Source organism: Rhinolophus sinicus, chromosome 9 (genome assembly GCF_057876585.1).
Source record: "Rhinolophus sinicus isolate RSI-liver-muscle chromosome 9, RSI-T2T, whole genome shotgun sequence".
In the NCBI taxonomy this organism is placed as follows: domain Eukaryota; kingdom Metazoa; phylum Chordata; class Mammalia; order Chiroptera; family Rhinolophidae; genus Rhinolophus; species Rhinolophus sinicus.
Genome location: NC_142509.1, coordinates 28,728,197 through 29,016,554, shown reverse-complemented (window position 1 = coordinate 29,016,554; position 288,358 = coordinate 28,728,197). Strand labels below are relative to the sequence as shown.

Genomic DNA, 288,358 nt, shown 5'->3' with positions numbered 1-288,358 from the left:
AGAATCCCTTGAGAAAAGACAACTGCCCCTTTTAGTGGAAAATACTTTAATTATCTGTTTGTAATTATTATAGCTATTAATTTATTGGAGCTATTAATACACTGGGCACTTAACTCCCCTGTATTCAGGAGTGATATTTAAAATGTTTAACAGATGATAAATTAACCAATAAATATATTTGCCTCACTTCTCATTCTATTAACAATTAGTTGCATGAACAGCAACTCTGTCATTCATTCATTCACGTACTCATTCATTTATTCTTTCTTTCAGCATGTTGTTCAGATCCCACTGGATATCAGAAAGAACATTGTTCGATCCTAGGCTCTCAAACACATGCCCGGAGAAGCCATGCTGGTCTGTGTTTCTAGAGCCTCGATGCTTTTAGAAGAAACCAGGAATCTGACTTTTCACATAAAACCTTCTCATTTTCATGTTGGAAACAAAGGTAAAACTTAAAAAACAAAAAAGGTCATTGCATACAGCAAGCCAAAAATCGATGGGGGCTGCCATGTTAGTCCGTTTGGGCTGCTGTAGCAAGCATACCACAGACTGTGCGGCTTACACAACAACATTTGTTTCTCACTGTTCTGGAAGCTGGGAAGTCCAGGATCAGTGAGCCGGCAGATCTGGAGTGTGCGGAGAGCCCACTTCTTGGTTCATAGATTTTTGGCTTGCTGTGTCCTCACCTGACAGAACGGGGAGGCTCTTTGGGGAATCATCCCATTCGTGAGGGATGATTCACTCACAACCCACTCACCTCCCCAAAGACTCCACCTCCTGATAGCATCACCTTGGGGGTTTAGGATTTCAACATAGTAATTTTAGGGGGACTCAAATATTCATTCCATAACAGCTGCCATTCCTGATTGAGAAGTTATTTCCTAAAATGGGAAGGGAATACGAGGAACTTATATTTACTATGCAGCAACGTTGCTCTGAAAATTGTACTACATGTTCTGTGGGGCTTCCTCGTGAATAGTCACTGCACAAATATCTCTATTATCTCGTCTAATCTTTTCAACAACCTCATGGGACTAGTATTCTAATCTCTGTTGAGGAAGATTGCCAAATTAAGTCTGCAGGGACCCACTATGAACCATAAGGAAGCTTAATATTCTAACAGAATTGGAAGTGAACTAAGAAGAGGAGAAGGCTTTTGAATTAGAGACCTGATTTTATAAGACCCACCAGGTGGTCTTAGAAAAAGCATCGAATAGCCAGATGTTTGTCTAAAAACTGTCCTGTTGTTGATTGAGTGTCTTCACTAATTACTTTAAATGTGACTGCTCTTTCTTGGAACTGTCTTGCTTAGAGAGTTTTAACATGCTGGTATAGGAACCTGGCTCCCCTGTTATGTAAAATGCATGTAACTCATAAAGTGATTCACTATTAATTAATTCATGTCTGTGGTATTTGAATTCAACCAAGCAACACCATGATTCCTCTAATTTCTGATCTCTCGGTGCTCCTGAGACAGTTCAGTTCTTTTACTGGATTGTCTGTAGGAGTTGCATCTCGGAAAAGACAATCAGAAAACACTTCCTTTTACCCCAGTTTTCTGTCAGTTTTGCCTGAAGGGAGCCTCCTATAACCCAGGAGTCTTAAGAATCTCCTGTACCTGTGAGGATTTCAGTAGATGAACTCCAAGGTCCCTGAGTACCTCTGAGTGAGGTCGTGGGCCTTCAAACCAAACCCATGGAGATGTTGTCTGTTCTAAGATGTGAACCCCACGGACGATTAGATAAAAGGAATTAATGGTCAGAGTCACTGGAAGGCCAGAAGCAGGACAGCCCTGTTCCTTAGCGGAGTGGATCTTAAATGCTGGTGCGCAGTAAGCCACCAGATTGCCTGTTCGAACACAGACTCTTGACCCTGTTCCTCCATCCTGATACCTCAGGAGAATCTATTATGGCAAAAGGCTAAGCTGTTGTATCAAGAGGTCCAATAATAACGTAGCTTAGAGGACAAAAAAGGTATTTCTCCCATAACATTAAAATCCAAGGCGAGTGTTCCTTATGTGTGGATATTTTGTTTCATGAGATGTGGCAGATTAAGGATGGCCACACATTTTTTTGACATTCCTCTCACTGAGAAATGAGCTTGATGTCCCCTCCTCTAGAGTCTGGGCCGGCTCTGTGGCCACTTTGAACCACAGAATGTTGGGCCCAGGCCTTAAGGCTTCCATGTGTTTTTCTCTTGGAACACTCACTCGTGGAACTCAGCTCCCATGCTATGTGGAAGCCTAAAGCCTGTGGAGAGGAACTAAGGTTCCTGGCTGTCTCTACCAACTAAACTCTCAGCCAAGGGTTAGAACTGACTCACCAACCATGGGCAAGAATCATTATGGAGCCTTCCTTCCCACATGGGGGAAACCATCCCCTCAGTGCCTGCCCGAGTTGTAGATTCACCCCCAAACAATGACTGTTGTTTAAAGTGACTGAGATGTGGGGTGGTTTGTTGTGCAGCTATTGCTAACCAGACCACACAGGCACTCAGAGACTCAGGTTTCTTCCATAAGAGCCTCCCCGACCTTCTATAAACGTGTCATCTTCTGCTCAGTCAAAGCTGAATTCCTACCATGCTCAGGTTCCAGTCAATGGGAGAGGACGGAGAAGGTGCATCCATTTCTTATCCACGTTGGCTTGGAGCTGGCACCCATCACTGCTGCTCACATTCCTTTGGTGAGAACTTGTCACATGGCCACATCTAATTGAAAAAAGAACAGGGAAATACAGTCTGTAGCTATGTAGCCATATCCTTAGCCACTAAGAAGAAAGGGGAGAATGGAGTCCATTGGAAGTCTACCAATCTGGACTGGGGCACAGAGATCTGCTTTTCTGCAAGCCCTCCAGCTGATTTTGATGTAGGTGGTCCAAGGATAGCATTGAAGAGTATGAGTTTTGAACTCAGTGAGAGCTGAGTTTAAAACTAAATTCTACCATTTACTATCTGGGTGACGCCTCTGAGTTTCAGTTTCCTTCTGTATATAAAAATGCATGAAAAGTGTTAGCACAGAACTTGGTGCATAGAAAGATCTAAAAAGTTGGGTGGAAGGAAGGAAGGTTTTTATCGTTAAGTGAATCAAGTGTTCCATTCTATCTTTTAAAACATCAATACACTCAGTTATTATACTTAAAATATCCCTTTTTACCCTCACATCAACCCTAGTCTTAGTCCCATTTTACAGACAAGGAAACTGAGACCCAGAAAAGTAAGCAGACCAAAAACAGTTAAATGTTGGTGTCAAAATTTGAGCCAAGATTTATTTCTGATGATGTTTGATTACAAATGCTATATTAAAAAAAAAAAAAAAACAAGTAAAGAGGCACCGTTGATGGTTTAGGGGCAAGGAAGTGACATGTCAGAACTCTGTTGTGGCAAGATAAATTCAAAAGTGTCGCTATGAGATCTGTGGCAACTGGAGGCAGGGGAACCAGTTTAAGAATGAGGTGAGGAGTTTCTGAATGAGACTAAATGAAGTGGAGGCTAAGTACATTCCTGCCTCATTCTCTGCAGCTACTTATCTCCAAGGAGGCAATCCCAGATATAATAATTCCATTCTTCACTTGAGCATGCCTCTGCAAAACCGACTAGCCCACTCTCCCCCTCATTTGGGTTTGGCTTCCAATGTTTGTGTATGGCTTTGGATTTAGACCCTGATAGGTGTTTTCTGTGTGTCTCAGTTTCCCCATTTGAACGATGGGAATTACAATGCCAGCTGTAGCTATTTCGTAGAGATTCTGTGAGGAAATATATGGGAATATATTTTGAAAAGATGAAGTCATCAACTTGGTGTTAAGATTTATTGTAAATTGAGCAAAACAAGACAGCAGAAAGCACTCATTTAAACTTCAATTTCATGATTGATTCTTTGTGTCTTAATTTTATAAATTAAAATTTTCAGATATTAAAGGGTGAAGTAGTGGAGAGAGATTGTAAGATAGATTTTCTTGTGTTGTGGTTTCCATGGTGACCAAATTTCGGGCATCAACCACTGGCTGAAGTACAGGTAAATAAGAAAATGATCGCAAAGTGCTTTGCACAGTGCCTAGCACATAGTAAACAATCACTATATATGGCATCAGAGTCACTGCCTACACCTAGATGCTTTCCATGAAGAGCATCATGGGAAATTCCCTTCTGTGGGATGCTTCAGCCTGAACACTCTGAGATTTTAAAAAGTTCTAAGGCAGTGAGACTTTAAGGGATGGGACTTAGATAATGAGTTTGATTTGTGGGATCCCCTTATTCTGAACCAACTGCACAATGGGACTTTACCCATCCCAGTTCCTTTGTGCCCTGTTTAAGACAGCGTAAGAATATCAAGCTCAGAATATTCTCCTGTTTTCTTTTAGATGCTTTATCATTTTTTTCCTTCCACATTTAGATCCACAATCCACCTGGAATTGATTTTTATGTATAGTATGCGGTAGAGATCAGGATTCAGATTTTTCCATATGAATGGCCAATTGACCTAGCACCATTTATTGAAAAAGTCACTGTTTCTCCATCGCTCTCCAGTGGCACCTTTGTCATAAATCAAGTGTCTGAATGTGTGGATTTTTTTTTTCTGAGGGCTTTGTGCTGTTCTATTGGTCTATTTATCTTTCTTGTATCAAAGCATGCTCCATTAATTATTCTGGCTTTATAATAACTCCTGTTATCCAGTAGTGTAATTTATCTGACTTTGTTCTTTTTTTTGTGATAATCTTGGCTCTTTGATTTCCCACACATATTTTATAATTACCTTGTAAATTTCCACCAAAACAAGAAACTTGCTGGGATTTCGAGTGCGATTACAGTCTCTAGATCAATTTGAGAAGAAGTGACATCTTTACAATATGGGTTTATTTTTTTTCTCACAACAACCTTGTGAGTAGGTTCTGTTGCCATCCCCATTGATAGTTGGGGCACAAGAATGTGAACGAATCCAGTGACCGACCCAGGAAGAGAGGTGGCATGGTGTGCCCCATCTAGACCTATAGCTTTGACATGGTTTAGAATTACTGGCTCATGGTCATAATACAAAGCAGAGTGACTGTGGTCAGTTTTATTGTATTGCTTTTAAATTCCCTAGTAACCATGCACTCTCTTCCTCTTGGCACCAGGAGTAGACCACTTCCACTGCCCTTGGTAAGCCTATGATCTCCTCCTGCCAATCTTATTCCCCTATGCAGAACTTCAATTTGGAGATGAGCAATGTTGGTAAACAGACACTGGTGGAATCCATCTTTGAGTAAGCATGGGGGCAGACACGCCCATCTTTTTAGGGGCAGCAGTGGCAGGGGCAGGGGGCAGGGGAGGGGCATGGTGTTTCAAGCCCTGAGTCAAAACGTTACCTGGGGTGTCCATACATCGTCTTTGCTGAAGCGATTACTTTGGGCTTCATTCCTGGCGATCTAATCCCCAATTATGATTCTTTGACCCTCATTAGCGAGACCAGAAACTTTTGGCTAGCATTACAATTTTTTTTCCTGTTAAACTTGGTCGGAGTGCTTTGATTATGTAATTAAGGATCCCGATGGGTAGTGTCATTGCCAGTAGGATCGTTAGTCATGCCTCCTCTGCCCCACTTACACACTGCCATCTTTCTGTACCGCGTGCTAACCCAGATTTCCAGAATACCAACTCTTGCTCAGCCCACACCCGCCAGACACCTGCTTGTCGAGGGCCAATGATTAGACAAATACCAATTAGGACTTATATTGTCAAGCGGAAGGGTAAAATGAGTGGTGTCTCTGTTTGCAGCAACCCCACATTAGGAATGACTCCACGTGTTCAGGAGCCCTCCAACTCCCCTCTATTTGGCACGAGGTAAAGGATACCATGTGGAAGGAGCCAGCATGCTGCTGGCTAAAGGACCCATAAATCATGCTGTGGCCGTGGGGGAGCAGCTAGGCTTTCCCTGGAAAGGCTTTCTTGTCCAAGGTACCATTGGTAACGCAGTGATTTGCAATCATAATAAAAATAAAAGTAATAGGAAAACCACATAGAGGCAATTCCACTGCCTACCGGATTTTTAATTTTCTCGAGGACGCCAGAGGCAGTCTTGGGCCCATTCCGTCTCAGTGAGGCCCATTACGAAAGGCTTGCAAAGTCCAAACTGCGTTTCCAGCCATTAATTAGCCCGACTTGTAAATAGGCCCATAAGATTAAGTTGGGTATGCTCTCCGGTCCCTAGAATGGGGTTGTAGTGTGCAAAGCATCAGATATCACTGCTTCAGTCATCAGTCTCCTGTCCTTCTCTCTCAGCTCAGTTCTAATCAGATGTTGCCTTTTTGGGGGTGTGGAGAGGGAGGGTACTGCACAACCAAGCACCGAATGAGAGTGGCTCTGAACCTCCCTGTCAGGCTGTGGGCCACAACCACAGGGGCGGATGGTATCTCACTCGTTTCCATAGCCACACTAGCTTGTGGGTGTATCGGCCAGCATTCTTGGTGGCAAAAGACAGAAACCTAACTCTGGCTTTCTTCAACTAGAAGAGACTATATTAGGAGGATATGGGGGTGCAGGGAATGAATAATGGCCCGGAGGACCAGGTTTGCAAAGGAATAAGCATCAGGCATTGCAGTGAATACCCAGCAGCAGAAACATCCTGTTTCACAACTTCACCGTCTCTGCATGCTTCAGTCATTAGCTCAGGGTTCCAAGGCCCCGACAAAAGCATGTGACGAGAGGGACCCGAGTCATTCTCTTTCTCCTTCATGGCTCCCACAGTCGCTAGGGGCACTCATCCAGAACCACTCTCAATGGGAGAGCTCCCCAAATGGAAATCAGCATGCCAGCAGGAAGGGGAGTTGTGGACTGGATATCCCCCAGTGCCAAATGTCTCTCTCTCTGGTCTAATGTGGGCCATAAATGTTACATGTTGAACTGAGTTTGCTACCTTCTAAGTGAGGTGTCTCCCCAAGAAGGAAGAAATGAGAAAATGTGATTTTTTTTTTCCCTTCTGCGTATGGACCAGAGACAGCTTACGATGTGCCCAAAACTATGGTAAACATTGCCCATACATGATCCTCGCAACCCTTGAGGTAGGAACTGTGACTATCCCCATTTCACAGATGAGCAAAATGCGGTTCACAAAGGTGAAGTCTCTTACCCAAAGACACACAGGGGGAGCACAGATTCAAACCTGGATCCATCAGACTCCAAGTCCATGCTTGTAACCATTCCATGTACTTCCTCTTCTGGCTTCTGCTTTGGGGCAGAGCACATGGTAAAAGACAAAAGGGCCCTCAGTACCACAGACTTGATTGCGGCCTGACGGAATAAAGGAACATATCTAAACATAATATATAATAACGTGCTATCGAAAGTGAATGATGAGGCTGGGGAACAGAAAGAGGAGTGAGTGACAGGCAGGTGGGGACCAAGTCCTCTACTGTTCAGGTACGGGAGGCAATGGGCCATGGGGCGCTGTGGCACTTGAGCCTTTGGTGGCAGGTACGTATGGTATGTATCATTTTGCAACTCTCTTTTTTCCTATTCAAAGGGCAAAAATCGGTTTTCCGAATTCCTTGGGAAGCAGTGTGACTCTTGGAGCCAGGTGGCGCGAGTTTCAATGGCCCTTATACTTGTGTGATCCTGGGTAGGTTACTTAATGTCTCAGTGCCTCCATTGCTCTCTGAGCTTAGTAACGAGAGAAACCCGCCTCCAGGGCTGTCATGATTATGGTATAGTCCCTTTTGCTGCTGCAGAATATTCCACAGCGTCACTACTCCCCTGTAGACGGATTAGATCATTTTCCAACTTTTGACGGTTACAGGCAAACTCGGTTCTGAAAGTCGTTGCGCACCCCTCCCTGTGGGCATCCCATCTATCTGCATTTTTCCCTAGGACAGATGCCAGGAAGAGAAATGTCAGTATCCTGGGGCACGGGCACTTTTCAGTTCTACTAGTAAGCACTGCCAACCTGCCCTGCCAAAGGTACGGAACCAAGTGCATCCGTCGTTAGAGTGGGATGGTCTAGTTTGTACCTGGTGGAATCTGCCTTTGAGGAGAAACCCAGCCTCCCTCTTGCTCATTAAGCCGTGTCTATTTTGGGAGCTCAGCTGACATCTCTGGCTGCGCCCCTCTCCACGGTTCCAGCTTCGTGTCCTCCAGCAGTTCCTTGCTATTGTTTTTCCTTCCTGACTCTTATTTAAGGCGGCCAAGCGCCTTTGGAATCCTGGGTAATCGCGGCAAACAGTGCGCAGATTGGAATGTGGACTCGGGGATGCTGAATGGAGCTTTTGTAAGGCGTCTTTGGCGTGATTTCAGCCTGAAATGGAGCACTTTGCACTCAGCCTAAATTGCTTCAATCACACCTGGCGTGCTGGGTGTGCGCTGCAGACAGGCTTTCTATTTTTCAGGAAGCGTTCGGCTGCTTTCGGTGGCTTTGGAAACAGGACACCAGCTCACCGGGGGAGAAGGGATTTAAAGTCGAGCACCGGCCTTCCAATAGCGCTTTCCTTTCCAGAGGGAGTAATTCCTCAAGGTAGAGAAAAGGGAAATGTAGTCACTTAGGGCCATAAACTGACCATCATAAAATTCCCTTTATTTTTTTTAAATTTATTTTTAGAAGTGTATTTGCCAAACAGAGGTTGAAAGAGGATCTAAACATCCAAATAAACACCTTCGCAGCTCCTTGGAAAAGATGCATTTAACGTTACCTTATATTTTCCCATTTCTTCTAAAAGTTTGCCCCTCACCCCTAGTTAAGGTGGCTGCATTTGGTCAGCTATCTCCTGGGGTACCTATTTCGCTCTATTTGCTTTCTCTGCCCAGAAAACAAGAAAGGTTTTGAAATAAATGTCTGCAATGATGTCTTGCATTCAGACGCTAATGAGATGGTGAGGCAGAGTATTAGGCACTCAATGTTTACATTCAAATGGAAATATATCATCGATTTTTCAAATAGGGCCTCCTATTCACTTTTTAAATACACTTATGGGACTAAAGCAAAATGGGGGAAAAAAAAAATCACCACCTTTAAGTAATATTGGCTGAGGCAGCAACTTCCGGTGAGCTACAGCCCAAACTACATATAGGGATAATTGTTTCCACGAATGCACGAGTACACCAATGAGTCTTCGTTGTAATAAAAAAAAAGTGCATTTTTTTTCTTCGTTGGGCATAGGGTTATTTTAGGCACTTTTTCTAATGCTGGTGATTGCTTAGTAAAATGACACTTCTTCAGGGGACAAGTGAAAACGTTGATCTTTCGAAATGAATAAAGGCGAGGTTCTATTAGTGTATTTCATTTGACCATTGCTAGATGGTTTGAGATGTGGATGAACCGTGAGGGTTCGGGAATCTCAGAGATGTGGATTGGAATCCAAGCTCAGCCATTTACCAGCTGGGCAGCTGAGGGTCTCTTTGAGTCTCTTCATCTACATCTGAAAAATGAAACAAAACAAAACAAAACAAAATGCTGAAAGAAGGGCTGCGTTATCAGAAAATGGAAGAAAACCCACTTTAGGTAATAATTCAAAATATTTTTCTATTATGGGGGTAACACGCTATGAATAATAATATTGACTCACCTTTATCGAGGGTTTATTGTGTGCCAGGCACTGAAGAGCTTTATTTGTAATAACTATGTAATTCTAAGAACTTTATTAGGTAGGTATTAGTAAGTAGGTACTAATATTATGCTGGCTTTAAGGATATTGGTTAATTTATTCAACAAATGTTTATTAAATGAGTTTGCATTCCTCAGTAAAGTAGGATTAGTTGGTTTGTGCATTGACATATTTATTGAGTATCTACTATGTACTAAGCAGTGTGCTAAATCCTGGAGCTGTGTTGGTAAGTAAAATGAGCCCCCATCCTTGCTGTCATGGAAATTAGAGTTTGGATGGGAAGGCAGATCATAATCAAATAATGTCAAAAAATGGGTGACTTGTTACAAAGTGAACAAAGTGATAAGTACGGGAACTTATTTCTGTGAGAGCATCTGACAAAGAAATCTGCTCTAGACCTGCGCTGAGATCTAACGGAGGTGCTAGAATCAAGTGACGACGAGGGCATGGGCGTGGGTGTGTCCCAGGCAGAGGGAGCAGCCCTTGCAAAGGCCTGTCGTGGGAGGAGCCCCACTATAGTGAGTGAGCCCCACTCCCCTTCCCTTACCCATTTTGATCTCTGTCTCTCTGGTCCTGGACCGTGATAAGGATCAGGACATATTCCCAGCAGTGGGCCACGTTTTTCATTAAGTGGGTCACTGTGCTTTGTGGGGATGAGGAAAGGTACGCTACAGCAGCTGGGGTTATGACCATAACACTCACTTTTGTTAGAAAACTTGGCTCTAGGAGCCTTGCCAAAATTTCCATGCATCCCTAGACGCGATGAGACAAGACCCAAGTCAAAGTGAAGAGAAGTAACCACTCGGGATAAAGCCTAAAGAATCAATATGGCGGCCCAATTGGCCACTAGCCACATGGAAAGCCTTGAGGGGAATTGTTGTCGCAAACCTTGTGGAATGGTTACGTGACATAATACAGGAATGATGGAGACAGGATCACGGAACTGTGTGACACATGTCCTGGGATCTTATACCGTATCCGACTTGAGCTGGCGCATCTCAAAATTGAAATTCCTCTCATGGGGTGGTGAGTGTGTGTGCACATGCTAATGACTGAAAGTCTGCCAAGTATTTTAACACTTCTGAAACAAAATGGAATACAATTGCGAGATTTTGTAATTGTGATTGTTATTGATACTCTGCTTCTCAGCATAGAATATTCTTGTTAAAAGGCCCTGTGTTCTGCCAAGACCAGAACATGAGTTGGGGTATTGCCAGCCACAAGGTCCTTGCTCCTCTATGTGTGAGTACGTGTGTGTGCACGCGTGTGCACACACGTGCACTTGTGGGCATACATAAGGGTAAACACAAGGCATAGAAACAAGGAAGAATTTATCTGATTTGTAAAAGATCTCAGAAATCGCCACTGGAGCCTGCTTAATTGAGAAGTCTCCTTTCATTGAGGAATAACCATGAAATTGTTTTATTTTTCCCATTAACTGCTAGGAGGATAATCTCTGTTCCACTTCCCCACCCATGTCTTACTTTCCTGCTACCTGTTAAGCCAGTTAGGTCCCATAACTTTCCATCTCCTTGAGTTATGAAAACAGCCTAGTCGCCAGGCCATTTTTCAACTCCAATCTCATATTTTATTCTGATTTCCCCTTTTGCTTCCCAGCATTGGCTGGACTTAGGAGATGGATCTGGTCTGTCTCTCCACACTTTTCTGCTCTTTTTTCTTTTCCCGTCTGTATTGAGGTGGGAAGGAGGAAGAGGATATTTCTTTTTAATAGATTTTATTTTTTAGAGTAGTTGTGGGTGCATAGAAAAATTGAGCACAAGTCCAAAGAGATCCCATATACTTCCTGTCCCCCCCCATGCACAAGCCTCCCCCACTATCAACACCCCCACAAAAGTGGGACATTTGTTACAATCAGTAGATCCACATGGACACCATTGTCACCCAACGTTCATAGTTTCCATTCAGATCACTCTTGGTGGTGTCCGTTTTATGGGTTTGGACAAATGTATAACGACATGTACCCACCATTACAGTGTCATATGGAAGAATTTCCCTGCCCTAAAAATCCTCTGTGCTCTGTCTATTCATCCCTTCCTCCTCCCTAATTCCTGGTCATCACTGATAATTTTACTGTCTCCATAGTTTTGCCTTTTCCAGCATGTCATATAGTTGGAATAATACACTATTTGGTCTTTACAAATTGGCTTCTTTCACTTGGGAAGGTTCCTCCATGTCTTTTCATAGCTTGATAGCTCCTTTCTTTTTAGCACCGAATAATAGTCCATTTTCTGGCTGCCCCACAGTTTATTCATCCATCACCTGCTGAAGGACATCTCGGGGGCCTCCAGGTTTTGGCAATTAAGAACAAAGCTGCTATGGACCTCTATGTGCAGGTTTCTACGTGGACAGAGTGTTCGGCTCCTTTGGGTAACTACCAAGGAGCGTGATTGCTGGGTCCTATGGTAAGAGTACGTTTCATTTTGTAAGGAGCTGCCAAACTGTCTTCCAAAGTAAAGTGAACTTTGCATCCCCACCAGCAGCGATTGCGAGTTCCTGTTGCTCCATGTCCTCTCCAGGGTGAGGTGTTTTCAGTGTTTTGGGTGTTTGCCCTTCTAAGAGATGTGTAAAGGTAGCTCATTGTTGGCACATTTTTATTTGACATGTCCTTGTGAGCTGGCTGTCCTCTGTTCATTCTAACTGCTGTACCCATGTGGGAGCGTCTCCACGCTGGGGGTGGGGGTTGGGGGCTGTCCTCTCCCTACTGATCATTTCCGCTGGTCTGGCTCACAGTCCATGGACTCCATGCAGGTAGATGGAGAGCCCCCAGACCCTTCTGGCGTGGATTCCATCTTTACATAGTGCTTTTGCTTTTGTTCCTCCTGGGCCTCAAGAGCTTCATAATCCCGATTTATACTTATGCTAATTTCTTGGCTGAGGATTTCTGTATCCCACAGGGGGTACAGAAATCAAATCCCACACCATGGTAGCTGTGTGCTTGCGATTCCCATTTCCAACCGGAGAAATCCCACCCCCACGCCCCATAGTAGATGCTTCACCTTGTATCCCTTTGGTCTGCCTGAGTTTGTCTTCATCTGCAGACATTTCTGAGGGTGCCGTTGACAGCTTTTCACCCCAAATACTTTCTTTTCTGCCTGAGAACTTGTCTGCCTAAGCTTTGGTATAACCTGGAAGCACAAGAGAAGTTAACCCCTCAGAACAACCCTTAACCATTGGAGTTGATGGATAAATGTCCCATCTGTCATCTTCCACGGGGTGATTCTGTGGTGTGTTATAAACAGTCTCCCCAGCAGGAGCCTCAGTTTCCCTGGCAGTAACTTGTATTTTGCAAACTTTACTGGCTTTATTCCTTTTTTCACTCACTTCTCCGACTGCCTCTATGCTTTCTGAGATAATCTCCTCAATACACAACCTGATCCCAAATCCCTGTTTCAGGATCTGCTTCGGAGGGACTCAGTCTGAGCCAACCAAGAGCTCAGGCAGAGGGCGCACTCATTTGCGGCTTTCCGGGGCTGCTGGGAAAGTTTTCCATTGTCTCTGAGAGGCCTGACTTTCTGCAGGGGTCTCACATCCAGCTCCCCTCCTTGCAGAGGCCCAGGGCCATGTCTCCTGTTGTCCTAGGGACATTAGAATGCCAGCCCTCAGCCCCTCGGGCTGTGTTCTGTGTGACACCCTCCGGGTTGCCCTGCCTTCACCCAGAGCTTCCTCCCATAGTGTTTAGTTCTCTTTTCACTTCTGCCCCCTTGGATGGTCTGTTACGTATTTTTGAGTCTGGCTTTGTATTAATTTTTGTTTCTCATAACACGTGTGTGACATGGGGTTGTCCACATCAGGCAATGCTGGAAGTCTCAGTCTTTCCATCAACAGTACGGAGGGACACTTCTACTCACAGGGGTCACAGCAGTGGAAAAGCGGCCGTCTCTGCCCTCCTAGTACGTACATTCCAGCGGAGGGAGACCGATGACAAATGGGTCAATATGGAATATGCATACAGATCAGGCGACGATACGTGTTATGGAGAAAAAGAAAACAGTCAGGGAAGATGGAGGAGTAGGAGGGGATGGGGGTTGCCAGTTTACATAGGGTGGCCGGGGAAGTCCTCACTCATAAAGTGAGATTTGAGCAGAGACCAGGAAGAAAAGGGAGAAGGAACGAGGTGGCTCCCTGGAGGAAGAACATTCCAGGCAGAGGGAATAGTAGGTACAAAGATTGTAAGGCCGGAATATGCTTGGCATGTTCCAAGGTCAGCAGGGAGACTGGGGTGGCTGGACGGAAGGAGGGATGGGAGCAGGGAGGAGAAGAAGACAGAAGGTAGCTGGGGTCAGACCCTGTCAGGATGTGTAGGCCGTGGCAAGGGCTTTGGGTTGTACTGTGAGTGGGATGGGGTGCTGTGAGCAGAGAAGTGACATCACCGGACTTCTGCCTTAAGAGGAGTCCTATGGCTGCTGTGTTAGAAATAGAACATAGGGAAGCGAGGGTGGATGGGGAGGGGGCGTCAGTTGGGAGCTCATTGCAATTACCTGGTTGAGGGGCGCTGGTGGCTTGGATCAGGGTCGCAGGACCGAGTGTTGGGTAGTGGCCAGAATCTAGAAATATTTTGAAAGGTAAATTGCTGATGGAGAAAATGTGGGATATGATGAAAAGAGAGGAGTGAAAGGTGACTCCCAGGTTTTTTGTCTGCACCATTAAGTGATGGACTTGCCATTTGCTGAGATGAGAAAAGCGGTGGGAGGAACGGTTTGGGAGGGGGGCTCGGGACTTCAGTATCTGACGTGTTAAGGCTGACGTGTTCACAGGCATCCAAATGAAGACGTCACGGAAGCAATTGATCGTGGGATGGTGGGGCTCAGAGAAGAGGCCATGTAACTCACAGACTAGTGAGGGACACTGGTAAAGAGATGGCAAATTGTTCCAAAGGAACGTGTCGCTGCAACCCTGGAGTGAGTGCCGTGGGCTAGGGAAGCACAAGGAAGGGACACAGACTATGGTGTTGGGAAAGGCTATTGGAGGAAGTAAGTGACCTTTAGGCTGTGACCTGAAGATCAAGCGGGATAAGCCAAGTGAAAATCGAGGGAGAACACATTTTAGGCAAAGGGAACAGCCTACGCAAAGGCCCTGAGGGAAAGGATAGCGTGTTGCCATTTGGAACTAAATGTAGGTCAGTCTCAGTCAAAGAAGACAGGGGTGGGGGAAGAGCAGAGAAAGAAGCACGCAGTGGCCGGGAGGCCATGTTGGGGAGTCTGGACTGTTCCATGAAGACACAGGGTATCGCTGAAAATTTTTAAGCAGTGGTGGGGTCAGATTTAACAGATGCTGCTCCTCTAAAGAGACCTCCCCCCAGGGGCATTTTGAGCCAAGTCCTTGAGCTCGTCTGCCTCGGTCCACCCCATTAGCCCCACTCCGACTCCCGTCAGGCCTGTCACATCTAAGTAGGTCGGGCCAAGCAGAGAAGTCCCCAGGGACTTTGTCTTATACTGGCCAGGCCCAGAGTCAGGGGGAGTAATTTGCGTGGACAGGCTGGCTTCTTGCATGAACTGGCTGCTCTAAGGGGAAAGGTAGCCTGGGGTGCTCCCTAGGGCAACCTAAATGGAGTGTGTTGTCCATGAATTTTCTCAAAAAGCCTCAGGCTTTGGCAGGTGAGATTGCTGAAATCTGAGGTTCCAGTTTGGTGCTGATGACGGTGATTTTTACCCTGGACAGCTCTTTCTCTCTAAGTCACCAGATCATGCTAAATACTGTGGCATGTGGGCATTTAAAATGCTTGCGTATGTCATTTTTTAGAAAGATCCTTAGACAATTTCTCTGTGGGTTCTGGAAGTAGGATAAATCTGGATATGGCAGATTGAGCACAATTGACTGAACCTCTGAAGACCCGAGTTCTTGTACTTGATCTGTCATTGACTGTGTGACTTGGGCATGTCAATTGTCATATCTCAGTTTCTTCACCTTTAACGGGTTAAATGTGACAACTTAGGTGAAATGTACAACTTCCTCGAAGAATACAACATACCAAAAATTAACAGAAGAAGAAATAGAAAATCTAAATAGCCTTGTATCTATTTAAGAAATTGGATTCACAATGTGAAACTTCTCCTTGCCTTCCCTTCCCTACAACTACAGGTCCATTTTTATCAAATGTCATTTAAGGATCAAAGGATGCCAAGATTACACAAACCCTTTCAGAAAATAAAGAAGAAAATTGTTTCCAACCTGTGTCATCAGGCCAGCATAACTTACATAAGAAAAATCCATTGAGGACATTATAAAAAAAAGAAAAAAACAGACCAGTATCTTTCATTAACATAGACACAAAATTCCTTCACAAAATATTATCAAATATTATTCAGCAGTACATAAAAAAGAGGATTTGAGTTCAGAACCATGGCCACGTTGCTTTCCACTCTCCCACATCAAACCCTTCCTTGACAGACATCATTAATCGATCGCTCAGATTTTTTCAGCTAAATCATTCTCAGCTTAGCTCTCCAGGAAGCCACTACCGATCAATGAAAGTAGGCATGTGAGAAGAAATCTATTAGACATCATTGAACTAAGTGGATTCTACCAATATAAGGCTGATATGCTATGATTCTATTATCCTATTAAAATTTTGAGGTCATCTTATTGGCAAGCATTTCCTTCATTCAGTGTGGGATGATTTACTCCAGATAAGACATGGAAGAGCAAGGGTCAGTTGTTTTGAGCAATTCACATGAAGGAAGACATAAAATATGAGATGCCTGTAAAGACCATAACTTTGTTTGTTCGCATGTCCTGCTGTATCACCCACCCCCATGCATGGTAGTGGTACACAATAACATCCAAGACTCTTGAATGAATGAATTTTGAAGGAAGCAGATAAGTAGTTCTATCTTCCTAGAATTGTTATGGTTACTGTCATCGAGTCAAGGATAACCAATCACAAATGATGAGATCCAAAACTGTTAGTTGAATGAATGAATGAATGAATGAATGAATGAATGAATTCTGAGGGAAGCAGACAAGTAGTTCTAGCTGTGTAGAGTTCTTATAGTTACTGCTGTGTTCAAGGATGACAAGCAAATGATGGGGCCTGGGATTGGGGCCCAAGCCAAAGGCCGCAGTGTAAGGGTTGAACATCTATATTCTGATGATTCTTAAACTCATAACTTCAGTCTTGTCTCACCTCTGAGTTGCAGACACATCTGTCCAGCTTCCTTCTTGATATTTCCACCTGACTGTTTCAAAGATGTCTGCAGCTCACATTCTTCGATAGACTGTATTCCTGCTCCCCTACCCAAAGCAGTGTTTCCCGTTAGTGAACCCCACAACCACCCATCCAGTCATACAGGCCAGAAATTTGGAAGGCAGTCTGAATACCTCTCCCTTCTTCACATCCCACATCCTAATTAGCTCTCAAATACATCCGCTTTTCTCCGCCTTCCCCCACTGCCATTCTGGTCTTTGCTCCCACCTTCTCTCACTGGGAAGACTAATGGCTGGTGGGTCTCCCTACATCAGCTCTATCTCTTTCTATGCTCTTCTCCACATTGCATCCTGAGTAATCAGTTCAAAATGCAAAGTAGATAATTCACTCCCTGCTTAAAACCTGTTGGTGGCTTTTCAAGCAAACTCTGAACTGGTCAACAAAGCTCTGGATGACCTGGTCTCTGCTGTCCTCTAAAGCTGCATCTACACCACTCACCCCTTACTTTCTACGTGTCCATCCAACTGGCTTTTAGTTCCTCTAACACAACATGCTTTTCCCCACTGCTCAGCCTACAACTCTCTCCCCTCCCCCCTTTATTTAGTTAACTCCTACACAAGAATTCAGAATTTTTGTCACTTCCTTGGGAAAGACGTCCCTAACCTTCCATCTCCACTCCAACAGGTTGTTATAGACGCTCAGAAAATCGGTTTCATTCTGTCATTTCTCTTAGTTTGTAATGAAACACACATTAATGTGATTATTTGATGTGTGTCTATCTCTCCAAGTAGATTATAAACTCTATTTGAACAAGGATTGTATTTATATTTGCTTCTACTTTTTCCCCAGCACCTAGCATGATGCATGGTACTCAATCAATAAATTCAATAAATCTCTGATGAGGGATGAATGAATGAGTGAATGAATGAATGAGTGAATGAATGAATGAGTGAATGAATGAATGAGTAGAGAGCCCAGTTGCCTCTTGTAGTGGATTAGGGTTTCTCAATCTCAGCACTATTGACATTTGCGGTGGGATAATTCTTTGTCGGGGAGGATTTTCCTGTGTGTTGTAGGATGTTTATCAGCATCCCTGGCCTCTACCCACTAGATGTCAGTAGCATCTCCCCTGCTGTGACAGCCAAAAATGCCTCCAGAGGTTGCCAAATGTTCCCGGGGGGACAAAATTGAGAACTACTTTGGTAAATTGTAGTAAGTATTCAAAATATTTGCTTGACATTTGGGGCTATCTAATTCTTTGTTGTCTGTGCATTGTGGCACGTTTAGCAGCATCTCTGGCCTCTCCCCACTGGATGCTACAGTCCTTCTCTAGTTAATAGACCCATCCCTACAAAGCCCCTTTCTGTGTCCTTCCCTGTGGGATGAGTTCACTTCCAGTCTTACTGAGGTCCCACTTGGTCATGTGACTTGCTTTGGCCAATGGAATTTCAACAGCTGTGAATGTCATGCCTGAGCAGAACCTTTCAAAGCCAACGGTGATTCCACTTGCGATTTTCCTCCTGACTCATGACTGAGAGTGGGGCTGCCTTTCCTTTGGTTCTGGAATAAAGAAGACATAGGGCAGAGCTAAAACCAATTTCAGATGACAGGTACTTCAGCAACAAATGAATGTCTGTTGTTGTAAGCCGCTGGTATTTTGGAGTTGTCTGTGACCACAGCATAATTTAGTGAAAGCTTACTGTTAAACTCTAAAGTGGTGGGCCAACCAGGACTCACTATCGGATGGTAATGGATCCCGTTGCATTCTCTGTTTTAGGACATGTGAGTGGTAGGTGAACAAAGGAAAGAAAGACCACTCAGCTTCAGACTTCTGAGGTATTTATTCAGGTTCTTCATGAGGCTTCAAGAGTTTTGGACCCAGCATTATTGATGAAATAATTTAATCTTCTTCCACACGTCTATATATATCCTTTCAATAATCTCTGTTACCAAATCTGATCCTGCCCCTTTTTTTTTATTCAACCTGAAAGAGCATGCTAAAGCAAGAATGTAAGCTCTCTATGAGCAGGAACAAATCTGTTTTATTCACTGAGATATCACCGGCATCGCGTACTGTTGCCTGGAATAGGTACTCATCCAATGTTTGTTGAGTGATTGAACGGCAAGTAGAGGTCACCAAATACTCCATGTGCTCTCCTACATTTCCCAGACTTCCCTCCTTGAGGTTGGGCTATGGCCAATGACCTATGAGCACAAGCAACACATGTTACATCTGGTCTGTGAAAGTTAAGGATGGGGGTGGGTTCTCCATTCTCTATCTCTCCCATATGTGGGGCAGGAGGCAAAGAACCCTGAGATGGCAGAGCTGCAGATGCAAGCGTCTTGGATCCTTGCTGTACCATTGCAGGGGAACTGTCAAGGACAGCTCATGACCCATATCCAGATTCTCATGAGTGAGAAATAAACTTTGTTGTCCTAATTCACTGGTTCTTAACTGGGGATTATTTTGTCCCCCTGGGTACAATGGGCAATGTCTGGAGACTTTTTTTTTTTCATGACTAGGGAGGTGCAACCTCCCTACCCCTCCCTAGTGGGTAGAGGTCAGAGATGTTGCTAAACATCCTACAATGCACAGGATAACAAAGAATCATCCCACCCAAATATTAATAGTGCCGAGGTGGAGAAACGCATTTTTAAGACACCCAAATCTCAGGATTTATTGTTACTGCAGCACAGCAGGTCCTTTCCTCATTAATATAACGAATGATTGACATATACTACACGTCTTCCTTCTTTAACTAACAGGATCTCTGTATTTTCCTCAGAGCTAGAGCCTTCGAGTGCTCAATAAAGGAATTATAAACAAATTGAATAAACTAACTCCATGAGGAGCCAGCACATTTTCTATGTAGAAACAGACAAGTGGAGGGAACTGCAAAATCCAAATGTAGAGAGTTAGTGCTTTATAATTATTAAGAGGAGAGGTGGTCATGGTATGGTTGACCAAACCTGACTGTCTGCCTGTTTGTATAAATAAAGTTTTATTGGAACACAGCCACACACGTTTATTTATGTATCTCCTATAGCTGTTTTTGCACTACAAAGACAGACCTGAGTGGTTGTGACAGAGACTGTATGACCTGCAAAGCCTAAACTATTTAATGTATGGCCCTTTATAGAAAACATTTCCCGACTCCTGTTAAGAGCATGCATTTGAGTCCCAGCTCCAACACTTACTAGCTGGGTGACCTTGAGAATGTCATATCACCTCTCAGAGCTTTCGTTTTCTCATCAACCAAATGAAGAGAGTGGCAGGCCCTGCCTCATATGGTTGTTGAAGGATTTAATGAGCTCAAATACTTTGTACCTTGCCTGGCACATAGAATATGCTTAATAAATGATAGCTATTATTATTAAGTTAGTACTATAAACAATGAATAATAATAATAAAACAAAACCTCCTTTTTGTGCCTTGGACATAAGTAGATGCTTCCCTGCGGACTGGCAGTAAGTTTTCTTCCTTCGTTCACAGACGCTGTGGCAGCCCATACGGAACTGTGTTTATCTTGAAAGCACCTGGCAGAGGCGCCATGGAAGGGTCTGAGCTGGTGGAAAGACCCCATTTCTCAAACCCAGCTTTCTACATGGAATTATTCAAAGGGAAACCTTATCAAGCAGCCTTCCAGCTTGGTATCATCCATCTTCTAAAGGTAATTCAATAGCTTTTGGTAGCTGATGATTTATGGAACCAGTGGCCGCAGGGAGGTTGCTCTTTGTATTACAGCTTGTTTTTTATCAATGACCAGCAACCCACTGGCTGGAGCCAGAAGCAACAGGCTCTTTGTTTAATCCTGTTAACCCAGGCCATGGCTGCAGCCAGCTCCAGGCCAGCAGAGGGCCGCCGGCCACTGGGCAGATGAAGGACTTGGATCACTCTTGAGTTGAGAGCTCCTGTTGTTCAAGTAGGACCACTACGTCTGAACAGTAGTGGAGGCCTGTCTCCTGTACAAAGCTGCTTTAAGCCTCCAAACCTCATTTGATCAATGCTCCAGTCCTGGGAGGGAGAGAATTGTCCTTGCTTTACAAATGAGCCGCTGAAGCTGGGAGGTGGTTACTCATCTCGTGCCTGGATTAAGAATGCCACTGGCAAGTGCTGCCAGCTTAGCAGGATGCATATGTTCCTTGTGAGGAAGTCTAGGGTGTCGGCTGTCTCTGAGGTACTGGGCTTGGCTCTTGTCTCATTGCCACCTTCTCATGCCAGGACAATCTTCATGAGGGTAGGGTCTTACCCTCTCCTTCTTAATTTCATTCATTGTGCCAGGCCTGGCATGTAGTAGGTACTTAATAAAGAATGAATGAATGTTTGTCTGGGCCTTTGCATATGTTTCCTCTTCCTGAAAGACCCTTCCCGTCCTCTTTGCCTAGTTAACTCCCGCCTGTCCTTAAGGTCACAGCTTCAGATGTCATCTTGTGTCAGTCGGTGTCTAATCAGGAAAATAGAAATCTTATCGGTTAATTTAACTGAGAAAATTTAATAAGGAGCCGGTTAAACACTTATTGGAATATGGAAAAGGTAAAAAGGGAACACTGAGGTCACAGAGGATTAGTTATCCATTGTCGTGTAACAAATTGCCCCACCGCTTAGCAGCTTAAAACAAGCGTTCATTATCTCATATTTTCCATGGGTCAGGAACCTGGGCATGGCTTAGCGGGATCTTCTGCTTCCAGATCTCTCACAAGGCAACAATTCAGGTGGCAGCTGGGGTTGGGGTCTCATCTGAAGGCTCAGCCAAGGAAGGATCTGCTTCCAAACTCACTCAAGTGGTTGTTGGCAGGACTCAGTTCCTCGTGGGCTGTTGGACTGAAGCTCTCAGTTTATCACGGGCTGTTGGCTGGAGGCTCCCCTCAGTTTCTTGCCATATGGGCCTCTCAGAGGGCAGCTCCCAGATAGCAGCTGATTCATCAGAGTGAGCAAGCAAGATAGAACACCCAGGACAGAGGCCACAGTCTTACCATTTAATCTCTGAAGTGGCATCCCGTCACCACCGCTGTTTCCTAGCAGAAGTGAGTCAGTAAGTCTGTCTTGTACTCCAGGGGAGGGGATCACACAAGGGCATGAATAGCATGGGCCACATCCAAGGCTGCCCCTCACAGGCAGAAGGAAGCTGATACTTACAGGGCTGAGGGACAAAGGGAAGAGGCGGAGGCTTTAGAATCTAGATGTTTGGGCCTTGGGGCTGAGAATGCCTCTGATGGGGTGGCCCTGGGCAGCAGAGACTGGTAACTCTGATGGGACACAGTGAGGCTGTTCCTGGGAGTGTGAGAAAACAACACGCGTTTGTGGGACCATCTGGTACTGCCCGGGGTTGGGGGGAACCGGTGACACTGACAGGAACAGGATACGGACTGGAAGGAGAAGTCCCTTCTGCCCCTGGAATGGGTTGAATTGTTTCCCTCCCCCACACCCCAAAACTTCATACGGTGAAGCACTAGCTACCTGTACCTCAGCATGTGACCTGAGTTGGAAATAGGGTCATTAACAATGTAACTAGTTAAGATGAGGTCATACTGGAGAAGGGCGGGCCCCTGATCTAATACGGCTGGTGTTATAAAAAGGGGGAGATCAGACGCGGATACAGACATAGAGTCCCTGAGAACATGAAGCCGAAATCAGAGTGATGCTTCTATAAGCCAAGGAACACCAAAGATGGCAGCAAACCAGCAGAAGCTGGGGGAGAGGCCTGGACCAGCTTCTCTCTGGCAGCCCTCAGAGGGATCCAACCCCAATGACACCTTGATCTCAGACTTCTGGCCTCCCAAACTGGGAGAGAATAGTTTTATGTTGCTTCAGCCCCCCAGTTTGTGGTACCTTGTCATAGCAGGACTTGGAAACAAATGCAGCCTTCTGCTGCTCACAGTCTCCTCTAGCACCGTCTGTCTTACGGACCCTACCGGGCTGCGTCGGGCAAAGCAGACGTGTAGTTGCCGCCCAGTGTCACCACGCAGGTGGAAGGGCAGGTGTGAAGCTAGGCGATGAGGCGACCAGCACATACCTGTTCAGGGAAGGCTTTAGGGCCCCCACCACACAGGCCCTGCCTGGTCACCTGCCTCCTGGCTGTCCCCAGTCCTCTGTGCTACCTTCTAGCATAGCACTTTCCACCCTCTCGTAGTAACTGGTGATTTGTCTGTATTTACCCCTAGATTGGGAACTTCACGAGGGCAGGTGCTCTGTGCTATTTCCTCGCTGGCATCATCTGTATCAACACAGGCAACTATGCCCAGCATCCCATGTCACCCTCGTGATAACCCCTCAGGGAAGATGATCTTTATCCCCATTTGCTTATGAGAAAACTAGAAATCAAAGGGCTGAAACAGCAGAACCAGGCTTGGGCTTTCTACCTTCCAACACTTCCCTTCCCACCCCCTCCATTTTTAGAGCCACATAATACTAAAGATTTACAATATGCCAGGAACTGGGTTAAAAGTTATCTGCATATATTTCTCTATGTCCATATTTACATTAGGTGCATTATCATCGACTCCTCATTTATAGAGCAAGCATGGCTGATGGAGAGCTAGAAACCAACTTAATATTTCAGTTACACCCAAATCCACTGTGCAGCCAGACCGCTGAAAACCAACCAGTGTCCCTCCACCAAGCACGGATTAATACATTGTTGATACATCTAATGACTTGCTTAATTGATGGCTTCTGCCATGATTAGGGGACAGTTTTGTTTTGGGGGGGGGAGTTATGATTATCAGACCCACGTCAATTAGCCTTGGAAACAAGAATGTAAATACAAAATGCTGTTTGTTTCGTTGCCCAGCAAAATAAGCACCTCTACTTGTAGCCAAAGCTTTAAGAATTCATTCGGCAAATATTTGAGCATGTGTCACATGTTTGGCACTGTTCTTATAGCTGTGGAGGATACAAAAGTATGAAACACATTTCCTCTCCCCAGGGAACTTACAATGTAGTTAAGGAAAGGAGATACTGGACACATGAAATGTTAATTAACAAAACGAGGCCATCTAGGGTAAATAGCCAATTAATGGAATGGACAATCGGAAAATGGTGCTTGTGGGAACTCAGAGGAGGGGCTGATAATGATAACAGTAATGTAGAAATTCGCCAGCATTTTATTGAGCATTTACTGCAGTCCAGGCACAGTGCTAAGTGTTTGTATGCGTTAGCATTTTACAGATGAAGCAATTGAGGCTTAGTTGAATGACTTGTACAAGGTCACAGAGCCAGGAAATGACGGAGTGAGAATTTGATCCTGGGTTATCTCACACAGGAATGAGCTCTTAATTACCTGTCATTCTATATTCTGAGAGTGGATTATACTCTGAACTTTCACAGAAAGCAGTGAGTGTGTTGGGGGGCTAGGGAAGTTCATGTAAATCTTATAGTTGATGACGTGTAAACTGGGTTTTGAAGCATGAATAAGAGTTCAATAGTTGAAGAAAGAGAGAAGACATTCCAGGCAGAAGGAACAGCCTGTGCAAATAAGGTTTGTTCCTTATTTTTTTCCCCTCTGTCCCTCGCTGTGCCCACCACACCCCCTTTTCTTAGCAATGGCCAGTAGAAGCCATCCTTACTCTCTTACCTCACTTCCCTCCAGAAAGGGTTTCGAGTATCAGGATATTCACCGTTTGACTCTGCTCACGCTGAGGCTTGATGCTTTGAGGGAGAGAAGCCTCTGCGATTCGACAGCAGACACAGATCTCGTCAATTATTTTGAGCACTTGGAAGACGAGGTGGGACATCCTGTCTTTTCAATACATGTACCTATTAAAAACGTTAGGAACACGTTGTTGACTGAGCAATCCTTGGGAGGACTAAAGTGCTTATTGCCAATTTAAAAAAGGCATTCGGAGAGAAAACTAAAACAGATGGAAATAAATTGAATTTGCTGCCTTACGAGACCTTGAGCAGTGAAACCCATGTAATTGACCACCGGTCTTCAGAGGGAGGTGGGTGTGAGAAGGTGGTAGGAGAGGGAAGGGGCGCTCAGAGGTACATTTACAACGGAGGAAAAGATCATTTTGCTCCATGAGGAGTGCAGGAGCCCCCCGGAAGATCTGGTTCCTTCTGAGAGGCCAGAGGAAACCCTGTTAGGGGTGCCACACATGCCAACCTCTCAGTGCTTCAGTTGCCGCACCAGTTAAGTGGGGGTAATGGCACCAAACCTTTGAGCTCATAGACGATGACGCCCTTCCAAGTTGTCTGGACTGTAGGGGGAGCTCTCCAACGTCAGTCATTATTAACAATAGTATTACATTCGAGAATGAAACGCCAAGTTGCTAGGGTAGGTTGTCTAGATGCAATGCGAGACTGCATGTGATGGATTGAGCGTGGAGGCAAGAAAGGGCAGGAGAAGATGCTAAACGAGGCTGTGATGGTCTGAGGTGGGGGGACTAGCTACCGTCTGACCCCAGAGGGAGCCCTGGAATATGGACAGTGCTGCAGAGTTGATGCTACCTGAGGGGAGGCGGCGAGTCTTTTTAGACCCCAGGTCAGCTGGTCATGGGTTAGAGGATGCCTTGGGGAGAGGGGGTGCCCGAGCTGGGCTTTCTGGGGCAGGTGGCTCCTCTTTGAGAGCGGTTCTCTCCTAGGGCAGATGTGAGCCTGGCAGCAAATACTCCCGGCGTCCGGGTGATGGATGCATTGGGCGAGTAGAGGGCATCGGGGTTGGGTGTACCAACGGGCTCCATTTCACCTGTCAGGGTGAAGGATGAGGAACGGAAACTGAACAAAGTGAGCGTGTCGAGCCTGCTTTTATGTAGCGTGAGGATGAACTTCTTGACACAAAGACGCAAGGAAGACCCCCCCACCCCGCCCAACCCTGATGTAACCCAGGATATTTCCAGCAGATTCCTCTTAGAGATCTTGACAGCTTCCAAAATCCCAGTTTCCCACCAGAGCCTATCTATGCTGCAAAGACAGGACACTGGTTGTTCTCATCTGTGAGTCTCGCGATTCAACTGCGGAGATGATGCCTTCGAGGCAGAAATCATGTCTTATCTTCCTTCGTATCCCCCATGGTACCAAGTGTAGTGCCTGGTATACAAGCGATACTCAGAAAGTGTGGTTGATTGACTCCCCTGGGCATTCTTGGGGATCCCAAGCTGCTGACCTTTTGGGTGATTCGAGAAAGTGCCAGACTTCTTGCTCGTAAGGGCGTTTAAGATACCCCCACCCTCTTGATCTGGCCTCCAGGATCATTTCTAGTGACCCTCTCACCCACATTCACAAGCCTCACGCTCTTGTTCAGTGGTTTCCTACCTTTTGTTTTTCATTTTCTCACACAGTGGTTACAATCATCTATCCAGTTGTCTGGGCTAAACTCCTAGGAGTAATTGTTTATTCTTCTCTCTAGCTGACCCCTGCTCATCAAATCCAACCGCAAGTCTGGTTGGTGATACTTTCAGAATCTGCCCCAATCTGGCTCCTTTTCGTCCTTTGCTTTGCTATCACCCCCTTCCAAGTCTCCTCCCCCTCCCTCACCCGTTACTGCTTCTGCCTCACACGTCTCTCTGCTCTGACTCTTGCTTACCACAGCGAGTTGTGTCTAGCACAGTGCCTGGCACACATGGGCTCTCAATAAATCCTTGTTGAATGAACGGGTAGGGATTGTCATGAGGTTTTCTTTTTGACATTAAAAAAAAAAAATTCATGGATTTCCAAAATAACAGTCGATATTTTAGTGCTCTGTGCTTGAGAAACGCTTTGTTGTCCATTTCATCTATGAATTCGGTAATGCTTTTGAATAAATAGATCTACAGACAGTTGTAAAGTAATTGTCTTTGGGATGAGGCATTGGCAAATGGTATGAAAATTGGTAGATACCTTGCAGTACCTCTACAGCCCTCTAGGAGGCGGTGGCGCACGGATCGGAATCCACTACTCTGGTTCAACCAGGTCTTTGCTTTTTCTACAGTTATGACTCATTCTGAGATTCTCTTCCCACCCGTGGACCTTTGTTCTGGCTGTGTCCTCTACTTGGAATGCCCTTTTGAATTTACCGCAAACTCTAGGTACACAAAGCCCATCCATCTTTAAAGTCTCAGCCCAAATGTCAACTCTTTGAAGCCTTTCTTCATTTCACCCAAGTGAGAAGACATCTCGCCCGCCTTGCTGAGCTCCCATACAGTTTTAACTGCACTGCCTTTATTTATAGCTGTGGGTGCCTGATTTAGAGATTTCATGAACCAATAACATTTAAAAATGCCGGGGGGGGGGGGTCTGACATAGATTTGGTTACTTTTGACTTTGCCAAAAAGACCTTGAAAGGAACAAGTTTTGTTTTTCTTTCAGTTTCAGGTGTAGGATACACTGTAATAGACGTTTACACCCCTCACAAAGGAAACAAACAAGTTTTATCAACAAGAAACTTATTTAAACACAAAAAGAAAAAAAGGGAAGAGCATTGTTTCAAAATTAGGAACCATTTTAGCAATGAAATAAATTTAGTTCTATAAAAAATTCATACAGGAATGGTTGTCGTTTTTCTCTTGTTTCTGAGTCTGGTAAAGAATTCATCACAGGTAAGCTCTGATCTAGAGAGGGGTATTTAGAAACGTTGTCTTCTAATTCTTGTGTCCCTGTTTCATCACCACGCCTCGCCCTCGCTGCTCACAGACGGGAAATGTTTCTAATTTAGCGCCAGCTCCCTGATAAAGCTTAAGCTGATCTTAGGCTATTTGAATGCACATCACAAAGGATATGGACCCGTCTCTTTCTCTGGGGTTTGGGTTCCTGATCATTTGGTCTCTGTACCACTGATGGTTAAAGAAAGCCCTTGCTGTAGAATTACCCTTTTCTGAAAGGCAAGGGGCCTCTTGGACTTTTGCCTACTAATTCAGCAGTGAAGGTGTCCATTTAGCCTTCCAGGAGGACATTGTCCATCCAATGTAGGGAGAAGAGGCTGTGAAGTTCTTGATTTGCAATATCAGAGTAGGTGCTCAGTTACTACTTGACACATCTCTGCGGATCTTGAGCTGTGTGACGTTGACTCTTGGTTTGGCCTTCTCTACTGAACATGAGTCCTGCCAGTCTTGGCTTTAGAGTCCCAAGTACAGGTGTTCTTTGAAACAACGGCAAGACATAAATGGAGACCAAAAGGGGTGAGATTCTGGGTTCCTTCTAGTCACAGCACAGAGGGAGGCCTTGTGGTTCTCTCTGTGCTGCTTTTGATCACTGCTCTTTTCAGAGCCCTTGGGAGAACTGGGACAAAGACGGGCAGCATCTTCCCAGGTCAAGGCCATGACCACAGACACCCCAGGAATTTCGGGGACAGAGCTGTCTCAAGGAGGCTGAATGCCTAGTACCCAGACTCTCTGTCTATGGAATAATGGATTCTCATTTGCTCATCTGCTGTGTAAATCACCAACGATGGGGAGTTAATCATGCATAGGAAATGAATCCTTTCTCTGAGTTAATGAGCACAGAGCTCAGAGCAGCATCTGTTTACTCCCTCTACTTTCAAATCTCTGGCAGTTGTGAACAATTAATTGTACCCAATAATCTCTCTTTGTTGTCAGGCATTTGGGGGAAAATTCCACTTCTCCCCAAATACACACATGCCACTGAGTAGTGAGAAAATATGCCTCTACTCAGCCTCTTTGTCCACTTAAAAATGATGTTCTAAGAATCAAAGTATATATATATGAGTTTGGGGGGGGAAGGAAAGGGAAAGGAAAGGAATGGAAGGGAAGGGAAGAAGAGAGAATCAGGAAGAAAGATTAAGATTAATTTTGGCTTCTGTTTTTATGAGCGCTGCATGATATACGAGTATCAGGCAGTGTACCAAATACTTCACTTGCAGCATCTTGTTTCCTCCTCATCATGCAATCACAGGCAGAGGTATCATTATGTTCTAGTGAAGAACACTGAGGTTCAGAGACGTTAGTCACTGGCCACGCTACCCACCTAGGAAGTGACTGGGGGTGGGGGGGATTGGAGCTCGGGCTGTTGTGCGTCTAAGGCCCAAGCCTTCGCTGTTCTACTACACCTTCCCTTTCCTGTCAGGGGGAAACCTTACTCACCTTCAAGTCCCTGTTCTAAGGCCCATGCTCTGATCGCTTTTGGACAACCCCCAGGCAGAGGCCCTGAGGCTGTGCTGCTTTGCAGCGATGCGTGAGTCACTTCACTTCTCTGACCTTCCATTTCTTCATCTCTCAACTGGGTCAACTGGGAATAATTACAGTGCCTTCACATATGTTTTTATGAGGATTCAATGAGATGGTATATATATATATATATATATATATATATATATATATATATATATATATATATATATAGAGAGAGAGAGAGAGAGAGAGAGAGAGAGAGAGAGAGAGCACAGAACCCTCCATCAGCCGTATTCTTATTACTCCTTATGGAACACTCACCACGTGCCAGGCTCTTTGCTAACCATAGTATATACAGTATGCATCACTAAGTCTCAAACCATCCCAGGAAGTAGATATTAACTAATCAATAATCAATCCATCGTTTAGCAAATATTTACTGAGCATCTACTATGTGCAGGCATGGTTTTGGTGCTAGGGCTGGAGTCTAGTTGGGAAGACAGATAACAAGTAATACTTGTGTAATTAAGTGATGATAAGAGTTATGGAGGAATGTGCATCGTGCTATAAGAGCACGTAGTCGGGGAGGAGGGACCCAGCCTATTTTTAGAGAGGGGGGTCTCCAAGATGTTATTTTTTTGAGAAAGTGACATTTCAGATGAGCCCAGAAGTTAGACTAGAAGAAAGTCAAGGGAAAAGATGAAGGGAGAACATTCTGACCATAGAATGCAGTCATTGGATTCTTGTTGAACCAGCTCTTTCATATTTTAATCCAAAGGCGTGATCAAATGTGGGCTACTTTCAGATCTGTGGCAGACTGTTGGAGCTGAGGGAAGGGGGGCAGTTTGAAGCAGGGGTATGTCCTATTCAGATTGCCCAGACTATTTCCATGCAAATGACTAATGGTGTCCTCTGTTGATTTTATTCAGTGAATGTTCTACTCTCACCAGACCTTGGAAAGTCAAAGCTGGAAGGAAACTTTGAGGTCATCTGGGGCTCAGAAATTGAAAAAAGATTGCACTTGGGGTGGCAGCTGTTGTTGACTGGTAGTGTCTGCTTACAGTTCTCTCTTGGGAAGAGAGCCGATTCGTGGCACATAGTGGTAAGATTGATTAGTGATGTCTGTTTCAGGCACGGCATTGGAGATTTATGGCAGGTACTTGAATAGAGATCCAAGAAGCTATACACAGTTGGCATCAGAACTCCTCTTAGAGAGAAAACTGTCTTTGTCTTAGAATGTATTTTTATAAGCTGTTTTCGGTGTTGAAGATGGAGCCCAAAGAACATAAACTATAAGACAGAACAAAATTGTTCTGCTTAATCAGTAGGAATTCAAGGCTGTGGATGAAGCAGGAGAGAGGAGGGGAAAGGAGCTTGTAAGAGAGGAGAGGCTGAGCCATGTGGTGGGCAGCTAAACCTCAAAGAGAAGAAAAGATAACGTGGAAACTTCCTGAAGCTAGAGCGGCCAAAGATTTCCAATCAGGACCCCTCATTTCCTAGTTTGCTTCATTGCCGTCTACAATTTGTTGACCCAAACTGACAACAAAAGTCAGTTTCACACAGTGACACTTGGTGTTGGTGGCAATTGGAAAAGCGAGGGAATGGGTCATTGTCTAGTATGAGATGCTATAATGCGGGGAAAAGAGAGAACACGTGGGATGCTACACCAATGATCCATAAACTGAACCAACTCAGCAAAATAAAGAACCGGAGATGGAGAAATACACACACGGCCCCCCACTCCGAACATTCCTGGACCAATCTGGAAGGAAGCTGGGTCTGTCACTGCATATGGAATAAGGGTGTGGCTGATTTTTTTTTAATTTCAAAGAATGGGGTAGTATCAATTGGTACCTGTGAGATACATACCTGTCTGTTTCCCTGTCCTAGCCTGTCTTCCTAATTTTACAGATGGGGAAACTGAGGCCCCGGTAGCGGGACAGAACCTAATGGAGGTCTCAGTCATTGGCTGCCAAATGAGCCTTCGCCTCCGAGGCTGTGGTAGGAGACATCAGGCCAGAGTAATGAGCCAGCGCCCTGTGTCTGCTCATCCTCGGTCTGCAGCACCAGCGTGATGTGGGCAAAATATCCTAGACTCTCAGACGCACTTTTATTTTTAAAGAGAAAGTTATCAGAACTTAAATGAAAGCTGTGTAGTCTTATGCATGTGTGTGTTGGGGTGTTTGGGCAGGTTATGGGGTGTCGTTGGCAATCTGGATCTGACCTGGAAAGAAAGGATGGTGATTTCAGGTGGTTCCGTCTCCTGCTTTTAACTCCTACTGCATCTGTCCTCCCTGGAGGGGTCATTTCAGGAGAATGCCCTGAAACTTAGGTCTTACCATGGGGGAGTCACTTAGGTAATGGTAATTTAGAGGAGCCAAAGGGCTGCCTACTGAGAAATTAGTTTCTCTCTGTGTCTCCCTGCGGTGCCTGACATTTCCACCAAAGTCACCCCTTTGGGATGAAAGATGGATATGCAAACATCTTTGCTAAAAAGGGAGCAAGCTCTGTGCTACTCCCCAATGCCCTAGAAAGGATTCATGAGCAATAATCCCTCCAAATGTACTACTGTGTGCTTTGTAGACATTGTCATTTGAGCCTCATCACACTTCCATATCTGGAACGACAGACGATGCCCCCATTTTTCAGAAGAATTAAGTAAGTCCTGACAGATTGTGACTTGGCTGAAGCAACTAAGGAGCAGAGGTGAGAATCCAGCTCTCAGCATAATGACTCTCAGAGTCTTAGATGATTAGTTGTTTTACCTCCAAACAGGAGTACATTAAAAAAAAATTAATTAGATTTTGATTGTACAAGTGATAAATTAGAAGAATTTTAAAATGGAGAAAACCCAAAGAGGAAACTAAATTTTAGCCATAATCCTACAAAAGGCTATCTCACTCTCAGTCTTCTTTTCCATAAGCATTATGGCTTTTTCACAAAAACAGAATAAGAATATGTAGAATTCTGTGACGTGGCTATATCATTATTTAATAAGCTCTATGGTAGCAAGCATTTATTGAGCTTATTTGTTGAAAAAGCGACATGCCAAAATGATAAACTATATGATCAGGGTTAAAGCATGATTCTTATAATCCAGATTAACAGACTGCCAACAAGGTAGGGGCAGACAGGTCACCCATTTGTTCATAAACTAGATTGAATAGTTACTGCGTTCCAGGCACTGACCATGGTATGAGGGGTACAGCTGACAGCAGCATAGAAAAGGTCTCAGGAAGCTCATATATTGTTGGGTGGAGACAGATAATAAACTAATACATGAATGAGTAGATAGATGTGTGTGTATAAATATAATTAGATGGTGAAGGTGGTCTGAAGGACAACAAAGCCAGGTCAACAGAAAGAGTAGGAGTGATGAGACATTATTTTAAATACCCTCTTTGGAGGTGACCCTGGAGCAGAGACCTGGAGTAGGAAGTGAGCCATATGAATATCTGAATGAACGATGGACCAAACGGCAAGTTCAAGGCAGGGAGGTGGAAAGGCGTTGGGGTCAGGAACACTCAAGAGCACGGTGAGCAGCGAGAGTGTCAGTAAATGTGGTTGACGAGGTAGCTGGGCCCACACTGTGTATGCCCTTGAAAGCCACAGTGGGGTTTCTGGATGGTGGATGGGGACCTTTGGGAGGGTCTTCGGCAGATGAGCGAGGCGAGCTGATGTATATTTTCAAAGACTCACTTTGGCCTCCGTGTGGAAACTGAATATGGTGAGGGGCAAGAAAAAGAGCCAGAAGACCATCTGGGAGGGTGTTGTAATAATACAGGAGAGAAGTGGCTTGGACCTTGGTTAAGAGCTGAAGGGCTGTAAAAAGGGGCCGGATTTGAGATATATTGTGAAGGTCAAGCTCTCAGGACTTGCTGAGAATTGTCTCTGGGGATGAGAGAGGGAGGTGAGCAAGGATGAGTGAGCAACTTGGCAAATGGCGGTGCCACAGCTGAAGGGGGAGGGCTATGGGAAGAGAGTGGATGAGAGACGTTTGGTTTTAGATATACATTTAAGGTCCCTACTAGAGTCCCAAGTGGAGATCGTAACTGTGCAGTAGGATATACAAGCCTGGAGATCAGGGGATGAGTTGGGACAGGAGATAGAAATGTCAGAATCATCAGTGCATGGATGCCCTTGAAAGCCATGAGACTGGAAAGGAAACTTACACTCTGGTGGTGGCTGGATGGGTCTTGATGGGAAAGCAGTCCCAGCTTTACCTCTAGAGAAAAGTGGAGGTCGGGAGCATAGAGCCTTCAAAGGAAGGTTCTAAGATCCCACAGAACAAGACAGAGAGGAAGGCAGGAAATTGAGACAAAAAGGAGGCCAGGTGAGGGTGGAGAGTGGGAGAAGAGAGATAGGACAATTATGTTCAATTGGGTAAAATGAGCCCAGAGGGGCCTGTTCTCTGCAAATAGGCCACAGCTGAAGGTTAATGCCTCAGACCTAGGGAGCTAGTTACACAGACACAGGTTGTCATAGATGCCAACCGGTGCTTCCACACCTTGTGGCACAAGCAGGCTCCCCTCCCCCTCCCCAGTCCCTGCCTATTAGTTGGTAAGGGTTTCAGTGCACCCTATAAATATAGACATCTCATCTTGCATTGCTTGCTAACTAAGATAGTACCCCTTATTTTATATCTGTGACATTAAAAAAAAATGCTTCTGAGGATTTGATGCAAGTTTGTGGGTAAACGCCAAGCTCTAGAAAAACCCAGCTTGATTTCTCACTCCCTTCTCTTCCCTTCCCTACCCTTCTTCCCTCCCTCCCTCCTTTCTTCCTTCTTCCCTGCACCCATGCATGCACCTATCCATGCACCATCCATTTCTCAATTCATTTAGCGAGTCAATAACTCTCATTAAGCCCTTGCTTTTTGGGCTACGTGTCAAGGACATGAAGAAAATAAGAAGCAATGACTCTTTAAAGGAAGTGGGAAGCGCAAGAATTGCTCTGATCTGCTCTAGACAGACAGTGACAGCTTAATCTGTAATTCCCCAAAACGAGTCAAACCACGGACTAGCTGCATTATAATTGCTTGAGGACCTATTAAAAATACATGTTCCTGAACCCACCTCAGAATCCCAATCTTCCAGGGAGTACGTTTTGCAAAGGTCCCCAATTGACTCAGATACACAGTCAGGTTTGAGAATACAGCTGAATGAGGTTCCAATGGGCTTAAGTCATGTCTGTTGCAATTGCATCACGCTATACTCTTATCTCTTTTCCCACTCATGGGAATTCCAATTCTCCCGTTAGCCAAGCACAACTCTAACCCTCACCCCACTACTAGTATGTAGGAACCTCATTACTTAGGTACCAGAAGTAACCCATGGTTCAATTCGAGCTAATACTACACTGCTTGTAGTGTTTGTTTTTATTTTCTATCTTGATGACACTTGTGTGATTTCTACACACTATCAGACAACTAGTAAATCCATTAATTAATTAACTTTTTTGGCCAGTTTTGTTACATGTCTGACAGAGCCTCCACTTCCATGCTCAGATGCTAAGTTCAGTCTAAGATAGCCCCTCCTCCCTGCTGGTTAGAATATTCCCAGCCCCGTTTCCCGCTCTCGGACAGAGTACAGTCAGGAATTCAAACACACGCTAGTGTCCTTCTGCTTTGTACAGGAGTAACTGAAAGTCTACTGCCTTTATATGCTGAGAGTAACATGAATTATCTTGTTCTTTCTTGACATATTCTCCTAGCAACTCACTCCTGAAAAACAAAAACAATCCACCTTTCACCTCAATTATTGGACTTCTAGCTTCTTGAGGTCAGTCACTGTGTTTCCTGTTTCTCAACTCTTATGCTCATTAGAACTTAGCACACATTCACTGATGCTTCAAGAAACAAAACTGTACATGGTTTTAACATCAGGAATAATAATAATAATAATAATGAAGTATGTTGCTATTATAATCATACTTCATAGCATTTTTCTAGCGCTTTGAAGTTTACTGACGCATTCCTTCACTATTTGATGTCACTCTAACATGTCACTTTTGGCAAGTGACTGATAATTAGAATCACCTTGGTTGTACTTCAACCATACACCTTCCTAGGACCCACTCCAGACCAGTTCAAAGATTGGAATAGGAAAGTCTGTTGTTTAGCACTCTCCCAGGGGAGTTTCTGCTTATGGAGGCAGGGGAACCACGAGCGTGGTGGCTGTGTGTGTGGGCTTGGAAGTCAGCCTGACCCGGGAAGGAACCCTGGCTGCTGTGGGACCACACGCACATCACTGCAGATCTCCAGGCCCTAGAGTTGCTCCATCTGTAAAATGGGGCTGAGGAGACCAATACCAGGAAGATTACATGAGAGCGCACGGGTATGATAGGTGATCAGTAAGCAGACGCTGTGGCAGTGATTTATTTTCCCTTGTGGCACCATAAAATAGTAGCGAAGGCCATATATTGGGGCTCAAGCCCTGTCATTTGTACTTATAACCCGAGTTGCCGCTGAGTGTCAGTTACCTCATCTGCAAAATGGCAATGATGGAGACATCTATCTCACAGGACTCTTTTGAGGATTAAACGAACTAGTTATAAAATGTGGGACATTAGAACAAGACCTGGCACCACAGCAAGTTTTACATCCACTTTTGTAGCGGAGGATACACATAGCTGCTAAGAGGGGAAATGAGACTTCAAACCCTGTCTTCTCAGCCGAAACTCTGGGCTCTTCCCACTCTACTAACTCTTCATGCCAACTTTCCTCAGACTGTAAAACCAGGTCAGTGAAGGCTCAGTTCTGTTTTTTGCCTCGAAGGAGAAAAGGATCAAGTCTTCGTCCCCCACATCCCATTGCCAGCTCTCCTTCCCTCCTGCAGCCCTTCCTTCTTCTCTCTTCCCAGAGCCGGGCCCCCTCCCCACTTTTCAGGAATGTCAGCTTTTGGGTCCGCCACTCAGAGGGTGCCCAGTCCTAGAACAGAGTGATTTGGGATTCCCGACTCGTCCCTTCCTAGCTGCTGGAATCTGGGCAGACACCGGAACAGACTTATCTAATTAGTGGCCTCGCCTCCCCTGGGGCTCGGGGCTACTGATGCATGGCTGCCACATTTCCCAGGCTGAGACAAGAGGCCTCATCTTGACCAGCAGTGGAGGCTTCCCCACAAACGCCTGAGAGAAAAGGGGTTTTCCAACTTCTGGAGCAGGGAGTCGGAAGCTGGGCAATGGAGACTCAGAACCAGAGCTTACATGGATGGGGCTGCTGAGGACATTATCTCCCCGCTCTGAGCCTCAGTGTGCTGACCTATAAAATGGACTCATAACTGGAGCTACCTCCCCGGCTCGTCGGGATTCTGTGCATAGAGTGATGATCTCAGGATCACCTGACCTCTACCTCACTCCTCACTCCCGCTTTTTCTCCCCTCTCCAAAACTCTTCAATGATTTAGTTAGAGAGGGAAACTATAGCAGTAATTAAGAGCATACACACTGAAGTGACCAGCTTAGGGATTGATCCTGGCCCTGCCTTTTTCTGCTCTGCTACCTCGAGCAAACCACTCCCCAGGCCCAGTTTCCTCATCTGTAAATTGGAGGTGATCATTCTGACCTGCCTTATATGGGTGCTGGGATGCTAAAGTGGGGTCAAGTAGGTTGGCACATAGTACGTGCTCAGTCAATCTCCAATATCAGGAACGTGAAGTGAGCATGAGAATGGATTCCCAGTCCCATCCCAACATTCCTTTTTTTCATATGGATGATAAACAGTTTTCTCTCGCTGGATCCTCCTGACCTAAGTACTTGGACAGCTTCAGGATTCAGCTCTTGGGGACCCTCCTCTGCAAAGCTTTCCCTGAGACTTATCCCCCTCATGCTTTTTCTTCAGCCTACTGGGATTCCTCCATCCATAGTTCTTTGCACTTGGCATTGTCTGAGTCCGCTGCTCTCCTGGACTTAGATTCCCTGGGGCAGGGCTCCTGTGTTAGTATTTGTGTTCAGCACCTCGGATAGCAGCTCGTACCTCTTTGGACGTTTGTTTTTGTTGAAAGAATGAAGACAACTAACGACCTGAAAGCATTTTTTGACCCTGATCAACAGTAAGAAATGCATTTTACACTGCGACCTGGTCATGGGTGTGTGTGTGCACACACAGTGGGAAACAAATGTTCCTATTTGTTTGACGTTCTCTTCATATTTCATGACATAAATGCACTCTGGTGATTTTTCTTCTCATCTCGCCTTTCTCTTCTCTCCTCACCTATTTAATTTTTAAAATTTTGTCTGCGATCTCTGAAATTCATTCCAGAACGAGTTGCCCTGGGTTGAGAAGCAGCCTCTTGTCGTGCTAAGATCGTTGTGGACCACGGGAACAGTTGAATATGGGTTTGGACTCTAAGTCCACCTCTTACTGGTTATATGCCCTGGGGACATCACCTTAGCTCTCTCAGCCTCAATGTCTTCATCTGTAAAGTGGAGCCAATACTTTACTTACTTCTTAGGTTTCTTGTGAGGTTTTAATGAGTCAATATCAGTAAAGGGTTGAGCACAGGGCCTGACATCTAGTCAATACTTGGCAAACGGTGGCCATTATCACAACCACTCTTGGAATCCTTGTATGACTGTACCCTTTTCCCTCCCAACCTTCCCAGTTCTCCTTCTTCTCTTGCTCTTTTTCCTTAGTCTTACTTACTTCTCTCCAAGGCCTACCTCACTGACGGTCATCTCTCCACACTCTGAAGCGTAAAAATGAACCATGAGTTCACGTTGTTGTAGGCTGCCTCCAAAGCATGCCAGGGAGGTGATTTGATGAAAGACAGCAGAAGTCCCATCATTTTGACACAAGTGGTGAAGGAAATACCCAGGGGAATAGAATCTGACATCTCTGTGATTCCTCCTGATGCTGGTGGGAATTATTCAAAGGTCTTAATTGCTACACCCAATCGAATCGCTTCTCCAGCAACTTGATAGAGCCCAAGAACTTCCCTTCCACACCCTCTGCCCCCAGCCATGTCAGCGCACAGGACCCGAGACAACATGAAGGGGAGAGTGGACACGAATACATACAAGGTCGGACAATGAAGGTCGTGACCTTGCTGCAACGATGTTGCTAACCTTTTTTTACATCAGAGGGATTACTTATTATGAATTTGTACCAACTGGACAAACAGGTAACCAAGTTTACTATCTGGAAGTGCTGAAAAGGCTGCGTGAAAAAGTTAGACGACCTGAACTTTTCGCCAACAATTCATGGCTCTCGCATCACGACAATGCACCAGCTCACACGGCACTGTCTGTGAGGGAGTTTTTAGCCAGTAAACAAATCACTGTATTGGAACACCCTCCCTACTCACCTGATCTGGCCCCCAATGACTTCTTTCTTTATCTGAAGATAAAGGAAATATGAAAAGGAAGACATTTTGATGACATTCAGGACATCAAGGGTAATACGACGACAGCTCTGATGGCCATTCCAGAAAAAGAATCCCAGAATTGCTTTGAAAGGTAGACTAGGCACTGGCATCAGTGCATAGCTTCCCAAGGGGAGTACTAGGAAGGTGACCATAGTGATATTCAGCAGTGAGGTATGTAGCACCACTTTTTCTAGGATGAGTTTGCGAAGTTAATTGTCAGACCTCAGTTACCTGTCTAAGGACCACAGATACTTAGCCATCCCCCTTAAGCCCACAATTGTTGTCAGAGAACAGGTCACCGAACTAAGTTAGCATCACTGCAATTCTGCCCCGCTATACTACCCCCTGGGCCTGGAGATTACCTCACTCACAAACCAGTGCTTCTGGAATGAGCAGAGCGAGGCAAAATGGTTCCGCCTCCCTCGTGGAGCATGGACCTGCACCATCACGGTATTCATGTAGTACCTCTTAGCATGGGGCCTGAGTCTGGAGGACCTGGTTCTAACACAGACTTTGCCACCAACCAGCTGTGTGACCTTGGCCAATTAGCTTCATGTCTCTCTTCCTTTATTTCCTCATTGGTAGAATGGGAACATTCATGCTATTTAAAAATACTCCCCATTTTGTCATGAAATAATGTCAGTTAAGCATCTGACACTTTTAAGTCCTAAATAAATGTCATGACCATCATCCTCATTGTTGCTACTGCTGTTGTTTTAATTAGTGATAATCACACACGAACACATTAGCTTCTGAATGAGGAGCAGAGTATCTCTAACGTGAAGAGTCCTTGAGATACCACGTCCTCTTGACAAGAGGGAACCCAGCCATTCCTCTGGAGTGGCGGTCTCGGGGCCTTGTAGCAGAAAGCTCTAGATGCAGTGACATGTCCTTGAACTTTGGCCTCCTAGGAAGAAGGAAGCAGTTCTTTCATTCTGAGTACCAGGGGGTTTCTAACTCCTACTGAATTGGGCTGGAATAGAAATAATGGCTCAGAGAAGAAACACATACCCTCATTTCCACTATGGCTTCAAACTTTTCTCTCATCCCCCAAATTGGACCAATATCATTGCTATCTGGCCCCCTTCCCTTGCACTATGAGATTAAGGCCAGATGACAACTTATTTTACCCCAATGTCAAGGGCAGGGCTCAGTTAGCTCTTAGCTTCATATATCATGACTGAATCTGTGACCCCCCTGCTGCTCTGGCATTTGCTTTCTCTCCTTCACCATTGCCCCAAACTCAGCCACATTTTTATTTAACGAATTAGCTTAAAGAGCAGAACTTTAGCAAGCTCCCTCTCTCTCTGTGTGTGTGTGTGTGTCTCTCTCTGTCTCTGTGTGTGTGTGTGTGTGTGTGTCTCTCTCTCTCCCTTAATTTCAGCAAATTTAGAAATGGGGTGGCCCTGTTATCTACAAAGGCAATCCTGTCTAAGTAGAGCCATTTAGCATTTACATCTTCTGATGATCTAAGACAAAAAATTTTATTTTTTGCTTCTTTCATTTAATGTTATATTTGAAAGATTCATACACGTTGTTGCGTGTGTTACTAGTCTGTTCATTTTGATTTCTGTGTAATTCATTGTATAAACACACACACTGCATTTATCTATCCTGCTGTTGATGGGCAGTGTCATAATTTCTTTACACGTTACGGTTGTTGGTGCCATTTTCTATTATAGATAATGATACATGAATGTCTTTACAGACACCCATAACAATCTGCCCAGCACACATTCCTAGAAGTAGAATTTTTGAATCAAATACTATGGCCATATTTTAAGCTTCCTCCAGAATTGTCCTAATTTGCACTTTCACCAGCAAAGTACATTCCTATCTGTGTCCTCACACTCTTGCCAATGCTAGCTTATTTGCATTTGTTTTAATCGTGCCAATTTGACAGGAGAAAAGATATTCTCTCCAGATTGTAGGAATTTCCATTTCTTTGAGTATAGCAAGGCTGGGCATCGCCCCTCCTTTATGTTAATTGGCTATTTGTGTTTATTCTTTTATGGATTGCTATGTGAATATATATATATACACACAGATAGATAGATAGATAGATAGATAGATAGATAGATAGATAGATAGATCCTTTTGCCATTAAAAAGTTGTGGATTTTAATAACAGTTCACACTAGGGCTCAGCTCTGGTGAAGTGTCAATTAGACACATTTCAAGTTGAAACATTTGGGAAATACAGGGTAAATGGGAGAGGGAGGGGACTTCTTAGTGACTCATAGGTTTCAAGTGGATGTGCCAAGCAGAGGGTAATTTGGAAGTGCATTGTTAAGAAACCAAAGAGGACAGTTGTGCATTCAGCCCCATGCTGGGGGGAAAACAATGCTTCCCAGACCAGAAGTCATTTGAGAACTCGGGATCCTACTCTAATTGAATCTGCCTCCCATTTCCTTTGTGCCCAAAGAGTCTCTCTGATTATGAATGCCTGGGCTTCAGGAGCCAGATGGGGGATGTGGCAAAGGAGAGAATATGTGTCGCTTGGCTTGATGCTTAGGATTTGAATGAGCAGCGTCCTAAACTGAATGATACGTCTTCATTTTGTTGCCCCCGTCCTCGTCCTTTCTTCAGCGAACATTTCTTGAGATCCTACTATGTGCCAGGTAGTGTACTGGGTGTTAGAGGTCTTCTATCACCCTCACCCTGCTGTGTTGCCTATCTCAGCAATCGGCAACTTTATCTTCCCAGTTCAAGGGAAGAAGCTGGGGTTACCGTGACTGCTTTTTCTGCCATATGTTGCAGCCTATCCATCAGCGAATTCTTTCAGCTCTTCCTTTAAAATATATCCAGAATCTGTAAAATACCCCAAATTTCCATCAACAAGTAAATGGATGAACAAACAGTGGTACCTCCATACGATGGAATACTACCCCAGCATAAAATGCAGTGAACCATCGGGGCACGCCACAGCATGAGTGAATCTTAAAATAATTATGCCAAGTGAAAGAAGCCAGATATAAAAGAGGACTGTATGATGCCGTTTATGAAAAATTCCAGGGGCTTCATATAGTGACAGAAAGCACATCAGTGGTCGCCTGGGGATGGGAGAGGCAGGGAGGGATTATTAAGGGGCACAGAGAGACCTTTTGGGGGGTTGGTGGGTTCATTACCTTGGTTGCAGTGATGGTTTCAGGAGTGCATACCTGTATCAAAGCTGATCAAGTTGTATTTTCAAGTTTATTTGCAGTTTGCTGAATGCCAGTTCTACCTTAATAAAGCTATTAAAAAACATACCCAAAATCTGACCACTTCTCACTATCTCTGCTGCTACCACTTCATCCAAACCACCACCGTCTCTCAGCTGATTAACTGAAATCGCCCCATGACATACTCTTCTGGCACCTGCCTTTGCTTCCTCACACTCTTCTTAACACAGAATCTGGAGTGATGCTTTCAATAGGAAAATGAGGTTATTTCACTCCTCTATTCAAAACCATACAATGGCTTCTCATGTCTTTCCATCACACCGAGAGCACTTATCACTGTCTGCCGTTCTGTGTACTTGCCGAGTTTATTGCTTCTCCTCCCACCACGGTGACATAAGTCCCATGAGAGCAGGTCCACTTTTCTTCACTGCTATATCCCAATGTCTACAGCAGTATTGCATCACATAGATTAATAGATATTTGTTGAATGAAACAATGAATATGGTATAGACTCTAAGAGTTTCCAGACTACTGAGGGAGACATATGTAAATACAGACAAACCATAGGGCAATAAATTCTATGATAAAGAGACTCCCCATGGAGGCACTTAAACCATTTTGGGGGGGAAGTCAAGGATGGCTTCCTGGAAGAAGTGGCATCTAACCTGAGACCTGAAAATACATAGGATGCCATGGGGAAGAAGACACCATTCCTGCCTTCATAGAATTCTATTGTATGAGCAAATATATAGGTATATATCATGCCATGTGATAAGTGCTTTATTGGGGTAAGCATGGGGTCTGAAGAGCAGAGAGGTGGGGAGCTAACACAGCCAAGAGGAGAGTCTGGCAACACTGCAAAGTTTCTTATAGCGAAGCTCTTCCTGGTTGGGATGTATCCATATCCTTTCACACCGTCTCCAGAAACCCGCATTTGGGAGACTGTTGCCTGGATATAGACTATGGCCGAAGGAACCAATGAATTGACTCAAGATTTGGGAGCTAACCAGTCATCGTTGTTCCGTCTCACACTCGCTTCCTTTTTATGTAAATTCTACTGCACCAGTTTCCATCTAGTCCAGTCATTCTCCACCTTCGCTGTGCATCAGAATTGCTAGGAAGCTTTTTAAAAAAGACGATTGGGTCCCCCCCAAACTGATTAAATCTAAATCTCTGGGGGAGGAGCTAAACATGGGTATTTAAGAAAACACAAAACAGAAAAACTCACTGTGTAACTAGAGAACGGCAGATGTGATTCAAGGATCAGGGAGATTTGTCTCACTTGGAGTTCAGTCGTTCATTTATTCCTTCATTCATTCCCAGCTCAGAGCCTCTGCACTTTCTTTTCCCTTTGCCTGGAATGTTCTTCCCTTGTGTTTTTGTTTTTTTTTTGTTTGTTTGTTTTTGTTTTGGCACATCGACTTGCTTCTCATTTTATAAGTCTCAGGGCAAATGTAACTTCTTCAGAAAGCCTCTCTCTGATCCTCTCCACTCTCCATCTAAAATAATTTTCATCCACTCCATCCACCTAGCTGTTATCTCTCTTTCACCTCACCTGGTTTATTTCCTTCATAGCACTTATCATGCCTCGAAATTATCTTATTTCCTGCTGTATCCTTAAAGAAAGGAACTGTTTCAGTAAAGAATGAAAAGGTCTGACATACAGAAAGCACAGTGCCCTGCACGTGGTAATGATTAGGAAATTGTTGCAATTACGGTGTTTCCCCCAAAATAAGACCTAACCGAAAAATAAACCCTAGCATGATTTTTCAGGATGACATCCTCTGAACATAAGCCCTCATGCATCTTTTGGACCAAAATTTAATATAAGACCCAGTCTTATTTTTGCAAAAACACGGTATAATGAGTGGATTAATGAATTATTTGGAGGTAATATACAAGGCCTAGATGAAAAGGATTCTCTCTGGCAGCATAGGAAATGTGAGAGACTGTTTTTTATGAATCACTTTGATGCCAAGCTCCCTGAAGGTAGGGGTTGTGTCTTGTTCCATCATTGTACATCCAGAGCTTAATAGTGCCTGACTGTGCTAAGATGCTCTGATTTAGAGACTCTTTGGTTGCAAGTAGCAGAATCCCACTCAAACTAACATAATCAGAAAACGGAATTTATTGGAAGGACAGACGGGTGTCAGAGAATTCAAGGAAGGGAAGGAGGTTGGGCTAGCAAGGAGCTCGAAGCAAAATATGGAAAATGACCAGGAACCCAGCAGTTTTACTCTGTGTCTTTCTAAGGCTGCATGGTGTCTCTTCCCTTCTCTTAGCAAACTGATTTTCTCTGCTCCATGAGCAGATGGATGAACCCAGCCCAAGGCTTATGATGCTTTCCACTTCAAACATCACACAGAGATTGAATGACATCTTCATTCTGAATTCCCAGGGAAGCGAAAATTTGATTGGCTTTAACTCCTGTCAGGCATTCACACCTGGCCTAATCAACTGGAGCCAGGAGTGGGAGAATGCTATCATGTGGTCTGCTGCTCTCGAGTTTGGGAGTATCTCTTTGCAATATGGAGGTCTTAGCTTAGAGTCTCCCCTGCAAGCAGAGCTTGAGAGGATGGCTTGCATGCAGGTAGTTTGATTGGGAAGAGATCTGAAGGAACAGCAGAGGGGGGGCTTGGAAGAGTGAAATAGGGAAGGAAGGAAAGCCAGTCCAAAGGTGTATTATTAAGCAGATGTGGGCAATAGAGGCTCATACTCCACGGAGGTCCTCTGAGCACTGTGTAGAATGTACCTCAGAAACGCCCTGCTGAGAATGAGCGAAGGAAGAATTTATCCATCAGCTCTTGGCCTCCACTGATCAAAGGATTGCCTCAGGGGTGTCACCTCCACCTCATTTCCAGTGGCGTACATACACCAGCATGGCTCTTAGATCAAACCGTAGAGCAGAAACAAGAGGTACATGGAGCAGCTAAAGCAAGGTGTATACCTGTGAGCAGGTGAGCTGCTGCAGCAATGGCTGGAGCATAGAAAGGCAGACCAGGAATATGTGAGATGGAGCAAACAAATGGCCCAGCACAGAGGGATAACGGGCAAGAACAGAGTGAAAGGGTGGGCGGGATTCATTCATATCTCTGCTATCTGCTCAGTGAACGTCTTCCAATTGCATAAAGCGATGAGAAATGACGGAAAGCTTCTTGGAGGAAGCAAGAGTTGAAGGCCTCCTTCAGTGTCTGAAGGCTGAGTCCAGAGGCGAGCGGATAATGACCGTGTGGCCTCAAGTTTTCTTCTCCTGAGGACGACCAATTTCACTGACAAGCCTGTGATGTCCTAAGGAAGGCAGAGGATGTTTCCCCCATTTGGGGACGAAGAGCAGAGCTGGGGGTGCTGGCACCTTAGTATCGATGCTGTGTCAGCATCAGGTCAAGTTTCGGCTTTCTGTCAGCTTTACGCCCCTGCAGGTTACATGGCTACAGTTAGACTCCAAGCACATGTGAAGTACCAACTGCCCCTCCGTTTTCGTACTCTCTCCTCGGTGTATAATTCAGCACAGCGACTACAGAGGTTGTTAAAACCGAAAGCAGTTTCTAATTTTGTTTCATTATGAGTATGAATGCAACCCTCAGGACCCATCCCTCCAGCCTTAACTAAATGTAGTCTTTGAAGCTAGGAAGCGATGAGATAAAGCTCTGAATGGAGACTCCAGTTGGCAGAGGCCTGGGCTGACTCAGCCCCGAGAAACCCGCAATCAAGAAATCAATAGAGCTTTTTCAGAGTTGCCATTATCCAACAAGGGGGAAAATTTCAAAAATAAATTGTGGCGTGGCATAAAATCAGATTAAGTAGATAATGGGTTTGCTGACTTCAGGCCATGTTGGGGACGGCACCCGGAAGGAGAGAATTAGTGACTGAATAAGCTAAGTTCTCTCCCTGCTTGTGCTATGTAAGGGTTCACTCTCTGAACAAGAGAAGACAAAGGTGAGAAAACAAAGCTCCGTTTCTGTTTGAACTTCACCCCAAAGTCGACCCAGCCTGCAGTCTAGGGTCAGCTCACCATTGTTTGTGGTGGTCTTGCCAAGGGTCACGTGTTCTCATCAGTCTGCACCAGGCTGTGTGACATTGCGCCCGTTATTTCACCTGTCTGTGAGCCTCTGTGTCCTTATCTTGAATTGGGCTGCCTGTTGACTGAGGCTGGAGGAGAGTTACTCACCAGGGAATTGGTTATGATGTTAGAACGGGAGAGAATGGATGCTGGGCTGGAACAAGCCACAAGCGGGCACCAGTTACAAATCCGGCTGTCATTCTGTCTTGACTCCGGCATTTCTAGAACCCTCAAACATGTGCCCACTGAGGTCCTCTGTGGTTAAAGTTAATGCACGTACTCCCAGAGCCAGGTGGCCTGATGGAGTCCGGAGAACAAGTGCAGGAAGAATGGAGCTTCCCCTCAGGGAGTACTCACCTGCTTCTCTGCTCCCCTGGGCTCTGCTCCCTACCTGGTTTCAGAGCCAGTTGCTTCTCTCTACCCGTCTTAGGCAACCTCTCTGGGCTTCCTCTCTTGCCTGCTTCTCCTGCCATTCCTCCCAGACCCACCTGACTGTCCCCTCTTAATCCTGGTCCCTCCTTTCTGGTTAAGTCAGTGTTGTTTACAATGATACTCTAATTGTTGCCCAAGATATGGCTACCCCCAAAATCAACATGGATGCTTCATGTTGGCTGGGAGTCTATTCTAAGATATGCTCCCTCCTAGCACCAGCTGCAGGTCTTCTGAGTGGGTGTGGTTGATTTTTGTGGAGGCAGCTGTAGGGAGCACCAGGCACATCATAAGCCATGTGAATGGAGCGCTCTGGAATTGTGCAGTGCACAACTCCGCTGACGGGATGAAGCAGCTCTGCCTTCCGCAGCTGAGAAGGAGGAAGATGCTTTTCACAATGTTTGCAAGTCACTGCAAGACGTTTGCAAGTACAGTTGGTCCTGAGGCCCAGTCTTGCTCACTTATGATGTTCTGTGATGCAAGATTCCTTCACCTACTGTGGTGGCTTTGGAAAGTGTCAACTCGGCCAGGCTGAACTACATTTCCCAGAATCTCCTCCCTAGTGTGTCTCCAGAGCCACAGGCAATATTTCTGTGAGGGATGTGACAGGCAGGAGTGAAGCAGCAGCCGTTTTGTTTTTCATCCTGTGGGTCAGGTAAGGCACTTTTGTAGCTCGCACATGTTGTCTGGGGTTCACCTCATAGGTAGGGGGACAGCTTCCCATGGATCCCCCTTCAGGCTCCTAGGCCAGGTGTGTGTTTGGTCCCATGATGAAGGCTACAAGCTTCTCTTTAAGGGCACCCACATCATCAAGGTCAGAGGCAGTAAGAGCCGACATGGGTTCCAGTCTTGTGTCCTTGTGGGTTCTAGTTTGTGCTCACGGATTCCAGCTTGCCCTTCTCTCCGCCACTTCCCATCTATCTGCCCTCCGGGACTGCCCTGCAGATTTCAAATTCTAGCCTCAGATGCAAAGAAAACAGCCGCCTTCCGGAGACTGTTGAATCAATCACAATTGAGTAAGTTCACGTGCCTGGGACACATTCTTTAATATATATATACTCTTCTTTGATTGCTTGCTTCTTTGACTGGATGCTGACTGATTCACCTACCGTGCGAGTTATAGTCCTAAAAGATGCATTCCTCCAAAGGACAACCTTTATGTATATACTAGGGGGCAGGTAGTTCATCTAGGAGCTGATCCCAATAAAGGAGCAGGGAGACTGAAATCAGGAAACAATGAAAAATCAATGAAGAATTCATTATTTACAGGCTGCTTCTATGGGCAGTGGGGCTCCCCTCCGCTAAGGCATCTGGGAAATGTGCAGACTGCCTCCCAGAAGTCTCTGTTGGAAGCATGGGAGGCAGGAAAGCTGAGGTCTGGTTCCCTCGCCCCTCTGAGGGTTGCCCTGAGGCTGTGAACTGCCCCACACTGTCAGGATTCCCCTGCCGGAGGCTGAGTGGGCTTTTGAGCTTTAGGAGAACCATTCGGGCAGAGAAGCAGAGAGGTTCTGGGTTCTGGGCAGGCTCTTGAACTTGAATGGTGTTGGTGTGCCCTGGCTGCTGGGGTCCCAAACAGGGGTGAGCAGGAGGGCTGTTGCTTGGGTGTCAGAAGCATCCACTGTCCCTGGCAAAGCTGTTGTTTGCAAGAGCAAATCTCATAGATGGTACTGGGTCAGGACAAAATGATTCAAATGGCATTAAAGGTATGTTTGAAAGCCAGAATAAATAAAAGTTCCAGAGTTTTCTCGTGTTAAAGCTCTGTACACACACACACACACACACACACACACACACACACACACACTCACTTTTCCCTGCTCTCTACCACCTCTTTACTTCCTAAAGTACTTTCTTGCATTGTTCAGAAAAAACATTTTCTGCAGCCCTGTGCTCTGCTCAGGTGGATGTTTTTGAAGCTTTTCAGGTAGTCCTTACAGGCAACTCAAATGAGGGCTATGAAAGAGCCCATCCATGGGTCTTTTAAAACGAAAACAACCCTTCACGTTTAAATAAAAATAAAACACTGGTATACACACGTGAAAACGTGGTAGCTCAGCATCTTGGGCGCAAGTGCATGACTAGCAAAGGGTTATTGATGATCGATTCACAGGCAGGGGTCAGAGGTCAGATAGGTTCGGGCCATGCCTGGTAATTAATGTCTGCGTTTGGTTGTCATCGGGTCAACTGCCATTTCTCATGCCCATTTTCCCACCCGGTGGCCTTTGCATTTTCTTTTCTACTCCAGGATCAGTGACAAATCAAATAATCTGTCCTCATCTCAGTTTGGGACTCTGCTGCGTGTCTGTGTCAGGATTGTGCTACCTGAGAGGCAAGACAGCATTCCCAGTGGGAAAGTCCCCGAGAGGGACAACTTCTTAGACACACAGAGTTTCCATTTTCCAAATGGATACTGACTCAGATATCCAAATGGGTTTCACTGGGTATCACTTGATACCCAGAACCTTCCTCCTAGATGAGAACATCAGTGGTCCTCTCCATGTAACAGGTGAGAACCCTGAGGCCCTGAGAGAAGAGATGAATTCCCCAAATCCCAACAAAGCGTTTGTGGCCTGACACCTAGTCGGCCCTCAATAATCAGTTGGTTATATTGATTAGCTATCATGGTTAAGAGCACAGGCTTTGGAGTCAGCCTGGGGTTATGCCCCTGACTCTACTTATCACTAATTAAGTGCTATTGGGTGGATGACTTAACCTCTCTGAGCCTCAGTGTTCCCAACTGTTAAGTGGGAATAATAACAGCCCTTGTGTAGGTTGTCGAGAGGAGTTAATAAGACCAGGAGCTGTGGAGAATGTTTGACAGATCGTAGAAGTAACATGATGTTGATGTTGGTGATGGTGACGATGATGGTGATGATGATGGTGATGATGATGATGGTGATGGTGATGGTGATGGTGATGATGATGGTGACGATGATGATGATGGTGATAATGGTGATGATGATGGTGACGATGATGGTGACGATGGTGGTGATGATGGTGGTGATGATGATGATGGTAATGATGAGGATGATGATGGTGACGATGATAGTGATGGTGACGATGATGATGATGATGATGATGGTGATGGTGATGGTGATGGTGATGGTGATGGTGATGGTGATGATGATGGTGATGATGATGGTGATAGTGATGGTGATAATGATGACGATGATGATGATGATGGTGATAGTGATGGTGATAATGATGACGATGATGGAGAATTAGCCTGGGGCCTTAGGTCATTCTGCAGTGACCTGACCTCTGAGAGTCTGGCAACCTTCCCACCCACTGGCAAGTAGACAGGAGCAGAGGTCTCCCAATGCTGTTTTCCTGGCTCGCTGATGATTGTTTCGTATACAAGCCAGTGTTTATTGATTCACCATTGATCTTTGCATGGGGCCAGGGAAATTCTTGGGCCATGGAGACAAAGGCAGCATTTTCCAGCCCACGGGGTCCCAGGGGGGTGTCAGGGAGCATCACCTGCTGGCTTGAATGACTGGCCTCTGCCCTGCTTGGGACAACTTCTTAATCAGAGCCAGCTGCCCCCGATGGCCCCTCCCTCAGGTGCCCCTTTATTGCTTCCACCAACCCCTCCCCTGCTGGCTCCGTCTGACCTTTAATAAGCGCTGCTTTTGTGCAGAGCCGCTGATGACTTATTGTCGAGTAAGCAGCTCCCCAGGGCAAGCTGCCACCCCAGCCCCTGGCCTCACCGCAGCTTGTAAGGGAAAATTACATTTTGATCCACATTTCCCATTTCCGTTCTCTGTCACCTAGCTGTGGAGACAAAAGGAAGGAAAGAATGTTTTCTTGTCCCCACTCTTTCTATTGTCTCCTCCTGGATTATGCCTACATGTTGTTTTCTCTCCTTCCTTCCCTCTTTCTCAATTCTGTCCTGTTGGTCAGTTGGGGGTGATGAAATAGCCTGGCAGGACTTTCTTACCTAGGTCATTAAAGCCCCAGAGGTGAGGGCAAGACACCACCTGAAAATCAGCAGATGGGCTTCAAAAAGAATAAACAAGCCAGCCTTCCTCAGGTCGTGTGTGACTTCTCCAAACGAGATAAGACTCTCCCGTCGGGTTGTTCTTACCACATCTTGTACCTCTTCTTGCCCACCCCTTTTTAAAGGAGATAATAGTCACAGAGCAAAAAATCCACCCTTTTAACCATTTAAAAGTGTACAATCCAGTGGGTTTTAGTACCCTCACAATGTTGTGCAACCATCACCACTATCTAATTCCAGAATATTCTCATCACCCCACAAGGAAACTCTGTACCCATTAAGCAGTCACTCCCCATATCCCCTGGCAACCATTAATCTACTCTCTTTCTGTATGGAGTTGCCTATGCTGGACACGTCATGTGAATGAAATCATGCAATATGTAGCCTTTTGTGACTGGCTTCTTTCGCTTCGCGTGGTATTTTCAAGAGTGATCCATGTCATAGCATGTATCGCACTGCAGTCTTTCCCATGGCTGAATAAGATTCCATTGTATAGAAATACCGCATTCATTCATTGATGGACACTTGGGTTGTTTCCACTTTTTGGCTGTTAATCAATAATGCTGCGATGGACATTTGTGTAAAAACTTTTGTTCTCTTAACTAGGGATGGAATTACTGGGTCATCTGGTAGTTCTGTGTTTAACTTTTTGAGGAACAAACTGTTTTCCATGATGACGGTACCATTTTACATTTTCAGCAGCAATGTGCAAGGGTTCCAATGATTCCACGTCCTCGCCAACACTTGATCATTTTCATTTTTAAATATTATAGCCATCCTAGTAGATGTGGAGTGGTATCTCTTCTGGTTTTGATCTGCATTTCCTTAACGACTAAAGATGCTGAGCAGCTTTTCATGTGCTTATTGACATTTTGTATGCCTTCTTTGGAGAAATGTCTATTCAGTTCCTATGTTTACTTACAAAAAAATTTTTTCCCCTCCACTGGTGTCGTTGAGCTGTAAGAGTTCTTTATATATTTAGATACTAGACCCTTATCAGATATGTAATTTGCAAATATTTTGTACCATTCTTTTCACTTTCTTGATAGTGAACTTTAATGTACAAAATTTTTAATTTTGATGAAGTCCTATTTGTCTACTTTTTCTTGTATTACTTGTGTTTTAGTTTTCACATTTAAGAAACTTTTGCCTAATGCAAGGTCATGAAGAATTATACCTACGGTATCTTCTAAGAGTTTTATAATTTAACTCTTACCTTTTAGGTCTTTGATCCATTTTGCGTTAATTTTTGTATGTGTTAGGTAGGGTTCCAACTTTATTCTTTTGCTTGTGGCTATCCAGTTGTTCCAGCACCAGTTGTTGAAAAGACTATTCTTTCCCTCCATTGAATGGTCTTAGGACCTTGTAAAAAATCAGTTGACCATAGACACATGGATTTATTTCTGGACTTTCAATGTTTTTCCATTGATCTATATGTCTAGCTTGTGCCAGTACCCAGTTTTTTTGATTACTTACTGTAACTTTGTAATAGGTTGGTGCAAATGTAATTGCGGTTTCAAAGGTTAAAAGTAATTTGCAAAAACCCCAATTACTTTTGCGCCAACCTAATAGTGAGTTTTGAAATCAGGAAGTGAGAGTCCTCCAACCTCATTCCTCTTTTTCAAGATTGTTTTTCCTAGTTCCAGAGCCCCCTGTTGGGCTTGTAGAGACTGTGGGATCTGCATTGGGGTCTAATGCCTCCTCCTACCCATCGAGATTCCCCCCTTTCCCTTTCCCCTGTGTAACTCCTCGGTAACCCTTTTGCATTCCTAACTCTGTTCTGGTGTCTGATTCCTGTGGAACCCAACTTGCAGACACTCCCCGTGTCTGGCACATTGGTTGGCACATCTGGTTGGAGTTCTAGAAACATTTCCAAACAGAGAGAAGGAGGCCGTCCTTGGCGGGGAGCTTTGGGTACACAAGAAGACTCCAATCCTGTTGTTCCCATCACGCTATACATTTTCATTACTGATTCACATAGTATGGTGGCCATAGGACAGACAGACCTCCAGGAGGCATCACCCTTTAAAGAAGATTTGGTCAAAGAAAGCCTGTTGATAGTGGGGTGAGACAGGATGGTTAGAGGACCTGGAATTGTGTCCTATGAGGAACGAGAATGTATGTGACTTTGGGAGAATAGAACTCCTCAGTGTGGACCAGCACGGCCAGAGCAGAGTGTGAGAATCGGGGCAGTAATAGGAAATGAGGTCTGAGACTTGACTCCAAATGTCTGGAAGGTAAAGGTTTTCTTCTGTGCTGCTCTGTAAGGGAAAACTTGAATGCCAGCTCCTTTTAGCTTTAAGACCTGGAGGCAGGTCTTAGCTTAAATGTCACTTCTTCCAGTTTGCCTCCTCGGAACCTCCTCCCCTCCACTTCCAAGACTGGATTAGGTCATCTACACCCTGTCACACTCTGCACGTCTCCTTTGAAGGCTTTTGTGAGGGCAAGTCATGGTCCGATTCATCTCCTGGTGTTTTCTCAGCACCAAGAACAGCTCCACACTCCCAGGAGGTGCCTAGGTATCTTCAATGGATGAAAGAAGAAAAAAATGAGCCAGTAGGTAGAAGTTAAAAATGGAACTGATGTGAATTCCGTTACAACACTATATAATATCGATCCATACCCAACAGGGAAATGGGCGGCTTCACGGTGCTGTACATGGTGTACAGACTCGAATCCCAGCCTTTTGCCTTCAGGTCCCATGAATTTCCATGACACCAAAGCTTCCTTGAACATGTGATCTCAACCATCCCACATTCCTTTTGCTTCCCTCTGGATCTTCTACGAAGGGGGATTTCAGTTGTTCTCTGAAGGGGAATATGGTGGAATAGAATTGTTTTCCCATCTGCTCTGAAAACAAATACAAGTCAGAATATTTAGGAGCTACCCAGAAGAATACATTTTTGGTCCTCTCAAGGGCTCATGTATTTATTTCCTTAATAACATTTACCATTTATTGGGCACTTACTAAGCATGAGACACTGTATTATAAACGTGACTTATCATTTGCAAATTCTCAAAACAGCTCTGCTAGGTGGGAATTGTTATTTCTCCAATACGAAAAATCCCTGGTTTTCCCGAACTGCCTTGGCCTTCAGAGCCCATGTCCACCTTCTAAGGAAGCCCCTGTGGACATAGAACCAGCTCAGGGGAGGCATTCTACTGTAGTATCAGCACACTGACCCCAGGCTACGGAGCCGAGTGTCTTCTCACCCCGTTCCTTGTGCCTCAGATGATTCTGATAAATCGCCCGAGAAACCAGACATGACATTTATGTTTGACTTAGTCCCACAGCCATGTAACATCCGGAAAGCTCCAACAAGCAAAGGTATGGCTCTAACTTTATTATGGGGTTTTTGTTTTTACAGTTTTGAATACAGGGGAGTGACATTCGGAAGACTCTCCTAAATCATTGGACAGAGATTCAATTATGTTGACAGTCATTTTTGTTAACTGTCCTTTGAAGCATGCCAATTTTCAGAGAAGTGGTTACCCGAGTATGCTTTTTTAAAAAAGTCTCTCCCTAATCAAGCAAGCTTTAGTTCCCTGAAAATTTCAATGGTGGGAAAATTCCAGCCTTGCAGCCTAGGATCTTCTCTGAGAAATTGGGCTATGCTGTGTAAGGTCACAAGTGAAAGTGTAAGAGTCCTGATCGATTTTCTTTTACATAAAATAAAGCAAAGGTGGCATCTAAAATGAGGGAACTGTCAGAGACAGGTCATGCATATTAAATTATTGATGATGGGTCATGAATAAGTAATCTTCATGCATCATCCTTGCTGCCCCAGAAAACGTATGCACCTACCTTTGCACACTTACAGGCAATTGGTCAGAGTGGGGGGCATGAGAGCTGTTCATAAGGAAATCCAGTCCCAGGGTCAAGGTACATACATTGAAGTCACAGGTGCTTTAGTCAGGTTGCCTTTGATCGGAGCCAACAGAAACCCCTCCAAGCTAGCTCAAGTGCAGTTGTGGCTTTGCTGAAAGATGCAAGAAGTTCTCATGGGAATCCAGAGAAAGCAGAACAGTGCGCCTCAGGAAGGGCAGGGAAAATACCTGGAACTAACAGGAAGATGGTTGCAAAGAGACTCTTCCAACTGCTTGCTGTGTGTCCTTGGGTGAGTTACTTCACTTCTTTGTGTCTCACCAGGGGAGATGGTACTGCATGTACTTCTGTGTCAAGTATTCAATGGGTTAATGACTGTGCCATGCTTAGCACATACGATCTGATCAATAAATGCTAGCTGTTATTATTATTATCGTTATATTTTTCCTACGTTACTTTTGTGCAACTGTTCCTTCTTCCTTTAGCTTCCTCACTGCCTCCACCTTCACAGTGGTCCCCGAGTCAACATGACCTTCTAAATTCTAGTGCCTGTAACCCCCTAGAAACTCTCCTCTCCTTCTCTTAGTTGAAGTTGTTAAGAGGGAGAATCTGATTGACTCATCCCACCCAAATCACAGGCTCCTGCCAGCCCAGGGCTGGGATCCTTTCAGGTCAGAGACTCTCCCTGCTCCTCGTGTCAGGGGACAGGGCCCCTCAGCAGAGCCGTGGGTCGGGACTCTCCCACTAGGGCGCAGAGGTGAGCAGCAGACATCTGGCACTTGTCTAGAAGCTCAGGTGAGATCACCTCTGGCTGGAAAGTCAGGGAAAGTCTGCAGTGGGCTTGTGGACAAGATTACATGTGGGCAGCAGTTACCAGTGTGAACTTGATGTGGTACTTAGGGATAAACCAGCCTGGGGGCTGCAACTTACTTAGGAATGGAACAGAAAAGAACTGTGTATGTATGTGTGTGTGTCTGTGTATGTGTATGCATGTGTAGAGAGAATTTGATGAATCTAGGTGAAGGATATATAGGTGATTAGGAAACGGTTCTTTTAAATTTACTGCGGGTTTGAAATTTTTCAAAATTGAAAAGAGAAAAATCATAGCTAAGATGTTTACCAAATAAACATTTTCATAATAAATGCAAATAAATATATACGTATACAAAATGCGTAGTGAGCAAACCAGCTCAGGACTCAGCAAGTCCCAGATTTCCTTACCTACTCTGCGAGTCATTTTTTTTTTCTCTGAGCCTCTGTTTCAACATCTGTGAAATAGGCTCATACGACTGCCTCCTCTTGAGATGGTTCATTCATTGATAGATATGCCAAGCAGTGCAGATAGTCAGTGGGTAGGCACTGGGGCAGCTGTGCCGGTTATGGGCAGCCAGCACCCCCTCTCACTGGTTGGATTGTCCCCGATGTTAAAAATGTTCCAATATGGTCCTCAAAACCTGACAGACAGTGGGAGCCAAACTCATGCACACTGCTTTTAGTACCGTCATCATTCTCATGATTATCTTAACATCTCTCCTGAGCCCCACTGACCTCTCCACCCTCGAGACATGTAAAGAATGAGACTTCTGGAATAACTGCTAGATTGGGGTTAGGGGCAGGTGACTACAGCACTGGTGTTTTAGGCACTGGGGGACAATGCTGTCCCAGTGTGAGGTAGATGAAGAGATTTGAGTAGCATTTCAGGCTGGGGCACAGTGTACTACTCCCCTGACCCAGAAGAGATTAGCTCTGCTTGCAAACTAAACGCTGGTACAGGGGAGAGGGAAGGAGGCCCTCGGATACAGCTGCAGGATGGACGCGGAGTCTTGGGCCTTCATCCCTGGGCTAGAAGGAGGAGGTGTTGGGAGTGGAGGGAGAGAGACACATTCTTGAGTGGCCCCCCAGGCATATGGGGCTGATTCGGGAGGGTATTTAAAAGTGCTGGTGCTGTTGGAATCTCATGCTTTTAATCTTTCTGTTGTTGCGTCAGCATCGTTTGAAATAAGCTTGATAAATGTTTGTTTAAACCATAAATAGATGGATAGATGGACATATATAGGGGTGGATGGATTCAATAGATGCATAGAAGTACGAAGTGTGAAAGAATTAGAAAATCATTGAGAAAATGAACAGCTAAATGGCAGAATATTTGTTTCTGCCCCCCGCCCCCGCTTTTCTGAGATATAATCGATGTATAACACTGTACATTTAAGGTGTACAATATGACGACCTGATACAACCATTTTGCCACAATAAGGTTGGTTAATACAGCCTTCACCTCGCATAATTACCACCTTCTGGTGGCTGGGGTGGTAGTGAGAACATTTAAGACCAGTCTCTTAGCAACTTCCAGTATATAACACACTGTTGTTAACTATTGTACACGTTACTGTACATCATGCTGGCATTAGGTTCCCTAGAACTTATCAGTGGACGTTTATGCCATCGACCAACATCTCCCCATTTTCCCTGCCCCCCAGCTCTTGGCAGCCACCAATCTACTCTCTGTTTCTGAGTTCGGCTGGTTTAGATTCCACATTTAAGGGAGGTCACACAGTATTTGTCCTTCTCTGACTTCTGTCACCGAGCACAATGCCTTCCATGTTCCATGTGGTTACAAATGGCAGGATTTTCTTGTTTTTGTGGCTGAATAATATTCCACTGTGGATATATGCTACATTTTCTTTATCCATTCATCCATCGACAGACACTTAGGTTGTTTCCATCTCCTGGCTATTGTAAATAATGCTGTTATGAACATGGGGTGCAGAAATCTCATCGAGATCGTGATTTCACTTACTTTAGATGTTCACCCACAAGTGGAATTGCTGGGTCATAGGTAGTTCTATTTTTAATTTTTCGAGAAACCTCCATACTGTTTTCCATAGTGGCGGCACCAATTTACATTCCCACCAACAGTGTACAAAGGTTCTCTTTTCTCTACATCCTCGCCAGCCCTCATTATCTCTTGTCTTTTTGATAATAGCCATTGTAACAGATGTGAGGTGATACTTCATTGCAGTTTTAATTTGCATTTCCCTGATGATTAGTGATGTTGAGAACCTCTTCATGTACTTGTTGGCCATTTGTATGTCTTTTCTGGAAAAATGTCTATTCAGGTCCTCTGCCCATTTTTTAAATTGGTTTATTGGGGTGTTTATTGGGTTTTTTTTTGTTTTTGTTTTTGCAATTGAGTTGTGTGAGTTCCTTATATACTTTGGATATTAACTCTTTCTCAGATACATGGTTTGCATTTTCTCCCATTCTGTAGGTTGCCTTTACATTTTGTTGATTGTTGCTTTTGCTGTATAGAAGCATTTTCTTTTGATGTAGTCCCACTTATTGATGTTTGCTGTTGTTGCTATGCTTTTGGTGTCAAACCCAAAACATATCCTTGCCAAGACCAATTTCAAAAAGCTCTTTCCCTAGGTTTTCTCCAAGGAGTTTTATTATTCCAATTCCATTACATTTAAGTACTTAGTTCATTTAGAGTTAATTTGCGAGAGTGGTGTTAGATAGACGTCCAATTTCATTAATTTGCATGTGAATATCCACTTTCTCCAGCACCATTTATTGGAGAGACTCTCCTTTACTCATTGAGAAGTCTTCGTTCCTTTGTCACATATCAATTGGCTGTGTTTGTGTGGGGTTTTTTCTGTCCCATTGGTCTACATGTCTGTTTGTATGTGGTCACTGTACTGTTTTGATTACTATAGCTTTGCTATTAGCGTTTGAAATCAGGAAGCGTGAAGTGTTGTTCTTTCTCAAGACTGCTTTGACTATTTGGGGTCTTCTGTGGTTCCATATGAATCTTAGGATTGTTTTTCCTATTTCTGTGAAAAAATGCCATTGGAATTTTGATAGGAATTGCATTGAATCTATGGATGGCTTTGGGCAGTATAGGCATTTTAACAATACTCACTGTGTAGATGAATATTTGAATCAGTAAGTGCCTGAAACAATTAATTAGGGGAATGATTTAATGAATTAATTGATGACTAACAAGAAACAACAGTGAAATTTGTTGGGGGAAGCATTGATTAATAACATTAATAAGTTCCAGGTGTACAATTCTGTAAGACATCATCTGTATATTGCATTGAGTGCTCACCGCCCAGGGTCTCGTCTCCTTCCATCACCATATGTTTGACCCATTTTACTCTCTTCATCCTCCCCCTGCCCCCCTCCCCTCTGGTAACTGCCGTACCATTGTCTGTGTCTATGAGTTTGTTTGAGAAACAACTTTTTTTAAAGGATTCCGAAGTACCAGGCACTCTGCTGAGCAATTTACATACATTTAATCCTTATTTAATTCTTACAATAACCCTATAAAGGAGACACCATGGTCATCCCCATTTTATAGTTGAGAAATTGGGGCATACCGCAGTCAAATAACTCACCCGCGATCACACCGCCAGGAAATGACGTAGCGAGCATCCTAGTGAATACTGTAATCTCTACCTCAACCACTATGGTATATACCATGAAACTGAAATGTGTAGACTTCTTTTACTCTATAGACAGAGGTTGTCCCAGCACCTCAAGCCAGCTTAGAGATTTATTCATTCATTCTAAAGCTATAGAACAATGACCATCTACTATGTTGCAGGCACGGTTCTAGGCAGCAGGGATACATTAAGGAAAAAGCCATCACGGCTCCAACATACATAGCTTATGCTTTTGTAGGGAACCACCAGCAATAAATAAATGTGTGTATATTTCCCTACTGAAGCAAATGTTATGAAGAAAAAACACATAAGGGGTTATAGAGTGATGGAGTGGTGGTGGTGCAAGAGGGAGCTGTTTTAGAAAGGGTATCCAGGGAAGACCTTCCGGAGGAGGTACAGAGAACTGCATCATGAACAATGCATTGTGCAAAGAGCTATTTCAGGCAGAAGGAACATCACATGCAAAGGTCCTGAGGCAGGAATGGGTGTTGAAAGTTGGAAGACTAGCAAGGAGGCCAGCATGGTCAGACTGATGTGAACGAAGGGGACAGTGAGAGGAGATGCAGTCAGAGAGGGAAACAGGTGCCAGATCTTTATCCTGGAAGCCATCCATTCGTCTTGGGCTCTCTTTTCTCCTGGGGACTCTGGGCATGGCGACTCATCCCAAAGCCCCACCCAACAGAAAAGAAAATTGACAACAATGTATATATCCAACAGTAGGGGATTGGCTAAGCAAATCCATTTACTGTAACACTTTGGGCCATCAAAAATAATGCTGGGGAGAAGTAATTGCTGATGTTATACCAATAATAATGGTAGTTACTCAAACATCTATTATGCAACAGGCTTGGTGTTAATAACGTACATATTTTACTTCCTTTAATCTTCTCAGCACAGGGAGCTCAATTCCACTTTTGTCCCCAGTTTATAGATGAGGAAATTAAGGCTTAAGCCTGTTGCCAAGAGAACTAAATAGTATATGGTTCGGCAAGAGTAAAATGCAGGTCTGTCTGATTACAAAGTCCGTTAATGGATGCCATCTGCCTCCCATTGGAATAGAATTGTGTTGCATTGCTAAGTGAGGAAGGGTGGCGGTTAAATAATAAGTGCAGCCTCCAGCCCATCTTTTTCAGTACCAAAAGGGCATGCAGCTAGAGATTCAAAGTTGTTATCTCTGGGTGGTTAATTATGGGAGATCTTTGTGTGTGTTTATGATTTTTGTAATTAGAGTTAAACAAAAGTAATAAACATTCTCCGTGTGTTTTTCTCCCCTACTCAGCCCTTCTCTCTTCCTTTCCTGCGGTCTCCGTACTGGCTCTGGGGTTCTCTATGAATGTAAAGCTAGCATGGCCTCTTCCCCTCGGCCTCCCGGCTTTGCAATTTCAGCACAATTCTCTCCATTGCTTCAGTTGCTAGCATTCTAGATGCTGAGTTAGTTGCAAATTTTTCACCTCCAAAAGCAAAAAGGTTGTTTCTTAGCTAGTGGCTGACACAGTCCATTTGCAAAAGATCTGGGTCTCCAACATTTTTGCCATGTAGGGTGTGCACTCGGTAATGGCCTCAGCTCTTGAGGGAAGAGCGAGAGAGGGGGGTGTCTAGTGATAAGAAAGTACTTGGTCTGCTCAGTGAGGAGCTGGACCTGGAGAACAACGGCGGTGGGTGAGGCTTTGCTACCAACACCGAGACCTGAAATCACCCATGTGTCCTCAAACACCATCTCAGGGGATGGAGAGCTGTGTCCGTCCTGTGTTTGGAGGTAATTTCAGTGGGAGGTAACTCCCAGGCCCTGCTATTCATGCATGCGTGCATTTATTCGTATAGGCAATATTTACTGAGCACTGACTGTCCAGCCCTGTGCGAAATGCTGGGAACTCAGCAGTCAGGACAAAAACCCACCTCTGCGAGTGCATGAAGTGGAGTCTCCAGGGAAGACAAACACTGAACAAATGTTCCGATGTTTGAATGTGACAGAAGGTGAAAATGCAGGCTGCTGCAGAGACACGTAGGAGAGGAGCTCGCGGAGTCTGAGAATTCAGGAAAGTCAGCCCCAGGAAGTGATGTTTAAGCTGAGAATGAAAGGTTGTCTAGGAATGAACCAGATGCAGAAAGAGGAAGAAGAAAGAGTTTCAGGATGAGAGGTGCATATAGAAAATACTGAATGTGGGGGAAAGCAGGGAGCTACTTACCAGCTGAAAGATGTGTGACATGCAGACACGTGACAGAACCGGCCATGGAATGAGCTGAAGGAGAAACCTCGGCCAGAACCAGGGGGCCCAACAAATCACATCACAAAGTTTGTATGTTATCCTAGGGACGATGGGAAGAAAGCTGCTGAAAGATTTTACTAGGAAAAAAACACACAACTTTTATGTTTAAATGACATCATCAAGCAAAGGCATTTAGAACTGAGAATGAAATTGCTTCTTGGAATAAAGGATGTTTTTGTGATAACGTGTTGTTTCATTCAACAAATATTTGTGCAGCGTCTATGACATAACAGACGCAGCTCTGAGTTTTGGGGAAATGGGGGAGAACAAAGGTCTCTAACTTTATGGCGTTTACAGTCTAGTGGGGAGAAAAGGGCAATAAATAAGAGCATACTCAGAGTTACGGAGAAAAGCCAAGAAGAGTAAAGGGCTATGCACGGCCAGGGAGCTGAGCTGAGGCCCTGCAAGTGGTCAGAGAAGTCCATCAGAGGTTGACATTTCAGCAGGGACCTGGCGGAAAGGAGGGCACAAGCCAGACCTCTGATTCCCCAGACCTGCTAATGTCATCTCACTTCCATGGACTTTCTGGGTGGCCAGGTTGGGTTAGGAGACAAGTGAGGCTTTGGAATAGTTAGGAAGGAGGTTAGCCCCCTTGATCAGTCGGACCCCTGACCTTGGACTTTTGACCTTGGATGTGTTGCCCTTCTGTGTCTATGGTACCTGACCACACATGAAATGTCCAACCACACGGTTCACATGTAATATTGAGCTGAGCACCAATAATTATTGAACGGTTGCTTTAACTTTATGTCATGATCGCTACTCTAGTAGATGCATGTATTTGAAAACAGAGATGAGCCTGATCAAATGCAGGGTGGAAGCAAGGCTGCTGCCGGAGCACGATGACAGCACTGTATCGCTGAGATGGAAATCTCCCGGCGATATACCCGGCATCTATTAGGGAGCGGGGCCCAGGGCTCTGCTCATTGATCAGAGCCTCCTGATAAAGTCTGCCGCCAGGACGGCGGTGTGTTCTTTCTTTCTTTTAAAAGCTATAAAGCTATATCATCGTTTTTATCGATCCCTTCTTCTGTTATCATCAGAACATACTCTTTCAAAGTCACTTCCTAAGCTTCCCCTCGCACACCGTGTCCTGTAGCCTTGCATTCAGGGAGGCCGTGGCTGGGAGTGAGTAAGACTGGAGGGATGGTCATTTTCAGGGGGTTTTGTGAAAATGCTTCCTCGGGATACACTGGGAGGAACATTGCTCTATATTTGTGTCTGGCTGATTTTTTTCTCCTGCTGCTTCCTCATCCTGGATTGTGCAGTGTGCAGGCATTCTGGATTCTGCCTTTCCTTTAAGACCTGCATTGGATGTCTTCTTTTCTATAATATCTATCCCAACTTCCCCAGGTTTGAAGGCATTTCTCTTTTTTCTGACTGCCCACTCAATTTTATCTCTCCTGCCTCATGGTACCTTCTATTATAGACAATGGACTAAATGTTATAGACTAAATGTTGTCTTCTAGAACTGTGAAAGTAATGCTGAGAGGATGTGTTGTTACCTTCTAGAACTATGAAAGTAACTAGATATAAATTATGTACTATACAAGGTCAGACAATTAAGATCGCAGACTCATCCTAGAAAAAGTGCTACATACCTCACTGCTGAATATCACTACGGTCACCTTCCTAGTACTCCCCTTGGGAAGCTATGCACCAATGCCAGTGCCTAGTCCACCCTTCAAAGCAATTCTGGAACTCTTTTTCTGGAATGGCCATCAGAGCTGTCATCGTATTACCCTTGATGTCCTGAATGTCATCCAAATGTCTTCCTTTCAATATTTCCTTTATCTTAAGGTAAAGAAAGAAGTCATTGGGGGCCAGATCAGATGAGTAGGGAGGGTGTTCCAGTACAGTGATTTGTTTACTGGCTAAAAACTCCCTCACAGACAGTGCCGTGTGAGCTGGTGCATTGTCGTGATGCAAGAGCCATGAATTGTTGGTGAAAAGTTCAGGTCGTCTAACTTTTTCACGCAGCCTTTTCAGCACTTCCAAATAGTCAACTTGGTTAACTGTTTGTCCAGTTGGTACAAATTCATAATGAATAATCCCTCTGATGTCAAAAAAAAAAAAAGGTTAGCAACATGGTTGCAACAAGTTTGGGAACGTAATTGTCAGCCCTGGTATATTACTTTTGTGGTAATGCAGATAACATGTTATATTATAACAGAGACAGCTGGTATACTTTAGAGATGTCTTCATTCATCCATTCAACTATATTCTGAGCATCTACTATGAACCAGGCAGTGTGTCAGCTATTGTGGATACCACAGCGAGAAACACCGACGGGGCCCCTAGGCAGAGAGCCTAGAAACTGTTTGTCTCTTCCCTCGACTGCAAATCTTTGGCTCCTCCCCCTACATTAGCGCAATCACCCCTGAACAGAACAACCGCAAGGTTTTCCCAGCCCACAGGCTGAAGCGAGGGCCATCTTCACCACACCTGCGTGATCCAGCTTCTTCCTGTGACTGATGGTTAAACACTCTCCCCCGGAAATCGACTTAAATCTCTTTGTGGATTTTCATTGTTTAGCAGCCAAGCCGTGATCGCCTCCCCTGGGTTTGTACATTTGTCACATTTGTAGCAGCTGGGCTAAAGTCTTATATATTCATCTCCTTCAGCTAATTTTTTTTTTTTTCGGATTTGACTGCTTTTTGAAAATTCGGTTTCCAAACGAGGAAGCATTAGAGATTCCTCAGTGATTTCACAATTTACGGCCTTCCATTCATCCATCCATTCATTCATTTGCCAAGAATTTATCTGACACCTCGCTAGGCACTTGGGCACGGGACTGGCTGAAGCCTCGCCCTTCCAGGTGCTCAGTACATCTTGGTGGAATTGGGGTCACCCTGGCAGATACTCTGGTTCTGGCTCTGGGAACGTTCTCTGTGCTTCCCTGGTGGTGGGTGTGTGGGTATCGTAAAGCCCGTCATTTCTGTCATCCAGATGGAGGCCGATGGTGCACTGACTGGTGTTGAGGCAGGGCCACCAGCCACATTAGAGCTCCATGATCGTCACTGCTCCAGGGTGTGTCGTGCAGGACCAAAATCCTGATGTGCCAACACGGGAAGAAAGGGAAGCAGATTTTTACATTTGCAATAAAACTCCCATCCATCACACCAAGACGTGGAGCAACTGAACTAATATCTGAGCTGTAAGATTGCACTTTCTCTGACTTTCCTGTCAATAGGAAATAGCTGTGCATAGCAAATCACCAGCTGAGGCAAACACTGAAAGCCAACGGAGACGGGACATAAGAAAGGCCACAGAAACATCCTGTCAACCTGCCCCAAACGTGCTAATTACGTTTAAGGCTGTATTGGGCACGAGGTATATATTAGATCCATATCCATTCTTCATCCCGTTGGGAATGTTTCCCAGCCAATTAACGTGCTCCAAGAATGGAACAGGTGTAGTATCATTCTATCACTGATAACACCATCCGGGTAATAGTTACCACTGTCATCACAGCAAACACTCGTGCAGGTCTACCATGGGCACCAAAGACCATATGCAGAGGGCGCCCAAAAAATGTATACACAGTTTAAGAGATGTGATCTTTGTATTACTTTTCAAAGTTGAATTGAATTATATAACAATGTGTAGTATGACATTTGCTTGAAAGATGGCGTTAATCAAATGAATGCTAGCATCCATTCATTATATTACAATTTTAATACAGTTTTTTTCCTTTCTTAAAATGTGTATACATTTTGGGGGGCACCGTGTGTGTGTGTGTGTGTGTGTGTGCATATCTTTAATTCCTTACACCACTCGATAGAAGAGGTGCTATTATTATCCCCATGTGACAGATGAGGAAACTGAGGCACAAAGAGGATCACTAACTTTCCCATGTAAGTGACAGGGTTGGGAACTGAGCCCAGTTCTGTTCTTGGATACGCAAGGCAGGTGAACTGCCAGTTGCATCATTTGCTCACCAGGATGTCACAAGCTGATAGATTCCAGGGCCATTTGCTTCAGTCGGTCGGGTTGGTAAGATCAAGACTGGTGACTAGTCGATCTCAGGACCTCGATCTGAACCAAACTGGTGGCCAGGTCCTCTTTTGAGGCTTAGCTCCCTGGCGGCTGAAGGAATACTGAACTGACCTACGAGTGGGCCCCATAGGTTAATATGCCCGTAAATTCCAAGAGCCCGCCAACATTGATGTGAAGAAGACATAGTCCCCGCTCTCAAGCAGCTCAAAATCCGGTGGTGCAGATGGGGGATGGAAACAGGTTCTGGGAGGGGGGATCTGCCTCTAGCTTCCATAGGTCTGTGGGGCCGGAGGAGGAGCCACACACCTATTGGTAGGATTCGCAAAAATTCTATTGTAGGAATGATCTTACTCAAAGAACAGGTTGGGTGCCTGTCTTCTTGCCAGTTGTGCATTCATTAACTGCTTCCTTTTATAAAGCCATCAGGGAAAGAAAGATTCAGACCTCCAAGGAACAGAAGTCAATCCGTATAGCTTTTTCCCCCCTTCAACAAACCCCTTTCTTTTCTACTCGAGGTATCATTAAGAAATAATCAGGTATTACCCCATTGGTTTCTCAACTGTCCACTCACAAGGCTCTGTTAAATGACTTCAAGGGTCTAACTGAAAGGAAGCACCTCTGTCTCCACTCCCCTACCTTGGTCTTACAAAAATGGGACAGAACAGATTCATCCAGGTCAACTTCTTTGTTCACAACCTGGTCACTAGTTCATGCTTCTTCCCTAGGAGGGGTGTCCTGCCCTCCGCTTTGTATCCAAGATGATTGACAGTGATGGCATCCAATTACAATTTTTAATTTCTATTTGGACACTGAGGGGCAGGCTTCCTGTATTGCTGTGATGGAAATAACTAGCAAGCATGCAAACGTTTTTTATGACCTAAAGCAAGATGAATGTAAAGGCTCATGATTTTGTGTTTTCCCTTGTTGTAACTCATAGAAATTATCCCATGGGCATGGAATGGCCCGAGCCTTAAGGTGCTATGATCCACAAGTGACAGTTTATCCAGCTTTGTATCTTCAATGGAAAATAAAAATAGAACAGACACAAAGACACATAGAATAGACAATAGACACATAGAAAATACCCAGAGTTTTTCACCTGCTGAAACAAGACTGTCCCAGGGTCCCCTGACACAAAATCTAGGAGGAGGGGACTTCTAAGCCAACACCTGAAGGATGAGTAAGAGTTAGCGAGGAAGAGAGAAGGGATAAGAATGCCCCAAGTAGAGACGATGTACCTGCACAAACCTTGGGGGAGGCATTAACCCAGTGTGTCCTCAGGTGTAACAGTGGTTGGAAGGTCGAGTGCAAGGAGTGTAAACGAATGGGATTGGTGAGGGTAAACAGGAGCCCGAAGATGGAGGAATGGCCTTGTAATAATAATTCTGATAATGTGAAGAGTTCCAGAACAGAGATGGATTTGATGAGGAAAGATTTCTGCTTTAGGGAAAGAGTTCTATTTAGGGAAACACTTCAAGCATTTCTTCTTATGTGTTCACATTCCCATTTTGTGATCAGTTTCTGATTGATACATTCATGTCAAAGAGGGTCCTAGCTCAGACACCTTAGTTATAGTCTAGTATTTTCACAGGAGCACTAGCAGATGCCATGTTATCTATAATTGGAAGTCTTCCACATCGCTGATGCCACGTGCATTATCAGTGTCACATTCAAAGTAACCCAGTCCACTTGTGTTTCCTTTTGCTCCCAGGACTTGCTTCATGCTCGGGTGGCTGTGGTAGGACAAGGGCGTGTCTCTCCACTGGCCCTTCAGTGACTGAACACTTTGGCCTCTTCAAGAGGAGATCGCGGTGGTCTGAGCCCTTGGGGAGGGCCTTTCTAATTAACCAAGGATTTTATCAGAGTCTACAGAGCTGAAGAAAACCAACAGCACCCCTCCCAATTTTGTGGAATGATGGGTTAATATTATTTCTGGAGGAGCAGTGGGCAGAAGACACATGTTACGAAGATGTGGTCATGGTAAGTCAGACCATATATGAGCTTTGTATCAGTCTCACTGCATAACAAACGACCTCAAAGATCAGTGGCTTTAAACAATGAACATTTATTGCTGCTTACTAGTCTACAGGTCAGCTGGGCAGTTCTACTGATTTAGGGCAAGATGGGCTGATCTCAGCTGGGTTGACTCATGAACCTGTGGTCAGACTGCAGTTGGCTGGAGGCTTGCTACTCTAGGATGGCCTCACTCACTATATCGTGTTTCCCCGAAAATAAGGCCGGGTCTTATATTAAGTTTTGCTCCAAAAGATGCATTAGGGCTTATGTTCAGGGGATGTCATCATGAAAAAATGATGCTAGGACTTATTTTCCAGTTAGGTCTTATTTTCAGGGAAACATGGTAGAAGTTATCTGGGCGTTGGATGGGGTAACTCAATGGTAGTGACTGCACCATGTATCTTTCGTCATCCAGTGGAGTAACCTACGCTTGTTACAAGAGGGAGAGTGGAAATGTATGTGCACGATCTCTTGGAACTGGCACACACTTCTGCTGCACTCAATCAGCGAAACCAAGCGACAGGACTAGTCCATAGCAAGGCTTGGGGGTGGGGTGTCTCTTGGTGAGAGGAGCTGCAAAGTCACATCGCAAGGGTGTGGCTCAGGGAGGAGTGACGAATTGTGGGTACATTTGCTATTGATCTACCACAGACCTGAAGGGAGCAAAAGGTTTCTGAGAGACATAAAACCTGTGTGGTACGTTTCGTAACCTATGTAACTGACCCCGTGGATTTTTGACAGATCTATTACATTTTTGTAATTTACAAGAGATTTTTTGAGCTCTGGGAAGGCCAACTAAGAGGGTAATATACATCCTCCCTCCCCCCCATCCTCTCTTACCTTCCCAGTGCTGTGATGACGCCCACCTTGTGCCCCAGACACCTTTACTCCTTGGTTAACTATACCTGTGTTTGACGGAGTCAGTGGGATGAAATCGGCAGATGGAAGGAGGATGCCAGGATGTGTAGGAAGCAGCAGAGGAACAAACCCAGACTGTTGCTCTGCTTCCCGACTCGCCCAGCTGCTGGTCCCCCCTCCAGATGGATGAATCAAAGCCTTTCCAGAGAGCTCAGCTCGAGTCTGCCATTGCCACGCAGATATTTAATATGGGAAAATTTTAATCACGTTTGTTTTCCCATGTTTCATCCTAACGACAAATCATTTTTAATGGGAGACTAGGGGGTGGAAAAAAAGATGTAGCAAATCTTGGCTGACGGTTTTATCACCAGTCTCAGGTCTCTGGTCCCAGGGCTGAATTTGCCACCAACTGCAAATCATCTTGTGTGAGATTCACAGGAAATGGAAAAAGGGACCGATCTGAATTTCTCCTGCAGGGCCAGCAGTGCTCCCTCACCCCCCAGTAAGAATTTGGAGAGATCTCTGTTCCAGATGTTTCCCCATTTTAATCCTCTCCGTAACTTGTAGGGTAAGGAAGTACTCTCCCCTTTCGGCGTTTATGGAAACTGACACTCTGACCCAGTGACTTGTCAGAGTTCACCTCGCTAGTAAATTATGGAGCAGGGGTTTAAATCCAGGTCTGTCTTACTCAAGAGTCTGTGTTCACCACAGCTCCATGCTGCTGTTCTTTGCAAATCACAAAACATTTCCAATTTCTTCATAGTTATACTTTCTAAGATTTGAGAGCTCCAAAATTAATCTCCCTTACAGAAGTCTGTTTTTCTAAAGCATGCTAACATATAGGGAGAGACTCACTTCCCCATGGATAAATGTGCCATTCCAGGTCCCATGTATGGATCCAGGTTTCCTCGTCACAACATATACACAGGGTCCCTTACCTCCCACATAGAAGATGGAACACTATGAACCCTTGCTCTGAGACCTCTCCTAGATCACCTGACACATGTTGGTCTTTGTGGTATAAAGACCATTGGTTTTAGGACTCCAAAGGAGACCTGGCTTTCTAAGATGGAATCATGGTGGTGAATCCTCTGACCTTTTATTTTGTTTTATTTTTAATTTAAATGTATTGGGGTGACAATGGTTTGTAAAATTACATAGGTTTCAAGTGTACAATTCTGTAATACATCATCTTTATATCACATTGTGTGTTCACCACCCAGCGTCAGGTCTCTTTCCGTCACCATATATTTGACCCCCTTTATTTTATTTTTCAACTATACTTACCTTTTACTTTTTGTGTTTTAAAGAGTTTTATTAAAATATAGCTAACATAAAATGTTATAATAGTTTCAGGTGGACATCATAGTTATTCAACAGTACCTACCTAGCACTGTCAGAGTTATTAACACATTATTGATTATATTCCTTATGCTAAAGAAGTGATCACCATGGTAAGTCCAGCAACCATCTGACACTGTACCACGCTATCATATATTATTGATCTTTTCCCCCTTTTTTTAATTAGAGTTGACATTCATCCCAAATGCCACTCTGTATCTATGAGTTTGTTTCTGTTTCATTTGTTCTTAGTTTCAAGTGTACAGCATAGTGGTTAGACATTTATATAATTTAGGAAGTGATCCCCCTGACTAGTACCACCTGGCACTATATATAGTTATTACCATATTATTTATTATATTCCCTATATTTTACATCCCATACTGTTTTGTGACTACCAAGTTGTATTTGTTAATCCCTTCACCTTTTTCACCCTGCCCCAAGGCCCCTCCCATCTATCACCCCAATAGATATAGTACCCATCTGACACCATACCTAGTTATTACAATATTATTGACTATATTCCTTACGTTATACCTTACATCTCCATGACTACTGCGTAACAACCAATTTGTACTTTATAATCCCTCCCCAAAACCCCCATTGGGCAACCATCAAAATGTTCTCTGTATCTATGAGTTTGTTTCTGTTTCATTTGTTCTTTAGATTCCACTTATAAGTGAAATCATATAACATTTGTCTTTTGCTGTCTGACTGACACTCTGTCATGTCCCTCTAGGTCTGTCCATGTTGTCGTAGATAGCAAGCTTTCCTTCATTTTTATGGCTGAGTAATATTCCATTGTATATATGTACCACCTCTTCTTTTATCCATTGATCCATTCAGGGACACCCAGGCTGCCTTCATATCTTGCCTTATGTAAATAATGCTGCAATGAGCACCTCCTCTCGAAGTAATATTTTGGGTTTGTTCAGATAAATATTCAAAAGTGGGATTACTAGGTCCTTCTTTGTCTCTTGTTATAGCCTTCATTTTAAAGTCTTTTTTGTCTGGTGTAAGTATTGCTACCCCAGCTTTTTGCTTGTTTGTTTCCATTTTCATGAAATATCTTTTTTCCATCCCTTTACTTTCAGTCTCTGTGTGTCTTTCGATTTGAAGTGAGTCTCTTGTGAGCAGCGTATGTAAGGGTCTTGTTTTCTTATCCATTCAGCCCCACCTATCTTTTGATTGGAGCATTTCATCCATTTCCATTGAAAATAATTGTTGATAGGTATGTAGTTATTGCCATTTTATTATTCATATTTTTATTTCTTTTTTTCATCTTAAAGAAGTCCCTCTAAGGTTCCTTGTAATACTGGTTTGGTGGTGATGAACTCCTTTAGCTTTTTCTTGTCTGGGAAGCTCTTTATCTGTCCTTCGATTCTAAATGATAGCTTTGCTATAGAATAATCTAGGTTGCACGTCCTTGCTTTGCATCACTTAGAATATTTCCTGTCAATCCCTTCTGGCCTGCAAAGTTTCTGTTGAGAAATCAGCTGCCAGTCTTATGAGAGCTTCCTTGTAGGTAACTAACTGCTTTTCTCTTGCTGCTTTTAAGAGTCTCTCTTTGTCTTTAACCTTTGGCATTTTAATTATGATGTGTCTTGGTGTTGCCCTCTCTGGATTTATCTTGTTTGGGATTCTCTGTGCTTCCTGGGAATTGGATACCTATTTCCGTCACCTGGTTAGGGGCGTTTTCTGTCATTATTTCTTCAAATAGGTTTTCAATTCCTTGCTCTCTCTTTTCTCCTCTGTTACCCCTATAATGCCAATGTTGGTATGTTTGATGTTGTCCCAGAGGACCCTTAAACTCTCCTTTTGGATCCTTGTTTCTTTTTGCTGTTCTGATTGGGTGTTTTCTGCTACTTCTAAATCACTAATTTGATTCTCTGCTTCATCTAATCTACTGTTGATTCCCTGTAATGTATTCTTCATTTCTGTTATTGTATTCTTTATTTCTGACTGGTTCTTTTCATGTTCTCTATCTCCATTTTTATGTTTCCTGTCTCTTTGTTGAAGTTCTCCCTGAGATCACTGAGCATCCTTATAACCAGTGTTTGGAACTCTGTGTCCAGTAGGTTTCTTGTCTCCATTTTGTTTAGTTTTTTTTTCTGGAGCTTTGTTCTGTTCTTTTATTTGGGACATGTTTCTTTGTCTCCCCATTTTTGCTGCCTTCCTGTGTTTGTTTTGATGTGTTAGGTAGAGCTGCTATGTCTCCCAGTCTTAGTAGAGTGGCCTTATGTAGTAGGTGTGCTGTGGGGCCCAGTGGTTCAGTCTTCCTGGTCACTTGAGCTGTGCATTCCAGGTGTGTCTCTTGCATGGGTTGTGTGTACACTCCTCTTGTAGTTGAGCCCTGGTTGCTATTTGCACATCAGTGGAAAGGATTGACCCTCAGGCTCATTGATTGTGAAGACTATAGTGGAGAGTTGCTGTGCAGGGGCTGACTACAGAGCAGGATCTGCCTCAGCAGGACTCTGGTGCTGCCCAATCTGCCCCTTGGGTGTGTCATTCTTGGAGGCAGCTGGGTGATGCTCCAGCTGGTTTCAAACCAGGCCACTTGGGGCGCCAGCCCCAGGACCACCTTGAAGGGGATCCACTACAGGTCAAGTTCAGTAGCAGCCTATGCCCCACCTGGGGCCATCCAGCAGGAACCACAAAGAAATCCGTAGATGGCTGCTGCCAGTGCCGTGCTTGGAAGCGCCTTGAGAGGCCAAGCTGCAAACCAAGGCCGGCTGCCACTAATGTCGGGCTTAGGGCTGCTCAGCCAGAAGTACAGGACACACTCAGGCCAAATGCTGCTTGTCTGTGTTCCACGAATGTTTGAGAGACCCTAGGAAAGTCTGCAACATGAGCTAAGGCAGGCTGTTAATTAGAAAAAGCCAGTGGAATTGGCTCAGGTGTGCCTGAAAGTTGGCTGGGGTGGGGTCTCAAATCACCAGGGCGTGGCCAATGAGTGGTGGAGACTCAGCTACAGCGGCCACCTGCGCGTGCGCACTGGGAAGAGGGCGGGCTCAACAAGGAAGCAATGGCCTCCGTCAGTTCCTCCGCCCAGGAGAAAGCTGCCCTTCCAGCCCTTGTCCCGAGCCAGACAACTCAGTTCCCCACCAAATGTTCCTGCCGCCTTCCCAGGTGCTGCCCCAGCGCTGGAGCTCAGAGTAAGTCCTTGCTCGGTCCCTTTAAGAGGAGCGGCTGGGACTCCGGCCACCCTCCGTCTCGCTCAGTTACAATCTCCACTAGTTTTCACAACCAGATATTATGGGCACTTCTCTCCCCGACACTGGAACCCTGGGCTGGGGTTGGCTGGGATCTGTCACTCCTCGGCGGGGGTGGAGGGACCTCCACAGCTGAGCTATCCCTCCTGATTTTTAATGGTCACGCATGGGTGTAGGGCCGGCCCGTTCTGCCCCTCCTATCAGTCCTGAGGTGGTATCTTCTGCACGTCCTTAGTTGTAGGGCTTCAGTTCAAGAAGATTTTAGGAGATTCTCAATGACGGATGTTTTGTAGTTTAGTTGTAATTTTGATGCGGCTGTGAGAGAAGGTAAGCACAGCGTTTACCTATTGCGCCGTCTTGACCAGACTGTAGTGACCTTTCAAATCACACAAATAATACTCTACTACATCTAGAATATTTTAAAGCAGTTCCAAGATATAGCATTTCCTTCAGAAGCACTTTAGTGACTATCTCCAACAGATGAAGACTTTTGAAAAATAATATTCACAGTCATATGGCCCATTGTATCCTTAGCTTATTGAGTTGTGAAATGGCATGAAAAACCCAGAAAGTTCATTAAAGAGAACTCGCGCTCCAAGATGTAAGTGAAGAGTCAGGAAGTATCGCTGTGAAAATCGAAGGGTAGGAGAGTTGCAAGCAGAAGGCAGGTAGGTCAACAGCAGCAAATGTTACTGAGGGGGTCACGTAGGATGAAGACTGGAAAGTGCCCATTGAATTTGGCCTTGAGAGGTCCCCAGGGCTGTCTAGAGCTATTTCAGTGGAACTGGGCGAATGAAGTCCAGGGTGAGAAAGTAGCAATGATGTATAGACGACATTTTGTAGAACTCTGACAGAACAGTAGAAGCTTGGGGGATGCTTCTACTCTTGGAGGGAGCCAGGACTGAGTGAGAGTTCTCTTAGGATGGGGAAGCATGAGTTTCTTGTTGTGAGGGAAGATCAAGATAAGAGAGTGAGCTTGAATGTATAAGAGAGAAAGGACAACTGAGGGAACAAGGTCTTACTGAAGTGGGGAGAGTTGGTATCAATAGAATGAGGGAGGAGTTGGCATTAGAAAGAAGGGAGAGCTGTTCCATCATCGGAGACATATTTTTTTAGCTGTTCTTGTGTGCCAACCACTGTCCTGGGGGATAAATGGGACACAAGGCCTGGCTTTCTCTTCAAGGTTTTCGTAGTCTACCGGTTGTGAAGAGCCAATTCAGCAGGCAGTTACGGGCGCTGTGATACATGGTTTCTGAGCAAGTTGTTTAGAAAGGGTTGGAGAAGAATTCCTGAAAGAAAAACTCTGAGCTGAGACTTGAAAACTAAATACAAGTTAGCTGGGCGGCGAAGGAGATGAGGAAAGGGTGTTCTTAGCAGAAGGAACAACGTGTGTGAAAGTCTGGTGCCAAAGCAAACGTGGTTCACCCTTTACCCTCAGGAGGAACCAGCATAGCTAAGGATGGCTAAAGATGCAGGTAAGTTTGGAAGCGGAAGTCAGAGTTGCCAAACTGCCTAATGAATGGCCTGTTGTGTTGGAGACTAGGAGGCTGGGAGAGCTAATGGAGGTGATAGAGATACAGTGATTAAGGGCTGTGAGAATGAAAACGAGATGAACGAATTTATTATGTGTTTGAAAGGCAGGCATTGATTCCACCCTATGTAGAATGTGTGTCTACTTTCACCTCCACCATCATCAATGAATCCCAGTTGTCCTCACATTTCCTCAACCATGGAAATAGCCTCCACATTGGTCTCTGCCCACCCGTTCTTGCTTCCTCCAATTCCTTTTCTATGCATCAGCCTTTTAAATAAATAGCACGACCGTCCTGCTTAGCACCCTCTGATAGCTTCCCATTGCACTTAGAAAAAAACACCTAGACCCTTTGCCATATCCGACAAAGTTCTGGGTGATTTCTCTGCACAATTTTCCAGACTTATCTTGAGTCTCGTCCTCTCTTTGCTCCAGACACTCTGCCTTCTTTCAACCCTTCCTCAGATCTGCCTGCTATGCTTCCTCTTGCCTCCCAGCCTTTGCACATAGGGCCTCCTGTGTCTCGGTCACTCTTGTGTCTGTACGATCTCCCAAACCTTGTAACCACCCCTAGTCTAGTTCACCCTGTGTAACTCACTCTTTAGACCTTAGCTCAATCATCACCACCTCCAGGAAGCACTCCGTGACCTCACAGAATAGGTCACATGTCCCTCTTTACAGCACGCAGGGCATGATAAACCTCTTCATTGTAGGCACTTTATACGGGAGCAATTTTACATTTAATTGCCTAACTATTTGACGGCATCATTCTCAAGCATTACTGTCAGATCCCCGAAAGCAGAAATGGTGTCTGTTTTTCCCCCTTCATCATTATGACCCCAGGACCCAGCACAGGGTCTGACACACAGTGGGCACTCAATAAATGCAAATGAATGAATATGTGAATACGTGACTATTAGTAGGCCTTAAAAAACCATTGCGTCCTTCGCTAATCTTTGTAGAGCTGTTGATCCAATCCAGTTTCATCTGAGCATGTGCAATCTTTTTCCCCCAAACATGTCCACGTGATGATTTTCCTCTTTGGTGCAAATATATCAACTCCTCGCAGGCCCATGCACGTGTGTTGGTGTGCGCAACCCCCCCACCCCACCCCTCCTCTCAGTAAGCACACTGTTTAGACAAGAGACAGCAGACACGTTCTCATCAAACCCTTGCCTGCGACCAGGAGGTGAAGCAGCCCTCGTGGCTGTAGCACACATGTTTATTGATGATGCAGATTAAACTTTAATCATATTGCACAGTTTCAATTTCCAATTGAAATTGAAAGTCTGAGCCACGTATGGGTTTTTATTACCTTCCACTTACGCGGCTGATGGAAGCGAGCGGAGGGGAGCCATCTTCTCGGGCCTCAGGTGGGGTGACTGGGCCATAAATCAAATTAATCCTGCAGTGCAGCGGAGGCAATGCACAAGAGGCGACGAGAAGTGTTCGGAGCTGTTTCATGAGTGTGGGGCTTATTGGCGGGGCAGAATGGTGCATGAGGTGAGGGGCTTCCGACATGGAGAGAGGCGTTTCTACCTCCGCTTATCGGCTCGGCGTGTGCCAGTGGCAGGCATTTTTATAAGCAAAGGAGAATGCTATTCAGCCATGCTTTCAAAAATAGCTACGCTGGCAAAGGTTCTTCTTGAGAAGATTATGACTCTTGAGTGTGTTTTAACATGTGAAACCCTAAGAGCAGCAAACCCTGCTGAAAGGGATGACGTTTGATGTTTATTTAACATTCAATCGGAAAGAATTTTTACAAATGTACTCAGTATTACTGTAATAACACCTGTTGCTCAAAATGTGGGTATCCGTATTCTCCCAAATGCAGAATATCAATGTCTGTGATTTGTAGCTGAGCTGTTATTCTCTATTAGAAAGATGTTTTCCGTCTATTTGAGCAGACAGAAGTTGTCTTAGGTATCAGGCTGATACTGAACCAAGAAATAGAAGTTAATCACGCTGTCATGCCCAAGGGGAGAGTAACAGCAATAAGTAGCATTTATTGAGCACTTACTGTATGCCAGTCTCCGTGCTGAGCACTTTCTTACCTAGTTTGCATAACAACCATCTGAAGTAGGGATCATTAATAGTGAATATGTCTTTTCTGTCTGTGGACGCTGCCGAGGAAGCGTCGTTAACGTCACCCCTCCCGCAGTGGTCCTGTCTAAGACAGAGTCTCCCAAAGAGCCTGAACAGCTGCGGAAGCTCTTCATCAGAGGTTTGAGCTTTGAAACAACCGAGGAGAGTCTGAGGAGCCATCCTGAGCAATGGGGAACGCTCACAGACTGTGTGGGGATGAGAGCCCCAAACACCAAGCGCTCCAGAGGCTTTGGGTGTGTCACCTATGCCCCTGTGGAGGGAGTGGATGCAGTCATGAACACAAGGCCACACAAGGTGGATGGAGGAGTTGTGGAACCAAAGAGGGCTGTCTCAGGAGAAGATTCTCGAAGACCTGGTGCCCACTTCACTGTGAAAAAGATTTTTGTCGGTGGTATTAAAGAAGATACTGAAGAACATCACCTAAGAGATGATTTTGAACAGTGTGGGAAAAGCGAAGTGATTGAAATCATGACTGACCGAGGCGGTGGCAAGAAGAGAGGCTTGGCTTTTCTAACCTTTGATGACCATGGCTCTATAGACAAGATTGTCATTCAGAAATACCACACTGTGAATGGCCACAACTGTGACGTAAGGAAAGCCCTGTCTAAGCAAGAGATGGCTAGTGCTTCATCCAGCCAAAGAGGCCGAAGTGTGAATACGTGTGAAGTACTCATTTAGCACATGGCAAGTACCCAATATTTATTAGCTGTTTATTGTTGTTGTCATTCCATTGTACACTTAGGGAAATGAAGATCCAGAGAGGTGAAGTGGCTCGGCCAAGGTCACAGAGCTAGGAAGTGGCACTGCTGTGATTTGACATCAAGAGGTCTGACTTCAGTGCCTGGATCTTTACCCACCATGCACTGCTGCCTCCTCACCTAGAAACCCGTCTCTGAAGAAGAGATCTGTGAAAAAAACCCACCTGGGTTAGGGGTGGGGACAACGTTGAGACGATAACTGGGGAATTCCGTGTGGATGCGTCAGTGGAGGAATTTGAGGGCTCATGAGAAATTGAAGGGCTGGGTAAATAGCTGGCTGGCTGGATCCGTAACTTGGTCATTCTTTATAAGCTGTTTGAGGGAGGCTTTTAGGAAGCAAGAATTAAAAGACACAGGCTTGTCCTTGGGGGTCTTGGTCTGTAGGGGCATCCAGTGTTTCACACGGGTTTTGCCCAGTGCCTCAGTCTGTCTGCTCCACTGCAGACGCTTGCTTTGCCCAGATACCTTTCCCAGTATAAGTACTTCCGTGAGGACAGCTTCCCACCCAGCCTGTTCCCTTTTGTGGCTTCATTTCTGCTCAGCTCCATCAAACACACTGTGACGGAGACTGCCTGCATTCCATCTCATGCCTCTTTAAAGACTCTTTCTTCACCTAAGACCAATACCTAACAAGTCAGCACTGGAAAATCCCCATGCCACTAGCAGGTAGAGGAAAATGAGGAAGGAAGCATCTAAGCTAAACCATCTGAAATCTCAGCAGGATAACTAAAGATGATAACTTCGTCAACCTGAGTTCAGATCATAGCTTCCATGGTGTGCTGGGTATTTCACTGGGGGCATCAGCTGTAACATTACCACAAGCCTTCAGGGGAGGTGGAATAATCCCCATTTTCCCAAAGATTAAGCAGGCTCAGAGAGGTTAAGACACCTACCCAGAGTCACACAGCTGGAATCTCAGAGCACTGATATGTATGTCTGATTCCAAAGTGCATGCTCCTTCAACTATGCAACAATTGCCTTTCCTTTTTAGTCTTAATTTTAATTTCTTACCTTTTTGAATAACTGATGTCCGCAAATGTTACAAAATCCAAAGGTGCCGTAGTATGTAGAGCAAAATCTCCTACCCACCTCTATCTCCTGGTCCCAAAGTTTGACCGTGAACATTCTTGGATTGGAAGAGGTAAGAGGTCCATGGACCTTGTCCTTGAGGAGTTTCCTGGTGAGCTGAGTCCCAGGGAAAACACCCCAGAGGCAAACTTACTGGACAAAGCAAAGCGGTGTGACAAGTTCCTTCCAAGCTGGGCACAAATGCTTTGGGAGAAGAGCCAGAATATTTCTGGATATTAGAGAGAAAGAAATCATGGATGCCTACATGGATGAGGTAGTGTTTGACTTGCTTTTGACGTATGGATGTGCATAAGAGACCAGAAAGGAAGATTTAAGAAGAATGTCATCAAGTTTATGTGTTTTTTGCCCCGGAGTCTTCCCAGAGGCTGTTTCCAGTTACTTTCGCAGCTTCCTTCCCCTCTTACACAGCCAATTCCTATTTATCCTTTAAATCCCAGCTGGAATGTCCTATCCTTAAGGAAATCTTTCTTGATAAACCATATTAGGTTGGACATCCATCTTCCCTGAATTTGTATTTGTTTTCTTGGCACCTGGTGCATTTTTATGTATAGTACCACACTTTTATTGATTTGATTAATTATCTGACTGATGTCTGTCCTTCTTTAGATTGGAAGTCCCATGTTAGCAGGGGTGGTATCTACCTTGGTCCTTTCTGCATCTTTAATCACACAGCTGAGTCCATGAACACAACCTGGGTTTAATCCTTGCTCCTGCACTTGCTAGCTGAATGACCTTGGGCAAACGACTGAAACTCTAATTGTTACATGTATTTTATAATAATAGCCACCACTTTTATAACACTTCTATATGCCAGGCCCCAATATAAGTGCTTCTGCATGTATTAACTCATCTAATATACATAGCAATCTTATCAGTAGGCACAAGTATCCCCGTTTTACAGATGAGAATACTGAGACCCAGTATGGAAGATATACTTCTCAGATAGCCTCCTATGGTTCCAGTCTCTTAGAATCCAGGCCTGTGTGTTATCCTCTCTTTTTTTGAGAGTGAACTCGACTAACAACTTGCTTCTAACCAGTAGAATGTGGCAAAGATGATGAGATGTCTCTTTTCTGATTAAGTTACAAAACATTGCGACTTCCATTTTGCTAGCAGACTGTTTCAATTGGCTTCTCAGCTTGCAGGCTTTGATGAAGCAAACCTGCCATACAGGAACTGAGGCCAACAACCCAACAACACTCAAGGAATTGAATCCTGCCAGGCTTGAATGAACTTGGCAGCCGATACTCCCCTAGTCAAGCACTGAGAAGACTAAAGCCCTGGCTGACACCTTGGTTATAACTTTGTGAGACATGCCGAATAAGAGGACCTAGCCAGACCATGCTCCAAACCGTGAGGTCAGAAATGTGTGTGGTTTTCAGCCACTAAGTTATGGGGTTATTTGTTACACAGCAGTAGATGACTCATACAACCAGAAAGCTTCAGCCACTTGCCCAACATCACACAGCTAGTAAGCAGAGGACCTGGATGTGAACTCAGGCTCCAGAGTTCACACTCTGAAAGCCCCATACTCTACTGCCTTACTGGGATACAGGGATATTCTTCTACCTACTTCAAAGGTTAAGAATTAAATGATGCCACGAATGTAAAATGCTTAGCCAAGCACACGACACATTGTGAGGGCTTAAAACATGTCAGCTACAATTATGATTATCTGTATCGTCATTTGGTATCTCCAAGACACGAGGAAGGAAAGCGGTCAGTCCCATAGACACAAAGGCTGAAAAGAGTCTCAGAGGAGCCGTGAAGAGAATAACAGCCCTTTGCCTTCATTAAGAACCATGAACCACCACTGCTGGGGAGCCTCAAATGGCAGCCCCTGGGTGACCCACAAGTGCAGGCAGGTTCCCTTTTCCAGCCTGACCACCTCCTTCATAGTGTCTCCAAGGAATCCCCTGGGAGCAAAGAGGGAAGGAATTGTGTGAAAATAAGCAGACGTCATAGCTGGACAGGAAGAGGCCTGAGGATGCTAAAACACACTCCCAGGATGCTGTTGTCCTCGAGTCAGGGCCTCGTGAGCAGAACTGGTCCAGGCTTGTTGAGGCTGCTTCCCTCCCCATTTTTCTGTGGGGGTCACAGGGCAGAGGATGTTTCTAGAGGCTGTATCCCAGACAAACAGCCACCATCATCCTGTGTCCGTCAACCAACCCTTCCCAGGGAGTGGCTTGGCCTGCTATCGAGGGTGAGGACACCCAGGTCATGTGCGGATATCTGTGCCTCAGGGTCTATGCTGGAACAACCCCATCTTTCCCTGCTGAGTGTCTCCTCTACCCCTCATACAGAACACGTCACTTCCTTCACTTCCGGTCCCCAATGTGTGGAGGTTGTTCCCACACCAAGTAGTTCTCCACGGCACCACTTGAGTGTCCTACAATTGGACTCAATGCTGACACTACCTTCCTGGAGACAGTGTCACATCCCACAGAGCTCAGTCCCACGAGACGGCTCCCACCCACTTCAGATGCCCATCACAGAGAGTAAGTTCCCAGGGTCCCCACAACTTCTGTCCAATGTGGTTACAAATCAGAGGTTCTCATGACCCCCTCCGTGGGTTCAATTAATTTGCTAGAGCGGCTCCTAGAGCTCAGGGAAACACTTACATACATTTACCGGTTTGTTAAAAGATGTGATGAAGGATAGAGATGAACAGCCAGATGAAGAGGTACATGGGGTGAAGTTTGGGAGGGTCCCAAGTGCAAGAGCTTCTGACCCTGTCGATTTGGGGTGCATCACCCTCCTAGTACACAGATGTGTTCACTAACCTGGAAGCTCCCTGAACCCTGTAGTCTTGGGGATTTTTATCGAGGCTTCATTACGTAGACATGATCGGTCATTAACTGCATTTTCAATCCTTCTCCCTTCTCAAGAGAATGGGCTGTGGGGCTGACAATAGCAAGTTTCTAATCATGGCTTGGCCTTTCCAGGGACCAGCCCTCATCCAGGAGCCATGCAGGAGCCCACCCAGAGTCTCCTCATTACAGAAAATGATGCTCCTATCACCCAGGAAATTGCAAGGGTTTCAGGAGCCCTGTGTCAAGAACTGGGATCGAAGACCGACTATTAGGACAAAAGATACCCCTAGGACTCTTATCACTTAAGAAATTATAAGGGTTTTAGGAGCTCTGTTCCAGGAACGAGGGACAGAGACCAATAGATATCTCCTATTATCTCACAGGCACCCAGAAAAAGTGGGGAGGACGTGCTTCATTCAGAGGTCTGTCTTTCATTTCTCTAATCATAGTAGATTCTGGTGATAGAAAAGTTGTAACATTATTAACAGGAAGGGCTAATATTCAAACATAATTGGAATGTATCCTTCCCAAGGGCAGGAAAGTGGGAAATATATTTTGGCTCCCTCTTTATCTGCCCCATCAGGAATTTTCATAAAGTTGACATTTATTCAATGTTCTTTGTTAGCTTTCTTCAGTTAGTTTTTCAGTGTAGCTATCGTCTCTGATTCTACACTTTTCCTCTCCCAATAGAGACCGAGTTTTCTTCTTGGAATGTATATATACTCTAAATAATTTAGGATTCTTGATATATGACTACTGGCCTTTAGGAAAACACAGACACACACATTTACAATCGTATGAGTATCCAAGAAATTCAGACTGTTTGACAACACTGGTGGCGGGTCTGTTGGTAGCATACCTTGAAATGTCAAAACTTATATCCAAAGAAGTCAATGCCTGAATTCTTCCCTTATTTGTTATTCCTTCTACTTTTCGTTATAGTGTGCGTTGTTATGGTGATAGGCAGCTGGAATATTGAGAGGCCCTTGGAGAAAATATATAATCTATGTGAACTGATCCATTTCTAGGTCAGAATGAGGATGGCAAGTAGTCTACTCCTCTAGCTCAATCAGTAAAGCATCGTAAGGTTAATAACATGTCTAAATGTTACTTGATACACACAGCTTTGTCTTTTTTAAAGCTCCTGGAATGCTGCCAGGTCATAGCCGTGGGAAGGGGAGGGTCTTTCAAACACACAGGGATGTAGGAGGGGTTGGCACACTCTGGCCCACAGGCCAAACCCAGCCAGCCACTGTTCTGTAAATGAAGTTTTATTGGCACGCAGCCATGCCTATCTGTGTGTGTCTTGGGTATGGCTGCTTCTGTGTTCTAACAGCAGAGTTGAGTAATCGTGACAGAGACTGAAAATGGCCTGCAAAGCCTAACATATTTACTCGCTGGCTCTTTAAGTAAAATTCTGCCAGCCTCTGGCAGGGTCATGGCGATGGCAGGAGCGGGATGCTGATGCAATAGCCGTGTAGAGAGATGATGAGTTCAGGAGACCGGAACTAATATCTCATCTCCTTGACTAACTGGCTGGGGAAACTCGAATATGCCTCTGTCCTACCTTGGTCTAGCTCCTCACTTGTGCAATGAAGATACCTCTGTCCATGGCCTTCTTTCTTCCCCCATTTATTCCCAGAGGGGGGCTGGTGATGTATATAGAGCAGGAGCTGAACAAAGGTTTGTTGAGTGAATGTGCGTCCAACATTATTTCTCATGGAGTCGTCGTAAAGTTCAAATGGGATAATAGTGCACACAGTTTGAGAAATATAAGAGGCTTCACCTGAGAGGCTATTTTAGACGGATCCATTTCTGGCTTAAAGCTAGGGCCCGAGAAAATTGGAACCGGCCCACGTGTTCGTCAGCTCGGTCTTTATGTACTGGATTCTCTTTGTTTCACTTTGGTTCTTTTGGTTGCAAGAAGCAGATTCCTTCAAGTTATCTCAAAAACAGAGGTGTATTATTAGGACAACTGTGCAGTGTAATTAGAACTAGAAAGCTGTCAGGACCTGCGGCTGCTTTAATAACGAGTCTCTCTTTGTGCTCTCTCTCTCTCATCCTCTCTCTTATTCTCTCTAATTATTTCTTTAACTCTCCTTTCTCCCCATTGGCTAGTCTCCTCACACTCTTCATCTTTTCCACTCAAGTAGAAGTGTGGTTTATTCATGGTTTGTCTTCCGTATCTCAAGGCGTCTCTTCACCCTCAGCCCCTCTGCCATCTCAGTTTCCCAGCTTCATAATTTAGAATGCTTCAGAGCAATCTGATTGGCCAAATATGTCATTTCATCCCAAGTCACACAGGTCAGTAGTCATTGGCCAGATTTTGGATCTGCTGTGTTTCCTTGAAAATAAGACCTAGCTGGTCCATTAGCTCTAATGCGTGTTTTGGAGCAAAAATTAACATAAGACCCGGGCTTATTTTACTATAAGACCCGGTCTAATATAATATGATATAATATAATACCGGGTCTTATATTAATTTTTGCTCCAAAAGACGCATTACAGCTGACGGTCCGGTAGGTCTTGTTTTCGGGGAAACATGGTGTCGTTCTTAGGTCACGTGGTCTACACATGGCCCTGTTAGCTGGCAGGGTGGGCGGAGACTGTTGAAGCAATGGGGTCTATGAGACAGACAGTTTTCCTTAAATGGGTGTGTAGGGATAAGTGCTGACCTGTATCCCTAATATGACTCTCTCTCTGCTCCTCTTTCCTTTTATAGACTGTCTAACACCAGATTCCATAACGTAACTTAATATTACCTTTGTAGCACCTGCCTGGTGGCAATTAAAGGAGGAAGACCAATTTCACAAACCTCCAGTTTGTTTCCTGTCCCGTGGACCATTGGAAAGCAATGATATTTTCAGATTGGTGTCTCCACAGTGTCCTTGATGTCTTCCCTCTGTGCAGCCTGTGAGTTTGGACCATTACGTAGGGATACGGTGGGGATCCCATGGCTGGGCACCTGGACCCTCTGGGAAAAGAGGCAAACAAGCTGGGCTCAAGGAGGACTTATGTCAGGAAGGCCTGTTGAGTCCTGTTCGTCACGTAGAGTCCCTACCACCCTCCCTAAGGCTAAATTGAGTAGGATCTTTTGATTTGCTTGAGGTTGAAGCCACGCAAAATAGGCAAAACATTGGTTTCCTTTGCCTGGACTTTCCTGTCATTGTCTTTCTTTCCTATTTTTCAATTATAGTTGATATTCAGTATTATTTTATATTAGTTTCAGGTGTACAGAACAGTTGTTAGACATTTATGTAATTTACGAAGCGATCCCCCGATTAGTCCCCACCTGGCACTATACGTAGTTATTACAACATTATTGACTACAGTCCCTGTGCTGTACTTTACATCCCCGTGACTGTTTTGTAACCATCAGCTTGTACTTCTTAATCTCCTATCATTTTCTTACCACCACTAGGACTTGTCATCCTCATAATTCTACCCTAATTTCTCTCCCCTCCTCTCTCTTACTAGATACTGAATTCTTTTGATTTACTTTCCTTGGAAGAGGCCAGCTCATAAATGTGATAAATTATCTGTGTTATTGGATGAGAGTTTGGAAGTTCAGATGATACCTTACTTGTTGCTCTTCAACCCAAAAGGATCAGTTAGAGATCTTGGATTCAAAGACATTAAAACAGACTCAGGCTAATTTAAGCAGAAAGTGAATTTATTAGAAGGATATTAGATCATAGAATGCATGAGAAGGCAGGAGAACCCAGCTCAGAAAAGGAAAGAGTGCTCTGGTATGGGGGCGTGGGGGGAGTGGACAACATTCTTCGAAAGGTGTCAGCCTGGAAGAAGTGATGCAACCACTTTTTCCTCCTCGTGATATTCCATTCAAGATTCAAAGTCACAGCAGGAAAGGGCTGATCTGCTACACTTGGGTTATCCGCTCTAGTGTGGGAGGTAAAGTGCCTTGACTTTTGGTATTATTAAGACTACACACATTGAATGAGAGGAAATTCATCCAAAGCTAAAGCTAGAGGGAATGGATGCTGGACTACCAAAAGCCAGTAATACAATGGAAGACTACTCAGCCATAAAACAGGATGAAATACTGCCATTTGCGACAACATGGATGGATCTTGAGATTATAATGCTAAGCGTAATAAGCCAGACAGAAAAAGTTGAGAACCATATGATTTCACTCATATGTGGGATATAAAACTGAAAGCAACAAAGGAACAAGACCAACCAACATACAAGAACTCATAGACACAGACAACAGTTTAGTAGTTACCAGAGGAAAAAGGGGGAGGAGGTGGTAGAAGAGGGGAAAGGGGGTCAAATATATGCTGATACAAGGAGAACTGACTCTGGGTGGTGAACATACAATGTAATATATAGATAATGAAGTATAGAATTGTACACTTAACACCTATATACTTTTACTAACCAATGTCACTCCCAATAAATTTAATAAAAATTAAAAACAAAACAACAACAAAAAACCCCCAAAGCCCTCACATGTCTTTTACTCCAAAGTGGAGACTATGATAGTAGGTTCTCACAAACCAGTGGGAGGGGGCCCATGTGGGCAGAAGACTGACCCATTCAGATCGTGTCTTACCGGAATCAGATTGTATGTTGTCAGAACTTCACACATTGTGAAAATTGAATGGTGTTCTTTGCTCCTAAGACAGTTTCTGTTCACTGAAGCCAGACCAGCACGTAATCAGAGCAGAAAGACATTTGCAGGCTGTGATTTGATGAGTTCTTTGAAGCCTCCCCTCCCTACACTCTCCCTTTAGCCTCTGGCCACTTCCTGGTGCCGGGAGTCACACCGTGCATGAGTCATCGCTTTGGATTCAGTACAGTCATGCCCTGAAAAGCAACATTTTGGTCAGTGACGGACCACATGTACAATGGTGGTCCCATAAAATTATAATGGAGCTGAAAAAGTCCTATCACCTAGCAACACTGTTGCTATGGTAATGTCATAGCACAACACATGACTCACATGTTTGTGGTGATGCTGGTGCAAACAACCTACTGTGCTGCCCGTCGTATAAAAGTATAGCACAGACAGTCATGAACAGTACATACTATTTGATAATAAATAACTGTGTTACTGGTTTATGTATTTACTATACTTTTTATCATCATTCTAGAGTATACTCTTTCTACTTATAAAAAAAAGTTTGATCTAAAAAAGTGTGCTGTGTGATGACAGCACAGCCTCATACATCTCGTGTTTACCACGTCTCTTGATGGCATCATTTTTTCTCTTGTGCTTGATTTAATCTCATGTTTTGGTGTGTTTTTTTTCCATTGTTGTCCCTAAGCATACAAAATCCACTGCTAATGTTTCTAGTAAGGGGCCACGTCAAGTATTTGACCTGGAAACAAAATTAAAAGTTATTAAGGATTATGAAGGTGGAAAATCAGGGATGGTTTTATTGCTCACCAGTCAGGTATGTTCCATTCCATCATAGCTACAATCTTGAAGAACAAGAATAAAATGATGGAAGCTCTTAAGGGAACTGCTTCATTTCAGGCAATGTGACGAACAAAAATGTGAGAAGGGCCTGTATTATATGGAGAAACTTCTAATGACCTGGAATGAAGACGAGACACACAGAAGGGAATCCTCCTCTTAGAACCATGATGATCATGGCCAAAGCAGAAAGTTTATTTGCAGTGTTGCAAGGAAAGGCGGGACCTTACTATGATGTTGAGTTCACTGCTGGCTCTGGGTGGTTTAAACAATTCAAGAATTGTTATTCATTACATAATGTGAAACTGAGTGATGAGTCTGTGCTGATGTGAAGGCAGCTGACAAATTTTTGGAAGCTCTAGATAAGCTGATTATGGAGAAGAATTACTTGCCAGAGCAAATATTTAATACAAATTATTAAAACAGATGCCTGAAAGGACTTTCACCGTAAGGAAGCCAAGTCAATGCCAGGTTTCAAGGGTTTTAGGGACCGGATAGCAGTCTTGCTTGGGGACAATGTTGCAGGCTCACATTGAAACCCTTTGTGAGCTGGCCCAATGCGAACCCCAGGGCCTTCAAGGTCGTCCAGCATGCACTGCCAGTGTCCTGCAGGAGCGACAAGATACCGTGGATGACCTAACTTCTCTTCTAAGATGCCCTTCTGAATCGCAATGCCAGCAAAATGGAGAAACGTTTGGAGAATAACATACCTTTCAAGATTTTGCTCATCGTTGATCATGCTTTCAGACATCCTTCTTTTACCAGCGATCTTCATCCCAGTATTAAAGTGATGTTTCTCCTGCCAAACACCACCTCTTGGAACCAACCAATGGACCAAAGACTTATAGCAGCTTTTAAAGCCTCCTACCTGAGGAGGACCTTTGGCCAGACTATTGCTGCAACTGAGGATGTCACAGATGCGGTTCTGGAAGGATTACATTTATGACTGCATCAGGAGCCTTCCTTGGCTTGGGATAATGTCACCAAGGAGTGTATAGCATCTGGAAGAAGACACTCAAGAGGTTCATGCATGACGTCAATGGATTTGCCAAGGATGAGGAGGTTGAAAACAAAAATCAACAAGGCTGTGGCTGAGCTGGCAAATGCCTTGAACCTGGGTGTGGGTGAGGATGACCCTGGGGGGCCCTAGAGGTGGTTCCTGAGAAACTGAGTCATGAGGAGGCATTGGAACCAGAACTGGGACGCACAGCTGAAGAAGAGGCAAGAGAAAAGGAATCTACAGGAGAAGGAAAAGAAGAACCGTCCAGACAGTTCACGGTGAAGGGGTTGGCAGAAGCTTTTGCAGACCTCAACAAGCTCCTTAAAAAGTTTGAAAACAGGGGCTCCAACATACAGGAGAATGTTCACGGTGCATTAGCAACTTACAAACAAATGTATGATGAAAAACAGAAAGAAATCAAGCAAACCACCATGGGCATATTTCTGAAAAGGGTGCTGTCTTCTCAAGAAGAGCCGCAGGCAGGCCGTTCAGGAGGTTTTCCCGAAGAAAGTCTTGCTGCCCTGGGAGATGAGTTCCATGCGTGTGATTGCCTGGAAAGACATGCAGTGGGATAAGGTGTGGAAGACGGTGATATTAGGGTCCTGACCCTGTATGGGCCGAGGCGAACGCGGCTGTGTATTTGTTTTTAACAACAACAACAACAAAAAGTCTAAAAAGTAAAAAGCAAAAGGACACATTGTGAAAATAGGAATAAAGAAAGAGGATAGAAAGAAAATATTTTTGTACAGCTGGACCCTATGTTTGTGTTGTAAGCCAGGTGGTATTACAAAAGTCAAAAAGTTTGAGAAATTAAAAGTTCATGGAGTAAAAGCTACAATAAGTTCAGGTTAATGTATTATTGAAGAAAGAAAAATATTTTTTTTTTTATAAATTCAGTGTCGCCAAAGTGTCCAGTGTGTATGAAGTCTACAGTCATGTCCACTCGTGACCCAGGCTTTCACACCCACTCCCCACTCACTCACGGACTCACCCACAGCAATTTCCAGTCCTACAAGCTCCACTCATGCTAAGTACCCTATACAGGTGTGTCGTTTTTTTATCCTTTAGACGGCATTTTTGCTGTATCTTTTCTGTTTAGATACACAAGTGCTTATCATTGTGTTACAATTGCCTACAGTACTCAGTACAGTAATATGCTGAACAGGCTTGCAGCCCAGGAGCCACAGGCTGTTCCCTGTTGCTTCACGGGCTTTATCATCTAGGTTTGTGTAAGAGCATGCTGTGCTGTTCACACAATGACAAAATCACCTAACACGCACTTCTCCGAAGGTATCCCTGTTTTAAGCTATGCATGTATGACTGTATTGCTATCTCCAGTCCCCCTATCCATACGACACATGCCTCTAGAAAGGGCAGCATCTTCAGTCCTCAGCATCTGAGATGGAACAAGTTTTTGGCTCATTTACATTAAATCAATTCAAGACCACAAGCACTGAGCATCTGTAATATGCCAGACACTTATGCTGCATGCTAGCATATGATAGGAAACAAGACAGAAGCAGTTGCTTAACTCATGGACCTTATAGACCAGCAGGAAGGACAGATGCATTAAAATGTAAAGATAATAAAGTGACAAGAGCTTTGAGAATAATAGGTCCCTGGAGGGAGTAGGGAAATAGGCATTGAACAAAGGGGCTGGGGGAAGATGAGGTGAACTCTGGGGCTTTTTGGGGTGCCCTGCAATTCCTCCGTGGCCCACGGGCTGCGGAGCGCTCTCCACGGTCCTGAAACACCTTGCCCGGGATGTTTTCCACCTTCCCCTTCTATGGAAGCCCAGTGTAAGGATCCCAACAGAGAATGTTGGACCTGAGACCTGCAATTAGCACTCTGGCAGATCATGTGTTTGAAGAAAACCCTTGGTCATTCTAAAGACTGCCAGCCTGCAAGGGGTGAGGTGTCCCAGGCTGCTTTCCACAGCTGTTTGCTCTACATCTTGCAATAAAATATTACATTCGTATCCTTTTTCTTTCTGCCAGATCATTAATTCTCATTACTTTGGCATCTAAACATCTTTGCATGAATATCAGACAACTGAGTTTTGGGGTGAGTGGTTATAAAGAGTCTGTCAAGGCTATGATATATGAGTTTAAATCTTTTCTTGCCTTTTTTTTTTTCCTTTCAAGGGGTCTATTTTCCCCTTTTCATATTCCTCCAAGTATGAAGCTAATGTGGTTACAATAACAAAATTAGCTCATCGCTTGCTAACTGTTAATTTAATTTTTAATTGTCCATTAAATCAAGCGCTGGGCTGTTTATATTTCAATTTTTAATGTCAGGGAGTTAAATTGCTTTCCAAATGAAGGTTAACAAGGGAGGGCTGCTCCTGACTCAGGAAACAAGTGAAATCATGTGGAATCATAAGCATGGTGCCGCTGTTTGTGGGGTACTGGGTGGAGTGTCCATTAAAAGGAGACAAAAGCCACAGCAGTTCCTGCAACTATCTCTTTCGAGAGTGTATCTAAACATGAAGAATTTGGATGATCATAAGTATTTATTGGGTTCTCACTATGTCCTAGATTCTAGCTAAGTGCTCTAGATGCATTATCTCACTGATCCCTTACATACATTTTATGGTGTAACTTCTATTCTTATCAATATTTTATATATAGGGGAAGACATGCGTTTAAGCCCAGAATTTGTAACTGGCTGAGCCAGGAACTGACCAAAGTCTCTCTAGCACTCATTTGAGGACTCTGAACGAACATGCACTGCATCATTTTAAGATGGTGCTCTGAGGAAAGAATGGGAATAGACATAAAAGTGGGAAGACCGTGTAGTGTAATGAGAAGGGTCAGGACTTGGGGGGACCATCCTGGATTCCCCAAATATTAAGATGAAGAATTTCCAGAGCAAGGTGATCTGACAGGTCCCTTTGGGTTGTTGCATTCTCAGATTCTGACATTTCACCTGCAGCTAACAGCTATTAGTAGGTGAGGTTCTCATGGCCAGAGAAGAGGTTGGCGCTGTAGGCATTTCTGCTGACAAAAGCAGAGAGGTCACAGTGATTTTTCTCTCCTGGGTTCGTTTTTTTTTTTTTTCTTTACAAAGAAGCTTTCTCTGGTTCTTTGTAGAAAAAAAATGCAGAACATGAGGTCTAGTGGCTGAGCTAGTTGGGCAACTGTGTTCTGTAGGGTGTGTGTGTGTGTGTGTGTGTGAGTGTGTTGTGTGTGTGTGCGTGTGTGTGTGTGCGTGCGTGTGTGTGTGCACATGTGTGTGTGTGTGTGTGTGTGTGTGTGTGCGTGTGTGTCTGTTGAGCAGCAGTAAGTAAGGGATCTGGGAAGCCAGGAGGAAAAATATTGCAGAAGAAAGAGCCACCGGGGACAAAAGCCACAGCAGTTTCTGAAACGATTTCTTTTGAGAGATCTCAGGAAGAGAAACACTCCAAGCTCTCACCTCATCAGCTAACCCCTGACTGGGGATTAGATAATAGATAGCTGAGCTCTAGAAAGCGCCTTCCTTCGTCCTCTTCCTAGTTCTCAGCCTCCCTCTTCTTTTCCTCCCTTCCTTCCCCCTCTCTCTTCCTCCCTTTTCCCCTCACTCTCTTCATCCCTCCCTTCCTTTCCTCCTTCCCACTAATGAATTCTTATTGGGCCAACTCTGATTCAGGCCCTGTATTAGCTGCTATGGAGACAGTGGTGCAAAGAGCAGCTCTCTTCCTGCATATTGGGAGCTCGCAGTCTAGAAGTTTCCCGGACGTTAAATATGGGAAAAGCATATTGTGTTCAACTTCCATCTCGGGAGGTAAAGTCTTTTCCTCTCATTCTGACTGGAGTCACAACTGAAAGAGAAAGTATACTATTGCCAGAGACAACTAATCAAGTTCACAGTTTTTCTAAGAGTTGATTCTTCCGTGACACCTTAGAAACATCAGAGCATAGAGGTGAAAAGTATGGTCTCTGGAGGCAGACTTCCTGGGTCCACATCCTGCCTTCTCCATTTCTAGCTCCTAGACCTTGGACAAGTTACTTCAGCTCTCTGTGCCTCAGTTTCTTCATCTGTAAAATATGGATGAGTTTCTATCTCAGAGAATTGTTGCCAGTATCACAAAAGTCAATATTTAAAGTGATTAGAAAAGTGTCTGGCACATAGTAAATGCTAGGTAAATGTTTGTTAAATGGACAAAATTTCCTTTGCATATCCCTACATATCCCCTGAACTAGTAACCCTCTCAGACTTCACTGATTTCCTCTTGCACTTTCTTGCACACAGCCCCAGGGTCAAATACAAAGGTAGTGAGACCTCCGAGTGAGCTTCCCCCTTTCTCTCTTGTCTCCTCTTGAACAGGCTCCAGGCACAGCCAGCCTTTGGTCTGTACCAGGAATGCCCAAGGACATTTGATTTGTAGAATTCTTGGAAACACTGCTGGACAGTCGGGTTGCCTGGGTGACACGGACCATTTCCTTGTATGGTCCGGATTTTAGCTCCTGGGAATTAAGTGTGTATGCTCTGAACTATGCCCCTAAGGAACAATTTGTATAGGTATAGAGTGTACATGTTCAGGAATCTTAGCGGGGGGTGGGGGGTGGGGGGGGGGGACGGCAAGCCTGCCTGGGTCCCCAGGTGCCCCTCTTTTTCTTAAGAAGAACATCAGGGAAGGTCTAGAAGAATGAATGGATCCAATAAAGCGAACACTGGTCCCGTCTCCCCCAGGCTCTTTGAGGCCCATCCAAGGGCTTCTGAAAATCAATTGAGTCCTAAAAGGAAACAAGAGGAGCAGTCAATGGGCCTTGGTGGTGCTGGCTAAATTCCCACTGTGATTAAATCTCATATTTTACCCTGAGCTGGGATGGTTTCCAGAGACCAGTTTATGAAAACAGCTACATTGAGCCAACTCTGTTTTCCTAAATAACTGAGATTCAGAGCTCTTTTCTGACTTGGCAGGGGCTCAGAGAGGAAGGGGCGCTCCTCGGTGAAAAACATACTAGCTTAGAGTCTGATACTACCCAGTTTCCCAGATTACTCCAGGAGATGTGCAGAAGGAGGCGTTGTCTTTAATTAGAATGATCTAGTAGAATGACCATGGTTTTGGGGGAGAGACATCCTGAGTTTGAGTCCTGGCTCTGCTAGTTATTAGGCAAGTGACTTTGAGAACGTCACTAATCTCTTAAAGCCTTAGCTTCTTTATCTGTAAAATGGGTATGTTAGTCAGCTTAAGTTAGTTATGCTGTGGTAACAAAAGCCCTGCCCCCCCCTCCCATCTTGACGACTTATAGCAACAGAGGTTTATTTATCACTCATATTATATTTTTGCTGTGGTCAACTCTCCGCTATGTTTGTGGTCCTTCTCCATGTAGATTCCCCGTTCTGAGATCCAAGATGGAGAAGCATCCACTTACTATCTTGGTTTTGTGCCTAAGGGTAAGGAATTATGGCAATGTCTCTTCAGCTTTTGCTCAGCTGTCTTCTTACTCACTTGTGCTCACATTCCATTTGTAGTTGGGGGGTGGGGTGTTATCTTTCTCCCACAGAGAGGCGGTGCAAACCACGTGGCAGTAAGCAGGGTCATCCAACCCCCTTACAGGCAGGGTAGCAAATAATTTGGAACCATAATATAGCCTATCAGAATGAGATGATAATACGCCCTTCCTTCTTCACAGGCTAGTTATGAAACCCAGATGAAAGCGTACACATGAAAGTTTATTACAAACTATTAAGTTCTGCATTCATGCTAATTCTTACTCTTTAATGCCAAGTTCTCTGTGGGTCTCATGGAGGTTGAATGGAGACATATTTTGTGCATTTTTCTATTCGTATGGAAATCTATTTATCTTCAAATATATTCCCCATGTGTTTTGAGGGCTAGCAGGACGATTTCAATATCCATTTCACCCCATCCAGAACTTTTTATAGAATCCTAGAATCCAAAGGGTTTAGTTAGTTTTGCATGTAGATAAATGCTCAGCCCAATATTTTGGAAACTCATGATAAAGAATTGTGTCATTGTCTGGCTTTGTATCACTAAGAATGACACTCTCTGGGATGGAGCTGGGCTTTGTCAGTTGGGATAGGACCCCTTATTGTCAACTACTCATTGATGGATTCTGTTCTTATTCCTGGAGAAGACATTTACATAATCACATCAGGACTGGCAAAAACTCCATGGACAATTGATTAGGAAACTGGAAGAGGAAATGGAGACACATGAAAATGCCAGGGGAAAAAACTCAGTTAAACTTATCAGAAGTCTTCATTAGTTAATAATTTACTCAATAAATTAGATTGAGAGCCTACTATATGTTAGGTAGTTGGTATTCAAATAATTTGCTCATCTGCTTGTTTATTCACTTATTGGACAAATATTTATTGGTCATCTACTATGCACCACATGCTATTTTAGACACTGGAACTGTATCAGTGAACAGAACCCTCAAAATTGCTTGTCATTAGGGGGCTTATCTGTTGGGGGGGCTACTCAAGAGACACACGATAAATGAAAGAAATAAGCAAGTAAAATACATGTACAAAATTAAGAAAATAAGAAAGGACAATAGCGCGTGTGGAAGAAGGGGCTGCCATTTTAAATAGGGCATCTGGAAAGGTCTGATTGAGAGGGTGATATTCGAGAAAAAGACCTGAAAGGAGGTGAGGGAGCAAGCCTTGTGGGAGAACAATCCATGCAGAGGAAATAATGAATGCGTCCTCTGTGAGGTGGGAGCCTGGCTGGGGTGCTGGAGGGAGGGAGGGCAAGGAGGACAGTTGGGACCGGTGTGGCATGAGCTGGCAAGGGAGCAGTAGGTGATGCCAGACAGGAAAGCAGGAACAGGGGCCACCTCACAGAGGGGCTTGCAGGCCATTGCTGGGACTTCCATTTTTTTCTCAATGAACAAGAAGCCCAATTTAAGGTTTTGAGCAGAGGGCCAACAAGAACTGAATTACAATTTTTCAAGGTTCGTTCTGGCTGCTGTCTTGACGATGGACTGAAAGGAAGACAGGACTGAATCAAGGGAGACCCAGGAGAAGACTAACGCAACCGTGTAAATGAGAAATGGTGGTGCGTCCGGTCAAGGCCGTGTGTGGTGGTGATAACAGGTGGGTGGGTTTGGAATAGACCGCGTTTCCCCGAAAATAAGACCTAACCAGAAAATAAGCCCTAGCATGATTTTTCAGGAGGACATCCCCTGAACATGAGCCCTAATGCGTCTTTTGGAGCAAAAATTAATATAAGACGCAGTCTTATTTTGCGGGAAACACGGTATTAATATATTTTAAAGTAGCTGACGTGATTTGTACATGAATGGGATGTGAGGTGTGAGAAAAAGAAGAGTAAAATCGGGCTCTTGCTCTCATGGAGTAATAGACACCCAAGTATACAACCGTAAAGCAGAATGAAATGTAGACGTAATGAAGATTCCTTCGCTGATTTTAAAGGATGAGTGGGATTTTCCCAAGAGGAAAAGAGGCTCTACAAATAGCATATGCAGAGAAAGGGAAGGCATTCAATGTTGGTGGAGGTCAAATTATGAGAAGTGGTGAGAGATGAGGCTGGAACATGGTCAGAAGCCAAACTTTGGGGGATCTTGTAGGCTAACTTGAGGAGCAAGGGCCTTTTGTCTCAGGTGCTACCCCTTGCTTTTAGCAGCAAGTGACATGGTCAGATTTAGACGCCCCGAGCAGGCGCCCTGCAGTGTGAAGAGCAGATTGGAGACAGAGGCAGAAATTGAAGCAGATGTCCGAGTTCGGTGGGTCCTGAAAGGAGAGAGGACGGAGCTTCACTGGAGGAAACAGAACTGGGTTGACAGGCTTTGACATCCGGTCCTCAGAGGGGTCTCAGCCCCGAGAAAGAGCAGGACAGACTCCTGAAGCAATGCTTCCAGGATCGTGCTTCCCGGGTGTCCCACTTTCTTCCATATAATATAAGCTTCATAACCTGCAGGGAGGTTTTGCAGCATTCACATGAAATTGTGCAGAAAGTGACCATTTTGAAGGGCCAGGGCCAATTTAAACTATAAAAGCGTGGGGCATGTAAAGATACTGGGACAGTCCCCAGATTCATATCTTCAGCTACTTACCCACAAGAGAAAAAAAAAAATCAATTTTCTCCAAATATGTCTCTTTAAAAAAAGCAAGGTAAGACACTGATTGGCTCTGTCTGGGTCACATGTCAACCCCTAGGCCAATCACAGTGATTAGGAAACTATGGAACGTGATTGGCTCATGCTGGGTCATATGATAACCCCTGGGGACCTGGAGAAAGTATGTCTAAACAGAGACGGAGTTGAGGAAGCCCCTACTAGGTAGACACTTATCAACAGTGTTCTTTTATGAACAAAGCTCTCAGGAGGGACGTCGCAGAAGAAGTGAAGACTAATGAGTCAAAAGTCCAAACTCACGTTCTTAACTCTGTTTCTTGCCTGACCACTTAGGCTACATTAGAATCACACAGCTGTCATTCACTTCCAAATTAAACCATGAGCTCTCAAGCTGCAGAAGCTTTTGGAGGATAACCTGCCCTTTTCCGACTTGGCCTCTTCCCAAACTCAACACAAATCTCTCCTCCTCTGTGAAGCATTTCTGTCATCACCAAGGTGTATTGATCGAGTTTCTCGTCTGTGTTCCTGTGGCAGTTTGTTCATACCTCTGCTATCGTGCCTGGAATATTTCTTGTACTTACCTGCTTACTGTCTGCCTCAGATCTTTGCTTCCCAGACGGTGAACTTCTGCTGGAAGACGATGACTATATCTCACTCATTTTTGTGTCCAAGTTCCATGAACAGTAACAGGCACGTAATAGATACTCAAAAATAGTAGCTCCAAATGATGATTTCCTTTTGCTGTTTATACAAAATCAGCACTTCGTAAAGAACACTAGCCCAGTAAGATGAAATGTTAGTATTTAGAGTGGATATATTTCTTTTGTAACCATCGCAACTCTTTTAGGAACACAACCCCCTCACACCACCCCCGTCCCCCAAGGCTTACTTTATTTCACCTGTCCAATCAGAATACTTCATACCCCTGGCCACAGAGATTGAATCAGACATGGGTCCATGACCCAAGATAGGCAAATGGGGGGAAAAGTCTTTTCTTTCTCTGTTTCATAGATTTTAAGCTTGAGACTTTCATGGAGCAATATTCCCGTGAAATGAAAAAGCCTAATAATGAAGCAAAACAGAGAAGAGATGTTCAAATAGATGAGGAGAGAAGGGGGAAGAGAGAGACTAAAGGAGGGAGGGAAGGGAGAGAGGGAGGAGAGGATAGATAATTAGATGGCATAATTTGAACCCCTGGACGCAAGTAACCTTAACTACATACATTCCTAGGATTTAGAGTTACATGAACCAATACATTATCTTTTGCTTAAGCTAAATTTAGCTGGGCTTCTGCCATTTGCAGCGCAAAATATCAAGATTAACAAAATATTATATCTGTCTCTTAGAGAGGCACAAATCCTATAGGAATGTAAAAGGCTCTGACAGGTCCTGCAGGAGAGAAATCTGTTTCACTTTGTTTAACCAGATGTCTCCCAAACTTTTTTGATCACCGATTCCTTTTTTTGCTAGTAACAAGTATTAATACTTGTAGGTCTACTATTTCCACACTTTGTGAAATACGGAACTGGAACATTTGCTAGTGAGGCTAAAAGACCAATAATGCAAAATGAATTTAACTAATATGCAGAGGGACTGGATCCATATTCAGGTCAGCTTAATGGGGAGAGAGCTAGCATACTGAGTTAGGGGAATTCTCTGGCCCCAGAAGCCTTTTCAGCGCTTGAGTTTAGTATACCAGCAATAGAGTAATAGTAGTATCAGCACTACTAATAGAAATTAAAACGACTAATATAGTCAAGCACTTACTATGTGCCAGGAACAGTGCAGAGGCTCAGAGACCTTGCATGAATCGCCCATGTTCATAAAGCCAGGAGGTGGAGAGACCAGTGTTTGAAGCCAGGTCTGGCTGACATTGAGACCTGTGCTCTTTGCCATTAAAGGCTCATCCTCGAAAGCTGGAAAATACGTCATCTAACCAGATGCATTGGATATCGCTGATAACTACCGCTTAATTGGCACATCTACATTTCCAGTCAAAGAACCTCCTCACATTTTAACAAGCACATTTTGCACTGTACCCTGGCCGAAGCAGCTCGCGTGGATTATAAATATGGGCTATTACCATTATATTGTCATTTGTTTCAGTGCTCAATGGACCCAGTGTTTGCAGTTTCATAGAGGTACAGTGCAAAATAGAAATTTCGAAGGGAAAAAAGCCAAATCTAGCTACCCTCTGGACACTGCTATTTGGAAGGCGAGACTGTGATGTGAAGATAGGAACTGACGTAGGGGGATGTCTTGTCCGTCGGTAGATGCTGACTCCATAACAACACTGCACTACTTTCAATGTTATCACAGGAGGACCTCCCTCCTGCGGCATAAGAATCCGCTCAACCCTGACTCTGGTGAATGGTGGTCAGAGCTTGGCTTGATTACTTCCAGGGACAGGAAAGTCACTACCTGATATGTTATCAGTCACAGAGAAGAGGCAGGTGCATCAAATCAAGCAGAAGGGAGACCTACCTGGTAGGGATTAGGGACAAGACATTGAAAGGGAAGGGCACTGAATGAAAAGTCCAGGACTTTGAACTCTGGCTCTGTCATCTACAAGTGGAGTGACTTTCTTAGATCATCACTTAATCTCTCTAGGCTTTAGTCTTCTCCTCCGGAAATGGGCAAACAGAGCTTGCATTTGCCATCTGAGAAGGTGCTGGTGAGGGTGTAAAAATTCTGTTATGTGAAAGCACTTTTTAAACTCCTGAGTGCCCATAAAAGTGGCCCATGAGATGGCCATGCACTAGATTATTGATATTGGTTACCTGGGGAAGCGCAGGGAGGAGTGGAGAGGCATTAAAATTAAAAAAAGTATATTTCTAAAAGTCAACAATAAAAACTGCATGTATTATGTGCTCCATTTACATAAAATATACATATGTATGTATATACATAGAAAAATACACAAGAGGATGTTTTTGAAATGCTAGCAATTTTAGGTGGCTTTTACTTTTTCCCATTTCCTTTTCTATATTCAAATTTTTACAATGGACATGGATTATTATAGTCAGAAAAGCAGAAGAAAGAAAACAGCTCTCTTGATTTGGGACTTGGGGCAGACACAGAGGTACCTTGCTCAGATTGCCCCCTCAAGAGGGATTCACTGCCCAGCTCTAAGGATTGTGGGTAGCTGACAGCCTCCCAGGTCACACTCTTTGAGGGGGGGTCCCAGCCAATGGTTAAACAAGAGAGGGATCAATGCCCAGCCTCTTCTGGCCGGGGTGACCTCTTTTTCTTCTTCTTTTTTCTTCTAAACAGCTTTATTGAGCTATAATTGATAGACAGAAAACCGCATCTGTTTACTAGATAGGATTTGATGAGTTTGGACACATGCATATACCCTGGAAACCATCACCATAACCAAGGTAACAGGCATCTCCTTCACCTCCAAAAGTTTCCTTTTATGTTTGTTTGGTTTTTTGGGGAGTAAGACCACTTAACTTGAGCTCTAACCTCTCAACAAAATTTTCAGTGCACGATCCAGCATGGCTGACTGTAGATACTGTGCGATGTGCCTATAGCGTATTTGATCTCTAGAACATATTCGTTTTGTGTAACTGAAACTTTATGCCGATTGAACAACAACTCCCCCTTTCCCCTCCCTCCAGCCCCTGGTACATCATGCTGAGTGAAATAAGCCGGGCACAGAAGGACTAATTCCACTTATGTGAGAAACCTAAAATAGTCAAACTCATGGACAAGAAAACAGGGTAGACACTTCTAAGGGGCACTTTTTGTTCCAGGAACACTGGGAATGGATGCAGGTCAAATCCAACAAACAATGTCCGCGGTCCCTGTTAGGATTCTATGTTGGGGGTGCTAGCAATGAAAGGAGGGTTGTAACCCAGTGAGGAAAACACTTTAGGCAAATGCAGGTCCTGAAAGTCAGATCAACGAGAGGGACTCCTCACTTTGGGAAATCAATCAGGAAATGCACCCTGTCTTTCTTTTGTATAGTGCTCTAGTGTGTTTTAGTGTTTGCCTCAGGTTATCAAACGCACATCTGTACATGAAGCCATGGATGTGTGTGCAATGAGAAAGGAGGCAAGGTAGTAAATGAAATTCCTTCTAAAATAGAGAAGCAGTTGTACAGCTGCACCCGTGTCTCCTTGGTTCCTGTTTGGATGATCTGATAGGGCTAAACTGGAGACTTGCAAAGCCCGCCACCCCAGGGGGCACGGGATAACCGACCTCATCACAGTACGTACGATATTCCTAAGATTAATCAAGAGCGGGTCTCTGGGATCAAAATTGGGGAACATTTGTAAAGTGGAGGAGCTGGGATTTGAACCCAGGGAGGGTGGCTCCAGAATCCATGTCATCCAAAGCCACAGAGGTGATGGACTGGGAACTCCCAGGAGAGACCAGCCAGAGGAACCTGCCTATTCATATGGGATGATTGGGAGGAAGTCACTTCTGCAAAAGCAGCCACATCTGCCCAGCAGCTGGCAGGAGTCCCAAAGGAAACAAGCCTTGTTTATAAATCTGGCAGACATGATATAAGTGGAAGTCATTAACCTTGATTCCCTCGCCTCAAGTCCTTAGAACACCGGGAGTGATGGAAGCTGCCCTCCCAAGATCCAGAGCTCAGGCCCCCAAGTGTGTGAGACTCTCAGCTCTTCAGAGCTGCTGCCTGGGGAAAATCATTCAGCCTGACCCTCTGCCCCAGCTACGGATGAGCCCTCACAGTGAGGGGCTAGACCTCATAATGAGAGAGTCAGAAACACAGACCCAAAGGAAACCAGAGACCTGGTCCCTGCCCTCAAAGAGTCTGAAATTTATTTGAGGACGCAGCTCACATCAGCACATGAAAACCAGTTTTGAATATTTATGAGGCTGCCTAGGATTCTGTGTAAACAAACAGCGCATGCTGAGTACTGATAGAGACAGCCTGTCTTGGAGCGGGAAGGGACCTTGCAAATTCTCCAGTGCAGGGGTCACTTAATGGTGACTCATGAGCTGAACTGGCTTGTAGATGTGTGTGTTTGCCTCATACGGTGTTTTGTTTTATTCTGATTTTCTTTGAGCCGACTTTTAACCTTGGGAGAATGCCTATGGAAAAAAAAAGGGTTGGGCTTCTCTTGAAGTACGCAATGTGGCAGCCCTGGACTTCCATTCCTGCATAGCAACACCTGGTTAGCGCTAAGAAGATCCTCTCCAAAAAGGACATATGCTCTTCAATTTGCCAGAGTCTTCACCAGTCCCTATTGCCTCCCCAGCTCTGAGACCCAGTGTCATTTGCTATGTATTTTTGCACATGTGCTTTTGTTTTCCTTATAGTAGAGAAATCATTCTCTATTGACCTGCTTTTCTCACATAAATAAATGGCCTGTGTATTCAGCTTCTGAACATATGACCCCAACATGTAATGAAATAGAGGCTCAGAGAGAGAGGAAGGCCGATCTCTGGGCTCGGTTCGAGTGAGGAGGCCTGGCGGCCTGGGTCTGAAACCCATCACTAGCACCTGATGACTATATATTCCTGGGATGGTTGCCTCAGCCCTCTGAGCCTCAGTTGGCCCATCCATAAAATGGACACAAGAATAACCATCTTACAGGGCTTGTTGTGAGGATTAAAAGAGAAAATTCCATACACTCTTTATAGACTCTATAACACTCTTTATACACTCTTATAGACAGAGAACCATGATAACATGTTTGTTTATACAGTGCTCCGAATGTTCTAGTCTTTATAGTTTGCATTTAATGTGGGCCTCAGACCACTGGCCATTGGCTTACTTAAATCTTTGCAATGCTGGAAAGAACCTTCAGCCTTTTAAGACTTTTATTTGCCTCATCTCCCCTCTGTTTAGCTTGGATAACAGAAAAGTTATACTTGTGTCCCTGTATCATCTGTGCTTTAAATAAATCATTGATGCCTCTTCCAGGGCATATTTTTACAGGCACATTCCCCCGAGTGCTTGAATCAGAGCAAAGAGCAAATCATTTCTTTTTATGGCCAAAAGTAACAATGAGTGGTATTTCCTGAGCTGTTATCATGGGACAGGCAGAGTACAAGCCAGATCTTTCACCTGCATTTAAAGTCACAGTGGCCCTATGAGGTGAGTGTACTAAGTATCCATTGCTATGTAACAAATCACCCCAGAACTTAGCATCTTAAAACAGCAATAAACATTTCCTACCTCACACGTAAGTTCTGCTGGTCAGGAAGGTGAGAGTGATTTAGCTGAGTGGTTCTAGCTCAGGGTGTCTCTTTAGGTTGCCGTCTCATCTGAAGGTTTGAGTAGGGCTGGAGGATCCTCTTCCAAGGCGTTTCATTCACATGGCTAACGAGCTGGCATTGGCTGTTGGCACGAAGCTTCCATTCCTTGCCATGCAGACCTCTCTCCATAGGGCTGCTTGAGTAGCTTCATGGCATGATGGCTGGCTTTCTCAAGACTGATTGATCCAAGAGAGAGCAAGCCTCCAAGGCAGAGGCTGCAATGTCCTTTATGGCAGGCTCAAAAGTCACACTTCAGCAATATCAATTGGTGGTATAAGTCAGTCTTATTCATTTTCAGTGGGGGCTGTATAAGAAGTTGAATGTCAGGAGCGAGGATCATTGGGGGCTATCTCGAGGTCTGGCTAGCCCAGTGAGAATTCCTATCACTCCCATATCAAAAACAGAGCAACTAAGGCTTGGAAGGATTACATACCTTGTCTAAGATTGCGTGGACAGTGTTGGAAGAACTGGGATTCAAATCAAGATGTGTCTATTTATAAATATGCAAATGTATACTCTGAACCACTCAGCAATACTACATCACAAGTACTTTTCAAAACGGCAAAGCACTCTGCAGACACATTCTAGTAGTCGATAGGATACGAGTATTCCAGGAATAGGTATAATTTTGCTGATGAGAAAGAGATCATTCATTCATTCATCCATGCATTCATTCATCTATGTAACAAATGTCCATAGAATGCTTTATTTATACTGGAATCTGAGATAAATGACTTGGCCGAAATCACACAGCTAATAAATGGCACAACAGGACACAATCCCAGGTCTGTATAACTCCTGATACAGTGATCTTTTCACCACCTATAAGGTTATTTTGAATGTATTTTATATGTCTTCAGAGCATTTTGATGAGGCCCAGGGAAATGAAGTGACTTCCTTCAATCCAAGAGAATAGACTGGAGAAAGTACCAGCTTCTTCCCTCTAAATGGCTCTGAGCCCTGGAGCCATTCAGACCTGCAAGAAAGATTCAGCTGGAGTCATACACGATTTGTATCTTACAGAATTTGTAATTATGAGCATCAGGTCTTAGCCCCCAACATTTTCCAGGCTCTAATGAAAAATATTGTTCTATAAGGCCAACAAGCACGTGAAAAGATGCTCAACATCACTAATCATTAGGAAAATGTAAGTCAAAACCACAGTGAGATATCATTTCACTTCCATTAGGTTGGCTACTATAAAAAAAAAAAAAACCCTCAAAATAACAAGTGTTTCTGGGGATGTAGAGAAATTGGAACCCTTGTGCACTATTGATAGGAAGGTAAAATGGTACAATCGCTAAGGAAAAAGTATGGCAGTTCCTCAAATAATTAAAAATAGAATTACTACCATGTGATTCAGCAATTCTACTCCTAGGTATATACTCAAAATAATTGAAAGCAGGGACTCAAAGAGATACTTGTATAAGCACATGTTCAGAGCAGTATTACTCGCAGCAACTAAAATGGGGAAGAAACACAGGTGTCCATCAATGGATGGATGGATAAACAAATGAGTTGTGTTGTATCCATACAACGCAATGTTATCCAGCCTTAAGAGGAAGAAAATTCTGACACTTGCTACAACATTGACAAACCTTGAGGGCATTATTCTAAATGAAATAAGACTGTCACCAAAGGATAAATACCATATGATTCCACTATATGAGCTTCCTGGAACAGTGATTCATAGAGTCAGAAAGTAGAACGGTGGTAGTGGGAGGGAGAGTGGTGAATTGTTGTTTAATGGGGACAGAGTTTCAGTTTGGGAAGATGAAAAGAGTCCTGGAGATGGATGGTGGTGATGGTTGCATAACAATGCGAATGTATTTAGTGCCACTGAACTGTACACTTAAAAATGGTTACAATGGCAAATTTTATGTTGTGTATATTTTACCACAATTAAAAAATACATTGTTGTGTCATTCAATTACATCTTGAAGTCATCCCAAATGGCAACCCATCTTACGGGACAAGGAGCAGAGGCTCCGAGATGCTAAGTCACCTGCTCAGAATCACCTAGTTGGGAAGAGACAGAGCTGGGTGATTTAAACTCAAGTCCTTTCCACTAAAATACACGGCCTTTTTCATTCTTGCTCCTGGATTTGCGGCCAAAGGGAGGCCTGGTAACCATTTCAGCATTGCTGGGGTACCAATTTGTCAGTCACTGAATGCTTTGGGGAGGCAATTGGCTTTTATGGCCTGATATCAAGCTGGGGAGAAGCAAAAGCTGGGGCTCTAGGATCCTTGACTGGGGACAGCTGAAATCAGAGCAGCATGTCTGCTGTGAGCTAGTTCTCTCAAAAGCATCCCTGGTGGAACTTGGTTGCACAGCTGAGATAATTGGCTAGCCTGGGAACACCAGGAAAGACATTTACAGGTCCAACTGCTGTTGATGAATATTTTCCTGCGCCAGCTGAGCCAGATACCTAAGCTTTAAAAACTGGATAACTATAGTCAAAGCCAATCCTCACAACCAATCAGCCTGAGAGTCCTGGGACTCCGCCCCTTGATGTGCAAACAGCAACCAAGGCTCAACTACAACAGGAGGGCACACGCAACCCACACAAGGGACACACCTGGAGCACCAGCTCAGGTGACCAGGGAGACTGGGCCCCTGGGCCCCACAGGACAAGTCCTACATAAGGCCACTCTACTAAGACTGGGAGACATATCAGCTCTACCTAATAATAGAAACAAACATAGGAAGGCAGCCAAATTGGGGAGACAAAGAAACATGTCCCAAATGAAAGAACAGAACAAAACACCAGAAAAAGAGCTAAAACAATCTACTAGATGCAGAATTCCAAACACTGGTTATAAAGATGCCAGTGATCTCAGGGAGAACTTCAACAAAGGGATGGGAAACATAAAGATGAAGAGAGAAAACATTAAAAAATAAGCACTCAGAAATGAAGAATACATTAGAGGGAATCAACAGTGGATTAGATGAAGCAGAGGATCTAATCAGCAATTTAGAAGATAAGGTAGCAGAGATCACCCAATCAGGACAGCAAAAAGAATCCCCAAGATTGAAGATATTTTAAGGAATCTCTGGAACATCCAGCACACCAACATTCACAATATAGGGGTACGAGAAGAAGAGAGAGAGCAAGGAATTGAAAACCTATGTGGAGCAACAATGACAGAAAATTTCCCTAACCCGGGGAAGGAAATAGATATACAAGCCCAGGAATCACAGAGACTTTCAAACAAGATAAACCCAAACAGGCCCACACCAAGACACATCATAATTAAAATGCCAAAGGTTAAAGACAAAGAAAGAATCCTAAAAGCAGCAAGAGAAAAGCAGTTAGCTACTTACAAAGGAGCTCTCATAAGACTGACAGCTGATTTCTCAACAGAAAACTTTGCAGGCCAGAAGGGATTGGCATGAAATATTCACAGTGATGAAAAGTTAGGACGTACAACCAAGATTACTCTACCCAGCAAAGCTATCATTTTGAATCAAAGGACAGATAAAGAGTTTCCCAGACAAGAAAAAGCTAAAGAAGTTCCTTACCACCAAACCAGCATTATAAGGAATGTTAAAGAGACTTCTTTAAGAAGAAAAAGGGAGAAAAAAAGGTAAAAAATATAAACAATAAAATGACAATAACTACATATCTATCAACAATTACTTTCAATGGAAATGGATTAAATGCTACAATCAAAAGACATAGGGTAGCTGAATGAATAAGAAAACAAGACGCTTACATATTCTGCCTACAAGAGATTCACTTCAGATTGAAAGACACACACAGACTGAAAGTAAAGGGATAGAAAAAGATATTTTATGAAAAAGGAAACAAACAAACAAAAGTTGGAGTAGCAATACTTATACCAGACAAAACAGACTTTAAAACCAAGGCTATAACAAGAGACAAGGACCCAGTAATCCCACTTCTCGGTATTTTTCTGAAGAAACCTGAAACACTACTTCGAAGGGATGTGTGTATCCATATGTTCATTGCAGCATTGTTTACAATGGCCAAGATGTAGACGCAACCTGGGTGTCTATGAATGGATGAATGGGTAAAGATGAGGTGGTAGATATATATATATATATATATATATATATATATATATATATATATATATATATATATATATATATATATAAAATAGAATATTACTCAGCCATAAAAAAGAATGAAATCTAGCCATCTGTAACAACATGGATGGACCTAGAGGGTATTGTGCTGAGTGGAATAAGTCAGACAGAAGGCAAATGCCATGTGATTTCACTTATATGTGGAATCTAAGGAACTAAATAAATGAACAAACAAAACAGAAACACTCATAGATACAGAGAACATTTTGAGGGTTGACAGATGCGATGGGTGAGAAAGGTGAGGGAATTAAGAAGTAGAAATAGTTACAAAATAGTCATGAGGATGTAAAGTACAGCATAAGGAATGTAGTCAATAACATTGCAATAACTATGTATGATGTCAGATGTCAGATGGGTACTAGATTTACTGGGGTGATCACTTCATAAGTTATCTAAATGCCTAATCACTATGTTGTTTACCTGAAACTAATATAATATTGTATGTCAACTACAATTTAAAAATTAAAAAAAATATTAAAAACTCCCAGACATACTGGGACTTACTATTGTTTAACTCGCAGGTAGGAGGTAGTGGTGAGTGGTAGTATCACCGTGACTCCAAGAAATGGGATAGGAGGGGACTGGGGGCCGTTCCCTTTTTCTTCCCTGTCTTCCATGCTTTGTGCTTGTACTTTCCACCTGCAGTCCCTTGCTGGGAAAAGTGACACTTTAATTCAGAACAAGAGAAAAGGAGGCTAAGCTTGGCTTAATGAGAAGTGACCGGGGAACATGCTGGATTAACCAAGGGAGATTGTAAAGTGCTGTGTAAATGTCAACTGCTGGACCACTAGGGGTGGGAAGGCATATGAGTCAGTCTGGAATCAGCAGTAGCTCCCCGAGGTGAGGCCGAGTTAGCAGCTTTGCAACCCACTGTAATTTGGGACTTGCTGGATGCTGTCTGAAACAGACAAGTAGGTTCCAAAAAGAGCTCCCACACTTTTCTGAGCCTGGCAAGTGCTTCTTACTGGTTACAGTTCTGACACCAATTCCAACATGTGGGTGTCCCCCACGACACCAAGCAATTCTCTGACACCAGCTGAGTAGTCCTGCAATTCAACTCAGTTTTGACACGATCTGAAATTGATCCCATCGATGAAGGGTTCAGTCTCACAATAATGCCTCCACTTCAGATGCCAATCGCAAGCCCAGTGTGTGACCGACTGGTTACAGATCAAAGGTTTCAGTGACCCTCTCTTTGGTTTCAATTAATTTGCTAGAGAAGCTCACAGAACCCAGATATTTTACTTACTATAGTATCAATTTATTATGAAATGATATAATTCAGGAACAGCCAGATGGAAGAGATGCATAGAGCAAGGAGAGGTGCTTCTCTTTCCCAACCTCCACGTGTTCGCCAATCTGGAAGCTCTCTGGATCCCTCCTTTTGAGTTTTTATGGAGGCTTCATTACGTAGGCGTGATTGATTAAACCATTGGCCATTGGGTATTGAACTCAATCTCCAGCTCCTGGAAAGCAAGGGGTTGGGGAAGTGGGACTAAAAGTTCCAACCTTCTAATCACATGGTTGGTTGCCCTGGAAATCAGCCTCCATCCTTAGGTTATCGAGGGGCTTTCCAAAACTCACCTCATTGACATAAAAAGAATCACCATATCACACAGGTTTACAGGGATGGGAACCCTGGTCAAGGAAAACCCAAGAAGATTTTATTTATGGAAAACTTATCCATTTCCTGACTCACCAGAGCCAGGACTCATGCTGAGTGTTTTCACACGCAGGAGGCTGAGGGCTTTGGAGCCGTACATGTGCAACTATGGATCGGGCATCTGTCCTTTGTTAGCTAATTGAACTTGGGTTTGCCGCTCGACCTCTCTGGGCCTCATGTTCATCATGTACAAAAGGGGTTCATAATGCCTATCTGATGGGTATGTTGGGGAAACTAGAGAGGACTCACCCCGGGCCTGATACACAGAGCACACCCAGTACAGGGAGTTTGTGAATGTCATTGCTTCTATCATCTTCTCCGGGGGGTGTCAGAATCCCAGTGTTTGTGAGAAATAATCAATCCCCGATGGATCTAGAGAGCAGCACAGAGGGTAGGCTTCAGCAAACCTTGTCTGTAAAGCGCCATGTCGTAAATATCTTTGGGTTACAGGCGGGGTGGTGTCTGTAGCAACTTCTCAGCTCAGAAACAGCCATAAGCACTCTGTGGACACGTGAGCATAGCTGTGTGCCCATCAAACTTTGCAAAAACAGGCCCGCGGCCATCGTTTGCTGGTTCCTATCTTACAGCCCTTTACTTTCTTGATGACCCGATCGCTTGTCACCTTGCGTTCCAGCGAGCGGCACATGTGCCTTCTCTTTCCATTTGACCGTAAACTCCTGGGAGTCAGGATGCATTCTGGAATTGCTCTTGTGATCCTCACTTTCCTGAAAATGGGGAACTCGTTGGATCAGCATCGTGGGTGTGCTTACCATGGGATGCGGGCCAGTGGAGTGGTAAAGAGCATAGCGTTCACATTCTGGTGACTTTGGTCAAGTGCGTTCACGTCCCTGAATCTCAATTTCCCGGAGTGCGCACGTCCTTGGGTCGTTGGAAGGACTGAAGAAGAGGATGCCTGAGGAAAACATCTCTTTCTTTCTCTGGGCCTCAGTGTTCTCATCTGTAAAATGGCAATAGGAAGATGTGTTGCAGGGCTGTCACGAGGTTCCAGTGTGACAGTGAGATTGAGACCGCTTGATCGGTCATGTAGGATCTCTGACAACAGAGCTACTTTTAGCCTCGTCTTTAGTACTCTCTCCTCCTCCTTCTCATCTCCTCAGTAAACCCCCAGCCCTCACCTCTCCCTCCACTAACCCTTTTAGACAAAGGTTTATCGACCTTGGCACTACTGTGTATTATAGGAGATTTACTACCATCCCTGGTCCCTACCCATTTGATGCCAGTAGCACCCAGCCCCACCCCCAACCCCCAGTTGTGATAGCTAAAAATGTCTAGCGACATTGTCAAATGTCCCCCGGGAGGAAAAATTTCCCCCTGGTTAAAAAACCACTGCATTAGATCAAGCCTAACACATATGGCGAGGCAAAATTTTGGAGGAGACAAAAGCTTTGGAGGCGTCTGGGTTGTTGTGTTCTGTGCCGCAGAAGATACACAGGAAACGATTACTCTCTCTGCAGAGACTCTAGTGTAGTAGTGTGACCTTGGTCAAGGACTTAAACTCGGTAAGCCTCAGTCTCCTCCTAAGTGGGCGTAAAAATTCCTATTCCCCCAGGATAGGGGTGTGGGACTCAATGGAGTAATATAAACAAGTTGCTAAGCACACAGTAAGTGCTGAGTAAATCATAACTCTTCTTTTGACTGTGCTTTTGTCATTGTGGTAATTGATGCTATGTTAAAATTCCCTTCTGCCTCTGGAATCTTGAGTTTCTTTTCAACACTCATAGCACAATTTGCAAACTGGCATGAATGGACTGGATTTGACCTTCAGACACGTTTTCTTTGGCCTGCAATGTGATTTTAAAATGTTTGACTCCTTAGCTTACAGTTAAACGTCAGCAGATTTTACCTAAAGTTCCAGATTTAAGGCTTTTTTTCTGGACAAGTGGGCAACTGGCCATGCTGGAGCTGCAGACCCACCTGGCAGCAAGTAGCTGGGGCTGGTGGCTGCCACCTCCCGAAACTGGGGCGTGTGCTCTTCTGTTCCCCTAAAGCCTCACCAACCCCATTTCCACTTCACTTAATGGCGTCGATAGGTATTTGCGTTTGCAACTCCTGTGTCTGGAATTCTTTTTCAATACATTCAGAGCTGATGATTCTTACCCAGCTGTTTTAGTTCCTTAATTAAAGCTGAGCCTTCTTTCCAACCGGAGAGGGTGAGTCACTTATAACTCACCTTGTCTAATCTCAGTGTCCCTTTGAACTATCTCACACTTGACAAAGTCAGGCAGGACTGTCTCCAACTTAAGTCTGGGGTCTGTGCATGTCTGAGGCTCTGGGACCCCCATCCTGTCATCTCTTCGTGTTCTCCTGACCCATGTCCTCTCCCAATCCAATCTCCCCCAGCAAAACCAGAACTGGCAGCTTCTCGGCAACCGTTTATCAGAAGTGAGGAAATAACAGCTTTTAACCACGGTTCTTATGCTTGAAGACTGTGATCAAATTCCAAACCATTTCCAGAAGTGCCCCTTGGGGTCCAGGGGGAGACGTGGTTTCCATGATAACAACTGCCTTGCTGTCTCTGGCTCCCATCCCTAGGCAGGGAAGCGGATCTTACCTCCCAGTGGTGCTGGAGGAAATTTAACTACAAAAACCTGCCGGGAATGACATATACAGAGACAATCGCACCACCTTGATGGGGACGTATAATCAAATGCGTTGTCAATGACTGCAGCTGTAACAGACAGCCTCGCCAAACGGTTCCCTCCAGACACCTCTCCCAGTTTGCCTGGGACAGTGTGCAAACCGGCGAGTCGGAACTATGGATGGGAAGAAAGATACAAGTTCTTTTCCAACAGGGTTCTATCTCTGGTCTTAAGTGCTTTCACAGGCGTGATAAAACACTAAGTAGACAAAAGAGAAACCAGGAGATTAAACTAGGAAAGGCTGAGGTGGTAGGGAAGATGCTTCACAGATCTAAAACGATAATATATGCAAATTACTTGGAATGCTCTGCTATCGAGAAAGCACCCATATTAGTGATAATATTTATTATCATCTGATTGGCTCTGCTTCAGAGGCTGCAGTGACAACCTCTGAGCAAACATCTATGAAGCACTTCCTCTGATTTATGGCCGTGATCTTATTTAATTCTCAATCATACCTGGGTATTGTTATTGCCTTTTTGAGATAAACGAGGCTCAGACCCATTAAATAGCTTGCCACACAGCCCATTCGTGGCAGAGAACAGCCCCAAACCCAGGTCTGTCTAATTCCACAGTTCGTGTTCACGAGCACCTCACTTCACTGCAGCCCCATAATTGTGTCTGGGTAGAGAACAGTGTTAAGTTTATAGGGAGAGGCAGAGGCGTTTGTGAACTTCTAAAGGCAGTGGATATAGGTACCTTACCTACCGTTTTATCCCAGTGTCTACTGCAGCACCAGACATAGAGTAGACACTCAACAAATATTTGTTGGATTAATGAGAGAGCCGTGATTAATTCAAATGGATGTATCTCTATCCGTAGACTTTCAGGCAAGGCAAAGAGATATGTTTCTATCATAATTGTCTGTTTAAGTTTCTCTCTCTGTCTCTGAATCGTGAACACCTGTGTCTGTGGGCATTTGCTGGGGCTGCCACAACAAAATACCACAGACTAGGAGGCTTCACCGTCAAAACACCCTCTTCCTTCTCTTCGTTCCCCTCTTCCTCTGTCTCTTCTTCATCTGTTTCCTCTTCTTCTCATCTTCCCTCTTGTCCTTCCAACAGCTACTGTATATTTATTGCCATCAGCCTGCCTCTGTATCAAGAGTGTTACAAGTATTGTTCCATCGAATCCTTACAACGGCGCTCCCAGTCCATTCCATTCCATTCCCCAACCCTACCCTCCACCCCAATTTACTTATGAGGAGACTGAGACTCTGAGAGGTGAAATCACTTGCTCAGGTCCCACAGCTTGTTACCGGGCAGAAATGGGATTCGAACTCAGGTTGTCTGATGCCGAACAAAGCCCATGCTTAGAACACAACAACAAACAAACCTAAATGCCTGCATGGAACATGTGGCAAATTGAAGCGCTCTTGCCCCATGTGGAGGAGGCTCCTGCTACGTATTTCTAGCTGAATGCTGCCAGGTGGGGGGTCTTCTGATTGTTCAAGAGAAGCTGGTAATTCAAAGCTTTACGTGAAATCTCTTGGTTCTTAAATGTCAGCAACTAATTGATTTTTTAAAATTCTGTAAGTCACACAGTCATATTCAACCTGTGGATCACCAGTCTATGACTTGTCCTGGAAACATGCACTAGAGTGTAGCTCCTGTGGGCATGGACTGTCAGGGCACCCATCCGTTCAGGACAGATTCTGTGAGTTAGATGCGTCTTTGTCTTCTGTGTTACCCCATGACTCACACACAAAACTATGGCTACTGTCAAAGGGGAAGGTCCAGAGAACCTCCACATAGCATCCGGTAGAGTTGCACTGTGAGTGTAGTAGCCAGTAGTCACACATGGCGATTTATATTTAAATTAATTAAAATTCCATACAATAAATTTGGTTCCTCAGTCACACTAGCCACATTTTATGTAGTTTGTAGCTCTATATCGACAGCACAGGTAGAGAACACTTCCATCATCACCTTCTACAGGACAGCACTATTGAGAATCAGACTCTCGACCTACCCGCCCACCCCCCCTCCTTTCTGTTCCCTAATCCCCTAGGGAAATCTCTGCTGGTTACAAGGGAGCTTGTCTGGAGGGAGAACCGAAAATCATTTCCTATGTGTTGATGGTGGAAGGCTTCTTAATCAGCTCCCCTTCCTCTCTCAGTAAATATGTCCATCTTTAGTGCCCTTCTGGTGACTTCTGCCTGCCTATGATTGGTTCAGAATCCAGTCGTTCTTGGGAAGTATTTCAGAACGGAGGAGCAGCAAGCCCTTGGAAGAGGTGTTTCGAGGGCGCACGTGCCAGCAGTCTATACCTGGGAACCTCCACCCTCATGCTGTGTGTACTGCTGCTTCTGCAAGGACGTTATTAGAGTAGGTTAGCCCAAGTCAGTGCTAGCTCAGTAATGGGAACGAAAATTAAACGGAGGCTCTTGAACGCATCAAGGAGAAAAGAGTTCTCGGTAGGGAATGTAGAAGAGCTACTAGAAGGTGACACACTTGAAATTAATGAGGATTCAAAAATGCTAACGTTACCACATTTTCTATTTTAAGGATTCAACGAGAAAGACAAAGGAGAGAAGTTGGAACATTCACCAGCTATGAAGAAATTGCTAGAATAGTTACCAGCCAAGAAGTAATTAGAAAAGACTTGGAAGAGTTGAGGCATCTGCAGGGTTGGCAGAAGGTAAGGCCTGGGTATAAAATGTATCTGCCAAATCGCTCCATGATTCAGGACGTGGGTGGGTGGGGAGCCAGAATATGAGGGGAGAAGAAAGACAAAGGAAGAGCTATCTTTGCAGAAAGTTTGCTTAGGATGGCCATCCGACATGGTGACAAGCAGACTTAATGACGGATTGGAATGAGCCTCGTGAAAAGAGAGGAGCGAACTTTTTCAAGTGCTGCAAAACTAATTGCAAGAGACACACAAGTCAATCAGATGGAGATCAAAATGCCAGTTTTAGTACTGATTAAACAAACAAACAAACAACAACAACACAACCTCTTTTGGAGGCCAAAGCTTGCTAATACTCTTTTTAACTGAACTTACTCCCAACCCCAACTTCAGGGCTTAGCATGTTCACTTCCTTCTTCCAGATGCACTGATCAGGTGGGGCAAGCGCCAGGAGTGTCACTTTACTGGAGGTCCCCCTATAGGGAAACATGAGGAGGAGAAGATAAATGTTCCTTCTCCCACACTCCCCCTTCCCCCTCAAACAATATCAGGTTGTCTGAAGAAAGTGGCGCATTGGTTTTAAGGATATGAGACAATCATAATTACAAAATCATCCGCATCTGAGGGAAATGTATGGGGCCGCCTGGTCTCTTTCTCTCTCTCTTTTTAGGTTCCTCGTTATTACATTTTAACATGGACAGACTTACTGAGGCTCTTCAACCTCATGGCCAACTCTCACCCTCACAGCTCCTGCTTTCTATGGATTGTCATATTGACTCTATGAGTTAGGTGCTCTTATCATCTCTCCATTTTACTGACGTGAAAGCTGAGGCTCAGAGGTGGTAAATACCATGGCCAAGGTCCCTCAGCTAGTAGATGGAGGAGGCAGGACTTGAGCTGAGGCCCGTGCCCTTAACCACTGCGCTCTATTACTGCCCCAGGACAGACAGAAAACCTGACTGACGCAGCGTCTGTCCTTTGTTTCCATACCAGGCTGAGAGAGGAGTGTGTGGGTGAGTCCACAGGGATTTACAGACCTGTCCTATCCAGCAAAAGCTGGAAACCTCTCCCTTTTGAGTTGTCTGTGACAGCTGTGCACCAGGCAGTGGATGGCTGAGAGAGGGATGCTAGAATCGGATCAATATTCAAATCCCAGCTTAGCCAGCAACTTGCTCTGTGACCTTGAACAACTCACGTCTACTCTCTGAGCCTCAGTTTCCTCACCTATAATTGGAGAGTGTCCGTCTCATAGGAATGTTATAAGAATTCAGTGACATACTGAGCGTTAAAACGTACCAGAGTGAACACCAACTAAGCGCATCTTGTTCTTTTGTTATAGAGGAGTCAGAGTAGCCAACGCTAAACCTCTCATGTTTTACCCAATTATGACCAGCCTTTTCGTGCTGTTATGTCTTTGTCCACCATGTTCCTGTTACCAGGAATTCTCTTCCCTCCCTTCTACCCAGCTCCCTCAATTTGATGGACCCCCCCCCCACTTGTGTGCCAAGACCTAGCTCAACTTTTTGGGAGCCTTCTCAGATTCTCCCAAGGAGAATGAACTGCTGCCTCTGCAAATCTCTGCTAAGTCCCTCTTCCATTCTCTGTTAGAACTCTTAAATGATATTACAGCGATCCGATGACTTATCTCTCTTCCCAACTCCCAACTAGGCTGGAGCTTTTCAAAATTAGAGAACCATGAATGAGTCATCAAAATGCTCCCTCATTTAACAGGGACACTATGTTCATTAAACATTCAACACGTGTTTGAGTACATAAGTACGTAGTATATTCGTTATCTATTGCTCCTTAACAATTCACCCTCTTAAAAGAATGTCCTTATTATCTCAGTTTCTGTGGGTCAGGAGTCTGAGCATGGTTTAGCTGGGTCTTCTGGTCCTGGCCTCTCGCAGGTTGCCATCAGCAATGACCCAGGGCTGCCATCGTCAGTCATCTCAAGGCTCACCTGGAAAGGACTCACTTCCAAGTCTGCTCATGTCATTTTGGGCAGGATTCAGTGCCTCGCAGATTGTTGGACTGAGGACTCACTTCTTTATGAGCTGTTTCCTGGAAGCCTCCTTTGATTCTTTGCCATATGGGCCTCTCCACAGAGCATTTCACAACATGGAACTGCCTTCCTCATAGTGAGTAAGAGAAAGAACAAGAAAGAGTGCCAGCAAGAGTGCTAACAAGAGAGTCACCGTCTTTTATAACCTGAGCATGGAAGGGACATACCTTTGCTGTATTCTGTTCATTAGAAGCAAGGCCCTCGATCCCTCCCACACCAAGGAGAGGGGATTACACAGGCTGTGGATATCAGGAGGCAGAGATCATTGGGAAACACATCAGCAGCTGCCTGCTACCCTTCAACATGCAGAAGGGAACAGAGGGGAGATAAAAGAAAAGGAGGAAATGCCAAAGGAAGAGGATGAGGAGGGGATGGGGAAGAAGAAATAGGAAGACAGAAGAGAAAGGAAGAGGACAGAAGAGGGGGGGGTCAATCATCAAACACTGATTGGACCTCTTTTGTGTTCCCAGTGAAGTAAGACAAGAGACACACATCCGCTGACATGGCTCCTCCCCATGGGTGGGTGTCAAGATGAAAAGATGAAACACCCACGTGAGGAATGACTACACAGCAACTCAAGGTCACCTGTGGGATAGGCTACGTGCTTCATCAGACCCCGAGTGTTAAGAGATTGAGATGAAGCTGAATTCATTGTGGCTGGTATGCTGAGAAAGGTGAGATTTGAGATGGGGCTTGCAACATGGGTAGAGTTGGGCGAGATAACAGCCTAACAAGGAGTGAGGAACGGTGGAAGAAAAGGTTCAGAGGTGAGAGACTTCTTAAGTCAAAGAGCCTCCAAAGTATGTGCCATGGAGGATTCCAGAAGGGCGTTGTTGGGAAACGAGATTGTGGAAGCGGATGGAGACCGGGCCTGGAAGGGTCTTGAGAGCCCACACGAGAATTCAGAGTCCCACTTGGTGGACCGCTAGGAGTCTGTGACAGTGCCTGAGTGGAGGCAGAGTTGAGCAAGGTGGCCACAGAAGCACTGGCTTTCCATTCCCAGCTCTACCACTTACCAGCTGGGAGAAGCTCCTTGGACAAGTGATTTCAGTTCTCTGAGACTCGGTTTCTTCACCTGTAAAATGATAACATCTCCCCTTGTGTTTGTTGTGAAGATGTAATGAAACAATGCTGTAAAGCACTTAGCATAACACCTCTCCTACAAGAACGCTCAACAAGTACTTAAATAGTTACTGCTGCTATTATCATTATTATTTTTTTTGAAGTTTTTTTTATTATATATTTTCCCCATTTTTTTTTAAATTAAATTTATTGGGGTAACAATTGTTAGTAAAATTACATAGTAGGGGGTGGGGGGCATGATACTCTGAGAGATGGGGAATTTCAAAATGTCCAAGTCTTCCTTCTAGTGGCAAATCGTTCCTTTGGCCTTTTCCCTTGTCTCTTCCTGGCCGTGCACCATGACAGATGAGCAATGGGGACCTAAAAGTGACAGATGTGTCCATCTAGGATAGGACAAAGAGGGGAGGGGCAGAGGGAGGCAGGACTGAGGAATGACCCCACAATGCCTGGAATCACGGCCAATGGAGCTACAGAGGTTTAAGGACCTGTCTTTACACAATTGTAATTCTGAGGCGAAGGTGAAGGCAAGATCCCAGGACTGGCCTGGGGCACAGGAACAGTAATTCTGGTCCAGAGGGAGAGGCCTGGCTTTCTTTTCAAAGACGGGAGGGTCCTTGGAGATCAATGCCATGGACATCCTCCCTTGTACTGTATTGTTACTCTTTGAAGGAGGTTGTCGCACCGAGCAATGGGGGAGAGACACTGGGGACGGGGGAGGGGAGGCTCAGACTTAAATAAATTACGATCCTGAGCTCTGGAGTGGAGATGTTATGTCCTTAAGTACGTTGAGAGTATGGGAAGTTTGTTTACTTTTTTGCATCCATCATTTTGCTCCCCACCCAAACTTCTTTAAGCATTTTTATTCATATAAACTGTGCCTCCCTGGTGTCTCTCAAGCCGCAGTTCTTTCCTCTCCCCTTCTTCTCATCAGAACTTGCCGGTGTTGGGTTACATTCTCTCCAATTCTTTTTACTCTATTATCTTATAAAGCGGTGGTTCTCAGACTTTTAAATTTCAAGTGCTAGTGCATTTGCAGTGAATGCACTTGAAACTTCCTTGTTGAGACAGAGACAGAAATACAGGTAGGGATACAGAGACGTGGATATATATTTCAACGCAGAGGTTGCTAACTCTGTATTTTGCCAAATACCTTTTAAAATTTGTTCCATAAAGTTTTTTTTCAGTCCACACAAAGAAGAAAGGATAGTTTCAAATAAAAGGCAATCCCTTAAATGCAGTAAGTTTAGTTTTTTGAGAAACTCGCCTACGCCGACTTTGGTGTGTATGTGTATAGACTACCTTTTGGAAGCTGCAGTCGTAAGTAATTTATGCCAAGGTGTTAATGGTTTGCTAACACGTGCATTTAGGAAATATCAAGCTCCTCCTTTGCGTTAAGCCCTGTGCTAAGTGCGGGACCTGTGGAGATGAAGGAAACTTAGCATCTGATGCCAAAAAAGGTTCAGTCTTGATTGAGAAAACATTTGTGAGCCATGATCCTGATTCTAGTATAAAACCCCAGAATGACATGAGCGTTTCTGGCAGTTTAGGCAACATGCTATGGATGCTATGGGGGGCGCCAACAAGAAAGGTGGCGAAAGTTTCACAGGTGAGAAGGAAGGGGAGGACATGCCAGGCAGAAGGAACTGCCTGGGGAAAGGTAGAGAAGTGCGATAGGTAAGAGCTGCCATTTGTCTTGGATCTGCAGTGTGCGGAGTGCTTTCATGTCACCTCATTTTCATCGCACCAGAAACTCTGTAAAGTGGATATTATGATTCTCATTTTCACCATAAAAAAGGAGGCTCGGTAGGGGAAGTCCCTTGCCGGAGATCACATAGTAAGAGGCAGGCATGGGTTGGAATCTCATCCCGGCTGACACCAAAACCCACGGATGTAACCCCGGGAACTTCCTCAGGAAGATTTCAGTGGCTCCCTGCTCTGACCCATGTTCCCAGTCCTGCTCCTCAGGAACAGAGACAGGACACGCAGGCCGACGTTAGATTGTCCATAGGAAATGTTGTCAAATAAAACACAGGAGGTCAACAGACCAACTCATTTCCATTCCAACCGAAACTTTCAGAACCGAAGAGTGATTTGAGTAACAAGGTCTTGCTTCCCGTGAAAACTCAAGTTCTCACACTGGATCTCAGTGAAGCAAGATGGATTTACGTCAGCCCCTTCCACTCCCCTCCCCCCCAAAGATAAAGGAGTCTGTCTGTTTTACTCAAGGATATGATCTCATATATGGAGAATACCATGGAACGGACTGGTTTCAAATGTTGCAATGTCCCTAAGAAGACAGGGCGGGCTGGGTGGTTGTGGGGGCAGTTACAAGAGTCCTAGACTTTCTCAACTTGAGGATTCTGTAACCCCGTGAGGGCTTTTAAGGGCCTCCCATCCCCATTTTCTCCTCTTTCTAGGCAGCTGAACCCCCGCTTTACCTCCCATCTCAAGAATAACTTCGTAGGCACGGTGCACCCCACCAGTGGGAACTGGGAGGGAGTACACTTTCAGAGCACTTAACAGTGCCAAGAGTGTCCCTTTCTTCTCTTCTCCCTGCGATTTGACAAGCAAGAGGGTTGTTTAATCACAGAAAGCAGACTGAAGTGGAGTTTTTATCTAGAGCTATTCACTTAAAGGGATCAAATTTGGGTTGCCTTTGAAGAAATGGAAAAGAGTGGCTTCTTTCCCTTCTTCTTTTCTGTTCTATCAGCTTAGAAAAAACAACAACAACAAAAAGACAGTTTGAAGGATGAAAATGCTTACAGCATGGAAAAGACAGAGAATTCCCTGTTGGTTATGGAGGCATAATCAAACCTTTTGGGTTAATGAAACCTAATGCTGTTCTACATAGTTTCTTTTTTGTTCTAACATTTTTCTGCAAACCCTCTGACCCAGATGGTCACATTTTTGCCCTTCGTTTTGTAGGGACTGCCTAGTATTTGAGGTCCAATAGTTAAGCTAATCTTAAGATTGTTTGGAAACATGGGCTAGTGTATATGGAGCAAAGGAAACATCAAGGCAGACACGTTGCATGCATTATCTCATATGTTCCCCCCAACAGTCCTAGCAGATAAATACTGCTCTCCCCCATTTTATAGATAAGGAAACAGAGGCTTATGGAGGTTCAGGCCAGGTGAGGTAAGATGAAGGCTTTGGAGAGGCATGGCCGTTGGGTAGGTGTTAGAAGGTGGAGGCTGACTCTGCTAACTTCACACCCACTGAGAGACTGTTGATTCACCCCGGTTGCACTCTTTGCCTTCAAAATGACTCATCCTTACGCTAATAATATTAAACCCAAAGCTGCTATTGTCATGTGAGTATTTTTCTTCTCTTCTCTCCATACGGGATGATATAGAACAAATGAAACGCTTCCCACCTTCCTGACAGTTCAGAAGGAATAAGCCAAATAAGGCAACTTGCTCATTAGAAAGTTGATTATCAGGATTTTCAAAATACAGGCAATGCGTGACGTGTTGGTGCTGGTCAGTGATGGGGCTTGCTGACCGCTTTGGAAAGGTCCCTGGATCCTCACCTATAGGCTGCATCTGCTTACTAAGCGATGAAAAACGTTGATAGGAGGCCATCGAGGCAGGCTTCAGACACCTGCTTGGTTTGGTGGATGACTTGCTGCCGTTTTTATCCACCATACTACAGGCAGGGGCCTACTGGTCTACCAGGGTCAGTGCTCAAAATACAAAATGAAGAGTTGGACGGGGGTTCGGTGAGGGCTAAGAGGGGAAAGGATTCGGGTGGTAATGACCAGCTATGCGACCCCACTCACCAATCAAATATTCACGCAATCACTCAGTCCTATTTTTCAAGGCCCCACTATGTGCCAGGACCTGTTCAGGGTGTCGACGTTCTAGTTATAGCTATGAACTTGACAGATGCTATCTTCCAACAAAGAGCGTTTATTCTAGTAGTTGGGAGGGGTGCCGACACGTTATTCATTATGTAATCAGAGTGCACGGCAGTTGTTTCAAAGGAGATATAGGTGTGCGTCATGGGAGGGCGCTGACATCAGGGTCAAGGTCAAGCTTGTCTTCCCCAAGGGGGGGGGATTTTGAGTTGAGAGCTGAAGCATGAATAAGAATTAACTAGGTGGGATGTGGGTGGCAGCGGGGGTGAGCAATAGTGTCTCTGGCAGAGAGGACTGATGTGCAAAGTTTCAAGGGGGAAGAAAGAACTGGGTGGTATGTTCGTCCTCTGTTGCTGGACCCACCACAACAATGTTTGTGACGGTCCCTCGCCTGTACAGAGCGAGCGCTCACCAGTGGGAGGCTGAGATCCCACCTCCAGCTCCCAGAGATTCCTCCCTATCTGGGGATCTGGAATCCTCTGGAGAGTGGTGGAAACTCTGTAGCTTTATCCCAGAATAACGCACATAGACACGGAAGCACACCCTGTGGGAGAGCCTCAGGGCGTTCATCCATAGACCTCTGGCTTCCAGAAGAAGTACAAATGTCTTAGTGCAGCATTCAAGCCCTTTCTGTATCACCAGATATTCTCTGACTGCATCCCAGTCCCAATGCCCACCCACTGAGCTGCTTCTGGAAAGAGGCTCTCTTAGCTCCTGTGTCCCTGCCTCAGCCTCCACTCTCCCCTCTGCCTGGGACCCTCTCTGCTCCCACCTCCGCTCCTGGATAACTCTTATTTCTCTTTCACCACTCTGCTTCCTCTCGAATCATTCCAGAACTCCCTTGCACTGGACCAAGAGCCCCTCTGAAGAGCTTCCCCCATGAGAGGGCCAATCAATCTGAATTCTCATTTGCCTGCTTAATGGTTTGTCCCCTCCTATTGGCTTGGGAGGGCGCAGGCTTTGGTTATAGTTAGACCCAGTGCCTGGTACAGCTATGTGCTCCAGGTGTTGCTCAGGTAATAGTTCCTGAATACATTAATGGCCTGCCCTAATCTTGCCCCCAAACCTCACTTCTTAGCCCGATAGTTGATTTGCGTGTGACCTGAGCCTCCACGCGTGAAACCAGACACCAGCTGACTTCCAGGCAGGGGACTCTGGTTCACAATTGTCATTGCACTGAGGCCTTCCAATTCCCATCTCTCTGAGCAACAGGAGCTGCTCTAAGGAATCATTCACTTCAAACAAAGCCCACACGGCAGCAGCAGGCCCCTGGTTTCTTCCAGGAGAGTTTGTGGATTTACTCCTACCACTGGGTCACTCCCCCTTACTTCAGACCCACTGAATAGCATTCCTTCTGAGCTGACACTTACCAAGCACTTAATCTGGGTCAGACCAGGCCTAGACTAGGCTTTTGAAAACCAGCGTCCATGGCACCACAGGGGGACTAGTTAGAAATGCAGAATCTCTGGCCCTATCTCAGACCTCCAGAATCATGATCTGTATTTTAATCAGATCCCTAGGCAATTCTTAGAAAGCACTGGAACACACCATTTTTCAATTTTGGTTTGCACATTAGAATCACCCAGGGAGCTTAAAAGCAAACCATGACAAAAGGACTGGGCACAGTCTGAGACCAATTGAATCAGAATCTTTGGGAGTGGAGCCCAAGAATCGGGAATTTGAAGAAGATTCCAGGTGATTCTCATGTGCCGCCTAGGTCCAGAATCACTGGGATTCCACAGTTCAGAAGCATCACATCACCACCATCATATCAATTCCCTATGAGGCAGGTGCTATTACTGCCCCGTTTTATGGATGTGTAAGTAGAGGCTTAGAGAGCAGGTTGTCTCTTACCAAAAGTCACAAAGTTGGTAAGCGGAAAAGCCAGGAATGTATATCCAGATCTGTAGGCTCCACCCCTAGCCCACGCCCTTCACAAGGAAGCTTTTCTACTTCTTGCTGTACTAATGCTCGCGTTTGTCTCGTGGGTGGGGAATCTTGTTCCTCCAAATTTTGCTTTTAATTTATCTAGGAGCAAGCCTTCCTTTTCCAGAATTAGCCCAGAGTTCTGAAGCCATGTCCCCATCAATTTTCTTGGCTTCCTAATTTCTCCCACGATGGAGGTGCCTTCCCCCAAGGCCCATGAGCAAAACTGTTTTGATTTGATTCCTGTTCATGGCGGGCCTTCCTTCTTCCACTCTCCACTGTTCGCCCAGCCTCTTGGGCTTACATTTGTAAAGACTTGATTGTGCCTTTGGGCCAGTATTAGAAAAACTGACGGCCAAGGAGTGGATCCTTCCGCCCAGGGGATACCCAGCTCTGTGCCTGTGGCCCTCTGGTTTCTCCCTTCCCTTGGTTACTGTCCCCCGTCAGGGATTGATTGGTAGAGCATCTGGGAGGCTAGTTATATCTGTAGCACCTCCTCAGTGCTGTATGACCTCAAGCAGATCCTGAACCCACTCCAGCCTTCTGTTCCTTGACATGTCAAGTGAGGGGCAGCTTCCTCAAACAAGGAAACATACTCCTAAGAGTTACCATATGATCGAGCAGTGACACTCCCAGGCATGTGCCCAAAAGAACTTGAAGCCGCGGGTCAAGCACGTATGCGAACACCGATGTCCATAATCACATTATTTGCAAGAGCAAAAAAGTAGACATAACCCCAGGGTCCGTTCATGGGTGGCTGGATGGGCAAAAGGTGGGAGATGCATAAAATGGAGTATTATTCAGCCTTCAAAAGAAATGAAATTCTGATCCACACTATCACGTGGACGAATCTTAACAATGTGTGCTAAGTGAAATAAGCCAGACACCAAAGGTAACATACCGTTCGCCTGCGCTTGTATGAGGTCTCTAAAGTAGGAAAATTCCTGGAGACAGAAAGTGGAATACAGGCTCTCGGGGGCTGGGGATGGGAGAGACAGGATTAGTGTTTAATGGCTACAGAGTTTCGGATGCTGGGAAGGTTCTGGAAATGGAGAGTGGTGATGGTTATATGACGCCGTGCATGTAGTGAACACCACTGAGTTGCATACTTAAAAATGGTTAAAATGGTAAATTTTAGGTTATATGTATTGTACCACAATAAAAAAGGCAAAAATAGGGGTGAGGGGAGTGTGGACAGGTGGATCTGTAAGGTTAGTGATTCTGTGAATTTAATTTTGACTTTCCAGGATGGGTAAGAAGCCTCTGATTTCGCTTTTTATTTTAAACACTCATTTAATACCCGCCCACCCTCCCTTTGGGGCTGGCTCTATCATACCCAGGGCAGCGCTCCAAAGTGCTTATTTCTGGTCTGATGTGGGTCTTTCCCACCATTCTGTGGCAAAATGAGAAAAAGAAAACAGTACAGACGATGCTGTGGGTTTTTCAGCAAGTGAGATTTAGTCAATTTAGGAGTAAATTCTTTATTCTGAGATAATGTCTTTCTCTTTCCTACATTTTGGATGCAAAATATACTTCCTTTCTTTTTTGAAATGATCATGATAATTTATGATAATTGATTCTTTAAAAAGCTGTCTACATTTGACAAAAAAAAAAAAAAAAACCCTCACGGTCTCTATTTATTTCATTTATTTATATGTTAAAATGTATGCTTCTTTGTAGAAACCCAACATCTAGGAATGTTCATTTCTAACTTAGGAGGGGTCAGAAGTCCGAGTGGGGTGGGTGGACGGGGGACAGATGGAGGTCAACACAACTTGAGCAATGGCTAAGGACACTCATTTGTGGCCTCCAAGTTCAGGAGGATCCCCTCATCCTCCCCTCACACCTGCCGTCCTGCTCCCCACCCACCTTCCTCATTGTTCCCCTTCTCTGTTTTGCCCTTCACACACTCAATCCACTTGGGCTCCTTCCCTTTCACGGGCTTATTTCGGCTTCTGAGCTCATTCTGGGGTTTCCTTCTGCGTTACCTCCTCCTCTCTCCTCTTTGCCTCATCTTATTGTCCTGAATAACGTTTCAAACCTGCCCCTTTCTGGAGGCCGTCCCAGGTCACCCACCTGGTTGGGCGCTCCTGTCCTCTGAACTCCCTCGGTGTCTGTATACGTTGATGACGGTGGTGGGAGTTGTCATGGGCGTCATGCTGTTTTCATTTACGGAGTTTATTGAAAGCACCCACTATGTGCTGGAACTGTGCTGGGAGGCGGTGATGCAAAGGAGTGCCCGAGGCAGACTGCTTCCTCCTTTCTGGAGCGATGTTTTAGTCCAGGGAGACAGACAAGGAACATACAAACAGGATGACTGCAGGTGGAGAGAATGTGTAAGAAAACAGGCGGATGGGGAGAGGAACAGAAGGGCTGTTTATGGTGGGGTGATCAGAGGAAGTAGCATTTGAACTGAGAGCTGAATAATGAGAAGGGGTTCATATTTTTTTAAATCTGGGGGTCGAATGTTCCAGGTAAATGGAACGGCAAACGCAGAGGCTTAGAAGCAGGAACCAGCTCAGCAGTTTTGAGGACCACGTAAGGAGGTAAAAGCAAGTGTCACGTCATGCTATTCTTACAGTTCCTAAAAAGCTCCTTGTCACCCTAAAGATAAAACCTTGATCACATAAGGCTTCTCCTGATCTGGCCCCCACCCTCCTCACCACCAATACATCCGATCACTCAACCACAAAACCCTGTTCTCAGGGTTCCTCAGACTTGAACTTGAATTAGAGTCACCTGGAGGGCTGCTCAAAGCACAGATTACTTTGATCCACCTCCAAGAGCCTGCGTTTCAATAAATCTGGGGCGGTACCTGAGAATTTGCATTTTTATCACTTTCCCAGGAGATGCTGCAGCTGCTGGTCTGGACTCCACTTTGAGAACCACAGCTATACACTCAGCTCCGTCTTACTTCTGGGTCTTTGCACTTGAGAGCTGTCTCCCTGGAGTGTCCCCTCTCTCTCCCTGCCTCCTGGGCCTCGGTAAGTCGTACTTTGGGTCTTATGTTTCCCTGATGCCCCAATACAGAGAAGCGTGCTCCTTCTGTGTGTGTCCTCAGTCCTCTGAGTTTAGTCCATAATATCATTGATCACGGCAGAGGCATTGCCAGTCTACTTGTCTGGGCCCCCCATAGCCCCCCACAGATTGTGAACCTGTCAAAGGTAGAGCGATTGTCTGACATCTTGCTGAAATCTCAGCACTTTGTACAATCCCTAGCACATAGCCTGTGCCCAGTGCATTTTGTAAACGTGTTATAATCATTAGAAAGAACACGTAACTTGAATGACTTTTCTAAGACTCCTCTACACTCACTGTGGTTTGGGGGCAGGGCCATATTAAGTGGTCCATTTAATATTAACTCTGGCCTCCTTCAGATCATGTAGAAACCCACAGAGCTGTCTGTCCAGGTCACGTCTACCTTCCTTTCTTATTTATAATTTACTGGAAGCAGGGAGTCTGGCTGTTGTTTCTGAGTTTCTCCACCTCCCCATCTCTCAGGAGACGCTGTCCACCCCCAGAATCACCTGGTATTGTTGCCCAATGGTCAGCACCATGTTCTTGGTGTTTCTCGAACGTGGGTTCTAAAGATACTTCAGATGCCTGACTCGGCATGACACAAGGTAAGTGGAACGGTTAAGAACACTGCTCACTAAGCCAGAAAGACAGTTACAGCCACACTGGACCTTTAATAGTGAAGTACCTCCGTTCCACTTGCCGCATAGGTGCTCTCTGACCCCCCTCCGGAGCCCGTTGTCTGTGCTGTCCTGGCCACACTATCCATCTGCCTGGAACCCAGGCCACTGTGTGTCCAGCAGCCATTTGCTGAGTCAGCTCCATACCATGCTAGCTGTTCCCTAGTTTGAATATCACTCCTGGGCTCAGAAAGACCTTGATCTAATCTCAGCTCTTCCATTTACGACTACCCACGTGATCTTGGGCAAGGCTCTTTGTCCCTTTTGAGTCTCAGTTTTCTCATATGCACAAAGGGGGTGGGGGGGCCACCGTAATAGCTTTCCCCTTGGATTGTTAGGAGGAGGGAACAAAATGATGCCTGTGAAGAGGGTAATCCCACGCAAGGCAGGCAGCAGAAGCGCAACACATGCCCATTTCTGTTATTATTCACATTATTGTTATGAGTATTCTAAGCAAAGAAAAACATAATCTACCGAGTGTCACCCCTGGTAGGACCCTTGGGGGTGTCCAAGTCCAGGAATTGACATAGAGATGGGGTGGGGGTAGGGGAGGGGGATTAGATGTGCACCATGAGGAAGGCTGGGTGAGACGCTATTAGGAGTGGTAGGTCTGTGGCCACAAGGAGAGCATTGGCCTTTATCTGCAGTCATTCAAGTTCTCTGCTGTTAAATACCCTGTGGGCATCAAACAGAACACATCTGGAGGCCCGACTCAGCCTGTTTGAGAACCCTGACAGCCCAACCCCTTAATTTCACAGATGGGGAAACTGAGGCTTGAGTCACGAGGATAGGAATCTCCACCCTTCACACCTCCGCCCTGCCCAATTGCCTCTGAAGACCCCTTGAAGGAGATGGAGTGGGGAGTCAGAAGCTTATTTGCTCAAATTCCTGAGTAGTTTTATTTTTCAAGTAGCATTTATCACTTTTGTAAAACCAAAATTCTATGGCACGTTTATTTAAATCCCCAAGAAAAGTCACAGGGAGACTCACTCTAGGCATTCTGGCTGTAGGCTCGGGCTGCTGCGAGAGGACAATGGGGAAATGTGTGGAAAGCGCTTGTGCAGAGAGGAAAGACCAAATGCTCCAGAAGTTTTTCTGGGTGGCGGGTTGTCAGCAGCCTGGGTAGAATCCAGCCTGCCTGTAAGGCAAACTCAGTTTGCAGGAGGAAAATGATGCATTAACAACCATGGTCACATCACAACAGACTATCGATTTGTTTGGTAATTATTTCAGCAACATCCAATCCAGAGGCAAGGAGAAAGGGAGTGGCTGCTGCAGAGAGCTATACCCAAAGTCCCTGGCTGCCTTCAGACCTGCGGTGTCTGCAGGAATGTGAAAAGCTCTGCTTTTCTCTTTCGTGTCCTCTTTTTCTTTTTTTCTCCCAAACCAAAGGTCAGTTGCCTTTGTCTTCCACTTCAAAGCATTCCAGGAGAGAATTCTGTATTCCTTTCAGTAGAAAAGAAGTAACAGACAAGACAAAGTAGCCACATTCAGAAGTCGTAGCCTATCTTGAAAAGCAGAAGGCACTGGAGGCGATATATAATATGCACACAACACGCACACACGCACACAAACCCACTAAGCCAGGTGAGCTATGACAAATGGAGGGTTGCTGTAGATGCAAAACTGGATTCTCTTAGGCAAGTTCTCTTTCCGCCTTCCTTCTAGAAGAACACAGATTGTGTGCCCATATTTAAATATCATACGAGCTTCATACAGTAGATGAGATGACCACGGTGTGTCTATGTCTAATGCATGTTGCGGTACACCTTTGTACAAAATGGCCGTCAAGTCAAATCCTGGCAGTGTCCCTTTCCCATCCTGGAAAGTGGGGATGTCCTGCTGGCTGTTTTACACAGGTGGGTGCTCTGACGTTAGTGGTTTGACTACTACTTTAGGATTTCAGCTTTGTCTCACCTGTGCTCTTACTACTTGCACTTTTTAAAAAATGGAATAATTTTGAACAATAAACTTTTTTTTTTTTCAAATGGAAGGATACACCAGCCTTAAAAGATTTTAAAATTATATATGGAGACGGTGTTTGATGGCCACAGGGTATTTAACAGCAGAGAAAAGAGGGTGGGCAGGACAGGGTGTCTAGATTTGTCTGAATATACCTTTTTGGAAGTTTGGACTTCAGAACCACGTCACTATTTTACATAATTAAAAAACAAAGTTATGTTAAGACGCAGTCCCCCTAAAATCAAAAGTAAAAGTAAAGATAAACTTCGATGTGATTCTGTGACTTTAAAACACAGTGATTCGAATATACACCCAAGTGAGGGGTTAAAAAAAAACTCCTTAAACAGATTTCAGCAGCCACATTAGAGGAGATATTATACCTGTGATTGTTCTGAGAGGGGAGTATGTGTATTGTGGGATAAAGGAATTGGGTAATTGTGTTGGTGTCACTAAACTTGGATTTTGGGCATGTCAGAAAGGAGATACAAATGTAAGATTTATGAGAAAAACCTGCAACCCTTATTTGAGCTAGAAATAACAGTAACAACTCCTGTGTTTCATCTTAAAATTTCCTAGGTTTCTACTCTAAAAAGTCTTAGAAACAATAACTAACCCCGTAGAGATGAACGACCCTGGCACCCACTCAAGGGAATCAGTGCTATTTGGAGAAATGGCTGATTCTAGGTATGGGGCAGGAAATATATAAGCTGAGGTTGGACCATCTTGACATATCCGAAAGAAAGCCATCAAAGGCTTCTAGGGTTGAGTTTAAGGACTCAGGAACCAATGGAATAGACTGTCCTGGCTAAGTGTGGGACAGTTTGAGCATTAATAAGAATATTAACAGCAATTAATTGAAACACATTATATATTTAAATCTAGAGTTTCTCATAAGGATGAAAAAAACGCAACACTCAATAGTGCCTTGTAAAGATGTTAGTGTACCAACTCATTTTTTTTAAGCTAATAAATAAAGGGACAGGATCAAGTTTTTATTCTGTTTTTTTTCCTATACTAGTGGTGCCCTGAATTGCCCAAATAGTTGATGGGGGAATATTTCTCTATAGAAGTATCCTAGCTAATACATGAAAAATAAATGATGGATTAGAACACCACCATTTTGCAACTGCTAATAAATTAATAAATTAGGCAAAGATCGTCAATGTCAGCTAGCATCAAAAGAAAAGAAAAAGTCATACATTATTAACCTCCTGGTGGAATTTCTTTTGAACTTAAATCTTATTAAACTTCTAGATCTTACCATCATTTAACAGGAAATAAAGGATGCAAAGAAACGTGTTATTAGTGCCACAGGTATGCGATCAGGAAAATACAGGTTATGGGAAACTCTACTAGATAAACAACTAAGGTTCTTATCAAAAATAGAGAAGAAAGAGAGGTAGAATGTGTGTATGTATCTGTGTATGTGTGTGTGAGGGGAAACTTAGATTAAAGGACACTTAAGGAGGCCTATCAACCAACCACAGCGGATGAGTCTTATTTGAATCCCAATTCAAACCAACCAACCAACGAACAAACAAACACTGACAAGACAATTGAGGGAAAGTGGACATTGGATATTTGATGATACTAAGAAATTATTGTTAATTTTGTCTAGTGTGATCATGATATTTCAGTTATGCTGAAAAAAGAAAGGGAAAAAAAGCAGTTGCTATCTTTTAGTAGTGGCTATCTCAAGAATGTGTTGAGAAGGATTCTGAGCTCTTGTCCCAGACAGAGTGCTGTGATGGATTAGTGATGTCTGCCATTGGCGGAGCACAGAGATAGGCAACAATTGTGCCACATATTTGTATTTACTAACCAGCATGTTCATATTAGGTCTCAGTTCATAGGGTGGACTGCTTGCATCTGGGAAAACACAGAGCAATAAATACCCTGAAGGAATGAGAACAAGATAGTTACATTTTGATAAACTGATGGAGGGACTGAAGCTTTAGTCATATTGGAGAAGCCAGACCAGAAGTATAAGTCGTATGTGGCACACTTGCTGCTTGTCTCTATACTATGCCAGTGGCAGACATCACTAATCCATCACAGCACTCTTTCTGGTACATGGCCTCAGAATCCTTCTCAACACATTCTTTAGATAGCCACCAATAGTTGGTTTGAATTGGCTTTCCAGATTTGATAAGGTGGAAAAGGGACAAATGTTAGGCAATGGGGACCTAAAAGGTGAATTAGACTGTGAAATCCTTTAAGGAAGGGACCGTGCCTTGTTTATCATTGGAGCCTCCATGCCCAGAACTGTGCCTCACCAAATTTAGTCATCAATTAATGATTACTGAACCAGATATGGCCTAACTGAAGATACTCACAGGTGATGATTCCAACAGCATCAGCAATAATAGCTACATTTAATGGGCGTTCGCTATATGCCAGACACACTAAGTGTTTTACAGGTAATATTTCATTTAATCCTCACAACAACCATATGAAATGTGCACTAATATTTCCAATTTGCAGACGGGGAAACTGAGGCAGAGGTTAGTAACTAGCTCAAGGTCATCCAGCTAAAAAGTGCAGAGCTGGGCTTCATACCCTAGTTCTATCTAACCCTAAAGGCTATGCTCTTAACCATGCAAATAATAACTGTTATTTTTTAAGTAAACTATGTCCCAATCACTGTTCTATGACCTGTATGTGCATTAATTCCTTTAATCCTTACAGCTAGTCCACAGGACATTTAATTTTTATGGAATCTTTATATTACTAATGAAGAAACTGAGGCAGAGACAAGGGAAGTCACTCCTCCAGGATCACACAGTTGGGAAATGGCAAAGCTGGGATTTGAACCCAGGAAGTCTGGCTTTGAGGCTCTGCCTTTATGACTCAAGACTCCCAATTTAGAAATCACACTATGTGCTTTTCAGTATTTGACTTATGGGTGTCTGAGAGGTTTTACACAATCCCGGGCTGGAATGCTTGCTATCGTAAGGATCCCCAACTCCCAAGCAAAAACAAACTGTATTTTTCACAGACTTCCTTTGCTTCCTACAGAATCACCTTGGGCAAATCACTTGACCATCCTACATCGCCACTTCCTCACCTTTAAACCAAATAAGGGCAGCTTCACGCTCCTCACCTGGCTTCCCACTACTGTTCAGCCATCAAAAGAGGTAATGTTATGCAAATGAAAACTTTATCAACGTTGCAGAAACTTAGAACCGGAACGGGCTAGGAAATGTTGATCGATCTTGTGGGGGTAGGATGCCGGCGAGTACCTTTTCTGCGCGGGTGACTCAGTTCTGACCCCAAATGTCATGACTAAGGATGGTTTTAAATATCCCAGGCTACTTAAGGAGCCAGCTCTCAAAGTCATTTAAAATGACAACTTCAGGGTGAGAAATAGGGCGTGAGAGTGATGGAGGAGTGGGGGGATTTGGAGGGAGGGAGAAGAGGAGAGGACAGGTAGACACTTGTCTCCATTTTCCTCTACCTCCAAGCTCGCCAGCCCTAACCCCACCTCCTGGCAGCCGCCACCCACTTGAAAGAAACCAGCAAATGCATCTTTAGCGGTCGACCAGAAGGGGTCGCTGCAGAGCGAGCAGCGCTCCCAGGCACTCACATACATCCAGATACACATACATCTGAAAGTATACGCGCTTCTAGACCAATACTCAGTTACTCCAAGGTTCTTTTTTCTTCTCGTCCCCCATCCTGTTCTCTCTGCGCTCCTTCTCCCCTGTCTGTCCCATTCCCCTCCTGTTCCCTTTCAAAGAATTCCTGAAGTTCACATCCTTCTCAGCATCAGCAAAAACCATGCGTTTATTCTTGTTGTGGCCGAGATCCGTGCCAGGCGCTTGAAGGCCATTAAGACTCTGTTAGGCCTCCTTCTGGGAGTTTGTAGCCTGGGGAGCGGGAGTAGCAACTCTGCTGAGATTAAAGAGCTCCGAGGGAGAGATGGGGTCCTGCAACTACCTCTTTTTTTTTTTTTAACGAAAACCCTGGGGGTGGAACTAGCTAAATTCTGCCAAGACTTTCTGTGTCTAGGGTTTATTTGTGATTCTAAGTTTCCAATTTGGGGGGTTGGGGTTGAAGGAAGCGATTAGAAAATGGAAAGAGAGCTCGAAAAATTACTCCCCTATAATCCTCAGATTCCCCCCTCCAATCTCTCCCCCAAGCGCTTTCTTTTCCAAAACGGACTCCTCTCCTGAGACAAGCTCTGTTAAGAAAAGTGCTGCAGCCGAATTCCCCAGGAGTGGATGGGGTGGGGGACTCCTTCCTTTGGACGGGTTTGGCAGCGGGGACGTTGGACTGGCTGGCTGTGAGGTACAAAAGCCTCACCGCATGCACAGATGTAACGCTGCGACCCTCTGCGGGCGGGGGCGCGGCTCGGCAGATGGCGAGAAGCCGAATTGGTGACGGATTGTCCATCAAAGGGCACTTTCTGGGTGGTGGGGACCTCCCGGCGCCCAGGCACAAAGAGGAATGCAGAGGACCCCCCTTTGCCGACCTAGGCAATCCGTCCCTGAAGTGACGGGGGGGGGGGCAGGTTGGGCGGATAGGTTAAGTTTTTTACTCCCCCCTTCCATAAGAAATCCGCTACAAGACTTGCGAAAGGGCTGGGAAGGGAGGTGGCCAGGCCCAGATCACACCCAAGAAGGAGCGTTGGGCGAGGGGGTAGGGAAGGTCCGCGACAGTCGGGAGGAGAGAGGACAGGCAAGCAGGCTCTTTAGCCTGGTTCTGTTTGGGGCGCTCGGATTGCTTCTCTGAGAGGTCAGCGCTGCACCTCTGTCGCTGCGGGGCCTTGGTGACAGGCGCACGCCCCGCCCTTTCTCCTCCCAAGACCTGCGGGCTTTTGTTATGCAGATGGCGGCAGGAGGCTGAGCTGGGGAAGGAGGGAGTTGGTGGGGAGGAGGAGAGACGGAGAAGGGGGAGGAAAGTGCTGCTCGCGCGACCAGCCTCCTCTTCCAACGTCACATTGTGCGAGAGACAAAACCCGGGCGCGCCTGAGCTCACACGCGCACGCACACACGGACGACCCCTCGCCTCTTCTCTCCTGGCGCTGCCGAGAAAGCCAGCCCTGCCTTTCCTAACTGGGGCACGGAAGCTCAGCAAGCTCAGCGCGCAGCCTAGAGCCAACCCAGAAGCCGAAGAAAGCCAGCGGACAAGCCTTCTTTCTCTCCTGCCTGCCCGGCTGAAGCGCCCCATCCCCCCCCCCCGCCCAGAACCTCGATCTTTCCCACCCCACCCCACCCCTCTGGGTTTCACCGCGGACAGAGCCCGGAGCCGGGTGTGCCCCGTTTGGAATCAAGGTTTCAGCACTTCGGACAGCGCCCGGACGCCCCATCCCCTTTGGGTTGGCGATGGCGAGCGTTCAGCAAGGCGAGAAGCAGCTTTTTGAGAAGTTCTGGCGAGGAACCTTTAAAGCTGTGGCCACCCCGCGTCCTGAGAGCATCATTGTCGCCAGTATTACAGCCCGCAAGCCGCTGCCAAGGTAATGACCTCCTTCCTAAGAAAGGGAATGCCTGTACCCCAGAGCCCGGAGGGGTGGTTGCAGCAGGCAGCTGGGCCAGGGCGCCAGTCTTTCCCCGTCACTACTCGTTATCTCCCGCTGGAACATAGGAACTAATTGATTCTATGAGGTGGAAGCTGGTGAGAGGGGATGGGAGTCTTTATCTGGGAGCAACGCTCAACTGTCTGCTGACCTGGCAGCTCCTATTCAAGAGGTTTCGCTTGCTTAGGGTGGGTGGCGTAGGTGGGATACGACTTGACTGAGAAACTTTTCTTGGAATCATAGAGCTCAGAGCACGGGTGTGTGTGGGGGGTGGGGGTGGGGGGAAGGGTGGGTTTGAGGTGGTTGGGGGTGTTGTACAAAAAGAGATGCTGAGGGTTGAACCAGCTCAAGCAGTGTTCTATACTCAGCTCAGAAACTAGCGAGCTCTGAAGGTTTTGACAAAAGCCCATATGCTGTTCCCTCAAATACACCCTAAACAGCATCCTCCTCCATGCGTTTCTGGTTGCTGTTGCTGCCGAATTCTCTCCTCTCCAGCATCCAAAACCAGGACTCTGCGCTCAAGAGTCAGCGAGGAGCCTTCCAAGACCACAAAGATGATCTTGGAAGTTTTATTTGTTTTTTTCCAAAAGAATCCAATTGCTTTGAATTCAGGCATAAGAAGAGATGCTTAAATGGTGGTGGAAAAGTGTGATGGGGGGTGGAGAATAAGGGAAGCAATGAAAGGAAGGCAAAAGGAGAAAGAAGAGGATGTGGGGTGAAACGAAGAGAGGGCTGAGCAAAACAGAAGCATTCCAAGACGTAGAAAACCCAATTCTTTCCATAAATCATTTAATTTAGAGGAGTTTGAGAACGAAAGAAAGGAGCCTGTGCCCTCTGTCAGGGAAAATGAAAGCAGTATGAAAACTCATCTCATGCTGGTAGTCGATGCTGGTTTGGTGGGAGAAAAAAAAAAAAGTGGACCAGGAGAGACCACTTGGAGCATTTATTAATCCTGGCAGGCTACAATAAGGGAGTCAATGGAAAACATGTCGGGCAAAGTGCTTCAGACAGAATGCCTGAGCTGATACAACTGCATGTGAACTTTCCCGTGGGTGGAGGGTGGAGGACAGATGGGGGAATCATACCTAAAATCCAACTCAGACTGAAGAACTTTCCGTGGTGTGATGAGGACCTACCTCATCCAGGTGTTTAGGAAAACGGATGCCCCACGTTGGGAATGGGTAGACTGACTAGAAACATGATGGGCCAGCAGGATGTGGCAGGCAGGCTGCAAGCCGCTGCCGCCAGTATTTGTGGCTGGGAGGGAAGAGACAATCCCGAGACACTGGCTGGAGAATGGCAACAACACTAAATGCCGTCAAAAGCTGATGTTTCTCTGCTTGGAATGGAGGTTCTTTGTGGAGAGTTTTGACGGCGGCGGTTTTATCTTCCTGGGTTTCAGCCATCTATTCCACCTTTGGCTGCACCTACTGTTGGCAAATCACATGCTGTGCTGGCCAGAAAATATGCCCTTGTAGAAGGGACTAGAGGGAATTTCGTTGGAAACTAGTGTGGCATTAGGTACGGAGTCTCCCGCATAGTTCAGGTATGCAGGGAGAGGAGAGCAGATTCGGGTGGTATTTTCACTCAGAAAAGCATACCTGAGGTCCACCTGGCTTGCTACTTTCACTCTTTGCCTGTCAGTCTGTTACTGTCATGCCCTTTTCTTGGTCATATTCTCAATCGTATAAATTGCCCACAAGATCTCCCAACTCTTATGCTTTTTGTATCTTTGTACAAATCCTAATGTAATCCATCTGAGACTCTTACAATAATATACTCAACCCTCCCAACACAGGTGTCGTTTCACTCCTGGTTATCTTTTCATGTTCTGGGTCTCCTTCCCCCTGGCAACCAGCCCTGAGGTGAACGTCTGAGCCATAAGCCCCTCGCTCATGTCATGCTGGAAGGATTCTTTTCAGTACTTCTGTAACAGGTGTGGTCTCTGTGTAGAACAGATTTCAGTTTTATAGCTGTTACTCCTGGTTTGGGGCTGAGAGTGAGCAGGGAGCATTTGTATTCAAGTCTTCAGGAAAGGCTGGGTTTGAGTTGTCTTTTAACAGACTGTCTATCAAACTTGAATCATCCCCATTGTCGCCAAAGCCAGCCACATCTAGTGATGGTCAATTTCCACCTCCTTTTTAATGTCCTATGCTTACTTAAGGGTGGAGGTACCATGTTTCTAAAGCAGAGTTCTTAGGAAGGAAAGGGACAGAGGAATCAGCTGGGCCCCAGCAGCTTCCTCTAGAGGCGATGTGGGGACTTGGTCTCATCAGAAATGTTGTTTGGGTCCATGAGTCAAGTCCAGCTCACAGTCACCAGATCTGCCCAAGTACCTGTCTGCAGGGAGTGGGGGAGGGGCCGGACGAACCACCAGCCAGTTTTGTTGGTAACACACTTAATATTTGTTTATAGATCAGGGCTACACCCTGAATGAATTTCCCTCGGATATTTTAAGTCTATCTCTGAAGATAATTTAGTACCGGGAGAGGAGCTTACATTCAATTCGTTGATTTCATAGCACTATGCATACATCATACAGCAGCACTCCAAGCAGAGCATCCCCTAGTCCCCTCTCCCCCTCTGTGAGGCATATTTGATGAGGCAATAGCTTTATAATGTATCAAATTGCAAGCAGATGTCTGACTCAAATGTCAGAACAGTATAGCAGGGAGGGAGGCAGTATATCAGAGCTGTGAAGAGCTCAGCCCTGAGCTTCAGACAAACCTGGGTCTACCATTGAGCTGAGTGTCCTAGACAAGTGGCTCTACCTTGCTGAGCTTGTTTAGTCAGCTTGGAAATAGAAATCGTCATCTCAGGCAGGGAGTTCTGAGGACTGAGTCAGGCAACGCACTTCCTGCAGTGTGGGGGGCGTAGTGATTGTTTATTAGACATTGCTTCTAAAACAAACAGCTCAGAGCTTTGATGGCCAAAGGAAATCAACAATTCCTTCCAGTGTTGTGTTCTTGTGGCCACCCATGTCTCCTTACCCCCCTCACCCCCCGTCATGCTGACAATAAAAATTGTGGGATTGCAACTCCTGACAGGTAACTACTCAGAGATGAAACTAACACACAGGAAAGTGGAGTGGGAGTGTTCCCATAATTCCCCTCCTTGAGCGAAGGTGAGCTGCTTTCTGATCTGACTCTCTCAGTTAAGGGGTGGGGGGCTGCTGAAGAATCAATCATCTGGATTCAGAGTGGATTCAGAGCATCCTTACGGAGTTTTTTTTTAGTGTGTGTAGGTACTGCCCGTCTAGAGAAGGCCCAAACTCCTTGAAAATCACAACTGGAATCCCTTGTTCCATCAAATCGAGAGTGACTATATAATTTATGGTTCCTCTAAGGAGTGAAAGGGGTTGCTGTGACTCGTTATTCCAGGATGGAAGAGCTACCAGGGACAGTGCCAGGCAAACCAGGCTGTAGGGTTCACCATAGCCACACCTCACCCTATACCAGCTGGAAGAGAGCCAGCAGGAATCGATAATATACTTGGAGTGTAAGAGACCTCCCCCTCTTTTGTTCCCACCGAGCAAGTATAGTCATTTTCCCTGGCATTAATTCATTCTTTGTTAATTGCTTAGTCCAGAAAGTTTGTACCCAAGAAGTTTAGGCTCAACGGAAAACCTAGAGGTGAGGCCAGTTCAAACTGTAATAATCATATAGATGAAGAGTAATAGAGGACTTTATGAATGTGTGAAAATTCTAATCTGTAATTAGCATACCAGTGGTTTGTGGATACATGCACGTTAGTTAGGAAAGTGCTAGAGCGGTCGCCCCCTTCGAGTAGAATAATCATTCCTTTTCCAATTCTTTTGGCAAACTATTAATTTTCTTCGAAAATCATTTCTATGTAGAATAGCCCAGAAGCAGACGTCAGCCCAGCCCTTGTCCAAAGGGTCATAAATTCCAAACTGTGGGAGATTTTACTGCAGAAAGGGAAAGATGGCCAAATTGTAAGTCAGGAGAAATGCCTTTGAAACATTTAATTCAAGACTGTCCCTCATGCCAAGAGATCAGTTTAGCACATTTATGCTGGCTCTGTCCTCAGGGAACAGGGTGAAGGGCTGTTGGGAGGTGATTTCCTGACAGCCAGTGGTTAAGAGCCAGTGGACCAAGGGGCAAAGCAAACGCCTGCTCTGGAGATGAGTGAATGCTTTCCTCTGGGAAGGGCGTGTTATTGTTTGGGTCCGACCTCTCTCCTTCTGAAAGGTGACATGTGTTGAATGGTGTACAGGGGTCAGTGGAGGATCGCATCGTCAGTCCGTGGGACACTGCAGTGTTTACTGGGTGACCGTGCTATCTTAAAGACACAGGCTGCCGTAGATGGTCAGTGAAAGTTGGATGCATTCGTTAGATGAGTGCATCTGGTCCAAATCCAGCCTCCATTAGCTCTCTTCCCATGCCACCCCCAGTCCTGACACCCTGGGGATTCTGATCAATGCAATCCAAGAGACACACACAGCAAATAGATCGGACTCCCGCTAGTGTCAGAATGAAGCTCCCTGGATACAGACGTCTGGCTGGCGGGCGAGTAGACATGTCGGCCGGTGTGGGGGCTGGAGGTTGGAGTAAATGCCACCTGGAAGGGCTTTCCAGGCCTGTGGATCTCCATGAACTCCACCCCCACTCCAAGCCACCAAGAAGGGGGAACAGTCCTAAACGCCTAACTCCTCTAAAGAAGCCTGGGTCACGTGCCTTCTGCTCCCTGAGCGTCTCAGGCATGCTGCAGGGGCACAATAAATTTAAAAACTGTCCTTTCTTCCAGAGAGGCTGGATTTACTTTTCTGTGAGGTGGAAGATCGCGCAGGGGCTTAATTGCTTGTTACTAAGACTTCCTGGGAGGGGTGAGAGAACATTTCTGAGGTGGAGGAAGCAGAATGGTTAAGAGCTTGGGCTCCGACATTGGATCTACCCAGGCTGAAATTCTGTTTTGGTGTTTCCTAGCTTTGGAATCTGTGAGTCACTTCACCTCTCTATGCCTCAGTTTCCCCCTCGGTGAAAACTCAGCTGATGGGGTTGTAGTGAGGAGTAGATGTGATAATTCCTATAAAGAACACGGGCACACTCCTGGCACAGACCCAAACCTCTGTAAATGGCACCTTTGTTACTATGACGTGAGCTACCTCACGCGACGCAGTAGAGAGAGAGTGCAAGCCCCTCCCCGCCTGGGCTGGGGTTGTCTGGTGGTGATGGTCAGGGTTCCTTGGCTTTGTCACTTGCCCACCTCAGGGCTCTGGATTCATTTTTGACTATGGTGTTGGCGTTCCGTAAAGAGCCACTGGATGGATGTAGAGCTGTTTAAAAGATCTGACAGGCCCCCATGGCAAACTAATCAAAAGGCATGTTTCCTTTCACTGTTTGTAAACACTTCCTGGGTATGTGACCTTTGGCAAGCAACTTGACCTTCTCAGTCTTGGTTTCTCCCTCTACAAAATGGGGCTAATAATAGTAGCCACCTTCTAAGAGCTGTGGTGAGGACGGAAAGAACTGATTTCTGGAAAGTGCAGTTTGGCACACAGTAAGGACTCCATCAACGTGAGCTCTTACTATTAATAATAAATTACAGTTTTTATCATTACCATGTGCCAGGCCCATCAGGAAGGAAAAGATGAATGAAATGCAGTCTCTCCCTTTGGGGGCCTCGGCGTTTAGTGGAAAGGTCTACGCCGACAAGAGTCCATGTGACAGGAGGCAGGCAGTCTGAAGTACCATTATATAGATGGGAATAAAGAAACGGGGATGTGGAAAACCAGAGCAGGGCGAGCCCACCCAGGAGGCAGAGTCCTTTCTTATCACACAGTTACCCTCAGTCATCTGATCTGTAAAATGGCAATTATGCTTTCATGTCATCAATTTTACCAATAAATACAAGGAACGATCAGAACAAATAAGGCCTTTCTCCCCAGGACAGTCTCAAGAAAGATCTTTTCTTTTGCTAGAAGGAAAGCAGTTTAAACTCTCTGGAGGGGACCTTTTCTGCTGGGGGCCCATTGTCAGCGCGAACGAAACAGGGCTGTGGAGAGGATGTGCGCATGTAACATAACATTTCCAACTCCTCTGTCACGGGCTCGAGGATACAGTCTGGCGTGGGCTGTAAGGTTTCTTGTCCCTCATGGTCTAGCTCTGGCTCAAACGAAAGCCAGTCTGTACTCCTTGAGCCCCCTCCGCTGCTGCGGGGATCAGAGTCAGCTGACACATGTCGTGGAAGGTAAAATAAGCCACAGGGGATGGAGTGCACAAAGCGGAAGGAAGAAGCTGCATGTGGCTAAACAATAAATGTGTACTTTCATTCATTCAACGACGTTATTGAGCTCCTATTCGATATAGCGGTGAACACTGAGAAGTCCATCCCTGCTCTCCTGGTGGAGAAAAGTAATAAATGCAGAAACAAACAAATAAGATAAGATCAGGTGCCAATAAGGGCTTTAGAGAAGGAGAAAGCAGGGGCAAGGGGTGGAGTGCGAGGGGCAGGGGAGGGGTGGGGGGAGGCTGCCTTGTTGGATGCAATGGTCAGGGACCCAGAGGGAGGGAGGGGGGAGGGAAGGAGTAAGCCATGGGGATAACTGGGGGAAAGGGTTTGAGACAGAGGGAACAGCAAGTGCAAAGGCCCAGAGGTAAAAGCCTGTTGGCTGTATTTAAAGACTAGCAAGAAAGTCAAGGGTGAGTGAGGGGGAGTCAGACAGGAGATGAGTCCCTAGATGTAGGCAGAAAATAGATCAAGCAGGGCCTTATAAGCCAGTTAAGGGCTTCCTGGGTTCTCAGCTCCTAGACTGAGGGCAGGGAAAAGATGCCAGTGGGACTCCAGCCTCTCAGTCAGGATCCCCAGTCTGACCTGCTTCTCTTGCTCTTCTCTCCCAGGGATGACTTTGAGTAGTAATGTCAGAAGCTTAGCGGGGCCTCCATGTGTTATGGACAAGCATGAAATTTACAATCTCTCTGATTGTGATCAATCAGATTAGGAAATTGAAAAAGACACTGTTTAGACTGCCAAATAGCAGCGGCAAATCTTGTTCCTATGGCAGGGAGTGTTTGATGTATCTCTCATATTCATGCGTGTAAATCTAGATTGTTCCTCTTACCCAGCAGCGCCCCCCTTCACTGCACACCCGCACACCCTTACACTACAGTCTGCTCTCTCTCTCTCTCTGTCTGTCTGTCTCTCTCTCTCTTCCTCTCCCTCCCCCAGCATCTCCATTTGAGATTTTGCTGAGGGAGCTCCCATATGCCACAGCCTGTGTGCGGAGCTCCGTGAAATAAAACACGGAATTAAGATGTCAGAGAGACAAAGCCAAACCAAATACAGGAACAATGCCGAACCCTAAAACAGTCATTAAATAATTCACGTCTACATGTGTCTGTTCAAAACAAATACTAAGATCCTCCGGACACAAATGTTTCTCATCAGGAGAATCCCCCAGTTGTTGGGTTCCCAGCGCTTACGCCCCGCTGACAGCTTCACTGAGCAGAAACACCAGCAAATCACCATTCTCTGGCTTCATTAAAAGTTAAGCTCAGGCAAGTGAGCTGTGATTTTTACAAGACAGTCACCACTCCTGTGGGAAGAGAGGTGCCATCTGGGCCTGAAGTGTGTGCATGCGTGACGTGTGTGTACCCTCACTCACGGTGGGAATGGGTTCCGTTGTTATGTGCCCAGCCCTGTGCTAAGCACATTTCATCTGTTCGTCTCATTCCATCCTCACAGTAACTCGAGACGACAGGTATTTCTAAGACCCTGTTCTACAGAGGAGGAAACTGAGGCTCAGCGAGTGGAAGTGACCTGCTCAAGGGCACGAGGCTGAATCGAGTCAGAATGGGGATAAGAGCCAGCGCTCTTAACTGATCTGTTTATAGACTGGTGCACTTTGCAGAGGAGGAAAACCTGAGACTAGAGAGAAGAGGCGTGGCTTGTCTAAGGTCACACAGTTTGGAAGTGGTGAAACTAGGATCTGAACTCAGGTCTGCCCGATTGCATCTCTGTTCTCTTCCATTCACTGTGGTTTGGCTCTTAAGGGTGTGGGTGTTTTTCATTTGTTTTGCTCATCTTGTTTTATGTCCAATCAGTTTAGGCAATCTCCATTGTTCCGGCCTCAGACCACCCTCAGGAATACTGTCTTCCTCTGTCCTTACTCTCTTTACCCATTCTCCATGTCTAGCCAGAGGAACCTCTTTGAAAGACAAGTCAGATATATGAGGATATGTGTATATATATATATATATATATATATATATATATATATATCCCCTCCCCCATCTAAAGACCTCCATCATTAACCCTTGGTTTGTAGAATACACAGTTGACTCCCTGCCAAGGCCTGAAGTCTCTCCAGGTCCGGCTCCTGCCCACCTCCCCAAGAACATTTCTAAAATGCTGCCTCTCACTCCCTCTGTTCCTCCTGCACCCTACTCCTTTGCTACTCCAGCTTTCCATGCCTTTCTGCTGCACAGCCTCTCCACATGCAGCCAGAAAAGCTCTCCCTTTCCCCTGATGCCTGATTTACATCTATTTCACTTTCAGGTCTTAGCTCAAATGCTGTTTCCTTAGGGAATCCTCCCATAACGCTCCAGACTAGGTCACACCCCACATTACAGATTTTGTCATCACTGCAGTATCCCTCTTTATTCTCAACACCTTTGTAATTTTATATTGATTTGTGGGATCATTGATTAACACGTACCTTTCCCAACAGACTGGATGTGTCATGAGGGTGGGACAGTGTGTGGCCATTGGTGTATCGCTTTCACCTGATACACAGCAGAGGGGCCAAACAAATGTTGGTTGAATGCATGAATTTTAACATTTCTCCTCATCAAATCACTTTCATGCCTGATAGTCTGAACCACATGGAATTCCCAATATTCAAAAACAGCCATGTTATTTCTTTCGAGAACTGTTTGAATTACTGAGGGTGGAGACCATTTCTGTCTCGTTTCTTGCTGCTTCTGGGCACCTAGGGCGGTAGCCCATGGTCAGGGATCTTTAAATATTTGTTGAATGAATAATTAATGAGGGCAGGCAGGCGTAAGCATATGGTACAGATGAGAAAGCTCAGAGACCTACAGAGGTACAGCATCACAATTTTAGAGCTAAAGGGGCCCTCGGGATCAGCCAGTCTCCTCATCTCCTCATTTTACATGTGGAGAAATGAGGGCTATGCTTTCTAATGAGCGTAATGTATTGGATCAAGAGTGTGCATGTATAATGTATAAGTAAATACACACACATGGGGGTTTCCTTCTCAGAATTTCTTCCTGAGAGACACGAGACCAAAAGATCTTTAGGGCCCACCGAACTCGCGCAGCGTCTCGTTTTGTGGTGGGGGAGACTGAGAGCCACGAAGGGAGTTTGCCCAAGAGCCTTAGCCTGAGTCGGCCTGCGTGAGCTCTGGGTGCAGTGAAGTGGTGCAAGGTTCATGTTTGAACTCCCTGCTGCGATCTGGTGACCCAACAGGCACCACTCTCTCTCCCCCCACCCCTGAGAAGATGTCCATCTGGATCCAGCCTGTGGCTGGCAGAGCAGGTGAGCAGCTCTGGCTGTTTGTGGGATCATATTTCAGAGCGTCCAGCTGATAAGGAGGCTTTTGTTTGGGCAGCTTCTCGTCCACAGCCAGGTGGCTGGTGACTCGGGGTCGCAGCCCGCTCCCACAGGGGGCAGGTATCTGAGCAGGGACGCCGATTGGGCACAGGGCCACCATGTGCCATGGGAACAGTCATTTCCAGCAGAAAGCCATTCTCAGACTAGCACCAAAGTGGTTGGCTCTTTATAAACCAGCGTCACTTCACTGTGGCCTTTTGCCTGCAGTCAGGATGGGAGGGGCAGAGGGCACCTTGAGGAACTCAAATGCAGCCTCGTAGTTTTACAGATAAGGAGATTTATGCACAGGAAGAGCACGGGGCATTCCATGGTGCCTCCGCAGGCTGACGTCAGAGCGACAGCTGAAATATGGGCCACTTGACACCCACTTCTAACACACCACGCTGCTCAGAGTTCCTTGGGGAAGAAGGCAGAAAAATTCGTTTATTTCCAGTTGACACATAGGAAGGGCGAGTGAAGTTCAGAGATGTGAAATGACTTGCCCAAAGTCACATCGTGAAATAATGATATATTGTTATTATCGCTGCTGTTGCAAACAGTTACGATTGATCTCATTTGATCCCCTCAACAGCAAGTGCCAATTTTATGTCCATTTTGCAGATGAAGAAACTAAACCTCAAGGTCTTACAAAGACTGAGAATAAACCCCGGGTTGTCTTGTCTCCCAAGTTCAGTGTCCCCATCCCGCTGGGGGACAAAAATCTCTGACCCCAGGAGCTTGTGCACTGAGCATGGATCCACCAAGCAGGGGAAGCGATGGCATGACCCTCTCCAGTCGTTGACCAGCCTGCACGGCCAGGCTCACCCCCATGAACCCCGCCTTATCACTGAGTGTCGCAGCCTCACACCCTCACGTCTGCTCCAGTACGTGCTGCATCTTTTTCCTAAGTGGAGACTCTCTTAGAGTGACGCTCTGTTACTGGTGATGGGACCCGTACCTGCAAGAGGAAGCCAGAGCTCAGGAATCTCAGGAAGAAACATCATTGTACCTCGTCACTGCAGGGGCCAGATGGTGGGGAAATGGACCCCAAAGTGCAGTGGGAGGAGCATGAGTCTGGAAACCTTCCTTCCCTGGGGAAGCTTATGTACGACCCCCAAAGAAAGGACATCTTGGCAATTACGAGAGTTGGAGGTGGCCTTAAGAGTCTTGTAGTCCTGCCCTCCCTAACTCTTCCTTTTGTGGAAGGACTCCAACAGCCCACAATAGTCGAGTGACTTGCCTACGGTCTTATAAGCAATCAATGCCATAGATGGTGGGTTCATTGTAAAGCATCTGTGGGTCTTAGGAAAAGAAAAATTGCTAATAGGATTGCCATCTACTGCCTGCACCCATCCACACCCCAGAACGCTGGCTGCTCCACCCTGGATCTACAGCATTTATGTCCCGTTAGCAAATCAGCTCTCAAACTACCCCCAGTGGTGGTTTGAAAGCCGGAGCTAAGAGGTCCTAGGTACCTTTGATGTTTCTTATGAGAAACACAGGCACATCCCCTTGTGGTTTGGGCAAGATGCCATCAACATTTACTACTTCCTGCTCTGTCCCAAAGAGCCTGTTGTCTTCCCTTAGCTTGGGACATGTTGGTGCTTTGCAGTCCTGCCACCCACCCTGCCCGGCCCTTCCAGTCCTAAGGAGGGCATCAACTCCCATTCACCAAACAAATGTTACCGAGGGGTGTCGCATAGTTAGATGCGTTCTGGCTCTGACGCTAATGAACTTGGGTTTGAATTCTATTCTACTGTCTACCAGCTATATTACCTTGGACAAGTCCTTCACTACTCTGAGCCTCAGTGTCCTTATTTGTGACATGGGGATAAAAATCTCTACCTTGGTTGATTGCTGATTCCTGGGGTGACTATTTGGAATGGCTGGACACTCAGGCGCATGTTCAGAAGAAAATCAGTTTGGTGGAGGGAAGGAGGCAAAGAGACACGGGGATTATCCCCCTAATCAAGAACCCTAAGTCTCAGAGCTCATGGGTTCCATTCCCTATTATAGAGATGGAGAAATAAAGGCTCAGAGAGGGGAAGGGACTTGCTCAAAATCACACAGTGAGTGAGAACCCAGGTCTACTGAGTCCCAGGGTTCACTTATCTGCCTCAGTAACCTCATAAATGTCAAATTTTCAACTTCATCTGTCTAAGTTTTAGTAATAGTGATTAACAATAGTTTGAGTGCTTACTATATGCCCACCACTGAGCAAAATGCTGTATGTGTACTATATCATGTAATCCAGTCAACCATCCTTTGAGGTAGTTAGATACCATGACAATTTCCATGTGGTGGATGAGAAAATTAAGTATCAGAGAAGTAAATAACTTGCCTAAACTCACACAACTAGATAGGGCCAGAGAAGTGATTTGAATCCTGTGTTTGTAACTCTTACTAATTCTTGTTGGGAATACCTGCTCTGCCAATCTCCTGGCAGGGGAAGGAAAGATTAGAAAAGTTAGGACCATCATATAGAAACAAGGAAGTTCCTGACACGCTGGTTCCATTTCTCAGCATGTGGCTCCATTCTGCTCCATCCTGGTGCTACCCTGATACATGAGAGGGAACAGGGCTCAGGAGGTATGTCCCCTAGGACTGCCAGTTGTTTTATTTTTGGGTAAGCAAACTCACTGAGGGAGTTTGATACCACATTAATGTGGCAACCTTCCTGGAAACAAGTTTCCCCAGGGAAGAGAGAAAGAAACAAAGAGAATAAGCCTTTCTTGGTTGATAAATCTGGGGCTTTTAATTGCAGTACTTACCCCATGATAACCCATGTAGGTGCAGCGATGATGCAATCATGGGCATTCTTCACAGGTACAATGCTCCATGTTTGCTGAGAACTTGATTCACACATCCACCCACCCATCCATTCATCATACATTCACTCATCATCTATTCCTGTATCTACTTATTTATCCAACCACTACCCAGTTATCCATCCATCTATCCTGCATCCATCCATTAATCAAGAAACCTTGCTTTCATTTATTTGTTTATTCATTCATTCTCCAACTATTTTTTTCTCCCATTTATCTAGTCACCCACCCATGTCCCACCCACCCAACATTTATTTGTGCCTTTCTTCATCATTTCCCTATATTTATGGTAAAGTAAGGTTTATTCATTTTATTTCACAGACGACAAGAAATAGCATCTCAGATAACTTATTTTCCAAGACCTTACAGACATAAAGCCTGGTTGAAGTTAGTCTCCCAATCTTAACTCTTTCCAAAACACCTACAACATTGTGGTCCCAAAGAATTTAGGCGTCTTCAATTTGCTTTTCTACTATGAGATCTTTTGCTATGGATATTTAAATGCTTCTCCATGTCCATGTCTATCAGAAACAAAGAATCACAACTGGCGTGATCCTCTTTTGGTAACTTGTGCAAAGAGATTCCACACATCTCCCTTCAGATTGTCTCCCATACCTTCAGCTCTGAGCTTCTACTATGTGCAAAACATAATAATGAATACAATCTCCTCTGCCCTCAAGTTGCTTACATTCTAGGAGGGGAGACATGTCTATAAATAACTAGCAGTGAGCAGGCAGGACAGGAGTTAATATTCTCCAAAGGGGAATTAAAGTCTGAACAGGTAAAGTGACTTGCCCAAGGTCATACAAGTTAGTTGTCATGCTGTGCAATTTTAGATGTCTCCTAGTCATCACCTAGCTCTATGGCCATTTGTAGATGTTATTTCACTGTATCTTCACCCCAGTCCTATGCGGTAGGTACCGTGGTCCCCATTTTGTAGATGGTAGAAGTGAGGTTCAGAGGATTTAAGCACCTTGGCCAAGGTTATCACCTTGTAAGGGTCAGAGTTACGATTCTAGCCCAGATGTGCTCGCTGCCATAGCCTTCTCTCTTACCCAGCACTCTGTTCTCCAGAGGCGAGACGTGGACCACAAGATGTCACTTGTGAGGCCCACCTGTTCTCCTGCTTTCAAGTTTGGAAATGATCACTTCCGTGCAAGCTTACTCCAAGGCTGGGTTCAGGTAGACAAGGAAGGGACTGCCCGGCAGGGAGGCTGAGCTCAGGGCTGGGTGAGGGGTTGCCCAGGGTACTGACAGTCCCCTCCTACACTGGGCAATGACTCAGAAGGAGAATCAGCCAGCAGGAAGTGCCTTTTATGCTACGAGTGCTCTTCCCAGCAAGAAGATTATCAAACCGCGTATGACGTGGGAGAACCCTTCAAGATGAGGAGATAAGAGATGCTGGTAGTTAACCGTGTGTTTTGTTGACCAGAGCTAAATTCACAGATGGCAATGGCAGAGGACCATGAGCTGAATCACTGATGATGGGGAAGGGGCTGAAAGGATAGGTATTTGTTAACTACCAGGATTTCCCACTTCCTTGCACTGACTTGTACGGTGATTCAAAACAGCCTTACATGGTAAGTGAGAACACAAGCCCAGAGAGGTTATTTCACTTGCCCAAGGTTGCCCAGCATGGCAGAGCTCTGGCTGTTGACCATTAGTTCACACAACACGCTACCATGGTAACATCCATCATTCCTGCCTACTGGACACCATTCTCATCTTCAGGAATATCTCCTCTCCTCTCCTCTCCTCTCCTCTCCTCTCCTCTCCTCTCCTCTCCTCTCCTCTCCTCTCCTCTCTTCTCCTCTTCTTTCTTCTCTTCTCCTCTCCTCTCCTATTTCAAACCCAGAGGCAATCTTTTTCTACTGTAGCAAAAATTTTTGCCTTTGTGTTTCTTCGAGACCTTCTCTAAGTCCATCAATCCTCTTCCTCAAAAGGCTTTGACTTTTCCAAAAAGCAAAATCTAAAAACACTCTCATGTTCTTCCTGTTTTCAGTCCTGACACAGGCCTCGCCTGAAGCCATGAGAGTAGAGCCCATGATCTGCTTCAATGGCAAAAAAGAAAAGGGGAAAATACAGGGAGGGGAAAAAAAAATCACATAGATCAATATCAAAATATTATCCCATCGCACACACAATATCTCCTTTAAGCCCCTTAAGCGTCTGAGATGGCTCCTGTTACCATCTCCCATTAACAGACGAGAAAGCGGAAGTTCAAGGAAGTTATGTGACTTCTCCAAGGTAACAACAGCTAGGAAGTGGATCCAGGATTCAAGCCCAAGTTTGTAAGGCTCAGTAGTCAAGATTTTCACCACCAAGTTCTGCTAACACACTACCTGTGAGAAAAAAAATACATGAAAACTGTCCAGAGAGGAGGAGTGACTTGTTCAAGATCGTTCAGCAGTTAAGCAGAATGGGAGCCAATTTGGGGTTCAGAGGCACGTCGATCAGTAGCTACATGGAATGGGTGCCCCCTGCATGCACCTGGGCCTACGCTCATGTATTTCAGTCTCAAAGGAGTTACACTCAACACCCAACAATAAATGTGCAGAAAAGAAAGAGTGTCAGTCAAACTGCAGACCTACATGTGTGCATCTGAGTGGATAAGGACAGGATGGTGGGCGGGGGAAGCTTCCACAGAGTGTCAACAGCTCAGTTAATTATTAGGGGTTGCCGGAAGCCCTGTGTTGAGATGGCTTCTGGGGCTTTATCTGACATCAGTAGCAAAGAATGTGTTGATCGATTAGTGATGTCTGTCATTGGTGCAGGAACCGGAAGTGGCATGATGCATGCTATATATTTATCTTTCCTGGAAAGAGAACGTTACAGCTTTTGGAAGGATCAAATCAAGTACCAACCACAGAATACTTACTATGCTGTTGGTGCCAGGCTCTTGGCCTTCATCGTTATTTCAATTAATGTTCATCAAAGGACACCCCCACATTTTACAGATGAAAACACAAGAACTTCAGAAAGGTGAAGTCACTTGCTCAAGGCTAAAGAAGCTAGTCACTGGCTAATCAGCTCTGATAACTACTGTTAAATACATAAACCATTAGGTTGATGAATAGAAATGTCAATAGAAGACCAATCCCGGAACCTTTTAATTAGTGTGTGAATGTATATATTTGGCCAGAGGGCATTGTCTTGTTTACTTCCACACACCCAGGAGCTAGCACGAGGCCCAGGACAGAACCAGTACCCCATTCATATTTGCGGAGAACTTTGAATGGATGTTGTGCTACACACCCTAGGAGGTGTGGTTTAGAGAATAAAGAGATTTGGCTACGATACTAGGAAAGCATCTAGTTCAGTGCTTGGCACAAAGTAGGTAAACAATAAATCTCGGTGAAGACAGGGCTCAAGGACCAGCCTGCCCACTACTGATTCACGAGATGCCACACCAAGCAGACACATCTGATGATCTCCTGAGGCACGTCAGGCAGCTGAAGCAGGACAGAGGAACACGCGGGTGTCCTGCTCCAAGGGAGCTATTTCTGGCTCTGTGTTCTGCCAGGATGCCGGGAGCCGGCAGGAGCTCTGCAACTCCAGTCAGGGCAATGCCAGCTCCCTCCTGCCTGGAGCACCTGAAGCCATGGGGTAGGGGGAGGCAGTGGGATGGGTGGCGTCAGGGAGCCCAGTCTTCTTCTAGTGCGTCTTTCCCCAGCCGTGTCCCGCCTCTGTTACGTTTGGGGGGTGACTTATCTGCAGAGTTGGCGTATTGCATTTTTAAAGAGTTTTACATCATGAAATCACTGTGAGAGGGGTAGACTTATCTTTTTTCCATTTCACAGATGAGAAAACTAAGACTGATAGAGTTCCGTATAGTAACAGTAACAACTACACCAACAGTGTAAGTCGGACATTGTACTAAGCATTTCGTGTATACTAACTCATTAAAGCTTCACCGTGCCCCAGGAGATGGGGAACCTTATCTCTGCTTTGTACATGAGGAAACTGAGGTTCAGAGCGGTCTGGACTTCATCAAACCCAGTCCTGTCTGATTCCCAAGCCCATGAGCTTAATCTCCACGCAATACCGCCTCCTTGTCAATCAACGAATTCACTTATTGAGTAATAACCTGCATTGATGCAGTGTTTTCCATTTTCCAAATACTTTATGTTTATCTGGGCCTCTGAGCTGTGCTCTAATGCTATTCGGTAGGTAGAACAGGGATTCTTTTCTCTTGACAGCTTTTGACACATCAAAAACGGTACCTAGGCTTGGGAAGTTACTTTCTGCTCTGCACTGTACTCTATAAAGTATGTAGGACATATGATGCTTTGAACAGTACAGCAAAGTCACCCGTCCTCTACTCTAGTTCACTTCCCCAAGCCTCGGTTTTATCACCTCTAAAATGGGGGAAATGATTTTCTTCCAAGATTCCAGGAGGCATTGGAGATGATCATTTGGGAAAGAACCTAGCCCACCTGGCACGTCACAGAAGCATCCAGTGACACACTGCGGAGTCTGCCATTTTGTAGGAGTGAGCAAATGCTTCTCCTTCTGCTTCTCTTTGAGGACAGGAATACAGTGACCGGCTCGAGTTCACCTCGTCATCTGTAACTGAGCAGTAGCACCAAGTTTATTCTTCGCATCTTCTTCTTATCCTGGTCACTGGAAAGAAAGAGACTCCGACCCAGGAGCCATGAAATCTCTACTGTATTTAATCCCAGTGGACGCTGTGTTTCCGGTCACTGGTCCTGGGCTAAAGACCTCAGTGTGTTGATCTCCACTTGGGCAAAGCCAGTGCTTTCACCAGGATTGGGTTAAACTCTTTCTAGGTGCAAGAGGCATCTCTGGGGAAATAGAGGCAAAAAGAAGAACACAGAGAATGTATTTCCCGTTGGAACATAGATGTTATGATTACAAGTCATCTAGCCATTCACAGCCCTCTTTGGAGGCTGTAATTATGTTTGTACTGAGCGTTCTCAAGAAACCGCTAGACATGGAGGCATTTCGCCAGAGCCTAAACTAAGTAGAAGCTTAGCACAGTCCATAGTCATGGGATTTTTTTTGACCAGTGAGGGGACCTGGGAGGCCAGTACCACTGGAGAGATGGGGACTTCCTTACACCTCCCATCTTCTTTCTTATGACTCCCTCAGACCACTAGAATCTATACCCAGCACTCCTCTCTAGGAAGCATATTCTGTGACTCTTAACAGTGCCCGCTGGCTGCATGGCTGTTTGGACTCGAAGAATAGGCAGAATGGATGCCATCTTGGATGTTGCAAGAAGGTCATTAAATGGGAATAGTGTAGTTAGGGTAACAAGATTGGCACTATAACAGATAAACCCTCGGATCTCAGTGGCTTCCTGTGATCCAATCGTTTCTTGTTCATATCTTAGTCCTATGTGGGTTGAAGGAGGGTTTTTCCATGCAGAGACCCACCTCCATGATATGGCTTCAAGGTTATGTGGCATGATCCAGCTGGAAGATGAGGAAAGTGTACCAAAGTGGAGGGGTCCTACTTGTTCTTAACTATCTCAGCCTGGAAGGGACCTGACACTTCTATTTACGTGCCATTGGTGAAAGCCAGTCACAAGGTCCCACCCGAGTGCTAAGAGAACTGGAAAGTGTAATCTATACCATGTCTGGATGGAAAGGGAAGGCCAGCCTCTCCCATAAACAGGAATTGCCTTTCATTCCTGGAATCACATACTAGGGTGAACTCTGAAGCCTCTCTGATAAGTTCTTTCTCCATATGCGAGGAAGAGAACAGGAAAAATAACGGTTACTATTTCTTGAGAATTTACTATGGTCCGGGCACTGTGCTAAACTCTTCACATGCGTTAGCACGTTTCATATACGAACTCTGTCAATGTCAAGTATATATTGTAATTCCCATTTTATAGACCAGAAAAGTGCCAAAGAGAGGAGGTAATTGATCAAGATCATGCAGCTGGTCCCTGCTGGAGCCAGGATGCGAACCGAGGTCGAATTCTAAAGTCAGGGCTCTCTGGTCATTAGATCACACTGCCTGTGGGCAGTACAACTTTCAAAGTGTGGTTTGGAGAAGCAAACGTGGTGATAAAGTATGAGGCCAGTGCCTGGCCCACCGTCAATGCTTATTAAACTAGTTACGAACAAAGAAAGCAAGCAAAAAAAAAAATCTCAACTCTCAGAAAGTTTCTCCTTGGTCTTTGGGAAGTAATCTCCCCAGATTGGTTTTTCCTTTACAAATTGTTATCTCATTTATTCACTTGCACGGGCAGTAACATATTTATTGAGAGTGTTGTGTGTGCCGGACGTGGCACTGGATCCTTAGGATGTGACAATGAACTAGATACAGTCTCTGCTCTCAAGGAGCAGAGTGAGGGGATGGGAGGGCTTCATCCTCCCCAAATTCTGGGGCATTCTGAGAAAGGACAACAGCATTGTCAGAAACTTGGGTCTGATTGGCCATTTGCTGTGGGATGGACACCCAGTGGATTGGAAGGGTCTGTTTCCAGTTCCTAGGGTACACCAAGTCAGGAATAAGGGACTGTAATATTTTTATTTAGAACTTTCTAGAAAGTTTTTCCTTTCCCTTATAGGAACAGAGCCTTACCTCCATACCAATGAGGACCACAGTAGACACAGTTATATTTCTCAGTTACTCCAGACACTATAATTGATGCAAGGCTAGCATATGATTCTCGGAGAACGCATCTCAGCCCTTCTGTGGGATGAGGTGCAGGGAGGGAACTCTCACTGGCTCTGGTGAGAAAGGCCATGCTGGACAGGAATAGTAATAGTAACACCCAGCATTTGCTGAGGGTTTGCCCGAATGCCCGGTCCTGTGCTAAGCACTCTCTAGGAGTTATATTATTTAATCCTCACAACCACCCAAACAGTGGGTACATTTTCACCTCCTCATTTTACAATTAGAAACCTGGGGCTCAGAGAAATGACAGCACTCATAACGGTTACAAGGCTCACAAAGAATGAAGCAGGGTTTTGAATCCCAGGCCCCTAACTATTATACCACATTGCTACCCATCATCTCTGTGTAGCTAGATCTGGGTCCCAGAGACGAAGGGAATTGGGGTAAAGCCTGTGTTCAGAAACCAGGGTTAAGTGGAGTGAACTCACCCACCTGGGCTGCATTTCCCGTCTCTCCTTACTCCCCAATCACAGTGTCATCCAATCAACACCCTAAGCTGCATGGCTCTGTCCCCTCACAGATTCCAGCAGCTCCCCAGCCTCCAGAGTTCTCTGGCACCCTTGATTCTCTCGGGGAGATGCCGCAAAAGATCGAAGTTAGCAATTGTGTAGCTCACTGACTATCAAAAATGAGGGCAATTTTATATATATTTTCGGTTTCTATTTCCCCTAGTTCAGGGGTGTCCAAACTTTTTTCAACGTTTTTCACCAAGCGCCATATGCGGTAAAATACACAAACAGCCGGGCCACTCACTCGAGGTGAAGTACGTATTGCCTCACTTGGTTTATTTAAGTAAACTAAATACACTTTTGGAATTTGCTGCGGGCCAATTAACAATGGATCATGGGCCGCAGTTGGCCCGCGGGCTGCAGTTTGGACACCCGTGCCCTAGTTGCTTTCCCTCAAGGGTTTGGGATTGTGATGTAGGTGAGCTGGGAGGCCACCCCTAAAAATGAGATATTTTCTATGCGTGGATACCTAGATGTGGCTAAGGCAACATACCCAGCACAGCTCCAGCGGGAAGCCCTCTTAGTGGGCAGTGGGGAGACCTGTCCTCCCAGGTCACTTCTGAGCTTGTTGTAATGGCCTGACGTCAGTCACTTTGATGGATGCCCTCCACTTTCCTATCATTGGGACCTTTGGACCTCTCAACCCCCTGGCCCCTAAGTCTGGCGAAGCAAACCATCATAGAGAAAGTGCTGAATGATCTTTCTGTTCTCTCTACAGAGGGGACAATATTACAAAATTGTCATATGAAGAGGCAACCAGAATTGCAGCCAAACAATCTAGGGAATAAAGTAGGAGAGTAGTGTTTCAGGCTGTTAATTTAAAAATATGTTGTATTCTAGGTTTGAGGTGTTGGTGGGTTTTCTCAGCTTTTAAAAATGTATCGTGTGTTACTTATCCTCTCATTCTAAATATTCATTTTGGTACCTATTTTCATTTTTGAGATTTCATATACTTTTGATTAAACAGGCACCCCCCCAAAAAAAAATCCCCTGTAAGTTTCAGGCCCCCACACCTGGCTCTGTCCCTGGTTCTAAGATTCTGAGCTCTTAAGATTCACTGGTTTTTATGGTCCATGGAACCAAGGTTTGTCATCAGCTCAGCCCTTTGGGGTCACTCTCGCCTTCCATTGGACATTGTCCATTAGGACATTTGAAACCTAGACTTCACAATCCTAGAAGTCCCCCCATTGTCCCCCAAACATGTATGGACCAGGACTGTGAATTCTACATTCATTTGGGTTTCTCTGTGTTTCCATCCCACGGCTGACAGATGTGATGAGGGAGCTAGGCAGGCCATGGTCAGCCAGGACTGCTCCTCCCGACTTACAGGCAAGGAAACTGGCCCCAGTGTAGCAGCCACTGGTCCGAGCCTTCTCAGCCAGTCAGCCAACAGCCAGGACTCAAATCAATGAACAGAAGACCTTTCCTCTACTGGCTGCTCCCCAGGGAAGGTCCTCTGCGTCCTGCTGAGGAAGAAGTGGGGGATGATTTCCAGTGCCTGGAAAACACAAATGTCCCAGTTCTGATCATGCCACAGCTTCTTCCAGGATCTAGTTTCCTTTGTCCCCTTGGCGGCACCCCAGGCTCCCCCTCCATTATGATTTCGCTGTATTTCAGAGACACCCAACTGGTTTACCCAAAGATGACAAACACTGCTAGCAGCGTCACAGTCCCTGCGGCTGCAGATTCCCCTGTTTGCAGATGCACAAAAGCCTAATTCAAAATAAACACCATGAAAGTTTTACAGCAGTCTTCCCCATGTAGGCTCTCCAAACTCTAGCTGACTCTGGGGAAGAGGAGAGGGGACTGCCTTCTGGAATTCTCAGCTTGAAGCTCTGGGTCGTTAACACTTTCCTGTCCTGAGCCTGGAGAGGATGGATCCAAGTCTGTCAAAGCTGAAGGGGCTCCATTTTATAGATGGGAAAACTGAGAGCCCTTCTGAGATGATACATGGAATAGTCTCTGGGGGAGAGCATAGTGTGGAGGTTCCCAAACTTGGCTGCGTCGTGGACTCAATCACCTGGGGATCTTTAAAAAATACTGATGCTTGGGCCCCACCCATGCCAGACATTCTGATTTAATTGTTTTAAGGTGATACCTGGGCGTCATGATTTTTCAACGCTCCTTAGGTGATTCTAATGTGCAGGACTGATTGGGAACTGCTAGCACGGTGGTGCGGGGTTCGCTAGAACTCTATTTGAATCTTAGTTCCGTCCACTGCTTCCTAACTGTGTCCTTGAGCCAGTGATTTCATTCATGTGAGTCTGTCTCCTTCATCTGTAAATTGATGCTAATAGTAATATCTACTTCAGATAGTGTCAGAGTGGGAATTAAATGAGATAATAATATACGTTGAGTGCTTAAAGCAATGCCTATCATGGTGTAAGTGACTGGTATATATTGGTTTTATTATTGTTATTGCCGTTTTATCACTAATATATATCACCATTCCAAGTCCCCAGGTCGGGAAAGGGAAGATCGAATTACAAGTCCACTGATGGATGAATTAATATTCGGGAGACCTGATTCTTTTTATTTTTGCCTGTTCTGATAGCAAATGAGCTGTGTGACCTTGGGCAAACCTCTTAACCTCTCTGAGTGTAGTTGCCGCACTTGCCAGATGGGTCTCACAGCCCCTGGCCATCTACTGTCCAGAGGAGTTGTGAGATTCCAATAAGATAATGGATTTGAATGAGCCTTGAAAACTGGAATGCACCAGAAGAATTTGAGATATTATGATTATGAAGGCCATTTCGTTCCCCTCGTGCCCTGGCTGGCCCATCTGTTCTGGGAGCTTCTGGGTCTCTCTCTGCCTCCTTTGGCTGGCAGTCCTGAGCTGCTCGGCCTGACATTTGGGCAGTTTCCAGGGAGGATCCTGTCCCTACTCCATCTGCCCCTCCAGTTAACTCTTTCCTCTCCAGTCTTTTGGTCCATCAGGACCAATGTCTGCCCCTAGAGTGTGTGGTGATGGTGTACAAAGAGATACTCCCCTTGTTCTTTTTCCTGGGATCGGGAAGTAGCCAGGGCTTTTGGATTTCCCACGATGGAAGAGCTGGAAGGTCCCTGAGACCTCCTTCAGAGACCAGCAGATGAGGCAAAGTGGAGAGGGAGAGCTGGGATCCGATGGGCTGCCATGTGCTGTTCTCCTGCCCACCTCCATTCTTGCCCATTGCCCTGCACTCTTGGTGAGGGGCCAAGAAATAGGAGCGTCATTTAGCTTGTTTCTCTTGGAGGAGTTAGTGCCTCTGCAAGGGTATCAGAGCACGGGGGATTTGCTGCTGCTTCCCCCAGGAGCCTGGGCTTTCTCCCAAGGAGAATTTGTGTCCTTCAATTCACTTGGCCCCTCTGAGACTCAATGTCCTCAGCTATACAATGGGAAAACCACCACCACGTCTCTTGGTCAGATGCGACCACAAGTGAGAAGGTTTGTAACCTCTATTGCTTCCATGCAGATTGCTGCTGTGGGGGTGGGAGGGAGACGTGATGATTCTGCCAGGCCAGGTCCCCTGGCTGGAGACAGAGGCCAAGGCAAGGGCGTCTGGGCTGCTCTGAGCGGTGTGTGCATTGGGGTGGAGGGTGGGGGGCGCTTGGGAGGAGCCTGGGAGAAGGCAGGGCCTGCCTGGGATTGGCAGCTGCTGGCCTGCTGGCAGATGGTCTCCTAAGTGGGCCACCCCAGGGTCAGCTTTATGGATTTGCACATTAACCCTTCCCTCCCACGGTGGTTCTTTAGGACTTTGACCCCATGCGCAGGAGTGCTGGGTCTCTAACTGAACTGTGGACTTCACCCTGGCTCCCATCTTCTCACTCCCCCACTGCCCCACGAGACAAACCATCCTTTGCGTGTGTGGGGCACCATGCCGTATGCAGTGGCTGGCTCTGGATCCTCACAACACTCAGGGTTGGGCAAGACTGATGACAGAACACCCTTTTAATACTGGTCCCTGGGATGAAACCTAATTCATACTCCAAAAGTGAAAGTATCACTGCACAGAGCAACCACCGTGAATATTTTGGAGTTTATTGTTCTGGGATCACCAACTCTTATTCTCTCTCATTTCCTTATCTTACTCTTTCTCTCGTGCGCTATGTCTTAATATGGAATGATATTGGGCACGTTTTGTTTTATTTTTTAAATTTCAGTCTGAGTGTCTTCCCATGTCAGCAAATATCTGTTCACCTCATCATTTTTAATGCCTGTTTAGTAGTACATCACAGGCATTTGTCAAAAGTAATTTCCCTTCCTCCACTGTTGGCTGACATCACAGGATAGAGGAGGAAACAAATTCAGAGAGGTTCAATGACTTGCCGAAGGCCACACAGCTTGTAAATAAGCTTGAACTTGAATTTTGGTCTTGGGGCTTGAAATTCAGTTCTTTTTTAGGGTAAAAGAAGTGAGGGGTTAAGAGTGCTGCTTCTCTAAACCATTAGGAACCCAACTTCACTCAAAAGGGTGTCCAGACAAGACTTGTTTGTTGATTGTTCTGTTCGTTCAGTTCTGGGTTAGAATCTCAGCTTATCTTTATTGGCTGTGTGACTGTAGGCAGCCTCACTGCCCTCTCTGAGCTTCAATTTCTTCACCCATTAAATAAAGCTATGAAGACCTAGCTTATCAGGCCATTGCAAGGATTAGATTAGGTAAGAAATTTTCTGTCCAGTAGGTGATACATAGTGGGGGCTCAGCAAGGAGGTTAACACTATGCCCTTGCTGCTAGACTTTTTGGTATTATTACTTACAAGGATATTATTAATATTGTCTAATACCTATTAGCATTATCTAATATCATCTAATGTTATCTAATATGTAATAATATTAGAGCTGTAATAGTAGTACTAGCCCCAGTCCAGGGTCTGTAAGACTTCCAGCAAGTCCCTTCTCCTCCCTGGGCCTCAGTTTACCCATCCGGAAGCAGGGTGCTGTCCTTGATGATTTCTGAGGGTGATTCTATTCCCCCCTCCTAGCTCCCTGTGAGGACACATGTTAACCCCTTGTGGGCTGTGAGCTGGTCTTGGCTCCCCTCCCCCACCAGTCAGAGCCAACTGGCCGCCCCTCCCCCACCAGCTCTTTGGGCCTTTGACACTAATTGATATGGAGTTTCCCCCTCTAATCCTGCCTCTGCCTCCGGGGCCCTTGTTCCTAGGGCATCTGCTTGGTGAGAGGAGGAGGAGGCAGGGCCTACTGGCACCCGCCTGTCTGCCATCTGCTCCCCTTCCCCTCCCCCCTCTCAGTACCACCAAGAAAAATCTGTAATGAATCCATGTCCCTCCTCCCCCACCCAAGGGGGTGGGGTGAGACCAGGCACATGCTGGCTGTGCGCGCACACACACACACACACACACACACGCACACACACAGCTTGTAGACACGATTATTCTCAAAGCTTTTGTGAGGCCCTCCCAGGCCTGCTCCAGCTGAACAGCTGCCGGGAGGCTCAGGACCAGGATCCTAACGGGAGGGGAACGTTCATTATCCAACCGAATGGCACCTTTGGCAGCCCCAGGGGCCTGGACAAGATGGGGGCGGGGGAGGTGGGCCAGGGACAGAAAGACAAATAAGAGAATCAGGGGCAAGAGAGGGATGGGACACACTCGCTAATGGGGAGCCATGGCAGGAGATTCACAGCCGCTCCCAGCCTCAGAGAGCGGGGGTCAAAGAAAAGATTTGGAAAAGTTACGATTTTCTTCTATCCTGAACCCATCCGCTCTGGGTGACTTCCTCTCACTCATCTATGCCATCAGGGCTGCCTTCTAACGCCTGGTGTCCAGAGCAGGACTTCGGATTCTGCACAACCGGCTTCTAACTCTCCTCTGCTCCTTGCTGGCTGTGTGACCTGGAGCCAATGACTTCACCTCTCTGAGCCTTGAGGTTCTTCTGTGTAAAATGGACATAATAGTAATAGCTACTCACAGGGTTAAATAAGATAAGATCATTTATTCAAAGTGCAACTGTTTATTGAGTACTTGTTGCATACCAGGTACTATGCTAGGAGTCAAAGACACGAGAGAACCTATGACAGATTGGGGGGTGTGGGGGGAGGGTGGGGGTTGGGAGATACAGACAATAAACAAGAAAACCAACTAATAAAAACATGGATTGTGAATAGGACCCAAACACCCATTGCTTCAAGCAACTTTTCCAGGTGTTTCCGCTAGTGCTCAGGTCAGTCAGAACAATTTTTTTCTCTTTAGCTTGGTTAGTTTCTGAGCTGATGTGTGTCTCCTTTCGCAACTCTGTGCTCTTACGTTTCATGACTTTGCCAGTGGGAGTATCTCTGCATCAGAACAGCTTCAAGCTACCCATCTTCCCAGCACCCAGCACATAGTAGATGCTCAGAAAACATTTCCTGGGGTGAACTGCTCAGATACCCTACGTAAATTAAGTGGTTGGAGGTAAAAAGTACCGGCCCTTTCGTAGAAGGCCAAAGAGGGGCTTATCCACTTTAAACACTGCTGATGACAAGTGTCACTGCTGAAGAAAGGGAGTGGGGAGTGGGTGGATGTATAGCTTTATCTCTGTGGCTTACGTATTTCATGAAAATGCTTTTATAAATTACAAGATTTTCCCCTGTATTAGTTATATATATAAACATTAATTTAAAAGAAATAGGTGGAGGGCTCATAAATTGCACCTCCTGCCTTCCCGCGGGATTAGGCAGGAGCAGTTGCTCAGAGGGAGGAACACGTGATTAGAGTCTCAGTCTTCTCATCTGTAAAATAGGGAGACTACTGCCTCCTCCAGGCAGGCTGCTGTCAGTCTTAGGCATCTTGGTGCAAATGGCATGGGCTTTGAAATGAACAGATCTGGTTTCAGATGTCCACTGGGCATCCTTGGGCAGACCACCTCCCTTTCCTAAGCTTTTTCCTCATCTGTAAAAGGGGAATGCTGACAAGACCCCCCCTCAGATGTTGGATTTGCACCTTGGGATTACTTAAGATAATAAAGCGTCAGCAGTGTCCTGATATGGTTAAGTGTTCAGTAAATGGTAGCTAGGATGCTTTTGGTCGCAGTGTTTGTAAACTGTACCTTAGCCAATATCCTGATATAAGCCAATAGTATTTACATGGGGAAGAGGGTCAGAGTTTTTCTTTTTCATTTCCCTGGAAGGCCAGCTGAATGGGCACGATTCATTCATTTGTGCAGCAAGCATTTACCATATGCTCACGATGGGCCACTTCCTTTGGATAGAGAAAAAGCAAACACAAAGTCCGCCCATGGGGAGCTCCAATACTCCATCGTCACCTGGCATCTGAGCTGGGACTCACCAGGTGTCTTCTCATCAGGGTTCCCATGACAAAATTCCCAGGAGGACATCCCTGACTTAGCAACATTCCTTGGGGACAGAGCTTTCCGTGAACTGTACTCTGCTACCCATCTTCCTTGCCTCCATTGTGAGCCTTCTCCACCTGTTGTTCTTTTCCCACTTTGGAAACGTAGGGCAAATTGATCGTCTTAAGAACACCGTTTTCTCTTTATCCACCAGCAACCCTCTCCGCCCCCACCCCAGGATGATGTTTGTTTGCAGCTGCAGCCCTCCCTTCCTTTTCCTGCTTCAGGCCTGCTTACTGGACCAACGTCTTCCTTCGATCCCACTATGGCCTCCATCTTTCCTATCTGACCCTTGATTCTTGACTGTTTCCTGGCAAAGTTCCTGTATTGTTTTTTGTCAGCTGTTTCTCACTTAGGTGCTTAGGCATTTCTAGTTTTCTTGTCTTGTTGATAATACCTCCCCTGCTTAATGGTTTCCTCTGTTGACCTCAGCTAGGTCTCTGTTTACTCCTACCCAAGAGGGAGACTGACACAATTACCTTCTCAACTTTAGGGAAGCTGTGAGAGAAACCAGGTATTTAATAGCGTGGACCCAGAAGGCAATGTTATGTACTCCCAGCATGCACTGGGCTACAGGTGGCATTAACAGAAGGGCAGGTGAAAACTGGATCAGCCTCTAACATCTCCAGATATACCTTCATGGTGGGGAAGCATCATTATCATTTTTTTAGCTAAGTAAGTGACATGATCTCTAAGAATATCAGCTCGATGTTTACGCATGACTTACAAACAAAACCCATGACTTACAAACAAAACCCATGACTTACAAACAAAGCCCATGACTTACAAACAAAACCAAGTTTGGAACCAAACAATGAAGCTGCTTACTTCTCTGTACCAGGTTTGCTCCTCCAGAAGCATAAAGAACATCAACAATGACAATCCCACCCACAAACCCATAGCATCTCCAGTTCAGTGATGAGAAAATCAGGCCCAGAGAGGTTGAGGAATTAACCCAAGGTAACACAGGCATAAATAGAACATCAACTGGGGTTGGATTCAGATGATCCAATTTCCAGATTTCAAGTCCAGTACCGAATCATCTGCTTTTATGCTAAATATTTTTAAGCAAGTTTTAATCATAAAAGTAACACATGGTAATCATTTATCAAAAGCACCACAGAAGTATACAAAAGTGAGAGTCCCTTCATCTTAATTCTCTACTCCCGATGGAGGAAACATACTTGTGCTATCGTGCCTTCTTACACATTCTTCCAGAAGCGTTTCATACGAAAATACAATACGTTACACTGGGAAACTTGCCTTTTCTTTTTAAATTTGCACCTTGGGTACAAATTTATTATATTACTATACTTAGAGCTGCCCCGTTCTTTTTGTAAATAGCTGCATTGTATTCTATTGTATACACGTATCCTTTATTTAATCACTGTTCTCTTGATTCACAATCAGGTTGTTTTCAGAATTTTTGCTAAAACAATACTCCAATAAGCATTTTCATATATCTTTGCCCACTTTGGGGATATATATTCTATAAATGGAATTGTTATAAATTTCTAGAAGGAGATATTGCCCAATTGCCCTACCTAAACTCTCCACTCTCTGTTCCCTAAGCTATGAAAGTCTTTTTCCCTGACCTTTACAAAATCCGGGGTGATCAAACCCTTTCATCTATGCCAGTCTATGCTTGTTTTAATTTCCCTTCCTTTTATCATGAGTGAGGACCCACATCTCTGCATCTTTATTGGCCAGTTGGGAGTTTTCTGGATTGCTTTGCTTCTTCATCCACTTCCTGGAATTGGGTCTTTCTTTTCTTTTTTAATTTAAAAGAGCTCTTTGTATATTAAGGACATTATTCTTCTATCTGTCACGCGTGTTGTCTCTTAAACTGTTTTGTTGTGGTGGTTCTTTTCTGATGAGGATAGAGATTCAGAGGAGCCTAAAAAAAAATACTGTAAGTAGCTTTTGGAGAAGGGACAGGAAGTGAAGCTAGATTCTAGCTCCCTCCCCAGGCTTCGCTCTCTACTAAGAATGACTTGCTGGAACAGATGGAGAGTCTGAGTCAGAACAGGTATGAGAATCTAATCTCTCCTCCTGCTGGACCTGGGTTCAAACGAGGGCATGCATCTAGAGGAAAGAAAAAGCGTCTGCAAGGGGCAGGCCACTGTTTCCCAGATCCAAGCTCCGGTTGGCAGCCTGGTCCCTTTTCCCAAAATGCCACTCCTTGTTTTTAAAGACCAGACACAGGTAGCATAGGGCCCACAGGAACCCTACAATTTTAACATGTAGGAAGGCACAAGAAGTGTGTGTGGGGGGTTCCTTCTGGGACTGTTCAGCTTCAGAAGGTGGCGATGGGATGGGCATTCTCTGCTTACCGAGCACATCATGGCCACTGGCTTTTTGGTGAAACCCTCCAACCTATTACACGGAGAGTACCCTGCTACCCCGCTTCTAGTCTGGAGAGACCCTCAGACATGTGCCCAAATTCTGCTCAAGAAATTTGTCGAAGACAAAGCAATTGGATGTTTATTGCAGCATTCATGTAATTGAGAAATTAGAAACACCCTGAGTGTCCAACCATGGGACTTTATAAATAATAAATTGGGACTTACCCAAAAGATGGAATGCAAGGAAGCAAGGAAAAGGGATGCATTGGGGCATGGAAGAAGGACCAAGGTGTCTGCTCAGTGAAAAATGCCCGCTGCAGGTGACATGTGTACAGAATAATGCTTAGGACTGCAGGGCCACCTTGGCTCCCAAAACATGTAGTCGCTCCATCAGCAAATCCATCAGGTATAACTAGAGGCTGAATGTCTTCTTCTCCATCCCCACGGCCACGGAACTAGGCAAAGCTGCCATTGTCTCTCACCTGGACTCACAGGGACGGTCTCCCCGTTCTCCCACTCGCTCCCCTTCAAGCTGTGTTGCATGCGGCCACCACTTGTTTAAAATCAGGCCAGTTGGTGTCACTCCTCTGCTCAAAACCCGCACTGCTGCAGGAGGAATGAAATCCCAAGCTCCTGGCAATGACCCTGCCTCTTCTTATTCCTTCCTGTCTCCCCACGTGCCCCCTTCTATCCCCCTCCCTGTGCTGCTCCAGCCACGGGGGTCTCCTTACTGGCCCTCCAACACATTATGCTCAGCCCAGACTTGGGGGCTTCCTACTTCACCCTGGGCTGCTTCTCCCCCAGGTTTGTGCATGGCCAGGTCTTCTGAATTCTTCCAATTTCAGCAAAAATGTCACTTCCTCTGTGAGGCCCTCTCTGACTACCTGTAATGGGTTGAATAGTTTCACCTCCCAACCCCCAAAGTCATGTTCACCCGAAACCTCTAAATGTTACATTATTTGGAAATAGGGCCACTGAAGATGTAATTTAAGATAAGGTCATACTGGAGTAGGCTGTGCCCTGAATTCGATATGACTGGTGTCCTTCTAAAAAGAGAAGAGACAGAGACACAGAGGGAAGGCGGTCAGCGGAAGGCAGAGGCCGAGATTAGACATTGCAGCTGCAAGCCAAGGAACGTTAGCGCCACCAGAAACCGGAGGAGGCAAGGCTTACTCCCCTAGAGACTTTGGGGAGAGGATGGTCCTGCCAGTGCCTGGATTTTGGACTTCTGGCCTCCAGAACTGTGACAGAATAAATGTCTGTTGTTTTAAGCACCCCTGGTTTGGGGTGCGTTATTATGGCGGTCTCAGGAAACTAACAACCCCCCCCCCACATTTCCCAATACAGTAACACTTGCACATTATTCTCTATCAGAGGACCCTTCAGACAGATGAACAAGATGTGGTCTTTGCTCTCAAGAGTTCAGGGTTTAGTAATAGATTGTGTGTGTGGGGGGGGGGGGGGGGGGGTTAAGAAAAAAGAAATAAACAGACTGTTGCACTTCCCCAGAAGAAACTAAGTATCAAATCAGGAATTATGAAAATCATACAACTCAGACTTTTTATTTATTTATTTTTGTCTGCCGGGAGACTCAGACTCAAGTTTGTGAATTAACACTAGGAACCCTGGGAAAGAATATGCCTTACAAATCCGTGCTCTGTTTTCCCCTCCATCACCTTAACTACGGAGTGTCATTTATTGTTCTTAATTCTCACTTTGCATTCTTTTTTGTATTTTTACTTGCTTCACTGTGTTTTGAGGGGCATATTGGCAGAATGCAGCCAGGCAGCCCACGTCTGCATCCCAGCTCTGCCACTTACTGGCATTGTGACCTTAGTCAAGTTACTTCACGTCTCTGTACCTCAGTTTCCTCATCTGAAAATTGGGGATAAAATAGAACCTCATAGGGTGAGGTTTGAATGAGATAATATTTGTAAATACTTTGGCGTCTAGAACATGGTAAGTACTATTATGCTTGTTAAATAAATAGCCAAGTCTAATATCCTCAATGAAATTCCTTAATGTGGGAGACATACCATCTACAACCTAGACTACGTGCTCCTTGGGGCTGTTTTATTTCACTTTGTATCTCTAGCTCCTACGTCTGGCACATGATAGCTGCCTGGTAAATCTTGGATGGATGGATGGATGGATGGATGGATGGATGGATGGATGGATGGATGGATGGATGGAACAAACCTAGATCTTCCAACCATTAAATGCATGATAGTAGACAAGGCATTCTCCCTTTCTGGACTTCACTCTCCCCCACCTGGAAACTGACATACCTCTAAGGTGTCTTCCCGTTCTAAAGTTCCCTGCCTCTATGCCCGAAACGGCACATTCGCACCCATTTCCTTGGGTGAGGCATTGCCCTGTCTCTGGGTGCTTTCTTCTGGAGTTTTTCCCTTCAGACTAGGGCCGTTGGTGTTTGGGCAGAGGATTCAGCACATGCTTGGTGGGCAGGCAGCTGCTGTGCTTCCCGAGCTGGGAAAGCAGGGAGGGAGGCAGAAGGCAGGGTGGAGAGGTGGAGGGTTCTGGGCAGCAGTGAGGAGACATCAGTGAGTGTGGCTCCCCAAATTTTGAAGCTGGGAGACTAGACTCTTGGGGACTTGGAGAGTCTTAAAAGCAACAACGAAGGAGTCGAGTTCAATGAAAGGGGAGTCAAGTGTGGTTTCTGGCATCCTTGGGGGGGGGGGGTCCATCTCATCTTCGCTCTAGCAGAGGCCTCCTTCACCCCCACGCTTCCCACCCTTGACAGGCTCAGTCATTTCAGTAGTGAACTGGTTCTGCTTCACTCCTCTCAGCCCCTGCGCTCCCACCTACTTACCGAACTGCAGCTCTGCTCTGCACTCAGGCTAACCCGGGTTCCAGTCCTGACTCTGCCACTTACCAGCTGTGTGACCTCGGGCAAGTTCCGTAACCCACCTGAACCCCGATCTCCTTATCATTAACACGGGGGAGAATGACTCAGTAGGGTTTTTGTGAATAGTAAACAAAATAATGTCAACAGAAGGCTGAGCACAGTGTTAGGACATAGTATGAGTTCAAAACATGACGGCCATTGTATTAAGTTGGTGCAAAAGTAATTGCAGTTTTTGCAATTATTTTTAACCTTTTAAACCACACTTAAGTTTGCACCAACCTAATAATTATCTTGAGGAAAAGAGAAGCAGAGAGAGAGACACACACGCACACAGAGACAGAGAGAGAGAGAAGGGCAGGGAGGGAGAGAGAAATGCATTTGTTCAGACACCCAAAGAATGAAAATTGGAATGAATGGGTTTAATTGAAAATATTGGGAGGCCACTAGTATTGAAAAAAGCCCTGTGCTCAGTACTCCAGAGTAACGGAAAGAACCACTCTATCTAATAGGCATTGTTGTAATCTAGGAATTTTATATCCTAGATTTATTTAAAGTGGAGCGCCCTTACTCTCAAGTTCCCTAGGAGTCATGAGAACCTTGCGGAAGGTTTTAAGGCATCCCTCTTGCCATCTCTCACCCCCAGCAGTGGCTAAAGTTCGTGTGTCTCCTTTAGGATGGTTTGGATACAAGAATCTGAAACTTAGTCAGTGACACTCGAGTAGAAAGGGTTTATGCCAGGAAAATCTCCAGAACCCAATTGCTCCGAATCCCAGATTCAGCTCCCAACTCTCCATAATCTTCCGGGTCTGCTCCCCACAACCGAGGAACTCGGTCTCCTGGCCCCAGTTCCATATCCCCTGAAGAGAGGACCTGATTGGCAAAGGTGATGTGTAAATCAATTTGACATAAATCAAATCCTAATTTAAATGCTCTAGAGGCCAGCTGCTTAAATGTTTAATGGAGGCTTTAAAAAAAAAAAAGTTGAGCACAAAATCTTTTGTGCAACGTGACCGATCTAAGCCCTAATCGAAGATGTGTTGACTCTCCCTGGGTTAAAATAATGGGTTTTCTGCAGGTGGAGGCTGCCTGGAGACTCAAGCAATCCCAGAAGTTCCCCAGGATTTCAATTTCCCCCAAGCATTTTCTCACCACCCACCCACCTCAGCCACGTTTGTTTTCATTTTTCCGCTCTCAGCCCCAAACCCCAAACAACTGCATCGTCTGTCTTCTCTGACAGCAGCTGCGTTTTGGAACTCATTTTATTCAGTTTTTTGCACCCCCCCCCCACCAAGTTCAGCTCCTTTCCCTGCCTGTGACCATTTTGCCTCTGTCTCCCTGGGGTCAGACTGCTTTGCTAGAAATGCAACAATTGCCCCAGCAGACATCCCTTCTCCAGCTATTTTATTTGAGGAGTAGGGCTCTGTGATTGTTGGTCATTTCCAAGCTAGAAGTGGGGTATTGGAAAGAGGAAGGAAATATTTATACCAACGATCTTGCGGAATGGCAGGGAAGCAAAGGGTCGGAGAGACGTCCTAAACTAAAGGTTTTGACTCCTTCACGGGGCCTGGGATGTTTTGAGAAGCTGGAAAGCCATTGCACTCTTTTTCCCAGAAAAATCAGGCACATACAACAGCACCAGGGCTGCTGCTGAACCCCAAGGCACCTTGAATTAGGGAAGGGAACCCCTTTCTCTGGGTGGACTTCTGTCTCCACTTAGCCCCTCAACAGAGTAACCCTGTGCAGGTAGCAACTTGTACCCTGAGGGTGGTGGCTCTGCGTGGACTTCCTGTCACATGGCTCCGCTCCAATTCAGTGCACACCCTCTTCATTTTACTGATGGGACCCTGAGGCTCCCTCCCGGTGGGCAAGTGACATTCTCAAGGTCACACAGTGAGTCAGTTGCCTAGGATGAGCGTCTTGACTCTGTCTTTTTTATTTTATCCCCTGCACCCCACGTACACAAACCCTCTCACCTATCTCCTGATTAAACAGCCAATTGATTCTCCTCCCTCTACTCAGAGGCAAAGGACCAGCGTGGCAGATAAGCATCTGTTGTCTAAATATCTAAATTAAATCCTCCGCAGAAGTTGCTTACATGGAAGTGTTGGTAAACCCAGTGGCCCCAGGCAGGAAAGAGCTATTCCTCTTATCAGTACAGTCTGGGTTGAATGATCTATTTCCAACAGTGAAAAGAATGAAATCCTGAAAAGGAGAAGAGTCTGGATGGAGGGGGCGTGAGTCGGGGCTGGTGGCATTGAAAAGGTGGGGCTCAGAGGGGAAGGCTGTCCTGAAGGGATGTGTTAAAGACAGGTCGGTGTGAAAGCACAAATGAATCACCCAAAATAGATGAGACTTCTCTTGGTGGTAATTGCAAGCGGAGCTGGCGGGCTGGCGAAAGGTTTTATATGGAAAGCACAGGAAGGAAAGAGCTGGGGAAATAAAGAGGATTTTATGTTGGAGCCATGAATGCGGAAGGAAGGAAGGGGCTTTTCTGTGTTTTGTTTTGTTTTTTTTAATAGGTGCAAAGATGATCTTTCCCAAAGAGAAAACGGTCCTCTTGGGTGGACAGGAAAAGGAGAGGTTGGCACCCCCGTTCCCGCAGGGGGCACTATTCTGGCAGCAGGAAAGGATTCACAGAGACAGTGGAGAGCAGCCATGAGTTCCCATGGTTGTCTGGGTGACCTTGCTTGTGATTCTTCTTTCTCAGCTTTAGTGTTCTCATCTATACAATGGGAAGGCGTGAACTATTCCTATAGGTAACAACACTGATGGTCCTTACAACAGTGGACCTTACAAAGAAGCACCTCCTGTATGATTCCATTTATATTCAGCACCCAAAACAGGCAAAACTCATCTGGACGTCAGAAGAGTCAGGAAAGGGAGATGAGAGAGTGACCAGAAGTGAGTATAGGAGGGGGACGCTTCTGGGTGTTGAGAATATTATGTTTTTTAATCTGGTGGAAATTCACTGAGCTCTACCTTGATGATCTAGGGACTCTTCTGTAAGTTTGTTATAGTTTACTTAAAAGTTTACTTTTTTAAAAAAAGAAAAAGAACTGATATTGTGTTCAAGAGAACCAGTAGGCAATTTTTGCTTCTAATTCAAGGAAAAAAAACAGAAGACTAATGGCAGAGAGGCAGAATGATAATCAGGAGAGAGCAACTGATTTGTAGCTAGGGGAGGGGTGTGCTTTCATCAGTGTGTGGGTCCAGAGGGTAAGGACCCTTGGACACCCTGCGTCAGCTGGAAAGGGAGGAAGGGGCCTGAGCCCACCCGCACTTCCTAAGGACCAGAGATCTGTGAAGGAGGGTGCACACCACTGCCCCCCAGTGGCCACTGATGCCAAAATCCCTCTCATAGAGGGCTTGGCAACTCGGGCTATTGTCTTATTCCACCTGAGGCCCCATGCCTGAACTGAAATGAGCAGAAAGGGATGTGTTTGAGATGCAATCAAACAAGGAGAATGCTTGGTTTCTTTCTCCTCTAGAGAAGCCTCCTCTCGACCCTCTGTTGAAGACTTCATGTTTATTTGCTCATTAAGAAAAAAACAACAAAAAACTTTTCAAGACCCACTCTGTGCTGCAGACTGTTCTAGAGCCTCGGGATTCATCTGCAACCAAGGTTATCACTGAGTGGGACCCAGATTCTAGGTGGGTGTGTTGACCTTCCCAGGACTTCCTTCGCAGGGAGAGAGTCCCTAAAGCAGCAGCAGAAATTGAAACTAGGTCTCCCGACCACAACATTAGTCAGAAGTCTGTTTGATTTAGGGAGGGAAGCTTTACTGGACACAGATTTCATACACCAGGGAGCTGAGGTGCTAGCCACAGCCTACCTCACATTGGCAGAGGGATCATGAAATTTATCGAGTATTGTGACATACACCTCAAACAGAAGCCCAGAGAACCGGTACTAATAATCAAGGTGTTTTCAGTTGCAGATCTCAGAAAACACAACAGGAAATGGCTTACATAATAAGAGACTTGTATTCTCCCACTTCACAGAAGTCCCGAGGGAATGCTCGTTCATCCAGCAACTCATCTGGACCTCAGATTTGGCACTGCTGGTCTCAGGGTGTTTCCCCTCACCACTGCAAGAGGGCGGCAGCCCCTCCAGGCACTGCATGTAGACGCAATAGGACAGAACATCCTTTCTCATGTTCTAGTTTAGGAACAAGGGAAGCCTTTCCTCTGACCTCCCAGAATTATCTTACATGCTTGCACCCAAACCCGTCACCGGTGAAGAGAATGGACTTTCCATGATCATCTTCAGTCAATTGAGATGTATTCTGTGGTGCTACGGGAGGGGGGGCGGGGGAAGCCTTTCTACCCCTCTTCTCTTCCCCCAACCCAAATGTCTGAACAGAATAAGGATGCAGGTGAACAAGGGTGCCTCCTTGGATGGCCAAATGGAGAGCAGCTGGATGTCTTTGCAAAGGCCTGAGCGCTGCAGACAGTTTAGCATTTAGTGGGAGGGTTACTCTATTCCTCCGCCACTCCGTGTAGACCAGCCATTCCCCTGGGTGGAAGGAACCACAGAGAGATCCCATAAGGCATAGCAGCTCCTCTGGTCCCCGCTGAGAGTCCAGTGATAAAGAGGTCCCAGGTCTCTGGTTCCTGAAAGCAGCTAGCGTGATCTCAACGTGCACGTTGGATCATGTCATGCGGCTGCTTAAGCCCTTCCAACCCCTTTCCATTCTCCCCCAGAAGGAAACTCCAAATCCTCATCTTGCTACCCAAGGCCCTACATGATCTGGCCTCTACCTCCACCTTCCACATAAACTCATTCCATTTTCCCTCTCATCTCTTTGCTCCTGCCTCACTGGACTGCTTTCCCTTTCTTCACTGCTCCAGACCCAAGACATAATAGGTGCTCAATAAGTATTTGTTGCATAGAGAAATGTGGTTCCCCAGCCAAAGTTTACCTCTTTTCTTCCACATTCTAGGTAACTCCTATTTATGCTTCTTCCTTAAAAATTCCTTCTCTTCTTGCAAATGAAATCCTAGAATTCTCTTTATAGAACCCTAGACTTTTCTGCTTATATTTACGTGGTTATTTGCTCCTGTTTTCTCCATCTATTTGTGCATTTCAAAAGGACTGTTTGTCTTTCTGTCTTTCCTTGGCTCTATTCCCGGTGCCTGGTCCACCAGGGGGCTCAAATATAATACCTGGAGCCCTGGGAAAGAAGGCAGTCTGCCTAGCGTCATCCAGCGTGTCGGGGCTGACCAGAGCCAGAACCGAACTCTGCTGGCTTCCAGCCCCACGTTCTGGCCTGCAGCTGGCCCCTCCTCGCTCAGAGGTGCCGCAGCCTCGTGGTACATCTCCATGCAGTTACCAAAGGTGCCCTCTCTGGGTGGTTGAATTCAGGGCGATGCAATCTGCTCTCAGGACACACAGAGTGGTGTAGGGAATGTGGGCTGCGTTTCAGCCCTTACAAACCTTCTAAGCTGGTACCTTTGGGCGATTCATCCATTGCACACACACAGAAGCCCTGCTCTTCACAAGCCCCTGCTTTGTGTGTGTTCTACTCCACACGTTTCCTTGTATGTCCTGGCTGGCCCCCTCCTCCACCCGGCAGCTTGTCAGCTTTGATCTTTTAATCCAGGATTGGCCAGAGCATGACTGACGTGCATTTAAACTGAGCCTCCCCGGGGCTGAGACCAACCTGCTCCTGCTGAAGCACGCAGGGACAGACAGGCTGGCCCTGTCTCTAAGCTGGATTAGACTCTTTTCTGATCTCTCTACGTGCAAAGCAGACCGATGTCGGGGGGTGAAACAGGCACGGCTTTCAGGGCCCTATCGAGGACTCTCTGTGTCTCCCCAGCCATGAACCGGGGCCATAGGAGGAGAAAGGGACCATCAGTCAAGAAGCACTTAGCGGGTGGCAGGTCCTGCTCCACGAAGAGCTCGCATTCTCGGTGGGGAGACATCGGAGTCAAAAATTACCGCATAGATGAGGAGCGCTTTGGTGGGGGTCTGGGAAGAGTGCTGGGCATCTAAAGCCAAAGCACGTAACCTTGGTGTGTGTGTGTGTGTGTTTGTGTGTGTGTGTGTATGTGTCTGTGTGTGTGTCTGTGTCTGTGTGTGTGTGTGTGTGTAGGGCAACAGAGGATAAAGAGTTCCAGAAGAAATAACACTTGCACTGAGACTTGAGCCAAACAGGGGTGGGGTAGGGGCCGTGCTGGAGCCCAGGAGCCTGTGTGCCGAGAGCAGGGAGGAAGGGGGAGCTGTCCGTAGTCCAGGATGGTCGGAGTATCGAGTGCGAGGGGTAAGCAGTGAGAGACGAGGCTGGACAGGTGAGCAGAGCCCAGAGCACAGAGGTGTTAACTCCATGAGTCCAGGTTCTCCTAGAAGCAGACGCCAAGACAGGCTTCCATACATAAGGATTTTACCTGAGACCTAAATGGTGGTAGGGTGCAGGGTCAGGGAAGGCTGGGAGAGCCTCAGACTTGGAATGAAGGAGAAAGGGGAGGAAGAAAAGTTGAGTGGAAGCGTCCTGGCCTGCCATGCAGGCTGGGAAGGTTTAGCAACGTTTTTTGGGGCACCCTCAAGCCAAAGTTGGCCATCAGAGGGGAGCGTGCATCCCTACCTTAGTATTCTGGCCACTCAGCTATTGACTGGAAGAAGCACATGGGACATACGAGGTCAGACAATTAAGTTCGCGAACTCATCCTAGAAAAAGTGCTACATACCTCATTGCTGAATATCACTACGGTCACCGTCGAAGTTCTCCCCTTGGGAAGCTATGCACTGATGCCAGCGCCTAGTCCACCCTTGAAAGCAATTTTGGAACTTTTTTTCTGGAATGGCCATCAGAGCTGTCATTGTATTACCCTTGATGTCCTGAATGTCATCAAAATGTCTTCTTTTCAGTATTTCCTTTATGTTCGGGTAAAGGAAGAAGTCATTAGGGGCCAGATCAGGTGAGTAGGGAGGGTCTTCCAATACAGTGATTTGTTTACTGGCTGAAATCTCCCTCACAGACAGTGCCGTGTGAGCTGGTGCATTGTTGTGATGCAAGAACCATGAATTGTGGGTGAAAAGTTCAGGTTGTCTAACTTTTTCACACAGCCTTTTCAGCACTTCCAAATGGTAAACTTGGTTAACTGTTTGTCCATTTGGTATATATTCATAATGAAGAATCTCTGATACCAGAAGCTTAGCAACATCGTTGCAATAAGTTCGCAAACTTAATTGTCAGACCTTCGTATGACCTTCCACAAAGGTCAGAGCTCAGCATTGGAGGACTTGGGTCAATTATGCTCCCTGTGGTTGAAACTCTGGGAGGTACATTCTCATGACCACCTCATCTGGGTTTGATTTTATTCTAGGGAGAATGGGAAGCCACAGAAGGTTTTAAGCAATTAGTGTTATAAAAAAAGAATCACATTAGTGGCTGTGGAGAAGATGAGTAGGATGAGATCAATAATACTATTTTTTTAAAACGTGGTGTGGATCTATTGTAGAGGTTCAAGAAAGAGATGATGTTGATCTGGATTTGGGGGCGATGAAGAAATGGACAAATTGAAGTTATATAAAGAGGCAGAATGTTTAGAATGTGGTGGTGGTGTGTGGGAAGTGGAAAAAAAGGACCCAAAGAGGAAGAGACAGAAAATGAGGGACCATCTATCAAGTATCACATGTGTGCTAGATGTAGCGTGTGGTACAATGAGCTCATTTAATTTCACAACCACCCTGTAAATTGGGTTCTAGGTAGTGGCCTGGTGAACCTCCAATCCATCCCCACTACTTCAAGCTAGTCATAGTAATCCAGTCCTCTCACCTGCAATTGTTTTAAGAATGGGTGTGTGACCCAAGCTATGGCATTGACATATAAAGAGAAGTCTGCTGGGGGCGGGGGATGGGAAAGATTTCTCCTTCTTAAGAAGGGGGTCACATTCAGAGATGGTCTCTTTTCCTCTGGATATTCTGGTGTCTGGCTATGACATCTGGGGCTGCCAGCCAACTTGAAATCACAACAGGGCAGCCTGAGAGCACAGCCCTCACATCAAGGAGGGGAGAGCAACAATATGGAAAGAACCAGGGCTTTGAATGACATCGCTGTCATTGAAAAAACCAACTCTGGAGCTCACCCGAGCACTGGGCTTCTTGGAGTTAAGATCATATATTTCCTTAGGATTCGCACCAATGTGAAACAAGATTTTTTGTTTCTAAACTCATACAAAGCATGATCCCTGTTTTATAGGTCAAGGAATGGCATTGTAAAAATCATAGGACTGACAGACGGCAGAGTAAGGCCGCAGTGCCAGGTCTTCTTGCAAGATCTCTTCCTTTTGTCAGTGAACTTTCCTCTTTGATGTCAACTCAAAATACCTGATCGTGATAAAGCTAGAGGTCTGACCCTGTGTGATATTAATATACAGGGCAATGAAAGTCAGATGTGCAAGCATTAATTGTGCCCTTGCTGTATACTCTGCATGATGCAAATCATTGTGGAGGAAGTAAAGGACCTAGATATTAGCTCTGCTATCGAAGAGGTTAGGATATAACAGGAGAAATGAACATAATTGGAGACTAGAATAATAGATCACTTTTAGGGGGTGCTAATTACATGCTAGACAGTTGGATAAGTATTCTATATATCTTTTCACAGTTTATGTCTCACAACAACAAACAACGGAGTATTATTATTACTGTCATTGTCTCCATATACTACAGATATGGGGGCAGAGACAGGCTCTTAACTCACCCAAGATCACAAAGCTGGTATAAATGGAATTTAGGATGGTCTGACTCCAGAGCCTGTCCTCTCCACCACTATGCTATGCTGCCTCTCCTAACAGATACTGATTTCTGCAAGTCAGCATGAAGCCAAGTGGTGTGTGTACAGGATGGTAAGAGCTGAACTTAAACGCACACGTGCCCGTGCTTTGCACACGCTGCCGCTAATCCTTAGTGCTTCTCACACGTGAGCATGCAGTGGAATCTCCTGGAGGGCTTGTCAGAGCAGATTGTGGGGCCCTAGCCCCAGTTTGCGATTCCACAGATATGGGGCAGGGGCTTAGCATTTGCCTTTCTAACCAGTGCCCTGGTGATATTGAATATCGGAGACCACACTGTGAGAGCCCCTGCCTTAGAATAACTCTGTGAAGGAGGGATCACTACCCCCATTTTGCAGGTGGGGAAACTGGTTTATAGCAGGCAACTCATCTTCACACACCTTAGAGTGGGTAAGTGCCAGAGGCAGGATTCGAACCTGGCCCAGCCTAGCTTCAAGTCCACGTTCTACTATTGTACCATGCTGTCTCGAGATAGACATGCATCCCAAATTCAGGAGGAAAGAAGACTGTGGGGGTGCTCAGGGAAGGCCTCCTGGAGGAGAAAGGCAAAATGAATTTAACTTGGCCATCACAGACTATAGCCATGACCAAAGGAACACTGGACTCACCACAGAATAGCTGTACAAACACTCTTGCCTTGGATTTCTACACAGTGGGAGGGATTGTGGTAAAGACGCAGTCAGGGTTGCTTCATAAAAGGGAGGCCTGGGCAGAATACATATCCTGGAGTAGGAAAATAGAAGACATCTCAGAGGCAGGAAGGGACTGATGAGGGAGACCACCACTGGGACAGATAAGTACAGGTGGGGAAACACGATGGCCCACACCCAAAGCTGAGCAACAACTTATGAAGTCTTTTCTTACGAGAGGGGGTGGGTAGGCATTACATCATCCCCATTCATTCTCTCGTGTGAGAAGGAAGAACAGGGTTTGAATATCCTCCCACCAGAACCTGCTCCCTTATTCCCACTCTAATTTCCTTCATCAAAGCAAAGGACAAGGACAGCGATTTCTCTTTTGTCATTGAGTGAAAAATGCGTCTTCGTTCTGTGAATGAAGGCACCGGAGTTGTTAAGCCTCAGGGAAACAATGAAGACATGAAAACGCAGTGTTGGGAGCATACATTTCAGAAATTATATGCAAAAGAGAGAAGGTGTATTCTGTGTGGTTGCCAAGGTTAGAAGTTGGGCCGATAGGTGGAAATTCCAAGCTCAGAAAGAAGGTGCGAGTCACCCTTGATGTCCTCCATTCATCCAGTCATCGAGGCATTTGATAATCGTCCATGAGGAGTCCACAGTGTGCCAGGAGGGTCCTAGGGGCTCGGTGAGTCAAACAGAAATGGTTCTTGGCTTCCTGGTTGGCCAAAAGCCACCTTGGTACAGCTCAGTCTTAGTTTTTGAAGTTGAAGTATTTTAAGTTCTTTGTCAGCGAGATAAATATGGATGGTCATCAACTCACCCTTCTCCTACACGTTCCTGCTTCCATTGGAATGAAACTTGCCCAACAGGCCAAAATTCTATCCCTCAGAGCCTTTTCTCCTCCAGGGAGTGGAGCCTCGGATTAAATGCAGACATGAATTGTCTAGGACACAGTAAGCGGGCTGTGCCAGGTAAACCTGGTAGGAGCATATTCTGACGTCGGGGACGTGTTTGTAGGTGAGGACGACCTCCCAGCTAAGAGCCCATCCCTCAAGGACCCACACAGCTATCCCACGGCCCATCTGGGGTCGGAGAGAGAAAATCCATCAGCCATTCACGACAAAGCTGGGGAGCTTTTCAGCTCTCTAATGGGGTCATTAGCTGGGTAACAGATGAAAGTGAGTAGTGACAGAAGGGCAAAGGTAACTGAAACATGAGAGAAAAAGACACAGTGAGTTTCCACATTCTTTCAGGACACATGTTTTCCTCCAAATTCCCTCTACTGCCCAGCATTATGAAATGTCAGGAGCCAAGGGATTTGTAATGAGCAATTCAATGAACCTCGGGTATGCCACAGGATGAGAAAGGACCTAGCCACCAGGGAAGGGTGACAGATTTCGAGAAGACAGCAAGCTAACAGCTGTTGATGATATCACAGGGTGCTTAGACATGATTCTGTAAGCCCAGGAAATCAGGCAGAATGACTCGTGGGAAACAAGGGACCGTGTTCTCAGATAAAAGTTTAGTTCTGACTTAGGAGTTTATTCAATGGTTGACTTGTATTAATCACACTTGCTTTCTGACTATAAAAAATACTATATGTCCATTGTGGAAAGTACAGAAAAAATAAGAAAATAGAAATCACCCCAAGTCCCATAATTTAAGGATAAATATGATTAACTTTATAAAATATATATATATTTTTTTCAGTTACAGTTGACATTTCATATTATTTGATATTAGTTTCAGGTGCTGTAGCATAGGGGTTAGATATTTATACAGTTTACACAGTGATCCCTTTTTATTGATGTACCTTTTGTGTATGCACATGCGTATATCTTTTGCAAAATGAAAATCATATTTTCAGAGTTTTATAAACTGTTTTTATCACTTAACAATATGTTATATAATTTTATGAGGTTTTCCTCCATATTGAAAGCTCTTTTTCATGAATATTATTTTACAGTCCACATTGCATGACTAACTAGGTCAGGTTGAAACATATAAAATTAGTGGTATTCGACCTTTTTTAACCTACAGAAATGACAATTTCATATGGTTCACCTGTATTTTAATTGATTTCTCCAGCCTGATAGTCACTGACATTTAGACTGTTCCTAAATGTTCTCAGTTATAAAAATTTTGCAGTGAACTTTCTGTCCAGATCTTGTGCACACACCCGGGATTATTTCCTTATGGTAAATCTACTACTTAAGTGCAGCTGTGTAACAAATTAATGCAGCACAAGTTTAGCAGCTTAAACAACACGCATTTCTAACAGTTTCCATGGGTCAGGTTTAGCCGGGCCCTCTGCTTCCTCACCTCTCACAAGGCTGCTATGTAGATGTAGGCCAGAGCTGCGGTCTCATCCGAAGGCTCAACTGCCAGCGGGGTGAGGGTGGGGGTGAGGACGTGGTGGGGAGGTCAGGGGGTAGGTTGGGCTGCAGTATCTGCTTTCAAGTTCATTGAAAATAAATGAACTCGGGCAGGATTCTGTTCCTTGTTAGCTGTTGACCTGAGACTTCCCTCAGCTCCTTACCAGGTGGATTTCTCCATAGAATGGCTCACAGCATGGCAGCTGTCTTCATTAAAGCCAGCAAGAGAAAGAGTCTGCTAGCAGGATGGAAGTTACAATGCCATGGAACTTAATCACAGACGTGACAGACCATTAGATGTGACATATTCTGTCGGTTAAAAGCAAGTCACATCCTGCCCACACTCAAAGGGAGGGGATTACACTCGAATGTAAACACCAGGAGGCTGGGGGGGGAGAGGGGGTCACTGGGGGTCATCTTAGAATCTGCCCACCACATTCTAGCTTTACTACGTGAAATGATATGAACCACTTTTAGAGTTTCGAACAGTGGCATGAGTTTGTCTCCCCACTAGAGGTAAATGAAAGGGCCTAGCTGTCTGCAGTCTTGCCAATGCTGCCTGTTTTCATTTTTTTCAAAGGCTTTTTAATTTGATAGGGGAAATATTGTATCGCTTTTCATTTGTATTTTTTTCAAGAAAATTTTTTTTCACTTATTAACTAGTGATTGTGTTTCTTTTATATATTCCCAATTCATATTTTTTGCCCATTTAAAAAAAAACACAACCCTTCTCACTGTTTTAATATAACAAGGGTTTTATTAACCATTTTTCAGGCACATTTTGGATGCTGTTTTTTAGGTTTTGTCATTTGTTTTAAAATCTTGGTTACAAAACTTACAAAAATATTTGATATTTTACATGGTCAAATGTAACAATAATTTGCCTTACGATTTCTTCTTTTGCTCTTAGTCCTAAAAAGTCCCCCTTACCCCCAAATCAGATAATCACCTACAGTTTATTTTTTATAGTTATTTCATGGTTTCATTATTTATCTTTACCTCTTCGATCAGGTGGTTCATCTTTCCCTCACCTGTCTCACCTGGGTGATGGTGAGATAGCATCTCAACTAGTGTAGATTCCTGACTAGGAGCAAGGGACTCCAAGAAGGGGTGTTAGAGTCTCTGTTACTATAGTTACGAGTAGTGTAAATTACCTTTACATACCGATCAACCAGCGAGATTTTGCCACATTTGCTTCATCTTTCCTTTTTCTTTGTCTTATTTGCTGAAGTATTTTAAAGAAAACCCTAGAAATCATGTTATTTCATCCCTACATACTTCAGAATGCATCTTCAAGAACTATATTCTTTATCTCCTTAGATGTGTTTTGTGGTTCTTTTTCCACCTCACTGGATTGATTTTTCTTAGTTTACTGATTTTCCATTCTTTCTTATATAATAAGAAAAGCATTTAAGACTATGAATTTGCTTCTGAGTACAGAATTAGCATCACATGTGAATTAATTTGATATGTAATATTCTCAATACCAATATGTTCAACGTTAGCTACGGTTACAGTTTTGATTCTTGGTCTACTAACTACATAGAATAAATACATATGTTCATAAATATCCTTCTGGTTTTCTTGTTGAAACATTCTAGAAGCAATTCTAGTTTTGTTGCAGGATGATCTAATTTTCAGGTAGGTCCCTGGGAAGCAAGATCTGAGATGGAAAGTAGCATTCAGGGGATTTATGAGCAAGTGACCTTGGGTCGTGACGCTTGTGGAAGGGACAGGAAGGAAGTACTAGGAATGAGCAGAGGGAAAAGTTGACCTACAAAGGGTCTCAGTGGAGGCCTCAGCTGACCCCACACAGAAGCTGGCAGGAGTTGTCTGGAGTTGGGGGCTTGAAGTCTGGCTTTTATTTCCCACATCAATCATGGAATGCAGGCTGCCTCAGGCAGGGACAGTGCTTTGGACCCCAATGTAGGCAGTCGCTGACCCTGCGGGGCTGCCAGCTGAGTGCTATCTGCTGGCAGAACTCCCAGGAGCTGGGAGAATCCACTCTTCACTCCTGAAGGTGCATCTCGGCAGGGCAGCGCAGCCCCCACCCCAGTTGAGAATTTCTAAGTTTGGGGATTTATCTTTTGTAAATGACCCACCTATGTTCAAGAATCATATTTATTCTTCAGAAGACTAAACATCTAATACATATGTATTACTCACACTGATTGTTACCTAGTACTTGATTGGTTGAGGAGTGTCAAAGCATTCTAATAAAATTATGATTTGCCCATTTTTCCTTTCTTTCTTTCTTTCTCATTATTTTTTTAAAGTTTTGCTTTATACCTTCGAAACTGCACCATTTAATACATAAATAGCCACAATATTTATTGTATCTTCATTATGACTTGACTCTCCGCCCCATACAAAACCCCCTCTGACCATTTTTTCCTTTTCCCCTGAATTCTATGTTATTGATATTTTCACCCCTGGTTTCCTTTGGTTTGTCTGACATATCTTTGGCCATACCTTTACTCTCAACGATTTTGTGTCATTTTCAAGCTGTATCCCTTGTAAAAAGCTTCCAGCACATTTGGATTTTTCTCTTTGACCCACAACTGAGAATATCGGTGTTTTAAGTGGAATTTAGCCCCTATTTGTAACCCCAATTTACATATCAATAATAGTCATAACCAATAGAACATCTTATTTTGTCTTATTTTAATATTCATTTCCTGTTTTTTACTATATGAATGATATTAGTTTTTTTGATTAATTTCTTACTTGGCTGCAGTATGTTTTTGGATAATTTTTTTCAGAGTATATAAATTACAACATTTAGCCCTTTCATTTTTAAATTACAGACTCTGTTCTCTTCAGTTGGAATATCAGCTCCATTGAGTATGTAATTCTTGAATCATGATATTTTCCCCTCGAAACTGCATTGTTCATTATATTTCACGTTTTAGAGGAGAAGTTTGAGGCCTGCCTGGTTTTTTGTTTCTTAGTACCGTGTTTCCCGGAATATAAGACTAAGCCGGACCATCAACTCTAATGCGTCTTTTGGAGCAAAAATTAATATAAGACCTGGTATTACATTATATTAATTTATTATATTTATTGTATTACATTACATTGCATTATATTATATTAAAGACCGGGTCTTACATTATATTAATATAAGATTGGGTCTTATATTAATTTTTGCTCCAAAAGTCACATTAGAGATGATGGTCCGGCCAGGTCTTATTTTCGGGGAAATATGGTATTAACTTTTTTCCTCTGCTTTGTTTGTAGAATTGCTTCATTATTGAAATTGGAAAACAATTCACCAAGCTCTGTAGGTGTTTGTCTCTTCTAGTTCTTTCTTTCTTTTTTTCTTTTTTTTTTGCATGTGATTGCCTGAAACCTATGTATGTCTCTTCTAGTTCTTTTTTCCTGGAACTAGTTAGGTCCGTTTGATGGGCAGCTAGAAGTACTTATTTAGCTCAGCAAAGTTTTCTTCGTTGTATCTTGGTGCTCTTGCCTCTCCTCCTCATTCTCCCACATTGGATGTTATGGATCCATTCTCTGTGTCTTTATCTCCCTGTCTCATTTACCTGTTCTGAATGAGGGGAGATTTTCTTGAGCTTATCTTTGCATTTTTCATTTGATCCTCTGTAATATGCAATCTACTGTTTCATTCTTCTACTACAATTTTATTTTTAATTCAAGGAACATGTTTTTATTCCCATGGCATTCTTTTCCGTTTTAAAGATACCCCTCTCTGATGACCTCTTCTAGTTATGTGGACGCAGCACCTTTTTTCATCTTATCAAGAAAATTGTTGAACCTTTCTCCTTATGGTAACTCGACATTGTGGAGCCTTCGTCTGTATCCCCTGCTTCTGAACTGTGAGTGTTTTTCATATGGTCAAACATCGTTGTCTGTGGGCTCGTGTTATAGAGTGAGGTCCATGCATATCATAAGCTGGAGGCCTGTATGGATTCTAAGAGGGATTTAGTAGATCTTTGATTGGATGTTTCAGGCCAGATGACGGGAAAAGGGAGACATTACATTTATTATAATTTTCCTTTTCACAGATTCACCTGCTTAGAGAGATAAGAGAGGCAGTCAAAGCCAAAGCCATCTTTGGCAAGGAGATCTGCCTGTGGGAAAGGTTTGCTTTTTCTTGTTTGTGGGGAAACCAGAAGTGGCCGCAGTCTTTGGTCAGCAAGATCAAAGCAGGGTTCCTTTTTCGCAGTCCAAGTACGAATCGGTGCCACTGTGGGTTGCACTTGTGTGGCCAATGGCTCCACTTCAATTTGCAAAGATACTGGTGGGTTCCAACATTGTCCCTTGACGACTTCATGGCCCACCCTGGCTTGCAGCCAGGTGTTTGTAAGGCCCAGCAGCGTCTTTCCATTTGCTTCCAGACCCATTGTGCTGACACACAGAGGCTTCAGCTGAGTCTGGGCTTTCTTCCACACTCGCTCTGTCAATCCTATACCTTGCTGATTGTCTTCAATGTTCCCCTGGCTGTGAGAGTTGCCCATCCTTAGCTTCTGGCAGAAACAGTGTGTTGTGGTTGAATAAAGGACCAACAAGGTTTCCTGTGTATATAGTCTGCTGGTCATCTCAATGGCACTTTGGGGACTGCAAGGGGAGGGAGGTGGGCAACACCCTTGGGGAGTTCTTGATTGCCAGTTTGATCGTGAGTAGTGCTCAAGGAATCATTCTTCTAGTTTAAGGGTGAAGGAAAGGGGAAAAGAAGCAGTTGAGTGCAGAAAGGCAAGGAAGCAGGGAGAAAGAAAGCAGACACAGAACAGGAAGGAGACTGACTTCACAAGATGGCCTGTGTGCCCGCGTGTGCCTTATGCTGCTTCCCATAGCTCCAGCCAAGTCTGTGTAGGGTTCCTAAGATGGTCCAGGTCCTCTGATGGCATTTGAAGACCATGGAGACGCCAAGGCTGCTGTTTGGGGGTGAACTCCTAGGCAGGCTCCTTCACTTCTGCTACCCACTCCTCTGGGGAAAGAGGGCACCCAAGGGATTATTTATTTATTTATTTATTTATTTTTTTGGTCTCATTCCTGAAAGGTCTTAGAAATGGGTTGTGATGGGAACAGGGGCTATAACAGATGTCCACGCCCCCTGCTGGTAAAAACAAGAAGTAACTTCACCTCTTCCCCCCCCACCACCCCATTTCTTGAGTCACTGGTTTGGCCTCTCTTGGGGGTAGGAGGATAGGGGCAGAAGGGGAAACGGAGGGAGGGAAGGAAAGAAGGAGGGAGACAGAGAGAAAGGGAGAAAAATACTCCAGGACTTAAGGACCAGTGTCGGAAAATAGATTTTCCTATCCAGAATGCAAAACAGATAGTGGGGCCTTGGAAGTGGGCCTGGAGGGGGGATTAGGAGACGGGGAGAGAGACAGGGCCCCACTAACCCTTCAGAATGAGAATTGGATTTCTGTTGCATTTTTTATAGATGTCTCTGTGCCTTCTTGTCACATTACAGTCTGGGTGAGACAGCATCTCAGGCCCTCCAAGGAAAATAGAGCTGCGTGAACCAAGATTTCATTGCCAAAGGCCACGTTATCACATGGAATTTCTTTATGGGTCAGCATGGCTGATTTATTTATATGGGGACCCTGTGGGTGTCTGTTAGACCACCTACACTGTGATCGCCATGGGGTCGGTGGCACACGGTGAAACCCCTGTAACACATTTGCTTAAAAGAAGGAGAAGGGAGGCGTGAAGATATAGCTGGGCTGCTTCTGAGCATTCAAGGCCTGAGTCCAGGGCTGGCAATTGAAATACCTGGGTTCTCTTTCCATCTCCAGCCATTGCCCGATACATCAACGTGGGCAATAGCATCACCTGGCTGAATCTCAGTTTCCACAACTGTAAAATGAGGATAGTCACATCCCCTGTTGGTCCAGCAGGTCAAAGAGGGATGATGGTGGCTGAAATACTGCAGGTGCGACTCCCATGAGCAGGAGATCATAATCCTATTATAGCCATTTACTTACTCGTTCTACAGACATTTATTGAGCAACTACTATGGACCATGCGCTTTGATGGGTGTGATCAAGGTGGGCCCATCCCTGTCGTCGCTGTGCGCAAATTCCAATGACTGAACAGACAACTAGCCTTTCTCCCCTGGCTTGCTTGTAGACCTGCTTCTTTATTCTTCCAATTCAAAACGTTTGCCAAGATTTCTAGGTGTTTGCCTTTTCTCATTATTTATTCCCGGAACTTGCTACGTCTATTTGATTTGCCAACAGAGATTGTTCTTCAGTTCAGCAAAGCGTCTTCATTATTGCTGCATGCTCGCTTACAAGGAGTTATTAGACAGTATCGAGTGTCCTGAATCCATGCTCTACATCTCTTCTTTGTCTTCTTGGTTTTCACGTCTTCATGGACTGTTACAAGGGTTTGGAGTCACAACAGGTAGCATCTGCACCTTCGGTTTGGGGCACACGCTAACAGTTGCATCAGATCAATTCTCATGGCTTCCCCTGCCCATCTCGGAGCCCGGGGGTAAAGGACACTAAAAATCAGTGACGTGGTCAGTGTTGCCACACAGCACAGTGCCGAGAAGGGACCATGTACGGTGTAGGTATGGAAAGGCCAGGTCCCACAGGACACACGAGTGTCCCCTGGTGGGCGTGGCTGGGGTAGCTAGTCCCTAAGTGATGTAATTACGGGTAACTTCAATTTCCTTCTGTTTCTTTCTTTCTTTTTCTTTTTCTTTTTTTTTGGGATGGTATGTTTTAAATGTCCTATAATTTTCACGTTTTACCACCAGCGTGACTATTACTATTATTATTCGTTTGCTATATCGCTCATCACTTCAGAGTTGGTGCAGGGTGACCTCTGCTGAGGATTTTCCCGGTTTGGACACTGAAAATTCCACATTTCAGGAACTGCCCCCTCCCCGCCCCCCTCAGTCCCCGACAAACCGAGATGGTTGGATGTCCTAACGATGTGATGCGTAAACGGTGGCAGACAAATAACCAAACGAAAAACACAGTGCTGCCAGGAACTCGGGGAAGCTGCAGGAGAAAACGTCACCTGCGTCTGAGGCTTTTTATTTTATTTTATTGGGGAACAGTGTGTGTTTTCAGAACCCATCAGCTCTAAGTCACGTCGTTGTTTTTGTTTTTCAATCTTGTTGTGGAGGGCACAACTCACTGGCCCCTGTGGGAATCGAACCAGCGACCTTGGTGTTATAAGTGCTGCGCTCTAACCACTGAGCCAACCGGCGTCCCCAGGACTTTGCGTTTGATACCGAAATTACATCCTGGAAATTGAGGTCCACATTTTCACATGTGGCTGGAGGGTGAGGCAGCTTTCGTCACCCATTCAGACACGGGAGGAGACAGCGTGTAGAGCATATGCATTTCCTTTGTGTACAGTGACCTACCCCTCCTCCCCCCCACGCCAGGAAAACATGATGTGGTTATTGCCATCCTCTGGCCAATTAGACTGACCACCTTTGCATGGAGAGGAGTGAGTATGGGGCTGGAGAGGAGGCCAGACATGAGAGAGTGGGTGCAAGTCACCTCCCCCAAGGGGCAAAGCGTACATGTGAAGAACGGAGGGACAAGCACCTGTCCCAACACCAACAGCAGTAAGAACAATGGTAAGAGCAGCTACCCTTCACCGATTGCTCATTGTGACCTGGGCATCGTATGAAAACTTCTTACGTGTATCAGCTTCTTTGACCTTTATGATAATCCTCAGTCTCTGAGAGGTACTCATATCACCTCCATGATTCAGATGAGGAGACTAAGGCACAGAGAGGTGAAGCCATGTGCCTAAGACACCTAGCTAGTAAGCGCAGAGCTGGGATTCAAATCCAGTTCTGTCTGGGCCTAATTAGGTGATGGGAGTTGTAATCACAAATCTACATCTGCGTGACTTTGGTTAGGCCCCTTAACTTGTCTATGCCTCAGTTTCTTCATCTGTCAAGTGAGGCTGATAACCCCTGACTAACCTTACGAAGGTCTAGTGAAATGGTAGAGGTGAAAGCATTTTCATAGTGTTACTCATATAAATTATTTTCCTATGATTTCTATAATACCAATGACATTTCCATTCGAGAATACAAGAACGAACCATACAGGTTCAAAAAACAGGCCTGTGATATGGAGCCCGTGGACATTTCTTACTCTTAAACAAGCAGAGTAAGGAGCTAGGGTGAGGTTTGTCCCCAGACCACGATTCCTGTTCTCTTTGGCTTCTGTAGGATGCCTCTGTGTTTTTAGAGGGATCTGAGGTACAGTGGGCACAAATGGAGCCCAACCATTGCCTCATTTGACTATTGATTGAAAAATCACCTCGTGCTGAGATTCCCATCTGTAAAATGGGAATCATGGGACAGAGGTAGTTAGATGCTCTGGAAGGTGGTCAGAGGGTAAAGATTGTTCTCGGTGAAAGGAGAGAGTAAATACCGTCTGTCAAAATGAGCTGACCTCTGTCTGCTCAGCATGGTTTGGCCCTACTAAGGGCTTGCTCTGAGGGGCAGGGACCACATAGTCTCTCTAGGACCCTCACCTCTAGGAATCTTTGATGTCATCTGCCAGCATCAGGCATGAAACTGTAGACCTGAGAAGCTGGGAAGACCCTTAAAATCACCTGGTCCAATGCCTTCAGCTGGCAGATGGCCAGAATCTTAGAAAGACTCCAGGACTTTCCCAACAACATACAGCCAGTTAGTGGCAGAGCCGAAAACTGGAACTCAAGTCTCCTGACTCCCAGTTCAGCACTCTTTCATCTGACCAACTGCCTAGAACATCGGTTGATTCCCAGTTTGGAGAAACGGGGTTGTGCAGTGGGGTCAGTGGGTGAAAAGAGCTGCAAGCAGGCCTGGTGGAGATGGAAAGAGAAAGGGTCTGAGGCTGGAGAAGAGAGAGAGAAGGGTGAAAGAGAAAAAAGAGCGATGGGGAGGGAACGAGAGAAGGCAGTGTGATAGAGAAACAAGATTTGCAGTAAATGTGAAGGGTGCTGTGGAAATTCCTTTTTGAATGGCATTTAATTGGTTTATTAGTGTAATTCAGTTGCAGTTTGATTTGATTCAGACCTCCGATGTGTGTGATCCACCGCCCACCAAGGACACCGCCAGCTTTTACAAACAGTAACAAAGACAGACATGAGCGGAGGAGGTGATGGTGGGTGATGAAGAGGGGAGCGGGAGAGAGAGAGAGAGAGAGAGAGAGAGAGAGAGAGAGAGAGAGAGAGAGAGAGAGAGAAAAGAGAGAAGGAGAAGACAAGAGGAAGGGAGGACAGAAGGACTGGAAGAGAGAGAGACGGAGGAGAGAGAGAAAAACTAAGGAAAGAAGAGATGCAGAGAAAAGGGATAAAGAACAAGAAGGAAGGCTGGAGGTGGAGGGGTGTGACAGAGTGATTCTGAGAGGAGCGGGAGGGAAAGCAAGGAGCAGGGAGAGACTGAAGAGAGAGGAGAGAGAGAAGAGGGCAGGAATAAATACAGCAAAGGGGAAGTTAGAAAAACCTGGGAGACCAAGGAAGTCAGAAAGCTACCAGTAGAGATGCTCAGTGATGAGGAGAGGCAAACGCAAAGAAAGGGCAAACAAGAAAGGTAAAAGATTGGACACGGGGGAGAAGGAAAAAGTGTAGGGGAACAAGGAGCTGCAAACACACACACACACACACACACACACACACACTTTTGTCTCCAGCATCTCTCGATGCCCCTGAGGACCCATTGGCTGGACGTTCTCTGGACTCCTGACACTAGGGTAGCACCAGGATCTTACCACCACTGTCCAGGCTATTTCTGGTCCCCGGAAAAGGAAACGCTTCTACATCATTGGCACTATCCCCATGTGGATGACGGGGGGTCAGTGCGTAGATGAGCAACTCCTTGTGGGAACCTTGGGAGACGAGGCGAGTGGGGCTGCAGAAGCACAGACTGGTAGCATCTCAGAGCTGCAAAGACCCAGAGTCTTTGGCAGATGGGGAGATGGGGGACCCAGGCAAGAGAACAGCTTGGAGCCCCCACTGCAGGCTGTCAGAATATTGTCCCATGACTGTGGCCACAGGCATTGGACCCAAACAATCCCAACTGTGTGGCCTTGGCCAAGTCCCCTCACCTGAGTCCCTCTTTCTGCAAAAATGTAGTCCAAGGTTGTCCCTGTGTCATTAGGGTTGCTGTGAAGAATCAGGAAGATACAAGTACATGGCAAGGATCCAGAAAAAGCCTGACATATTGAAAGTGCCGGATGCATTCTGATGTTTATTATTAATAAAAGAGGGCACCTTAAACCCCCAGCAGAGGTGGGTAGAGGTTCTCCGTAGCTGGGAAGGGAGAAGGGCAGGATGGCAGTGTGGTTTTGACAGGGAACCCTATAAAGCAGGATGTCTGGCTTTGGATCCCCAGCTCTGCCACTGAATGAACTTGGGCAAGTTAACTTCCTCGCTGTGCCTCCGTTTCTTCACCTGTGAAATGGGGCTGAAACTGGTTCCTACCTCATGGGATTGTTCGTGAGGATCACATGTGCTAATACAGAGGAGATTCCGAGAACAGGGTCTGGACCATCGTAGGTATTACACATGTGTTCGGAGGCTCCCACTGTTAGCATGGGTGTGAGGCCGAGGGCGGAAAGGGGGGCACGCCCACAGTCACGCTGTTGGTGCAGAGCCGGGACTAGAACCCAGAACTGCCTGCTGGCTTAGGACTTCCCAAGACTCCGAATCCTGTTCAGGAATCTTCCCACATTGCCGTACTTTCCAAAGCTGCCCTACCCACCATTGCCCGTACCATGTGGTCTGTTCCTTCTGAACTGACCTTTAGCCACATCTTTGATTTAAACACCTCATTTTGAGGAGAGAGGACAGAGTGTATTGCAGCCCAGACTTTGGAACTCCCAAGCCTTCGTCACTGCCCCCCCCCACCCCATCTGCACGTAGATATACACACCCAGACACACACACAGACACAGCCTCCCCCTCCATCTGTTATTACAGAAGCTAAGTTAACATGGCTGAGAGTAATCAGCTGGGAACACACGCAGGATGTATCCCTAATGCTGGTTCCAGGGACCTGTAATTTTCATCAGTGACACATGACTTTTTATGGAAAACTGAAAAAAGCACGCACAGCTGATGAGCTCTAATTCTGAAGAGCTCCTGTCTTGATTGGGACTAATTACTTTTATAAATAAAATAATGAATTTGCCCCGATGGGGCAAAGAGGCCTGCTTGGGCACCAGTAATTATCCCAGGACAGGTTCTCATGACCCCTTCATTTCTTCTCAGCCTGGCCTGAGCAGAGTGAGAAAGAAGCAGCGATCCTGTGTCAACTGCATGCAAGAGCCTTGGCCATTGGCCCTGGGGAGAGGAGGAGGAGGAGGAAGGCCCAGGTGTGACCCTTTAGCCAGCAAAAAAGAAATCTCTTGGCTTCTGTCCACATTGAAGCTCACCCAGGGAAACAGAGTTGAAAGGGACTCTAGAACCCTGGGATGAGTCTGGAAGTTCAGAATTGAATTCCTGCTGTGTGACCTTTAGCAAGTTACTTAACGTCTCTGAGTCTCAGGTTGTCAGCAGGGCCTGGAAGGATCATTGTATGGATAAAATGAGATAGCCTGTGAAACATCCTAGAGTTTAATGGACATCTTATAAGTTATTTATGTTCATATATGATTCTCAGCCTTGTCATTGTGAAGTTAAGGCCCAGGAAGGAAGAGAATTCAACCAAGGACACAGTCAGTTTGTTGGCTAAAGTGGGATCAGAACCCAGGGTTGTTGTTGTTGTTTTTTGGGGGGGAGGGGGGTCCGTTGTTACTGCTTTTTGTTTGTTTGTGTTTAATTTCTCCATGGTGCCTGAACTCTTTGTTATCCAATCTCTCTTGAAATATCCAGAACACTAATGATATGGCATCCCTGTAGCCTGAGTTATCTGAATACAACTTGGCTTCTATTGCACAGGTGTAAGGAAGCAGCATAGTATAAACTGTGGGGATTCTGCACTCACATAGTGCAGTATTTTATGGCTTGGCTGCACCGTTTCCTTGCTGGATGACCTTAGGCAAACCTCTGGAACTGTTCTCTGTTTCCTTATCTTTGAAATGGAGATAATCGTGGAATCTATCATATATTTCATGAGATACTGTCTATAAAGTGACATTTAGCAAGTATGTGTATCAGTCAGTTATTGCCACAATAGTGCTGTGTAACAAATCACCCCAGAAGTCAATGTCCTAAAACATTACTCATTTATTCTCATTCACACATCTGCAGGTTGACTGGGAGCCAGCCAGTTTAGGTTGCATCTAGCTGGGTGTGGGTTTAGATCTGCTTCACATGCATTCATCTCCTCGGACCAGGTGACTGCTCAGGACAAGTTCTCATGGGATGGTAGAAATGTAAGAGAGATAAGCAGGCATACGCAATGCCTCTTAAGGCCTCAGCTTGTAATTGGTACACTCTGACTTCCACTCACACTCTAGTGGCCAAAGCAAGTTAAATGGCCAACCCCAACACCAGTGGGGTAGAGAAATAAACCCACCCCTGAGGGAGGAACTACACAGTCACGTGACAATGGGTTGCACACAAGGAAGCAGGAACAGAGAATAATAATACAATCTGCCACAATATACAATAAATGCTATCAGTCCTTACAAGAGACAAGCGCTTGAATTCAATGGCTTGAGAACTAATACTGCCTTATGTGTGCATAGCACTTCACAGTTTCCAAAGTTTCACTTTCTCAAATGTGCTTATATGTTACCCTCACCGTGATGCTGGGAAGTAAGAGTTAGAGTCCCCATTTTACAGTTGGGGAAATGAGCTCAGCGGAGTAATGAATGGAGCTTGAACCCCTATCACACACCAGGAGAGTGTGGCAAAGCAGAACCTGAATCTGGGTCCCCCAACTCAGCCCCAGATCAGGGCTGGGTCTATGACCTCATAGGAAGGACATAGTTCCCAGTGTCCTTTTCTTCTTCTCTTTCTCCTTCTCCTCTTCCTCTTTCTCTCCTCCTCCTTCTTTTTCTTCTTCCTAGAATCAGATCATCAAGATATATTCAGCCAGCCCATGTGATGGGTGAAGGAACGAGAGAGAGAAGCAAGAAAAAGCCTGAACTGTGAGCTGCGGGGGTTTTCCTCACAATCTTCCCACAGTAGAATTCTCCAAATACCTCCGAGTGTTCACGAGTATGAGAATGGAGCCAAAGAGAGCTGGGCTCAAGTCCCACCTCCAGCTCCCGTTTGTTATTGACCTTGGATGTGTGAATTAACTTTTCTGAGCCTCGGTCCCTGACTTGTAAAATAAGGACGATAATAATACCTATTGCATCAAGAGGTTGTGAGGACCCATTCATTTATTCACCACCCCCCAAAAAAAAAATTATGGAGGACCTACTATGTCCCAGACATTGTTCCAGGTGTTAGAGATGTAGCAGTAAATATAAGAAAGTGTTTGGCCTCATGGAGGGCAATGTATTGACTAAATTCTAGAGGAAGGAGAGAGGCCACAGGCAGATATGCAAGTAAACACACAATATTATAGACGGCGGTAAGTGTTAAGGAGAAAAATGAATCGGGGACAAGGGATTAGGGAAAGCCTGCATTGTGCGGGGCCCTGCTTACCGTCTACATCATGTTACATCACTGTTTAAGGAAAGCCTCACTGATGAAGTGACATTTGAGCAAAGATTTGAAGGGAGTGTGAGAACAATCCAGGTGACATCTGGGGGAAAAGCTTCGCAGACGGATGTGCAAATGCAAAAGCCTGGAGATGGGAACACACTTGGCCAACATGGTGGGAGCAACTTGGGAGAAGAGAATGATGAGATGAGATCAGAGAGCCAACAGGGGCCAATTCGTGCAATGATTTTTGGTGATTATTTGATTTATACTTTGAGTAGAGATGGGAAGCCTGGATTGGAGGAGACGAGTGACACAATCTGACTTCCGTTGAAAAGGATCATTCTGGCTTTGGGGTGGAGAATAGACTTCAGGGCACCAGGGCAGGATTTAGCAGGATAATGCATGTGGAGAACTTCATACAGAGCCAGGTATGTTTCAAATGGCCAGTAGCGTGTTAGTCTGGTTGGGCTGCCCTAACAAGAGACCAGGGGGCTTAAACAACACAGATGTATTTCCTCGCAGTTCTAGAACCTAGAAGTCCAAGAGCAAGGTGTCGGCAGGGTTGGTTTCTCCTGAGGACTCTCTCCTTGGCTTAGACATGGCCACCTTCTTGCTGTGTCCTCAGGTGGTTATCCCTTGGTGTCTCTGTTTTCTGTGTCCTCATCCCCTCTTCTTAGAAGGCCACCAGTCAGGCTGGATTAGGGCTTTCCCACATGACCTCATTTTACCTGAATTACCTCTTTAAAGGCCTTATCTCCAAATACGTTCGCAGGTCCCGGGGGTTAGGACTTCAGCATATAATTTGGGGTGGGTGGGACACAAATCAGCCCGTAACAAATGGTAGTAAGAAAAGTAATAATAAATGACTCCTGTTATCCTCACGGCCCATTTAGGATGTCTGTCGTCTAGGCCAGTCACGTACTCTTCCTATCTGAGCAGCACCTCCCGGGACTGACACAGGCTTTGAGCTTTTCCCAGCCCACACTCTTTAGTCCATAAATAATTATTAAGTGCATCGTCTGTGCCAGGATACCGTACTGAGCAAGTAGAGGCAGGTCCCTCAGCGCTCCTTTGTTCCTGACATGACGTGGTTTTCAGAACCTTCGCTGTCTTTACAGACCATTCTGGATCTGTCCCAGATCTCCTTTCAAGAAGTCCTTGCTCATCACCCACCTGGGCCAGGCCCTGTGCCAGGCTCTGGTGATGCTATGCCGAGCAAGACGGGGCTCTGCTGTCAAGGAACCCCTGGGGATTTGTTCTGTGTAGCTAATCACATCAACAAACTCATTCTGACACATCAGTGGGTGTTCATATATTTTCCTCTTGGGATCACATATGTGTGTTTTACAGACCTTGTCATTCAAAGGAGTGCCTGTGGTGGGGTTTTAGGCAGAGCGACAGGCCCGGAAGGGAGGTATCTTTCGGCATGTGAACCCAAACACACGCTGTCGTGTGAACTGGCTTTCTTGCTGGTGTCTACTAGTTTGCTGAGAACAGGAGTCACAGCTGTCATTTCTCACTACATAACCAATTATGGCATCATGGTTGGCACATTGTAGGTGCTCAATAAATATTTGCAGAATAGATAAATGGACCTCAAACGGCACTGTCCAATATGGTAGCCCCTCACCACCTCTCGCTATGTATATTTAAATTAAAAATTAAGCTAAAGTTTATGATTAAATGTATTGTCATGTACGACTCAGATTAGAAATCCATTTCTTCAGTCACCCTATCCCCATGTCCAGTGTTCAGTAGCCACATGTGTTTGTGCTACCGTCTCGGACAGCACAGATATGATACATAGGACATCTCTGTCATCACAGAAAGCTCGCTGATCCAGAACAGTGCTTCTCACCCAGGAGCAATTTTATCCCCTGAACGACAGTTGGCAGTGTTTGATGTTTGGGTTGGCACAACTAGGGGGTTGCTACTGGTCTCCAGAGGATAGAGGGCAGGGATGCTGGTCAACATCCTGCAGTGCCCAGGACAGCGCCCCCTCCCCCCCACCAAACAATAGTACTGAGGTCCTGATGCCACTGTATGGGTGACAGACACATATCTACAATACTCAACGGTTTGCAAACTTGAGTTCTCCCATATAATTCCCCCAAATCTGAGAAATAATTAGGGCTAGCATCATTCCTTCTTTATGGGGGAGTGGAAAACAAGGCTCAGAGACGTGATGTGTCTCAGAAGGGAGCAGAAATGGAACTCACGGGTGCAAGTTATGGGGAGCCTGTTCTTTCTCAGTTAAGAAAAGATTCTTCTAACGATCATTTTTCCCAAAGTGGAAGGAGTGAGTTTCCCCTCATTGAAGGTATTGTGACTGGGATTACTCCGTGGAACCGTGTTTCCCAAAGTTTTCCCTGGAGCATTAACCCCCTCGACCACAAAAAATGTTTCCGTGGCCACAAAGTTTTGATAAAGGCTGCGCTATACTTTCCCTTCCTGGAGCTTCACTCCACTCTCAACATGTTAAAGGCTCTGATAAGTCCTGCAGCAACAAATCCTGGTACTATTTGTTTAACCTAGTGTTTCTCAATCCCATTTGAGTACATAATTCCATCCCCATGCCATGATCAGAGGAACAAGTAAGTATTAATGTATTCTAGATCCAGCATTCAATGGAGCACATTTTCCTAAGTGCTGCTTTCTAGCGTCGTCAGGCATGGAATGAAATATCAAACAATCCCTTGGGTCTGCCTGTACTGGATATCTGTGTGACCATGGGCAAGGCCTGGTGTTTGGGAAGAGTCGTTTGGTTGTCTGGATCTGGGCTAAATGACTTACCCAAGGCCACACAGCTAAGATGTACATTTTGGAGCTTGGCAGTCATTTATTTCATTTATTGATCATTTTCCTCTTTCTAACTCTTGGGAGTCTATTTGAGTCAGTGTGAAGTCTTTCTCCCTAAGAGTCTGAATCAGATGCAGTGTGCCCCAATCAATGTTTTGTACCATATTCCGAAGGAGAATTACATCACCTGCCTTGTTTAGAATATATCACTGTGGCAACCGTGTCTGGTCTTGTGGTGTGGACATAGATGGCTCCCGTGTAGCAGTGGGTGGGTGCTGGCTCATCCAAAAGAAAGGGCTAGGGCAGTGAGTTTTAGCTGATAAGGACCATGTGTGTCTGTCGGGTGGCAACTGGGCAGGTGTTTATGTCACATGCAACACAGTGTTTCCAAGACTCACCTGGGGAAAGACCTTTTTGAATTGAATACCTTTCTTTTTTTTTGTTTAAGCTTAGCTGATTTCCAACCAGCCACCAATGAAGAGGTCATCTAGGGTGCCCAACTGTTGAGACAGAGAGGGGACATGATGGAATCTGGAAAGGGAGGGTCCTTAGAGCATACATAAATTGGAGTTTGGGCTGCTGTGTTTTCCAACGTTTTGGACCCACATTCTTTTTCTGAGATACTTTAGGTGGCCCCATGGACACAGCATGTAATAGCATGGCGAGAAAGCAATTGCCCTTTGAATTCACTTTCTGTCCTTCCGATTGTCAAAAAGTTGCCTCAGTTTGGGAAGACTATGTTTCTAACATCTCTCAAGACATGCTAACCTTCCTGTCTTAACAAAAGAAGGAGCAGGGATCAGGTTCCCAGCCTGGGGCAGGTGGCAGTGCACAGCTGGAATTTCATCATATTCTTGTACTTTCCATCATATCTATTTTTAAGGCTAGCTTCTATTTCTGAACAGGACACTTATTTTCCATTTACCGTTGTGATGTGAGGTTTCCTTTTTTAATTAAATGTACTGAGTCAAAAAGCAAGGCAATTTTCAAGAATCATATTAAGCAAATACTAGTACAGGACACACTTGCATCAGTGGACAAAAATCATGGTTGGTCTTGTGTGAGCCGCTGAGGTTTAGGAAATATGTTTTGAGGAAGATATGGCTTTGGAGAAAGCAAGTTGGGATTATGTGCCAGCTCCATCATGTATTAGCTATGTTGTCTTGAGCAAAGCTTTTTGACTCCCTGAGCCTCAGTTTTGTAGTCAATTAAATGGGGATAGTAAATTCCCTATCTTATATGGTTAATGTGAAATAATCATATAAGGCACATAGTAGGGGCTCAAAAAAGTGGAAACCCCCACTGTGCTTCTTTTGTGACTAACATATCCATTTGTACACATGGTGCCTCTGAGGGTCCCAGGTTTGGGGTAAAACAATTTCTTTCTGATCAACTTTCCAATAATAATGTTTACGGAGTACAGTTCACCCTTGAACAAGGTGGGTTTCAACTGTGCAGATCCACTTATAACTGAGTGTTTTCAATTGGCCCACACAGTTATACCCGCGTTGTTCAAGGTTCCACTGGCAGTTGGGAATCTGTGTATGTGGAGGGCTGACGTGGATTTTCAACTGCGTTTGCGGTTAGTGCCCCTAACCCCCACCTTGTTCAAGGGTCAGCTGTACTCGCTCTGTGCCAGACACTGTTTTAAGCATTAACCATATATTATCTTATTTAACATCCCCAGTGATTCAGCAGGGTAGGGCATATCACCCCACTTTACAGATAGTGCGCAGGTGGTACGTACCCTACCAAAAGTCACACAACTAGAAAGCAGCAGATGCAGTGCCCAAGCTCAAGCAGCTTGCATGCATGCTCTTAACTGTTCTCATGGGTACCAGAAGCTCTTCCGTTTTGTAGACTTGCAGTAAAGTGTTTTGCTGTTGATGATGCAACTGGTTGCATTGGTTAGTAGCCCTTTGGTTACCAGGGACCCACACCACACCAAAGCAGTGCCAATAATAAAGAGGATATCTTGGTTCTCATAATGGAAAAGTTGAATAGCTTCAGGTCTAGCTGGATCCAGGACCTTAACCAATGTTGCCCCATTCCTCATTTCTTAGACAGCCTCTCTGCTTGGGGTGACAAGAAGGCTGCCAGGAGCTCCACGCTTTCATCTTACGCTTCAAAGCAACCACTGGCAAAGGAGGTCCTTTCTCCATGGTTTCAATAAAAGTTCCAGAATTGACTCTCACTGGCTCAGTTGGCCTGGTTTGGAAAGGTACCTATGTATGAACCAATTACTGTGTTCAGGGGCATGTGATGCTTTGATCGACCAGGGCTGGCTCATATGCTTGTCCTTGGAGCTGGTTTGAGGTACCTTTGCCTGAATCAGATGGACTGAAAGTAGAGAAGGGGATAGTCCAGAGAACTATCTGCTGCTCATATGTTAACAGCAGAGAATAGCTGCTCAGCAGGGAGAATTATGCCCCCTGTGAAAGCTTACTTTCAATCTTCATTGGGAAGATTCATGGGCCAGGGGTCTGTACCAGGCAGGAGGAGACTGAGGTTCCCTCACCTCTGCACCCCTGGTTTGCTCTGTGAGCTTGGACAACCCCATAACCCCTCATGTGGCTCCGTGTCTTCAGCTGTTAATGGGACAGTGACGTCTTGCCATCACACTTTGCAAGACTATTTTAAAGAGCGGAGCACATGCAATGGTGTTATTTATAAATGTGATTAGCACCGTGGCTTTTTTTCCTCCATGGTTTCTATACAAAACACACATTACTCCAAGTTTTGTTGTTTTCCCAATGGCTAATATTCCCCTTAAAATCCAATTTAGCCAGTTCCTGCTGGATTCTTAAGACCTGCCTTTACCTACCCCCCATCAAGAATAAAGTGGCACATATTTGCTATGTACTTTCAAATAAGCAGTTGCAAAGAAATCGAGTGACATCTTACCAAGATGTCCACGTGCCAAGATATGGCATGACAAGTATTTTGCAGGGAGCGTCTCATTGAGTTGTCCTGACAACCCTGTTCTGTTGTGGGTAATACGAGGGAGGGAGAATAACACAGGACCGATAGTTTGTGGTTTGTAGAGCAGAGTGCAAATCCTGATTGTGCCTCTAATACAGCAGGACCATGGCAAGTCATTTAACCCCTGAGCTTCAGTCTCCTCCTCTGTAAAATGGGAACACAGAGGCTATGTCGTACGGGTGTGGGGCAGACACAGTGAGCTAGCTGATGGATACAAGGTACTTAGCACCAGCCTAACACCTAGTGGGGAGCTCCCCCAGGTCACACAGCAGGCGTCCATCCCAGCCCTGCCTGTCTCGGGACCATGCCGTACTACCTTACAACAGAACCGCATCTCTGCATCTCTTTCGGGGCCATCTAGGGTGCCCTTGAGCTTCCAGCAATTCAGAGTCTCTGGCCCCTCCAGTCTATTCAGCTTTGCTCTGTATGTCCACTCAGGCTATACATTGCCTGCTGCAATGTCCTGAAATAACTCTCCTCTTCCGGCCAGCCCTGCTCCCAGCCTCCCTCCCGCTAAGCCCAGAATAGCCACATACATCACGGCTCGAAAACAGCCTGCAGGATGCTTCCTCCCCTGTGATGATAGCTCAGCCTTGTCTGAATGCCGGCACAGCCAGGGCCATGGTGCCTGGTGCAGCCTCAGTCAGCCTTAGGTATGCTGTGCTGTCATGCAGAGATGTCACTTGACTTCACTTGCAAGCAGATGTCATAGTCATTATTGTACCTGGTGGGGGGTGTGGCAGGACAGATGATGTTATCTCACCTTGCCAATGGAGAAACGAAAGACCAGTCACAGGTCCATCGCCATGGTCATATGTGACATTTCCATGTGACGTCACTTTTATTAAGAGAACTGATACCCCTTGTCTCACTTACAGTCTCCTTGCTGTGGCCTCAAAGCTTTGCCAGCTCTGGTTGCTGCTCACCGTTCTGACCGTATCTTACTCCCTCCTTCCTTTTCCTATTTTGTCCATGTTCTTCTCACCTCTTTTCAGTTCTTGAAACCCACTAAGCTGTCTCTCTCCTGCCTCAGGGCCTTTGCACATGCTGTTCTCGCTGCCTGAGATGCTCTTTTGAATAATGATTTCCTTCTTGCCATTCATACTTTCTAGCAAGTCTCTCCTAGTCTCTCCCACACTTCCTTTCCCTGTTTTGCGTATATCACAAGTTATAGTTCCATATATTTTCCAGGACACTTATTTCTTTAATGTCTATCTCTTATGCGAAATTGCGAGCTCCGTTATAGTGGAGACTTTACCTATCTTGTTCACTAAGATTTCTTCAGAGCCAAGAACAGTACATGACCCTTAAGAGGAGTGCGGAACACATTTTTGAAGGAGAGGCATCTTTGATGACAATGTGATATGATAAACATCACCACCCCTATCCAACGGCTGACAAGGTAGAGATGCAGTGTCAGGGCTTTTCCAAGGTCACTCTCGCGGCTGGGAACAGCACATCCATGAAAATCCAAGTCCCCAGATTTTCAGTCCAGGGTTCTTTCTCCCCCAGCAACAGCTGTTTTTAGAATAGGGACGTGACCAAAATGTTCCCTCAGGTGATGCTAGGAAGGACTCCTGGAAAATAGACTCTCTGAGCTAAATCTTGACTTATAGATAGACAATCACCAGGAAGGAAGCTGGGGAAGGGTATTCCAAGCAGAGGGAACAGCAGACACAAAGAAATGTAACTGTCTCTAGTAAGCACTGAGCAGGTAACAGATGTATCCTTAACTTATTCATTCATCTATTCACTTTTGTGTGCAATATTTACTCGAGATCTGCTACGCTTCAGACATTTTAGGGGGCACTAGAATTACACAGGTAAAAAAATACCACAAGACACTAATAATGCTAGTTAATCCTTACTGAGCCCCTATTGTGTTCAAGACACTGTATTAAGTGCCTTATGTGGACTATCTCATGTTGAACCCTGATAATAGTGACATATATATATATATATATATATATATATATATATATATATATATATATATATATATATATATATGTCACAATTCCCTGAGATTGTTACGTGAGTTTTCCCCATTTTACAGAGGGGTAGGTGGAGGCTTAGGGTTCAATTAGATTGAGTAACTCCTCACGTCACTCAGTGCATAGTTGGCAAAGCTGGAATTGTAATCTAGGCAGCTCCAGTCAAAAACCCAACCTCATAACCCTTTAGAGCAACTCCCATAGCTCTTCTCATATGTAAGCACGTACATCAATATAGATTTCCAGAAATAATGGCATGAGCTTTCCTCAGAAGTATGAGCTGCTGTCGGAAATCACTTCCCCCTCCCCACCTCTTCTGATGTTCCCTCAAGTTAGAGACCAGCCAGCCCCATTCCTCTGCCTCTCCTTCCCTCCTACCTTTTTCTTCCTGAGACTTTGTCCTCTTATCACCTTTCACCTCTCTAAGATTGTTCTGCCCTTGGGAGCCAAATTCAGTACCATCCACCCCACCCGCACCTGTCTCTGCTCCTCAGCGGGCTCTCCAGTGGAGAGGTCTGTGGTCACTTTTTCCCCTGAGCCGTGCCAGACATGGAAAAAGTTGCCTTCGAATCCTGCAATTACCACTCCCTAGATTGCAGCTATTTAGCTGGAGACACCTCTGCCCAGCCCTCCTCCGTGCCCAGCAAGCACAAGGCCTGTGAACAACAGAGCAGCATTTCAGAGCTTCTGGGGGCAGTCCTCAGCCTTGAAATTACTTCTGTTTGGCTCTTAAGAAACATTGATTCTACCAATTAGGTCTCCCTTTCCCTACCCACTCACCACAGCTTCTACTTCACATTCATTCTCCTGCCAACTTTATTGAATAGACTCAGAGTGATTTGTTCATTTATTCATTCATTCATTCATTCATTCATTCATTCATTCATTCATTCATTGTGACAGGCACTGAGCTAGACTCTGGGGCTACAATACTGAGCCAACCAGATAGAGATACCAGATAAGAACTTACCCTGGGTGATGGATGCAATAGAAGAGGGATACTTAGCAAGGACACTGGGAGCTAGGAAAAGTTTCCAGAGGAAGTAATAATTGGGACAAAACTTGACGTATAAGCAGGCGTTAGCCAGGAAAGAGAAGAGGAGTAGTGTGAGGTGTCCCCAATATGTGCAAAGGTGAGAAAGGGCGTGGCCCCCCTAGGGAAATGCCGCATTGGCTAACGTGCGGGGTGGAGGTTGAGAGTTGAAAGAGAAGGAGCTGGGGAAGGTAAACGAGGGGATTGTATCCTCCTGAGTATCATACTGGGTAAGACCTCACCCTTAAGGCAATGGGAGCCACAGAAGGTTTTAGGCAGTTTCATCTTCTGTGTGTCTCATGTCAATCAAACCTGGCTCTGGACTTGTCTTTCTCACAGGAGATATTTGTCCTCAACCAGAGCAGACCCTGGAGCTCAGAGCATGCTAGATTCCCAGGCTAAGCGCCCAGCCTCTCTGGGGAAGGGAGAGAGCGGGTAAGGCCCCTTTATATTGGAGGTCAGATGGAGATTTGAGCTGATTGGATAAAATGAGAGGATAAGTGGGATCTGAGATGACTGCAGCCTGAAAACACCTCACACATCAGCTCATGAGACAAAAACATTTTCCCCCTGGAATGAATCCACTTTGGGGGACAGAGGGACAAAACAGAAAGAAAAAAAAACAAAACAAAATTTAAAACTGCCCAGGAGAAATGGCTATTGATATGACACTCCTACCCACACTGATGGACACTCGTGGGCAATTTTCCATGTGTCCATGAAAGCGTTCCCACATATCTACATGGCATAGATAACTGCATATGTGTGTTTTCACATACCCTCATCCATATACTCAACTCCCTGAGGATCTTTCTGTACCTCAGGTGTTCTTTACAGGGGTCAGATCTCTGCATGTTCTGCAGTCATATCTGGATTTGTTGTACACACACACACACACACACACACACACACACAAGGCAGAGTCAGTCCTTGTGCTTTCTAGAGCCTACACAATGCAGAATATCCCAGGCCCTAAGATATCCAATCACGTTTCAGTAGCGACTAAGGAGTGAGGTCTGAGTGAGCTGACTGGGAATTAGTTGACTTCCTCGATGCATTTTCTGTAACTTCTTTGACAAGAACCCCTCCCACTGTGGTCCAGAGGAGCATAAGATGAGGGCAGGGACTGCAGCTCCATAACACTCAACTTCCCATCCCATCCTCAGCCCTGGAGAATGACTCCCATCTGTTGGAATCTCCACATCTCACATTCCACTGTCTTCCAGCTTCCTGAAGGACATAATGACCTCCAAAGACAGGTGTCTGGGTTGAGATCAGCTCACTCCTGATTTTATCAAACATCTTATCAACCTTAGCTCATCGTCTGACATGGGAGGAAGGAACATAATTCCCTTGCCAACTAAATCCTGGCCACTGGCTAATTTGCTTTAAGAATGAAGCCCTATACTCCATCATTTCAGTCCCCCACCTCCTTCTTAGGATACCCTACTTCCTGGTCTCATCCAAGCATGTCTGCTCCCTCCTGCACCTCTTAATGTGGAGTGTGTGTGTGTGCAACAGTATGTGTGGCAGGGCTGTGTATTCAGTGCCAGAAAAGTCCTTGAAGGTTGAAAGAATGAATAATGGAAGGAAAACAACAATCGCCACCTGGTCGAGCCCCACTCTGAAAATTCTTCAAGATGGACTCAAAAATAGCAATGTTTCCCGCATGTTAATTAACGTGTTCCAAAGGCGGGGTCAGAGTGTCCTTGAGATGTGGAGGCTAGAAAGCAAAACGGAATAGCCCTGCGTGTGCACTTGAGCGTGTGGGAAGCGCTTCTGCTCAAACCCAGGAGCTTGGCTGATTCAAGCCCCTGAGAGCCCGACTGTGGTTCAGCACCGAGGACAGAGGCCGCTGATTAACCGACTGAAGGCTGCGACGGTGAATCCTACGGAGACACCCCGCTGCATCTTTACCTGTAGATCCTTACCTGCCCCCCATCCTTACCTGTAGAACCTCTGAGTTACATCACCTTTCAGGTTCTCTCACTTTATGGGAAATGGGTGCTCCTGAGAAGTTGTGTGTAAATCTATAAGGGGATCAATTCAGAAACACATTTATGTATTTCCAATAAATCTTCCAGGAGGATGAGGTAGAAATGCTGATACTTTGGCCTCCCTGATTTCTGAAAAGATAGATGTGTCCAGAGACAGTGTAACTCAGTGATTAAGAGAACCGCAGGAATATATCAAGGTCTCCTGGCCCTGTTGGCATTTGGGGCTGAATAATTCTTTGTTTGGGGAACTGCCCTGTGCATTGTATGGTGTTTGCAGTATCCCTGGCCTCTATCTACCATTGTGCTTCCCCAGTTGTGACAACCAACGTCTCCAGACATTGTCAAATGTGGTCCCCCCCTTTGCCCCCCGAGGGCAAAATCTCCCACCTTCGTTGAGAATCTATGGAATAGATGTATCTGAACTTGAATCCTGGGTCTGCCCCTTACTAATGGCTCTGGTTCATTGGCTTCCATCGCTTCATGGCTCTGCTTTCTCATATGCAAAATGAAAACCACTTTAAGATTTACCTTGTGGGGATTCTGTAAGGAGCGAATAAGATATTCCTTGTCAACGTATTTAGCATAACGCTAGGCACATAATCAGCCTTTAAATGATGACGGTACCAGTAAGGTGGTTGCCGCCATCATCATCATCGTCGTCATCATCATCTTGGCCATTTAACTCCAGACATTATGCTGTCATATTTCTAAATCGTTCATTCAGAAAACGTTCCTGGTATCCACTAACTAGCCGGCACTCTTCTAGGTAATGGCTATTTAAAGATGAACAAGTCATAGTCTGTTTCCCCAAAGAACTAGAAGTCCTGGATTTGATCTCATGGCCATAAGTACATGTGACTCCCATGGGAATGTATGCGTGATGCTTGACCATGCGTCTGTCAGTAAGGACAGGCTTAGTAGCAACTAAGTGCGACAGTAGCAACCAACCGCCAAATGTCAGGGGCTTAGAACAACAAAGGTTTCTTTTCGTGTTCGTACTATATGGTCCTCATGGGTTAACAGAAATTTCTGCTCTGTGTTGCCCTCTCTCAAGAGCCCAGACTGAATGGACCTCCACCATCTGGAGTGTGTGTAGTTACGAGGGTGGGGAGAAAGGGAAAAGGGTGAACCGTGCACTAGCCTTTAAAAATGTCTACCCAGAAGTTGCACACATCGATTCATTCTATACTTTGTGACTAAAGCAAGTCATGGCCTCCTCCCTATATTCAAGGGCCAGATAACTGCAATCCCACTGTGTGCCTGAAAGAAGAACAGGGATGTTAACTAACAGCCCGAATAACGACCACACAGCCATGTACAAGTACCAGCCATTGGTCTGTAGGGGGATGTTGTGAGTAAGAGTGAAAGATTCTGTTGAAAACCCTTCTCAGTAACCGAAAAATCTTGATAGTACATCCTCCTGGTAAGAGTAAGGAACATGATCACATACAAAATATGGCATTGTGTTCTCTTGAGCATGGAGAGGGAGAGAGAGGAGAGAGGGGAGAGGGGAGAGGGGAGAGGGGAGAGGGGAGAGGGGAGAGGGGAGAGGGGAGAGGTGAGAGGGGAGAGGGGAGAGGGGAGAGGGGAGAGGAGAGGAGAGAAGAGGAGAGGAGAGGAGAGATTATTAGTGGAAGTTATGGGTCTGGCCTCCCATCTTCATTTCTAAGCCACAGTGTCAGGTCGCCAGAATTTAACAGGTGATAACACTGGGTAGATGCCTAAAGTATCAGAAGAAGAGTTCATGCCTTTCAAAAGAAAACAAGAAGCAAAACAATACCCCTACATCTGGTTGTTCTTATTATCTTCTGAAAATAATTAACAAGGAAATTTTAATAGGAGCAGGGAGAGCCCAACTCTATTGATTTACAGCTCAAATTGGGCTAATTCACATCAAGGCTCCATTGGCCATTTCATTTTGGCTTCTAAAGATTCCATTATTAATTCATTTCTAAAGTGATCTCTCTTACTCCCAAGGGGTATATCCCAAAGAACTACGTGCTTTTAATACTCCATTTGATTAAAATTTAACAAGCTATGTTATTGGCAAATAAACTATTTATCTCAGTGCTGTTACCAATGCCAAACAAAATGTTTTGAACAAAGGAATAGAATCGACACACTAAAGAGATTGTCATTAATAATTCACCATAGCCCAAAATGCCTGCATACACTTATTTTTTCCAGTGGTGACATTAGAGTGTATATATATATATATATATATATATATATATATATATATATATATATTTTTTTTTTTTTTTTTTTTTTTTTTTTTTTAAAACAACCAGAGGAGTCCGCCAAAGTTCTCTGGTTTCCTATTTATCAAAAGGGGAAAAACCAAGAAATTGAATTAAGTCTCCTGTGGTATAGTGAAAAGAACAGTTAAGAAAACTTGCCATACCCCTGCTGTTAACTTGCTATGTGACCTTACGCAAGCCACTTAACCTCCCTAGCTTGTTTCCTGTCTTGGAAAATGAGCCTAAGGAAACTTTGCTTATTGAAAGCTCAGGGTTTCGTCAGGATGAAAGGAGAGGAACGATGTAAACATGCTTAGGAAATGCAAATAGTGCTTCATAAATATCAGAATTATATTGATAAATGCTTTTTTTCCTCGCTTCTCAAACCAGACACTGATTAATCTGGCAGAGATTTGTGGAAAGGGGGGAAAAGGTCATTTTGCCATTTTTTTAAGGGGGAATTTATATTCTCAGAGGTTGGCTTCAGCTGGTACCGAAGACGTTGATCTGAGCAAATTGCCCCATCGCCCCTCAGGTGCCCTGCTCCCCTGCGAACCATAGTTGATTTGTTTAGCATTTAATTTCTGTATGCCAGGAATCATGCCAACCTCTTCATATATATTATGTATTATCTCACAAGCACCCCCATGAGATGGGTACTGTTAACACTCCCAGTTTTCTAGAGAAGAACATTGAGGTTCACAATGCAGTTACTTGTCCAAAGCCCCTCAGGTGATAAGAGGTAGGGCCAGGTACTGGGAGTCCGCTTGGGCTCATTTCCAGAGCCTGTTGTCCAGCACCTCGCTCCTTTGGATTTCTTGTTGGTTGAGGACATGCTACTCTTTGTTGTCCCCTGCCTGCCTCCACTAGGGTGTAGACTGCCCTGGGTGAGTCAGGGCCCCTGGCTGCAACATGAAACTATAAGCAAACTGGATTTCTAGAAGGGCACAAATGTGAGATCCACTTGACTGAGGGTTGTTTTCTCCGTTGAGCTTCCTAGTAGCTAGGACAGTTTTTTGCCCAAAGTAGGGGTTTAGAAAAATCTATGGGTAGGTGGTTGGATAAATGGATGGACGGATGGATGGATGGATGGATGGATGGATGGATGGATGGATGTTTGGATGGATGGATGGATGGATGGATGGATGGATGGATGGATGGATATATGGATGGGTGGATGGATGGATGGGAAAATGATGGATAAATGAATGAAGGGATTTCCCACTTAATGGATGGATAAATAGATAAGCTGTTTTAGGAGCCATGAAGAAATAGCCTCCCATTCCTGTCTGCCTCTGAAGTCTTGCTTGACCAAGAGTAACCTCTCAACACGTGTGACCGAATTTTTGTTATCACTCACCAATACTAGCTGCTTGTCACTTTAGTGGTCCCAGGCTGTGGGTGCTCATCAAAGATACCATTGTTTTTAGTCTCAGTCCTAATGTGTTATTGGCTAAGTGCTGGTTTAAGCTTTTCCTCTGGGTAATAATGACTATTATTTATTGAGCCTCTCTTATGTGCCAAGTACTGTAATAAGCCTTTTATCTGATTTACTATAAATGCACGACAAACTCACAATGTTGTTATTGCTGGCCTCATTGTATAGATGCCAAAAAAATGTGGGCGAGGTTAATCCAGTTCTACCCAGGTTAAACAGGGGCAGACACTGGATTCGACTCGAAGGGAATGTAGCTGCAGAGTGGGTACCTTTTCCTCTCCACTGTTGGCTCTCAAAATGTGGTCCCCACATCAGCAGAAGAAGTATCACCTGGGAGCTATTTAGAAATGCAAATTCTTGGGCCCCAGCCCAGACCTACCAAGCCAGAAGCTCCAGGCGTGGGGCCCAGCAAGCTGTGCTAGGATACACCCTCCAGATGTTTCTCGTGCACACTCCGCTTTGAGAACCACTGCTCTTGTCTAGACATGTTGCTTCCTTAGATTGCAAGGATGCATTTGTACCGAATCCTCCACACCTCTTCACGTGATGTTGCTTGCGAGTAGCAGCACTGACTGCATTTCGGGAAGGACCTGGTGCCGAGGAACAAATTACACAGTCCTTGCCTTCCTCAACCCCCCATCATCTCTTGTCAGGAAACCTTCGAGGTCCTCCCACCTGCCTTCCTACCACTGGCCCTGGTTCCCACTCCACACTGTTCATACCGCCATCCATAGACTGAAGCCAGGGGGTCTTTCCAAAGAGTGGACCTGACCGTGTCACCCCCCTCCCGAGAGCTTCCCATCGAGAGTCCTCCCCACTGTTCTCAGAATCCGGTCCAAACACCCACCCGTAGCCTGTCAGGCTCTGTAAAGTCAGTGCCTGCCTGCCCTTCCCATCCCAGCCTTCTCTCATTCATTTCTTTCTGCTCCTGCCCTCCCACTGCATGTCCACTAGAACTATGTGCTTTCCTTCATAGTTCTGTCGCATTGCCTACCTTTTGCCTCTTCCACTGAACTGTAATCTCCATGAGGGCAGAAACCATATCTGTTTTTCTCAACATCCTATCCCCAGGGCCGAGTACTACGCCTGACACATAGTAGGTCCTCAGTAAACATTTGTACCGATAAGGCCTGGGCGCCCTGTATTTTTAATTATGATATACTTTCTTGTGACTTCCCTAATAAAGTTTGTTACCTTTTTTGTGACTCTATTGGGTCAGAACTTGGGCTCTAGAAGCCAACAAGCCTGGATTTGAATCCCACTCCCTCCTCACACAGCCTATCTGACCTGGGCATGTGATTTAATTTTTCTGAACCTCCGTTTCCTTACCTGTAAAATGGGGGTAACAGAGTAGTTGGGGAGATTAAATGAGACCATACACGTGAAGCTCTTAGCATAGCCCCTTGGATATTAGGGCTAATGACCTGCTTTTATTACATCCGACCTCCCCCGCTGTGTTGCAAGTTCTTGAAACGGCTGGTGGCACATGCCTGTCGAGCGGATGTTCACCAACTACAGGTTCACTGGGAATGTCCAAGTGGGGATGAGCCTCGGACCATAGCAGCATATCCTGGCCTTTACGTGTCAGACTCCAGATTCAGACTAGGAGACACCTAGCGCCTCCACTTCTCAGCTGCCTGAGCTTGGGCAAGTTCCGGAACTTCCCCATGCCTGTTTTCTCATCTGTAATCCTGTATTGGCAACACAGGTCCCATGTCACAGCTGATGCAAGGATCAAATGCACTGACAGCACATAGGACAGTGCCTGGCGTGAGCCAGCCCATGGCAAGCACTGAATACCTTTTAACTGTCGCCATTGTCATAAAAACCACCATCACTCCTATGTCCCAGCCTGATTGCTGGAGGACAGAACGGGAGAAAAAGCAGGCTTTGTGCAGACTGCTTACTCCGCAGCCAAATACCCTCTTCTACTTCTTTCTCTTTTCCTCTTTTTTCTAAATGGGCCGTTCAGCAAGCACCTCAATGGCTTGGGTCTCCACAGTAGGGGCGGCGCCTCCTCTGAACGCCACTTTCTTTTCCTTTTGTGTATGTGCAAAATCACCTTGAAGAGCTGCTGTTTCCATGGCTGTGGGAGTTTTAGATATTTATCTCCCATCTGCGGGGGACCCCTGGGCACGGTAATCCACACTTGGCATGCCAGCGTTGTCTGTTGCTTTAGATCAGAGCCGACTCCTTCCAAGTACCTGCCATGGAGGTGTCGGCAACCGCTGATGGACTTCCAAAGCCCATCGATAATAGGCACTGCTCCTATTAATGGATCCTAAGAGGAAGGGAGGCTTAGAAATGGAGAGGAGAAATGGCTGGGAGAAGGAACGAGAAGGTCTGGAGTCTAGGAGAAAGCCCCATGCAAGGCTTAGGGTGGGGGAGGCAATACCTCTCCCCCAAGATACTACTGTGGGGTGTCTTTTTTTTTTTTCCTGCCTGTATAGCACTGTGGAACTGGGAATTGAAGGTCTGAGCTAAGCCCAAAGGATATTTGATTGGCTGAGGGAGAGAAGCCCAAAGGATATCATTTGATTGGTTGAGGGAGAAAATAAGCCACAGAGCCCTCAGGCTTAGGGAGATATCCTTGGGGGGAGTTCAAGGTGAGGTAAAAATAGAAACAGGAGAGCTCCAAACAGTCAAGTCAACACTTAAAGAAATGAAGGCGGAACAGGTGGAACAAACTGAGCCTGTTACCTACGGTTCCCACCCCTTGCTGGGCCCTGGAATCACCCACCCAGACACCCTCCTATAAATATAGCTACCAAAGCCCACCTGTCCCCCACCACAACCTATTGGATCAGCATCCCCCCGCGTGGGGCCCAGGAATCTGTATTTACAGAAAGCGCCTACCGTGATTCTGAAGTAGCCCCCTCAGCACAGGCTGCGGACACACATTTGGGAACCGTGCATTTTGTTGATTGAAATGCAGTCCCAGCAGCTAGAGATCACGGTGTCAGCTTCACGACACTCGCCGAACCTGAGCAGGGCTGAGCCTGCATTTTGGAACCGGGAAAGAAAGAGTCCTATGCGAGAAAGGAGAAAGTGGGTGGCGGGTTGTATCTTATGTGCAAAGGAAATGAGGACCTCTGTGGGTGCTGACCTTCGTGGGCAATTCCTGAAGCACCCCTCGTCAATGAGATGTCAATCAGCATTCTTGCTTCCTGGCTGGAAGTGAAAAGGATAGCACTAGGTTACCAGTTGTCACCTAGGTTATGGTTGCTTGGCAAGGCTAGACCCAGGTGGGGCTAACTCTGTGCATTCCCACTTTTGAAAACATAAGAAACTAGCCTCTCAACCAGGGACTCACAAAATTAAATACCTACGAGGGTCGTGGGTACTGTAAAGAGATGAAGTGAGCCAGGTGGGGACTCAGATAAATTAGGGGGCCACTGCTACCTAGATCTGCCCGATGGCTGCCTTGAGGAAGCAATGTGGGTCCCTCGTCTCCAATCTTGATCTTTCTTGAAACTAAAATGTGTACATAAGATGCCTGATTTTGAAATGTCTGCCATGAATTTGACTTTTTGAAAATTAATGTGCTACCCAAGCAAAACATGTCTGCCAGTGGTTACCAGAGGGTAGGGGGGAGGGGGTGGGAGAAGAGGGTAAAGGGGATCAAATATATGGTGATGGAGAAGTGACTCTGGGTGGTGAACACACAATGTGATGTATAGATGATGTAATACAGAATTGCACACCTGAAATCTATGTAACTTTACTAACCATTGTCACCGCAATAAACTTTAAAAAAAAAAAAAAGCAAAAAAGCACATAAAAATGTGCTTAACATCATTAGTCATCAGATAAATATAAATTAAAACAACAATGAGATATCATTTCACACTCACTGTATTGGCTAAAATTTAAGACTCACACAAAAAAACAAAAAACAACAGCAATCAAACAAATCAAAACACATGTCTGCTGGCTTTTTTCCTACAGGAACTTTTTCACGCACACAAGAAAACAAACAAAACCTGGACACTTTCTCCCTGCCCCCTAAATGGATAGGCTTTGGACTCACCTGTCCACTCAGCAGCTATTTACTGGGCCAGGCACTGTTTAGGCAGCGTGGGTTCAGGGGTGAATGAACCTCAACTCTCTGAGCCATAGATTCTTCCTATTGTAGAGCTGGGCTGTCTTAGAGTTCACCGATGGCTCTAGTTTCCAACATGCATTCTGTGACCTGTCTCGGGCCTTGCCTTGAAGAGCGAGGAGGCTGAGAGATCAGGTATTCAAATTACCAACAGAAGTGCTCTGTTGATCTGTTTTATGTGGGGGAGATTTTCAGGGGGCCACCAAGTCGACACGCGGGAAAACCAGGGACCAAGAGGACGACGTGATGTGTCCCAGGTCACACACAAGTAGTCGGTCACAAAACCAGGAAGAGAAGCCTCATTTCCTGGCTTCATAAGAGCTAGGATGGGCTGAGAAATTGTTGCTTTAATTCCTGTTTGGGCTGTTCCTTCTTCTGGTGCAAAGCTCACGCTTCAACCATCCCGCTGGGGTCGGACTGCGCCATGTCTCCCCTACACCTGGAATGAGAACCAGATGACAAGAGACGGAGTGGTGGGGTCTTGGGACTCGTCCTCCCTAGCCTGACTTCAGAGATGCCAGACTCCATGTCTCTCCTCCATCTGCCTCTCAGAGGCTAAGAGATTAAACAGAGGGGAGAGGTACTGGCGTGAGCTAGGAGCTGATGGAGCAGGATGCATGGATGCCGCCTCTCCTGGAGGGCTGAGGTGTGCCCTCCCCAGGACTCAGGACCTCTGTGGCAGACCGTATCACACTGATATCATCAGTGGCTTCCAGGCCTTCCCTCTTACAAGTCTAGTAGCTTCTTTAGCTCAAAGCCTGGGGTGCGTTTTAATCCTGTGGCTCCAAACCTAGCCCCAGAGCACTGCACATCAAACATCTATTGGTTGAGTGAAGGAATTAATAAACACAAATGCATGTCACCATGACAAAGGGGAGGCAGGATAGCATGGTTAGTGGTTAGGACCACAGACTTTTCTGTCAGAAACAGACCTGGGTTAGAACCCTGGCTCTGGCCTTTTCTAGCTGTGTAACCTTGAGCAAGTCGCTTACCTGCTCTCCCTGCCTCAGTGATGCTGTTATGAGAAGTAAATTTATCAGCTAAACACGCTAATAATTGACTAACAATAGACTAACCTGCCACCGTTGTTATTTTTATTTTTCAATGTCTGTTCACAGGATTTTTTAGGGAGAATTTACATACAGTGAAATGTACAAATCTAAGCATACAATTCAGAGAGTTTTCACAAATGCACACACCCCTGTAACCCACACCCCATCAAGAAAATTTCCTCAGGTCTCTCCTTAATCTGTCCCCAACTCCCAGAAGCAATGACCGTCTTTAGGCCTTCTCATGACAGGTTAGATTTGCCTGTTCTAGAACTTTGTGAAAACAGAATCAGACTCTATGCCATCTCCGTATTTTACGTTCAGTTTCTTTTACACTGGTATTTGTAAGATTCATCTCTGCTATTGCCACCATTATTACTTGTCCTTTTCTTTCTTTTTTTTATTTTATTATTGTTTTCAGTTACAGTTGATATTCAATATTATTTTATATTAGTTTCAGGTTTACCACATAGTGTTTACACCTTTATATAATTTATGAAGCGATCCCCCTGATTTGTCTAGTAACCACCTGGCACTATATATAGTTATTACAATATTATTGACTATACTCTCTATGCTGTACTTTACATCCCCGTGACTATTTTGTAACTACCAATTTGTATTTCTTAAACCCTTTACCTTTTTCACCCAGCTCTCCGACCCCCTTCCCTTCTGGCAACCATCAGTTTGTTCCCTGTATCCATGAGTCTGTTTCTGTTTTGTTTATTCGTTTCTTTTGTTCTTTAGATTCCACATATAAGTGAGATCATATAGTATTTGCCTTTCCCGGTCTGACTTGTTTTCCTTAGCATAATATCCTCCAGGTCCACCCATGTTGTTGCAAATTCTTCTTGAAATGTTTGGTAAAATTTACCTGTGAAGCTATCCAGTCCGGGACTTTTGTTTGTTGGGAGTTTTTTTTTTAATTATTATTATTACTGATTTGATTTTGTTAGTAGCAATTTGTCAGTTCAGATTTTCTGTTTCTTCTTGACTCAGTCTTGGGAGATTCTACTCATATGTTTCTAGGAATTGATCCATTTCTTCCATATTATCCAACTTGTTGGCATATAATTGTTTGTAATATTTTCTTATAATCCTTTGTATTTCTGGAGTGTCAATTGTCACTTCCCCTCTTTCATTTTTTATTTTATTTATTTGGGTCATCTCTCTTTTTTTCTTGTTGAATCTTATTAAAGTTTTATCAATTTTATTTATCATTTCAAAGAAGCAGCTCTTGGTTTCATTGATCTTTTGTATTGTTTTTTTCTAGATTCTATTTTGTTTATTTCTGCTCTGATCTTTATTATTTTCTTCAACTCACTTTGGGCTTTGTTTGTTGTTCCTTTAAGTGTAAGGGTTAAATTGATTATTTGAGATTTTTCTTGTTTCTTGAGGTAGGCCTATATTGCTATGAATTTCCCTCTTAGGACTGCTTTTGTTTTGTCCTATAGCTTTTGGGTCATGTTTTCATTGCCATATTTCTGAAGGTGTCTTTGTTTTTTTCCTTGATCTTGTTGTTGACCCATTCATTATTTTTCTTAAGTGTATATTAGTTAATTATTACTGAGTGACAAATTACTCCAAAACTCAGTGGTTTACAGCAATCAACTTCCATTCACTGAAAATTTATGTTAGTCAAAAATACAAGAGAGGCTTAGCTGTCAGGTTGTGACTTACAGTGTCTCATGAGAAGGCAGACAAAACAAAGACCAGGGTTGCTAGTGGCATGTTATTTAGCTTCCTTGTGTTTGTGCGTTTTTCAGTTTTTTTTCTTGTAATTGATTTTGAGTTTCATATCATTGTGTTCAGAGAACACGCTTGATATGATTTCAATCTTCTTAAATTTATTGGGACTTGTTTTGTAGCCTAACATGTGGTCTATCTTGGAAAATGTTCCAAGTGCACTCGAAAAGAATGTATATTCTGCTGCTTTGGGGTGAAATGCTCTAAAAAGTAATCAATGAAATCCATCTGGTCTAGTGTGTCATTTAAGGCCACTGTTACCTTGTTGATTTTCTGTCTGGAAGATCTGTCAATTGGTGTCAATTGGTGTTAAAGTTCCCTATTTTGATTGTATTACTGTTGATCTCTCCGATTATGTCCGTCAATATTTGCTTTATATATTTAGGTGCTCATATGTCGTGTGCATAAATATTTACAAGGGTTATATCCTCTTGTTGGATTGATTCTTTTATCATTATGTAATGTCCCTCTTTGTCTCTTATTATAGCCTTTGTTTTTAAGTCTATTTTGTCTAATATTAAGTATTGCTAGTGCAGCTTTTTTTGTTTGTTTCTACTCACATAAAATATCTTCTTCCATCCCTTTACTTTCAGTCTGTGTGTGTTTTTCAAACTGAACTGGGTCTCTTGTAGACAGCATATGTATGGGTCTTCTTTTCTTGTCCATTCATCTACCCTATGTCTTTTGATTGGAGCATTTAATTCTTTTACATTTAAAGTGATTATTGATAGATACATAGTTATTGCTATTTTATTATTTGTATTTATGGTCTTCCCCCACCCCCTTTATTCTTCCTAAAGAATTGCCTCTAGCATTCTGTGTAATACTGGTTTGGTGGTGATGAAGTCCTTTAGCTTTTTCTTGTCTATGAAGCTCTTTATCTCTCCTTCAATTTTAAATGACAGTCTTGCTGGGTAGAATAACCTTGGTTGTAGGTTCTTGCTTTTCATCACTTTGAATATTTCATGCCAATCCCTTCTGGTCTGCAAAGTTTCTGTTGAGAAATCAGCTGACAATCTTATGGGAGCTCCCTTGTAAGTAATTAGTTGCCTTCCTCATGCACTTTGAGGATTCTCTATTTTTCTTTAACCTTTGCCCTTTTAATTATAATGTGTCTTGATGTGGGTCTGTTTGGGTTCATTTTATTTGGGACTCTCTGCACTGTCTGGACTTGCATGTCTATTTCTTTTGCAAGGTTAAGAACATTTTCAGTCATTATTTCTTCAAATAGGTTCTCAATCCCTTGTTTTCACTCTTCCCTTCTGGTACCCCCATGATGCAAATGTTGTCATGCTTAACGTTGTCCCACAGGTCCCTTAATCTATCCTCTTTTTTGGGGGGATTCCTTTTTCTTTCTGCTGTTCCAATTGGGTGTTTTCTGCTACCTGTCTTTCAAATCAGTGATTTGATTCTCTGCTTAATCTAGTCTACTGGTAATTCCTTCTAGTGCATTCTTCATTTCATTTATTGTGCATTCTTCATTTCATTATATGAAGACATTTCTGACTGGTTCTTTTTTTATGGTTCCTATGTCCTTTTATACACTTGCTATCTCTTTGTTGAAGTTCTCACTAAGTTCCTTGAGCATCCTTATAACCATTGTTTTGAACTCTGTATCTGGTCGGTTGTTTGCCTCCATTTCATTTAGTTCTTTTTCTGGAGTTTTCTCCTATTCATTCATTTGGGACATATTTCTTTGTTTCCTCATTTTGGCTGCCTCTCTGTGTTTGTTTCTATGTATTAGGTAGATCTGCTACATCTCCCCAACTTGGCCAGGTGACCTTATGTAGTAGGTGACCTAATGTAGTAGGTGACCTGTGGGGCCCAGCACCATAATCTCCTTGGTCACCTGTACCAGGTGCTCCAGGAGTGTCCCTTGTGTGGGTTGTGTGTGCTCTCCTGTTATAGTTGAGCCTTGATTGCTATTGGAATGTCTGTGGGGTGGGATTGACCCTCAGGTTGACTGGCTGTGGGCTTTGGCCATATGTACAGCTTATGGGCTGCTGTGCAGGGGGCTTACCCCCTAGAGTGGGATTTGCACCAGTGGGCTCTTGTACCTGTTGAAACTGCCCTTTGGGTATGTTGCTTGTGGGCTAATTGGGTGGTATTCTACTGTGGTCTGAAGCCAACCTCTGGGTATGTTGGGTCTGGGGCTTCTTGGAAGGGGCTGTGGTGTAGGCGCAGGTCAGCCACTGCCTGTGACCATCTGAGGACTACCTGGTAGGAGCTACAAAGCAATCCGTGGTTGGTTGCTGCCTGTGTTGTACCTGAGGTCTCATGGGGGTGGCCACACTGTGTACTGAGGATGGCTGCCACCAGTACCAGGTCTGGGGTAGCTCTGCAAATAGCCCAGGGCATCCCAAGGCCTGCTGCCACCTGCCAGTTCCTGTAAGGCTCAGCTACTGATAGAGTCTTGTGAGGTACATCAGTTGGCTGAGACGGGGACTTAGGGATTCATCAGGGTGGGATGAGTTTACCAGGTTAATGTAGATTCTGGTTTGGTGCCAGTGTTGAGCTTGGAGCTATTCAGCAAAAGACTCAGAGCACACTGAGTCCAACCACTGCATGTCTGGGGCCCACATACCCACAAGAATTGTCCCATTATTAAGTTTCAGTGAAGGTCTTGGCATATATCCTCCCATCAGACTTAGAACTCCTTGAGGGTGGGCTCCAAGTATATAGGTGTTTGCCTTCTTGGCACTTAGCCCATGTCTGGCACATAGTAGATGCTCGGAAATTATTAGTTGAGTGGGTGACTGAGTCTTAGGTGAAAAATAAGGGGTGAAGGTGACTGAAGTATGTTCTGGGTGAAAGAATTGAGGAGTTAGATGTCCTCTCGTACAAACCCAGCATTTTGATTGGGAAGGGCAGCAGAGACAGAGAATGCAGCTTTCAGAGTTAGATTCAGCAGACTTTGATCCCTGGTTCTTACCATCTGGAAAATCTTCAACTTCTCCAAACCTTAGTTTCTTCATCTGCACAATGGGTACTAATATTAACACCTTCCTCACAGGCTTGTTTTGAGACAAAAGGAGGTAAGGCCTTCGCAGGCACAATAGTAACAATTCAATAAAAGATAACTATGAGTATTTGTTTGTGCTGTTCTGTCCAGCCATCCTTTTTAACAAGTGGGCTTCCTTTCTCCCTACGTATTCACTCCAAACTCATGTAGCAATGGGACTTGTAAGGTGGGTGAGGAATGGCAGCCGTCACAGAACCTGAGAGGCAACTGACCTAAAACTAGGCCCCTCCTCTCACCTTCCTTCCTTACATGCTCCCCAGGCAGCCTTTCACGTCGGCAGCCTTAGTCCCAATCTCACATTTGAGGGAATGATAAGCAGGGGAGGCAGAGAGGGAAGACATATTTTTTCCCCTCAGGCTGTTGGGGAAGGGAGGGTGTAACTGTGCTCTCTGAGTTGATTGATGTTGCGCTTGGGGATCTGAATTCTCTGATGTAATTACACTGTGTGCTCCGTGCGATAAGGAGATTAATCAGTCCATTACACAGGGGCTGTTTTACCCACAGATGGAAGTAATTGAACGGAGACGTCGGACATCGCAGGGTCCCGGTCAGCCAGCCAGTCTGCTCCAGTTAAAGGCAGGTGGCTGGCCTCTGGGCAGCGAGGCCATCGTTTCCAAAGAGGAACAATAACTATTGTTACTACCACACACTAGCTTGTTTTGAGTCCCTTTTAGGTTCAAAGCACATGGTGTGCATTATCTCATCTAATCCTCACAGTCACCCTGTGAGCTGGCCCCATTGTATAGAAGGAATAACTGAGGCCCATCTCCTTTAAGACATTTGCCTGAGTCACGGAGCTAGTCAAAATTTATATTTGAATCTAGCTCAGGCGGATTCACAAGTGCCCACAATCATTATTGCCTCCAAAAGGGAATAAAGAAATGAGATGGGGCCAACAGCTAACAGCCATCTTATCTGAATATCTGAGGGAACAGGTGAGACAAGAGGCCTTGTGTCATTTCAGCTGGACGTACAAAGAAGGAAAGACTATGACACTCCAAGGACAGAATTGAGTCCAGCAGCTCGTTTGCAAAGTGAATTGCCTGTCCCTGAAAAATAGGGAAGTGTAGTGATGAGTATGAGGGCGGTAGTGAAACACACCGGGTTGGAACTGGATGGACTGTGGTGCTCATTTCTGAACATATGCAAATACCAAGTCAGCACATTCTACACCTGAAACTAATATAATGTTAGTATTGTCGGTTATACCACTAAAAAAAACAACAACACTGGATTTGACTCTGGCGTTACTACTTAATTGCTGTGTGACTTGAAGAAGTTGTATCACCTCTCAGAGCCTCCATTTTCTCATCTGAAAACCGGCATCACAATACCACCATTATAGGGTTGCCATTGGCTTAAAGGAAACAATATATGTAAAGTGCTTTTAAAAAAAGAGCCTGCACAGAGTTCGGGCTCATGGTTAGTAATGCGGTGTTCCCCTCAAGATAAGACCAGGTCTTATATTCCATTTTTGCTCCAAAAGACTCATTAGGGCATTTTTTTCAGGGGATGTCTTATTTTTTCCATGTACAACAATGTACATTTATTCAAATACAGTCATGTCATCTTCTTCTGTAACATCGTCATAACATACTAAATGCGTCCATCTTAATTGGGGCTTATTTTGGGGTTAGGTCTTATTTTGGGGGAAACATGGTGCCTGCCGCTGCTGGTAATGTGTGGTGGCGAGGTCTTGTGTACCTTTCCCACTTAGGTTAAATAGGCGTCTTACCTTCCTTTCCTCTGCGTGCCAAGGAAAAGAAAAACAAAAATTCACGTTTTGTGGGCATTGTTGATGTTTCTGGCTCTGTCTAGTCCCCTTTGCTCACATTCTCATTCAATGCTCACGATAAATAGTTCTAAGAAATATGTGTTATTCTCACTCTCGATGGAGAGGTGGAGAAACTGGGACTCAGAGATGAAACAGATCGGAAGCACCATCTTCGTGCGCTAACATGGGTCATGGTGTTTAGTACAAAAGATCATTGCCACACATTTCAGTAAACATTTATTAAGTGCCTATTAACCCCTATGTGAAGACTGCGGATGCAGAGATAAATAAGACCCGTTCCCAGTGGGCTCCCAGTCAGGTCAGCTGGCAAATCAGATCTATAAATTATTTAAATGGTCTAAAGCAGTCGTTATCACTTCTGACTCTGTATTCAAATAAATTTCTGGGAGGAAGGAGGTACTTTTAAAAAATATCTAATATATATATATATATATATATATATATATATATATATACACACACACACACACACACACACACATATGTATGCCCAGGCCCCTGCCCCAGAGGTTCTTTTTAATGGATCTGAGATAGTCCTAGACAACGGCATTTTTAAAAATCTCCCCCGGTGATTCTTATGGGAAGCCATTGTTCTAGAGACCTAGCAGGTTATTTAAAAGCCCTAAATAATCCTACAAATAAGCCAACTAACTCACCCCCTAAACTATGACACACCAACTCCAAGGAAAGTTGTGTTCCTTGGCCTCCTGATATCGTAGACACAGGAAGAGTGAGGATAACGAACCCCCCATAGGGGACAGAAGGGAAAATTTTCTCTAAGGCCAAGCAGTGCGGGAGCAGCTCAGAGGAATCTGGGATTGAGAAAGACTGTAGGCGGAGGGTGCATTTGAGTGAGTCTTAAAGGAGGAGCAGTGATAGAGTCCAGTGTCACTTCTGTAGAGACCAGTGTCACTTTGGCAGAGACCCATGTCACCTGTGTAGAAACCAGTGTAGCTTCTGTAGGGGCTGATGGGCTGTGTGAAGGTGAAACGGTCACCATTCCTAATCTCCAATTGAAATAAATGTTACAGGCCAGCCCGGTGGCTCAGGTGGTTGGAGCACTGTGCTCCTAACACCAAGGTTGCTGGTTTGATTCCCACCTGGGCCAGTGAGCTGCTCCCTCTACAGCTAAGATTGTGAACAATGGCTCTCTGCTATGAGCAGCCGGAGGTCGGCGTGGGCTGCCATGAGCTGCTGTGAGGAAAAAAAAAAAAGAATTTAAAAAAAAAAGAAACAAAGAAATGTTAAGTTGGTCCAAACCTTGAATGCAGTTAGTGATTTAGTGATTTTTGACCTTTCTCATTCATTAATAAAACATCCAACGATTTTTACTGAACCCTTACTCTGTTTCTTGCCAGGCATTGTTTCATCTTCAGAAAAAAAAAAAATAGTGAGCAGGATTTTAAAAAATGATCAAATTTCCTGCTATTGATAACCACTCATTGATCAGCATGTGTTATGAATGACGTGATGATGATGATGGTGATGATGATGGTGATGGTGATAAGCTGCCATTTGTTGAGGGTTTACAATGTTCCAGCCACTCTGCTTAGTACTTTGCATGGATTAACTCATTTAATGCTCACGATTGCTATTTGAAGTGAGTATTATCATTATTCCCATTTTACAGATGAGAAAACCAAGGCTCAGAGAGCTGTAGTAGCCTGCATAAGGTCCCAAGCTGGTAAGTGGCGGAGATCAGAATTCCAGGAGAAGCAACCTAGTGTAATTGAAGACCCCAGCCTGTTATAACTGATGACTCACAAGCAGCAAAGACTCACAAGACCCCTGCCTCTGCTCTGGGTCAGCCCCATTATTCACGTGCTTTGTCACTTCAAGCGAGTTATACTCCCTTTCTCTCAGTGCCTCAGTTTCCTCATCTGTGAGTTAAGTCTTGGAAACTCTCAGGTCTTAAAATGATGTGATTCAAAGATGTAAAGTACAAAAATATAATAAGAGCGGTTGGGGGAAAGGAAGTGGGGGATGGTTCTGCTGATGGAAGGTTTATTTCGGGAAGTTGTCGAGGTCTGGTGTTCAACCACCCCAAGGAAGTGTAAGAGTACAGCTGGCACTTTGCTGATTCAGAGGTACGGCTGGCTGGCAGGGAGATGGGACCCAAATGCACTGAGAATCTGTGTAATCAGAGAAAATGTCTCTGTGATTTGCTATTATAATTCTCGATGGCAAACTCTGGGACTCCAGCATCAATACTAATAACTGGTTGAAGGCGGTGGGGGCTAGGAATGAATTAAAATTTTTAAACAACTGCTTTTTGGTAAAGCACTGCTGGGAAATGTTCTGGGCTCCTAAATTTAAAGGGGGTATTTTTAGTACCTGTAATCAAACTGACTTGCGTAAACACATCTGCTGGAGCACTAGGCATCAAAATGTCTCTTCATTTCACATCTCTTGCAGCCCTCCTGGGACTGAGAGAGAGTGTCACTGATTTCCTTCCTTTCATTACGGTTTTCCAAATCAAATGAACGAGGAAGTCAAACTGAATATTTTCTGGTGAAAGTGTCTGGGTCCCTGCCTACAGAGTGGCAACAAAATTCTCAAACTTCAGGGAGTATAAGGATCACCTGGGAGCTTTGTATAAAATGCTGATTCCTGGGCCTTGCCCTCATATTCTGGAGGTCTGTGAGGGCCCAGGATTCTGCATTTTACACAATGTGCCTGGTGAAACGGGTACAGGTGACCCATGGACCATGTGGAGGGTTACTGGGCTGGGGCAGACGTAGGATGAGATTCTTGCTCCATCATGGACCAGCTGTTGACTCTGAGCAAGTTCCTTCCTCTTTCTTGGTATCAATGATCTCATCTATAAAATGGGATAGTAATGGCACCTACCCCGTACCTTTATTGTGATGATGAAATTCAACATATTAGCTTCGCACAGGGCCAGGCATGTCATAAATGATCCACAGATGTCCATTATTGTCATGAGTGTTCGTGATAACTACCAGGAAATGTTCTGACTCCTTTCTGACTCTAGGGTCCATGTAGGCAAAGTGGGAATAATTATAATCATACCTTAAAATCAGCTTTCATTCAAGGGTCGTGTACTAAAGGAGAAAATGTCTGCAAAGCTCTTAGCACACTGCCTGGCACATAGTTAGGCATCCCATAAGTATTTTTTGAAAGGATGAATGAATGAATGAATGAATGAATGAATGAATGATTCAACACTTGCTGTCCACAAACTGCAGACAGTAAGATGATTTAAAGAGAACGTCCCCTCTCCAGCGCCGTAAGGTGGGCCTGTAGCAGAACCCCCATGTCCAGGGCTCTTGGTCACTAGGCGCCTCATTTCTTCTTGTCATTTGTGTCTCTCATTACCTCTAATCCTAATGTTACTCTAAACCTCACCTGCTCCCAAATGCACTCTGTCTTATCCATCCGAGGAGCAACTCACTGGGTCCGGCTTATTGGAGGGACTCTGTAGATTCTTCCCAACCTACAGATCACATGGGGACTTGGAAGGGAAGCAAGTAGGGTGTCCGTTATCCCTGCACCTGCCGAGCATCATATTTGTGACTCTGGGAAAGCCACAGCTCTTCTCTGGGCCTCAGTTCCATCCTCTGTGAAAGGGGCTGTTGAGGGAATTGATTCATCCCTCCTGTCCTGGTGGTGTAAGCATCTCTCTGCTCACCTGTCGGGCACTGAACTATGAGATACTGTAGGGAGAGCGCTCACAGACAATTATCATTTCAGGTCATGCTTGCCATGAGCAGAAGAAGCACAGCTCCTCTGAAAGCACAGAAAAGTGGCTTCAAACCCAGCCAGGTGAGGGGGTGGTTGAGGAGGATGCAATGTCGGGACAGGTGTTAGTCAGGTGGGGAAGGGAGGGAAGGGAGTTGCAGATAGAGGGAACTGCATATGAAAGGGGAGGGAAGGCATGAAATCATGAGCACAGGGAGGTTTGGGGGAAGGCCATTGGGTTGGTACGCTTGGAGCGAAGGGTGTGAGAGAGGAAGGCAAGGGCTGGAGAAATGATGAGCTGGCAGCAGGCCAGGCCCGGCCCTCTGAGCCACGGTCAGGAGACTGGACTGCTCTCACCTCGACAAGAAGCCAGTGAAAGGATTTAATCAAGGAAGGGACTCAATGAGATGTGCTTTAGAAAGAGGCCCTTAGCTGCAGTGGAGGAGAAATATTGGAAGGGGAGAGACAGGAGACAGGGAGACCAATTAGAAGGCTATAATCCGGGATCTGAATGGCAGCGATACTTGTCAGAGTAATTTCTTTGAGGCATTTGGTTGCTGATTGCTGGTGATCTTCTCCAGCCCCGTGTGTTTGCAGCAACTCAGAACTGTGCAGAGAAAAGCCATTTAATCACGCGCGCCACTGCATTGCACCCTCAGCTCTGCCCAGTGGTCACATTCTTTGTCAGGAGAACTGTGAGTGATACTGCAAGGAAAGGGGACCCTGGGGCCAGCTACCCCTCAACAAACTCCCAAAGCAAGCATCCAGTGTTGTCACATCCTTAAAAAGCTCCGGCTATTCGGCCTGATCACTTCTAGCTGTGACACTGTCAGGATCGCCTCGTCAATTACTAGTCAAGTGGGGTAATGGGCATTTCATTAGGAGCCTCTCGTTTCAGATACACCAGGCCGTATATGAAATGAAATGTGCTGGAGTTATTTTTTGTTTCAGCCAGTGATTACGCGCTGTAATTAAGAAGCCATTGTGCCTGATTTCCAATCTTTTTTCTTTATTTAAATTTAATTGATTTTCTCCTTGATTTAATCAACCCGAATTCAGCTACCTGGTGCTTCTCTCCATTCGGATGCTCAAGAGACCTCTGGTGCTTAAAGATGTAGGGCCATGCCTAGAAAAAGTGGGGTGTCCGCTGGTCCCAAGCCTCCACCTTTGTTAGCTGGTGTGAGGGGTGTCAGCATGTTAAGCAGCCAGGTGGTTCAATGTAGAGCTAGAAAGGGAGGAGGGAGGAAGGGCTGGTTTCAGACCTTTGAAACCTGGCGCTGCTGTGTGATCTTGGGTGAATTATTTAACCACCGTGTGCCTCAATTTCATCGTCTTTAAAAGAGGAATTATAATGTCCTCATTGCATTCTGATAAACATTAAATGATGTGTGTGTGTGTGTGTGTGTGTGTGTGTGTGTGTGTAAACTTAAAACGATGATGGAAATATAAGTTCTAAAAATATTACTTATGTATTATTATTACCATATCATTGCCTACCCTGTAACTCATTTAATCCTCTGTGGGGTTAGGTTATTCCCATTGAAGGTACAGAACTGGAAGCTCACAGCTAGTGAGTGGCTGAGCCTAGATTCAAGTCTATCTCTCACTATTCAAAGCTCACACTCATATACTCCGTTCTTCCTACCCAGTGGCTTCTTTCTCCCCATGTAGGACATAAGGAAACAGGTGAAATTAAGTTCTTTGGCCAAGGTCACTCAGCTAGTGGCAGCAGAATCAAGACCTGAGACAAGGTGCTCAGTGCAATGACCATCCCTTTGGCCCTCAGCTGTCAGAGAGGGCAGGCAACTTCTGCAAAGCCACACAGCAATTAAGAGCTATGCAATACCCTAAATCTGCTCATTAATCCTATGGTTCTCAACTTTTCCCCCCCAAACAATCCAGACATATAACAGAATTTGTGCACACACACAATATCCCCCCCGGCCCCCACCCAGGCATAGACCAAAGATCACATAATGTTAACATTCTCAGCACACAAACTTAATTCCAGTCCTTTCTTTCCTGCTCAGGGACACATAGCAGAACACAGCTCAGGGTAAAGAACTCTGTTGTAGGAGGACTCTTCAATCCATCCACTTATTCATTTAACAAATATTAAATGGGCCCTTACTGTATACCAGGCACTATTCAAGAGTCTGGTACATAGCTGTGAACAAGGGAGACAAAAAAAAAAAAAAAATCCCTGCCCTCATGAAAGTTAGAGTCTAGTGGAGGGGTGGGGGTGGGGAACTCATACAATGAACACAATAAACATGTGGTAAATGGTTAGATTCTATTACAAGACAATAAATACTACAGAGGAAAATGTAGCAGGAAGAAATAACATACATTGACGAGGGGTTGTGACATTAAATAGGGTTTACATAGGGTTGTCAGGGAAGAAATGTCACTGAGCATATGACATTTGAGTGAAGACTCGAAGATGAGGGAGGAAGTCATGTGGATATCCGGAGGAAGAGTGTTTCAGGCAGTGAAAACAGCATGTGCAAAGGTCCTGAGGTATGATTATAATTGGCATGTCAGAGAAACACTAGAAGGCCGGTGGGGAAGCAGTGGAGAGAGCAGGAGAAAAGAGGAGGGATGGGCCAGACTGTGTAGGCCTTGTCATTCGTTTGCCTTTAGGGGAGCCACTGGAGAGCTTTGAACAGAGCAGTGCCATAATCTGGCTTCATTTTTAACGGGATCCCTCCTGCTGCCTCCTTGGGAATAGATTGCAGGAGGGCGAGGATGGAAGCTGGGAGACCTATGAGGCATTTACAATAATGCAGGTGACAGACGATGGGGGCTTAGACCAGGGTGGTAGCCACCTAGAAGGAGAGAAGTGATGGGATTCTAGGGATATTTTGAAGGTAGCATCCAGATTTGCTGATAGGTCAGACCCAGGGTTTGAGAGAGAAGTCAAGGACAACTCCAAGGTTACCACTTGGAGCTGCTATTAACTGAGAGTATGAAGACTCATGGGTTTATACATTTATTTTAATTGGAAACCATGCGCAAAGTTTCATCTTTAATAATCATTAGTAACAAACCCATGACAGAGCTTACAATTGATCATGACAGATCCGTGTGTCACGCTGTAGCTGACAGTCCCTGTGTCGTTCTGCAGGGAGACCTTGCTCCCACGAGTGGCGACCGGCTTGTTGGTCTCAGGCTCAGCCTCGTTATTGCACAGGCATTATTTAGAGTGGGCTGAACTCCAGTGGGGCATCTCTGAAGGGCTCTGCCGCTCCTCTGAACATGAGCCAAGACCCTCCATCAAAAGAAGGAGCCCTGCACCCTGTCCAGTCTCTGTCCCCTCTGCTGTCCTTTTCATGTGTGAAGACAGACAGTGGAGCCCCTCCCCCTCCACTATGGGGGTGGAGCCCCCTTCCACCCCCAGCCTCATCACCCTTTTCGCTGTGTCCCCATCTTCCTCTCAGCTGATGTACTTTGCAAAAATGTGGCCCTGAGCAGGCTTTGGCTGGAAATGTTTGATTGCTCTTCTCAAAGGCGTGGCTGTCTGGTGAGAGGGAGAATGTGTTTTTAACTCCCCCCTTCTTTTAAATCGCAACAAAAGACAAAATCCTATTTTCTTCCTGAGACTGTTCCAGTGCATAAAGGATCCGTTTCATATGCTAAGCCAAACCTGCCTGGCTGGTGATTCAGCCCCGGGCTGTGGTGGGATGGAGGCTTCGCTCGCTGCCAGCCTGGCACCCAGGGGCCCAGCCTGAGCTCCTCATCCCTGTGCCCGCCCCACTGTGGCCCTCCAGCCAGAGGACGTGGCTCTGGCAGAATGGGATTCCCAGGAAAAGCCCTCATCAGAGTAGCCTAAAGCACAAGATATCAGGGGAGCAGGGGACCGCTTTCTATTCCGCCACTCACTGGCTGTGTGACCTGGAAGAGGTCAGATATCTTCTCAGAGCTTTAGCGGAAGAAGGGTTTGACTGGGGGGATTTAGCATCCTGCCCGGTCTCTACTCCCTAAGGATGCTTAGCAGAGCAGAAGCTCAAGAAATGTCTGGGGAAGGAGAGAAAGAATGCAGGAGGCAAGGTGAGAGATGTCACTTCTTAATTAGGGAACACAGAGCACTTACTATGTGCCAGGCACTGTTCCAAGAGCTTTACAAACATTCACTATTAATCCCCGAAATAACCCCATGAGGTTGGCACTATTGTCCACCTCTTACACGTGGACATCTGAGGCCCAGAGAGGTGAAGCTGATTGCCCAAGGTCACAGAGTGGCAGGACCAGAGTTTGAACCCAGCAGGCTGGTGCTAGGCTGTGTGTGTAAGTTCCACGCTGTGCTGCATCTATCAGGGAGAACGCAGGGCGCCAAGACGCAGGGGCTGTTCAGGGTCCTGAGGACGTCAGGTGGTTTGATGTCACAGAACATGACACACCTGGGCAGCTCAGCCCAGCCCATGGACCTCGAAGGCCATGAGAGCCACGTCAAGAAATCTGGATTTGCTTCTCAGGGCTCAGCGGAAGGAAGTGATACGATCGAATCTGTGTTCTGGAAAATAACCCCGCCTGCTGTGTGCAGAGTGGGCTGGGCAGGGCCGGAGTGAAAGAGGAGGCTGCTGCAGCTGTCTCGGGGACAGATGACGATGGCTTGGACTGGGGAGGGGCAGTGGAGATGGACAAGACATGATGCTGAGATGCTTTGAAGTGAGAATGGTGAAGATCTGCTAATGGGCTGGATGTGAGAGTCAGAGAGAGGAGGGTCCCAGGTAATGGCCAGCTTGCCACTGGGCAAGGAGGTAGAGAGTGGAGCCGGAGGACACAGGTGGTGGGGCAGTGATGTGTTGAGGTTTGGACAGGTGAAGTTTCAGGTGCCTGTGGTATTTCCATGAGGAGAGACAGAGGAGACAACTGGGCGCTGGAGTCTTAAGGTCAGAAACGAGAGACACCGGGATGACCATATGCCCTGGGTGCTTCCTATCTGTGCCCATTTTGACCCCCAAAGTGTCCCAATGTAGCCAATAAATTATATGGTCACCCTGGACATAACTGGCCCTGCCACAGGACACATCTTGATATCAAGAACATCTGGATCCAGCAGATAGTCTTAGCTGGAGACAAGTAAAAGTGTGACCATACTAAGCATTTCCTAGGGAGGCAGTTTCCTTATGGTCAAGGAGTGTTGGGCCAGTCTAACGCCCTTTGCTTCAATCCTACCACACACACTTCACCCTTGTCTAGGCCTCAGGTCCCACCCCACCAGGGAGATTTACACAGGGATCAAAGGCTCTGTCTATCCCCTACCGATCAAATGGGTAAATGGTGAAATCAAACCAAATTGATGAATTGTTTTAATAGTATGGCCTTTCTTTTCCATTCAAACCGTCTTCCAAAGCAACCCAAGTGGCCAATACTTCCCTCCATGAAAAGAAGGACGCTCTACTGCAAATCTACAAAGGCAAGTCAACAGTTGGGCTTACGCAAAAGTACGTACGAGGCAGCTTTTCCACAACATCCAGTCTCTGGCTCTACACACCAACTCCAAAGCTATGGAAGGACACACAACTTTCTTGTCCCATCGCATGGTACTTTCAGAGGCCCAAAGTAGGAGGCATTTAGTGGGTTCCGAGGGCCCACAAGTGGCCCCATGGTGCCCAGCCCAAGAGGCACTATGGTATGGGGGCATGGATTCTGGAGGCAGGCTGTCTCCATCTCCACCACCTATTAGCAGGCTCCCCTCTTGCCTCAGTTTCTTCACTAGTACAATGGGGTTGATAACTGCCCCGGCCTGAAATAACTGTGCTGAAGATTATTGGAACAAACAAATGCAAAACCCCTAAATAGTGCCCCTCACATAGCTGGTGCTCCATGAATATCCACTGTAATTATTGTTGGTAGTATTAGCAGTCAGCTATAATCTAACACAAAAATGGATGCAAGTTGAAGAAACCAGGAGAAGGAACAAAGAGGAGAGGAATGGAAACAGGGTGTTTTGGCTGCCGAGACCTTGCTCAGAAGCCCCCAGGGGTCCATGTGATGACATTTCATTCAGACTTTTTTCCACTGGAATGAGAAATGCAGGTTCTGTGTCAGAAATCATTGCAAATTCCAAATTAGTGAGGTTTCATGGTCTGCGGAAAGTCGCTGGAGGGAAAATTGGTGGACGGGGTGTTTTTTAGCTGTCAGAGCAAGCTGGCTGATTGATTGTCTCGGTCAATAGACTGTGCAGACAGCAGCCGGGGAACCAGGCACAGGCAAGGGAATAGGGAGAAGATGGAACACCAGGCAGCAGGGAGGAGGTGGAGATGTGGCCAGTAGTAGAAAGGGACATCGTTACACCGCACGCTGGGTAGATGCAACCTGGATGGCTTAGCCATACTCAGTGTGGAGGCCAGGGATACCCAGCCACAGTTCCTTGAGAACTCTGGGCTCCCTCGCTTGCTGTGTGTCCTTAGGCAAGTCACTCTACCTCTCTGAACCTGTTTTCTCATCTAAAAACAATGCTTACAATACCCACCTCAAGGGCTTCTTATGGGACTTACATGAAATAATAGGTTTTAAATGTTTGATGCGGTGTTCAACACATGGTAGTTGCTCAGTAAACATGAGGTCCCTTTAACCCAGTGAGTTGGGGAGGTTGGCTAAGTCCATGCCTCAGCCTATGGACTCAGAAGCTGTGTTTGGAGGTGACAACTCTCATCCTTGAATTGGGGGCTAATGAGACAAGTTTTAGGGACTGGGCCCTATTGTGCCACCCCTGATATGTTCAAAAAAGAGGTAAAAAGATGGGGATGACTTAGACCCAGAGAATAATCTCACTCGCCAAAATCTTGGAATTGGACAGGCTCTTTGGAGGTCATTGGGGCCGATCCCCTGTCTTCAGGGCCCCAAGCTATTCCAGGCAGATGGGAAGCCACACACTGCTAATGTGACTGGGAAAGGATAATTCATAAAGTTCCTCACCAAGCAGAAATTCTTTGCCACATGGGAGCTACTTTCAATAATAACTGCAATTATAATTACAATAATAAGACATCGTGCTTAGCTTAATAAGTATACATTTCTCACAACCACCTCAATGCATAAGGTATTATCCCCATTTTAAAAATGAGAAAACTGAGGCTTAAATAGATGAGGGACCTTGCTCAAGGTCATGCTGCAATATATTGGAGGGATTTACAAAGAGCTGCCAGAGCATAGTGGCGTTAAGGATTTATTCCTATGGGGAGATGGGCAGTGGGAGTCAGAAAAGGCGGGTATGGTAGTTGAGCCAAGCCTTGAAGGATGAATGAGGCTTCTCCTGACAGAAGGGAAGAGGGATCAGCTTGAGGAAAGCCAGTGAAGTTGGGAGCCTGTGTCCTAAAGCCTGTTTACAATGAATAATTACAATTACAATGACAGCGAACATTGATGAAATGCTTTCTCTGCACCAGGCATCGTGTTAAGCATTTTACACGCACCACCTGCACGAGCTGGACACTATCATTAACCCCATTTTGCGGAAGAGAGATGAAGTGACTTGCCCAAGATCACGGCTTGAAAATGCCAAAACCAGCCTGCCTGATTCCAAAGCTCCTGGTGGTTCCTGGTTGTTCAGTCACTGTCTACTGTCAACAGAGAAACCATGGAGTTTAGAGAGACCCCTGCCTGTGGGGTAGGGAGGGGCTGTCCTGACACCTCCAAGCCAGTTCCTGCCACAACCATCCTCCACCCAAGTCCTCTTGAAACCAAGGGGAACCCATCAGAGTTGGTGGGAGATAATGAGGAAGCAGACTGCCTAATAAAGATAAAGCTCTCTAATAAACTCGCAATCCTGTAGTAATGGGTTTGACTTTTAAAAGGCAGATAAAAGTCCCAGTGGAGGGACAGACCTTTCCCATCAACTCCTTAATTAGAATTACTGTGGAAGAGCCATTTCCTACAGGTGGGACAGTTGGCTGCCTGGGCTGGCATTGAAAAATGGTCACTTCCGTGTAAATCCAGACATCTGCTCTCTCCAGAGATCCCTCTCTCCCTCAGGGATCCTTTGTCAGAGGAGAATGGTATTGGCCAAAGATGGGTCCTCTGGGACAAGCCTAAAGGAGGGTGAATGGAAAGGGTGTGATTTGAGAACTCGCTGGTGATTGGTGCCGGCGCTGCAGAGGCGGAGTCTTCTTCTGAGAGCTTTCTGCTGATTGGTGGAGTTGGCGATGGACCACCCTCTCCATTCACTCTGCCTCCGCTGTTACTACCATCAATCATCATCATCACCAAATAACATATTGAGTATTTATTGTGTGCCCGGGAAATGTGCTAAGCATGTTACAACTACCTTATGAGGCAGGTAGTATTTACACCCCCCCCATCCTCAGACGGGAAAACTAAGTCTTGATGACATTAAATGTCTTCCTGTGGGTCAACCCAGCCCGGAAGTGGCAAAGCAGAGATTCAACTCCGCGTCTGTCTGACTCTGGACAATACAGTACTTAACTATGGTTTTGCATTTAGTAGTTTGATAGAGAAAAAATTGGTCTGAGTGTATGTCTTTGATGGAATCCATAAGAATAATGCCTGAATCCGGGATTTGGGTGCACGTGACTTATGGAGAGCGGGCATGGTCTCCCGGAGAAGGGAGTGAGGAAGCCAGCTAGGGCGGGGGTAGAAAGCTAGGGACAGATGTGGTTTCACCTGGAGTGTAGCCTCAGCCTGATGCCACAGGGCGCTCTGGAGTGTGATTTGCACCATAGAATTTGCCCTACCTGCTGGTAAGGGGGCAGGTATTTGTAAGCCTACGTGGGTTACTCGTGGGCTATGGGCTACCTGCCCTCCCCCCAATCCAGGGATGGACATAAGCTTCTGGAACAGGGCACCTGTGAGGCGTTTGCAGCCAGCTTGTACCCACCTAGGATCTGACCAACAGCTTCCACTGCAGCTGCAGGAAAACTGAGTGGTCACCCTGCTTAGCCCCTAACTTGCTGAGTGCCCTTGAGTGTAGCACTTGACCATTCTGGACCTCAGCTTCTTCTCCAGGCTCGGGTTCAGTGTCGTCCAAGGGCTGGCCCAGTTCTGACAAGCTCTGACTCTGAGCTGGCAACACAGCCCCTGCCCCAGCTGGCAATCTCTGTTTCTGGAACCCAGGAGCAGAGACAGGCCCCTCCGGTGGTTCCAACAGTGTGAGGCAAGGCGCCTGACAGCTTCCTTCGCAGAAGCCCTTTATCTCATTTCTCTGCTGTGTTATTTTAAAACTAACGAGCCCAGACCTCAGGAGCTCACTGCCTGCGCGCTGCCTGCCATCGAGATTTGTGACTTGTCTGTGCTGTCCTCTCTGCAGATTTTTAGCGGCAGCTTACTCTCTCCTTGTTAGGAATTTTCTTCCAAACTTCAGCCTCAGGAAGAAGGGGTGTGTGTGTGTGTGTGTGTGTGTGTGTGTGTGTGTGTGTGTGTGCAGGAACATGGAGTCCCAGTTGAGCCATACTCAGAAGTCCCCCATGCCTCTATCGTCTATAGTTTAGCTGAGGAAAGGGTTTGGTGAGTGACCCTGGGAGGACAAGGGGAGAAAAATTCATCCCTGGGCTATTGAGAGAGAGAAGGAAGCCAGGACACAGCATGGAATGGGAAAAGACCATTCATTTCTAAGTTCAGAAGAAACCACTCAGCCTGGCGGTGGGCAGCCATGGCCCCAGTGTAGGGAGGAGCTCCTGGGACAGTCAAGGGCACTCCAACCTCCCTGCCCTTTCCCTTCCCAGAATCCCTTGCCTTGGGCCGTTTGAGGAAAGGGGATCAGAATGAGCAGTGTGAGTCCTCAGAGGCAAGTTTTGCAAGTAAGGCTGGAAACCTGTATAACCTGTTCCTGGAAAGTATGGATATTTAAAGGACCACCCTGTGCTAGAAACTGTCTAAGCACCGGTCATGCATCATATCAGTGCATCCTCACAGCAGCCCCTGAGAGGTGCATATAAGTTGTGATTTCACCAGAGAGGGGAAGAGACTTGCCCAAGGTCACCTAACAGATGAGGGAATGAATGAATAATGAACGCGTGAGTAAGTGACTAATGAATAGATGAATTCATACATAAACCGTAAATGAATCATTGCATCTAAACGAATGAATGGGAGGAGTCAGACACCTAATGAGTATATTTTAAGAGCCAGTCCACGTGGCTGGGACACTTCTATTGAGCCATCTTGTTATCCCAAAATCCCACTGGTACAATGCCGTCAGAGCTTACCTACCTCTCCAGTTTCCCTCATTCTAGCCAGGTGCTCCATCGTACGCCCTGAAAGATCCAATCTCCTGGCTTGAAATACCATGTAAATGCTAACATCTCTCAAATTCTTCCTCCCAGTGCTAATGTCGTCTCTGAATTCTGGTCCCTGTACCCACTGCCTCCCTGACATCTCCACATGGATGTCTAGTTGACATCTGAGAACTAACATGTCCAAAACCGAGTTCCAGAGAACCTTTCCAAAGCACCCTCCTCCACCGGCTGCTGCCCTGGGCTCATTAATTGGCAGCTTCATCCTCCCACTAGTTCAGACCAAACACCTCGGAGTCCCCTGTGACCCCTCACACTCCACATCTAATCCATGAGCAAACTGTTGATTCCAACTTCAACATATGTCCAGAATCTGACCACTTTCTACCCCTATGGAGTGTTAACACTTATCCCAGCCACTATCTTCTCTCATGTGGGGTGTTGCAATCATCTTCTCACTGGTCTTCCTGCGTTTATCCCAACTCCCTCGCCGTCTACGCTCAGCAAGCTGCCAGAGAGACCCTTTAAAACCTAAGTCAGATTATATCCATCCTGTGCTCAGAACACTGCAACGGTTTCTCATCTCATTCAGAGAAAAAGTCAAGTTCTTCCAACAGCCTACGAGACCATCCATGAGCTGGTTTCTCATAACCTCTCTGACATCACCCCTTGATCCCTCATTTCTAGCCTCAATGCATCTAGTATGTTCCTACCCCAGGGCCTTTGCATTGGCCATGGCTTATGCCTATTGTGCTTGTCTCCCAGGCATGCACAAGGCTCACTCCCTCATCACCTTCAAGTCTTGCCCAGATGTTACCTTCTCAATGAGGCCTTCTCTGATCACCCATTTAAAATTGCAGCCCCCTCCCAGCAGCATGCCCAGGCTCCCTTCTCCTGCTCCATTTCTTTCCTCTATAGCAACTCATCGCCTTCCAACAATATCAACACTTGCCACTTAAAACGATGTGGATTTTCTGCTCTCCCCCTCCCTCTGCCCGTCTCATAGAATGCAAGTTCCACCAGGCAGGGATGTTTTTCTGTTTTGTTCTCTGTTGTGTCTCCAATGCCTAACAGTGTCTACATATAGTAGATGCTCAATAAATATGTGTTGAATCAGTGACTGAATGAAGAATAAGTGAACAGCTCCTGACAGCACTTTATCCTCTCAGCTCTTGAACGAAGGCTCCTCCTACCCTGGGCTGAAGACGTCCTATCAGGCGGAGGGCTTCTGCCCTGTTCCCAGCATATCTGGCTCGCTCTGCCTCCTCCAGCAGCGGCTGGAGTGATGCCCAAAAGGAACTTAGCACAGTTTCACTCATGCCAAGAAAATACAGTCAGCAACTTGCCCTCCCTGGAGAAATCGAAACCCCGTCTGCAATTCCAGCTGATACGAAGGTCCTGAGGACGTCCTGGGTGAGAGATGTTCTTCTTGCCCGCGGTGACACAGCTTGGCAGAATCAGGGCTTGAACCCAGGTCAGTGGGCCTCCAGGACCTGGGCGCTTTCTCAGCATCACCTAATTACCGTCTGCAACCTGTTCAAGTGGAAAACCATGACGTTTTGGAATTCAGCCATTTCCCAAGTGAGGGCAGCCTGCATTTCAGCCAGTCCCAAGAATGGAATCCAGTCTCCCTCTCAGCCATTTGATCCCTCACTAGGCAAATAGGCGATCAATAGGCCAGCCTGTGGAGGGAGAAAGGAGGGGGTGATCTGGGGTTGATTGGAGGGTTCTGTGATGAGCGTTCCAAAGCCAGGCAGGTTGGGGGCCTGACCTCCTTGGCTGAGCTGGTAGAAATGCTGAGCTGATTTTTCTCCATATGGTCCTTTTGTCCTTTGAGCTGGATTTAGGAACTGGACCGTTTTTGATATACAAGAGTGTTAACCACACACACATAACGGGGGTGCCAGAAAAATGTAGACAAGTGGACACTTGGGTCATTGTTGCTCAAGCAGTTGTGCGCTGTAATCAGAACTGGACACAGTCTGGACGCTGTCGGTAACCACTTTGAACGCCACTTATTGCAAACGTCAAACGTGACTTGTATTCTTGTATTCATCTTTGGGGATCAGTTATAGATTATTACAATGTTACTACAGTTTTCCTTTCTTAAAATGTGTGTACATTTTTTGGCCCCCTCGGTACATACCTGTTCACACACTCGCTCTCGGCCCTGAGAACTGACCTAAATCATTCACATCAGCTGCCCGAGGAGAGTGTGTGCTGATCTATGTAGGCCAGCCCTGAGGGTCAGGGCCAAATCCTCTGTAAAGCCTATAATCTGGCAACTCAAAGTGTGTTCCATGGACCAGCAACGTCACCTAGGAATTGGCTAGACGTGCAGACGCTCAAGCCCTAATTCGGAGCAGCTGAATAAGCACCTGCTTTCTTACAAGGTCCCCAGGTGATTCCTGGGCACGTAAAGGTGTGAGAAGCACCTGTCCACGTGGCCCGGAGGATCCAGCCCGTCTTCTTTCCCAGTCTCAACTTTTTTTTTCTGCTTCCCCATGTTCATTGCAACATTCTTTACAATAGTGTCCATCAATTGATGAATAAAGAAGTTGTGTTATCAATATATGTAGTCAGTGGATTATTCGGCCATAAGAAAAGGAGTCCCTGCCCTCAGAGGCAACATGGAGGGGTCTTTGAGGGCATGATGCTAAGTGACGTAAGCCAATCTCAACTCTCACCTTCCACCCCTCACCCCAACTGTCTCTTTCAACTTACTGCCTCCCCTGCGGTTACGTGAAGTCCACTGCTGTGTCTTGGGGCCACTTTGCACACGGCTCACTGTATTCCACTCCTCGGACCAATTTCCATACATCTTTCAGGAAGCTTTCCCTGGCCATGTGCTCAGATTCCCCAAGCTGCATTAGGTGCTCCCTCTGTGGTTCCCAAACCCTCTGAGCCCCTCCCCAGCAGAGAACTTGCTATTACCACATGGTAGTTCCCAGCTGACGGCTCCGTCTTCCCCTTCCAGGCCGGGAACTCCTTGAGGGCAGAGACAAGTCTTAGCTACTGTTGGGTCTTTGATATCTGATACGAAGTAGGTATTCAGTAAACACCTGTTGACTGACGGAGGCAGTGATGAGGGAGATGCCAGCCTCATAATTCTTTCTCTTCTCATTTAGTTTCTCCTAAATGATCAGGACTGCCCCCACATCCAAGTGATGCCATCCCAAGGGTGTCTCTGGAATTCCCTGTCTTTCCCCAGGCTCCTGTGTGTTTTCCAGCCATGAGAGCAAAGCTCAGTCACAGCTCCTGCTGATTATGCCCAGCGAGGCTTACTTACCCTGGAAAAGGACTTGGTAGTAAGACCTCAGGTCAGGATATTAACAGGTCCAAGCTGAAGTCCCGGCAGCCCAGGCACAAGTTAGCCAACTCCATCTTCCCTCTGGGCTGGGTCAGCCCCATGATAAGCCTTGGGATGCAGCCTCTTCTGCAAACACACAAGGTTAAGTCCCTGTCCTGCAGGGAAATTACCAAGATTCCCCATATGCTCCTATGCATTACTTTGCAATTTCAAAGCGTTTTCTAGGTTGCTCTCCTTTATCCTCAGTTGACTCTGATAAACTGAGAGGGCAGGATGTTCTTGCCACTTACTCTTCTGGGTCTGTCTCAGTGTCTCCGTCCGTACAGTGGGGATGACCATGCCTGCTCCTGGCTTTCTTTGGAAGCTTAAATGAGATGATGAATGAGAATTGCTTAGCTCGGTGTCTGGCGCGGAGTAGATGCTTGGTAAGTGCCAGCTGCTGCTGTGATCAAGTGACGCGGAAAGAGCATGGGACTGGGTCTCAAAAGGCCATGTTTTCAGCCTTAGCTCTGATGTGAGTCACCCGTCATGTGGCCTTGGGCAAGACCCTTTGCCTCATGGGGCCTCAGTTTCCCCACTCTGTCAGAGGTGCGCCAGGGCTGGTGGCCTTTTCCACTCTGCTCCAACATTGTTTCTCTCTGATTCCCCAAGTGGTGTTGAACTCAATCTAGTGTTTGGGGCCCCGGGATCTATACCCAATCCTGGGCTGAATGAGCATTTGGTTGGGAGAGGGGTGCTTTGATGCAGGAAGCAGGGATGTGGCTTGGGAGTCAGGCTTCTTGGAGAGTTTTTCGGAAAGTTCAGCCCTGACTCTCTCAGAGGCTGGGAATCTTTTGGTTGCCATGACTACGGAGAGCAGCAACTAAGCTCCAGGTCGCTGATTAGCAAGAAAGGAGCAGGGAGAGGCCTTGAGGAATTCAGCACTCATGGCTCCCTCCCTTCTCCGTGAAGTGGAGCGTGCAGGCCCTTGACTTCACTGTTTTAGCTGTCCCCTGAAGATCTTACCTCCTTTTAAGTATTTTTTTTTATGCAACATCGAAGGGCTGCGTGGTAAAAATGGGGCAGCTGCCGGTACTCAACAAAGCTGGAACACAGTTTTTCTTAAAGCCTTGCAAGGATGCAGAGGTGGAGGCTGGGAAGGAAAGCAGGAGGGGCTGTGGGGGGAGGGGTGGTGCCAGAGCTGAGGTCTGAGTCTGCTGACGTGCTGTGTAACTTCAGACTGGTCCCTTCCCCCTGGGCTTCTGCTTCTTTACATGTAAGGAGAGGTGGAATCTGATCTGTGGTTCCCACGTGAGATCGGTCATCAGAATTCATTTGTTCGTTCATTCATTCAACAAATCTCTATCAAGCAAAAAACACACTATGTCAGGCACTCTATCCCTAGGGATTCCGTGGTGAGAAAAGAGATTAGTTCCCATTCTCCTGAAGCTTACACCCCAGTCCAGAAAACAAATGCGAAGCAAATAAACATAGTAACAAGTGCTCTGTAGGAAGTCACCCTGGGCTACTGTGACTGTGACGGGGCAGGTCAAACGAGGAGCAAGGTTACACAGAGGGTCAGGGAGGGCTTCTCTGAGAAGATGGCATTTAAATGAAAGGAAGGAGCCAGCCATGCAAAGAGCTGGAGGAACAGCATGCCAAGTGGAGGGAACAGAAGGGGCAAAGGCCCTGAGGAAAAGCAAGGAGGCCATGTGGCTAGAACAGAGTAAGGGACAGGGAGAGGGGTAGGAGACGGGATTCAGAGCAGGGCAGAGGCCAGATCAGACAGCGCCTTTTAGTCCCAGTTACCAATTTGCATTTTATTCTTGATCCCATAGGAGGAGGAATTAGCTGCCATGTTTCTTTAAGATGCAAATTCTGCGTTTCACTCCTTTGAGACTCTGATTTATTGTGGCTAAAATGGGACCTAGAAATCTGTATTGTTGAAAGCTCTTTGGGGGGCTCTGATACTATGCCAGGTTTGAGAAACCCCAGACTGTATGCTCCCTGAGTTTCTTTCAGTTTTAAGAAAACTGAGAAGCAAAGTGTTGGAACATCTTGAAGGAAGATCTTAGGTGTTATATTATGGAGGAGTCCTTTCTTCCTTTCCCCACCACGCCCTGTCTGCCTGGTAGAATGAATTATGTTTTTGTTTGCTTTATAATCTCAGGTGGGGTACGCCCCACCAGGAAGGTGAAGCCAGAGCTGTGGGTGAAAAGGACAGTCTACCTCATCAGGGAGGGTCAGGTTGTAAACTGCAGCAACACCGTTATACGGTTTGATATGTACTCATCAAAACATGGCCAGGGGCTCCCCATCCCTCATTCTGAACCCTGCTGCAGGCAGTGATGAATGAGGCGTTGTCCTCGCCCCGAGCCTGTCCCCCAGTGCCTGGCAGTCGCATCCACCATCTTTCCCTACACTGCAGATAACCCATGCCTCTGCTCCCTCCATTAGCACAAGTCACCAAGACCTTCCGCCCAAGGCCAGCCCAACTCACCGCGTATTTATTCACTGCCAAACTCCTCACATCAGCTCTCCATGTTTGCCTATTGGAGGGTTGCCTCTGGTTGCCACAGATTGGTGTCTTGGTTTCCTGTAAGGTCCCGGACAGTCCAAAATCCCATCCTCGTGTGTGTCCAACTCAATGCTCTGCTGGGCCATACGCACACATCGATAAGCTTACTGATCGCTTTTCCTAGAGAAACACGGGGTAGATTAGAAAAGGCATTGATTGCGCCATCTAAGTAGACTGAGGCATTGGCTCATTTATTTCCACCAACTCTAACGTAAAGGGATTAGCTCAAAGTATTTCTAAAGCTTTTTACTAGCTTTTTGAAACAAATGTTCTCTTGAGTCAATGCATGTGCTCTTGCATTTATTTATTGAACAAATGTTGCTGAGTGTTTACTAAGCAGTGGGCGAGGGGCCAATAAGACATGATCCTTCTCTCAAGTAGCTCATAATTTAGTGAGAGAGACGACAGTGAAATGGCAACAACATATTATTAAGAGCTGCGGTAAGAGTGGCAAAGGGACTGTCGTATCATAGAAAAGGGGTTAGATCTCCCCAAAAGTCTCCTTCCTTCAGCACCATCTCCACCTCATCGGTGGTGGCTCCATCCTGCCAGTGGCTCAGGCTCAAAATCTTGGAGTTATCCTTGACCGTGTTGACTGGCAAAAAATAACTCTCCAGAAAATCCACCAAAAGAATGGTTTATTTGGGAAAAGAGAAAGAAACAAGGTCACCCCAGGAGCGTGCGGATGCACACATCCCACTGGTGCTCCAACCTGCAGCGCAGGTGAAGGAAAAGAGCCCCAGTCTAAGATGGCTATTGTATTTACTAGCATCCCTCCTCCAGAAGTTACCACAAAGTTTAACCGGAAGTCAGGACTAGAGCGTTAACAAGGGGCCCAGCTCCACCCATAGTCCTCCCAGCTCTGTGGTTAAGCATCTTACCCTGTTTCCCCGAAAATAAGACCTAGTCGGACCATCAGCTCTAATGTGTCTTTTGGAGCAAAAATTAATATAAGACCCAGTATTATATTATATTATATTATATTATATTATATTATATTATATTATATTATATTAAAGACCAGGTCTTATATTATAGTAAAATAAGGAGGCCTAAGTTCTTCACATGGGCCTCTCCATATGGCCACTTGAGTGGCCTCAGATTATTGTTGCTAGCTTCCCTTGGAGTGGTCAATTCAAGAGAGTGAAGCAGAAGCTTTGTGACCTAGTCTTGGAAGTCACACAGTATCACTTCTGATGTATTCTATTCTCCATAGCTTATTCTATTCATTAAAAGTGACTCACTAAGCCCATCCAGTATTCAAGGGGAGGGAAATTAGGCTCCATCTTTTGAGGATGGGAGTGTCAATGAATCTGTGAATACATTTTAAAACTATCATGAACCTCAAGGTTAGTCCCTAATATTTTAAGTCTCTACTCCCATTACTTCCTCAGAAAGTCCTTTCCTGATTAGTCTATATAGGATAACAGTCACCCTCCCATTTCTTAGTCCCAATACACTGATTTATTCTCTCCATAATTTATTACCATCCAATAAGCCACGTTATTACTTGCTTACGTGTTTCTCACCTGCTCCACCATGATCACAGGGGACATCTCTGTCTTGTTCATTGCGTCCCCTCATTTCAAACTGGCCTGGACACATTGAAGACACTGAGGGAACTGGAGTTAATGAATGCAGGTTAGCCTAAGCCAGGACAAGTATGGGAAGAGGCAAGCCTTGCAGGGGACTGGGCAGAAATCACAAGCCTTGAGTTGTCTGAGAAGAGCGAGGACAGCATTCCGCATGAATAGACTGGCAGGATCTAAGGCATGGACATGGGACCCTCATAGTAGAAGAGGTGGGGCAGGGAGGTATAGAGAAAGCTGAAGCTGAGCATGGTGTATGGGAGTTCTGGAAGCGTGGAGTTGACAGTGAGGAGGGAAGCCCTGACTACAATGTTCGTTCTCCCTGGGTTTGCAGTCTCCCCCAGCTCTCCTTCTAAAGCTGCACCATAGTGGCTGCAGAGATGGATGTGTTTTGCTGCCCTTCCTTTGGTATCGACTGGGCTTGGCCTGCTCTCCTAGCAGTCCTAAGGAGCAGGGGGCTTATCAGATGCATTCATCCCGAGCCATAAAACCAATCTTGATGCACTGGCTGCAGGACTTTGGTGCTGATGTTTCTGATCGATGCTTGACCTGGACTCTGCAGGCAGTGTGAGCAGGGAGGGGCGTCTGCTGGTTGGTGCCAGAACCACCTGTGTCTCAGACTCCTGAGTCCTCCTGGCTAGGAGCCCGGAGATTTGAGTGATAGTCTCTTCAAAGACTGAGTATGCAACTTCCTTTCCCCCTCTGGCACTCACAGGAGGTGGCACTCGGATAATTTCCGTATGTTCAGAGCTCATCTTAGATGAAGGAGGGAACCTCAGGCCTTCATGGGAACTGCATCTCAAGTAGGTGGCCTCACACCTGCTAAGGACGCCAAATGGGAGATTTGATTCATGGGGAAGTAAAGGGAAAGGACGCTGACACTTCTTAGGTCTTCCTGTTTACTTCTATTCTTTTACCTCCACAACAACTTAACAATATATGGACTGATGTTATTCCCTATTTTATGACGGAGAAAACTGACTCAGAGAGGTTGAGTGGCTGGCCCCAGGTCCTATAGCTACTAAATGGTGAAAACAGTATTTGAATTCAGGTGTCCCTGTACCATATAAGTCAGGGAAATGGAATAGAAATAACAAAGGGGAGTTGTTATCAGGCTTTGATCTCAAATTACGCCTTGAGGAAGGAAGTGACGTGCTGGTTTTCAGCCTCTCCTTGTGATTTAGTCAGGATAGGGCAGGCTATGCTGCAGTAACAAATGAGCTCCATCTCAGTGGCTTAACCTAAGGTTTTTTTCTATCATGCAAAATCTGATGTGGTTCAGGCATCTCTCCTCCACCAAATAGCTTCACCTTTCAGAGTATGTGGCCTCCAACATCCCTGTGACAAAGCAAGAGCTGGAGAAAGCACACAAATCTTACTGCATCAAAAGGAATTGACATATGTCACCCCCCCCCCCATTCAGAGACCATTGGTCAAAGAAAATCTCGTGGCCCCAACCTAACTGCAAGGGAACCTGGGAAACTAGGACATCTATGAAAAGCTAATGAACATTGAGTCTGTATCATATGCTAATACATTTGCCTCCTTATTTCTGCCCCTGTAGGACAGAACCTTTGAGCAGCCCCATGGTCCCAGCTCAGGATGGACCCTCGGATAAGCTGAGCCAGCATCTGGCCACTGAGGCTCTGGGCACCAACAGCTGGGAGAGAGACAAGACCTGCCGGGAGTTCAGTCCTGCCAGAGCACGCAGGTGAGATGCTGCCCCCACTTCTCTCTTCAGTCCAATGAGAAAGTTCAAGTTAAAGATGTAGAAATGACGTTTGTCTCTCTGGCCTCCTCTTTCAGAACTTTAAATCAGGGATCAGCAAAATTTTTCCTCTAGATGACCAGGTAGAAAATATTTTAGGTCTGTGGGCGAGATGGTCTCTGCCATGCCTACCAACCCTGCCATTGTAGCACCAAACAGCCACGGATGACATGTAATCAAATGGACATAGCTATGTTTCAATAAAACTTCATTTATAAAAGCAGGCAATGGGCTAGATTTGGCCCATGGGTCACCGTTTGTTGCCCCTGCCTTAAATGACAGAGTAGTTCCTCTCCATTTTAATGACACCATGAGCCACTGACTCCCAAATCATGACTTCAGCCCAGATCTATGTCCCGAGTTCCAGATCTTTGCATTCATCCCTTAGTTCCGTTATTCAACCGGTATTTCGTGAGCACCTACCACGTGACTGGCCCTGTGCTGGCATCTGAGGATACAGGATTTTACTGAGGCTTGAAGAGGTAAAGTGACTCACCCAAAATATGGCAGCCAGTAAGTGGCAGAAGAAAGTTTTGAACTCTGGTCTCTTATATCCTAGACTGGAGTCTTATATCCTAGACTTAAGCCTGCCACATTATGCTAATGTAAAAGCTGAGCTATCCCCCTACCTTCTACTTATAGACTTTGTGCTAGACACATTCAAAACCTGGCCTGCCTTTGGCCTTTTGAGAATTGATTCTCTTTATAACACTGGCATATAGTCTGGCTTCCCTGACTGGTTGAAGCTTTATTTCTACTCTTCAGCCAAATCACCACTCTTCTCGCTGCCCTGAGCCTGCATCTACCCACCCCACAGTGACAGACAGAAAATGAATCTCGTGTCCTTGTCAGCAATACCCCCAGAGACACCCTCTGCCCCCTTATGTTGAATCAGGGGGTGTCAAACCCATTTTACAGATGTGAAAATTGAAGTCAGTTGGTAGCAGGGCGAAGGTTAGCCTAAGGACGGCTGATCTGATCCAAATTCTCTTCTTCTATCCTGGAGTTCTTGGGTCATGAAGGTAGGGGTTGTAAGCCATATTGGTCACCCATTTGAGAATTAGATGAGTGCTGCCCCCAGGAAAACTGTATATGCTCCAGGAATGCTCCCCGAAGCAGTGTTCTGTTTTAAAGGATTCATAGCCTCTGAGGCTGATAAACAGGGACCTCTGGTTGAGAACTTAATTGTGAAGAAGTGGCTTGAAAAGCCAGGGTGGCGTTCACAGATGACGTCCACTCCTCTACCCAGTCTACTCCTTCCAGGTGTGTCCGTTTATAGAGCCATCATTGTTTAGTGCTGCATACGTACCCTCTGCATATTTGACCACTGGCTACTGAATTGCTGTATACATAACCACTGCATACTTAACTGCTGATATTTAACTGCTGCTGATATAACTGCGGTGTACTTAACCACTATTCTGGCTTTTCTAGCCCCGCTGTGAGGGCACACCTAGGAGAACTAATGCCAGGAAAGAAAGAGGTAGAGGAAATACAGACCTACTTGCATAAAGGCACTTGAGATTTATGAGGGGGGTGGATTATCTACCCTTGCAGACCTCAAATCTATTCAAAATTAAGGGATTCTTGGTTTTACCCTGTCACTTAAATCTGAGTCTAGGATAGTAGTTTCCAAACCTAGGATGCTGGGGTTCCAGAAAGACGTGGGAGTAATTGACTGAAACAACGAAATCTTTCTCTGTTTTATAAGACACACTTTTACAGTTCCAGTTAAGATAGAGGAGAAAGTAAATGTTGTGTTCACCTTTTCCCAGGACCACATTAAAATTACAACTAAATTAGAGAATAACCATCATTGAGAATCACCTGAAGTCTAGCTGAACAGAAATTCTATAACTGAGGATATACAGAAGAAGCTACCTCGAGACTGCTCGGAGGGGCAGAGATGCAGAACAGGCTGGTCTCACATCTACATGTGACTGTTAAAAATCAGGAGGCAAAGCTCAACTGTAGAAGTTCCCCTTGAGGAGTGAAGGGTCCCAGCTCCACCCCAAGCTCCTCAGCCCTGGGTTCCAGGGCCAGGAAGAGAAGTCCTGAGTCTCCATCAACCTGGCTAACACCATTTGCCCTGCCTTCATGTTCCCTGAGACCCCACCCCACTCAACCTTTGTGCCCACCTAAGCTGCTTCCAGTGGCTTTTCCATACAAATGGCCTGTCTTGGCTCATGCTGCTGACTTTCCTAAAACCTCAAAGGTTATAAACCCCAAACAAGCAGCATCTGGCCTCAGGGTGCCCCATACCTCTTGCTAAGGCAGCTTTAAACCTGGCACTAGTGGCAGCCAGACTCAGTTTGCAGCTTAGCCTCTTCTAGGCACCTCCACACATAGCACAACTGGCAGCCATTCTGTACATCACTTTGTAGATCATACCAAGTGGACCCGGGCAGGGCACAGGCAATGGCTGACATTGGCCTGCACCAGAACCCTTCCCAAGAGGCCCCCAAACCAACATACCTGATGACTTCTTTCAGACTACACCGGAGCACCATCCAGCCACCTCCACAAAAGACACACCAAAAGGGCAGACTGGGAAGGTACCAGAGCCCCCAAAGAGTGAATCCTGTCCCATAGGGTCAGCCCCTGTAAAACAGCCCCTCCACTATAGTCATGGTCAGTCCTCACAACCAATCAGCCTGAGGGTCAATCCCTTTCATTGATGTACCAATGATAATCAAGCCTCAACTACAGCAGGAGGGCACACAGAACACACAAAAGGGACACACCTGGAGCACCTGGCTTAGGTGACCAGTAAGACTGCACCACTGGGTCCCATAGGACACCTCCTACATAAAGCCACTCTACCAAGATTGGCAGACATAGCAGCTGTACTTAATACACAGAGATAAAAACAGGGAGGCAGCCAAAATGAGGAGATGAAGAAACATGTCCCAAACAAAAGAACAGAACAAAACTCCAGAAAAACCAACTAAATAAAATGGGGACATGCAATCTACCGAGGCAGAGTTCAAAACACTGATTAGAAGGAAGCTCTATGATCTCAGTAAGAACTTCAACAAAAAGATAGGAAACATAAAAATAGAGATAGAAAACATGAAAAAGAACCAGTAAGAAATGAAGATTACAATAACTGAAATGAAGAATGCATTAGAAAGAATCAATAGTAGTACAGTAAATGAAGCAGTGGGTTAAATCAGCAATTTGGAAGATAAGGTAGCAGAAAACACCCAATCAGAAGAGCAAAAAGAAAAAAGAATGCTTTTTAAAAATAGGATTGTTTAAGGGACCTCTGGGACAACATCAAGCATAACAATATTTGCATCATAGGGGTACCAGAAGGAGAAGAGAGAGAGCAAGGAATTGAAAACCTATTTGAAGAAATAATAATGGAAAACTTACCTAACATGATGAAGGAAATAGACATACAAGTCCAGGAAGCACAGAGAGTCTCAAACAAGATGAACCCAAACAGACCCACACCAAGACACATCATAATTAAAATGCTGAAGGTTAAAGATAAAGAGAGAATTCTAAAACAGCAAGAGAAAAGCAGTTAGTCACCTACAAAGGGGCTCCCATAAGACTGTCAGCTGATTTCTCAACCAGAAACTTTGCAGGCATAAAAGGATTAGCATGAAATATTCAAAGTGATGAAAACTAAGGATCTACAACCAAGATTACTCTACCCAAAAAGCTACCATTTAGAATCAAAGGACAGATAAAGAGCTTCCTAGACAAGAAAAAGCAAAAGGAATTCATCACCACCAAACCAGTATTACAAGAAATGTTAACGGGACTTCTTTAAGAAAAAGATAAAAATATGAATAATAAAAGGACAATAATTACATATCTATCAACAATTACTTTCAATGTAAATGGATTAAAAGTTCCAATCCAAAGATATGTGGTGGTTGAATGGATAAGGAAACAAGACTCTTACATATGATACCTACAAGAGACTCACTTCAGATGGAAAGACACACACAGACTGAAAGTAAAGGGATGGAAAAATATATTTTTATGAAAATGGAAACAAACAAACAAACAAACAAAAAAAAAGCTGGGGTAGCAATATTTATACCAGACAAAAAGACTTTAAAACCAACGCTATAACAAGAGACAAAGAAGGACCCAGTAATTTCACTTCTGGGTATTTATCTGAAGAAAACCAAAACACTAATTCGAAAAGACGTAAGTATCCATATGTTCATTGCAACATTATTTACAATAGCCAAGAGATGTAAGCAACCTAAGTATCCATCAGTTCACGAATGGATAAAGAAGAAATGATACATATATACAATGGGATATTACTCAGTCATAAAACAGAATGAAATCTTGCCATCTGCAACAACATGGATGGACCTAGAGGGTATTATGCTAAGTGAAATAAGTCAGACAGAGAAAGACAAATACCATATGATCTCACTTAGATGTGGAATCTATAAAAACAAAACAAACAAGCAAACAAAACAGAAACAAACTCACAGATACAGAGAACATTCTGATGGTTGCCAGATGGAAGGGGGGTTGAGGGGATGGGTGAAAAAGGGAAGGAATTTAAAAAGTACAAATTGGTAATTACAAAATAATCACAGGGATGTAAGGCATAGATAGCATAGGGGACATAGTCAATAATATTGTAACAACTATGTATGGTGTCAGATATGTACTAGATTTATTGAGATCATCACATCGTAAGTTATGTAAATGTCTGATCACTATGTTGTACACTTGAAACTAATATAATATTGTATGCCAAGTGTAATTGAAAAAAAATATTTAAAAAGTAAGACACAGTTATAAAAGTTTTTTGTTGGTTTGTTTTTTTTGCCTTAGGTATTTCTCCCTTAACTGTTTTAGGGTTGTTGTTTTTTTCCTCTCAAATTCCTGGCAGCTGTTACACTGGGCAATGTTTATATGAAACAAGATGATTTCATCAGTGGTTAAATGATTTCATCTATTCATCCTTCACTTGGTCACTCACCAAATATTTTTTAGGCTCTTACTCTGTGTCAAGCACTCGTTGAGGAAAAATTTGGAAGTGGCCTCCCACATTTACACAGGCAGCCTGTTTGTTTCCTGGAAATGTGTGCTCTGTCCTTTATAACGTGTAAGTGTAGTTAAGTAGCTGAGTACTTAATCCCTCTGATATTTATTTTTAACCTGCTAAAAGTGACTCTTGAAAATGTTCTAGATATAGCTATACGATTTTTACACGGGCAATGCAGAGATCGTCACATAAATTGTAACCACTTTATCATTACTTTTCTACTAACCGTAATGATCCAGATTCTTAGAATGGAATTAAACGTGGCCGCATTTTATGATGTTCTGTGAAGAGTTGGGTAATTTCCAAAAGAATGGCTACACAAACAAATTTGAGAGTGCAGCTGGTTTTGTGGAAAAGTTCTCAGGGTAGGACTCACACAGGTCTTGACCTCAGTTCCCAGCTCAGACACTTCCTCACTGTGCAGCCATGGGCAAGCCTGTTCAACTTTCTGAGCCTTAATTTCTTCATCTGTAAAATGAGACAATTAAAATCATACCATCCTCAAAGTGTTTTTGTATCAAAGTATATAAAACGCTTGGCACATAATAAGTGAATAAATGGTAGTTGTGTTATTCCCAATCATGACATTAATATTCTTATTAATATTACATTTTTCCCACTGTGGTCCAACTGGGTTGGCATGTTTCAATTCCCAAACAATTTTTCATCCCAACCATCTCCTTTTGCCATGGGATAATGTTTTTAAAAAATCCCCTGGAGTCTGCCCCAATTATAAAAGGAGATAACTTGACTTCATTTAACTGCAGCCTGAACATTTGAATTTAATTGAATGGGAAATAATTATTCCTGAAGAGCAGAGGTTTTTGAGGTTCTGTGAGGCAATATAAGATATGTATCTCATTACATTAGACCTCGGCAAATATACTTTTAATAATCAGCTGCTATTTAACATATCCGCCTCCTATTAAATTTCCAGCAGGAACTACAGACAAGATGTATTGGGGAGGGAAGGGGCTGGACTGCTGAGTAATTATTTAAAAAGTGATTTATTTACCGAGGTGAACCATTTGAAAATTCAATAATAAATCTATTAAAGAGCAGTTAACCTCTATAATTCTGTTTTAAATAATCAATTGGTGTTTGGGTAATGTACAGCGTCTGTCTCATTAGGTCGGCATTAACTCTTTATTTGAGGCACTTAATCTGAGGTAGGACTGAATCAACCATGAGGTGGTAATTAGGTATTTGCTATGGGTCCTTCAGCCTCCAAGAAACCGGGTCCTTCTTCCCCAGCTGCAACAGCCGTGGTTGGGTGCTTGGGGAACCCTGGGTCCTCTAATGCCTGACTCTGCTCCCCACAGTGCCTCCCGCGACAAAGACTTGACGCCACCACCTTCCTCCAGGGGGAAGAAGAAAAAGAAGAAATCCACCAGGAAGAAAAGAAGGAGGTGAGGGACCCCCAGAGGAGGAGATGAAACCTTGAAGATGGGGGAAGGGACAAAACAGGGGTAAAATGGGTTTCGGAATCAAACAATGATTCCCCTTGGGTTCAGATTCCCTCTCTGCCTCTTAACTAGCTGTGTGACCTTAGGGAAGTCACTTCACCTCTCTGTGCCTGTTGCCACTTCTGTAAAGTGGTGATAATACCTACCTCTTGGGGTTTGGTGAGAATTAGGTGGGGGAAAAAAATGGAGAAGGAAAGAACTGTCACAGAGTCTGACACATAATAAAGAACCAATTAATTGGAAACATAGTCGTAACCATAAGTATTGATTTCTTTCTTTTTTTTGAGAACTGTGTTCTCCATGATCTCTTTTGCCCTTGACCACAATCAAGGGGCAGGCATTATTGTCCCCATTTGGAGATGAGAAAATAAAAGCAGAGAGAGGGGCTGACAGAAACTGCAGGAGCTTGATTCCAGGCTCCTCAGGTGGTTCCACCACACCCATCTCGCAGGTTTAATGACAAGGATAATGGATTTTATATTTTTGCCAGCTATTGATGTTTTTGTACCCTATGAATTATTTTTCTATGTACAAATTCCTTTAAAAAACTTCTTTTTATTTAAAGATTTCCAGATTTTCTTCTAGGCTGCTATTCATCAGGCTGAAAGAATGTCCAGAGTTCCAAACCCAAAAGGGTGGGCAGAGACTTTAGAGGGGCGAGTGGAAAATCACTCCAAACCTCAGAGGCAGTATTTGAAGAAGCCTGCAGAGGGCAGCAGAGAGGAGTGTCTGAATGGAAGCCCCAAGTCCAGGTTCTCTGGGACCTTGTTTCCTGGACAACCCGTTAGCCTTGTTCTAAGAGGACAGACCCAAAGAGGACCCAAAAGGGAATGTGAACGAAGACCCTGAATTCCAGCTATTGTAGGATGAGTGATGGAATTGGGCCAAGTGGCTTGAGCTTCCTGGTCTTAGGGGTGGGCATGCGAACACTTTAAAGCAGGAAACCGCAGGCATCAGGCCTCACTAGCTAATTCATCCGTACATTCAATAAACGTCCACTGGGCACGTGTTTGGGAACGGGCAGTGTGGCTCTCTAAGAGTCAGGCTGTTCTCAACCCTGCATTTCCCCCTGCAGACAAGTTTTGTTTGAGCTGTAAAATGTGTGGGGTTTTTTTTTTGTTTTGCTTTGTCTTCTGAATTGATGGCCAGCATCTAAAAGCCAGGAGATTTCAGATGAAAATATGTTTTCCTGGCGACTTCCATTGAAAAGGCAGGTGTTCTAGAAGTCCCAGGCCTGCATTCCTATATGGGACCTTCAGGTGACCTGAGAAGCAGTGGCCCCTTCTGTCAGGCGCTCTCTAGTTTACCACCATCCCCACCATTCCCTACCGTCTGACACTCAGGCCGCTGCATTCATGTATTCTGAGAAGCCCCAGTTAGCACTGAGTTTGAACCTTGGTATTTTATCAGTGGGGACATAACAGACCCAGAGAGAGGAGTGACATCTCCAAGTTAACTTCATGAATTGGTGGCAAGGTCGAGATTGGAACTCGGGTCACCTGAACCTCAGTCTGACGTTTAAAACAAATGCAAGCTCATATCAGTATTGGCGTTATCCTGTGTGTGTTACTGAAAGAGGTGAGACCTGCATGGGGGCTTGAGAAGGGTCTCTTTGAACCCAACCCTGGCTTTTGAGAACCTCCCTCTGAAGGGTCTCTCCCTCCCCCGCAGGTCCTCATCATATAGCCCATCACCTGTCAAGAAAAAGAAGAAGAAAAGTTCCAAGAAACATAAGCGACACAGGTATGGTCCTTCCTTGTCGGCCAACAGGATGACCCAGGTAGGGAGGAAGTTGGGAGGAGAGTGGATGGCACCAAGAGGTCATTTGGAAGCATGTCATTTCATTGGTGTAAAATATTTACCTGTGAATTGTTCACTATTTGCATCTAGTATACGTACGTTGGGAGGACCAGAGGTCCGCTACGGCTCGCTCAGGCCAGAGGGGACTTCTATGATAAGGAGACAGGGGTGTCTCAGGGATCAGCCAGGCCTCGGGGAGGGTCTGGGACCAAGGAGCGGAGAGCTGATAGGACCCATGCAGGATATACAGCTCCCCATTCCCTGTGGGAGACATGGCTGTACCCTGTTCCCATCTCTCCATGTTGCAGGCCCAGCCACGAGAGGACAGTGAACCTCTGTCTTGTCGCTTATTCCAAATTCCCAGGGAAGGCCTCTCTGGTTGGTTTAACTGTGTCCTCAAGGATGGGATCATGCAAAACATGGCCTCTGGATTGTCCACGTGTGTGGATAGTTAAAGGGCATCCTGGACACACGTTCCAAAAGGTGCCCAACACAGACACACACACACACACACACACACACACACACACACACGTATGTTTATGGGGGGAAGAAAAAGACTGGAAGGATATACACCAGAAGACTCAATTCTGTGATTCATGGGCCCAGCCAACATTTTATAATTGGGAGATTTTGCAATATGAAAAAATCAAATTTCTCAGTTCCTCTGTGAAATCAGAAGCTCTGTCTTCATTGGACCAGTTTTCCCACAGGCAACCCTGAGCTGGAGCTGAGGAGCTGCTGTGCGTAGAGACGGAGCGTGGGTGCTCGGCTTGCCACAGGCCTCACTTAGCCGGCTCCCCACATCTCCGCACATTTGACAAAGCCTGCTTGGCCCCTGGGGACAGGGAGTTTGAAGCTCCCTGTATAAGTTATTTGCTGTGGTCCACTGTGGATAGGGAAAGAGTGGTTTATATTTTATTTTTGCTTATCTCTACCAATTTTCCTACGTCAATAGTAGGTTACTTGTGCAGTGAATCACGACAGGACAAAAGATCAAGGAGTCCATTTGGGTTTTCCCCCTGCATCTCACCCCTGGTTCAAAGTTGCCCCAAAGCGGCTTTTCCGAATCAAGGGGTGTGGTCACATGTCATCCGTTGTTGCCAGAATGGTCTCAACTCAGTTTGGTTTCACTGACTTCGTCCACCACCTGCCCAGATGTTCTGATTGATGCTGAGTTTGTGCTGATTACAAGACATGGACCAACCAATCAGTGAAATGTTGTGTTAGAAACCTTTGCTAACATGGAGTCCTTTGTAGAGGCAATGGACTTCCCATGACTGTGGACTGTCATCTTGTCACCTTCCTATACTGAACAGTTTGTCCCGGGTTGGGGGACTTTTCCATATATGGACCATAGAAGCCAAGTGGCTTCTCACTCAAGGGTTTCTTCACATGAGAAAAAGACTTTGCCAGAAGGTTAAAAACAGGCTTTTTCCACCCGTTCCACTTGGCCCAGGGGTTGGAGGTTTATCAGGAAGGAGGACCACAAAATGCGAGGCTAAGAGGCGGAAACCTGACACCCATCCTTCCCAAAACCTCACTTACTGCTGGTCCATCTTCTCCAACTTCTCGGAATGTTTGGTTCATGGTGGTTGACTTTTTTGGAAATAGAAACGAGGGGTAGGATATGTATTGAGATTACTTGTTTTCTCTCCTCAATTAACAAGGCTTCAGGGTTAAAAGAAAAACTCCCATTTTTCACATCTGTTTGTTGAATACCCATCATGTGTCATGAATAAGGATTCTGGGCCCCGGGAACAGAACAGTGACGAAAACCCAGCCTCTGACCTCAAGTTGCTCACAGTCTAGACGGGGAAATTCATCCCAGAAAGAGAAACCTCAAATTCATCTATATTTATTTTCCTCCTTTCCTCTCCTCCTCTCCCTCCTTCCCTCCCTCCCTCTGTTCCTTTCTTCCTTCCTCCTTTCTCTCCTTCCCTCCCTCCCTCTCTCTCTTCCTTTTTTTCCTTTCAATCAGGTCATTCTCCAAGAAGAGAAGGCACAGGTAAGAAATTTGTCACCTCTGGTTACTTGCTTCAGCTGTCTGTGGCTCCTGGGCTCAGCTCTCGGCCCCCACCTCTGTGTTCTTGGGGACATCCTCTTCATCTTCCTATGTCTCAGTTTCCTCCAAAACGAACATCTGGGCTGGTTTTCCTGAAAGTTCCAAGCCAGCTTCCAACATCCATCAGGGGTGATTTCTCCAGACCCAGCCCCTACCAATGGCCCTCCCTGGAAACACTCCCTACCCTTACCAGAGTCTGTTGGTTTTACCACTGATGGAAACCATGGGTTGGGGCATCTGGAGACATATCAGCCCCAGCCACCCTACCAAAGCCTTCCCAGATCCTGGCCAAGGGACACAGGCCAAGTCCTACTATGCTGGAAACACTGGGGGAGCACAAATAAAGCTGTCACCTACAGGTCCTCCCTATAAATTGAATCCTGCACTAAGCCCCTTCCATGTGTGTGCGTGTTTAATCCCCATTTCTCCTCATGACCACCTGTGTGGTGGATATGTTTGTTGTTCCCATTTTACAGATGAAGAAACTGAGACTCAAATTGTCGCCCCAATAAATTTAATAAAATAAAATTAAAAAAAAAAAAGAAACTGAGACTCAGACAAGAGATGTGACAGGCATGCTCACAGACACACAGTTAGAAGGGCAGAGGCAAAATGCAACCCAGATCTCTCAGACAGGATCAGGACACTCGGTCTGTGGCTTCTTAAATAAGAATAGCCACAGCTAGAGCAGTTGGGAGAGTGTAAATCCCTTTCATTCATTCAATTAACAAGTAGACGGTGGTTACCAGCGTCATCCATCCATTCAGCCCAACAGCCTGAGCAAGGGAAACTGGGTCTCTGAGAAGACAGGTAACTTCCCCAAGGTCACACAGCAACTATGCAATGGAGCTGGGACATGAACTTGGAACATTCAGTGAGGTCCTGGGCTCTTTCACTGCCCAGGCTGAGTCTCAAACATGGAGACAGATCCCTGCTCACATCAAGGTATGATTTCAGTTGAATGAAATCAATTTTCCCATTCCCAGGACCTCGGCCAGTAATGCATTCTGGGTGACCCCCTGAAGCCTGTCTGACTTGAACCACCAAATAGTTTTCACCTTCTGGGGCCTCGATTTGATTATGCTAGAACCCCAAGTCATGATTGTCCATTCTATCCATATCCCAGCCCTCTGACTTAAAAACAAAAACAAAAGCTATCAAACCCAGAGACTTGAATATTCATGGGCAGAATATTTCAGAATCTGCCAAGCTTCACGAGGCTTCAGAGAATCTCCTTGAAAATTCCATTCTCTTCTCTTAGAAACTCCTCTGACAACAGCATGGGCTCTGGAGAGCCATGGTCTGGGGCCACATCCCAGCTCATCTGTGTGATTCTGGGCAAGACTTTTTGGGCTCATCTGAGGCTCAGTTTCCACATCTGCAAAATGAGTAGTTATTATGTTGTGTCTGTACCCATCGGGTGCAGGGAGAATAAAATGAGATTATTGACAAAAAACTATTTAGCAGCATTTCCACCCTATAAGAAAGCCTTGAAAATGTCAGATGTTACTCTTCGCTGTATTACGACTGTTATCATTCATCTACCAAAGCTGATCTTGGCGTCCCGCGTACCCCAAGTCGTGTCTCGAGCTGAACTTGCTCGGTAAAAAATTCAGCAGCTATTGCTCTGGTCTTGGGGAATGATTGGTGTCCGTCTGCAAACTGTCTGGATCTAATGGCCACTGTGTGTTAAGCATTTTAGCTATTTGTTTATTTTATCTTTAACTGGAATTTGGCAGCTTTCAATTAATTGGCCATTTCTCGTTTAGCTCCTCCAGCCCAAAAAGCAAAAGAAGGGAAGAGAAGAGGCACAAAAAACAGTAAGTAGAGACCACCTGGAATGTTCTGTCCAGTTGGGGCGGGGGCCTGGCCTCTTAACAGCCCAAGTGTTAGAGGTACTTACTGAACAGGAAGAGGGAAAGCGTGGGTGGATGAGAGGGAAGGAGGAAGGGAAAGACAGACCCGTGTGTGGACTTGTTGTGTGGGCCTGGGGCAGCGTGAGTGCCGAAGCTTGTGTATATGACGTGTGAGTACGCATGTGTGTTTGTGTGTGCATGAAAGTGAACGGTGTGTATCGCTGTGCCTGGCGTGCCCACTGTATGTGAACCCTATGTTCCTGTGCGTGAATTGTATATTTATTTATATGTAGCATGTGATGTGCACATTGTTTATAAATGTCTATACATGTTTCCATCACGCAAACATTTATGTGAACTGTGTGCACAAATGTATTATGCATTGTGGGTAATCGGTGTGTGTGTGTGTGGTATATATTTGTGTCCACACGAATGCATTATATATTCCCGTGTGAACGTGTGCAGGGTACCTGTAGGTGCACCGTCTGTCGCTGGGTGTGAATTCTATGCACTCTGCGTGTGCACTGCTTATGGATCTGTGTGCATGATGTGTGTGGAGGGTGGGGGTGGTTTTTACCTGTGCACAGGTGTGTGCTGTGTGTGCACGAGTCGTTAAGGGGGCATGGTCGCGTGCATGCACATGTGGGAGCGTGTGCGTGAGTCCGAGACTTGGCTGCCAGGGCCTAGGGCATAGGGATATCAGTGCAGCTCCTGCCTGCATCTTGGAGCCCCCGCTGGTTCATGGTTTATAGCTGGTAGAAATTCAAATCAGCCAGTGCTGCCTGTGGAGTTCAGTTCCCAGCCAAATTAAAAGTAAATTTGGTTACAACCCACCTACTTTATACCCTGCAAATGTTAGTGTGTGTGTTTTCCAATCAACTAATATTTTATCTCCTGCCAAGAAGCTTCTAAAGTGAGAATCAAAGGCAATGGGATGAAAGGTAGTTGGTTGCTAGGGAGGGAAATGGGAGGCAGGGGCCCAGGGGGAGGGCACTCAGATTTGCTGCTCCAAAGGGTCTCTTCACCCAAGGTCAGTGCAAAGGAGGGCATTTCAGCCACTACCACAGGGCCTGGAGACAGTTCCAGAAGGAAGCAGTAGAGCTTTAAGTTAGCTCAAGGAAGAACTTCCCGACCATCAGCTTGTTCAATTCATTCAAGAGGCAATTATTGGTCATATATTGCATATGCTTTCATGCTAAGCACAGACATGTTCTCCGGGTCCTCAGCATGTCTTGTCCAGTGGGGCTGCAGTGTAGACACCCACTGAGCCAGGGGCTAGGCTCAGACCTTAACAGCACTGGGATGGATCGCCCCTGAGACCAGGATTGCCTACCTGAGGACAGCAAGGTTGCCGTCCTCCCCAGTGCCAAGAGCTGCATGAGTCCCAGAAATCGCTAGCAGGACATAAGAAAGGTCATGAAAGTCAAAGACAAGAGACAGGAGAGAGAAAAGCAAGGAAATCAAGGTGGCCCTGAAATAAAGGGTGGTTATACTTGCCGAGTCCCACATCAGGACTGCTTCTAAACAGTGACCACCGGGGTGAGTTCACCGCCTTTTATTCAGCATCCCTTAGTGAGGCCCGAATGCACAGCACGTCCTGTGGGGGGCCCAGGACAGAAGTGACCCAGGTATTCATCCCGCCTCGAGGAGCTCACCCTGCAGAGGGGCAGGTCACAGCACGGCGGTGGCAGATGGAAGTGCAGGGTGCAGGGGGAGCCCTGGTGCTGGAAAGAGGGCTTGTTGGTGAGGGCAGGTTTCTTGCACGAGGGGTTTCTAGGCTGGGGGTGAGGATGCAGGGAACCATTCTAAGCAGCAGGTGAGGCAAGTGCTTTCAACTTCCTGCGCCTCAGTTTCTTCATCTGTGAAATGGAAATAATAAGAGAACCTACTTCATAGGTTGTTATGAAGAATAGATGGGTTCATTTAAGGAAAATGCTTAGAACACAGTGCCTGGCACACAGTCTGTGTTAGATACGGGGTACCTGTCATCCTCATCATCGTCATCGTCATGAGAACACCATGGACTGGGAAACGTGTGAGCCAGAATACAGGCAGCTCCGAGTTCTTGAGCCTGCCAGGCCAGGAGCTGTCAGGCAAGGAGTCTGGAGAGCCAGGCGGGAGGTGCCTGCTGAAGGTGCCTGGGGTTCAAGGTCAGACTTTGGACTGAGGGCAATGGGAGTGTTTTAAGCAGGGAAGGGACATGGTCTGATTATCACATCGCAAGAATCCCTGAGTCCTTTTTTGAGCTAACCTCCTGGTAGAATCAGCTCTAACTCCCACTGGCTTCCTGGCTGGGCCCAAAACACTGACGTTCCTTGTACATCCTTAGTGACCACTACCACTGCCACTGCCACTTCTGAGTCACTATTATTATTTAGAGAGCGCTGACGTGACCTGTAAAACTACCAGTGGTTGGAACAGTTGTTACTATAACGTGTGCTGTTGACGATGTTTGTAACTCACCCTGAAAGTGGGCTTCTGACTCCACGCTAAGAATCTAGGCTTCATTTTCTAGGTCTGAGGTTACAAATTGGCAACCCAAAGGCCTGATTTACTCCGCAAATGTGTTTTGTTTGCCCCAAACAATGTCATTTTTCAAAAACATGAGCTTCCATTTAAAACAGTCTGAAGCTTCCATTTTTCCATACAAATCTGAATTTCTACATTTGCTTGAAAAATTAGACGGTGCAGCAGCACACGACTATTCTGGGCCAAGCTGCTCCTTTCTCTCACCCGCGCCCGCCCGCCCTTCGGTTTCTATTTCTTTAGTCCCTGACTGATTCCCACCTTATGGTATCTGACTGGCCTGTGAAGCTGTCTGAAACTGAGGCTCCTGCCTTAGGCGAGGGAGAGGTGACACATGGAGGTGGCATTCCTGTCCAGGGCGTACTCGGCAGCAGACCTGCTCCCAGCAGGGTGGGAGGCTGAAGCATCCAGGCCATCGCCTCCACTGTCAGTATGGCTGGTTAGACACCCCAATTACCCATGTGGCCAGCTGGGGTGATGGGAGGGGTGAGGAGGGGTGAGATGACAATGTGTGTCACAAGGTCAAAATCAATCTCTCTCTCTGTCTCTCTCTTTCTCTCTCTCTCTCTCTCTTTCTCTCCCCACACACACTCTCTCTCCTCCTTGCCCCCACCCCCACCCCAAGATCACGAAGCCGGCCCCGAAAGTCTCACCGCCACCGCCATCACCACTGCCCCTCGAGGTCCCAGAGCTCGGAATCCCGTTACTCAAGCTGTGAGAGCAGGTAACCCCTCACCCCAAAGAGCCTCCTCACCCCAGCCACCGCCAAGAGCCCTTCCACGAATCCATGACTCCATTCTCATGAGGGATGGCCCTACCTGGCACTGTTATCACTTCCCTTTAGAGAAAGGGCTGCAGACAAAAGGGGCTTGCTGTCTCCACAGTAAGGACTTGCTAACGTATATGCTTCCTAAATGCCACTAACATGGCACTGAGGTGCTAAGCACGCTTACTCTATCAACTGCATGCTTCCCTCAACAACCCTATCAAGTGGGCACTATTGTTATCCCCATTTTACAGATGAGGAAGCTGAGGCACAGAGAGGTTAAGGAACTTGCTCCTCGCTTAGCTACTAAGTGACAGCTAGGATTGAACTAGTGGAGTCTGGCTCTGGACTTTGCACTCTCACTAAGGGTTGCTCTAAGCACAGAGAAGCTAAGCAATCTATGAAAGGACACACAGCACAAACCACCTCATTCCGAGGCCCTTTCTAGTCAGGTTTCTCCTAACCTGGACCCACTCTCTGCTGACACATTGGCTATTCCGGCCTGAGAAGGGGAGGAGGGTTCTTCTGTGGATGAGAACAAAAAGAAGAAGCTTTGTTGGCATTGGTTTGCAGTTGGTTGTCCAGTAGGAATTACAAGGCCTACTTCATGGTCCAGGCCAGATTCCGGATATCAGAGGCTGCTTTATTCTTTCTTCTCACACTTGGCTACATGTCCAGGGAGATTAAAAAAAATCTCTCTGTCCTGGTGCCAGTGGATCCCAGTTAAATTGGTATGTCTCCAGGAAGGAGGGGGAGGAGAAACAGTGATCTAAGCCGTACTCCGTGCCAGGGACTCTGCTGTAATTTCAAATACATTTTTCTCTTAATCATCCCAGTAACCCCCTGAGTTAGTCCACGCCTTCTCCACTCTGGCTGAGCTTTGCAATCACCTTGGAAGCTTTGAAAAATACCAGTGCCTGGATCTCACCCTCTAGACATTCTGATTTGGATGAGGTCGGGCCTAAGCAGCGAGACTTTTACATCTCCCCAAGTGGTATGAACGCGGAGCCCAACGTGAGAAGTATGGAAGAAAGAGAAAAGCAGCCCCTGACATCTGTGCTGGTTACTGGGCGGCTTGGTGTTCCCGCTGAATAGCAACAGTTTCAAAGAGCAGGGACATATGACAAAGCCGCTGTGTGACCCTGACCTCTCTAGAATCAGGCCTGAGCCCCGACGAATCAGAAACTTTATGCAAAACACACAAGTGACCCAGCATCTCTCCCTCCTGGCTAACATGAGTGACAACTGCTTCTTTACCAGTGATGGCCTTGGCCTTGGGCTACTCTCCCCTCTTTCTATATAAGATTTGTAGGACTGGCTTTAGCTCAGCGGTTGGACTGGCTTTAGCTCAGCGGTTCCTTCGGCAAAAGTGCATTCAGCGCTTTAAACCGCCCTTCCGAGGGTGGTTCGAGACCCGCGGGCGCTTTCCAGTCCTTTAAAAAAAAAAAAAAAAAAAAGATTTGTAAAGACAACCAGTCAGAGAATTACCTCCACTTTCTGACAGTATCCAATCCAGAACGAAGCCCCAGTTCCTTCAAAGCTCCCCAAAGTGACCTACCACATGCCCACATGGGTTCTTTCTAATATTCTCATAGGCAGACGTCCTACACTTCCCTAGGGTGTACAGTCTCCCTCACGGTCTCCCTCAAGGCAAGGAGCCATAAACATGCTTGTTCAACCACAGGCGTGTGCCTGGTAACTTTGTCTGGAGGACACTGACTCATTGAGCTCAACTGCATTACTGACGTGGCAGCTGGGAAAACTGCGTCTTGGTGGGCAAAGGGATCTGAGCGAGGTCACGGTGACTGGCAGAGCTGGGATGGGCACCCAGGTCTGTGACTCAGCCTGAGCCCTTTGCCTCCAGCCCAGGCCGCGTCAGCTCTCTGCAGGTAGCCCTGCTGGCCCGGGCCAGGGGGTGGTGCAGGAGCTGCCTGCAGACTCTCAGGACAGCGTGCTCTACCTTCCCCAACTCACCTCATAGGGAGGTGACCCCAGCCTCTGCCCTCCTTCTGCTGTCACCTCTCGTGCTGGTGGTGTTGCTGTCTGAACTCCCCCGTGCCTGCCAAGCTGAGGGACACTCCAGCAGGCATGGAAGCAACCTGAGGGCTGGCCCTCGGACCACACACCCAGTATAAATGATCTGGAGGCCACAGAGCAGAGAGGGACACTCTAGACCAAGAACCACAGGCATCGGTTCCCACAGGGGTGGAAAACTGCCCTGACCCTGGTTCTGCCACTTGTAAGCTGTGTGACCTCAGGCAAGTTCCTAAACATCTCTGAGCCTCAGCTTCCTCATCTATAAAATGAGAAAGCAATACCTGCCTTGTCTATGTCTTCAAGTTGTAGAGAGGATGATGAAAGCACCTTAAGAGAGGTTTACAGGTGCCATGCACATCAGTAAGGTTTATTTTTATTACCATGGGGGCTCAGAGCGAAGGGGCTATGTGGAATCCAGGAGACCCTTTCTGAAGAGTTAGATTCCTTTGGTTCTGCTGCAGACACAGCAGCCAGATCTAGGTCTGGCGGGCTTGCAGGATGCAGCCGTGTCATTTTTGTCAGACATATTTTTTCAAAAGTTTTGGGTGACAGTCAACAAGATGCCTCTGTTTCACAGATGGTGAAGTCACGTACACGCAGACACAGAAATACGCCATTATATTTATAGGCAAACACATGAAAACACAGATGGACACGCCCAGACATACAGTCACATACAGACAAGGACAGAGACAATCACAGACATGGGAAGGGCAATCAACTAAATCAGGATAGGGACCTTTCCTGTCTTCACAGCTGCATCCCCAGCTCCCCAAACAGTGCCCAGTATGTGAATAACATTTGTCAGATGAACAAATGAGAGAATGAATGAATGAGTGAATGCATGAGTGAGTGAATGAATGAATGAGTGAATGAGTGAATGGGCAGGTGGGTGGGTGGATGGATGGACGTACACATAGTTCTTACGAACACACTCAAGCACACGCTATAGTCCTCAGATCCTCTGGGTCCCTCAACTACCCCTGTGCCATGCTCCCCTTCAAAAGCCCCTCAGGTCTCTCTCCCCTGACCCCAGGCACCGCAGCCAGTCCCACGAGGAAGGGCGGAAGTCCCACCGAAGGCACTCCCGCCGCTGCTCCAAGACCCTCGGCAAGGCCAGCCCCGAGGCCCGGTCCAGCCAGCCACCCAGCCAACCCCTGCAGATGCTCAGCCTCCTGCCAGCCAGAGGTGTAGTAAGTATTACGCACAGCCTCCTCGGCCAGCCTTGGTCACAGCTCTGGGGGGAGGTGGAGGCACAAGTTCAAGGCAGTTTGGGGCAAATATCCCACTAATTTCAGACCTCATTATTGATGAACCAAATGGTCATTCGCCAGCCTTTGGCAGCACTCGGCTTGGGGATTTGGAGCTGGGAGTGGGTGGTTAGAAAAATGAAAATATCCAGGTTTGTTTGTCAGGGGACTTTTGACAACTATGTCTTGGTCTCCAGAGTGACGTCTGCAGGGATGGATGTGCGAGGCACCGTAGGAGGTTTCCTTGGGGAGGAAGGAGGAAGAGGGGTCTTGAGGTACCAGAGGCAGCTTTTCAGGGAAGTCCGTATCTTTGATGCCAGCTAGTCTGTATCTTTGATATCTTTGTGTCCTCTCATCTGTCCTCTCACATGTCTTGGGGGGTTGAGGGCACAGCTGCTCTCACTAGTGCCTTCCACAGATGGGACAGAAAAACTGAGACTCAGAGAGTTAGGGTCTGGGTAAAAACCACAGAGCAAAGCAAGAGCAAATACAATTTAGCAACGTGGCGTTGACTGGACTCACGCAACGCTCCCTTGGGTCAGCAAGGAGGAGCTGGAATGTGGCTTCAGACAGTTGGACACCAGGACGTTTCCTGAGCAAGGGGATTTGGAGTTGGATCCGAACTCAGGTCCCTGCTTTGCCACTTCCTAGCAATGTGGCTTTGGGAAAGTCATTTGTTCACTCAGTTTTCTCATCAGTAAACTTAAAATAATACCAGTTCCATACGAGGTTGTTGGTGACATCCAATATGACAAAGTACGTGACGGCCTTTTATAGACTCGAAAGGGACAAACAGAAGGAGATTCAAAGTTGATGTAGTCTTCACAGCTGACAGCTAGGCAGGGCCCTGTCTTCTCTAGCTCTGAGCAAATATGAACATTTCAGAGAGCTGCTCTCTCAGAAAGCGTGAGGTAGGGGTAAGGAAAAGCACGGGGTGCTTGCCAGGAGGTCAAGGAAGAGAAGGTGATGATAGACCCTAGTTGGGTCTGGTTGACACAGTAGTTTTCTGCAGGGCATTCTGGGAAACTCTTCTTTACCAGTCAAAGTACCCTACATCACCAAGGTCAAATTTTACCGAAACCCTCTGCCTAGCTGAAAGCATCCAGAACTCTCCCCAGCCCTCTTCTTTGAAGAGAGGCCTGTGGTTGCTAAGTATTTGCAGATGGAAAATGCCCACCTGCAGCCTCTCCTCCCCAAACTTCCTATGAAAGGTCTCCCCAGTATGGCAGAGTCCAGAGGCCTGGGTTCAAGTCTTCTTGGCTTGACTGAACCTTTTACTCCTTCCAGCCTCACCTTCCTCACCTGAAAAATGGGCGTGATTATCTCTTATCTCCCAGGGGAAATGTTGAAAAGGTAGAAATAAATTTAAAATACGAGCAATAAAAGGGGGAAGAATGTTTTTAATTCACTGAAAGCCACCCAGTCTCCCTGGTCATGGGATTTGTGGCAGCCTATTTGGTGGTCCCAACTGACCCAAATTTAAAAATGCCATGGGGAGCAACTGTGTTTATGTTTGGGCACCTGCCTGTGATGGTTTCCTAACAGGTCAGGTCTGTCAAGGTGTTGAGGGGAAAAAAAAGTGGGGGCTGGTTTTCGTATACCAGCTAGTGAGATACCACATTGGCTATTGGTTCTTGAAGCCTTGATGCCCCAGTGGGTCTAGCCCTTCTCAGAATTGCTGAAAGCTCATCCACACCTAGAAGGCAGAGGCCCTGAGAGCTCCTCTAACTCAGTGCCCTGATTCCGAGAAACTGAGACTCACAGAGAGAAATGACATCTATGGGTCATAGCAAGTCAGAGCTGTTAAAAACACGGGGCTATGAGTCTGTGGTCAAATCGTGGCTCTGAGTTAGGGATTGTTACTTGAACCTTTTGGGACCACAGTTTCCTTATCTGCTAAAAAAATGAAGACGTTACCTCTCCAAAAGCCTTGTTGTTAGGACAAAAGCAAAGTAACGTTGTAAACTGTTGAGCCCAGCGCTTGGCCTGGGGTGGGGGGGCAAAACCCAGCAATTATTAGCGGGTGTTCCAACGAACAGCATTCCAGATGTTGGCTCTACACTTACAACTGTGGGACCTTGAGCAAGTTACGTAAACTTGCTGTGCCTCGTTTTCCTCTAAATCTGCAAAACGAGGATGATAAAGAGACCTGTCTCATAAGGGTATGTTATGAGGATTTCATGACTTCATGTACATAAACCTTTTAGACAACAACACGCACGTGGTAAATGCTATTTATGGTTGATGCTAATGACGGTGGCAGCAGTAGTAGTGACGCTGGAAAGAGAAATAGTAGCTGCAGTACTGGTAATAGTAATGGTTGATAGTAACAGTACTAGACCCAATAAGTTCTAGACCCAGACTAGTCAGTGGATGAGTTGAGACTAGAGCCAAGGACCGTGCTCTCCCTGCCTTCAGTTTCCTTCCATCCAAGATGGTGGCTGCAGCCTACATGGTTGGTCCCATCCCACTCATGGTTGCCTGACATCTGGGGGCCTTGGATGGCCCCCAAGTCTGGTCCTCTGAGTGCCCTCCATGTTAGACCCTTTTTCATCTTATCTCCTGAAAAGGCAGAGTTGGAAGAAGGTGGCAAGGCAGACCAAAAATTTTCCTAGAGTCCCGGCCCCAAGATTTTCCTGAGCTCTCTGTTAAAGAGAGCAGCAAAGTCTGTCACTGAATCACCCCTTCGATCATTTGTTCCAATCTCCCATTTATCTGCTGAGCAGCTATAGGTAGACCCATCAGAGCAGGTAGATCCGTCTATAAAGAGTCATCTCTGCGTGGCTCACAGGGTCCGGTGGATAAAGAACAGTCTGTGCCTTCTTAAGAGGGAGACAGGCAGGTAAAAACTGTAAAGGACAATACACAACAATGACTGTGGAAGGTCAGCAGGCAAGGACGGGAATTAGGGTTAGGGTTAGATGAGGGCAGAGGAGGCAACCACTAACTGAGGAACTAAGGGGAGCAGGAGTTAGCCAAAAGAATCAGGAAATGAAGACTGGAGTCGGGGATGGAGACAGAATTCCGGGGCAAGAGATGGGGCTTTGGCGGTGATAGGAGCCTGAGAGCGAACGGTCTTCTATGCCTTGGTTCCTGTCACACGACATTGCAGGCATTTCATATGCACGGCTCTTTAAAAAATCAAGGACGGGTGCATCACATCAAGGGGCAAATTTGCATACATAAATATGCAAATTCAGGGTCGTGTCTTATTGAAATCCTACTTTGTGAGCTGAAGATAACCTGAAGCCCTCTTGCTAGGTCTGAGCCCAAATCCAAATGGAGGCCCCCAAGGAGACGATTTAGGGACCCTTCACAGCCTCACTCATGTCCCTCATCTCCACTCAACCATCTCTGTTCAAGTCATTAGGGAGACAGAGATGAATACAAGACTCCCCCTGAACTCCAGGGCTCACAGTCTAATAGTCAACAGAATGCTGCAGTACAGTGAGCTAAGTGTTGTAATTAGGGCTGAGATTGAGTCGGCGAGGACCAGTTCCTCCTCAGTTGTTAAAATATTCAAATACTTGCACATCAGTTGATAAATAGACCCTGTCACCACCCCATCCCCTAGTCAACAAAGCCATCTTTTTTCTCCCCTGGTACTTTCTGGACCTTGTCACAGTCCAGCAACTAAAGAGTGATACCTGACAGCACTCCAGTTCCCAGGCCAGCTACCTTCAGAAGGGGCTGTACCCACCCTTCACCAGTTGCTGAATATTTTGAATATCATCCCTGATGGTCACAGAAGCAAGTGCAATGTGTAGAAGGACCTCAGAGGAAGGAGCACACAGTGTTGTCTTGGTGTCTGAGAGGGCTTTGCAAATAAAGGAACATTTGAGCTGGGCTTTGAAAGATGGGTAGGAGTCCATTATAATTGAGATGGCTGATGAACAGAGGGAGGGGGAAGTACCGCTATGTGCCAGGCAGTGTCACATACTTTATACTGATTTGTTTTTTCTCTCTCGCTCTCTCATCCCCTCCACAAAAACAGTTCTTCGAGGTAGATGCAATTATCATCACTATTTTTCAGATGGAAAAACTGAGGCTCAGAAAAGCCAAGTGACTTAGGCAGGTAGCCGATTGGGAGAAAGGGGAGCTGTTATGAGTTATGGCTTGTGCCTCAGAAGCCCTTTTCCTGTTGCATGTAACTGGAGAGGGAGTCTGGGAGGGGGCTGGTTGAGATAGAAGCTAGACCGAAAAAGAAGGGCAGTCTCCCCTTCTTCTCCTTCTGCCTCCTGCATTGGCCAATAGTTGCCACACACTCCTTGCTGACAAAAATCTGCACAGATGCCACAACAGAAGGAACATACGCAGAACTTGGGGTCCATTAAAGAGGGTCTCATGAAATTTGTCAACAGGAGGAGACCATAGAGGGTAGTGATGAAGATATAGGCTTTGGAGCAGATCTGGATGCTCTGGACTTCTTGATTTGGTCTCCTTGTGAGACCCTGGCTAACAGCAATAATTAATGCTTTCTGAGCACCTACTGTGTGCCAGGGGCTAGGCTGAATTCTTCACACGTGTCATCTTATTTATCTCTTATAATAATCCTTCAAGGGAGCTTCCACGAATATTCCGATTGTACAATCAGGAAACTATAGCCTAGAAAACTTAAGTAAAAGGCAGCTATTAAATGGAGAGATTGAGATTCGTACCCAGCAAGTCTGACCTCAGAGTCCATGTGTGTAATTCCATGACCTCCCTTGAGTAATTTCACTTTGCTAAGCCTCAGTGTTCTCATCTGTACCTTGGGCTACTCACCATAACTACCTCATAGGGTAGTTGAGAGGATGGAGTGAGATAAGGTATTTGTTCATTTTAAAATATGCACTAAGCACCTACTGTGTGCCAGGCACCATTGCAGGCACTGGGTGAACAGCAGTGAGCAAGACAGACAAGGTTGGTTCCTACCCTCATGAAGCTTCAGTTCTGTGTTAAAAAAATAGTCCAGTGCTGGGGACATAACCCTCAACATAGAATAGTTGCCACTGTTATTATTTGTCATCCTAGTGGTTTTATTAAACTTATTAAACCCAGACACATGAGGTTTGTGGAGTATCTCTTGCTTCCAAAAGCTTAATCATATCTAAGACCTCAGGTGAACTTCAGAACAACCCTAGGAAAAAGGCAGGATGGCGATACACTTTCCATTGTGTTGACAGGGAAAAATGAGGCTAAGAGAGAGGGTATGGGTGACCCTGGTCTTCGGACCCCTGACGTAGGCTCTTGCACATTCTGCACAAACCACCGAGCTCTCTGTCAACAGGAAGACTAAACATCCAGTGTCATTCACTGCGGTTTGGAGAAGAAAGGAACCAGAATGCAGAAAGCAGAAGAATGAGACTTGGGGATTTGTGGGACTGGTGGTTTTCTGTTTTTTTCATGGAAAGTGGCATGGCATTGTCAACTTGTACTTTTGTCAAGTCAGGACAGGAGGGGAAAACAAAAGGAAGGAAGGAAGGAAGGAAGGAAGGAAGGAAGGAAGGAAGGAAGGAAGGAAGGAAGGAAAAGAAAATCACCATTTTCTATGACACAAGTTGACATCTTAGCACCAGAAGAAGGAAGTAGGACATGGCCTCAGAAGAAAGGATAGCCTTTAAATCAAGTCCATTTAGCTGGATGAAAAACTCACTACATTGAACTTAGTTTTCTCGTTTCAATTTGGGCGGGTGAAAAGTTTGTCTAACTGGATCCATGTAGAGATTTGTGAGAACCAGTGGGCTGGGGGCCAGCAGAGGAGCTTCAGAGAAATGGAGAAGCTAAAGCCACCGTTCCCGATGAGCTCCTGCCCGAGGAGGCGGCCAGACCACCTCCCTGGGCCAAGTTCAACTGCAGTGCACAGCCTGGCGGGATAGCGCCAGCCCTGAAGGAGTGTGTCCCCTTCCTACAATGCCCAGCAGGTCTCCCCATCTTTCTCCATGCCCCACTCCTCTCAAATGAACTCCCAACAGGTCAATGGATCCATTCTTTTGCTGATTAGTTTGCAAAGGAAGATGAACAACAGCGAGGAAAATAAACTTGATGTCTTAGTGAAACAACAGGATTCTTTTTTAAGGAATAACCAGAACCCTCTAGCTAAAAGCTCTGCCACACAGCTCTATATTCACATGAGATTTTCCAGTCCCCCATATGGCAGGGAAGGGGGAAAAAAAAATTTATAACCGTCTCTCTCCATGGGGCCATTTGAAGCTCAGTAAATGGACTTGTTCAGTTTAATTGGAATTCTCGTCTTGATTATATTTTCGTAACCTATGAGGCTGTGCTGCCTCTTGATCTCAGAATTCAGCTGAAATTAAATTTTAAAGTATAAGTGAGAGGTTGTCTTTTTCCCCCCGTTCTTGATTAAATAATGATTTGAGACAAAAACAATAAATAACAGTGCGGCTTCCCTGGAGGGCTGAGAGTGACTCCCAGTGAAACGCCAGGAGCTGGAGTTCGTGGTGGGGGATTTCATTACTTACTGGAAAAAAACTCAAGTGTTAACATCGAGTATATCAAGGAACAAGGAGATGAGGCAAGCTTATGAGTTCAAAAGAAAAGAAAATTGGAGCTTTACGTTGGAGGGGGCAGAGGGAGTAAAGGGGAAATATTTGTTTGCTTTCTCTCAAATTGTGAAACACAATTTGTCAAAAAAAAAAAAAAAATCTGAGCTTGGCAATCCTGATCCAAAAGGGAGGGCTTATAATAATAGCTCTGGAGTCTGGGATGTGGCTTAATGGCTCTGGTCTCCTGGTTCCTTTCCCTGACAAAGGCCAAGAGGGATTCAAAGGGTCCAGATGGGGACATTGGAGCAATCCATGTATTAGGTTAGTGCAAAAGTAATTGCGGTTAAAAAGGTGAAAAAATAATTGCAAACACTGCAATTACTTTTGCACCTACCTCGTTCTGAAGGGGGAGATGAAACACCCAGAATGCACTGTGTCTGTTGTTTTCAGCGCGATCAGATTAGCAGCATACACTTAGTGTCACAAATTTAGAGGTCTCGGGGGCCAGGCAGCTAATAGATACAAGCAATGGAGACCCCGTGGGGCTTGGGGTCAGGAGAGCTCCTGCCTGTTGAAAAGCGGCAGCTGCCATGACTCTCAAGGTGATTATTGCCAAGCAGGAATGTGGACCCAGTGTTGCCAGATCTTATTTTTTTCAACACAGACTAGAAATGGGATTGTTGTGCCCCACTTGGCAATGTCGACAGTTAATTCAAATTTACTATGGAGCATACTAAGTGGGCTAAAGAAAGTGTATCTGAAACAAAGCATAACTGTGTGCGTCAGTTTTCCAGTGGTGATTTGGGGGTTTGAAGCTGATTCTGTCCATTTATATCCCTTCACCCTCCCCATTTCAGGGCACACAGCCAACCTCTACCTCCCAGACAATGTTCTCTGGCCGCCAAAGACTGTGTTTGGCCGTGTGGCACGTTGGACATACCAGAGAACTGACCCCCTCTGGGTGCAGCCTTCAAGCCATCAGTGGTGGGGACCTGGTGTACAAATACCCCTAGGTTGGGACTAACTCTGGAGCCAGTACTGGCTGCAGGGTGTGTGTCCTCCAGCCACCCACGATGGCAGCTGATAACGCGTCTTCTCTCCCTCATCTCGTTTCCCTGCTCCTCTACAGAGGTTCCGTGCCCTTTTGCATAAACTAGCACTCAAATTCCTGTCTCACTCGCTGAGAGAATCTATGTTAAGACAGATGTTATTTCACTTTGTGATTAAGCATATCTTACAGGGGCTGAATTTTTATTCCAAGCCCCAAAGGCAGGGCTTTGTGAAGACGTGCAAGGAAGGGCAAGGCTGAGACGGAGGCAGGGGTCACAGTGAACCAAAGAAGAGAGCCCTGGTGTGAGGGTTCCCAGTCTTACATGGGGGCCCCAGGTACCATGAGGGTGCTGTCACTGGACACCTGTGGGTCTGGGTGACTCCTCGTGAGTACCTTTTGCAGCCAAGCTGGGAGTAAAGCGGCAGACAACAGTTACGTGCCTAGGAGAGAAATTCCCAATGGATGAAGAAGAGGTCTTCAAAGATGAACTTGGAGAGGCCCGTTATCTAAATGAGCAGACAGGGAGGAGCAGTGGGGAGACGTCCTGTCACGTCAATGTCAAGTGGGCAACCATTTGCGTCTTTCGCACCAGAGAGAGTATCTGGCTAGGAGGGAGACCCTCAGAGACAGGAGGCCAGAGCAAGAGATGGAGGCCTCTGTTGTCTGCCTGTGGCAACGTCCTTGACTCATCATAGTTGCCATTCCCCCCCCCACACACACACACACAGTCTGTCTCTGGGTCCCCTCCACTGTATTTTTCCTCCTCTTTGTGTGGGGTGAATGAAAAGCTCTGGAGAAGGTGGAGTCTGAGGCAAGAGGCCATTAAACTATCCAGACATCTCTAATGAGTTTATTAAAATGTTCCTGTCCTCTGGAAATATAGACAGAGCCTATCAAGACATAAAGATAAAACCAAATAGATTTCAGCTGAAAGAAGCAGGAATGAATGTCTGCAGGCTACCACGTCCTCCCTCTCCACCCACTTCCCATCCCGAGGTAATGCTCTAAGCAGGTCAAATAGAGTGAGAAGAACTGTATTCAGCCCCTGCCAGGGATGTTATATGATGCTGGCTGTGTCCTGTGCCTTGGAGTGAAACTCCACCTTCCCTCCACTCACCGAGCCAGTTGTGACGACTGACCTCACGGATGCCTCAGCCCAGAGAACAATGTCTTTTTTCTAATTTGTCTGGCCAGAGGGGGTGTCTGACCTTTTGATCATCCAAACAAAGTCACTGCACAGGCCAGCAGCCCGGCTGCGTGCACACGGCCAGACCCAGTTCATCGTTTGACCTACAGAATAGCAGAGGGTGGAAAGGAAGTAAGGAGATCCAGCACAGCTGGTGTCAAGCCGAAGGCTTCTCCGGTTTGGAACTTCTCACCCTCGCCTGGAACTTACGCTGCTGAGAATCTGTATAGATTGAGCCCCCGTGTGCCCTCTCTAGGGGTCTTGGGTCTGGAAGAGAAGCAGGAAGAAGAGCAGAGAATATTCCTTCTCTCTGCCATGGGCCTGGACCCAAAACCTGATTCTACAGGTTCTGTCTAGCTCACACACACACGCAACCCTGAGCTGGTCTCAAGAACCCAACCTTCAGCGAAGGGTCCAGCTCGTTTCCTAAACTATTTTGAGTATCACAGAAGCCAGTCCCTTCTTAAAAATCCATCACCAAAGCTGGCAGTCACCCAGTTGGAACCCTCCAGGGCCTGACTGCCCAGCTGTCTACCAATGAATTAAGTTTGGATGAGTCCAGGCTTCCAAGCTCGGGCTTTCAAGGGACTGTGGGGTATCTGTGTCCATTCAGTAAGACTTACTGAGCACCTACTCTGTGCCAGGTACTGGTGGGTACTTGGGTACAACACTGAACTAGTCTTGCATGGCTTCTGCCTTCAACAAGCTCCCTCCCACCCAGATGGACAGACAGCCAATAAAACCTAACAGTGCTGTGACACACAGAAGGCATTTGGGAATGAGTGAGTGAATGAAAGATTCAATGAGTGAAGGAAGAAAAGTTTTGTGCTTCCCTGGCCTGGGGATAAGAGAAGGCTTTCTAGACAAGGTGATGTGTAAACTGCAGGATGAATATATTTAGCCATGTGAAGTGAGGATGAGAGGAAGAGTGTTCTAGGCAGAGGAAGTGGCGCGTACAAATGGCCTGGGGTTGGGAGAGCAAGATGTGGTTGCAGAACCAAGAAAGCTCTTCAGTCACTTGGCTTAAGGTTGTGGGGGAGGGGTGTGTGTGTGTGTGTGTGTGTAAGACACGAGGTTTGTGAAGTACACAGCGCTGGGTTGTAAATGGCATTGTCGTTCCCATCAAAGAATGTAGATGCATCCAAAGACATGGGACTTTTAAACAAGCATGAGAGGTTGGTATTTTCAGGCACCAGGGTCAACCCAATGAGAACATTTGCATTATCTGGTGATGATGGAAAAGCACAATGCTTTGTAGAGTTCTCAGTTCTAATCACACAAGTTGCATGTGGATTTTGGTGATGGTCAGGTAGAGACACTGAGTATGGGGCTGAGAAAGTGGAAAAGGCAGAGGCTCCTTCTATCACAACTAGTCCTGAGGGGCCCCACATTGTTGAAATCCTTGCCCATGGGGACCCATGATGCACTAGGACAAATGCTTTTAAATTAATAGTCAAGGCTGGGAACAGCTAGTCAAGGCTGGAGAGAGAAAGGCTCAGCCTGGATGCTCCCAGGTAGCAAACCATGAGATAATGGGACCATTGTACTCAAAGTCCCCTTCACTTGAGCCTGGTTCCCTCCAAGAAGAGCTTGCCTGGTTCATTTGTGATGTCCTGGCCACCCAATATTCACCGTCTCTGAGGCAAAGATTCTCTGAGCCCATTCCTGGACCAAGCCCCAGACTGAGACCTCAGGTTTCAGGGTCTAGCCAGATGGCATGCTGCTTTCTCATTCCTGACAGAAGTGGTAGAAATACACGTTACCTTTTCCACTCCCAGAGGTGGGAAAGATATGGCATCCAAATTGCAAACGGGAAGACAAAAAGGAGGCACTGAAATGGGAACAGAGTCTTTACGTTATTTTTTAAAAAGTCTCATGCTAGAAAACTCTACCAGAACAACCTTATTTTGAGGGCCCTTCTCCCAAAGCAAAACCAGTCAGGTCACCAAGCAGGTAAAGCAGCAGCTGCGCTGAGTAGAACTTAGTAAAGCTGGACCATTCCCTTGTCTGTACACAAAGCCTCCTGGGAGAATCTGTAAAGGAAGCCCTGCCTCCCCAGTCCAGCAGCTGACATCCTGAGCTGTTTGAGTTATCTCTGTTATTCTTGCAGTTCTGGTGTCTCTGTGTCTCACCCTCATGATCGACTGCTGAAAAGGCAGAAATGGTTCCTTAAGAAAGGCCCCCAAATCGCCCTCCGTTAGGTCCAAGGTACATGGGATAGAGTGGGGAGGAGGCAGGTTCTGGATGGTAAGACCTCCATTGCTATTTGTCAGGTTCGGGGCAAGCGTAGGAAGGAAGCCCACATACTATGTGTCTAAATGTTTATAAATCAAGCCAGCAAACTTACATGAAGTATGTTCTATCTTGACAAGCATACCCTCAAAACTGTCTGAAAAGTCAGATTGAAATTTAGAATCTCGGACCCCTGAGAGTGCGAGGCCACAACCTGGCAGTGTGGGGAGAACCTACGTGGGGCCCTGGCCCCTCCCTTTCTCCTCCCACCTTTTGCACCAACCAACACCATGATGGGCCTCCCGCATATACATGTGGACACCTCAGCCTAAACATCCAAGTTCTGTCCAAAGAGCCAGACTTGGATCTAGGAGTGTGTACCCTGAAGCATGGTCCATCCCCGGGAGAAGAGATCCATGGATGAGTCTACAGAGATCCTGGAGGGGGCTCAGGGGCCATTGAAACAGAATCCTGGGACCTCAGGTATCCAGACAGTACTCTCAGGGAGGTGGTTTCCAGGTAGTGCCATCTTGGCCACACAGATTTCTGGCCCCGTGGAAATGGTTATCGCTGGAAGAGGACCAGGGCAGGGGTGCCTCTTGCCCACACATGGTACTGTTGGTGGGGCCAGAACCAAACCCGCTGTGTCATCCCAGCCGTGAGACCGGTCTGAATGTTGAAAGAAAACCATCCTTTGTCCTTCTAAACACACCACTGCCTTCCCAAGGGAGGGCTCTCCATCACCTCCTTTTCTCCTTCAGTCCTACCTAGGTCAGCCCCGAGCAGGATTCTGGGAACCCCTCCTCCTTCCCAGTCACCCCAAAGCCAAATCTCCAAGCCCCTCCCAAAGCCCTTTGTTGCAAGCACACCCTCCCTGTGTCCCCTTGATCTTGACACCTAGACGGATGCAAACTCTAGCCCCCATTTGCGTTTTCGGCAAGGGTTTCTTGATCTGACATGGGCATTAAGGGACAGACCGGAGGTTAGTGTTGATGGCTTGAGGTCCCCTTTCCTGAGAAAACCAAACAGAACGGAGCCCTTCCCTGTCAAGAACACCGAAAAACCCAAACTCAAAAAGTTCAGGGCCAAGTGTGAGGATGTGCAGAAAGGTGTGTGTGTTTTCTTGTCATTTGCGACTCTAATGATGGACTCACGTTGCCCGCTCTTCCCTTTCTCTTACACCTTACCTACCTACTAAAGGAGGAGTTCTTGCTTGGTAAGTGGATATGATCCGCAAAGACATGAGAGAATTTATTAGAAGCCACTCGAGAGCCTTAGCTTCCTTCTCCAGGGGGAAAAGGACACGCACAAATATCCGTAGAGAGCTTTTTGTTTGTTTTCAGTCAGACTATTTGACTTCCTTGTGTTTTTTTTTTGTCCCCTCTTTCTTTTCCCTTTTAGTTGGAAACTGCTAAAATGTCATTTTGTGACCTCATAGTATCATAAAAAAAAAAAAAAGACTTTAAAAACAAACAAAAAAAATGTTTATTTCATTGCTTTTCCCCATGTGATATTTGTTTAGGGTTCTACTCAGACAACTTTTTATTTAAAAGAAAAAGTCCAATTCATTGAGGATTTGGTTGAAGTTTAAAATTTTGACGTTATCTCCTTTTTTTTATTTTTTAATTTCCAAGATATACATATATATATATATATTTTTGAGGCCCATAGCCCCATTTCTTTTTCCCCTTCCCCTTTCTTTATTTTTATTATTGTTTTAGGTTAAGGGTGTTTACACCCCTCCCCCTTCTATTAAGTTGTCTCTTTGGTTTGAGTTAAGTCATTAGAAATTAAATTTTGTATAATTTCCTTTTTCTTTTATTTAATCTGAATCGCATGCTTTTTCTCTGCATGATACCTAAATCTTCCAGTTATCCTAGCAGGGGGTAAAAAAAAAAATCTCCTTTCTGTGGTATTCTTTCAGGAATTTGTGCTTTTGTTTTTTGGCGTCTCTTCTTTCCTCTCTTTTCTCTCTCTTTCCTTTCGTTACAGTGCATCATGACGGTAAACATTTCTTGGTTATTTAGACACAGCCCACAGGCCCAGCGCTCAGCAGTGTCCAACGGGTGTTTTTGCTTTCAGATCACTGGGTCGGGGTCTGCTGCTGACCTCTTTACCAAAACAGCCAGCCTGCTCACCACCTCCCGAGGACGCTCCCAGGAGTATGACTCAGGCAACGATACCTCCTCACCGCCCTCCACGCAAATCAGCTCAGCCAGGTCACGGGGTCAGGAGAAAGGGAGCCCCAGCGGGGGCCTAAGCAAGAGCCGGGATCTCCACAGTGGCAACACCTCTGATTCAGGGAACTCCTTCACCACCTCCTCACCCCAGAACAAGGGGACCACCTTGGAGCATCTTTCCCCCACCAGCAGGGGCAGAGACTCGAGGTCAGTGTTCCTGGACAGAGGGAGGGAGGCCTCCTGCCTTAGTTCTGCCATCTCAGTCTCTCATCCTTGCCCTGCACCACCCACCAGGCTCCCCACCCAGAGAGAGAAAACTCAACTCAATCTGGCATAATTTTTGAAACATCCAAGGATATTCAGCTTTACATACAAGTGCATCCAGGGGCTCAAAAAATACATCCCTGGGAATCTGTCTTTCCCATTACATCTCTTAGCTCTGCTCCCCCCTCTATTGGCTTCGTGCTCAAGCAGACCCTCCCAAAGCATGGGCAAAAATGCCATCCAGCTATCATACAGTGTGTTTAGCCAGCCAATGGAAGGAAAATGCCTCTTTCCCCAAATTTCAGCAAAATATCAGAGCAGGTGCTCATCGGCTCTGCTTGGCCCAGCTTGGGTCATTGGCCCACATTGGACCAATCACTCTGACCCAGGTGACGCTGTGTTCTTAGCTAGAATTTGTCACATGCCACCCTAAGGACTCTTGAGTAGAGTTTTCCCATGTACACTATAACTGGGGGAGGTCTGGTTCTTTGAAGGAAAAGCCAGGGTAGTGATACTAGGAAGAAGGATGGAGGCTGGGCCGGAAAAAACAGATGTTAATTTTACCAATAATCTCAGGAGAAAGTCTAACATTCATCTGCATCACTGTCATTCAAAAATATACCACAATATTTACCCAAATGCACAAAAAATGTGTGGCCATACTAAAACCTGCACACAGATATTTTTATAACACCTTTATGCATAATTACCAAAACTTGGAATCAACGTAGACATCCTGTCAGTAGTTGGAATGGATAAATAAACTGTGGTCCATCCAAATAATGGAATATTATTCAGCACTAAAAAAGAAATAAGCTATGGAGCCAGGAAAAGACATGAAGAAAACTTAAATGAATATTACTAAGTGAAAAAAGCCAATCTGAAAAGGCTACATACTGTATGATTCCAACTGTGTGACAATCTGGAAAAGGCAAAACTATGGAGACAGTAAAAAGATCAGTGATTGCCAGGGGTTGGGGAGTAAATAGGCAGAGGACAGGGGGTTTTTAGGGCAGGGAAACTATTCTTTACAATATTACAATGGTAGTACATATTATACATTTGTCCAAACACATGGAATGTACAACACCAAGGGACAACCCTAATGTAAACTATGGGCTCTGGGTGACAATGAGGTGTCAGTGTAGGTTCATTAGTTGTGACAAATGTCCCACTCTGGTGAGGGATGCTGATAGTGGGGGAGGCTGCACATGTGGAAAGTGACATATAAAGGAAAAAACTGTATTAAAATTACGCTGATGGGAACCACGTTGAGCACCTCTTGTAATTTTGCAGAAGTCCAAAGTGACTTGTGTTCATCTTTTGTTATCAGTATATAGTAAGCATTACACTTTTAATACAGTTTCTTCCTTTCTTAAAATATGTATACATTCTTTGGCACCTTCTGTCTATATATCTCCCACAGGACAATTTTAGGCCAAGGGAGAGCAAGCTATCATAGAACACTGGGACTTCTCAACTTTCCTGCCCATCCCAAAACACATGCTAGCAATAGGTGCTGTTTTCCTGCGGAAAATGCTTCCGTGCAGCCGCCTATGTACCAGTTGTAATTCTACTACTTCATCAGCCCCTGATTATTTTCACTCAAGAAATCACAGCCACATGCTAATGACTGTGGAGAATGTCACAGTAACAGCTACTCCAGCCCGCTGATCACTTACTCGTCACCATTCATTCAGTTCTTTATCCCTCATCTGGTGACCAGGCACCTCCTGTACGCCAGACACGGGCTTGGTGCTGGAGATACAAAACTGGTGTGGTCCTTCCCTTCAGGAGCACGTAATTAACGAGGTAGATGCAGGAGAGCTGGGAAAAGATTTGCTGGTGCACTCTGCCATGCCAACAATGGGGTCTTCCTTCTCCTGGGGGTGGGGGCCTGCTTTTGTTCACAGTGGCCAAGGTTTCCGAAAGATAGCCAAAGCCTTGGCATTGAAGCAGACAAAGGACAGAGCACCCTTTGTCCCCAACACGTAGCCACTTCAGTCCTGGACAAACAGCTTGGCATCCGCACATAGACCTGGCCTCTGATTTGTCTGCCTCAGGATATCCCTAGTCTCAGTTCACACCCAGGCTTTGCTGGGAGCCAGGGCTGGGTCACAGCAAATGTCAGTGTCTCTGAGAACAGGCAGTGACATTCCCAGATGGGAGGAGAGGACACGTGTCTAGTGATATATTGCTAAGGTGCAAGAAAAACTGAGAATAACAACCACAACAATAATAATGGCAGCTAATAATTCTGGAGCCCTAACAAAATGCTAGGTACTATGCCGCGTGCTTTCCATGAATAATCTTCCTTAACTCCTCAGAAAACCTTTATGGAATAGGTGCTATTATAACCCCTTTTTAGCTGATGGGGAAACTGAGGCTGAGATAGTGGAGAAACTCGGTTCATGAGGGCCAACACCTGTATTTAAACACAGATCTGTCCCCAGAGCTGGAGCTAAAGCTTAATCTACGTGGACAGCCAAACTAAATAATTTAGACCCAGCCTTTTACTTTGAGATATAAATGATCTTTAAATCCATGGCATTTATGTCATGTCAGCTCTGAGCAGAAGGCTAAGTGGGAGAGGCTTCAGCTCCCATTGTCAGTGAGGTAGGGGGCTGGCGACATGGCAGAGGTATGGGCTTCAGAGCTGGACAGATCCAGGTTTGGGAACCTGAGTGCCCTTAAACAAATAACTAACCCTTCTGAGTCTTCTGTGTAAACTGGGGATAATAACAGTGGCAGCTTCAGGAGGTTGTTGGGAGGACTAAATGAGGTCACGCTTATGAAGTGCCCGGGCCACTAAAAGGCTCAAAATGTTTATTCCACAGCTATTTATTGATGATAGATATATACACACACATATATATCAGTCTCTGTCCTAGGTGCTGGGACACAGCCTCTGGAGAGTTCTGTGCCCAAATTGCTCAGTGTCTGGAGGAGGAAGAGATAATTATGAGACCAAGTGAGGTCTTACAGGGATTGGGGAGGTATAAGGGCTGGGGGCACCCAACCAAACTTAGGGGGTGTCAGGGAAGGCTTCCCTGAAAAGGAGACGTCAAACTAAAGCCCGAGCCATGAGTAGGAGTTGTCAGGTGAAGAGGGGAGGAAAGAGGGTTCCAGGAAGTGGGATTGTTCTAAGGCCTGGAGACGAGGGAAGGAACGGGAATATTCCAGGAGGAGCGAGTAGTCTGTTATGCCTGGAGTCCAGCGACGAAAGTGCCAGGACCTGAGCCTGGATGCGTGAGCAGAGGCTGGGTCACGATGAGCCTTGAAACCACATTCACATGATTTGAACTTGACCTTTGGCCCAATCCAAATGAACATGTCCTGACTGAGACCCCAACGGGAGCCCAGCACAGCTCTGGGCAGAGTGGGAATATAAAGGACTGGAAAAGACTCGAAAGGGAATAACTCTTTCAGCATGTGATTTGATGGTGTTTACCATCACACCCCTACCCGATGACCTAACCACTCTGAAGTGTCCCTGTGGCATGTGTCCCACTCTACCTCTACTCCTAAACCTGTGACTGGGGAAGTCTTCCCAGAGGTAGGATGGGAAAGGTGGAAAGAGGGTTCGGAGAGCACCACAGCCTAGGCAAAGGTAGGGAGGTGAGGATCAGCCTCCAGATGCCCCCAGACCATCAGGCTGACTGGTGCTAACAGATTTTCTCCCCCTTTCCCCTGCCCAGAGGATTTCAGTCACCGTGTCTGGAATGTGCCGAGGTAAAGAAGTCCGATTTGGTCCCATCCACAGCCCGGAGCTCTCCCATGAGAGGGTGCTCCCGCAGCTCCTCCTATGCCAGCACCCGCTCCTCCAGCCACTCCTCCCGCTCCCCAAAGGCCTCCCCCAGGTACACCCGGAGCCGATCCACCTCCTCTGGGAAAAGGTGAGTGCGGTTTTGACCTTGGCTCTGTAGCACTTTCCTCCTTAGGAAGCTGTTAAGGTAAACCAGAGATGTCCTTTGACCGTGCGTGCGGGACAGACTTGAATTTGAATGCCTATTTACCCTTTCCTAGCTGGTGGCCTTGGTCCTCAGTTTATCTCTCTGGGCCTCAGGTTCATCAGCAAAATGAAAACAGTAACAATGAGCAGTCCTTGGAGCATAATAAATATTAGTTATTATTGTTGCTCTTAGCATAAAGATGAGCTCATGGGTGTCAGTTCGATTCTGCTGCTTAAAATATTACCACAAACTTCGCATCCTTAAACAAGTATTTATTTAATTCCTGATTTGATGGCTCAGCAATTTGGGCCGGGCTCGGCTAGATGGTTCTTCTGTTCTCTCTTGGGCTTGTGCATGTGTTTTTCATCAGCTGGGGGCTGGCTGGTTTGGACGACCACAGCTGACCCATCTGCACTCCGAGTGGTCTTGCTTCCTCCAGCAGGCTTGTCTGGGCTTCTTTACATGGGGATGGCAGGGTTGCAAGAGACAGAGTAGTATGCAAGGCCGCTTAAGGCTTGGAATGGACGTGACATCCCTTCTGCCATTCTATTAGCCAGAGCAAGTTACAAAGACCAATCCAGATGCAAGGAGTACTCCTCTTAGTGGGAGAAGATTGAAAGTCACATTTCAAGGGGCAAGGATACAAGAAGAAGAAAAAGAATTGTGCCTATTTTTGCATTCTAACACTCAGTCACAATAGTAATTGGCAATTGCTTGATTTTTCTCATGTGGAATAATAATGTAGCAGAATGCACAGACACAAGACCTCAGGAATTGGAAGATTCCATCCATTCTAATTAACTCATGGCTTCCTGGAGTCCAGCTTCCCTCTACAAACACAAATTCCCAACAGCAGTCCTACTGTTTCTCTTTTGCAATCATGTCATTAAAAAATAGTTGCTTACTTAGTTGGTTACTTCAAAACCAGTTCATTCAAAAAAAAGGAGACAAGGCAGCTGATAGGAATGTTCAACATGATAGAGTGACATAAAAGAACAAATCAGAACTAAAAGGAAATTTAAGTCACGAGAAAGGTGAAGTCCCAAAGGCATGTCCATTCTGTATAGTTGCTTATGGAGGTGGGCTGCAAATGTGACTCTGAGCTCCCTGGCAGAAAAAGCAAAAAGGGAAATTGCTCCATTAATTGTGATCTTATTAACAAAAAAGAATTGAATGAGTTGCTCAGAATTTCAGTTATTTCTGATTTGTAAGTCTATGAAAAATGACCCATATGGCTCCACAGGAAAAGGACATTATGTGGAATAGTGGCTAGAAATGCCTGGCGTCCTTTCAGAGTGTCCAGAAGCATGTTTCATCTTGACTCTTTCTTATAACGTCTCTCAATGCATAGCCAAAAAGCAAGTGGGCAACAGCAAATGTTCCAGGGGCCCTAGTCGGACACTGTCCCAGGGCACTGAGACTGGAGGAGCTATTCCTTACCCACACTTCTTCCATCACCCTGGGCAGCATGTCAGAACAGAGTCCCAGAGCAGTATTTAAAGGGCATGGTTATTCTGATTGCCTAAGACAGCAGGAAGGGACTAAAGAACATCTAGGTGAAGGCAAGACATACATAGCAAGCCTTCTTTTCAAATTGGAAAGAATAGATAAGAAACCATTAGTGTTTCTGTGAAAGAAAGCTGGCAAAGGCAGAAAATGAGGGTCACTACCCATTCCTGTGACCACAGCTGATATCACTAGTCCATTGCAGCACTCTTTCCCACTGAACACAAACACAGCCATACAATCCCTCTCATTGGCAGGCACCACTAGTAGGTCATAATCAGCATATACGAAATGAACGTTATTTGAAAGCCTGACTTGAGGGAGATGAGAAAGAAGGGCAGGTGTCCCTGGGAAACTGGTCAAGAAACAAAGGCAGTAGTTCTCTAGAAGCGGGAGGCATTAGCAGGGTGGGGGGAGGACTGGAAGTAGGATAGGGGTTTAGTAATTCGGATGCACAACAATAGAGTCTAGCAGAAGTCAAGAGCACTTTGTAGCCAAACAGACCTGGGTTCAAATCCCTTACCAGGTGAGTGACCTTGAGCAAATTACATCACCTGCCTGTGCCTGTTTCCCCATCTATACAACAGGACTGATAATAGTCCCTAACCCTAGGATGTGCTGAGGGTTAAATGAGATAACGCACACAAAGCATTAGCTCAATGTCTGGCACAGAGTAAAATATGTAATGTGATAATACAGATACGTCATAGCTCACATTTCCTGTGTGCTGGCTAAGTAAGTGCCAATATGCCAAGTGAGTTACCCTAATTTACTCATTTAGTTTACAGTTCTATAGGGTACTTGCTATTATTACCCCCATTTTATAGAGGCCCAGAGAAGTGCAATCACCTGCCCAAGGTCACACAGCTAATACGTGGCCAGGATAGTAAGAACTGAAAGGAGTAAGTTGTTGATATCATTATTAAACACCTGAAAGGGAGGGGATTTCACTCTCCAGTGTGGGCCTGGTCCTTCTGACACAAAGAAGAAACCCTGGAGACCAGCTGAATAAAACGCTAGACATCCGGGACACCCCTGGCAGCGCTCAGCAGGCTCCTCAAGGGCGATTTCCTCTCCTCCAGGTCCTACTCGCGCTCTCCCAGCTACTCCTCTAAGTCTGGCAAGAGGAGCCCGCCAAGCAGAAGCTCTCGGTCCCGCCGCAGCCCCAGCTACTCGCGCTACAGCCCCAGCAGGTACGGGTCCCACCCCTACGGACTAGGCCCCGCCTCCCCGGCCTCCGCTCCGCCCTGATCAGCCGCTGTGGTCGGGTCCCCCTGACTCACCTCAGCCGAGCCTCCCTAAGCCCCTCCCCTAATCCCCTCAGGTCAAGCTCTGCGGGAGTAGTAGGAACGGGATGATTGTTCAACATTCTTGTAGTTCCCTTTGTTTTAGCTGGAGCGGCAACGAGGCCTCAAATACATCCTGGTGTCCTAACGTACCCCCACCCCAAACGCTCCTACGGCCACACCCTAGCATTCATATCCCCACCTCACACACCCCATACTCCCCTCATCCCTATATTCAGAGCCCTGTATTGTTACACACCAGGGCCCGCGTAACGATCACATCACCCCTGCACCCCTGTAATGCCCACCCTCAAAGGCCGACACCCCTGCACACGCCTGGCCCCATCCCCACGGTGCTCCCCCAAGCACTCATCTCCACAGCCTCGTCATCTCCCCTCCTGCCCCAGTGGGGTAGAGGCCGTGGGCAAGGGGAGGAAGTGAGTGCCCCTCTCCCACACGCTCGCACAGTAAAGCCAGGCCAACCCCAGCTCCCCGGTAACCCCCGCACCCCTTCAGGGAGCGGGACCCCAAGTACACTGAGGACTCGCAGCAACGGGAGCGCGAGCGGGCGCGTCGGAGACGTCGGTCCTACTCGCCCATGCGGAAGCGCCGGAGAGACTCCCCGAGCCACCTGGAGGCGAGGAGGATAACCAGGTGAGGCCGGGAGGACGCGCGGTGCCCAGCGTCACCCTCACTCCCTCTCCCTTCCCACGCGTTCGGGCCTCAGGCTCCGTCCATGCCTCCTGGGGTTGGATTTCCCCCCACTCGCAACCACTGAAATTATGTTTTCATTGAAACACCTCGGGGCCAACTCAGGACACCAGACCACCCTGCGGGGCCTGCAAGGGGCGGGGCAGTGGAGGCGGGGCCTAGGGCAGGGTGGGGAGGGGCTAGTGGGGAGGCCAGGGGAAAGGGATGGGGCCAGTCGGAGGAACAGTGTGTGGCTGAGGGGGTGTGGCCAGAGTTTGGATCCGGAGCTGGGGCCCGGGAGGCCAGGCTGGGGAAGAGAGTGCGGTCCGGCGGGGAATGGGGGCCAAAGCCATTGGACAGAGCTTTTGTCTGGGGTGGAGCCGGGCAGTGGACAGACCTTCCCCTTTAGCCCTCCATGCTCATATTCCAGGCTTAGAACCATCCGGAATTAAACCCTGAACCAAGTGTGCAGAGGGCAAACAGGATTGTTTAAGTGCCACAGGGACGAGGAGGTGGGTAAAGGAGAGAGCGCTGGATTTGGAGTGGAATCCTGGTTGTGTCACTTTCCAGGCACAGGAAAAATCTCTTCACCTCCAAAACCTCATTTGGAGGTTTCAAAATATTGGAGGAAATAACCCCCAGGAGTATGAGGCTAAAATGAAAGGAAACGAAGAGATGTGAATGTACTTTGTAAACAGAAGTGCAGAACGCTGGAACCAGGTGCCATTGTTTAGGACTGAATGGTCAGACTAGGTGACAAGGTTTCCTGTAACTGGTCAGGTGTTAGAAGAGAAACATGAGGTCTGAGTGGACACAGATTTCTCAGGCCTTGAAAGCTGGGAGAATGGCTGAGTGCTGCTCTAAAATTGTCTTTGACAATCGGTTGGGCTTTTCCACCTGACCCTCCAAGGGTCAGCCACTAGGCCCAGAGACCCACAGGAAGGAGGGGGTGGTTGTCCTGGCTGCCCAGTGCCTCCTCCTTGGAGATGGCCTGGAGGAGGAAAAAGAACAACCCCAAACAATAAGTTGGGGTAATGGTGTCACCTTCTCCCTGGCACACAGGAAGGAACTCCTACACCCACCGTGTCATTGAGACCTACTTGGGGAAGGGCTGAGATAAAGAGAGGGGCGTGTCCAAAAGGCTCTCTGGTTTCCTTGGTGGACCCCAAACAGTCCATCTTGATGAACCCATTCAGTGTATCCCAAACTTCAGTCACCCACCGCTTTTGCCCCATCTGCGTATTACGTGTACGAGTGTTTCCTTTTCTTTAAATAGATTTGCCCCTTTTTGGCACAAATGAAATAAATGAAATACATTTATTTCAAAAGGAAATTTGATACACTACAGTAAATGGAAAATCAGCCTCCCTTGCCATAAATAGAAGGTTCTAGTAAAAGTAAAAAAATAACAAAACCAAACTACATGAAAGTTTAGATGTAGAATTTGTTGCCAGCTGGAGGCTCTGAACCCCAGGCTTGCTGCGTTAAAAAGTGAAATTATCGCTTTCTGAGACTTGTCAGCACTAGGCTGAGACCGTCTTGATGTTCTCAGAACTGCAAGGGAAGAATTTTTTCCTAAGGGACTGGGGAATGGAAGGACACTGCTTTCCCTTGGGACACGGCTGACGCTCCCAGACTCCAGGCTGGGAGGAGTCTGGCCCTCACGCATGCTCCTTCCGGTCTCTGCAGCGCCCGGAAACGCCCCATCCCCTACTACCGACCCAGCCCCTCTTCGTCCAGCGGCCTCAGCAGCACCTCCTCTTGGTACAGCAGCAGCAGCAGCCGCTCCGCCAGCCGCAGCTACTCCCGCAGCCGGAGTCGCAGCCGGAGCCGCAGCCGCAGCAGCCGGAGCCGGAGCCGGAGCAGGACCCGCAGTAGCAGCAGCTCCAGCTCCCGCAGCCCCAGCCTGGGCTCCCGGAGCCGGAGTCGGAGCCGAAGCTACAGCTCAGCAGACAGCTACTCCAGCACGAGGCGCTAAGCAAGGGCCCTCCCTTGAGCCCGCTGCCTGGGGGGGAGGGGCCCTTTAACTCTGCCAGCCTCCTCCACTTCCTGCCCACCCTGCCTTCTCCTTGGTGACAGACATTGAGGGCTCCTGGACCTGTCCTTCGTGCTCTCCTGGGGAGGAGGAAAAGAGGGTACAGGGGCTTTGGCCTCTACGTCAAGTTGCTAGGTAGGAGCCTCCACCAGCACCACCTTGGGGCTCAACTCAGACCGGGGCATATGGAGAGAACCACCCTCTGTTGGCACAAAAAACCTCAAAGTTTTGTAAGAAGCAATGGGTCCATGACTCCAAAGTTTGGGCCTGGCCAGGAAAATGTAGTCGGTTCCGCTAACCCACTGCTCACAGGATGCTATGGAAAGCCAGTGGTAATTCATCACACCTGCCCTCATTCTCCCCTCATTCAAGCTCATGGCTGCACGTTTATGGACGCCCCCCCCCCCCATGGGGATGGGGAGGTAGTGAGAGGAGACCAATGGCAATTCAGTTCCAGGAGAGGAGGTCAGGCCTTTCACCTCCCCAGACAGGCCAGAGCAAAGGCTAGCAGGCTCTTCAAGTCCAAGAAGAGGGGACGTATATGAGTAGGGGACACGGATGTTTCAGTTGGTAGTTGGGTCTTCTGATCATGAATGTAGAAACAAAAAGGAAGAGGTCAGTCCGCTGCTCCCAAGTATCTCAGCGTGGTCAGGAAAAGGAGCCCAGTAGATTCTAGCAATGGAGAGGTCATCACGTGGCACACACCAAATGCCTCTTGGCTGTTCACGGGGACCTTACAACCTCGCTGAGAAAGGACACAGTGGACAGTCGGGACAGCTTGGTCTACAGCCCCACTTCCCAAGTTTGCCTCAGCCTCACTAGCTGGCATCAACTTAATTCCACGGGACCATCTGCTGAACATTCCCAGTGCCGTGGCCAGCTGCCAGTCCCCAGCGCCAGTCAGTCTGGCCTTACCCTCTGGTTGGCGCCTATCTGCCCCCTCCCCACTGCCCAGACTGCCACACCCTGGATCCTACCCATTGTAGCCGAGCACCTACCCACCCTCAGCCTAAGCCACCCCCTTTGCCTCTCAGGAATTTTCCCAAGATGGGGCACAGTAGCTCAGGTTTTAGGAGAAAGACCCAAATCCAGAGAGTCTGGGAGTCTCGGATGCTCGGTGGCCTGGACTCCCAAGGTTTCTTGTCAGCCTAAGGAAGCCCCACCTTCCTTTCTGCCCTCACCCCACCTTCCCCCTGGCAAGGGTTGAGCGGTGAGGGTAAGTTGATCTGTTAACACACAAATACCAGCAGCTGCTTCATCCACAGATGGCGCTGAGAACAGGGGAGTGAGGGAGAAGATCCCTAAAATAAACTCTTGGGCATCCCCCTCACCAGCTGACTGGCTTTCCAGAACCTTGTGGGTGAGTTTCAAGTTTGTGGTGGCAACAGCAGCAGGACAGGGCATGGAAGGCGGTGAGGTGGGGACAGTTGCCAGCTCTGGATACTGGGGCTTTGGAGAAACAGGGACCAAACGTTCGTTATCCCTCACACCCCAGGGAAAACATTTGGAAAAACTCCTTTTTCTTAGAAGCAGTGACCCTCCGCTCCCCAATCTTTCCCATCATTATCAGTCTGTCAGGCCAGAAACTACCCTGAAACCACCCAAAAGTCCTTTCTCCACCAGAAGAGTGGAGCAAGGCGGCCCCTGCCACAGTGGAGGACCAGGCCTTCCCATGATGCCGTCTGGCGCAGACCTGGGCCCTGCCCACCAAGACTTTTGGATGCCAACGCTGTCACCAGAGAAGGCCGGATGGCAGGTGCCGGGGACAGGCGCAGGTGCCCTGGGAGGGCATGTACAGCAACTGTAAATATCCCTCTCCCCCGCCCAGGCACCCCGAATGGACTCCAGTCTCCCCTCATGGAAACAGAGGCTTCCCGGAGCCATGGAACCTCCTTAGCAGGACAGCAGTGAGAGGCCGAAGAGCCTCTCAGATGCCTTCGTTCAAGCAACTCTAGGGGACCATTTTGCCTGGGTCTGCTAGCAAACCTTTTATTTATTTTATTTATTTGTGTTTATTTATTTATTTATATGATCTCTCAGTTACCATTAGCAGTATTCAACTATTTATTTATTTATGTATTTATTTATTTATGTATTTATTTGGAGACGTTGTGTGTGAGTGTTTGTGTGTTTGGGGAGGAGAGGGGACTTCTCATTATTTTTGTGCTTCTCTCCTTTTTTCCCCTGGTGTCTCTATGGATGGGGTTTGAGAGGCCGGATGTGGGAGGGGATTTGGCCTTGGCCCTGAAAGCAAGACCCACTAAGCTCTACTCAGCCCGGGACATCCTGGAAGTGGCCCAGAAGCACTTCGGCCCCAAGGTTCATTTCTCCGCCCACCGTGAGGTGCAGGCCTCTGCCTCAGCCCCCTGCTCACCCGCTGCCTCACGGAGGTATCGGGAAAATGAAAACAGCCGAGAAGCTGATGAGCTCAGTACTGAATTGACACAGTCAAGTCACAGCTTACGTCGGGGGTGGAGTCTGAAGCAAGCTGATGAGGCAAAAGCTGCAGAGTCCAAATCACCCAGTGGGAGACAAATGTGCTGTCGCACATTTGGGAGACTGATGTTGGGAGACTGGTGAAGCGTCCATTAGTACTTATTGAAGTAGCTGCCTTGTGCTCCGGCGGCCGTGGTGCTTGAAAAATGACACCTGGTTCAACAGGTGGGATCGCACTTGGAGTTCATGAGATGCTCACATGATGAGAGTAAGGCAAGAATTGAGGTGACAGAGGGAAGAGAAGATGCACGTCTTGATTTCACTCTTACTCCAGGGCATACATTAGTGGGCAGGATCACTCACTTGCTTTTCTGAGAATACCTACGTGGTTTCATGTAAGTTACTCCAGCTTCTGACGCCTGTAGCTAATTTCTCCCCATCCCCCGAGATGCTGCTTTATTCCTTGTGCAGTGGACACACGCTGCCTTGTGACGAGGTAGCAGCCATCCTGAGAGAGACACACAAACCCAAAACAAAAGTCTTTTTCTGTGATCTCTTGTTGTCCTATCAGGAGAAAAAAACAAGGTATTTCAGAAATTAGGGGGAAGACGGTAAAAGTTGCAGCTAGAGATTCCCAGCAAGAAGGTCATTTTGGAACCCATCCTGGGAACCAGGACGCAGACAGAGGCCTTTACCAGTCCTGCCTCTGACCAACTCGCAGTGCCTTCCAGCTGCTGGTTGGAGACGACACCTGCTCTTTCCAAAGTCACTATTCACTGCCTTGAAATGGCCAGATTGCCTGGTCCAGCTTTAGGTTTGGTGAGATGTTATTTCCCTGGCAATGTGACTTTACCCCGCCCAAACCCAAGCAGGGGGAATCAGTCCCCTGGCCTGGGGAAACTTTGCAGGAAGCCTGCATAAATGCCTCCTGGGGGGAAACCCTTGCCTCTCCCTCTCACTTGGTGTGCGTCTCTGATTTCCTTTTTTAATTTATTTTTCCCTCCAGAACGAAAACTCTTGTTAGGGCACTGGCAACCTCGCTTAACCAGAACCCTTAACCCCTGGCATCGCTATTTCTTTGCCTACTTCACCCTCAGTACCTTTTGCTTCCAGGGAATGAAGCAGACCACCTGACCCCTGCTCATGGGGGGGTTAAGTTTAAGATACAATATGGAAAATGGGGGATGTGGCTGCACGCAGCCCTTTGACCTTCCGGCTGTGGCTATTCACTGGATAAGTGAACCTGGGCAAATTGCTCCCTTTCTCTGGGCCAAAGATCCCACCTTTGAGAAGTGGAGGAGTTTTGGAGATACAATCCAAAATGTTCACTTGAGGCCTGGGTAGTTTTTCCAAGGCAGAGTGAATTCATTGAGATGTAGAGCAAAAAGGAAAATATCCTTAAACATTTGTAGGCAGTACTCATGAGAGTTAACCCCTGAAAGCAGTATGTGAATTCCAAAGCTAACTAATTCAAAGCCTCCATCCAGGAACATTCTAGCTCTTCCAGGTTTGACTGCATTCCTATCGCTACTTCTTCCCTTTCTTTGAAGGAAAGTCAGTCTTTCAGAAGCAAAACAAAATTAAGATGTTTGACAGACACAAGGGTCTCAGTCTTAGAGAACCCCCATCACTTCTATTTACTCAGACCCATCTTCCCAAAAGGCTTTGCTTGAAGTAGCCACAATTCGGGGTGCTCCCAAAGATTTGAATGTACTTTTTTTTTCTTCTCAAGTCTCACTTCCATCTTTTCTTTCACTGTATTCTTTTCCATGAATATCTTGCCTTGCTTTCCTCTCCAGCTGAATATAAAATTTTGTCTCATAAAACAAAACAACCAAAAAAAAAAAAAAAAAAGAAAACGCCACAGAATTCCTCAAAACACGCCCCCTCCTGTGTTGTCCAACTGAGTCCAGCTGAGGAACTATGCTAGCTATAATGTTATCAAGCAATGCTTTCTGGACACCTCTTCCTTCTCACTTCTGTACCATTGAGCCAATGAGACTGCGAGCTGTCTTCTCCCCCTGTCTATGGCTATTGATTTTTGTATTTTGGTTTTGTGTTTTTTTTTTAGTGGTGGTTGTTTTGCATTGTAAATACCATGATGGGGACCCCCTCATCAGATCATGGCTTACTTATTTAATAATTTATTTCCTATTTATTGGGTGATATTGGGAGCGGAGAGGAACTTCCCCTGAATTGCTGTTGGAAATCGGCCCATCTCCCAGCCTCTGGTAGAGCTGTGTGCAGCGGGGGCGTCATCTCCCAGGTAATGAGAGCTAGAATCACCGAGCAAATTGGAATTGGCAGAAACGGAGGCTTCAGTCATACAAATTAAGCTCAAATGGAAGTAAAACACTGGTTATCTCCGGGAAAACCTCATTTAGATGGAAATTAATTGAGGAATAAAATGCCTGTGCACGAACCAACTTCTATTAAAAAGTCACAACTTCTTGGAAAAAAAAGAGAGAGAGAGAAAGAAGATTTTAATCCTTTTTCTCTAGCCAACAAAAGCTATGCCTCATCTTCTAATGAGCTGAGTCAAAGAGAATGGAACAGCATTCCTTTATGGGTCTCTTGCCTGTGTGTGTGTGTGTCTGGATGAAATGGAGGGGGTCTCAGGCCTCAGTTTTATCATCTGTAGAATGGGGTTTGGCCTAAGTGTTCTTGGCAGGGTGGAGGGAGCAGGTTCTAACTCTAAGGCCAGTGAGCTCCAACTGTCAAGACAAATAGTCCTATGTGTCCTCTCCTGCCTGTAGATTAAAGAGTGTCTCCTAAGGAAGGAAATGAAAAATGGCATGGACTTCATTTGCAGGGTGAGGTCACAGCAGCTGAGTCCTACAGTCAGATAAGGGGGCCCTCCAGGTGCTACCACCTTGATAACTCTGTGGCCTGGGGTAAAGCCCTCTATATTCAGCTTGAACTTCTCTCCAAATCCAGCCACCCAGAGTCATCAAAGAAAAGACCAGAATGGCTTTGCCGTGCTCTGGGTGTCACCACTGTTTATTGTGTCAGGCCGTATTTTACACAATTGTTCAAACAAAGCAGTGACATAGGTCACATAGCCATTTCTCAGATGAGAAAACTGAGGCCCTGGAAGGCGGGACTGACGTGCCCAATCTCCCTTGAGCTCAGATCTGTCTGACAACCTGCCCCACACTGTCTTGGGAGCTGTTTCTTGCTGGGGCTATGCTGTGAGGACTTCTCTGCTCGTGCTGTACCTTTTCTCTCCCAGTCCCGTTTTCTCAAGCAGTCATGGCCAAGGACCTAGCAGAACCTACCACATCAGCCTGGGGGTCTTGGTGCTCCCCAAGACCATTTCTCCATATCGGGGGCTGGAACTCCCATCTGGAAAACCCCAAACCAGGGGACCCACCACCAGCCCAGTTCAGCCTTTGCAGCCAGCCTCTGCCCGGAACAGCCACACCAGAAGGGTGTATCCTCCTGCATCTGGGGACCCTGTCCTCTACCCAGTGACACGTCAGCCATGGCTTGTTTGATTTCTGATGGTCACAGCTAAGCGAACCTTCCCAGGGTTCTCAGCCTTCAGCCTGTACGAAACATGTCTCTGTTCTAATAAAAGGTCCCATGGTATGGTGTTCTCATACATGGCCCAGGGTCCTCTGTTCATTATGGGGAGAGGCAGAGGGAGGGGGAGGGCGGCAGGGAGACAGCACGTGGGCCGCATGCCACCGTCGTCACCTCGCTCACAGTTTCCACGGATGCCTTAGGAAGCCTTTTCCTCTGCACTTTACATGCACTATCTTAGTCTTCACCACAACCCTATGAGGTAGGTATCAGGATCTCCTTCCTATAGAGAAGGAAACAGAGGCCCAGAGAAGCAAAGTTACTCGGCCAAGACCAAGGAGTTGATGACAGGATCTAGGCAGGCTGACGCCACGCCCCACTGCTCTGCTCCACAGCACCCCAGCTTACGTGACGAACAACCAGTTCTCTCGGCAGAATTGTTTTTCTCCAAGGCCTTGATGGTCAAGAGGACGTAGAGCGTAGGGTTCGGATTGGGGAGTCCGAAGACGAGGTGTAAATCTAGACCCTGCCATCACTAGTTGTGGGACACTGAGCAAGGATGCGTGGGGCTTGGTTCGCTCACCTGTGCGTGGGGACAGCAACAGTTACCCCCCTGGGCTGCCGTGGGAACAACGTGGAATGGTGGCTCTAAAAATTCAAATTAAAAAATGGGTGCGTGGAAAGCACTCAGGGAATGTCAGTGAGCAGGGTTACGATGGCCCACGTTGACGCTGAGCTCTGGAAGTGGGGCGTGAGGCTGGCCAAAAATAGCCCACATGGAACTTGGGGGCCCCTGCAAGGCCCTGTGGAGGCCTCCAGAGATGTTCCCAGTGCCCAGCTGAAACATTCTTGCGCTGGAGAGCAGGGGCTGAAAGCACCCCCTGCGGGAGGCAGGTGAGGGATGAGGATGGGGTTAGGTCTGTGGGGTACGGGGCGAGCCCCATCTACCACTGTTGGAGAGCAATCTCCTAATTTCTCAAGAGAACCTGAATGTTTAGATAAAAATCTGACTTTGAAAAATTTGTAACTCATTTTTTTTTCCAAACACTATGTGAGTCAGAACTATTACACACACACACACACACACACACACACACACACACTCACACAGAGATAATATATACCGTCTCAGGGGCCAGACAGGAGGAGGTGTCTGCACCCCACACCTCACCCCCACCCCCAGGGCTAGGGATAGGTGATTTCAACCCTTGTCTACTACACAGTTTTGTCTACACCTGAGTAGGTTATCAGCTGAGGAAGAAAGATGCAACAAAACAGGTTCCCACTATCGCCCCCCGCCCTTGCACCCTACCCTTCTGGAAATCTCCCTTGGGAATCACTGGGACAAGATAATGTCCCTGGGGTAAATCCAGTGCTATCGACCATTATGACTATCACCCCCCCAACACACACACACACAGATTATTTTCTTTCCAAATAGAGTAATGCAACAACCATGTCCCCTTCTGAGGCTTCACCAATGAAGAATAGTAATAATACAATAATAATAATAATAATAATAATAATAATAATAATCTTTTATGTATTAGCATCTGCCAAACCCTCTTCATACACTTGTTTCATTTTCATAACAACCCCATTTAGTTCCTCCCATTTGACAGAGCAGAGAGTTGAGGCTCATAGAAGACCACATAGCTAGTGGATATTTGAACCTCGGTCTGGGGCTCCAGGGCATTTCTGCTGCACCCCTCCAGCTCTGAAGGTATGAGCCCCAAAACTCAGGGCTAGCCCTCTACAAGGGCCGTTGATGCCCTTTTCCAAGAAACGTGTCTGCCAGCAGGTTGTTCCCGTGACACCAGTCATCCCTCAGTGACTCACGGAGGAGGCGTTGGCCCTTCTATCTCCTGCTCTGGCTCCCAGTTACAGGAATTGGTGGCATGTGTTCTTTAGCGGTTGTTCTGAGCAGGTGCCCCACCCCCTCCCGGCCTCCACGGTCCTGGCCGCAGGGGAGAGAGACCTGCTTCCGGGGATGTCTCTCTTTCAGGCCAGATGG

At 45.8% G+C, this 288,358-nt stretch overlaps 2 protein-coding genes across 3 annotated transcripts; both read left to right on the top strand.

The window, feature by feature from the left end:
• The first annotated feature begins 73,209 nt into the window (after positions 1-73,209).
• On the top strand, positions 73,210-76,065 carry LOC141569269 (heterogeneous nuclear ribonucleoprotein A1-like). The gene is made up of 2 exons (XM_074321804.2): positions 73,210-73,225; positions 75,443-76,065. Exons 1-2 carry the CDS (start codon positions 73,210-73,212, stop codon positions 76,063-76,065), a joined length of 639 nt encoding a protein of 212 aa, XP_074177905.2.
• Positions 76,066-131,292: 55,227 nt separating this feature from the next.
• Positions 131,293-286,421, top strand: SRRM4 (serine/arginine repetitive matrix 4). 2 transcript variants are annotated; one of them, XM_074321011.2, is made up of 14 exons: positions 131,769-131,891; positions 219,307-219,378; positions 238,511-238,657; positions 245,069-245,155; positions 246,884-246,955; positions 248,994-249,020; positions 250,847-250,897; positions 254,085-254,183; positions 257,299-257,455; positions 270,552-270,856; positions 274,612-274,809; positions 277,455-277,565; positions 278,175-278,312; positions 280,038-286,421. In XM_074321011.2, exons 3-14 carry the CDS (start codon positions 238,533-238,535, stop codon positions 280,324-280,326), a joined length of 1,659 nt encoding a protein of 552 aa, XP_074177112.2. In that variant the 5' UTR covers positions 131,769-131,891; positions 219,307-219,378; positions 238,511-238,532; the 3' UTR covers positions 280,327-286,421. The 2 variants fall into 2 exon arrangements, with proteins under 2 accessions (XP_019609528.3, XP_074177112.2); XM_019753969.3 differs by lacking the exon at positions 219,307-219,378 and having other exon boundaries at positions 131,293-131,891.
• The last annotated feature ends 1,937 nt before the right edge of the window (positions 286,422-288,358 follow it).

Coding starts and splice junctions, on each gene's coding strand:
- SRRM4 (XM_019753969.3), top strand. CDS start 131,761: ATGGCGAGCGTTCAGCAAGGCGAGAAGCAGCTTTTTGAGAAGTTCTGG. Junction 250,898..254,084: donor GAGAAGAGGCACAAAAAACA/GTAAGTAGAGAC, acceptor CCCCACCCCAAG/ATCACGAAGCCGGCCCCGAA. Junction 270,857..274,611: donor AGCAGGGGCAGAGACTCGAG/GTCAGTGTTCCT, acceptor TCCCCTGCCCAG/AGGATTTCAGTCACCGTGTC.